The 274,726-nt window shown below is 44.9% G+C and overlaps 1 protein-coding gene across 5 annotated transcripts; it reads right to left on the reverse strand.

Annotated features, from left to right (window-relative positions):
* Positions 1-10,444: 10,444 nt before the first annotated feature.
* On the reverse strand, positions 10,445-228,044 carry FGD4 (FYVE, RhoGEF and PH domain containing 4). Of its 5 annotated transcripts, none has more exons than XM_073650086.1 (17): positions 227,730-228,044; positions 108,424-108,588; positions 102,147-102,315; positions 98,106-98,880; positions 95,604-95,690; positions 87,981-88,126; positions 72,287-72,443; positions 72,025-72,163; positions 71,692-71,750; positions 71,008-71,154; positions 70,632-70,804; positions 70,517-70,547; positions 70,052-70,147; positions 68,093-68,218; positions 64,065-64,208; positions 62,928-63,068; positions 10,445-11,306 (listed from the first exon to the last, which is right to left on the reverse strand). In XM_073650086.1, exons 1-17 carry the CDS (start codon positions 227,836-227,838, stop codon positions 11,064-11,066), a joined length of 2,907 nt encoding a protein of 968 aa, XP_073506187.1. In that variant the 5' UTR covers positions 227,839-228,044; the 3' UTR covers positions 10,445-11,063. The 5 variants fall into 5 exon arrangements, with proteins under 5 accessions (XP_073506187.1, XP_073506189.1, XP_073506191.1 ...); XM_073650088.1 differs by lacking the exon at positions 227,730-228,044 and adding an exon at positions 200,406-200,516; XM_073650090.1 differs by lacking the exon at positions 227,730-228,044 and adding an exon at positions 154,656-154,791.
* Positions 228,045-274,726: the final 46,682 nt, after the last annotated feature.

The following is a 274,726-nucleotide window of genomic DNA, read 5'->3' on the forward strand; positions in this document are numbered from 1 at the left end:
GACTTTTCTGGCAGCCGCGAAAGAAAATGTTTCTTTATTTTTTCAAAGGGGGAGATTCATATTTTTAAGTTTTTATAAATATAATATATTTTAACTTTTTAATGTATTTTTAAAAAAAAATAAAAAATCCTAAAACCTGAGGTCATCTGATCACTTGTTCTAAATACTGTAATATCACTGTATTACAGTATATAGGTGAAATGACTGTTTCCTATGGAGATCGCAGGATAACTGATAGGGGTGGGGATTGGGGCTTCAGCGGGGGTGGGGATTGGGGCTTCAGCCTGGGGGTGAGGATTGGGGCTTCAGGTGGGGGCGGGGATTGAGGCTTCAGCCGAGGGTGGGGATTGGGGCTTCAGCGGGGGTGGGGACTGAGGCTTCAGCCTGGGGGTGAGGATTGGGGTTTCATCCGAGGGTGAGGATTGGGCCTTCAGCCTGTGGGTGAGGATTGGGCCTTCCAGCCGGGGGTGAGGATTGGGGTTTCAGCCGAGGGCGGAGATTGGGCTTTCAGCCGGGGGCGGGGAGGGGTTTCAGCTGGGGGCAGGGATTGGGGTTTCAGCCGGGGGCGGGGATTGGGGCTTCAGCATGGGTTGAGGATTGGGGGTTGAAGATTGGGGCTTCAGTTGGGGGTTGAGGATTGGGGCTTTTGCAGGCCCCTAGCTGTCATGGCCACATGTAGCAGTGTGCAATGAAAGAAGAAAAATCTGGATGGACAACTTAAAACAATAAAAAAAATAGTTTTTAATATAAATAAACCCAACCCAGTAGTTGTATGGAGAAAGACTGACGTCCCTATGTGATCCGTATTGCATCAGTATTTCATCCGTATTGCACACATTTCCACCCTTCAGAATGATGTAAGAGTGAAGCAATTTCACCTGTAGACCCGACTAGTGGTAACGAGTCCGTGCCGCCCTGCAATGTAATCATTGGGCAAAGGCAGAATTGTGCAGGTTTTTTTTTTAATAGCTTAAAGCGCATCTGTCATATCAGTTGACTCGTCCCAATAAGCTGTCGTGTGTGTACATGGGGAATAACAACACAAGCATCCTGCATTTACCACCAGTTTTCTTTTCAGATGGATCCATCTTTAATTTTTCAGTTGTCTCTAAGTTAGTGGGCACAGAATATATCTGCTATGATGCCTCCCATACACAGCACACACAGACATGAGGGATTCCTGGCTCTATGTAATACATGTTCAAAAGCAGTAGCAGCATGGGTGACATTATACAGCGGTACTGAGCAGTGTAGTTGTGAATCCAGCTCTGGGGTGAGATAAAACACTTACTAGAAAGTAACAACCACAACCTTTCTTTTTTTGTCTTTCAAATTCTGCTCCTCCTCCCTTTCCTACTGATAGGCAGTCTATTTTAACAGACAGATCGGCCCCTTTACGGGTTTTTTTTTATGACATGTCTGCGCTTTGTGTGCGTTACATAACAGTTTCAGGCTCCAAAACTCGAGCTGTCGGCGTCATCACAGAAACACGTGGATTCAGCAGCTGCACAATTAAGGTTCTCTCTTATGTACTTCAAGACTGTACGTTACTGCAGGCACACCCGAAAGGATGAGCCAAAAATAGGAAGAAAAACATCCATCGCATTACTCACTCAGGGCGCATCAAGTCCCACAAGAATGAATAGCACTGATCTGATGGCGGTAATGTTGCAGACAGGTGCGATATATGAGGCAGAGAGTGAACAGACAGTTTTTGAAGTTGAGGTGTTGCAAAAATGAGTAAATGTAAGGATCAAAGCGACCAAGGACCAAACTGTGATGTGTAAATGACAGAGTCAGAAAATCTCCAAAATAGCGGGTCTTCCTAGCGGTTTCCGGTATTCACCAGGTCTTGTGGGATGCTTAGGTATACGGCAGGTCTTGTGTGGTGTTCCCGTTATACTGTGGGTCTTGTGGGATGCTCACGGTATACAGCGAGTTTTGATTGATGTTCATGGTATACTGCGAGTCTTGTGGGGTGTTCCTACACTGCTCAAAAAAATAAAGGGAACACTTAAACAACAGAGTATAACTCCAAGTAAATCAAACTTCTGTGAAATCAAACTGCCACTTAGGAAGCAACACTGATTGACAATCAATTTCACATGCTGTTGTGCAAATGGAATAGAGAATAGATGGAAATTATTGGCAATTATTAAGACACCCTCAATAAAGGAGTGGTTCTGCAGGTGGAGACCACAGACCACATCTCAGTACCAATGCATTCTGGCTGATGTTTTGGTCACTTTTGAATGTTGGTTGTGCTTTTACACTCGTGGTAGCATGAGACGGACTCTACAACCCGCACCGCAGAAGTTGCTCAGGTAGTGCAGCTCATCCAGGATGGCACATCAATGCGAGCTGAGGCAAGAAGGTTTGCCGTGTCTGTTAGCGTAAGTGTCCAGAGGCTGGAGGCGCTACCAGGAGACAGGCCAGTACACCAGGAGACGTGGAGGGGCCGTAGGAGGGCAACAACCCAGCAGCAGGACAGCTACCTCCGCCTTTGTGCAAGGGGGAACAATAGGAGCACTGCCAGAGGCCTGTAAAATGACCTCCAGCAGGCCACAAATGTGCATGTGTCTGCACAAACGGTTAGAAACCGATTCCATGAGGGTGGTATGAGGGCCCGACGTCCACAGATGGGGGTTGTGCTCACAGCCCAACACCGTGCAGGACACTTGGCATTTGCCACAGAACACCAGGATTGGCAAAGTCGCCACTGGCGCCCTGTGCTCTTCACAGATGAAAGCAGGTTCACACTGAGCACATGTGACAAACGTGACAGAGTCTGGAGACGCCGTGGAGAGCGATCTGCTGCCTGCAACATCCTTCAGCATGACCGGTTTGGCAGTGGGTCAGTAATGGTGTGGGGTGGCATTTCTTTGGAGGGCCGCACAGCCCTCCATGTGCTCGCCAGAGGTAGCCTGACTGCCATTAGGTACCGAGATGAGATCCTCAGACCCCTTGTGAGACCATATGCTGGTGCGGTCGGCCCTGGGTTCCTCCTAATGCAGGACAATGCCAGACCTCATGTGGCTGGAGTGTGTCAGCAGTTCCTGCAAGATGAAGGCATTGAAGCTATGGACTGGCCCGCCCGTTCCCCAGACCTGAATCCGATTGAGCACATCTGGGACAACATGTCTCGCTCCATCCACCAACGTCACGTTGCACCACAGACTGTCCAGGAGTTGGCGGATGCTTTAGTCCAGGTCTGGGAGGAGATCCCACAGGAGACCATCCGCAACCTCATCAGGAGCATGCCCAGGCGTTGTAGGGAGGTCATACAGGCACGTGGAGGCCACACACAATACTGAGCCTCATTTTGACTTGTTTTAAGGACATTATATCAAAGTTGGATCAGCCTGTAGTGTGTTTTTCCACTCTAATTTTGGGGATGACTCCAAATCCAGGCCTCCATTGGTTAATACATTTGATTTCCATTGATGATTTTTGTGTGATTTTGTTGTCAGCACATTCAACTTTGTACAGAACAAAGTATTCAATGAGAAGATTTCATTCATTCAGATCTAGGATGTGTTATTTGAGTGTTCCCTTTATGTTTTTGAGCAGTGTAGTATGCAATGGGCCTTGGGTGCTTCTGGTGTATGGCAGAACATGGGTGTTCCCGCTGTACGGCAGGTCTTGTGGAGTGTTACCGGTATACAGCAGGTTTTGTGAGATGTTCCTGGTATACGGCGGGTCTTGTGTGGTGTTCTCGGTATATGCCAGGTCTTGTGGGGTGTTCCTTGTATACGGCGGGTCTTGTGTGGTGTTCTCATTATACTGTGGGTCTTGTGGGATGGTCACGGTATACTGCGAGTCTTGTAGGATGTTCACAGTATGCAGTGGGCCTTGGGTGCTTCTGGTATATGGCAGAAGATGTGGGATGTTCCCGGTGTACGGCGGGTCTTGTGGGGCGTTCCCCGTGTACGGCGGGTCTTGTGGGGCGTTCCCCGTGTACGGCGGGTCTTGTGGGGCGTTCCCCGTGTACGGCGGGTCTTGTGGGGCGTTTTTGGTATACGCCAGGTCTTGTGGGGCGTTTTTGGTATACGCCAGGTCTTGTGGGGCGTTTTTGGTATACGCCAGGTCTTGTGGGGCGTTTTTGGTATACGCCAGGTCTTGTGGGGCGTTTTTGGTATACGCCAGGTCTTGTGGGATGTTCCCGGTCTACAGCAGGTCAGGTCCTGTGGGGTGTTCCGGGTATACAGAAGGTCCTGTGGGGTGTGCCGGTAATACAGGAGGCCCTGTGGGGTGTGCCGGGTATACAGGAGGCCCTGTGGGGTGTGCCGGGTATACAGGAGGCCCTGTGGGGTGTGCCGGGTATACAGGAGGCCCTGTGGGGTGTGCCGGGTATACAGGAGGTCCTGTGGGGTGTGCCGGTAATACAGGAGGCCCTGTGGGGTGTGCCGGGTATACAGGAGGCCCTGTGGGGTGTGCCGGGTATACAGGAGGCCCTGTGGGGTGTGCCGGGTATACAGGAGGCGCTGTGGGGTGTTCCCGGTATACAGGAGGTCCTGTGTGGTGTTCCCGGTATACAGGAGGGTCTTGCAGTTTGTTCCTGGCATTCAATGGGTCTGTTAGTGTGTTCCCAGTGTACAGCGGGTCTTGTAGAATGTTCCCGGTATGCAGTGGTTAGTACCTACCAAAAGTGGTCCAGGGAGGGCGAACCAGTAGACTGGTGACAGGGTTATGGGCACTTAAGGCTTACTGATAGGTTTGGGGAGTTAAAGTGAGCCTGGACGGTCTTTTCCCGATATAATAGAAAGATGTCAGGACACACAGAGCATCACGTCTATGATAGAAAGGAGTCAGGACACCACGTAGAGCATTGCAGTTATAATAGAAAAATGTCATGATACACATAGCATCACAGCTATGATAGAAAGGAGTCAGGACACCACGCAGAGCATTGCAGTTATAATAGAAAAATGTCATGATACACATAGCATCACAGCTATGATAGATAGGAGTCAGGACACCACGCAGAGCATCACAGCTATGATAGATAGGAGTCAGGACACCACGCAGAGCATCACAGCTATGATAGATAGGAGTCAGGACACCACGCAGAGCATCACAGCTATGATAGATAGGAGTCAGGACACCACGCAGAGCATCACAGCTATGATAGATAGGAGTCAGGACACCACGCAGAGCATCACAGCTATGATAGATAGGAGTCAGGACACCACGCAGAGCATCACAGCTATGATAGATTGGAGTCAGGACATCATGCAGAGCATCACAGCTATGATAGAAAGGTATATACTGGATACAGCACCCATTCTAAGCTCTGTTCACCACCAAAATGCCAACAATGGGCACATGAGCATCAGAACTGAACCATGGAGCGATGGGGACAGCTGGGTAGAAATGGCACCAGGTTGCCCTATGAGGAGAAGACCAGTTGGCAGGGGCAGTGCAATGTTCTGCTGGAAACCTTGTGTCTTTACATCATGTGGATGTGACACCTTCATGGCAATCGGGGTCACTCTCAGGAGGATAATGATCGCTCAGGAATAACCTGATGAACATGACAATGTAGATATCTTGGCCCCCCCTTATTTCCCCAGATCTCAATCTGATCGATCATCTGTCGGATATGCCGGAAAAATAAGTCCAATCCATGGAGCACGCTTAGCAAAAAAAAAACTATAGAAAAACTATCTTAACCCTGACTCCTGATTGTGTTATTCCATCCAGGATACAAGAATACTCCAGTCAGAAAATTACCTATTGTCTCCTATAAGAGGAGGTAGTGAGCATGCTCAGTGATGTGCAGGGAGAGGGAGGAGGGAGCTGAAGCTGTTCTCACACTTATCGTCCGTGTTACCTGCCGCCAGCCTTATAGTAGAGGCATTAACTCGATTGACCCTGAGAAATAAAAAAGATAAAATAAACATTGTCATAGAGAAAAATTAAAATCCATAAGGCATCTCTGCAGAGGGGATATATCAACCTCACATTAAACATATGGGATTAATCATAGCTGGGGAAGAGAGAAACTAATTATACCCGGAGAAAGGGGAGAGAGCTGACACTTTTAACCTCCACTGAAGCAGGGGCCTCCTGCAGTGAACAGGTAATGAACATAGAAGATTTCTTCTGTGATTTGTTTACACAGAGGCGGAGAAGTACGTTTCCCAGGCATAAGCTTTCTCTGATACATTTCGTAGCCACTGGTCTATGTTGAATATCGGGGTTTGCATCTGTCTGATATTTATGCGAGATATAGTTTCAGCGTCATAGCAAAGGGAAAATCATAACGCATTCACTCACTTCACTGTAGGGCCATTCTGACCTCTCCAACCTAATAACATTCAGATTGATGATGCTATCCATGCCATGTTTCATTTCTATAGACCGGTAAAATTGCGATAAGAAACAGGACAATAATATCTACCAGCTGGGACCTCCGGGGGCGAAGATATCCTGTAAGTTGGGGATCTCATAAAATTCTAGTACATCCCACAACCAGCCCCCACATGAGCTGACCAAGGAGAGATATGAGGATATAACCTTGATGTAATAAAAACCAGAGTTAGGAGTAAAAATAAATACCCGGCACATGGAAGTGACCAGCTATAGGGATTTTATTTCTCATCATAGTCAAAGAGTCTTTACCAATACAACATTCATGAGATCTGAGGATTTTGTTTGTTTTTTTTTTTTTTTACAGAATAGAAATTTGCAGCTATTTTACAGTAATTAAAGTGCTTCTCTTTTTCTTGTACATCAGCTCCCCCGCTCTTATGTGCTCAAATATACATATATTACAGGAAATATTTACAGCTTCCCAAACCTTCATTGTCTACAAGGGGTCATTCATAAAACATCCTCTCATTCATTAATATCATCATTATTAGAAGCTTATTTTTGCAATGCAGAGATCCAGATGCCCTACACTGACCTAGTAGGGAAATTACAAAATCTTGTGTGCCTACAGCCACCACTAGAGGGAGCTTGTGAGCTGACTGTATACAGATTATACATAGAACTCAATGATAACACTGTATGCAGTGAGCTCCGACTAGTGGTGGCTACAGGAATCCACAGTGTTATATTTTTAACTCTATGTAGGGGATTTGGAGCTCCAATTGCTAGACAGATTTTAAGACTTCACTCAGCTCAGAATTTTGGACCTAGAAGTTGTTTCATGAAGTGGACTCTCACTTTAGAGGTAACGATTACACCCTTTGTGCTTCGCTATTGCTTTACGGATTAGAGACTGGCCATTGGCACTCTAAACACATTTTCCTATGTTTGGACACCCTGATATTCTTTGATTTTAAGTGTTACGATTGCTATGATGCGTCTTAAAGGGATTCTACATTTAAAGTTATTGTTATGTAAATCCGATTAATAGTGCATTAGGAAAAAAGATATAATTTTTGGGGTACTGTCAGGGCTATTTGCCATCTTAATGCCATTCAACTGGAGTAAAGTTGTTTTTTTCGCAAGTTGTGGCCTGCGGTAAGGTACAGATGATCGGTGGAGGACCGGGTCCTAAGACAAAGGCAGAAAAGCTCAGAGTGTATGGACCCACAGGCTACGTGTCCTCTGCTTGAGCGATCAGTGGGGGTCCCAGAACCCACCGACTTGGTTTTCAGCTGCAGATTAGCACCGTGCTGTTCATCATCTCAGTCTGCTTTACTAATCAGATTTTTCTCAAAATACATATTACTAACTAAGGCACCGTAATCGGCAAACCCTGTAAAATCAAAGGGAACCAATGAGGTCTGAGCGGATACTACACTGTGGCAAGTAAGGTCATCATGTGTGAGTTTTACATTGGCACTTAGTACGGATTGTGCTGCCAATCAAAGCCTTTTAGAATAATCGATGAAAGTGATGCATCCATTTATAACTATAGAGACACATTGGTCTGCATCGGAGCTGTATACTGGACCCGTAAAAATGTGTTATCATCACTACAAGACACGCAGGGCCACCTGGCTCAACAGAGAATTCAAGGTGTGAGTAATAGTCATTTCTTTATTTTATGAATTCCTTACTCTACAAAAACCCTGAAAATGATGTGACTTTGCAAATATTCTTGATTTAAAAGGATTGCTCACTTAAAATAAATATTCACCTGATGTAAATGCCGCCATTCTCCTGAATCCGACGCTGTTTTTCTTTTGTTTCTACTCCTCTCTGTTCTTGAGATATGGCCCCTTCTTCTCTTGTATATAAACTTTTTTTTTGTCCAACCAAAAGTGGGCGTGGTCATCAACTTTTGTGGGCGTCTTCTTGACTACCACGCCTACTTTCCTAACAAGATGATTTATATACAAAGAAGATGGAGCTATATCTCAGGAACGGAGTGGCGTAGGAACAAAAGAAAAACATTGCCGAATTCAGGAGAACGGCAGCATTCACACCAGGTAAATATTTATGTTAAGTGAAAGGTCCTTTTAATTCAAGACTATTTGCAAAGTCACATTTTCAGGGTTTTTACAAAGAGTAGGGAATTTATAAAATAAAGAAATGGCTATTACTAACCCCTTGAATCTTCTATCGCTCAGAGTCTCTGCTTGTCTTGTAGTGATGATGTCTCACCCAAATCATTCATTTGACCGCTGCAGCCAATCACTGGCTTCAGTGATTACATTTGCATGTAACTACAAAGGACACATGAGCGATTGTGGCTCCAGCGATCACATGAATGATGGATGTGATGTCATCAATGCAGAATTGACATGGAACATCGGAGCAGCTGCGCTGGATCACTGGAGGATCTCCATTTTATAACATTCCCTTTCTTCATATCAACTTTTGAAACGTCCGGGTTGTAACTGATTGAGAGGTCCAATGCCCAAAATTATCAGTTTAATCCAGTGCTAATCTCCATTTTTATGCCTCGCCAGGGCATCCAGTGGAACGCAATGTGGGCACCTTTATGGGCCACAATGCAAAATCTGTAAAAGGGCCCCACCGAACATATGTGATTTATAATACTTCTCTTGTAGGATAGGGGCTTTAGGGTCCAATCACTAAGAGGGGTCCCTATTCATGATTCTGGGCTATGCCACTCAGACAGATGGGACTGGTTGGAAACTCCTCTTCGAGGGGGTAGGAGCAATTTCCGACCCCCTCAAAGAGTAGGATCCTGGTAATAATCCTGGTACATACTAGAGAGGTGGCCCTCTCTAGTATGTACGATCCTGGTAATAATTGGTAACTGGTGCAGAGGAAAAAAAATTACTTGAAAAGGTTTAAAAAAAAAAAAAAATTAAAGAAGCGATGCTGACCCTGAGCGATCCCCCATGGGCATTGGGGAATTTATTATTTAATGCCATTTCCTGGCTATTGCGATGGGACCCAAAAAAAAAAAAAAAGTATAAGGGACCTGGTAAGAGGCAGAACACTTTTTTTAAACAACTCCGAACACTTAAAAGAAAAAAAATTCTCACTTGGACAACCCCTTTTACTGATTAGGAACTGGCCACTATAATAGAGCGTCACCAGCTATTTTGTAAGCGCAGCATAGGACCAACGACATCACTAAGGCACTTCAAACAACAAAAAGATTGCCCCCTCCACACTCCAGGGTGTGCACATAAAAAAAAAAAAAAAAAAAAAAAAAAGGCTTAAAGGGGAACTCCACCTAAATTTCTAATTCGTTGATTGGGTCTGTGAGCTGGGACTTTAACAGATTACTTAAAGGGGAACTCAAAGATCTGAATAGTACAGAGTAGAGACTTAACAAGCACCCCCCATTCTGTGCTCATGCATTTCTTAATATATCTTTATAGCGGTGGCAGCAGTTTTTCTGCTTCAAATCCCCTACTAATTACATATTTCATTGTGTTTGCCTGCAGTCACCACTAGAGGGAGTTTTACTGTATATTGGTTAATCATTGAGCTCCATGATATGATAGTATGCATTGAGCACCCTCTAGTGGTGGCTGAATAAAGCCAAAATGTTACCATTCAAAGGGATTTGGAACTCTGTATTAGATCTAGAGAGTGTTTAACACTATAGAGATATGTTAGAAAATTAATTAGGAGCTGGAGATTGGACTTAAAGGGACTTGACAGGACGACTTTACTACTGAACCTAGTGGTATGGCTGCGTAGGTCGTAATGTGACAATAAAAACGATACCTGTCTTGTAGTAATCCGATGTACCAGTGCTGAGAAATCAAGCTTTGAAGTTACTTGTAAATTGATAAGGAAGTGCCTGGGGGGAGGCGTGTCCACGTAGTCTGAGTTTGTGGACACGCCTTCATTACACTTCCAGACTTTAAAGCTTGATTTCTCGGCACTGGCACATCGGATTACTACAAGACAGGTGTCATTTTTATTGGAGTATCAAGACCTATACGACCGTACCACTAGTTTCAGTAGTAAAACTGTCACTTTAAATAGTGGCTAAAGGAGAACATTCAGTTTAAGGTGACAGATTCATCTTAACCTCAGGAGGACAACAGTCGCCATGTTGTATTACAAAGGGCAATATTTAATTAATAAATAAAAATCGGAGTGCAAATAAAAAGTCCAGAAACCAGCGACTTCTCCATTTACGATAATTTTATGCAGGACTTTCGGGGACTGTAGACCTCACTTCCGAGTCTCCCATGTGCTTTCTCTATCGAACCATTGTGCCTTTTTTAATCTTCGCGTCCCGAGCTTGACGAATAAACTCTTCGAATAACATTACGATTTCATCTTCTAGCAGATTGTGCAATTATTAATGAAGTAACTGAGATCCTAGAGCGTTATCTCGAAGTTCACATCAAAGCCCTCAGAGGGTCCTCCTCCTTATGGATCACCAATTGTGTGTCCCTAAATGGATTAAACTATGTCACCATGTAGTGATACCTCCTTTTGGTAAAAGCTTGACCGAAACCACCGGTCAAGACTACATTTCCACCAAATATCTATGCTGCCATGTTTCACATCTATGGATTCTTATGATTGGCACTGAACGAAAAGTATGACCCCAGAAGCTAAATCTGATTGATCGCAGGTCAGGAGTCAGATCTGTAAACCAAGACTGACTTATCCTACGTTCTTAGCCTCGTGGTCATATTTCATTGGGGGCTTTCCAAAAATGACTATGAAGAAGGTTCCGAGTGTCCATCTGCAGCACCATTTTCTTCCCGATCATCCGGCGTCTCTCCCACCACTGCCAGGCTGATAATTTTAAGCCACCTCTGCTTGAGTTCTTCACTGTCCGCCGAGAAGCCGTGGACAGATTTAGACTGAGATAGCCTAAAGCTGTAGGGCATGTCTACTCCACGGGGTGACTCGTCAACCACGTAGCCCAAAAGTGGAATGGTGGCTTGAGCTTTGACGTCCTGAAAAAAACAACACAACAATTAAGAGGGACGTTCACCCTATTTCCCAAATTTTCTTTCTTCAACCAACAATTCTAATCTTGGCCGGGCAGTTCGGAAACACAAATTAAAAAAAAAAGGCAGGGGGGCTGGTCTGAGGTAGAGATCCAGGGCCTTAAATATCAGGATTTCAGTGATTTATAGTGTAACCGTCATTGTAATTTTTATTTCATAGATCAATAGAACATATGAAAATAAGCAAATTTGTAATATATCTTATCAGAGAAATCTGCTTCCTCCTCCTACAGGTCTGTTCTTTCATTTTCAATTCAGGGTTAAAATCTGTATTCAGTGAAGATTACAGAGTTAGGAGATGACAGTTAGTCATTTTAAAATTCTATGAAGGGGAGGAGCTAGAGGCCGATAGACATTCTAGGGAGGAGCTGTCTGTGTCTGCCTCTAACTCCTCCCTAGAATGTCTGTGTCAGTCTCTAGCTCCTCCCTAGAATGTCTGTGTCAGTCTCTAGCTCCTCGCTAGAATGTCATTGTCTGCCTCTAGCTCCTCCCTAGAATGTCTGTATCTGCCTCTAGCTCCTCCCTAGAATGTCCATGTCTGCCTCCAGCTCCTCCCTAGAATGTCTGTGTCGGCCCCCAGCTCCTCCCTAGAATGTCTGTGTCTGCCTCTAGCTCCTCCCTAGAATGTCTGTGTCTGCCTCTAGCTTCACCATAGCATGTATGTGTCTGCTTCCAGCTCCTCCCTAGAATGTCTGTGTCAGTCTCTAGCTCCTCCCTAGAATGTCTGTCTGCCTCTAGCTCCTCCCTAGAATGTGTGTCTGCCTCCAGCTCCTCCCTAGAATGTCTGTCCTCCTCTAGCTCCTCCCTAGAATGTCTGTGTCTGCCTCCAGCTCCTCCCTAGAATGTCTGTGTCTGCCTCTAGCTCCTCCTTAGAATGTCTGTGTCCTCCAGCTCCTCCCTAGAATGTCTGTGTCTGCCTCTAGCTCCTCCCTAGAATGTCCGTGTCAGCCTCCAGCTCCTCCCTAGAACGTCTGTCTCTGCCTCCAGCTCCTCCCTAGAATGTCTGTGTCCGCCTCTAGCTCCTCCTTAGAATATCTGTCTCTGCCTCTAGCTCCTCCCTAGAATGTGTCTCTGCCTCCAGCTCCTCCCTAGAATGTCCGTGTCAGCCTCCAGCTCCTCCCTAGAACGTCTGTCTCTGCCTCTAGCTCCTCCCTAGAATGTCTGGGTTGCCTCTAGCTCCTCCCTAGAATATCTGTGTCTGCCTCTAGCTCCTCCCTAATTGTCTGTGTCTGCCTCTAGCTCCTCCCTAGAATGTCATTGTCTGCCCCTAGCTCCTCCCTAGAATGTCTGTGTCTGCCTCTAGCTCCTCCCTAGAATGTCTGTGTCCGCCTCTAGCTCCTCCTTAGAATGTCTGTGTCTGCTTCCAGCTCCTCCCTAGAATGTCTGTGTCTGCCTCTAGCTCCTCCCTAGAATGTCTGTGTCCGCCTCCAGCTCCTCCCTAGAATGTCTGTGTCTGCCTCTAGCTCCTCCCTAGAATGTCTGTGTCCGCCTCTAGCTCCTCCTTAGAATGTCTGTGTCCTCCTCCAGCTCCTCCCTTTTATAGAATTTTAAAATGACCAGCTGCCATCTCCTCTCTCAGTAATGGGGGCATCGGTTTTCTTTAAACAAAGATTTTAATCCTGAATTGAAACTGAAAGCTGAGTCCAGGAGAAGAAAGATGCAGATTTCTCTGATAAGATATATTATAAAGTTGCTTATTTTCATGTATACTATTGATTTATGAAATAAAAATTAAGATGACGGAAACCCTTTAATCCCTTTACAACAAGGTCAGCAATAGTACGTAGCTGTGCCCTGGGCCCTATGGACCAGCTACGTACTATTACGATTGTGCCCGCTCAATCGGTGCGGGGTGATCGCCGCCGGGTGTCAGCTGACTGTCACAGCAGATACCCGGTGCTATGTGCAGGGAGCAGTCCCGCACCGATCCAAGCACATTAACCCCCGAAATGCTGCGATCAAAGCATTCCGGTGGCAAGGGGAGGTAAGAGCCGATAATTACCTCCTCTCCGGCGTCCCGCATTGTCTGAGCCGGGTCCTGGATGTTGTCATGGTGACCCGATGTCGTCATGATGACATCCTGGTCACCAGATAGCAGGAAGTTAGGTAGATCGCACTCAGTGCACGGTCTAACTAACTTGTGTGCAGGGGCTGCAGCCTGCATAGCATAGGGATGCTGCTGCAGCATTTCTATGCTATGCAAGCGATCAGGATTAAAAAAGTGAAAGTCCCATAGTGGGACAATGTGTAAAAGTAAAAAAAAAAAAAAAAAAAAAAAGACCCAGAAAGTGAAAAAAAAAATTGTAAAAATATTTAAAAAAATAATAATAAAAAAAAAAATTATATATATATATATATATATATACATATATATACACACACATATACATATACATACACACTGTACCCATAAATAAATTATGAAAATAAAAACAAACAAAACAATAAAAGTACACATATTTGGTATGGCCACGTCCGGAACGACCTGAACTATAAAACTATCCCAATAGTTAACCCCTTTAGTGAACACGGTAAAAAAAAAACGAAGCAAAAAATGATGATTAATCATCATACTGCCAAACACAAAATGGAGTAAAACGCGATCAAAAATACGAATGTAAATAAAAATGGTATCTCTGAAAACGTCATGTTGTTCCGCAAAAAACAAGCCGCCATACAGCTCCATTAGCCGAAAAATAAAAAAGTTAGAGCTCTCAGAATAAAGCGATGCAAAAAAATTATTTATTCAATAATATAGTTTTTATTGTGTAAAAGCGTCAAAACATTAAAAAAAAAAAAAAGATATAAATGTGGTACCGTTCTGACCCAAAGAATAACACTGCCTTATCAATTTTACCACAAGCAGAACGGCATAAAAAAATAAAAAAACAATTCCGGAATAGAAAGTGATCAAAAAACGTCACGTGCCCAGAAATGGTACCAATAAAAACATCAACTTGTTCCGCAAAAAACAAGCCGTCACATGACACTGTTGGGCGAAATATGGAAAAATTATAGCTCTCAAAATATGGCGATGCAAAAACTAGCCTTTCCAAAAAGAAGGTTTTTTAGTGTGTGACAGCTGTCAACAGGGGTGGACTGGCCCACCGGAGGATCGGGAAAACCCCCGGTGGGCCCCGGGTCCCCTTGGCCACGCCCACAAGCCCCGCCCGCTACCCCCCTGGGCCCTGTACAGAGGGCCCCCCGGCTCGCTAATCATATCGGCAGCACTGCCAATATGATTAGTGATGGGTCCTCTGCAGCAGCAAAGCAGGGAGAGCGATCTCCCTGCTCTGCCTGCTGCCGTAGTGCCCCTCAGCCTCCTCTGCGCAGCGCGACACTGCCGGCGCCTGCGCAGGAAGTCAGTCTCAGGGGATGACGTCATCGCCCTGGGACTGCTTCCTGTGCGCGCTGTGGAGGACGGACCCGGCGCTGCCCCAGGCAGCGGCAGCAGAATCCATGGGCTCCTGTCAGGTATGTATTATTGGAGGCAGCAGAATGTATGTGCTCCTGTCAGGTATATATTATTGGAGGCAGCAGAATGTATGTGCTCCTGTCAGGTATATATTATTGGAGGCAGCAGAATGTATGTGCTCCTGTCAGGTATATATTATTGGAGGCAGCAGAATGTATGTGCTCCTGTCAGGTATATATTATTGGAGTCAGCAGAATGTATGTGCTCCTGTCAGGTATATATTATTGGAGTCAGCAGAATCTATGGGCTCCTACCAGGTATATAGAATTGGAGGCAGCAGAATCTATGGGCTCCTGTCACGTATATATTATTGGAGGCAGGAGAATGTATGTGCTCCTGTCAGGTATATATTATTGGAGGCAGCAGAATGTATGTGCTCCTGTTAGGTATATATTATTGGAGTCAGCAGAATCTATGGGCTCCTACCAGGTATATAGAATTGGAGTCAGCAGAATCTATGGGCTCCTGTCAGGTATATATTATTGGAGGCAGGAGAATGTATGGGCTCCTGTCAGGTATATATTATTGGAGGCAGGAGAATGTATGGGCTCCTGTCAGGTATATATTATTGCAGGCAGGAGAATGTATGGGCTCCTGTCAGGTATATATTATTGGAGGCAGCAGAATCTATGGGCTCCTGTCAGGTATATATTATTGGAGACAGCAGAATGTATAGGCTCCTGTCAGGTATATATTATTGGAGGTAGGAGAATGTATGGGCTCCTGTCAGGTATATATTATTGGAGACAGCAGAATCTATGGGCTCCTGTCTGGTATATATTATTGGAGGCAGCAGAATGTATAGGCTCCTGTCAGGTATATATTATTGGAGGCAGCAGAATGTATGGGCTCCTGTCAGGTATATATTATTGGAGGCAGCAGAATCTATGGGCTCCTGTCAGGTATATATTATTGGAGGCAGGAGAATGTATGGGCTCCTGTCGGGTATATATTATTGGAGGCAGGAGAATCTATGGGCTCCTGTCAGGTATATATTATTGGAGGCAGGAGAATGTATGGGCTCCTGTCGGGTATATATTATTGGAGGCAGGAGAATCTATGGGCTCCTGTCAGGTATATATTATTGGAGGCAGGAGAATGTATGGGCTCCTGTCAGGTATATATTATTGGAGGCAGGAGAATGTATGGGCTCCTGTCAGGTATATATTATTGGAGGTAGGAGAATGTATGGGCTCCTGTCAGGTATATATTATTGGAGGTAGGAGAATGTATGGGCTCCTGTCAGGTATATATTATTGGAGGCAGCAGAATGTATGGGCTCCTGTCAGGTATATATTATTGGAGGCAGCAGAATGTATGGGCTCCTGTCAGGTATATATTATTGGAGGCAGGAGAATGTATGGGCTCCTGTCAGGTATATATTATTGGAGGCAGCAGAATGTATGGGCTCCTGTCAGGTATATATTATTGGAGGCAGCAGAATGTATGTGCTCCTGTCAGGTATATATTATTGGAGGCAGCAGAATGTATGTGCTCCTGTTAGGTATATATTATTGGAGTCAGCAGAATCTATGGGCTCCTACCAGGTATATAGAATTGGAGTCAGCAGAATCTATGGGCTCCTGTCAGGTATATATTATTGGAGGCAGGATAATGTATGGGCTCCTGTCAGGTATATATTATTGGAGGCAGGAGAATGTATGGGCTCCTGTCAGGTATATATTATTGCAGGCAGGAGAATGTATGGGCTCCTGTCAGGTATATATTATTGGAGGCAGCAGAATCTATGGGCTCCTGTCAGGTATATATTATTGGAGACAGCAGAATGTATAGGCTCCTGTCAGGTATATATTATTGGAGGTAGGAGAATGTATGGGCTCCTGTCAGGTATATATTATTGGAGACAGCAGAATCTATGGGCTCCTGTCTGGTATATATTATTGGAGGCAGCAGAATGTATAGGCTCCTGTCAGGTATATATTATTGGAGGCAGCAGAATCTATGGGCTCCTGTCAGGTATATATTATTGGAGGCAGGAGAATGTATGGGCTCCTGTCGGGTATATATTATTGGAGGCAGGAGAATCTATGGGCTCCTGTCAGGTATATATTATTGGAGGCAGGAGAATGTATGGGCTCCTGTCGGGTATATATTATTGGAGGCAGGAGAATCTATGGGCTCCTGTCGGGTATATATTATTGGAGGCAGGAGAATCTATGGGCTCCTGTCAGGTATATATTATTGGAGGCAGGAGAATGTATGGGCTCCTGTCAGGTATATATTATTGGAGGTAGGAGAATGTATGGGCTCCTGTCAGGTATATATTATTGGAGGCAGCAGAATGTATGGGCTCCTGTCAGGTATATATTATTGGAGGCAGCAGAATGTATGGGCTCCTGTCAGGTATATATTATTGGAGGCAGGAGAATGTATGGGCTCCTGTCAGGTATATATTATTGGAGGCAGCAGAATGTATGGGCTCCTGTCAGGTATATATTATTGGAGGCAGTAGAATGTATGGGCTCCTGTCAGGTATTGTCACACTGTCTCTGTATACTGGAGGTAGGGGGCCTAAGCTGACCCTAAGCTGGGGCCCTGACTAATCCCTCAACCTGGAGGTACTGTTAAAGGTACAGAGGTCCAGGCCGCCAGCGTAACCCCTACCTCCTGAGGATCCCTGCACCTAAGTAATCTAGTCCTGAGAAGGACCCCGATCACAACAAAAGAGGACAAGTAATAATATGCCCACACACAGTACTTAGACGAACGAGACAGTACAAGGGAAAAACCAAAACCACCTTGCATACAAAGACTACACAACTACAACAGAGGGAACACGAACGGGAAAGGAGATAAATGATAAAGCGAGGAAGGGAAAATACACTCCAAATACACTTATCTCAGAAACTCCAAATACCACGATCCGCTCTGTAAGTCTGTATGAAATGCTTTCACCGACACTTCCCAAACAGACCAGCAGGCATTTGAAGGAGACTCACTACAGCAGCATTGATTGCAGCTGGGCGAGACTGGACCTCGTCTAGCACAGAGAGAAAGAGAATTAACTCCCTCACTGCCGAAAACACAAAGCACCAAAAAGTCAGCTGCGAGAAGTCAGGCTGTGTAATCGTGACGATCTTCGTGGCGACACACCCGTGACAGTACCCCCCCTTCTACGAGGGGCCTCCGGACCCTCAGGGCCAGGTTTATCCGGGTGAGTCGTGTGGAAGGCCCGAACTAATCGGTCTGCGTTAATATCCGACGCAGGAACCCACATCCTCTCCTCAGGACCATACCCTTTCCAATGAACCAGGTACTGAAGGGACCGACGATTAAAACGTGAATCGATGACCCTTGATACCTGGAACTCCAAGTTACCATTGACCACCACTGGAGGGGGAGGCAAAGGTGACGGTACCACCGGCGCCACATACCTCTTAAGCAACGATCTGTGGAACACGTTGTGAATTTTAAACGTAGGGGGGAGGTCAAGACGGAATGCCACCGGATTAATAATAGAACTGATTCTGTACGGCCCGATGAACCTGGGACCCAGTTTCCAGGAGGGAACCTTAAGTTTAATATTCCTGGTAGACAACCATACCCGATCGTTCACACTTAGGTCCGGACCAGACACTCTCCTCCTATCAGCCATACGTTTGTATCGGTTCCCCATAGTATTCAGATTCTTCAGCACCCCTCTCCATACTGAAGCGAGTGATGAGGAAAATCGTTCCTCCTCAGGAACCCCCGAAGAGCCCCCCCTACTGAAAGTACAAAACTGGGGGTGAAAACCATATGCCCCAAAAAACGGGGACTTACCAGTGGACTCGCTCCGCCTATTATTGAGAGCAAACTCTGCCAGAGGTAAGAAAGAAGCCCAGTCCTCCTGGTTCTCTGACAAAAAACACCGGAGATATGTCTCCAAGCTCTGGTTCATACGTTCCGTCTGACCGTTGGTCTGAGGGTGAAAAGCCGATGAGAATGACAAATGCATCCCCCGCCGTGCACAAAACGCCTTCCAGAACTTGGACACAAACTGAGACCCCCGATCAGACACCACATCGGAGGGTACCCCGTGAAGCCTCACAATCTCCCCAATGAACACCTGCGCAAGAGTTTTAGCATTAGGGAGAGCCGGAAGAGCGATAAAATGTGCCATCTTGCTGAACCTGTCCACTACAACGAGTATGACCGTTTTACCCGAAGATGGAGGGAGGTCCGTAATAAAGTCCATAGACAGATGAGTCCAAGGACGCTCCGGGATCTTCAAAGGTAAGAGGGCCCCAGACGGACGGGTATGTGAGGTCTTAGAGCGCGCACAAACCCCACAAAAGTTACCACCTCCTTATGTAAGTTAGGCCACCAAAACCGACGCGAGAGAAGATCCACAGTTGCTTTACTCCCCGGGTGTCCTGCCAAAACTGAGTTATGGTGTGCCTCGATCACCTTTTGTCGCAACTGATCTGGAACAAACAGTCTCCCCGGAGGTCCAACAGGGGCGTCCCCCTGAGCCTCCAATACCTCCTCCTCCAGCTCAGAGCATACTGCCGAAACCACCACCCCCTCCTGAAGGATAGGAATCGGGTCGTCCGTATTCCCGGCCCCAGGGAAACTACGAGATAAGGCATCCGCCTTTACATTTTTTGACCCAGGACGATATGTAACGACAAAATTAAACCTGGTAAAAAACAATGACCACCTAGCTTGTCTGGGATTCAGACGTTTCGTGGACTCCAGATATAGCAGGTTCTTGTGATCGGTGATGACGGTGACCGGATGGACTGCCCCCTCCAAAAAATGGCGCCACTCCTCAAAAGCTAACTTAATGGCTAAGAGTTCCCTATTGCCGACATCGTAATTCCTCTCAGCGGACGACACTTTTTTAGAGAAAAAGGCGCACGGATGCCACTTACCAGGGGACGAACCTTGTGACAATACTGCTCCCACCCCTACCTCGGAAGCGTCTACCTCTACAATGAATGGCTGTGACGCATCAGGTTGAATGAGTATGGGTGCCGAGGCAAAACATTTTATCAAGCAGGAGAATGCTTGACAAGCCTTGTCAGACCACCTAGAAAAATCCGTCCCCTTTTTAGTCATGTCTGTGAGAGGCTTAACCATGGACGAGAAATTACGAATGAACTTCCGGTAATAATTAGCAAACCCCAGGAAACGTTGTAGTGCCTTAAGATTCTCTGGCCGATCCCACTCAAGAACTGCCCGCACTTTCCCAGGGTCCATGCGAAAACCGGACGCTGAAACCAGGAAGCCTAAAAACTGGAGTTCCTGTACGGCGAACACACACTTTTCCCATTTGGCATACAGTTTATTATCCCGCAAGATCTGTAACACCTGCCTAACGTGCTCCTGATGAGACACCAGATCCGGCGAGTAAATTAAGATATCATCCAGATATATGACAACAAACTGTCCCACCAGGCGGCGAAAAATGTCATTAACAAAGTGTTGGAACACCGCCGGGGCATTAGTCAGACCGAATGGCATGACAAGGTTCTCATAATGCCCCTCCGGAGTGTTAAACGCCGTCTTCCACTCATCCCCCTCCTTCATCCTAATCAGATTGTACGCCCCCCTGAGATCCAACTTAGAGAACCATTTGGCGCCCACGATCTGATTAAAGAGATCGGGAATAAGTGGGAGCGGATACGGATCTCGGACCGTAATCCGATTAAGTTCACGGAAATCCAGGCAAGGGCGTAGGCCTCCATCTTTCTTCTTAACAAAGAAGAACCCCGCAGCCACCGGTGAAGATGAAGGTCTAATATGCCCCTTAGCCAGACTTTCTGAAATATAATCCTTCATGGCCTGCCTCTCAGGACCAGAAAGGTTATACAACCTAGCTTTAGGTAACTTGGCCTCAGGGAGCAGTTTTACAGAACAGTCATACTCGCGATGAGGAGGTAGTTCCTGACACCCTTTCTCCGAGAATACATCCTCAAAGTCCGCCAGAAATGGAGGTAAGACCCAAGGAGTAACCGCACCGATGACCGTGTTCATGCAGTTTTTATTACAGAATTTACTCCATTGGCTTATCTCTCTGGTTTGCCAATTAATAACCGGGTTATGCTTAGCTAACCAAGGAAGGCCCAACACTATAGGAGTGGGAAGACCCTCCAACACGTAGCAAGACAACAGTTCTTTATGTAACGCCCCCACTTGAAGTTTTACGTCATGCACAGCTTGCAAAAAACTTCCCTGACCGAGAGGCCTGGCATCGATCGAGAATATGGGGATGGGTTTAGCCAACTCACTCAATCGCATACCTTGAACCCGGGCAAACCGAGCATCAACCAGATTAGCCCCGGCCCCACTATCCAGAAGAACAGATATCCTCTCAGTTCTCGTACCCACCACCACCTCCGCCGGTACGAGAAACTGAGACGAACCTAGGGACGAAATACCTACTCCCAGATTGCCGTCCACCACACAACCTGGGATCAACAGTTTTCCGACGACTCTTCACTCTGCAAGGGACGGGATGGACACCCCCCAATAAAATGTCCCTTTCTCCCGCAGAAGAAACACCTTCCTGTCTTATGGCGCACCACCGGTCCCCTCCCCCGAAATGATGTCCCTCCTAATTGCATAGGCTCCTCTGGACTGACCAGGGGAACCACCATATGAGGGGACCTTGTAGGAGGTGGAGTCATCACAGGGGGTCGAGTTATCCCGCACCTCTCCCGAAGCCGTCTGTCAACGCGAATAGCCAGGGCCATAGCGGCTTCCAGTGACGCGGGAGAGTCATACTGTGCCAACACATCCTGTAATTTGTCGGATAAACCTTGACAAAACTGGCTCCTAAGAGCCGGGTCATTCCACTGGGTGTCCGTGGCCCACCTACGGAACTCCGAACAGAATTCCTCCGCCGGACGATCTCCCTGCTGGATCCTACGTAACTTAGACTCAGCAAGGGAGATCCGATCTGGGTCATCATATACGAGTCCCAGAGCAGCGAAAAACCTATCCACTGACTGGAGAGCCGGGGAGCCCGGGGGAAGAGAGAACGCCCAAGATTGTGGGTCCCCTTGTAGGAGCGAGATGACAATTCCCACCCTTTGTTCTTCACTCCCCGATGACCGAGGCCGCAGCCGAAAGTACAATTTGCATGCCTCCCGGAAAACAAAAAACTTGTCCCGCCCCCCAGTGAACCTGTCAGGGAGAGCTACTTTAGGTTCTGGTCCGGCTTGCTCCAGAGGATGCAAAACCTTGGACCTAACGTCCGCCAGCTCCATGGACAAACTCTGCAACTGCCGAGCTAGACCGGCTACTGGATCCATGGTAGCTGGAGAAAAACTAAGTGGGTCGGTGAAAATGTCACACTGTCTCTGTATACTGGAGGTAGGGGGCCTAAGCTGACCCTAAGCTGGGGCCCTGACTAATCCCTCAACCTGGAGGTACTGTTAAAGGTACAGAGGTCCAGGCCGCCAGCGTAACCCCTACCTCCTGAGAATCCCTGCACCTAAGTAATCTAGTCCTGAGAAGGACCCCGATCACAACAAAAGAGGACAAGTAATAATATGCCCACACACAGTACTTAGACGAACGAGACAGTACAAGGGAAAAACCAAAACCACCTTGCATACAAAGACTACACAACTACAACAGAGGGAACACGAACGGGAGAGGAGATAAATGATAAAGCGAGGAAGGGAAAATACACTCCAAATACACTTATCTCAGAAACTCCAAATACCACGATCCGCTCTGTAAGTCTGTATGAAATGCTTTCACCGACACTTCCCAAACAGACCAGCAGGCATTTGAAGGAGACTCACTACAGCAGCATTGATTGCAGCTGGGCGAGACTGGACCTCGTCTAGCACAGAGAGAAAGAGAATTAACTCCCTCACTGCCGAAAACACAAAGCACCAAAAAGTCAGCTGCGAGAAGTCAGGCTGTGTAATCGTGACGATCTTCGTGGCGACACACCCGTGACAGGTATATATTATTGGAGGTAGGAGAATCTATGGGCTCCTGTCAGGTATATATTATTGGAGGCAGGAGAATGTATGGGCTCCTACCAGGTATATATTATTGGAGGCAGGAGAATGTATGGGCTCCTGTCAGGTATATATTATTGGAGGCAGCAGAATGTATGAGCTCCTGTCAGGTATATATTATTGGAGGTAGGAGAATGTATGGGCTCCTGTCAGGTATATATTATTGGAGGCAGCAGAATGTATGGGCTCCTGTCAGGTATATATTATTGGAGGCAGCAGAATGTATGGGCTCCTGTCAGGTATATATTATTGGAGGCAGGAGAATGTATGGGCTCCTGTCAGGTATATATTATTGGAGGCAGCAGAATGTATGGGCTCCTGTCAGGTATATATTATTGGAGGCAGTAGAATGTATGGGCTCCTGTCAGGTATATATTATTGGAGGTAGGAGAATCTATGGGCTCCTGTCAGGTATATATTATTGGAGGCAGGAGAATGTATGGGCTCCTACCAGGTATATATTATTGGAGGCAGGAGAATGTATGGGCTCCTGTCAGGTATATATTATTGGAGGCAGGAGAATGTATGGGCTCCTGTCAGGTATATATTATTGGAGGCAGCAGAATGTATGGGCTCCTGTCAGGTATATATTATTGGAGGCAGCAGAATGTATGGGCTCCTGTCAGGTATATATTATTGGAGGCAGGAGAATGTATGGGCTCCTACCAGGTATATATTATTGGAGGCAGGAGAATGTATGAGCTCCTGTCAGGTATATTTTATTGGAGGCAGGAGAATGTATGGGCTCCTATTAGGTATATATTATTGGAGGCAGCAGAATGTATGTGCTCCTGTCAGGTATATATTATTGGAGGCAGCAGAATGTATGGGCTCCTGTCAGGTATATATTATTGGAGGCAGCAGAATGTATGGGCTCCTGTCAGGTATATATTATTGGAGGCAGGAGAATGTATGAGCTCCTGTCAGGTATATTTTATTGGAGGCAGGAGAATGTATGGGCCCCTGTCAGGTATATATTATTGGAAGCAGCAGAATGTATGGGCTCCTGTCAGGTATATATTATTGGAGGCAGCAGAATGTATGAGCTCCTGTCAGGTATATATTATTGGAGGCAGGAGAATGTATGGGCTCCTGTCAGGTATATATTATTGGAGACAGGAGAATGTATGGGCTCCTGTCAGATATATATTATTGGAGGCAGAAGAATGTATGGGCTTCTGTCCGGTATATATTATTGGAGGCAGGAGAATGTATGAGCTCCTGTCAGGTATATATTATTGGAGGCAGCAGAATGTATGGGCTCCTGTCAGGTATATATTATTGGAGGCAGGAGAATGTATGAGCTCCTGTCAGGTATATATTATTGGAGGCAGGAGAATGTATGGGCTCCTACCAGGTATATATTATTGGAGGCAGGAGAATATATGGGCTCCTGTCAGGTATATATTATTGGAGCCAGCAGAATGTATGAGCTCCTGTCAGGTATATATTATTGGAGGCAGGAGAATCTATGGGCTCCTGTCAGGTATATAGTATTGGAGGCAGGAGAATGTATAGGCTCCTGTCAGGTATATATTATTGGAGGTAGCAGAATGTATGGGCTCCTATCAGATATATATTATTGGAGGCAGGAGAATGTATGGGCTCCTGTCAGATATATATTATTGGAGGCCGCAGAATCTATGGGCTCCTGTCAGGTATATATTATTGGAGGCAGGAGAATGTATGGGCTCCTACCAGGTATATATTATTGGAGGCAGGAGAATGTATGGGCTCCTGTCAGGTATATATTATTGGAGGCAGGAGAATGTATGGGCTCCTGTCAGGTATATATTATTGGAGGCAGGAGAATGTATGGGCTCCTGTCAGGTATATATTATTGGAGGCAGGAGAATGTATGGGCTCCTGTCAGGTATATATTATTGGAGGCAGCAGAATCTATGGGCTCCTGTCAGGTATATATTATTGGAGACAGCAGAATGTATAGGCTCCTGTCAGGTATATATTATTGGAGGCAGGAGAATGTATGGGCTCCTGTCAGGTATATATTATTGGAGGCAGCAGAATCTATGGGCTCCTGTCTGGTATATATTATTGGAGGCAGCAGAATGTATAGGCTCCTGTCAGGTATATATTATTGGAGGCAGCAGAATGTATGGGCTCCTGTCAGGTATATATTATTGGAGGCAGCAGAATCTATGGGCTCCTGTCAGGTATATATTATTGGAGGCAGGAGAATGTATGGGCTCCTGTCGGGTATATATTATTGGAGGCAGGAGAATCTATATGCTCCTGTCAGGTATATATTATTGGAGGCAGGAGAATCTATGGGCTCTTGTCAGGTATATATTATTGGAGGCAGGAGAATGTATGGGCTCCTGTCAGGTATATATTATTGGAGGCAGGAGAATGTATGGGCTCCTGTCGGGTATATATTATTGGAGGCAGGAGAATCTATGGGCTCCTGTCAGGTATATATTATTGGAGGCAGGAGAATGTATGGGCTCCTGTCGGGTATATATTATTGGAGGCAGCAGAATGTATGGGCTCCTGTCAGGTATATATTATTGGAGGCAGGAGAATGTATGGGCTCCTGTCAGGTATATATTATTGGAGGCAGGAGAATGTATGGGCTCCTGTCAGGTATATATTATTGGAGGCAGGAGAATGTATGGGCTCCTGTCAGGTATATATTATTGGAGGCAGCAGAATGTATGGGCTCCTGTCAGGTATATATTATTGGAGGCAGGAGAATGTATGGGCTCCTGTCAGGTATATATTATTGGAGGTAGGAGAATCTATGGGCTCCTGTCAGGTATATATTATTGGAGGCAGGAGAATGTATGGGCTCCTACCAGGTATATATTATTGGAGGCAGGAGAATGTATGAGCTCCTGTCAGGTATATATTATTGGAGGCAGCAGAATGTATGGGCTCCTGTCAGGTATATATTATTGGAGGCAGCAGAATGTATGGGCTCCTGTCAGGTATATATTATTGGAGGCAGGAGAATGTATGGGCTCCTACCAGGTATATATTATTGGAGGCAGGAGAATGTATGAGCTCCTGTCAGGTATATTTTATTGGAGGCAGGAGAATGTATGGGCTCCTATTAGGTATATATTATTGGAGGCTGGAGAATGTATGGGCTCCTGTCAGGTATATATTATTGGAGGCAGCAGAATGTATGGGCTCCTGTCAGGTATATATTATTGGAGGCAGCAGAATGTATGGGCTCCTGTCAGGTAAATATTATTGGAGGCAGCGGAATCTATGGGCTCCTGTCAGGTATATATTATTGGAGGCAGGAGAATGTATGGGCTCCTATTAGGTATATATTATTGGAGGCAGGAGAATGTATGGGCTCCTGTCAGGTATATATTATTGGAGGCAGCAGAATGTATGGGCTCCTGTCAGGTATATATTATTGGAGGCAGCAGAATGTATGGGCTCCTGTCAGGTATATATTATTGGAGGCAGCAGAATGTATGGGCTCCTGTCAGGTATATATTATTGGAGGCAGGAGAATGTATGAGCTCCTGTCCGGTATATTTTATTGGAGGCAGGAGAATGTATTTGCTCCTGTCAGGTATATATTATTGGAGTCAGCAGAATCTATGGGCTCCTACCAGGTATATAGAATTGGAGGCAGCAGAATCTATGGGCTCCTGTCACGTATATATTATTGGAGGCAGGAGAATGTATGTGCTCCTGTCAGGTATATAATATTGGAGGCAGCAGAATGTATGTGCTCCTGTCAGGTATATATTATTGGAGTCAGGAGAATCTATGGGCTGCTACCAGGTATATAGAATTGGAGTCAGCAGAATCTATGGGCTCCTGTCAGGTATATATTATTGGAGGCAGGAGAATGTATGGGCTCCTGTCAGGTATATATTATTGGAGGCAGGAGAATGTATGAGCTCCTGTCAGGTATATATTATTGGAGGCAGGAGAATGTATGGGCTCCTGACAGGTATATATTATTGGAGGTAGCAGAATCTATGGGCTCCTGTCAGGTATATATTATTGGAGACAGCAGAATGTATAGGCTCCTGTCAGGTATATATTATTGAAGGCAGGAGAATGTATGGGCTCCTGTCAGGTATATATTATTGGAGGCAGCAGAATCTATGGGCTCCTGTCTGGTATATATTATTGGAGGCAGCAGAATGTATAGGCTCCTGTCAGGTATATATTATTTGAGGCAGCAGAATGTATGGGCTCCTGTCAGGTATATATTATTGGAGGCAGCAGAATCTATGGGCTCCTGTCAGGTATATATTATTGGAGGCAGGAGAATGTATGGGCTCCTGTCGGGTATATATTATTGGAGGCAGGAGAATCTATGGGCTCCTGTCAGGTATATATTATTGGAGGCAGGAGAATGTATGGGCTCCTGTCGGGTATATATTATTGGAGGCAGGAGAATCTATGGGCTCCTGTCAGGTATATATTATTGGAGGCAGGAGAATCTATGGGCTCTTGTCAGTTATATATTATTGGAGGCAGGAGAATGTATGGGCTCCTGTCAGGTATATATTATTGGAGGCAGGAGAATGTATGGGCTCCTGTCAGGTATATATTATTGGAGGCAGGAGAATGTATGGGCTCCTGTCAGGTATATATTATTGGAGGCAGCAGAATGTATGGGCTCCTGTCAGGTATATATTATTGGAGGCAGGAGAATGTATGGGCTCCTGTCAGGTATATATTATTGGAGGCAGGAGAATGTATGGGCTCCTACCAGGTATATATTATTGGAGGCAGGAGAATGTATGGGCTCCTGTCAGGTATATATTATTGGAGGCAGCAGAATGTATGGGCTCCTGTCAGGTATATATTATTGGAGGCAGCAGAATGTATGGGCTCCTGTCAGGTATATATTATTGGAGGCAGGAGAATGTATGGGCTCCTACCAGGTATATATTATTGGAGGCAGGAGAATGTATGAGCTCCTGTCAGGTATATTTTATTGGAGGCAGGAGAATGTATGGGCTCCTATTAGGTATATATTATTGGAGGCTGGAGAATGTATGTGCTCCTGTCAGGTATATATTATTGGAGGCAGCAGAATGTATGTGCTCCTGTCAGGTATATATTATTGGAGGCAGCAGAATGTATGGGCTCCTGTCAGGTATATATTATTGGAGGCAGCAGAATGTATGGGCTCCTGTCAGGTATATATTATTGGAGGCAGGAGAATGTATGAGCTCCTGTCAGGTATATTTTATTGGAGGCAGGAGAATGTATGGGCCCCTGTCAGGTATATATTATTGGAGGCAGGAGAATGTATGGGCTCCTGTCAGGTATATATTATTGGAAGCAGCAGAATGTATGGGCTCCTGTCAGGTATATATTATTGGAGGCAGCAGAATGTATGAGCTCCTGTCAGGTATATATTATTGGAGGCAGGAGAATGTATGGGCTCCTGTCAGGTATATATTATTGGAGACAGGAGAATGTATGGGCTCCTGTCAGATATATATTATTGGAGGCAGGAGAATGTATGGGCTTCTGTCAGGTATATATTATTGGAGGCAGGAGAATGTATGAGCTCCTGTCAGGTATATATTATTGGAGGCAGCAGAATGTATGGGCTCCTGTCAGGTATATATTATTGGAGGCAGGAGAATGTATGAGCTCCTGTCAGGTATATATTATTGGAGGCAGGAGAATGTATGGGCTCCTACCAGGTATATATTATTGGAGGCAGGAGAATATATGGGCTCCTGTCAGGTATATATTATTGGAGCCAGCAGAATGTATGAGCTCCTGTCAGGTATATATTATTGGAGGCAGGAGAATCTATGGGCTCCTGTCAGGTATATAGTATTGGAGGCAGGAGAATGTATAGGCTCCTGTCAGGTATATATTATTGGAGGTAGCAGAATGTATGGGCTCCTATCAGATATATATTATTGGAGGCAGGAGAATGTATGGGCTCCTGTCAGATATATATTATTGGAGGCCGCAGAATCTATGGGCTCCTGTCAGGTATATATTATTGGAGGCAGGAGAATGTATGGGCTCCTACCAGGTATATATTATTGGAGGCAGGAGAATGTATGGGCTCCTGTCAGGTATATATTATTGGAGGCAGAAGAATCTATGGGCTCCTGTCAGGTATATATTATTGGAGGCAGGAGAATGTATGGGCTCCTGTCGGGTATATATTATTGGAGGCAGGAGAATCTATGGGCTCCTGTCAGGTATATATTATTGGAGGCAGGAGAATGTATGGGCTCCTGTCGGGTATATATTATTGGAGGCAGGAGAATCTATAGGCTCCTGTCAGGTATATATTATTGGAGGCAGGAGAATCTATGGGCTCTTGTCAGGTATATATTATTGGAGGCAGGAGAATGTATGGGCTCCTGTCAGGTATATATTATTGGAGGCAGGAGAATGTATGGGCTCCTGTCAGGTATATATTATTGGAGGCAGGAGAATGTATGGGCTCCTGTCAGGTATATATTATTGGAGGCAGCAGAATGTATGGGCTCCTGTCAGGTATATATTATTGGAGGCAGGAGAATGTATGGGCTCCTGTCAGGTATATATTATAGGAGGCAGGAGAATGTATGGGCTCCTGTCAGGTATATATTATTGGAGGTAGGAGAATGTATGGGCTCCTGTCAGGTATATATTATTGGAGGTAGCAGAATGTATGGGCTCCTGTCAGGTATATATTATTGGAGGCAGGAGAATGTATGGGCTCCTGTCAGGTATATATTATTGGAGGCAGGAGAATGTATGGGCTCCTGTCAGGTATATATTATTGGAGGCAGCAGAATATATGGGCTCCTGTCAGGTATATATTATTGGAGGCAGTAGAATGTATGGGCTCCTGTCAGGTATATATTATTGGAGGTAGGAGAATCTATGGGCTCCTGTCAGGTATATATTATTGGAGGCAGGAGAATGTATGGGCTCCTACCAGGTATATATTATTGGAGGCAGGAGAATGTATGGGCTCCTGTCAGGTATATATTATTGGAGGCAGCAGAATGTATGGGCTCCTGTCAGGTATATATTATTGGAGGCAGCAGAATGTATGGGCTCCTGTCAGGTATATATTATTGGAGGCAGGAGAATGTATGGGCTCCTACCAGGTATATATTATTGGAGGCAGGAGAATGTATGAGCTCCTGTCAGGTATATTTTATTGGAGGCAGGAGAATGTATGGGCTCCTATTAGGTATATATTATTGGAGGCAGGAGAATGTATGAGCTCCTGTCAGGTATATTTTATTGGAGGCAGGAGAATGTATGGGCTCCTATTAGGTATATATTATTGGAGGCTGGAGAATGTATGTGCTCCTGTCAGGTATATATTATTGGAGGCAGCAGAATGTATGTGCTCCTGTCAGGTATATAATATTGGAGGCAGCAGAATGTATGGGCTCCTGTCAGGTATATATTATTGGAGGCAGCAGAATGTATGGGCTCCTGTCAGGTATATATTATTGGAGGCAGGAGAATGTATGGGCTCCTGTCAGGTATATATTATTGGAGGCAGGAGAATGTATGAGCTCCTGTCAGGTATATTTTATTGGAGGCAGGAGAATGTATGGGCCCCTGTCAGGTATATATTATTGGAGGCAGGAGAATGTATGGGCTCCTGTCAGGTATATATTATTGGAAGCAGCAGAATGTATGGGCTCCTGTCAGGTATATATTATTGGAGGCAGCAGAATGTATGAGCTCCTGTCAGGTATATATTATTGGAGGCAGGAGAATGTATGGGCTCCTGTCAGGTATATCATATTGGAGGCAGGAGAATGTATGGGCTCCTGTCAGGTATATATTATTGGAGACAGGAGATTGTATGGGCTCCTGTCAGATATATATTATTGGAGGCAGGAGAATGTATGGGCTTCTGTCAGGTATATATTATTGGAGGCAGGAGAATGTATGAGCTCCTGTCAGGTATATATTATTGGAGGCAGCAGAATGTATGGGCTCCTGTCAGGTATATATTATTGGAGGCAGGAGAATGTATGAGCTCCTGTCAGGTATATATTATTGGAGGCAGGAGAATGTATGGGCTCCTACCAGGTATATATTATTGGAGGCAGGAGAATATATGGGCTCCTGTCAGGTATATATTATTGGAGCCAGCAGAATGTATGAGCTCCTGTCAGGTATATATTATTGGAGGCAGGAGAATCTATGGGCTCCTGTCAGGTATATAGTATTGGAGGCAGGAGAATGTATAGGCTCCTGTCAGGTATATATTATTGGAGGTAGCAGAATGTATGGGCTCCTATCAGATATATATTATTGGAGGCAGGAGAATGTATGGGCTCCTGTCAGATATATATTATTGGAGGCCGCAGAATCTATGGGCTCCTGTCAGGTATATATTATTGGAGGCAGGAGAATGTATGGGCTCCTACCAGGTATATATTATTGGAGGCAGGAGAATGTATGGGCTCCTGTCAGGTATATATTATTGGAGGCAGGAGAATGTATGGGCTCCTGTCAGGTATATATTATTGGAGGCAGGAGAATGTATGGGCTCCTGTCAGGTATATATTATTGGAGGCAGGAGAATGTATGGGCTCCTGTCAGGTATATATTATTGGAGGCAGCAGAATCTATGGGCTCCTGTCAGGTATATATTATTGGAGACAGCAGAATGTATAGGCTCCTGTCAGGTATATATTATTGGAGGCAGGAGAATGTATGGGCTCCTGTCAGGTATATATTATTGGAGGCAGCAGAATCTATGGGCTCCTGTCAGGTATATATTATTGGAGGCAGCAGAATGTATGGGCTCCTGTCAGGTATATATTATTGGAGGCAGCAGAATCTATGGGCTCCTGTCAGGTATATATTATTGGAGGCAGGAGAATGTATGGGCTCCTGTCGGGTATATATTATTGGTGGCAGGAGAATTTATGGGCTCCTGTCAGGTATATATTATTGGAGGCAGGAGAATGTATGGGCTCCTGTCGGGTATATATTCTTGGAGGCAGGAGAATCTATAGGCTCCTGTCAGGTATATATTATTGGAGGCAGGAGAATCTATGGGCTCTTGTCAGGTATATATTATTGGAGGCAGGAGAATGTATGGGCTCCTGTCAGGTATATATTATTGGAGGCAGGAGAATGTATGGGCTCCTGTCAGGTATATATTATTGGAGGCAGGAGAATGTATGGGCTCCTGTCAGGTATATATTATTGGAGGCAGCAGAATGTATGGGCTCCTGTCAGGTATATATTATTGGAGGCAGGAGAATGTATGGGCTCCTGTCAGGTATATATTATTGGAGGCAGGAGAATGTATGGGCTCCTGTCAGGTATATATTATTGGAGGTAGGAGAATGTATGGGCTTCTGTCAGGTATATATTATTGGAGGCAGCAGAATGTATGGGCTCCTGTCAGGTATATATTATTGGAGGCAGCAGAATGTATGGGCTCCTGTCAGGTATATATTTTTGGAGGCAGGAGAATGTATAGGCTCCTGTCAGGTATATATTATTGGAGGCAGCAGAATGTATGGGCTCCTGTCAGGTATATATTATTGGAGGCAGTAGAATGTATGGGCTCCTGTCAGGTATATATTATTGGAGGTAGGAGAATCTATGGGCTCCTGTCAGGTATATATTATTGGAGGCAGGAGAATGTATGGGCTCCTACCAGGTATATATTATTGGAGGCAGGAGAATGTATGGGCTCCTGTCAGGTATATATTATTGGAGGCAGCAGAATGTATGGGCTCCTGTCAGGTATATATTATTGGAGGCAGCAGAATGTATGGGCTCCTGTCAGGTATATATTATTGGAGGCAGGAGAATGTATGAGCTCCTGTCAGGTATATTTTATTGGAGGCAGGAGAATGTATGGGCCCCTGTCAGGTATATATTATTGGAGGCAGTAGAATGTATGGGCTCCTGTCAGGTATATATTATTGGAAGCAGCAGAATGTATGGGCTCCTGTCAGGTATATATTATTGGAGGCAGCAGAATGTATGAGCTCCTGTCAGGTATATATTATTGGAGGCAGGAGAATGTATGGGCTCCTGTCAGGTATATAATATTGGAGGCAGGAGAATGTATGGGCTCCTGTCAGGTATATATTATTGGAGACAGGAGAATATATGGGCTCCTGTCAGATATATATTATTGGAGGCAGGAGAATGTATGGGCTTCTGTCAGGTATATATTATTGGAGGCAGGAGAATGTATGAGCTCCTGTCAGGTATATATTATTGGAGGCAGCAGAATGTATGGGCTCCTGTCAGGTATATATTATTGGAGGCAGGAGAATGTATGAGCTCCTGTCAGGTATATATTATTGGAGGCAGGAGAATGTATGGGCTCCTGTCAGGTATATAATATTGGAGGCAGGAGAATGTATGGGCTCCTACCAGGTATATATTATTGGAGGCAGGAGAATATATGGGCTCCTGTCAGGTATATATTATTGGAGCCAGCAGAATGTATGAGCTCCTGTCAGGTATATATTATTGGAGGCAGGAGAATCTATGGGCTCCTGTCAGGTATATAGTATTGGAGGCAGGAGAATGTATAGGCTCCTGTCAGGTATATATTATTGGAGGTAGCAGAATGTATGGGCTCCTATCAGATATATATTATTGGAGGCAGGAGAATGTATGGGCTCCTGTCAGATATATATTATTGGAGGCCGCAGAATCTATGGGCTCCTGTCAGGTATATATTATTGGAGGCAGGAGAATGTATGGGCTCCTACCAGATATATATTATTGGAGGCAGGAGAATGTATGGGCTCCTGTCAGGTATATATTATTGGAGGCAGGAGAATGTATGGGGTCCTGTCAGGTATATATTATTGGAGGCAGGAGAATGTATGGGCTCCTGTCAGGTATATATTATTGGAGGCAGGAGAATGTATGGGCTCCTGTCAGGTATATATTATTGGAGGCAGCAGAATGTATGGGCTCCTACCAGGTATATATTATTGGAGGCAGGAGAATGTATGGGCTCCTGTCAGGTATATATTATTGGAGGCAGCAGAATGCATGGGCTCCTGTCAGGTATATATTATTGGAGGCAGGAGAATCTATGGGCTCCTGTCAGGTATATATTATTGGAGGCAGCAGACTGTATGGGCTCCTGTCAGGTATATATTATTGGAGGCAGCGGAATCTATGGGCTCCTGTCAGGTATATATTATTGGAGGCAGGAGAATGTATGGGCTCCTGTCAGGTATATATTATTGGAGGAAGCAGAATGTATGGGCTCCTGTCAAGTATATATTATTGGAGGGAGCGGAATCTATGGGCTCCTGTCCGGTATATATTATTGGAGGCAGCAGAATGTATGGGCTCCTGTCAGGTATATATTATTGGAGGCAGCAGAATGTATGGGCTCCTGTCAGGTATATATTATTGGTGGCAGCAGAATGTATGGGCTCCTGTCAGGTATATATTATTGGATGCAGCAGAATGTATGGGCTCCTGTCAGGTATATATTATTGGAGGCAGCAGAATGTATGGGCTCCGGTCAGGTATATATTATTGGAGGCAGCAGAATGTATGGGCTCCTGTCAGGTATATATTATTGGAGGCAGCAGAATGTATGGGCTCCTGTCAGGTATATATTATTGGAGGCAGGAGAATGTATGGGCTCCTGTCAGGTATATATTATTGGAGGCAGCAGAATGTATGGGCTCCTGTCAGGTATATATTATTAGAGGCAGCGGAATCTATGGGCTCCTGTCAGGTATATATTATTGGAGGCAGCAGAATGTATGGGCTCCTGTCAGGCATATATTATTGGAGGCAGCAGAATGTATGGGCTCCTGTCAGGTATATATTATTGGAGGCAGGAGAATGTATGGGCTCCTGTCAGGTATATATTATTGGAAGCAGCAGAATGTATGGGCTCCTGTCAGGTATATATTATTGGAGGCAGGAGAATCTATGGGCTCCTGTCAGGTATATATTATTGGAGGCAGCAGAATGTATGGGCTCCTGTCAGGTATATATTATTGGAGGCAGCAGAATGTATGGGCTCCTGTCAGGTATATATTATTGGAGGCAGCAGAATGTATTGGCTCCTGTCAGGTATATATTATTGGAGGCCGGAGAATGTATGGGCTCCTGTCAGGTATATATTATTGGAGGCAGCAGAATCTATGGGCTCCTGTCAGGTATATATTATTGGAGGCAGGAGAATGTATGGTCTCCTGTCAGGTATATATTATTGGAGGCAGCAGAATGTATGGGCTCCTGTCAGGTATATATTATTGGAGGCAGGAGAATGTATGGGCTCCTGTCAGGTATATATTATTGGAGGCAGCAGAATCTATAGGCTCCTGTCAGGTATATATTATTGGAGGCAGGAGAATCTATGGGCTCCTGTCAGGTATATATTATTGGAGGCAGCAGAATGTATGGGCTCCTGTCAGGTATATATTATTGGAGGCAGGAGAATCTATGGGCTCCTGTCAGGTATATATTATTGGAGGCAGGAGAATGTATGGGCTCCTGTCAGGTATATATTATTGGAGGCAGGAGAATGTATGGGCTCCTGTCAGGTATATATTATTGGAGGCAGCAGAATGTATGGGCTCCTGTCAGGTATATATTATTGGAGGCAGCAGAATGTATGGGCTCCTGTCAGGTATATATTATTGGAGGCAGCAGAATGTATGGGCTCCTGTCAGGTATATATTATTGGAGGCAGGAGAATGTATGGGCTCCTGTCAGGTATATATTATTGGAGGCAGCAGAATCTATGGGCTCCTGTCAGGTATAGATTATTGGAGGCAGCAGAATCTATGGGCTCCTGTCAGGTATATATTATTGGAGGCAGGAGAATGTATGGGCTCCTGTCAGGTATATATTATTGGAGGCAGCAGAATGTATGGGCTCCTGTCAGGTATATATTATTGGAGGCAGCGGAATCTATGGGCTCCTGTCAGGTATATATTATTGGAGGCAGCAGAATGTATGGGCTCCTGTCAGGTATATATTATTGGAGGCAGCAGAATGTATGGGCTCCTGTCAGGTATATATTATTGGAGGCAGCAGAATGTATGGGCTCCTGTCAGGTATATATTATTGGAGGCAGGAGAATGTATGGGCTCCTGTCAGGTATATATTATTGGAGGCAGCAGAATCTATAGGCTCCTGTTAGGTATATATTATTGGAGGCAGGAGAATCTATGGGCTCCTGTCAGGTATATATTACTGGAGGCAGCAGAATGTATGGGCTCCTGTCAGGTATATATTATTGGAGGCAGCAGAATGTATGGGCTCCTGTCAGGTATATATTTTTGGAGGCAGCAGAATGTATGGGCTCCTGTCAGGTATATATTATTGGAGGCAGGAGAATGTATGGGCTCCTGTCAGGTATATATTATTGGATGCAGCAGAATCTATGGGCTCCTGTCAGGTATATATTATTGGAGGCAGCGGAATCTATAGGCTCCTGTCAGGTATATATTATTGGAGGCAGGAGAATCTATGGGCTCCTGTCAGGTATATATTATTGGAGGCAGCAGAATGTATGGGCTCCTGTCAGGTATATATTATTGGAGGCAGCAGAATGTATGGGCTCCTGTCAGGTATATATTATCGGAGGCAGCAGAATGTATGGGCTCCTGTCAGGTATATATTATTGGAGGCAGCAGAATCTATAGGCTCCTGTCAGGTATATATTATTGGAGGCAGGAGAATCTATGGGCTCCTGTCAGGTATATATTATTGGATGCAGCAGAATGTATGGGCTCCTGTCAGGTATATATTATTGGAGGCAGCAGAATCTATAGGCTCCTGTCAGGTATATATTATTGGAGGCAGGAGAATCTATGGGCTCCTGTCAGGTATATATTATTGGAGGCAGCAGAATGTATGGGCTCCTGTCAGGTATATATTATTGGAGGCAGCAGAATGTATGGGCTCCTGTCAGGTATATATTATTGGAGGTAGCAGAATGTATGGGCTTCTGTCAGGTATATATTATTGGAGGCAGGAGAATCTATGGGCTCCTGTCAGGTATATATTATTGGAGGCAGGAGAATGTATGGGCTCCTGTCAGGTATATATTATTGGAGGCAGGAGAATGTATGTGCTTCTGTCAGGTATATATTATTGGAGGCAGCAGAATGTATGGGCTCCTGTCAGGTATATATTATTGGAGGCAGGAGAATGTATGGGCTCCTACCAGGTATATATTATTGGAGGCAGCAGAATGTATGGGCTCCTGTCAGGTATATATTATTGGAGGCAGGAGAATGTATGGGCTCCTGTCAGGTATATAATATTGGAGGCAGCAGAATGTATGTACTCCTGTCTGGTATATATTATTGGAGGCAGCAGAATCTATGGGCTCCTGTCAGGTATATATTATTGGAGGCAGGAGAATGTATGGGCTCCTGTCAGGTATATATTATTGGAGGCAGCAGAATGTAAGCGCTCCTGTCAGGTATATATTATTGGAGGCAGGAGAATGTATGGGCTCCTGTCAGGTATATATTATTGGAGGCAGCAGAATCTATGGGCTCCTGTCAGGTATATATTATTGGAGGCAGGAGAATGTATGGGCTCCTACCAGGTATATATTATTGGAGGCAGCAGAATGTATGGGCTCCTGTCTGGTATATATTATTGGAGGCAGGAGAATGTATGGGCTCCTGTCAGGTATATATTATTGGAGGCAGGAGAATGTATGGGCTCCTGTCAGGTATATATTATTGGAGGCAGGAGAATGTATGGGCTCCTGTCAGGTATATATTATTGGAGGCAGCAGAATGTATGGGCTCCTGTCAGGTATATATTATTGGAGGCAGCAGAATGTATGGGCTCCTGTCAGGTATATATTATTAGAGGCAGCGGAATCTATGGGCTCCTGTCAGGTATATATTATTGGAGGCAGCAGAATGTATGGGCTCCTGTCAGGTATATATTATTGGAGGCAGCAGAATGTATGGGCTCCTGTCAGGTATATATTATTGGAGGCAGCAGAATGTATGGGCTCCTGTCAGGCATATATTATTGGAGGCAGCAGAATCTATGGGCTCCTGTCAGGTATATATTATTGGAGGCAGGAGAATGTATGGGCTCCTGTCAGGTATATATTATTGGAGGCAGGAAAATGTATGGTCTCCTGTCAGGTATATATTATTGGAGGCAGGAGAATCTATGGGCTCCTGTCAGGTATATATTATTGGAGGCAGCAGAATGTATGGGCTCCTGTCAGGTATATATTATTGGAGGCAGCAGAATGTATGGGCTCCTGTCAGGCATATATTATTGGAGGCAGCAGAATCTATGGGCTCCTGTCAGGTATATATTATTGGAGGCAGGAGAATGTATGGGCTCCTGTCAGGTATATATTATTGGAGGCAGGAAAATGTATGGTCTCCTGTCAGGTATATATTATTGGAGGCAGGAGAATCTATGGGCTCCTGTCAGGTATATATTATTGGAGGCAGGAGAATGTATGGGCTCCTGTCAGGTATATATTATTGGAGGCAGGAGAATGTATGGTCTCCTGTCAGGTATATATTATTGGAGGCAGCAGAATCTATGGGCTCCTGTCAGGTATATATTATTGGAGGCAGGAGAATGTATGGTCTCCTGTCAGGTATATATTATTGGAGGCAGCAGAATCTATAGGCTCCGGTCAGGTATATATTATTGGAGGCAGGAGAATGTATGGGCTCCTGTCAGGTATATATTATTGGAGGCAGCAGAATCTATAGGCTCCTGTCAGGTATATATTATTGGAGGCAGGAGAATCTATGGGCTCCTGTCAGGTATATATTATTGGAGGCAGGAGAATCTATGGGCTCCTGTTAGGTATATATTATTGGAGGCAGCAGAATGTATGGGCTCCTGTCAGGTATATATTATTGGAGGCAGCAGAATGTATGGGCTCCTGTCAGGTATATATTATTGGAGGCAGGAGAATCTATGGGCTCCTGTCAGATATATATTATTGGAGGCAGCAGAATGTATGGGCTCCTGTCAGGTATATATTATTGGAGGCAGGAGAATGTATGGGCTCCTGTCAGGTATATATTATTGGAGGCAGGAGAATGTATGGGCTCCTGTCAGGTATATATTATTGGAGGCAGCAGAATCTATACGCTCCTGTCAGGTATATATTATCGGAGGCAGGAGAATGTATGGGCTCCTGTCAGGTATATATTATTGGAGGCAGCAGAATGTATGGGCTCCTGTCAGGTATATATTATTGGAGGCAGCAGAATGTATGGGCTCCTGTCAGGTATATATTATTGGAGGCAGCAGAATGTATGGGCTCCTGTCAGGTATATATTATTGGAGGCAGCAGAATGTATGGGCTCCTGTCATGTATATATTATTGGAGGCAGGAGAATGTATGGGCTCCTGTCAGGTATATATTATTGGAGGCAGCAGAATGTATGGGCTCCTGTCAGGTATATATTATTGGAGGCAGGAGAATGTATAGGCTCCTGTCAGGTATATATTATTGGAGGCAGCAGAATGTATGGGCTCCTGTCAGGTATATATTATTGGAGGCAGCAGAATGTATGGACTCCTGTCAGGTATATATTATTGGAGGCAGGAGAATGTATGGGCTCCTACCAGGTATATATTATTGGAGGCAGAAGAATCTATGGGCTCCTGTCAGGTATATATTATTGGAGGCAGCAGAATGTATGGGCTCTTGTCAGGTATATATTATTGGAGGCAGGAGAATGTATGGGCTCCTGTCAGGTATATATTATTGGAGGCAGGAGAATGTATGGGCTCCTGTCAGGTATATATTATTGGAGGCAGCAGAATCTATGGGCTCCTGTCAGGTATATATTATTGGAGGCAGTAGAATCTATGGGCTCCTGTCAGGTATATATTATTGGAGGCAGCAGAATCTATAAGCTCCTGTCAGGTATATAGTATTGGAGGCAGGAGAATGTATGGGCTCCTGTCAGGTATATTTTATTGGAGGCAGCAGAATGTATGGGCTCCTGTCATGTATATATTATTGGAGGCAGCAGAATGTATGGGCTCCTGTCAGGTATATATTATTGGGGGCAGCAGAATGTATGGGCTCCTGTCAGGTAGATATTATTGGAGGCAGCAGAATCTATGGGCTCCTGTCATGTATATATTATTGGAGGCAGCAGAATCTATGGGCTCTTGTCAGGTATATATTATTGGAGGCAGCAGAATCTATGGGCTCCTGTCATGTATATATTATTGGAGGTAGCAGAATGTATGGGCTCCTGTCAGGTATATATTATTGGAGGCAGCAGAATGTATGGGCTCCTGTCAGGTATATATTATTGGAGACAGGAGAATGTATGGGCTCCTGTCAGGTATATATTATTGGAGGCAGCAGAATGTATGGGCTCCTGTCAGGTATATATTATTGGAGGCAGCAGAATGTATGGGCTCCTGTCAGGTATATATTATTGGAGGCAGGAGAATGTATAGAATGTATGGGCTCCTGTCAGGTATATATTATTGGAGGCAGAAGAATCTATGGCCTCCTGTCAGGTATATATTATTGGAGGCAGGAGAATGTATGGGCTCCTGTCAGGTATATATTATTGGAGGCAGCAGAATGTATGGGCTCCTGTCAGGTATATATTATTGGAGGCAGGAGAATGTATGGGCTCCTGTCAGGTATATATTATTGGAGGCAGGAGAATCTATGGGCTCCTGTCATGTATATATTATTGGAGGCAGCAGAATGTATGGGCTCCTGTCAGGTATATATTATTGGAGGCAGCAGAATCTATGGGCTCCTGTCATGTATATATTATTGGAGGCAGCAGAATCTATGGGCTCCTGTCAGGTATATATTATTGGAGGCAGCAGAATCTATGGGCTCCTGTCAGGTATATATTATTGGAGGCAGCAGAATCTATGGGCTCCTGTCATGTATATATTATTGGAGGCAGCAGAATCTATGGGCTCCTGTCAGGTATATATTATTGGAGGCAGCAGATTCTATGGGCTCCTGTCAGGTATATATTATTGGAGGCAGCAGAATGTATAGGCTCCTGTCAGGTATATATTATTGGAGGCAGCAGATTCTATGGGCTCCTGTCAGGTATATATTATTGGAGGCAGCAGAATGTATAGGCTCCTGTCAGGTATATATTATTGGAGGCAGGAGAATATATGGGCTCCTGTCAGGTATATATTATTGGAGGCAGCAGAATCCATGGGCTCCTGTCAGGTATATATTATTGGAGGTAGGAGAATGTATGGGCTCCAGTCAGGTATATATTATTGGAGACAGGAGAATGTATGGGCTCCTGTCAGGTATATATTATTGGAGGCAGGAAAATGTATGGGCTCCTGTCAGATATATATTATTGGAGGCAGCAGAATGTATGGGCTCCTGTCAGGTATATATTATTGGAGGCAGCAGAATGTATGGGCTCCTGTCAGGTATATATTATTGGAGGCAGCAGAATGTATGGGGTCCTGTCAGGTATATATTATTGGAGGCAGGAGAATGTATGGGCTCCTGTCAGGTATATATTATTGGAGGCAGCAGAATGTATGGGCTCCTGTCAGGTATATATTATTGGAGGCAGCAGAATCTATGGGCTCCTGTCAGGTATATATTATTGGAGGCAGGAGAATGTATGGGCTCCTGTCAGGTATATATTATTGGAGGCAGCAGAATCTATGGGCTCCAGTCAGGTATATATTATTGGAGGCAGGAGAATGTATGGGCTCATGTCAGGTATATATTATTGGAGGCAGGAGAATGTATGGGCTCCTGTCAGGTATATATTATTGGAGGCAGGAGAATCTATGGGCTCCTGTCAGGTATATATTATTGGAAGCAGCAGAATCTATGGGCTCCTGTCAGGTATATATTATTGGAGGCAGGAGAATGTATGGGCTCCTGTCAGGTATATATTATTGGAGGCAGCAGAATCTATGGGCTCCTGTCAGGTATATATTATTGGAGGCAGGAGAATGTATGGGCTCATGTCAGGTATATATTATTGGAGGCAGGAGAATGTATGGGCTACTGTCAGGTATATATTATTGGAAGCAGCAGAATCTATGGGCTCCTGTCAGGTATATATTATTGGAGGCAGGAGAATGTATGGGCTCCTGTCAGGTATATATTATTGGAGGCAGCAGAATCTATGGGCTCCTGTCAGGTATATATTATTGGAGGCAGGAGAATGTATGGGCTCATGTCAGGTATATATTATTGGAGGCAGGAGAATGTATGGGCTACTGTCAGGTATATATTATTGGAAGCAGCAGAATGTATGGGCTCCTGTCAGGTATATATTATTGGAGGCAGGAGAATCTATGGGCTCCTGTCAGGTATATATTATTGGAGGCAGCAGAATCTATGGGCTCCTGTCAGGTATATATTATTGGAGGCAGGACAATGTATGGGCTCCTGTCAGGTATATATTATTGGAGGCAGCAGAATCTATGGGCTCCTGTCAGGTATATATTATTAGAGGCAGCAGAATGTATGGGCTCCTGTCAGGTATATATTATTGGAAGCAGCAGAATGTATGGGCTCCTGTCAGGTATATATTATTGGAGGCAGCAGAATCCATGGGCTCCTGTCAGGTATATATTATTGGAGGCAGCAGAATCTATGGGCTCCTGTCAGGTATATAATATTGGAGCCAGCAGAATGTATGGGCTCCTGTCAGGTATATATTATTGGAGGCAGCGGAATCCATGGGCTCCTGTCAGGTATATAGTATTGGAGGCAGCAGAATGTATGGGCTCCTGTCAGGTATATATTATTGGAGGCAGCAGAATCCATGGGCTCCTGTCAGGTATATATTATTGGAGGCAACAGAATCTATGGGCTCCTGTCAGGTATATATTATTGGAGCCAGCAGAATGTATGGGCTCCTGTCAGGTATATATTATTGGAGGCAGCGGAATCCATGGGCTCCTGTCAGGTATATATTATTGGAGGCAGGAGAATGTATGGGCTCCTGTCAGGTATATATTATTGGAGGCAGCAGAATGTATGGGCTCCTGTCAGGTATATATTATTGGAGGCAGCAGAATCTATGGGCTCCTGTCAGGTATATATTATTGGAGGCAGCAGAATCTATGGGCTCCTGTCAGGTATATATTATTGGAAGCAGCAGAATGTATGGGCTCCTGTCAGGTATATATTATTGGAGGCAGCAGAATGTATGGGCTCCTGTCAGGTACATATTATTGGAAGCAGCAGAATCCATGGGCTCCTGTCAGGTATATATTATTGGAGGCAGCAGAATCTATGGGCTCCTGTCAGGTATATATTATTGGAGGCAGCAGAATGTATGGGCTCCTGTCAGGTATATATTATTGGAGGCAGCAGAATCTATGGGCTCCTGTCAGGTATATATTATTGGAAGCAGCAGAATGTATGGGCTCCTGTCAGGTATATATTATTGGAAGCAGCAGAATCCATAGGCTCCTGTCAGTATACATTATTGGAGGCAGGAGAATGTATGGGCTCCTGTCAGGTATATATTATTGGAGGCAGCAGAATCTATGGGCACCTGTCAGGTATATATTATTGGAGGCAGGAGAATGTATGGGCTCCAGTCAGGTATATATTATTGGAGGCAGCAGAATCTATGGGCTCCTGTCAGGTATATATTATTGGAGGCAGCAGAATCTATGGGCTCCTGTCAGGTATATATTATTGGAGGCAGCAGAATCAATGGGCTCCTGTCAGGTATATAGTATTGGAGGCAGGAGAATGTATGGGCTCCTGACAGGTACATATTATTGGAGGCAGGAGAATTTATGGGCTCCTGTCAGGTATATATTATTGGAGGCAGCATAATCTATGGGCTCCTGTCAGGTATATATTATTGGAGGCAGCAGAATCTATGGGCTCCTGTCAGGTATATATTATTAGAGTCAGCAGAATCTATGGGCTCCTACCAGGTATATAGTATTGGAGGCAGGAGAATGTATGGGCTCCTGTCAGGTATATATTATTGGAGCAGCAGAATCTATGGGCTCCTGTCAGGTATATTTTATTGGAGGCAGCAGAATGTATGGGCTCCTGTCAGGTATATATTATTGGAGGCAGCAGAATGTATGGGCTCCTGTCAGGTATATATTATTGGAGGCAGCAGAATGTATGGGCTCCTGTCAGGTATATATTATTGGAGGCAGGAGAATCTATGGGCTCCTGTCAGGTATATATTATTGGAGGCAGGAGAATGTATGGGCTCCTGTCAGGTATATATTATTGGAGGCAGGAGAATGTATGGGCTCCTGTCAGGTATATATTATTGGAGGCAGCAGAATGTATGGGCTCCTGTCATGTATATATTATTGGAGGCAGGAGAATCTATGGGCTCCTGTCAGGTATATATTATTGGAGGCAGGAGAATCTATGGGCTCCTGTCAGGTATATATTATTGGAGGCAGCAGAATCTATGGGCTCCTGTCAGGTATATATTATTGGAGGCAGGAGAATGTATGGGCTCCTGTCAGGTATATATTATTGGAGGCAGGAGAATCTATGGGCTCCTGTCAGGTATATATTATTGGAGGCAGCAGAATGTATGGGCTCCTGTCAGGTATATATTATTGGAGGCAGCAGAATCTATGGGCTCCTGTCAGGTATATATTATTGGAGGCAGCAGAATCTATGGGCTCCTGTTAGGTATATATTATTGGAGGCAGGAGAATCTATGGGCTCCTGTTAGGTATATATTATTGGAGGCAGGAGAATCTATGGGCTCCTGTCAGGTATATATTATTGGAGGCAGCAGAATCTATGGGCTCCTGTCAGGTATATATTATTGGAGGCAGCAGAATCTATGGGCTCCTGTTAGGTATATATTATTGGAGGCAGGAGAATGTATGGGCTCCTGTCAGGTATATATTATTGGAGGCAGGAGAATGTATGGGCTCCTGTCAGGTATATATTATTGGAGGCAGGAGAATGTATGGGCTCCTGTCAGGTATATATTATTGGAGGCAGGAGAATCTATGGGCTCCTGTCAGGTATATATTATTGGAGGCAGCAGAATCTATGGGCTCCTGTCAGGTATATATTATTGGAGGCAGGAGAATGTATGGGATCCTGTCAGGTATATATTATTGGAGGCAGGAGAATCTATGGGCTCCTGTCAGGTATATATTATTGGAGGCAGCAGAATGTATGGGCTCCTGTCAGGTATATATTATTGGAGGCAGCAGAATGTATGGGCTCCTGTCAGGTATATATTATTGGAGGCAGCAGAATGTATGGGCTCCTGTCAGGTATATATTATTGGAGGCAGCAGAATGTATGGGTGGCTCCTGTCAGGTATATATTATTGGAGGCAGCAGAATGTATGGGCTTCTGTCAGGTATATATTATTGGAGGCAGCAGAATCCATGGGCTCCTGTCAGATATATATTATTGGAGGCAGCAGAATGTATGGGCTCCTGTCAGGTATATATTATTGGAGGCAGGATAATGTATGGGCTCCTGTCAGGTATATATTATTGGAGGCAGCAGAATCTATGGGCTCCTGTCAAGTATATATTATTGGAAGCAGCAGAATGTATGGGCTCCTGTAAGGTATATATTATTGGAGGCAGCAGAATGTATGGGCTCCTGTCAGGTATATATTATTGGAAGCAGCAGAATCCATGGGCTCCTGTCGGGTATATATTATTGGAGGCAGCAGAATGTATGGGCTCCTGTCAGGTATATATTATTGGAGGCAGCAGAATCTATGGGCTCCTGTCAGGTATATATTATTGGAGGCAGCAGAATGTATGGGCTCCTGTCAGGTATATATTATTGGAGGCAGCAGAATGTATGGGCTCCTGTCAGGTATATATTATTGGAGGCAGCAGAATCTATGGGCTCCTGTCAGGTATATATTATTGGAAGCAGCAGAATGTATGGGCTCCTGTCAGGTATATATTATTGGAAGCAGCAGAATCCATAGGCTCCTGTCAGGTATATATTATTGGAGGCAGCAGAATCTATGGGTTCCTGTCAGGTATATATTATTGGAGGCAGCAGAATGTATGGGCTCCTTTCAGGTATATATTATTGGAGGCAGCAGAATCTATGGGCTCCTGTCAGGTATATATTATTGGAGGCAGGAGAATGTATGGGCTCCTGTCAGGTATATATTATTGGAGGCAGCAGAATCTATGGGCTCCTGTCAGGTATATATTATTGGAGGCAGCAGAATCTATGGGCTCCTCTCAGGTATATATTATTAGAGTCAGCAGAATCTATTGGCTCCTGTCAGGTATATATTATTGGAGGCAGGAGAATCTATGGGCTCCTGTCAGGTATATATTATTGGAGGCAGGAGAATGTATGGGCTCCTGTCAGGTATATATTATTGGAGGCAGCAGAATGTATGAGCTCCTGTCAGGTATATATTATTGGAGGCAGCAGAATGTATGGGCTCCTGTCAGGTATATATTATTGGAGGCAGGAGAATCTATGGGCTCCTGTCAGGTATATATTATTGGAGGCAGGAGAATCTATGGGCTCCTGTCAGGTATATATTATTGGAGGCAGGAGAATGTGTGGGCTCCTGTCAGGTATATATTATTGGAGGCAGGAGAATCTATGGGCTCCTGTCAGGTATATATTATTGGAGGCAGGAGAATGTATGGGCTCCTGTCAGGTATATATTATTGGAGGCAGGAGAATGTGTGGGCTCCTGTCAGGTATATATTATTGGAGGCAGCAGAATGTATGGGCTCCTGTCAGGTATATATTATTGGAGGCAGGAGAATCTATGGGCTCCTGTCAGGTATATATTATTGGAGGCAGGAGAATCTATGGGCTCCTGTCAGGTATATATTATTGGAGGCAGCAGAATGTATGGGCTCCTGTCATGTATATATTATTGGAGGCAGCAGAATGTATGGGCTCCTGTCAGGTATATATTATTGGAGGCAGCAGAATCTATGGGCTCCTGTCAGGTATATATTATTGGAGGCAGGAGAATGCATGGGCTCCTGTCAGGTATATATTATTGGAGGCAGCAGAATCTATGGGCTCCTGTCAGGTATATATTATTGGAGGCAGCAGAATCTATGGGCTCCTGTCAGGTATATATTATTGGAAGCAGCAGAATGTATGGGCTCCTGTCAGGTATATATTATTGGAAGCAGCAGAATGTATGGGCTCCTGTCAGGTATATATTATTGGAGGCAGCAGAATGTATGGGCTCCTGTCAGGTATATATTATTGGAAGCAGCAGAATCTATGGGCTCCTGTCAGGTATATATTATTGGAGGCAGCAGAATGTATGGGCTCCTGTCAGGTATATATTATTGGAGGCAGCAGAATGTATGGGCTCCTGTCAGGTATATATTATTGGAGGCAGCAGAATGTATGGGCTCCTGTCAGGTATATATTATTGGAGGCAGGAGAATCTATGGGCTCCTGTCAGGTATATATTATTGGAAGCAGCAGAATCCATGGGCTCCTGTCAGGTATATATTATTGGAGGCAGCAGAATGTATGGGCTCCTGTCAGGTATATATTATTGGAGGCAGCAGAATGTATGGGCTCCTGTCAGGTATATATTATTGGAGGCAGCAGAATGTATGGGCTCCTGTCAGGTATATATTATTGGAGGCAGCAGAATTTATGGGCTCCTGTCAGGTATATATTATTGGAAGCAGCAGAATGTATGGGCTCCTGTAAGGTATATATTATTGGAAGCAGCAGAATCCATAGGCTCCTGTCAGGTATATATTATTGGAGGCAGCAGAATCTATGGGCTCCTGTCAGGTATATATTATTGGAGGCAGGAGAATGTATGGGCTCCTGTCAGGTATATATTATTGGAGGCAGCAGAATCTATGGGCTCCTGTCAGGTATATATTATTGGAGGCAGCAGAATGTATGGGCTCCTGTCAGGTATATATTATTGGAGGCAGCAGAATCTATGGGCTCCTGTCAGGTATATATTATTGGAGGCAGGAGAATGTATGGGCTCCTGTCAGGTATATATTATTGGAGGCAGCAGAATCTATGGGCTCCTGTCAGGTATATATTATTGGAGGCAGCAGAATCTATGGGCTCCTGTCAGGTATATATTATTGGAGGCAGCAGAATCTATGGGTTCCTGTCAGGTATATAGTATTGGAGGCAGGAGAATGTATGGGCTCCTGTCAGGTATATATTATTAGAGTCAGCAGAATCTATTGGCTCCTGTCAGGTATATATTATTGGAGGCAGGAGAATCTATGGGCTCCTGTCAGGTATATATTATTGGAGGCAGGAGAATGTATGGGCTCCTGTCAGGTATATATTATTGGAGGCAGCAGAATGTATGGGCTCCTGTCAGGTATATATTATTGGAGGCAGCAGAATGTATGGGCTCCTGTCAGGTATATATTATTGGAGGCAGGAGAATCTATGGGCTCCTGTCAGGTATATATTATTGGAGGCAGGAGAATCTATGGGCTCCTGTCAGGTATATATTATTGGAGGCAGGAGAATGTGTGGGCTCCTGTCAGGTATATATTATTGGAGGCAGGAGAATCTATGGGCTCCTGTCAGGTATATATTATTGGAGGCAGGAGAATCTATGGGCTCCTGTCAGGTATATATTATTGGAGGCAGGAGAATGTGTGGGCTCCTGTCAGGTATATATTATTGGAGGCAGCAGAATGTATGGGCTCCTGTCAGGTATATATTATTGGAGGCAGGAGAATCTATGGGCTCCTGTCAGGTATATATTATTGGAGGCAGGAGAATCTATGGGCTCCTGTCAGGTATATATTATTGGAGGCAGCAGAATGTATGGGCTCCTGTCAGGTATATATTATTGGAGGCAGCAGAATGTATGGGCTCCTGTCAGGTATATATTATTGGAGGCAGGAGAATCTATGGGCTCCTGTCAGGTATATATTATTGGAGGCAGCAGAATCTATGGGCTCCTGTCAGGTATATATTATTGGAGGCAGGAGAATGTATGGGCTCCTGTCAGGTATATATTATTGGAGGCAGCAGAATGTATGGGCTCCTGTCAGGTATATATTATTGGAGGCAGCAGAATGTATGGGCTCCTGTCAGGTATATATTATTGGAAGCAGCAGAATGTATGGGCTCCTGTCAGGTATATATTATTGGAGGCAGCAGAATGTATGGGCTCCTGTCAGGTATATATTATTGGAGGCAGCAGAATGTATGGGCTCCTGTCAGGTATATATTATTGGAGGCAGCAGAATGTATGGGCTCCTGTCAGGTATATATTATTGGAAGCAGCAGAATATATGGGCTCCTGTCAGGTATATATTATTGGAGGCAGCAGAATGTATGGGCTCCTGTCAGGTATATATTATTGGAAGCAGCAGAATCTATGGGCTCCTGTCAGGTATATATTATTGGAGGCAGCAGAATGTATGGGCTCCTGTCAGGTATATATTATTGGAGGCAGCAGAATGTATGGGCTCCTGTCAGGTATATATTATTGGAGGCAGGAGAATCTATGGGCTCCTGTCAGGTATATATTATTGGAAGCAGCAGAATCCATGGGCTCCTGTCAGGTATATATTATTGGAGGCAGCAGAATGTATGGGCTCCTGTCAGGTATATATTATTGGAGGCAGCAGAATCTATGGGCTCCTGTCAGGTATATATTATTGGAAGCAGCAGAATGTATGGGCTCCTGTCAGGTATATATTATTGGAAGCAGCAGAATCCATAGGCTCCTGTCAGGTATATATTATTGGAGGCAGCAGAATGTATGGGCTCCTGTCAGGTATATATTATTGGAGGCAGCAGAATGTATGGGCTCCTGTCAGGTATATATTATTGGAGGCAGGAGAATGTATGGGCTCCTGTCAGGTATATATTATTGGAGGCAGCAGAATGTATGGGCTCCTGTCAGGTATATATTATTGGAGGCAGTAGAATGTATGGGCTCCTGTCAGGTATATATTATTGGAGGTAGGAGAATCTATGGGCTCCTGTCAGGTATATATTATTGGAGGCAGGAGAATGTATGGGCTCCTACCAGGTATATATTATTGGAGGCAGGAGAATGTATGGGCTCCTGTCAGGTATATATTATTGGAGGCAGCAGAATGTATGGGCTCCTGTCAGGTATATATTATTGGAGGCAGCAGAATGTATGGGCTCTTGTCAGGTATATATTATTGGAGGCAGGAGAATGTATGGGCTCCTACCAGGTATATATTATTGGAGGCAGGAGAATGTATGAGCTCCAGTCAGGTATATTTTATTGGAGGCAGGAGAATGTATGGGCTCCTATTAGGTATATATTATTGGAGGCTGGAGAATGTATGTGCTCCTGTCAGGTATATATTATTGGAGGCAGCAGAATGTATGTGCTCCTGTCAGGTATATATTATTGGAGGCAGCAGAATGTATGGGCTCCTGTCAGGTATATATTATTGGAGGCAGCAGAATGTATGGGCTCCTGTCAGGTATATATTATTGGAGGCAGCAGAATGTATGGGCTCCTGTCAGGTATATATTATTGGAGGCAGGAGAATGTATGAGCTCCTGTCAGGTATATATTATTGGAGGCAGGAGAATGTATGGGCTCCTGTCAGGTATATAATATTGGAGGCAGCAGAATGTATGGGCTCCTGTCAGGTATATATTATTGGAGGCAGCAGAATGTATGGGCTCCTGTCAGGTATATATTATTGGAGGCAGCAGAATGTATGGGCTCCTGTCAGGTATATATTATTGGAGGCAGCAGAATGTATGGGCTCCTGTCAGGTATATATTATTGGAGGCAGGAGAATGTATGAGCTTCTGTCAGGTATATATTATTGGAGGCAGCAGAATGTATGGGCTTCTGTCAGGTATATATTATTGGAGGCAGCAGAATGTATGGGCTCCTGTCAGGTATATATTATTGGAGGCAGCAGAATGTATGGGCTCCTGTCAGGTATATATCATTGGAGGCAGCAGAATCTATGGGCTCCTGTCAGGTATATATTATTGGAGGCAGGAGAATGTATGAGCTCCTGTCAGGTATATATTATTGGAGGCAGGAGAATGTATGGGCTCCTGTCAGGTATATAATATTGGAGGCAGGAGAATGTATGGGCTCCTGTCAGGTATATATTATTGGAGACAGGAGAATGTATGGGCTCCTGTCAGATATATATTATTGGAGGCAGGAGAATGTATGGGCTTCTGTCAGGCATATATTATTGGAGGCAGGAGAATGTATGAGCTCCTGTCAGGTATATATTATTGGAGGCAGCAGAATGTATGGGCTCCTGTCAGGTATATATTATTGGAGGCAGGAGAATGTATGAGCTCCTGTCAGGTATATATTATTGGAGGCAGGAGAATGTATGGGCTCCTACCAGGTATATATTATTGGAGGCAGGAGAATATATGGGCTCCTGTCAGGTATATATTATTTGAGCCAGCAGAATGTATGAGCTCCTGTCAGGTATATATTATTGGAGGCAGGAGAATCTATGGGCTCCTGTCAGGTATATAGTATTGGAGGCAGGAGAATGTATAGGCTCCTGTCAGGTATATATTATTGGAGGTAGCAGAATGTATGGGCTCCTATCAGATATATATTATTGGAGGCAGGAGAATGTATGGGCTCCTGTCAGATATATATTATTGGAGGCCGCAGAATCTATGGGCTCCTGTCAGGTATATATTATTGGAGGCAGGAGAATGTATGGGCTCCTACCAGGTATATATTATTGGAGGCAGGAGAATGTATGGGCTCCTGTCAGGTATATATTATTGGAGGCAGGAGAATGTATGGGGTCCTGTCAGGTATATATTATTGGAGGCAGGAGAATGTATGGGCTCCTGTCAGGTATATATTATTGGAGGCAGGAGAATGTATGGGCTCCTGTCAGGTATATATTATTGGAGGCAGCAGAATGTATGGGCTCCTACCAGGTATATATTATTGGAGGCAGGAGAATGTATGGGCTCCTGTCAGGTATATATTATTGGAGGCAGCAGAATGCATGGGCTCCTGTCAGGTATATATTATTGGAGGCAGGAGAATCTATGGGCTCCTGTCAGGTATATATTATTGGAGGCAGCAGAATGTATGGGCTCCTGTCAGGTAAATATTATTGGAGGCAGCGGAATCTATGGGCTCCTGTCAGGTATATATTATTGGAGGCAGGAGAATGTATGGGCTCCTGTCAGGTATATATTATTGGAGGAAGCAGAATGTATGGGCTCCTGTCAAGTATATATTATTGGAGGGAGCGGAATCTATGGGCTACTGTCCGGTATATATTATTGGAGGCAGCAGAATGTATGGGCTCCTGTCAGGTATATATTATTGGAGGCAGCAGAATGTATGGGCTCCTGTCAGGTATATATTATTGGTGGCAGCAGAATGTATGGGCTCCTGTCAGGTATATATTATTGGATGCAGCAGAATGTATGGGCTCCTGTCAGGTATATATTATTGGAGGCAGCAGAATGTATGGGCTCCTTTCAGGTATATATTATTGGAGGCAGCAGAATGTATGGGCTCCTGTCAGGTATATATTATTGGAGGCAGCAGAATGTATGGGCTCCTGTCAGGTATATATTATTGGAGGCAGGAGAATGTATGGGCTCCTGTCAGGTATATATTATTGGAGGCAGCGGAATCTATGGGCTCCTGTCAGGTATATATTATTGGAGGCAGCAGAATGTATGGGCTCCTGTCAGGCATATATTATTGGAGGCAGCAGAATGTATGGGCTCCTGTCAGGTATATATTATTGGAGGCAGGAGAATGTATGGGCTCCTGTCAGGTATATATTATTGGAAGCAGCAGAATGTATGGGCTCCTGTCAGGTATATATTATTGGAGGCAGGAGAATGTATGGGCTCCTGTCAGGTATATATTATTGGAGGCAGCAGAATGTATGGGTTCCTGTCAGGTATATATTATTGGAGGCAGCAGAATGTATTGGCTCCTGTCAGGTATATATTATTGGAGGCGGGAGAATGTATGGGCTCCTGTCAGGTATATATTATTGGAGGCAGCAGAATCTATGGGCTCCTGTCAGGTATATATTATTGGAGGCAGGAGAATGTATGGTCTCCTGTCAGGTATATATTATTGGAGGCAGCAGAATCTATGGGCTCCTGTCAGGTATATATTATTGGAGGCAGGAGAATGTATGGGCTCCTGTCAGGTATATATTATTGGAGGCAGCAGAATCTATAGGCTCCTGTCAGGTATATATTATTGGAGGCAGGAGAATCTATGGGCTCCTGTCAGGTATACATTATTGGAGGCAGCAGAATGTATGGGCTCCTGTCAGGTATATATTATTGGAGGCAGGAGAATCTATGGGCTCCTGTCAGGTATATATTATTGGAGGCAGGAGAATGTATGGGCTCCTGTCAGGTATATATTATTGGAGGCAGGAGAATGTATGGGCTCCTGTCAGGTATATATTATTGGAGGCAGCAGAATGTATGGGCTCCTGTCAGGTATATATTATTGGAGGCAGCAGAATCTATGGGCTCCTGTCAGGTATATATTATTGGAGGCAGGAGAATGTATGGGCTCCTGTCAGGTATATATTATTGGAGGCAGCAGAATCTATGGGCTCCTGTCAGGTATATATTATTGGAGGCAGCAGAATCTATGGGCTCCTGTCAGGTATATATTATTGGAGGCAGGAGAATGTATGGGCTCCTGTCAGGTATATATTATTGGAGGCAGCAGAATGTATGGGTGTCACGGGTGTGTTGCCACGAAGATCGTCACGAGTACACAGCCTGACTTCTCGCAGCTGACTTGTTGGTGCTTTGTGTCTCTCGGCAGTGAGGGAGTTAATTCTCTCTCTGGGCTAGATGAGGTCCAGCCTCGCCCAGCTGCAATCAATACTTCTGTAGTGAGACTCCTTCATATACCTGCTGGTCTGTTTGGGAGGTGTCGGTGAAAGCATTTCATTCAGACTGACAGAGCGGATCGTGGTGTTTGGAGTTGCTGAGATAAGTGTATTTGGAAGTGTTTTTCCCTTTCCTCGCTTTATCATTTATCTCCTTTCCCGTTGGTTTTCCCTCTGTTGTAGTTGAGTAGTTGTTTGTATGCAAGGTGGTTTTGGTTTTTCCCTTGTACTGTCTCGTTCGTCTAAGTATTGTGTTTGGGCATATTATGTCTTGTTCCCTTTGGTTGTGATCGGGGTCCTTCTCAGGACTAGATTACTGTGGTGCAGGGATCTTCAGGAGGTAGGGGTTACGCTGGCGGCCTGGACCTCTGTACCTTTAACAGTACCTCCAGGTTGAGGGATTAGTCAGGGCCCCAGCTTAGGGTCAGCTTAGGCCCCCTACCTCCAGTATACGGAGACAGCGTGACAATGGGCTCCTGTCAGGTATATATTATTGGAGGCAGCGGAATCTATGGGCTCCTGTCAGGTATATATTATTGGAGGCAGCGGAATCTATGGGCTCCTGTCAGGTATATATTATTGGAGGCAGCAGAATGTATGGGCTCCTGTCAGGTATATACTATTGGAGGCAGCAGAATGTATGGGCTCCTGTCAGGTATATATTATTGGAGGCAGCAGAATGTATGGGCTCCTGTCAGGTATATATTATTGGAGGCAGCAGAATGTATGGGCTCCTGTCAGGTATATATTATTGGAGGCAGGAGAATGTATGGGCTCCTGTCAGGTATATATTATTGGAGGCAGCAGAATGTATGGGCTCCTGTCAGGTATATATTATTGGAGGCAGCAGAATCTATGGGCTCCTGTCAGGTATATATTATTGGAGGCAGGAGAATGTATGGGCTCCTGTCAGGTATATATTATTGGAGGCAGCAGAATGTATGGGCTCCTGTCAGGTATATATTATTGGAGGCAGCGGAATCTATGGGCTCCTGTCAGGTATATATTATTGGAGGCAGCAGAATGTATGGGCTCCTGTCAGGTATATATTATTGGAGGCAGCAGAATGTATGGGCTCCTGTCAGGTATATATTATTGGAGGCAGCAGAATGTATGGGCTCCTGTCAGGTATATATTATTGGAGGCAGCAAAATATATGGGTACTGTCAGGTATATATTATTGGAGGCAGGAGAATGTATGGGCTCCTGTCAGGTATATATTATTGGAGGCAGCAGAATGTATGGGCTCCTGTCAGGTATATATTATTGGAGGCAGCAGAATGTATGGGCTCCTGTCAGGTATATATTATTGGAGGCAGCAGAATGTATGGGCTCCTGTCAGGTATATATTTTTGGAGGCAGCAGAATGTATGGGCTCCTGTCAGGTATATATTATTGGAGGCAGGAGAATGTATGGGCTCCTGTCAGGTATATATTATTGGAGGCAGGAGAATCTATGGGCTCCTGTCAGGTATATATTATTGGAGGCAGCAGAATGTATGGGCTCCTGTCAGGTATATATTATTGGAGGCAGCAGAATCTATAGGCTCCTGTCAGGTATATATTATTGGAGGCAGGAGAATCTATGGGCTCCTGTCAGGTATATATTATTGGATGCAGCAGAATGTATGGGCTCCTGTCAGGTATATATTATTGGAGGCAGCAGAATCTATAGGCTCCTGTCAGGTATATATTATTGGAGGCAGGAGAATCTATGGGCTCCTGTAAGGTATATATTATTGGAGGCAGCAGAATGTATGGGCTCCTGTCAGGTATATATTATTGGAGGCAGCAGAATGTATGGGCTCCTGTCAGGTATATATTATTGGAGGTAGCAGAATGTATGGGCTTCTGTCAGGTATATATTATTGGAGGCAGGAGAATCGATGAGCTCCTGTCAGGTATATATTATTGGAGGCAGGAGAATGTATGGGCTCCTGTCAGGTATATATTATTGGAGGCAGGAGAATGTATGGGCTTCTGTCAGGTATATATTATTGGAGGCAGGCGAATGTATGGGCTCCTGTCAGGTATATATTATTGGAGGCAGGCGAATGTATGGGCTCCTACCAGGTATATATTATTGGAGGCAGCAGAATCTATGGGCTCCTACCAGGTATATATTATTGGAGGCAGCAGAATGTATGGGCTCCTGTCAGGTATATATTATTGGAGGCAGCAGAATGTATGGGCTCCTGTCAGGTATATATTATTGGAGGCAGCAGAATGTATGGGCTCCTGTCAGGTATATATTATTGGAGGCAGCAGAATGTATGGGCTCCTGTCAGGTATATATTATTGGAGGCAGCAGAATGTAAGCGCTCCTGTCAGGTATATATTATTGGAGGCAGGAGAATGTATGGGCTCCTGTCAGGTATATATTATTGGAGGCAGGAGAATCTATGGGCTCCTGTCAGGTATATATTATTGGAGGCAGGAGAATGTATGGGCTCCTACCAGGTATATATTATTGGAGGCAGCAGAATGTATGGGCTCCTGTCTGGTATATATTATTGGAGGCAGGAGAATGTATGGGCTCCTGTCAGGTATATATTATTGGAGGCAGGAGAATGTATGGGCTCCTGTCAGGTATATATTATTGGAGGCAGGAGAATGTATGGGCTCCTGTCAGCTATATATTATTGGAGGCAGCAGAATGTATGGGCTCCTGTCAGGTATATATTATTGGAGGCAGCAGAATGTATGGGCTCCTGTCAGGTATATATTATTAGAGGCAGCGGAATCTATGGGCTCCTGTCAGGTATATATTATTGGAGGCAGCAGAATCTATGGGCTCCTGTCAGGTATATATTATTGGAGGCAGCAGAATGTATGGGCTCCTGTCAGGTATATATTATTGGAGGCAGCAGAATGTATGGGCTCCTGTCAGGCATATATTATTGGAGGCAGCAGAATCTATGGGCTCCTGTCAGGTATATATTATTGGAGGCAGGAGAATCTATGGGCTCCTGTCAGGTATATATTATTGGAGGCAGGAGAATGTATGGGCTCCTGTCAGGTATATATTATTGGAGGCAGGAGAATCTATGGGCTCCTGTCAGGTATATATTATTGGAGGCAGGAGAATCTATGGGCTCCTGTCAGGTATATATTATTGGAGGCAGGAGAATCTATGGGCTCCTGTCAGGTATATATTATTGGAGGCAGGAGAATCTATGGGCTCCTGTCAGGTATATATTATTGGAGGCAGGAGAATGTATGAGCTCCTGTCAGGTATATATTATTGGAGGCAGGAGAATGTATGGGCTCCTGTCAGGTATATATTATTGGAGGCAGGAGAATGTATGGGCTCCTGTCAGGTATATATTATTGGAGGCAGCAGAATCTATGGGCTCCTGTCAGGTATATATTATTGGAGGCAGCAGAATGTATGGGCTCCTGTCAGGTATATATTATTGGAGGCAGCAGAATGTATGGGCTCCTGTCAGGTATATATTATTGGAGGCAGCAGAATGTATGGGCTCCTGTCAGGTATATATTATTGGAGGCAGCAGAATGTATGGGCTCCTGTCAGGTATATATTATTGGAGGCAGGAGAATGTATGGGCTCCTGTCAGGTATATATTATTGGAGGCAGCAGAATCTATACGCTCCTGTCAGGTATATATTATCGGAGGCAGGAGAATGTATGGGCTCCTGTCAGGTATATATTATTGGTGGCAGCAGAATGTATGGGCTCCTGTCAGGTATATATTATTGGAGGCAGCAGAATGTATGGGCTCCTGTCAGGTATATATTATTGGAGGCAGCAGAATGTATGGGCTCCTGTCAGGTATATATTATTGGAGGCAGCAGAATGTATGGGCTCCTGTCAGGTATATATTATTGGAGGCAGGAGAATGTATGGGCTCCTGTCAGGTATATATTATTGGAGGCAGCAGAATGTATGGGCTCCTGTCAGGTATATATTATTGGAGGCAGCAGAATGTATGGACTCCTGTCAGGTATATATTATTGGAGGCAGGAGAATGTATGGGCTCCTACCAGGTATATATTATTGGAGGCAGAAGAATCTATGGGCTCCTGTCAGGTATATATTATTGGAGGCAGCAGAATGTATGGGCTCTTGTCAGGTATATATTATTGGAGGCAGGAGAATGTATGGGCTCCTGTCAGGTATATATTATTGGAGGCAGGAGAATGTATGGGCTCCTGTCAGGTATATATTATTGGAGGCAGCAGAATCTATGGGCTCCTGTCAGGTATATATTATTGGAGGCAGTAGAATCTATGGGCTCCTGTCAGGTATATATTATTGGAGGCAGCAGAATCTATGGGCTCCTGTCAGGTATATAGTATTGGAGGCAGGAGAATGTATGGACTCCTGTCAGGTATATTTTATTGGAGGCAGGAGAATGTATGGGCTCCTGTCAGGTATATATTATTGGAGGTAGGAGAATGTATGGGCTCCTGTCAGGTATATATTATTGGAGGCAGCAGAATGTATGGGCTCCTGTCAGGTATATATTATTGGAGGCAGGAGAATGTATGGGCTCCTGTCAGGTATATATTATTGGAGGCAGCAGAATGTATGGGCTCCTGTCATGTATATATTATTGGAGGCAGGAGAATGTATGGGCTCCTGTCAGGTATATATTATTGGAGGCAGCAGAATCTATGGGCTCCAGTCAGGTATATATTATTGGAGGCAGGAGAATGTATGGGCTCCTGTCAGGTATATATTATTGGAGGCAGCAGAATGTATGGGCTCCTGTCAAGTATATATTATTGGAAGCAGCAGAATGTATGGGCTCCTGTCAGGTATATATTATTGGAGGCAGCAGAATGTATGGGCTCCTGTCAGGTATATATTATTGGAAGCAGCAGAATCCATGGGCTCCTGTCGGGTATATATTATTGGAGGCAGCAGAATCCATGGGCTCCTGTCGGGTATATATTATTGGAGGCAGCAGAATGTATGGGCTCCTGTCAGGTATATATTATTGGAGGCAGCAGAATGTATGGGCTCCTGTCAGGTATATATTATTAGAGGCAGCAGAATGTATGGGCTCCTGTCAGGTATATATTATTGGAAGCAGCAGAATCCATAGGCTCCTGTCAGGTATATATTATTGGAGGCAGCAGAATCTATGGGCTCCTGTCAGGTATATATTATTGGAGGCAGGAGAATGTATGGGCTCCTGTCAGGTATATATTATTGGAGGCAGCAGAATCTATGGGCTCCTGTCAGGTATATATTATTGGAGGCAGCAGAATGTATGGGCTCCTGTCAGGTATATATTATTGGAAGCAGCAGAATCTATGGGCTCCTGTCAGGTATATATTATTGGAGGCAGCAGAATGTATGGGCTCCTGTCAGGTATATATTATTGGAGGCAGCAGAATCTATGGGCTCCTGTCAGGTATATATTATTGGAGGCAGGAGAATGTATGGGCTCCTGTCAGGTATATATTATTGGAAGCAGCAGAATGTATGGGCTCCTGTCAGGTATATATTATTGGAGGCAGCAGAATGTATGGGCTCCTGTCAGGTATATATTATTGGAAGCAGCAGAATCTATGGGCTCCTGTCAGGTATATATTATTGGAGGCAGCAGAATGTATGGGCTCCTGTCAGGTATATATTATTGGAGGCAGCAGAATGTATGGGCTCCTGTCAGGTATATATTATTGGAGGCAGGAGAATCTATGGGCTCCTGTCAGGTATATATTATTGGAAGCAGCAGAATCCATGGGCTCCTGTCAGGTATATATTATTGGAGGCAGCAGAATGTATGGGCTCCTGTCAGGTATATATTATTGGAGGCAGCAGAATCTATGGGCTCCTGTCAGGTATATATTATTGGAAGCAGCAGAATGTATGGGCTCCTGTCAGGTATATATTATTGGAAGCAGCAGAATCCATAGGCTCCTGTCAGGTATATATTATTGGAGGCAGCAGAATCTATGGGCTCCTGTCAGGTATATATTATTGGAGGCAGGAGAATGTATGGGCTCCTGTCAGGTATATATTATTGGAGGCAGGAGAATGTATGGGCTCCTGTCAGGTATATATTATTGGAGGCAGCAGAATGTATGGGCTCCTGTCAGGTATATATTATTTGAGGCAGCAGAATGTATAGGCTCCTGTCAGGTATATATTATTGGAGGCAGCAGAATGTATGGGCTCCTGTCAGGTATATATTATTGGAGGCAGCAGAATCTATGTGCTCCTGTCAGGTATATATTATTGGAGGCAGGAGAATGTATGGGCTCCTGTCAGGTATATATTATTGGAGGCAGCAGAATCTATGGGCTCCTGTCAGGTATATATTATTGGAGGCAGCAGAATCTATGGGCTCCTGTCCGGTATATATTATTGGAGGCAGGAGAATGTATGGGCTCCTGTCAGGTATATATTATTGGAGGCAGCAGAATGTATGGGCTCCTGTCAGGTATATATTATTGGAGGCAGCAGAATCCATGGGCTCCTGTCAGGTATATATTATTGGAGGCAGCAGAATCCATGGGCTCCTGTCAGGTATATATTATTGGAGGCAGCAGAATGTATGGGCTCCTGTCAGGTATATATTATTGGAGGCAGCAGAATGTATGGGCTCCTGTCAGGTATATATTATTGGAGGCAGCAGAATCCATGGGCTCCTGTCAGGTATATATTATTGGAGGCAGCAGTTGTGACTACTACAGAGCAGCAGAGATGCACGTCAGCTCAAGACGCAAAAATAAGCCATCACACAGCCCCAGATCCAAAAAAATGAGAACACTACGGTGCGCAGAACATGGCGTGAAAAGTGTGATTTTTTTTTTTCAAACTTGTGAATTTGTTTTCACCACTTCGATACCAGTAAAGGTATACATGTTTGGTATCTGCAAACTCGTACTGACCCGAGGCATCACACTGTCACGTCGGCTTTTCCATATAGTGAACATGGTGACTAAAAAACCCAATAAACAAATGTGTAATTGCACTTTTTTTTGCAATTTTACTGCACTTGGAATTTTTGTTGCCATTTCCCTGTACACTATAAGGTAAAATAAATGATTGCATCTGAAAGTACAATTCGTCCCGCAAAAAAACTGTCTTTCCTGCTGCTACAGACTTTTATATGACTACAATTTACATTCTGCTACTTATGCAAACATTTTTGCAGTTTACAAGACACTTTTACACTTGCTTGCTCCCAGGTTTCATGTGAAAGAGTGTTCTCAAAGCTGAAAATTGTAAAAAATCCTCTGAGGTCTTCGATTGGACGGGAGCTTTTAGAGTCACTCCTTCTGATGAACATTGAGTATGACATTTCAAGGAACTTAGACTATGATAACATTATTAATACGTATGCAATGTCATCTTCTGTTCTGAAAAAAAAAAACTTTTGTAATTTTGCTGCTGATTGACTGTTAGTGTGAGTTTATTTGTTGTTTTGGGCCTTTCACTAACAATTGAATGGTATTATATTATAGAGGAGAGGAAAACATGCAATACAAACTTCCAAAATGCTTACAGAATTCTTTAAGTTTTCCCAGTGGGCCAAGTTTGGTGCTGCTACAATGACGCTAGCGTTAGGGTCGGGCCAGCGTTAGGGTCGGGCCATGCCGGGTGGGGACTCGAGCATGTCACTTGAGCACCCACGACACTTGGTGCACACCTGAGTACCCGATGCAAACTCAAGTAGCGAGCACTTGCGCTCAAGACTAAAGACAACTTATTCAATATGATGACCTCATGTTATCAAATTCTGTGTCGTACCTCAAAATGTTCACTATACCCCTTGATAAAATCCTTGAGGGGTGTAGTTTTCAAAATGGTGTCAGTTGTGGGCAGTTTCCACTGTTTAGGTGCATCAGGGGCTCTCCAAACGTGACATGGCGTCCGCTAATTATTCAAGCAAATTTTACATTCAAAAATTCAAATGGCGCTCCTTCCCTTCCGAACCCTGCAGTGCGCCCAAACAGTGGTTTTCTCCCTCATATGGGGTATCGGGCGTGCTCAGGAGGAATTGCACAACAAATTTTGGGGTCCATTTTTTCCTGTTACCCCTGCGAAAATAAAAAAATTCGGGTCTAAAGTAACATTTTTGTGAAAAAAGTTAAAAGTTCATTTTTTTCTTCCACATTCCAAAAATTCCTGTGAAGCACCTGAAGGGTTAATAAACTTCTTGAATGTGGTTTTGAGCACCTTGAGGGGTGCAGTTTTTAGAATGGTGTCACTTTTGGGTATTTTCTGTCAGAAAGACCCCTCAAAGTCACTTCAAATGTGATGTGGTCCCTAAAAAAATGGTTTTGTAAATTTTGTTGGAAAAATGAGAAATCGCTGGTCAACTTTTAACCCTTAGAACTTTCTAATAAAATAAAAATTTGGTTCCAAAATTGTGCTGATGTAAAGTAGACATGTGGGAAATGTTATTTATTAACTCTTTTGTGTGACATATCTCTCTGATTTAAGGGCATGAAAATTAAAATTTTGAAAATTGCAAAATTGTCAAACTTTTCGCCAATTTTCTGTTTTTTTCACAAATAAACACAAGTGATATCGAAGAGATTTTACCACAATCATGAAGTACAATATGTCATGAAAAAACAATCTCAGAATCACCGGGATCTGTTGAAGCGTTCCAGAGTAATTACCTCATAAAGTGACAGTGGTCAGAATTGTAAAAATTGGCCTGGTCATTAAGGGGGTAAAGGGGTTAACCCCTCTATGACCGTGGACAGTGGGATTTCATAGCAAGTGAGCACTTTAGCTACACACAGGTGGGCTGAAGCCCTGCTGTGTGTAGCACAGGCAATCGAATGATTGCAGCTTAGTGAAAAGTTTAAAAAAAATGTTTTTAAAAATATTTAAAAAAATATAAAAAAGTTCAAATCACCCCCCCCTTTCGCCCCCTTCAAAATAAAACTATAAAAAAATCAAAACACATACACATATTTGGTATCGCCGCGTTCAGAATCGCCCGATCTATCGATATAAAAATAATCCGATCGGTAAACGGCGTAACAAAAAAAAAAAAATCAAAACGCCAGAATTACCTTTTTTTGGATGCCGCAACATTGTAATAAAATGCAATAATGGGCGTTGGAAAGTGGGTGTGATAGTGATGGCACATGCCAGAGGAGAGAGCAGCGACAAAGTGACTTATTTATGGAGGACCTGTCATGTTAGAGCATTACACAGACAGCCCATTGATTTAATTGAGCACCTTGTAATGCTTCAGTTCACCTGTAGGTGGCACTGCAGGAGAATTAAGCACTTTGTTGTGTTTCCCTGCAGATCACTGGAAGATCCACTGATTTTCTTGCTTCTGAAAGTATAATATACCGCCATATGGGAGCACTGATCATCATGCGGCACTTCATGCCATGCGCTCGTCTTACCTGCGGCGCTCCGTACATGTACAACACAAGAGCCTCCTGTTTCGGGATCACGCACCAGACCTTCTGCCAAGGCTTCGATTTTTCATTATACTGGAGGAAACTGCAGATCACGCTGTTTCCTGAGACTTCTGCCGACTCAATCTGACAAAAGTTAGAAAAATACCATGAAAACGGAGAAAAAAAAATACAACTGTGTCAACAAGAAAACACAATAATGATTACAATTTTATTTTTTGGTGGATCTGCTGCTTTTCTGCCTTCTAAATATGTCATTCTAAGAGCAGGATTTTGTAAAAAAATAGTCTGTTTAATCGTGCATGCGCTGTATGGGAGTTGCCCTGTTGGAGTCAAGGGGGCGGAGCCACTCAGTGGAAGAGTCAAGGTAGTCATGCCCTAAGCCCACCCTAATAGGTTTTAATTGCTGTCCCCCAATATAAGGTATTGTCATCTCAAGCCCTTTCAGAAATCCGCGCATGCACCGTTGTCATCTGGTTCCTGCGCATACGCTATATTAATAATTATCCTGTTGGAGTCAAGGAGGCGGAGCCACTCATCAGAAGAGTCAAGGTAGTCATGCCCTAAACCTACCCTATGTATTGATTGCTGTCCCCCAATATAGGGTACTGTCATCTCAAGCCCTTTCAGAAATCCGAGCATGCACCATTGTCATCTGGTTCTGGCACATGCTTTTTATGGAAGTTACCCTTTTAGGAGTCAAGGGGGTGGAGCCTCTCAAGAGAAGAGTCAAGGTAGTCATGCCCTAAACCTACCCTACTATGTTTTGATTACTGTCCCCCAATATAAGGTATTGTCATCTCAAGCCCATCTGTAATCCGCCCATGAGCCGTTGTCTTCTGGTTCCAGTGCATGCTCTTAATGGAAGTTACTCTGTTAGGAGTCAAGGGGGCGGAGCTGCTCATCAGAAGAGTCAAGTTAGTCATGTATAAAGTATCCATTATCATGGTACATGGATGACCTTTACAAAAAGCTCGAAGCAGCCTGTCTCCTCCATGTATTATATGACAGCTGGTCCCCTGAGGGGCCTTTCCAAAGTGTGACCCACCGGCTGATCCAAAAAGGGGTTGGCGGACTCTTTAAGGATGTGTGTACTGCCATTGCACAAACGCCGCTCCTCACCTCCAGTATGCCCCTCTTCTTCTCTTTTTCCTCACTGTCATTAGAACCTCGTAATATATGGTAGCAATCCTTACACACTTTGTTCATTTTGTCGCTGTCGTAATGAAGAGGAGCTTTGTAGTCGGAACATTTCCAACAAACCACCTGTGAGGAACAAATCAAAATCTACGTCAGGTATTGGGACTTCTGCACAGGTCCATCAGCCACCAACAACAGCCCAGCTCTGCTCTAGTAGCCATATTGTACTAGGATGTATTAGATTCAGTTCACTATGGCTGCCTCAAGACCACCAGGGACCATTAACTCTACAAATACAGTGGGCCATTAGGGATATTCTAAAAACATATTAGACCACCAGGAATTTTCTACAAACAAACTTAATTGTACAAATACACTAGACCACCAGGGATATTAATACTTCAAATACACTAGACCACCAGGGATATTAATACTTCAAATACACTAGACCACCAGGGATATTCTACAAATACACTAGACCACCAGGGATATTAATTCTACAAATACATTAGACCACCAGGGATACTAATTCTACAAATACTCTAGACCACCAGGGATATTAATACTTCAAATACACTAGACCACCAGGGATATTAATACTTCAAATACACTAGACCACCAGGGATATTCTACAAATACACTAGACCACCAGGGATATTAATTCTACAAATACATTAGACCACCAGGGATACTAATTCTACAAATACATTAGACCACCAGGGATATTAATTTTACAAATACACTAGACCACCAGGGATATTAATTCTACAAATACACTAGACCACCAGGGATATTAATTCTACAAATACTCTAGACCACCAGGAATATTAATACTTAAAATACACTAGACCACCAGGGATATTAATACTTCAAATACACTAGACCACCAGGGATATTAATACTTCAAATACACTAGACCACCAGGGATATTAATACTTCAAATACACTAGACCACCAGGGATATTAATTCTACAAATACATTAGACCACCAGGGATACTAATTCTACAAATACACTAGACCACCAGGGATATTAATTTTACAAATACACTAGACCACCAGGGATATTAATTCTACAAATACACTAGACCACCAGGGATATTAATACTTAAAATACACTAGACCACCAGGGATATTAATACTTCAAATACACTAGACCACCAGGGATATTAATACTACAAATACACTAGACCACCAGGGATATTAATTCTACAAATACACTAGACCACCAGGGATATTAATTCTACAAATACACTAGACCACCAGGGATATTAATTGTACAAATACTCTAGACCACCAGGGATATTAATACTACAAATACACTAGACCACCAGGGATATTAATTCTACAAATACACTAGACCACCAGGGATATTAATTCTACAAATACACTAGACCACCAGGAATATTAATTGTACAAATACTCTAGACCACCAGGGATATTAATACTACAAATACACTAGACCACCAGGGATACTAATTCTACAAATACACTAGACCACGGGATATTAATTTTACAAATACACTAGACCACCAGGGATATTAATTCTACAAATACACTAGACCACCAGGGATATTAATTCTAAAAATACACTAGACCACCAGGGATATTTATTGTACAAATACACTAGACCACCAGGGATATTAATTCTAAAAATACACTAGACCACCAGGGATATTAATTCTACAAATACACTAGACCACCAGGGATATTAATTCTAAAAATACACTATACCACCAGGGATATTAATTCTAAAAATACACTAGACCACCAGGGATATTTATTGTACAAATACAATAGCCCACCAGGGATATTAATTCTATAAATGCACTAGACCACCAGGGATACTAATTCCCATCTGCTATTCATTACACTATAGTTGCCTCAAGACCACCAGGTATATTAATGCTACAAACACATTAAACCACCAGGAATTTTCTACAACCATACTAGATTACCACTAAGAATATTCTAAAAATACAGTAGCCATCAAGAAGATTAATTCTACAAATACACTAGACCACCAGGGATATTAATTCTACAAATACACTAGACCACCAGGGATATTAATTCTACAAATACACTAGACCACCAGGGATATTAATTCTAAAAATACACTAGACCACCAGGGATATTAATTCTACAAATACACTAGACCACCAGGGATATTAATTCTACAAATACACTACACCACCAGGGATATTAATTCTACAAATACACTAGACCACCAGGGATATTAATTCTAAAAATACACTAGACCACCAGGGATATTTATTGTACAAATACACTAGACCACCAGGGATATTAATTCTAAAAATACACTAGACCACCAGGGATATTAATTCTACAAATACACTAGACCACCAGGGATATTAATTCTAAAAATACACTATACCACCAGGGATATTAATTCTAAAAATACACTAGACCACCAGGGATATTTATTGTACAAATACAATAGCCCACCAGGGATATTAATTCTATAAATGCACTAGACCACCAGGGATACTAATTCCCATCTGCTATTCATTACACTATAGTTGCCTCAAGACCACCAGGTATATTAATGCTACAAACACATTAAACCACCAGGAATTTTCTACAACCATACTAGATTACCACTAAGAATATTCTAAAAATACAGTAGCCATCAAGAAGATTAATTCTACAAATACACTAGACCACCAGGGATATTAATTCTACAAATACACTAGACCACCAGGGATATTAATTCTACAAATACACTAGACCACCAGGGATATTAATTCTAAAAATACACTAGACCACCAGGGATATTAATTCTACAAATACACTAGACCACCAGGGATATTAATTCTACAAATACACTACACCACCAGGGATATTAATTCTACAAATACACTAGACCACCAGGGATATTAATTCTACAAATACACTAGACCACCAGGGATATTAATTCTAAAAATACACTATACCACCAGGGATATTAATTCTAAAAATACACTATACCACCAGGGATATTTATTGTACAAATACACTAGACCACCAGGGATGCTAATTTTACAAATACAATAGCCCACCAGGGATATTAATTCTATAAATGCACTAGACCACCAGGGATACTAATTCCTATCTGCTATTCATTACACTATAGTTGCCTCAAGACCACCAGGTATATTAATGCTACAAACACATTAAACCACCAGGAATTTTCTACAACCATACTAGACCACCAGGGATATTAATTCTTCAATTAATAGGTCCATCTGCTACCAATAAAAACCCAGCTCTGGTCTAGTAACCATAATGTTCTATTCAGTATTATATTCAGTACACTATGGCTGCCTCAAGACCACCAGGTATAGTAATGCTAGAAACACAGACCACCAGGAATTTTCTAGCACCACACTATATCACAACTAGGAATATTAATTCTACAAATACATTTGACCACGGGAGATATTAATTCTATAAATACACTAGACCACCAGGGATATTATCCCCTTAAAATAAACACCTTCTTGTGACTGCAAGACGGCACAAGAACCTGAAGAAATGAGTGACTCATGGACACCAAATATTTAAGTGTCTTCATAACCCCAGACCACCAGTGACATTGATTAAACAAATAATCTAAACCACCAGGGAATTTGAAGCTTTTACCATCTTTCGCTACCAGGTATATTAACCCCTTTATATTCCTGGTGGATTTTACAAGTAAAGTTTCAAACACTAGACCACCAGGGATATTAACCCTCCCGCAAAATTCCTTAAAGACAAGACATTACAACCTGTCGTTTGAATGTTATACAGTACAGGAACCTGGATAGGTGATTGCAATAAAAATCTTTACTACCTTTGACTCTTTTACTACTCAAGACCACCAGGATCATTAATTCTTTAGACCACCAGGAATATTACCCCCTTAAAACTACTTCAATAACCATAAAGTTACCCAGCATTGTATCCAACCAAAGGCCAGCCGCGAGAGACGATATGGTGATACCAATATAAACCAGAAAAAATGACTCACACAACCACACGCCCGGCAGTGATGCCTCCTCCTGGTCAAAGCGTTGAACTGTTCTTTGCATTTCATGCACATGGTCACCTCATTGTCCCGGATCCACTTTGGGGCGCGGAGTCCCAGTTCAGCACTCTGAAATAAAGACCGAGGAATGAAAAGCTGAAAGTAAACTTTGTGAATTCAGCTCTGGAGTATAATACAGGACAGAGGCGTATCTAGGGGGGGGCAGCCGGGGCATGTGTCCCGGGCGCAGCCAGCAAGGGGGGGGGGGGGCAGTCGGTGCCCCTAATGCGGCGGTCCGATGCATCTCTGATCATGTGATCACGCTGCTGACTTCACTCGCCGGCGCCCAGAGAGAAGAGCATCGGTGGTGGTAAGTGCTCCAGAGTGGAGCTGAAGACACCAAAGATTACATAGAGGGTGGGGGGAGGGGTATTTACTCTGTGACTGGGGGTATTTACTGTTTATGTGGGGGGTATATATTGTGTGTGGGGGGGGGCATTTACTTTGTAAGGCTGGGAGAGATTTAGTGTAATGGGGGGGATTTGAGGACACAAGTTTGGGGGAGCAAGGAGACAAAAATGGGGAGTGAGGGTGATGGGATGGGTGCGGACACAGTATGGTGAGTGGGGGGGGATGTGTGAGGAAGCAGTATGGAAAGTGAGAGGGTAAATATATTAGGAGGGAGAAGGAAACGTGTGAAGAGACTATTGAGGGGAGTAGTGCGAGGAGACCGTATGGGGAGAAAAGTGTGAGTGGGCACAGAATAGAGACTGAGTAGTATGGGAGGACAGTGTAAGGGCACAGCCAGGAAGGGATAGTAAGCCAAGGAGGTAGGAGTGTGGTGAGGGGGCACAGTATGGAGATTGGGCCCTATAGGGGGGACACAATGTGAAAAGGGGGCCCAGTATGGAAAGGAGAGGGCAGTGTGGAGGACATGTACCATAAGAGGGACAGTGTGTGGGTGATAATTTGTTCAGGGAATATAGTGAGGGGCTATTATTTATTCAGGGTTCAGCGTAGGGCAAATATTTTTATTTAGGAGCATTATAATCATGCTGCTGTTTTTAAAAGCATCATGTGGATGTGCTGCAGAAGACTGGAGAAGATGGAAGTCTGCAGAGACGAGGTGTAGATGAGAAGAGTCATCATGTGTCTGGACAAGATGAAGAAAAGAAAGAACGACTCCAGAGACAACGTCATCTATCAGGTGCCTGGGTGTAAATGTTATTTGTGATACTGATTAATTCTCATATTTTTATTTATGTTAGGAGCGTTAAAGGGGTTGTTTAAGTGTGTGATGAGTCTGCAGTCATTCTATGTGACTGCAGACACCTGACTTCTCACAGTGCACACTGCACGCTGTCAGGACTCTCTGGTGCCAGCGATTTGTATACCTGCGGTCACATGCTGACTAGACATGCGTGAACTCACTCAATGACAATGAATTGAGCGAGGCCGGACATGTCTAGTCGGAATGTGGCCAGAAGTATACAAATCACATACTTGTATAAGGGAGAATCCTAAAAGTGTTCAGTGCATGCGCTGTGAGAATTCAGAAGCCTGAACACACATAGAGAGACTGCCAAACTGAACTCTTGCCCCGGGTGCCAGAAGGCCTAGATACACCTCATGGCACAGGCTGTAACTCAGGATCAGTAATGTAATGTAGTATAAGGGATACTCTGTAAGAAGAGGTTTCTGCTGTATGTAGTCATGGGCTGAGAGCGCTCCTGTGGGACCCTATATCCAGTGCAGTACAGGCAATGAGCGCAGGGTGAGGACAACGTGGAATCTGGGCTGATCCTGGGTCGTGATCTGAGCCTGGACTTGACCGTTAATGGAAGCGATGATAAAGGGGAACCTCGCGCGGCGTTACTTCATGCGATTCCGCATTATTACAGAACATTTCCCTCTTTCACAAGACTCCGATTGTCGGTAAGAAGTAACATAGTCAGAACTTACAGGAACTTCCAGTGAAGCTTCTTCCATTTTTTTTGCATTCGCAATTATAAAAGTTTCATTCCGCTGCTGAAATTCTGCAATCGCCTCGTTCAGAGCCTGGAAGGAAACAATGAATCACAGATATTATGCCTTCCGCTATCCTTATGTGTCTGTTTTAGTAAATTCTTGCATTCCCCCTAGAAACAACAATTCTGGACTATCTTCCTCTGTTACTCCTCCTGGAAATGCATAAACTAACAAATGGGTGTTACTACTGACAGCTCTGATTATGCCGTGTCAGTATTTAGGGACGAGCCCCATTGATAATGACTTGTGATAATGACCAGTTTATACAATCATTTCCCGGAGGAACAAAGTTTTTGGGAAAAGATGCATCCGAACTGTTATTTCTTGGGGAATACAAGTGTCTGGAAGGAGGACGGATCCATATTTATCATGGGGTGCTAGCAGCCGCCCGCCACGTACCTTAATCCATTCTACTTTTATAGGTTCGGAACTGAAATAAAAAGGAAAAATTAAGGAAAAATAACAGCACCATCCGCTGCACATCAAAACCTCTCCGTCGAGGACCCCTCCTCACCTGGCCTGTAACTCCAGCGTCCGCTCTTTACCCGAAATCTGGAAGGTGTGCGGATAGTCCTCGTTCTGCGTCTCCACCACTTTCATACCGTCCAGTCCGATCCTGGTGCGCACCGAATACTTTGCCCCCACCAGACTGAACTTGGGTACACAGTACAGCAGCATGTTGTTGAACTGAGGGAAGAAGAGGTGAATACGACGGTCAGACGCGCGTCACGCTCCCCTGAAAAATGAGGCACTGCTGTAATATTCTGCGCTGCTGTGAATCTAGCCTGACGGGTTTCGGGATTCACATATGTACCCAATGGGGACGACAGAGTACAGGGGGGTCGAGGGGTGATATTAATCACATCTTATTTTTTTTAGGGAAGACGCACCAGGAAGAGATGTCGCTCTTGGGCAGACGTGTTGCGAGCCGCCAGTTTAAGAATCTGCCCTTCTTTGATGAACTCATTGGAGGGGTGGACAATGTCCTCCTCTTCTCCCAGCATTTCGTACACCATCAGTAGCTTCTTCAGACTTTCCTGTGGACCACCAGAAAGTATTATCAATAGTCATACCAAAAGGAAACGGTTGCCCTAAATGCGACCCTTGGATTCCCCCCTCCTTGTAAACTCTAGTAGAGTAAATATTTGGGAAGCCTATGCCCCTTACCACCCAAATGAGGGGTCCCTTATATACCACAGTGTATGGCAGGGAGCGATCACATGACTGCATTATGTACTCATAAACCAGGTGGATTATGTTAAATCTCAGCGTCAGTCTGCTGCCTCGTCAGCCTATGCAAAAATGTTGACTTAAAATAATTTTTACACTGGAGATCTGCAATGCACCCTGCGTCAGGACCCTCTCCAGGGGCCCCGGCACATACACAATAATGGCCCCCCCATGTAAGACAGGTCGAATTTTCCCTATAGAAAGGGTCGCTGGGAACCTTTTGGATAGAAACGGATAAAAATAGGGCACATTTCTGGAATCTCCAAGTCTCCTGTGTCAATGTGGGGATCATATAGGGATCCCCTCTCGAAGGATTTGCATCCCATAGATGATCGCTCGCTCACCATTTTCCTGATTGCTGTATTTGAATGACTTGCTGCCGTGGAAATAATTTCAAGCGACTCTGAAAAAAGAAAAAATGATCAATTATTACCATACTGAAATAATGATTCTATCCACGGAGGTGGTAAATAGACGTTTACGGTATTATATATCACATCTATACCATATTTACTCTACGTAACCCCTTAGATGCCACAGCGGCTATTGACTGTAGACTCTAAGGGGGTTAAACAGCCAGGATCAGAGTTATCTCCCATTCCGGCCATTGCGGAAGAACGTCAGCTGTAATATTGAGGCAGATTGCAGGAAATCCTATGCAGTAAGGGTCATCTTACTTTCCGCATCCTTTCGATCGAGCGAGTCTTGGGGCAGTTTGCGGAGGTAGTCCTTTAAGAGCATCTCGTATCGCGGTATCCGCTGTACCGGCTCCAGCATGTGGTGCTGCAGCGTCAGGCTGCCGCATTTTCCTTCCCTCTACGAGACAATAAAAATAAAAAGTGGAACTCCCCTCGAAATGTCTGTACCTGAGTGCTGCATAGCTCAATGTCACCACTAGAGGTCACTCTCTGTACATAGCATCCTATAATGCGCCCTCACCTGAATTTCTTCCACCACGTGTTTGAATTGCGCCGACCGATCCATCCACGTTTTCACCGTTTCCATGGCATTATCAAAATTTTTCACGTATTCCGCATACATCTTTAGGAACGGCGCCAATTTTTGCAGAATATCTCCAATTCTGGGGCTGACGGACCTGTCGAAGCGAGAATAAATGACGGTATATGAGATTTATCACGGCCGCCCCGACCTCCGCAGACTATCGTACTGCATCCAGCACGGACGCTCCGATAAACCAGACCTGACGCTTCCTGCAGACAATACGGACATTTATACACCAGTCAAGCGGCATTTTTTTTTTTTTAAATTTGCATTTCCAATTTATAAGGTTTCTTTTTATTTGTTCCCCCCTTTCACTGGGGCTTGTTTTATGGTGGGACGACCTGTGGTTTTTATTAGTGCCGTGCTGGGGTACGTAGTACTTGTTGAAGAAAAAAAATTAAATAAATAAACTATATATTTATTATCTCATTTCATTTTGTCAATAAAAGACAACAAAAGAAAATAAAAAGAAATTGTATTTATTTTATATATATATATATATTGCATACACACACAAACGTACATACATAGATATAGATACATAGAGAATAGATATCTATCTATATATACAGTGGGTGCGGAAAGTATTCAGACCCCTTTAAATTTTTGTCTCTTTGTTTCATTGCAGCCATTTGATTAATGAGAAAAAAATGAACTTTTTAGAATTTAAGTCCACTCTGTCCCCATCTTGACTGAAAAAAACAGAAATGTAGAAATTTTTACAAATTTATTAAAAAACAAAAACTGAAATATCACATGGCCATAAGTATTCAGACCCTTTGCTCAGTATTGAGTAGAAGCCCCCTTTTGAGCTAGTACAGCCATGAGTCTTCTTGGGAATGATGCAACAAGTTTTTCACCCCTGGATTTGGGGATCCTCTGCCATTCTTCCTTGCAGATCCTCTCCAGTTCCGTCAGGTTGGATGGTGAACGTTGGTGGACAGCCATTTTCAGGTCTCTCCAGAGATACTCAATTGGGTTTAGGTCAGGGCTCTGGCTGGGCCAGTCAAGAATGGTCACAGAGTTGTTCTGAAGCCACTCCTTTGTTATTTTAGCTGTGTGCTTGTCTTGTTGGAAGGTGAACCTTCAGCCAAGTCTGAGGTCCAGAGCACTCTGGAAGAGGTTTTCATCCAGGATATCTCTGTACTTGGCCGCATTCATGTTTCCTTCAATTGCAACCAGTCGTCCTGTCCCTGCAGCTGAAAAACAGCCCCACAGCATGATGCTGCCACCATGTTTCACTGTTGGGATTGTATTGGGCAGGTGATGTGCAGTGCCTGGTTTTCTCCACACATACCGCTTAGAATTATCACCAAAAAGTTCTCTCTTCGTCTCATCAGACCAGAGAATCTTATTTCTCATAGTCTGGGAGACATTCATGTGTTTTGAGCAAACTCTATGCGGGCTTTCATATGTCTTGCACTGAGGAGAGGCTTCCATCGGGCCACTCTGCCATAAAGGCCCGACTGGTGGAGGGCTGCAGTGATAGTTGACTTTGTGGAACTTTCTCCCATCTCCCTACTGCATCTCTGGAGCTCACCCACAGTGATCTTGGGATTCGTCTTTACCTCTCTCACCAAGGCTCTTCTGCCACGATTGCTCAGTTTGGCTGGACGGCCAGGTCTAGGAAGACTTCTGATGGTCCCAAACTTCTTCCATTTAAGGATTATGGAGGCCACTGTGCTCTTAGGAACCTTGAGTTATGCAGAAATTCTTTTGCAACCTTGGCCAGATCTGTGCTTTGCCACAATTCTGTCTCTGAGCTCCTTGGGCAGTTCCTTTTGAGCTCATGATTCTCATTTGGTCTGACATGCACTGTGAGCTGTGAGGTCTTATATAGACAGGTGTGTGCCTTTCCAAATCAAGTCCTATCAGTTTAATTAAACACAGCTGGACTCCAATGAAGGAGTAGAACCATCTCAAGGAGGATCACAAGGAAATGGACAGCATGTAACTTAAAGATGAGTGTCTGAGCAAAGGGTCTGAATACTTATGACCATGTGATATTTCAGTTTTTCTTTTTTAACAAAATTGCAAAAATTTCTACATTTCTGTTTTTTGTCAGTGAAGATGGGGTGCAGAGTGTACTTTAATGAGAAAAAAATGAACTTTATAGAATTTACCAAATGGCTGCAATGAAACAAAGGATGAAAAATGTAAAGGGGTCTGAATACCTTCCGTACCTACTGTAATTATTTTGTGTGTGTATATATTTCTCTCTTTTATTTTTATTAAAAAATAATGTGTGTGTCATATATATATATTCTTTTATTTTTTTCAAGAAATTGGGACTTATATGGTAAAAGGGGTGTTTAGGTTTTTTCCCCTCATTAGTATTTTTTTTGATTGTTTTCAGAATAAGGGATTGAAACATGCGGTGCCTGATCCATTAAAGTTCAGTGTATTATTACTTGGCCTGATAAAGCTGTTAGGCAACTCCTTTAGTGAGGCCTAACAGCTTCTTATACCTGGCAGACCTGATTCTTGGGTGCAGATAGGTTGATAAATGAAGCATCTAAGAGAATTCAACAGCCGGGATCAGAGTTATCTCAGATCCCAGGTCATTAATGCAGGATTACAGCTGTATAGAACAGCCAGCACCAGTACATTGTATTGTTATGATCATCATACAGCCCGACAATGGCGGCATCCCCCCCAAGATGTGATAGATGTAATGTGACTGCTTCATTCCCTAAAGAGAGATTGTGCCACGTCCGAGACCTCCGCAGCCGCGGCCGAGCCCTCCTACCCTGGGATTATTGTGACTGAGAGCAGGATCAGGACGGGGAGCCGAAATCTCACAACTTCCTCCTCTCAAAGACTAAAAACACATGACACCATCGGAGGAGTCCAAAACACAACACTCATTCTCTAAGCGCCTCCACCCACTGCAGACCTCTAATGTCACACTCCAGAAACACACAGTGAAGGCGAGACAAGCAGAATTAATTAGAATATATTGCAGAGCTGACATCTTCTCTTGTTTTATGCAAAGCGTACGAAATTTGCAACCAAATCTATGCACGTAATACAACAAATAAATCAAATTACATATACAACTAATCTATGCAAGAAGATGGATCACTACTTACATCCTGTATTATACTCCAGAGCTGCACTCACTATTCTGCTGGTGCAGTCACTGTGTACATACATTGCTGATCCTGAGTTACATCCTGTATTATACTCCGGAGCTGCACTCACTATTCTGCTGGTGCAATCACTGTGTACATACATTACATTACTGATCCTGAGTTATATCCTGTATTATATCCCAGAGCTGCACTCACTATTCTGCTGGTGCAGTCACTGTGTATATACATTACATTACTGATCCTGAGTTATATCCTGTATTATATCCCAGAGCTGCACTCACTATTCTGCTGGTGCAGTCACTGTGTACATACATTACATTACTGATCCTGAGTTACATCCTGTATTATACTCTAGAGCTGCACTCACTAGTCTGCTGGTGCAAACACTGTGTACATACATTACATTACTGATCTTGAGTTACATCCTGTATTATACCCCAGAGCTGCACTCACTATTCTGCTGGTGCAATCACTGTGTACATACATTACATTACTGATCCTGAGTTACATCCTGTATTATACTCCAGAGCTGCACTCACTATTCTGCTGGTGCAGTCACTGTGTACATACATTACATTACTGATCCTGTACTGATCCTGAGTTACATCCTGTATTATACTCCAGAGCTGCACTCACTATTCTGCTGGTGCAGTCACTGTGTACATACATTACATTACTGATCCTGAGTTACATCCTGTATTATACTCCAGAGCTGCACTCACTAGTCTGCTGGTGCAATCACTGTGTACATACATTACATTACTGATCCTGAGTTACATCCTGTATTATACTCCAGAGCTGCACTCACTATTCTGCTGGTGCAGTCACTGTGTACATACATTACATTACTGATCCTGAGTTACATCCTGTATTATACTCCAGAGCTGCACTCACTATTCTGCTGGTGCAGTCACTGTGTACATACATTACATTACTGATCCTGAGTTACATCCTGTATTATACTCCAGAGCTGCACTCACTATTCTGCTGGTGCAGTCACTGTGTACATACATTACATAACTGATCCTGAGTTACATCCTGTATTATACTCCAGAGCTGCACTCACTATTCTGCTGGTGCAGTCACTGTGTACATACATTACATTACTGATCCTGAGTTACATCCTGTATTATACTCCAGAGCTGCACTCACTATTCTGCTGGTGCAGTCACTGTGTACATACATTACATTACTGATCCTGAGTTACATCCTGTATTATACTCCAGAGCTGCACTCACTATTCTGCTGGTGCAGTCACTGTGTACATACATTACATTACTGATCCTGAGTTACATCCTGTATTATACTCCAGAGCTGCACTCACTATTCTGCTGGTGCAGTCACTGTGTACTAGTGTTGAGCCACCCCCGTAGTGTTCGAGTTCGGTTCGGTTCGTCGAACACCCGTGTGTTCGCCGAACTGTTCGTCGAACACCTTCGAACACCGTTAAAACCAATGGCAGGCAAACAAAAACACATAGAAACACATAGAAAACACCTTCAAAGGTGTCCAAAACCTGACAAACTGCTCAGAAGACACAACTAACACATGGAAAAGTGACAAGTACATATAGTCATGCGAAAAGAAAAGAGGTGGAGGAGTAAAAGGAGGGGGAGACACAGATATAGGCATGTCATGCCCTTCTAAAATCCAAAAAGTGAGAAGCCGACACGTTCAGTCCGCTCCTGCCCGTGCCACCTCCGTGTCGCCGGGTTTGTGCCAGAGCCGCGGTGAACCCTGACGGCCAGCCCCCCTCTCCCAATACTGGTGCCTGTCCGCTGGTGGGTCGAGCGAGCCCCCCTGTGGTGGAGGCAGCTCTAAGCTTTTTAATTTAAATTGTCTCTCTAATTTGAATGAATACACTTTAAATCCATTTACAAGGATCTATTGGAGGGCAAGTCTCATGCCAGCAGCCGCGGTAATTCCAGATCAAGTAGCGTCCACTAAAGCTGCTGCAGTTAAAAAGCTTTTATAAGGATCGAGCTCGGCTGTCCACCGCAAGGCATCCTACTGCCAGTCCCAGCCCCTATGCCTTGGGGTGCCTCCTGATGCTCTTCACTAAGTATCCCATGGTCCCGAAGCATTTCCTTTGAAAAAATTAAGTGTCTAAACTACAGGTGGTGCAGCTTGCTTAACAGCCGGGATAATCCGCTCACTAGCAGACACTGCTACTAGGCACAAAGTATTTCCTGGGCTAGATGCAGTTAAAAATTTGTAATTAGATACTCTCGTTGGATGCTGAGAAAGCATTCCATAGAGTCTCCTGGCACGCCATATATGATTCTCTTAAAAAGCTTGGGGTAGGGGTCTAGGGGACCCTTTTATAGCCAAAATCACGGCCCTGTATCGCAATACGTCACCTAGGCTGAAGATAAATGGAACTGTAGCACCCTGAGGGCTCGGTTGCTACAGACGTATTGCACCTCACCCAGAGGTGTGATATCTCACTCTCAGGTAAGGATGGAGTGTGGATCAGGACCCGACACCTGCATGCATTACACCACATTGCCGTGGGGCAGGGCGACCAATATGCCCCTGAGATGGGCACGACAGTCCCTGTCCCTGGCTGGAGTGGGGGGAGGGAACACTGAGGAAGGGGAACCCTGTAGTGCAGGAGCAGGGAGGAAGCAGTTCCTGTGTGCATTGAGAAGGGAGTATAAAAGGTGGGCACCATCTTAGTTCAGTGCAGAGAAGTCTGAGCAGAAGTGGCAGGGAGCAGGGGCTCTGCATGAGCTCTGCTCCGGAGGCGGGCCTAGTAACAGAGGCCCAGGCCTGGAAGAGGGAGAAGGAAGGAAGAGGAGCGGAGAAGGCTCCAGGAACGAGGAATGAAGGGATCCCAGGGGTGCGGACGGGCGAGTCGCCACCGCACGCCCGAATCCACCTGCGTGGAGGAGTCAGGCCAAAGGGGGAGACCGGTCCCCGAACTAGTGGAGGCAGGAAACGACCCTCAGCTAGAAACCGGAGGCTCTGACATTTTATGTGGCGCAGCCCCTCGCTACACCCGCTAGGAAGGCACCACATAGGGTCAGGGAAACTGGCGCCAAGTTTACCAAGAGGAGGCCCGAGGCAGCCGGACAGAAGTGTTGGTAAGAAAGGCCAGACAAAGGACACACAAAGGGGGTCCTGTGAAGCGCTCCAAAGTTATCTGGGAGTTGTCTGAGCCCCTCACCTGGTGAGCACAGTACGACGTGGGCAGCCGTTACCTGCAGACGTGGTCTGGATAATAAGAACTGTGAGTAAAGGCCCTGAACTGCATCACTGACTCCGTGTCGTTACTGCTGCTGCCCTGCACCATCACCCCCATCCTCCGCATACACTGCCCTGAGGCTATACTCCTCCCGTGGGGAGTTATGCTACGCTCTGCTGCACCCACAACACCAGCCTCAGCGGTCTGCCCTGTAGCGGCGGTTCACTCTGACCGCAATCCACGGGTGGCGTAGTCGGACATTTAAACATCAAAACCACATAAATAGTTCCGCCACTGGTTTGACCGCCCTGAGCCACGGAACCGGATCGCCGCCACGGAGACTACAACCACCAGCATCCACCAAAAAGGGTCCGGCTCCGGGTGTCCCAAGGCCCAGGGGGTGCATCAGAACATTTTCATCACCTTTCACAATCACCAATGGGACAAGGCAGGGATGTCCTCTGTCCCCTCTCTTATACATCCTAGTGACGGAGCACCTGCTCTCATCAATTCGCCATAACCCCAATATTAGGTGGATTGAGGTGGGAGGCACCGAGTACAAGTGCTCTCTATTTGCTGATGATGTCCTAGTATATATCACTCAATCACATATATCCATCCATGCTGTTATGGCTGAAATAGATCACTTTGTTACATGGTCAAATTTTAAAATCAATGCAGCGAAGTCTGAGGCCCTCGATGTCTCCCTCCCCAAATCCATATAGGATTCCATCCAGTCCAACTTTCCCTTTGCCTGGCCCTCACAGGGTATCAAATACTTAGGAATTCCTATTCATAGAGACCTCTCCCATCTATGTTATCTTAATTTTGGGCCCTTTATTGAACAATTCCATACAGACCACGGTTGGCAAGTTAGAACTGTAAGATTCACTACGTGAACCACTGGTGTTTTGTGGAAAAGCACATGTACACTGCGTTCCAAATTATTATACAAAAAGTGTTTAGGAGTGATAAGGGAAGAATTTGTTTGTTTGTCAGTTAAACTCATTGATGGTGATGTGTGTCAGGGCTCTTTATATCACTGTAAGCAATTGCAGACACCTGTGCTAATTAGTTTGGCAGGTGTGTCCAATGAAAGGCAAGACTACTTAAGAAGGCTCTCTCACATTATTAAGCAGCCTACATTTTCTGCCAAAATGGGAAAGAAAAAGGATGTGTCGGCTGCTGAGAAGCAACAAATTGTGGAGTGTTTAGGTCAAGGCATGACTACAATCAACATTGTGCGATGATCAGGATGAAGTGTCTTGGCAATCAAGAAGTATGTAGCTGATTCACAGTACACACGTGTGCGTGCTGATAAGGGCAAATTGAGGACTCTTTCCTACAGGCAATTACGTCAGGTTGAAAGAGCAGCGGCAAAAAAGCCTTGTCATAGCAGCAGACAAGTTTTTGAAGCTGCTTGTGCCTCCAACGTCCCCCGAACAACAAGATGCAGGGTCCTTCAGAGGTTTGCAGCTGTGCATGCGCCATCCTGTCGACCTCCTCTATCCACTTCACACAAGCAGAAACGGCTCCAGTGGGCCAAACATTACATGAAGACTGATTTCAAAACTGTTTTGTTCACGGATGAGTGCCGTGCAGCGCTCGATGGTCCAGATGGATGGAGTGGAGGATGGCTGGTTGATGGACACCCCACGCAAACACGGCTACAGCGCCAACAAGGAGGAGGTGGAGTAATGTTTTGGGCTGGAATCATGGGGAGAGAGATTGTCGGCCCCTTTAGGATCCCTGAAGGCGCTAAAGATGAACTCCATAATGTATGTGGATTTTCTCAAACAGCACTTCCTGCCATGGTTCAAGAAGAAGAACCGTGTATTTCACAGCAAGATCATTTTTCTGCATGATAATGCACCATCTCATGCTGCACATAAAACATCTGCATCTCTGGCTGATATGGGCATAAAAGGGGACAAACTTATGGTGTGACCCCCATGCTCCCCTGACCTCTACCCCATTCAGAACCTTTGGAGCATCATTAAAAGGAGTGTCTATGATGGCGGGAGGCAGTTCACATCTAAGCAACAGCTCTGGGAGGGTATTCTGTCCTCATGCAAAACAATTGAAGCAGAAACCATCCAAAACCTGACAAATTCAATGGACGAGAGAGTTCAGAAGCTCCTTTCGAACAAGGGGTCCTATGTGAAAATGTAACATCACTTAGAATAAAGTTTTGAGTTGAAAACTGTTTGATTTCAGTTTCTAACAACCTGCTAATGCTTATAATTTCAAAAATGACCATTTTTTTGGTCTTTATTAAAATGAAAAGGTTGATCGAAAAGTTTGGGGGATCTAAGAGTGTGGCAACCCAGTAGTCATGATTACTTCGAATTTTGACAATATGAGGGTCATGCTGCAGGTAGTGCAGCAAGAAGGCACTTATGTGCCTTGCGCATCTCGGAGCCCCAAAATTATTTTCCGGGCTAGATGCAGCTAAAAATTATTTTTAATTTTAAATCTGGTGAAGCTTTAGTATAGATGGCCTAATAGGATCAGTGCTGCACACTGCTACAAAGCCCAAATTATTTTCCAGTCAAGATACAGATAAACATGATTAGTAATTTGAAAGCTTAAAACGGTTGGTAGGGTGATTTTAACCAATCATCAAGCTTTTACTCTCCCCAGGATGACACAGGGGTAGAAAAGTCGTTTCGGATCCATGATTTGTTCATCTTTATGAACGTGAGTCTGTCTACATTATCAGTGGAGAGCCGCGTGCGCTTATCTGTCAGCACACCACCAGCAGCGCTGAACACACGTTCAGACAGAACGCTGGCTGCGGGGCATGACAAGATCTCCAAGGCGTAAGTGGCTAGCTCCGGCCATTTATCCAGATTGGAAGCCCAAAAAGAGCAAGGGTCCAGTGACACAGTCGTGGCTTCAATGTTCACTTGGAGATACTCGTGTACCATCGTCTCTAGGCGTTGACTATGTGTCAGACTTCTTGTCTCCTGTGGCCTTGCAAAGGATGGGCTAAAAAAGTGGTGAAATGATTCCGCAAAATTGATGTTACCAGCAGATACTGTGGTTCTGTTACGGTTTGAGTGCTGAACACTTGACGGTCCCACGGTTGGCAAGTTGGAACTGTGAGATTCACTACGTGCACCACTGGTATTTTGTGGAAAAGCACATGTAAGATTCTGCAACAGTCTCTGCTGATACTCCTGCATGCGTGCATCCCTTTCTATGGCAGGAATAATTTCTGCAAATTTACTTTTGTACCGGGGATCTAACAGTGTGGCAACCCAGTAGTCAGGATTATTTCTAATTCTCACAATTCGAGGGTCATGTTGCAGGTAGTGCAGCAAGAAGGCACTCATGTGTGTTGCGCATCCAGGAGCACCAAGTCCCTGTTGTGTTGGTGGCGAGGTAACAATCATGCTTCCTTCCTCTGTCCTCTCCCCCCAACCTCGCACAACAGAAATGTGATCAAGGTCTCCCTCATCTGATGAGTCTTCCATCAGTTCGTCCTCCACTTCTTCCTGGGCTCCTGCACCTTCCTCACTAGTTTGGCTGCTACCATGCGCCCTGGTAAAACCATCTCCCCCACCCTCACATGCCTGCCGCCTTGGTGCTGCCGACCGTCTGGACCTTGCAGATGTTAGCCCTTCCGCATACAACTCCTCCTCCTCTACTTCCTCCACCTCCTCTTGTGCCACCACCTGACTCCGAATTCTGTTTAACATGTGCTCCAGCATGTAAATCACCGGAATAGTCATGCTGATAATGGCATCGTCAGCACTAAACATCTTCGTCGCCATTTCAAAACTGTGCAGAAGGGTGCATAGGTCCCTGATCTGAGACCACTCCTCCAGCGTGATTTGCCCCACCTCTGGATCTCGTTGGCCCAGGCTATACGTCAGAACGTATTGCACCAGGGCTTGTCGGTGCTGCCACAGTCGCTGCAACATGTGCAGAGTTGAATTCCACCGGGTAGGCACATCGCATTTTAGCCGGTGAAGTGGCAGGCCCAACGACTTCTGTAGAGATGTAAGTCGCTGAGCTGCGGGATGCGAACGGCGGAAGTGAGCACACAGCGACCGTGCCCTCTGCAGAAGGCCATCTAGTCTGGGATAGTGGGCTAAAAATTGCTGGACAACCAGGTTCAACACGTGAGCCATACAAGGCACGTGTGTGACATTGCCCCGGCGAAGGGCCGCACCCAGGTTTGCAGCATTGTCGCACACGGCCTTCCCTGGTTTCAGGTCCAGTGGAGACAACCATTCATGAAATTGGTTCTCCAGAGCTGACCACAACTCCTCAGCTGTGTGACTCACATTTCCCAGACATTTCAATGTAAAAACCGCCTGATGACGTTGAGCCCTACTGCCAGCATAGTAAGGAGGTGTGCAGGATCCCTTCTGCGCAGTTAGAAAGCTTGTGGCATGACCAGACAGGCTTTGGGTGCAGGTGGAAGACCGAGAGGAGGTTGAGGAGGCAGAAGCAGTGGAGGAACTTTGACATAAAAAGGATTGACGCACAACTCGTGGGGACGGCAAGACTTGGACAGCAGCCCCTTGTCCTGCTGTCACCATAGTTACCCAGTGCCCAGTCAGCGACATGTAACGCCCCTGTCCATGCCTACTCGTCCAAGTGTCTGTGGTGAAATGCACCCTGTCACACACAGAGTTTCTCAAAGAAGCGGTGATGTTGTGTGCGACATGCTGGTGGAGCGCAGGCACACCTTTCTTTGAGAAGTAGTGCCGACTGGGCATCTGGTACTGGGGCACTGCGACGGACATAAGGTCTCGAAAATCCTCTGTGTCCACCAGGCGGAAAGGCAGCATTTCTGTAGCCAAGAGCTTGCAGATGGTGAAATTCAACCTCTTAGCTTTCTCATGGCTAGGAGGAAATGGTCTTTTACTTGTCCACATCTGAGGGACCGAGGGCTGGCTATTGTGCTTAGACGGGGTTGATAAGGGTGTCCCCGGCAAACTGCCGGTCTGTGAGGAAGATGCAGGCAGACATGTTAGGTTGCCTTGATCCAAAGGTGGTGCTATCGATGTCGGACAGCGCTCAAGACCAGCTGGTGTTACCACCTCCAAAGAAAATGATGACCTGCCAATCACGCTGGCTGTTGCGGGTAAAGAGGTGGCAGGTCTGCGCCCCAAAACAGGTGTGACTGCTGTCCCCCCAGTCACAGAGGATGAAGAGGCCGCGGATGCACAAGATATGGCAGACGGTGATTGGCCCGGCCGGCTAGGCCGCATTGTAGCACACTGAGCTTCCCACTGCAACTTATGCTTCATGTCCATGTGCCGGTTCATGCATGAAGTACTCAAACTATGTATTTTTTGGCCTCTACTTAGCTTTTGCTGACAAATGTTACAGATAACACGAGTTGGGTCATCTTTATCGATCTGAAAAAATGCCCAGGCTATGCAAGGCTTAGCACCCATGCGACCTGAAGAGCCACCACGACTTGTGGTGAGAGGCAGAGTTGTGTTTGAGGATGCAGTTGTTGACGTGCTTCCAGTACTACGTCTCTGTCCAGGAAGGCGCAACCTGACCTCGTCGTCACTAGCATCTTCCTCCACCTCCTCTGCTGACCTCATCTCTTGGCTGACTGTGGGTTGACAGTAAGTGGGATCTCCGACCTCATCATCATCACCCTGTGCGTTATCACACCCGTCGTCCTCAGAGCCAACCTGTTCCTGCCCTGACAAAAAACTAAAGTTGTCGCTCCATTCAGGTATTTGAGTCTTATCATCGTCTTCCTCATTGTCTCCACCAACAGGAGTTACAGTTTGGGAATGAGGGTCTACATTATGGTCAGAACCTTCTGCGTCTGGTCCTGGATCCGACTCATAAAGATTCTGGGCATCAGTGCAGATCATTTCCTCGTCTGGATTCACAGAAGCGCTGGAGTCGACCTCTGATTCCCAGGCTATAGTATGAGTAAACAGCTCTGCAGACTCAACCATCTGTTCTACCTCATACTCAGACGGGCAGCTGGAGATTTGGGAGCTGTGAGGAAGCAAGTGCGATTGGGGTGACACCTTTGAGGACTGGAGTATTTGTGATGTTGAAGTTGATGTGGAGGAGAGCCCACTTAAAGGAGCACTTGATATCCGTTGAAGCACCTGCTGTTTTTGTGCCTCATCTGGAATTTGTAGCGATTGGCGTGGCCGTAAGAAAGGGATCTTATCACATTGTCCGCTAAAAGAAGTAGACATTTTAGTTTGGCTGGAAGATGGTCTTTCTTCTGCACCTACCCCACGGACACAACCTTTTTTCCCCTTCCCAACAAGCCTATTCCCCTTTCCACCAGCAGCAGGCCTTTTTCCACTCATTTTGGTGGTTAACTAATTCACAACTCTGGAGTTGTTTGCACAAAAAAACAATGGATGGTAACCGAGCAGAGCTGAGTGGCCAAACTGTGGTATTAGGCCAAAACTATTGGCTGGGTTAGATGCAGAAAAAAATTATTTTGAATTTGCAACCTGATGGAGGTCAGTATAGATGGACTAATAGAACAAGTCCCACACACAGCTAGAAGCCCAAATATTTTTTCAGAGGTACTGTAGATGCAGAAAAAAATTATTTTTAATTTGCAACCTGATGGAGGTCAGTATAGATGGACTAATAGAATGATGCTATGCCCAAAAGATTTTACTTCACTAGGTGAAGTAAAAAAATTGGTATTCTATACACAGGTGTTACAGTGCTGGCCAAAAGTATTGGCACCCCTGCAATTCTGTCAGATAATACTCAGTTTCTTCCTGAAAATGATTGCAATCACAAATTCTTTGGTATTATTCTCTTCATTTAATTTGCTTGCAAGGAAAAAACACAAAAGAGAATGAAGCAAAAATCAAATCATTGATCATTTCACACAAAACTCCAAAAAAGGGCCGGACAAAAGTATTGGCACCCTCAGCCTAATACTTGGTTGCACAACCTTTAGCCAAAATAACTGCGAACAACCGCTTCAGGTAACCATCAATGAGTTTCTTACAATGCTCTGCTGGAATTGTAGACCATTCTTCTTTGGCAAACTGCTCTAGGTCCCAGATATTTGAAGGCTGCCTTCTCCAAACTGCCATTTTGAGATCTCTCCACAGGTGTTCTATGGGATTCAGGTCTGGACTCATTGCTGGCCACCTTAGAAGTCTCCAGTGCTTTCTCTCAAACCATTTTATAGTGCTTTTGGAAGTGTGTTTTGGGTCATTGTCCTGCTAGAAGACCCATGACCTCTGAGGGAGACCCAGCTTTCTCACACTGGGCCCTACATTATGCTGCAAAATTTGTTGGTAGTCTTCAGACTTCATAATGCCATGCACACGGTCAAGCAGTCCAGTGCCAGAGGCAGCAAAGCAACCCCAAAACATCAGGGAACCTCCGCCATGTTTGACTGTAGGGACCGTGTTCTTTTCTTTGAATGCCTCTTTTTTTTTCCTGTACACTCTATGTTGATGCTTTTTCCCAAAAAGCTCTACTTTTGTCTCATCTGACCAGAGAACATTCTTCCAAAACATTTTAGGCTTTCTCAGGTAAGTTTTGGCAAACTCCAGCCTGGCTTTTTTATGTCTCGGGGTAAGAATTGGGGTCTTCCTGGGTATCCTACCATACAGTCCCTTTTCATTCAGACGCCGACGGATAGTACGGGTTGACACTGTTGTACCCTCGGACTGCAGGGCAGCTTGAACTTGTTTGGATGTTAGTCGAGGTTCTTTATCCACCATCCGCACAATCTTGCGTTGAAATCTCTCGTCAATTTTTCTTTTCCGTCCACATCTAGGGAGGTTAGCCACAGTGCCATAGGCTTTACACTTCTTGATGACACTGCGCACGGAAGGCACAGGAACATTCAGGTCTTTGGAGATGGAATTGTAGCCTTGAGATTGCTCATGCTTCCTCGCAATTTGGTTTCTCAAGTTCTCAGACAGTTCTTTGGTCTTCTTTCTTTTCTCCATGCTCAATGTGGTACACACAAGGACACAGGACAGAGGTTGAGTCAACTTTAATCCATGTTAACTGGCTGCAAGTGTGATTTAGTTATTGCCAACACCTGTTAGGTGCCACAGGTAAGTTACAGGTGCTGTTAATTACACGAATTAGAGAAGCATCACATGATTTTTCAAAGGGTGCCAATACTTTTGTCCACCCCCTTTTTTAGGTTTGGTGGGGAATTATATCCAATTTGGCTTTAGGACAATTCTTTTTGTGTTTTTTTCATTGAAGACAAATTAAATGAGGAGAATAATACCAAAGAATTTGTGATTGCAATCAATTTCAGGAAGAAACTGAGTATTATCTGACAGAATTGCAGGGGTGCCAATACTTTTGGCCAGCACTGTATATCTTGCAACACAGATAGGCTACTCCACTGACTAACACACTCTGCAATAGGCCAAAAAGGATTAGCTTTGCTAGATTCAGCCAAATGCTGTGAAAAAACTTGCACAGCACTGGCACAGACCTGCCTGGCAAAAACTGATAGGAACTGATGTAACCTAGTCCTGAAAAGGACTCCAATTACAATTAGTCTTTACTCCCACAACCTATCTATTTAAGAGCACAGACCTGCCTGATAAAAGTCGTAGGAAATGCTGTAACCTAGTCCTTAAAAGGACTGCAATCACAACTATTCCCTACTCCCAAGCTATCTGTAGATTTGTGCGAAAATTGGCTTGAAATTAACAAGGTATAGCGCACACAGCAACAGCGGTGCCGTCTAACACGCAGCTGCAGCAGTGAGAAAATGGTGGCGACGGGGAAAATGGCTTGGTCTTATAGGGCAAGGACATGTGACATACACTGCCAATCACACATGCCCTTGCTTGTGTGAAAAAAAGCACTTCGCTCCGTGTGTGCGCTGCTGATAGGCTGACAGATTGCACCTCCCCACTGCAAATGCGGGAAAGAGAAAAAAAAATGGAGATCTTCATTGTTCCTGCAGAGATCCATCCCCTGCCCCTCCCCCCACCCCGCTGTACACTCAAACTGCGTATTAACATTAATTTTCATCATTACTGAGAAAAAATCCAGTTATGATTTTGGTGCACGAACAGTTATCGAACATAACCTCGAACAGCCGAATTTTTCTCAAATTGTTCGTGTTCGCCGACCGGCTCGAACACCGCCCAAAACAGCTCGAATTTGAGATTGGCGAACAGTTCGAGTAGAACAACGCTCATCTCTACTGTGTACATACATTACATTACTGATCCTGAGTTACATCCTGTATTATACTCCAGAGCTGCACTCACTATTCTGCTGGTGCAGTCACTGTGTACATACATTACATTACTGATCCTGAGTTACATCCTGTATTATACTCCAGAGCTGCACTCACTATTCTGCTGTGTACATACTGTACAATACTCACCATTCCTTCATTCTGTCTTCAAGATCCGGAAGCAGGAACGAGGAGTGGAAACTGTAGATTGATAAAATGTTGGAGAATATTTTGTTAGGAACGTCCAGTGGGAAAGACCCTTTCTTCGCTTCATTCTCTAACGCTTTGTTAAAGGTCTGTAAAAAAAATATATCAAGAAATAAAATATTTTTCATATCTGCCATAAGATTAAAATAACCCAGATTAATCAAAAAAATACAGTATGAAATTCCGTGGGTGTAATCTCATTATTACTTTCCCGCAAATGATTGTTCTTGAGGTTATCAGAACGATAAGATTTGGAAAAGCAACTACTGCTGCAACCTTCAAAGACTGCAGCAGTAGTTACAAAAACCACGCCCCCTCATTCAGAACTCTACAGCTATTGGTTAGACTGCAGGGCACCAACATCATGAATAGATATACTGTGTTCTTGTACATAGGGAGCAGTATTATACCAGTTATATCCTTGTACATAGAAGCAGTATTATAGTAGTTATATTCTTGTACATAGGGGCAGTATTATAGTAGTTATATTCTTGTACATAGGGGCAGTATTATAGCAGTTATATCCTTGTACATAGGAGCAGTATTATAGCAGTTATATTCTTGTACATAGGGAGCAGTATTATAGTAGTTATATCCTTGTACATAGAAGCAGTATTATAGTAGTTATATCCTTGTACATAGGGAGCAGTATTATAGTAGTTATATTCTTGTACATAGGGGGCAGTATTATAGCAGTTATATCCTTGTACATAGGAGCAGTATTATAGTAGTTATATTCTTGTGCATAGGGAGCAGTATTATAGTAGTTATATTCTTGTACATAGGGGCAGTATTATAGTAGTTATATTCTTGTACATAGGGGCAGTATTATAGCAGTTATATCCTTGTACATAGGAGCAGTATTATAGTAGTTATATTCTTGTACATAGGAGCAGTATTATAGTAGTTATATTCTTGTACATAGGGGGCAGTATTATAGCAGTTATATCCTTGTACATAGGAGCAGTATTATAGTAGTTATATTCTTGTACATAGGGGCAGTATTACAGCAGTTATATCCTTGTACATAGGAGCAGTATTATAGCAGTTATATTCTTGTACATAGGGAGCAGTATTATAGTAGTTATATCCTTGTACATAGAAGCAGTGTTATAGTAGTTATATTCTTGTACATAGGGAGCAGTATTATAGTAGTTATATTCTTGTACATAGGGGGCAGTATTATAGCAGTTATATCCTTGTACATAGGAGCAGTATTATAGTAGTTATATTCTTGTACATAGGGGCAGTATTATAGTAGTTATATTCTTGTACATAGGGGCAGTATTATAGCAGTTATATCCTTGTACATAGGAGCAGTATTATAGTAGTTATATTCTTGTACATAGGAGCAGTATTATAGTAGTTATATTCTTGTACATAGGGGGCAGTATTATAGCAGTTATATCCTTGTACATAGGAGCAGTATTATAGTAGTTATATTCTTGTACATAGGGGCAGTATTACAGCAGTTATATCCTTGTACATAGGAGCAGTATTATAGCAGTTATATTCTTGTACATAGGGAGCAGTATTATAGTAGTTATATCCTTGTACATAGAAGCAGTATTATAGTAGTTATATTCTTGTACATAGGGAGCAGTATTATAGTAGTTATATTCTTGTACATAGGGGCAGTATTATAGCAGTTATATCCTTGTACATAGGAGCAGTATTATAGCAGTTATATCCCTGTACATAGGGGGCAGTATTATAGCAGTTATATCCTTGTACACAGGAGCAGTATTATAGTAGTTATATTCTTGTACATAGGGAGCAGTATTATAGTAGTTATATTCTTGTACATAGGGGCAGTATTATACCAGTTATATTCTTGTACATAGGAGCAGTATTATAGTAGTTATATTCTTGTACATAGGGAGCAGTATTATAGTAGTTATATTCTTGTACATAGGGGCAGTATTATACCAGTTATATTCTTGTACATAGGGGGCAGTATTATAGCAGTTATATCCTTGTACACAGGAGCAGTATTATAGTAGTTATATTCTTGTACATAGGGAGCAGTATTATAGTAGTTATATTCTTGTACATAGGGGCAGTATTATAGCAGTTATATCCTTGTACATAGGAGCAGTATTATAGTAGTTATATTCTTGTACATAGGGAGCAGTATTATAGTAGTTATATTCTTGTACATAGGGGCAGTATTATACCAGTTATATTCTTGTACATAGGGGGCAGTATTATAGCAGTTATATCCTTGTACATAGGAGCAGTATTATAGTAGTTATATTCTTGTACATAGGGAGCAGTATTATAGTAGTTATATTCTTGTACATAGGGGCAGTATTATACCAGTTATATTCTTGTACATAGGGGGCAGTATTATAGCAGTTATATCCTTGTACATAGGAGCAGTATTATAGTAGTTATATTCTTGTACATAGGGGCAGTATTATAGCAGTTATATCCTTGTACATAGGAGCAGTATTATAGCAGTTATATCCTTGTACATAGGGGGCAGTATTATAGCAGTTATATCCTTGTACATAGGAGCAGTATTATAGTAGTTATATTCTTGTACATAGGGAGCAGTATTATAGTAGTTATATTCTTGTACATAGGGGCAGTATTATACCAGTTATATTCTTGTACATAGGGGGCAGTATTATAGCAGTTATATCCTTGTACATAGGGGGCAGTATTATAGCAGTTATATCCTTGTACATAGGAGCAGTATTATAGTAGTTATATTCTTGTACATAGGGGCAGTATTATAGCAGTTATATCCTTGTACATAGGAGCAGTATTATAGCAGTTATATTCTTGTACATAGGGAGCAGTATTATATCAGTTATATCCTTGTACATAAAAGCAGTATTATAGTAGTTATATTCTTCTACATAGGGAGCAGTATTATAGTAGTTATATTCTTGTACATAGGGGCAGTATTATAGCAGTTATATCCTTGTACATAGGAGCAGTATTATAGCAGTTATATCCTTGTACATAGGGGCAGTATTATAGTAGTTATATTCTTGTACATAGGGAGCAGTATTATAGTAGTTATATTCTTGTACATAGGGAGCAGTATTATAGTAGTTATATTCTTGTACATAGAGGGCAGTATTATAGTAGTTATATTCTTGTACATAGGGAGCAGTATTTTAGTAGTTATATTCTTGTACATAGGGAGCAGTATTATAGTAGTTATATTCTTGTACATAGGGAGCAGTATTATAGTAGTTATATTCTTGTACATAGGAGCAGTATTATAATAGTTATATTCCTGTACATAGGAGCAGTATTATAATAGTTATATTCTTGTACATAGGGGCAGTATTATAGTAGTTATATTCTTGTACATAGGGGGCAGTATTATAGTAGTTATATTCTTGTACAGAGGGGCAGTATTATAGTAGATATATTCTTGTACATAGGGAGCTGTATTATAGTAGTTATATTCTTGTACATAGGGAGCAGTATTATAGTAGATATATTCTTGTACATAGGGGCAGTATTATAGTAGTTATATTCTTGTACATAGGGGGCAGTATTATAGTAGTTATATTCTTGTACAGAGGGGCAGTATTATAGTAGATATATTCTTGTACATAGGGGGCAGTATTATAGTAGTTATATTCTTGTGTATAGGGGGGCAGTATTATAGTAGTTATATTCTTGTACATAGGGAGCAGTATTATATTAGATATATTCTTGTACATAGGGGCAGTATTATAGTAGTTATATTCTTGTACATAGGGGGCAGTATTATAGTAGTTATATTCTTGTACAGAGGGGCAGTATTATAGTAGATATATTCTTGTACATAGGGGCAGTATTATAGTAGTTATATTCTTGTGTATAGGGGGGCAGTATTATAGTAGTTATATTCTTGTACATAGGGAGCTGTATTATAGTAGTTATATTCTTGTACAGAGGGGCAGTATTATAGTAGATATATTCTTGTACATAGGGGCAGTATTATAGTAGTTATATTCTTGTACATAGGGGGCAGTATTATAGTAGTTATATTCTTGTACATAGGGGCAGTATTATAGTAGTTATATTCTTGTACATAGGGAGCAGTGTTATAGTAGTTATATTCTTGTGTATAGGGGGCAGTATTATAGTAGTTATATTCTTGTACATAGGGAGCTGTATTATAGTAGTTATATTCTTGTACATAGGGAGCAGTATTATAGTAGATATATTCTTGTACATAGGGGCAGTATTATAGTAGTTCTATTCTTGTACATAGGGGCAGTATTATAGTAGTTATATTCTTGTACAGAGGGGCAGTATTATAGTAGATATATTCTTGTACATAGGGGCGGTATTATAGTAGATATATTCTTGTACATAGAGCAGTATTATAGTAGTTATATTCTTGTACATAGGGGCAGTATTATAGTAGATATATTCTTGTACATAGGAGCAGTATTATAGTAGATATATTCTTGTACAGAGGGGCAGTATTATAGTAGATATATTCTTGTACATAGGAGCAGTATTATAGTAGTTATATTCTTGTACATAGGGGGCAGTATTATAGTAGATATATTCTTGTACATAGGAGCAGTATTATAGTAGTTATATTCTTGTACATAGGAGCAGTATTATAGTAGTTATATTCTTGTACATAGGAGCAGTATTATAGTAGTTATATTCTTGTACATAGGAGCAGTATTATAGTAGTTATATTCTTGCACATAGGAGCAGTATTATAGTAGTTCTATTCTTGTATATAGGAGCAGTACTATAGTAGTTATATTCTTGTACATAGGAGCAGTATTATAGTAGTTATATTCTTGTACATAGGGGGCAGTATTGTAGTAGTTATATTCTTGTACATAGGAGCAGTATTATAGTAGTTATATTCTTGTACATAGGGACAGTATTCTAGGAGTTATATTCTTGTACATAAGGGGTAGTATTCTAGCAGTTATATTCTTGTACATAGGAGCAGTATTATAGTAGTTATATTCTTGCACATAGGGGCAGTATTATAGTAGTTATATTCTTGTACATATGGGGCAGTATTATAGTCGTTATATTCTTGCACATAGGGGCAGTATTATAGTAGTTATATTCTTGCACATAGGGGCAGTATTATAGTAGTTATATTCTTGCACATAGGGGCAGTATTATAGTAGTTATATTCTTGTACATAGGGAGCTGTATTATAGTAGTTATATTCTTGTACATAGGGAGCAGTATTATAGTAGTTATATTCTTGTACATAGGAGGCAGTATTATAGTAGTTATATTCTTGTACATAGGAGCAGTATTATAGTAGTTATATACTTGTACAGAGTGGCAGTATTATAGTAGATATATTCTTGTACATAGGGGCAGTATTATAGTAGTTATATTCTTGTACATAGGGAGCAGTGTTATAGTAGTTATATTCTTGTGTATAGGGGGGCAGTATTATAGTAGTTATATTCTTGTACATAGAGAGCTGTATTATAGTAGTTATATTCTTGTACATAGGGGGCAGTATTACAGTAGTTATATTCTTGTACAGAGGGGCAGTATTATAGTAGATATATTCTTGTACATAGGGAGCTGTATTATAGTAGTTATATTCTTGTACATAGGGAGCAGTATTATAGTAGATATATTCTTGTACATAGGGGCAGTATTATAGTAGTTATATTCTTGTACATAGGGGGCAGTATTATAGTAGTTATATTCTTGTACAGAGGGGCAGTATTATAGTAGATATATTCTTGTACATAGGGGCAGTATTATAGTAGTTATATTCTTGTGTATAGGGGGGCAGTATTATAGTAGTTATATTCTTGTACATAGGGAGCTGTATTATAGTAGTTATATTCTTGTACAGAGGGGCAGTATTATAGTAGATATATTCTTGTACATAGGGGCAGTATTATAGTAGTTATATTCTTGTACATAGGGGGCAGTATTATAGTAGTTATATTCTTGTACATAGGGGCAGTATTATAGTAGTTATATTCTTGTACATAGGGAGCAGTGTTATAGTAGTTATATTCTTGTGTATAGGGGGCAGTATTATAGTAGTTATATTCTTGTACATAGGGAGCTGTATTATAGTAGTTATATTCTTGTACATAGGGAGCAGTATTATAGTAGATATATTCTTGTACATAGGGGCAGTATTATAGTAGTTCTATTCTTGTACATAGGGGCAGTATTATAGTAGTTATATTCTTGTACAGAGGGGCAGTATTATAGTAGATATATTCTTGTACATAGGGGCGGTATTATAGTAGATATATTCTTGTACATAGAGCAGTATTATAGTAGTTATATTCTTGTACATAGGGGCAGTATTATAGTAGATATATTCTTGTACATAGGAGCAGTATTATAGTAGATATATTCTTGTACAGAGGGGCAGTATTATAGTAGATATATTCTTGTACATAGGAGCAGTATTATAGTAGTTATATTCTTGTACATAGGGGGCAGTATTATAGTAGATATATTCTTGTACATAGGAGCAGTATTATAGTAGTTATATTCTTGTACATAGGAGCAGTATTATAGTAGTTATATTCTTGTACATAGGAGCAGTATTATAGTAGTTATATTCTTGTACATAGGAGCAGTATTATAGTAGTAATATTCTTGTACATAGGAGCAGTATTATAGTAGTTATATTCTTGTATATAGGAGCAGTATTATAGTAGTTATATTCTTGCACATAGGAGCAGTATTATAGTAGTTCTATTCTTGTATATAGGAGCAGTACTATAGTAGTTATATTCTTGTACATAGGAGCAGTATTATAGTAGTTATATTCTTGTACATAGGGGGCAGTATTGTAGTAGTTATATTCTTGTACATAGGAGCAGTATTATAGTAGTTATATTCTTGTACATAGGGACAGTATTCTAGGAGTTATATTCTTGTACATAAGGCGTAGTGTTCTAGCAGTTATATTCTTGTACATAGGAGCAGTATTATAGTAGTTATATTCTTGCACATAGGGGCAGTATTATAGTAGTTATATTCTTGTACATAGGGGCAGTATTATAGCAGTTATATTCTTGTACATAGGGGCAGTATTATAGTTGTTATGTATAGGGAGCAGTATTATAGTAGTTATATTCTTGTACATAGAGGCAGTATTATAGTAGTTATATTCTTGTACATAGGGGGCAGTATTATAGTAGTTTTATTCTTGTACATAGGAGCAGTATTATAGTAGTTATATTCTTGTACATAGGGGGCAGTATTATAGTAGTTATATTCTTGTACATAGGGGCAGTATTATAGTAGTTATATTCTTGTACATAGGGGCAGTATTATAGTAGTTTTATTCTTGTACATAGGAGCAGTATTATAGTAGTTATATTCTTGTACATAGGGGCAGTATTATAGTTGTTATATATAGGGAGCAGTATTATAGTAGTTATATTCTTGTACATAGGAGCAGTATTATAGTAGTTATATTCTTGTACATAGGGGCAGTATTATAGTTGTTATATATAGGGAGCAGTATTATAGTAGTTATATTCTTGTACATAGGAGCAGTATTATAGTAGTTATATTCTTGTATATAGGGGCAGTATTATAGTAGATATATTCCTGTACGCAGTTCATCATTACCTGCAGTAGCTCCAGCCTGCTGACGTACGCTCGTTCCGTCTGTAGAAGTTCATTGGCGATATTGTGAAGTTTCTGCTCGTTTGTCTCCTAAGGAAATAGATCACGAGATTTTACACAGCGGCCGGACACAAGGGCAATACTTCCAAACAGATTCTCAGAGAGGAGGTGATCTGACATGTACTTGGCTTTCCTAATGATAATTCACAAGCCACAGGAATTCGGATTGTGATTGTTAAATACTCTGCTCCCATGCAGGAGGGGATGACAACCACTAGTGGGCGCCATTACAGATGCAATCAAAATTGTCAGCCAGCTTCCTATTTAGCGTATCTGCCCCGTCTTTCTGTAGTAACATGGAGTATAGGAAGATTTTGCTGTATAACAAGTGAGAGTTTTTAGCACTTGTTTGGAGGTCAAAACTTGGCTTTTAATCTCAGAAATGTATAAAATCCCAAATTTTGACCTTCAAACAACTGCTAAATAAATTCTATTCATAAACATAATTTCATGTGTTGCATAAATAATGCCGCCAAACAGTGCCAAATAATACAACCGTTACAGTGTTGGCTTTGAATCCCAGAAATGTATAAAATCCCAACACTGTAACAGTTGTGTTATTTGGCACTGTTTGGCGGCATCATTTACGCATGAACAAAAAATTTTTAGCACTTGTTTGAAGGTCAAAAATTGGGATTTTATACATTTCTGGGATTCAAGGCTAACACTGTAACGGCTGTATTATTTGGCACTGTTTGGCGGCATTATTTATGTATCAGATGAAATTGTGTACATGAATAAAAATGTTTGATCACTAGTTTGAATATCAAAACTTGGGATTTTATACATTTCAGGGATTCAAAGCCAGCACTAACAGTTGTATTATCTGGCACTGTTTGGCGGCATTATTTATCTATGCAGTCTATGAAATAGTGTTCATGAACAGAATTTTTTGTCAAAAACTGGGATTTTATACATTTTGGGGATTAAAAGCCAACACTGTAATAGTTGTATTATCTGGCACTGTTAGGCGGCATTATTTATGCAGTACATGAAATTGTGTTAATTTCTCTCCTTTAAAAAAAAATTTATTTAATGGGATTTGAAGAGGGGAAAATTCAAGTTCTAGCGCCCCAGTGTGACTTTAATTCTATATATGTAAGTCACCACCTCTGACCCCAGACATTATATTGATTATTATGGTCTAAGTGCCCCCCCTCACCCCACCACCACTACAACTCTCATCATTGTATGGGGATGTTACACTATTCGGATAATCCTGCATTGAGTAGTTCTACTTGACAAGCTCAGCTCTGCTACATCTCACTTGTCTTCTATTACGGCACCTGCCGCACTTATACAAGACGTTCGCTAATAAGAGAGGACATGATTTTCTTTTTTTTTCCCCCTCTCTCCAGTGTTACGGGGGTTTTTTTGACAGCAGAGACAGAGGATCACAGATAATTAATCTCTACGGTACGCAGCGCACCGCCAATTACCGCAGTCAGCCACTCAGCATGTCCTATATTCTGCAGGCTGTATTTTCTGCAGTGGGTGTGGGGGGGGGGGATTTCTAGCCTTCTGCCCGGGAATCACATAAAATATAATTGGACACCCCCAAAATTAAAACCAATGTGATATCACACACCTACCATAGTACTGGAGGTTTGTTCATCCAGTCTAGATGTAACATAAATCTCTCGTCTAGACTGATACAATATAACAGTCAACAGAAAATTCATTAGCAACATATGTTCTCTAATTACAGATAATTAAAGGGTTAATCCAGTCTTCATAGATGAATATTGTATTGGATAGAGCTTGTAAAAACAAGCACTTTTGCAATTTACTGTTTATTAAAATTTACAGCCGTTCTTGAGTTATTAACACTTTTCTTTTTGTTTACAGCTCGTTGCCTTGGACACCGACCACCACTGCTGTCTATTTTATAAGCACTGCACTGAAGCTGACCGGGGATTTTGGATTTAACAGCACGCTCCAGCTTCAAAACAGCGCTTACAAGCTCAGCACGAAAGAGATTATACGCAACGCGCATGTTTTTCTGACTAGCAGCGGTGGTCGGTCTCCTAGGCAACGGGACATAAACAAAATAAAAATGTTAATATCTCAAGAACGGCTGAAAATTTTAACATGCTGTAAATTGAAAAATTGCTTGTTTTTACAAGTACTATCCGACAACACCCATTTGTGAAGACGGGAATAACCCCTTTAAATGACCTCTTCATAGGAAAGGTCATCAATATCAGTTCGGTGGGGGTCAAACAACAGCTGATTGGGGGGGTGCAGTGTTTTGGATCCTATCAATATGATGTTGATGACCTATAGATACTGGTGCTCTCGGGAAAAAAAAAAAATGTTATTTACAGCATTCTGTGGATCCTGGTGGTCTAGGGCAGACAACTATCTAGGGGGACGGTTACATTTTACATTCTTAGTGGTCTCAGTGACTCCCGAATCAACGACAACCCAGGTTGCGGTACGTACCTTGACGTCTTCGGACTGACTTGACTTGGACATGATACTGGTGTTGTCTTCGAGATCGTTCTCCTCAGACGAGAGTCTACTGGGGGGCTCCGTTTCTTGGTAGCCTGCATTGATTATTCCCTTATGACTCGGTTGTCCATTTTTACCCCTGGAGGTTTGGGGTCCTTCTCCATTCAAAAGGTTCTGTTCTGTCTCTTCATGTGAAGGAGATGAGGCTTGGTCGGTGGAAGGTCCATGAGAAGAAGTCGGTGTATCTTTAGGATAAGTCTGTGTGTCCATAGGTGGAGAACACTGGGAATTTGGAGGTGTTGGTCCTCTTGGACCACGAATGGGCAATCTTTGAGGTGATGGATCTCTTAGACCATGAGTGGGTGATCTTTGAGGTGATGAATCTCTTGGACCATGAGTGGGTGATCTTTGAGGTGATGGACCTCTTGGGCTATGAATTGGTGATCTTTTAGGTGATGGACCTCTTGGAGCACGAATGGGCGATCTTGGAGTTGGAAGTTCTTGTGCTTTTGAAGAAAGGAACTGAGTCTCTATCTTATTCCCATGAGAGGGTGGTTCATCTGTTTCGTTGTATTCTTCCTGGTCGGGGTCTATTACGCCATTGTGTTTTGGTTTTGGTTCTTCCATATCGACCTCTACACTTACTGACTGTTTTAGGAGAAGGGGATGCTCGGTAAATGGCCTCGGTTGGAGAATGACTTTAGTTACAGTCCGGTGGGTCAGTCCATTATTCTGTTCTGGGTTTTCTTTTCTGGTCTCACCTGGGCTGGAAAACACAAACATATCCCATACTGGTTACTCATTACTGGCTCCATTGTCTTAAAGGGAAGGTGTAGTCAGAAAAATGACCTATTGTATCAATCATGTTTATTTGCTACGAGTATTTTTTTTCAGATCTGTATATACAGTAGATAACACAGGATCCACCATAGGTGATGTCACAGCTCACCTCCTCCTCCTCCTGTACAATGACTGATAACACCTCTATATACAGTAGATAACACAGGATCCACCATTCACAATAGGTGCTGTCACAGCTCACCTCCTCCTCCTCCTGTACAATGATAACATCTCTATACAATAGATAACACAGGATCCACCATTTACAATAGGTGATGTCACAGCTTACCTCCTCCTCTTGTACAATGACTGATCTATATACAGTAGATAACACAGGATCCACCATTCACAATAGGTGATATCACAGCTCACCTCCTCCTCCTGTACAATGACTGATAACACCTCTATATACAGTATATAACACAGGATCCACCATTCACAATAGGGGATGTCACAGCTCACCTCCTCTCCCTCCTGTACAATGACTGATAACACCTCTATATACAATATATAACACAGGATCCACTATTCACAATAGGGATGTCACAGCTCACCTCCTCCTCCTCCTGTACAATGATTGATAACACCTCTATATACAGTAGATAACACAGGATCCACCATTCACAATAGGTGCTGTCACAGCTCACCTCCTCCTCCTCCTCCTGTACAATGATAACATCTCTATACAATAGATAACACAGGATCCACCATTTACAATAGGTGCTGTCACAGCTCACCTCCTCCTCCTCCTGTACAATGATAACACCTCTATACAATAGATAACACAAGATCCACCATTTACAATAGGTGATGTCACAGCTTACCTCCTCCTCTTGTACAATGACTGATCTATATACAGTAGATAACACAGGATCCACCATTCACAATAGGTGATATCACAGCTCACCTCCTCCTCCTGTACAATGACTGATAACACCTCTATATACAGTATATAACACAGGATCCACCATTCACAATAGGGGATGTCACAGCTCACCTCCTCTCCCTCCTGTACAATGACTGATAACACCTCTATATACAATATATAACACAGGATCCACTATTCACAATAGGGATGTCACAGCTCACCTCCTCCTCCTGTACAATGATTGATAACATCTCTATATACAGTAGATAACACATGATACAACATTCACAATAGGTGATATCACAGCTCACCTCCTCCTCCCTTCACAATGACCTTTGCACACACTCATTAGATGCTTCGGAAAGGGGAGGAGTCTGATTATTGCTGCTAATGTACATGTGCAGCTTAAAAAAAACAAGGGCCATTGTGAAACTTGCAAGATTTCTAATTTTTATTCTTAATATAGATCATGCTATGGAAAAAAGATGTTTTTGTCTTTTTACAACTTAAGAACCTGATTTAAACAACTGGTCATTTTCTGATGACACCGTCCCTTTAAGGAGGCCATACGCCGTAAAACTATGTGGAATAAACTTCCAGACTCTCTTAACTCTTCTCTGATAGATGATGGCCACAGAGAAAGAATGGAAATGATCCTTTATTCTTTGGGAACATAAGCTGCTGCCAGGGCTGTCTGGCAGCGACTAACTCCACTTTTCCACTGAAAACCCATGCGTGCTCAGCTTAAGAGAGCATGCATCTGTTTTCAATGGCATCGACCTATCTCCTTTAAGAACAAATAATCGGGATGTGTATGATGGGTGAAGAGGTTGGGAGTAGTAGCTGTTGAGCAAAAATGTATATGATCAGACCACCTTTGACTCAATTTTCTTTCTGTCCTTAAAGGGTCATATTTTTTCTGGAAATAACACCACCCCTGTCTATAGGCGGACTCTGGTAATGCAGTTCAGCTCCATTTATTGAAATGGATATGAGCTGCAGTACCAGCTTCAGCCTTTAGTCAGGGGTGGCGCTGTTGTTGGAAAGAAAATCATGTTTTTCTAAACTCAGACAACCCCTTTCCGTGTGGATAGCTTGGTACCTGATACTCTAAAGCTCAAGACCCCCTTATATATATACTCAAGACCCCCCCGTAAAACACTATGACGGATTATTTATATCTAGTCGCATGGTTACAGAATACACGCTGCTATGTCCTTTGGCACGGAGCCGCACGTCCATGTGCGCTCTACAATGATTCATCACACCCTGACACACAGGAATAAGATTTCTGCAAAGGAAACGGTCTGTATCCAGGTGCTAAGACACCACTAAAAGGGAAAGGCCTCAAAAGGAAGACATGGGCTCTTCCTCAACCCCACCTAGAGGTCAGCACATGTAGAGAGGAAGGGACTCGCGGAGAACAAGGATATGCACAGAGTAGCCGGCCAAGGATAATGAACATCATAACCCATAACCATAACTTATAATTGTTACATAAGTAGGAGGGCACGGGTTAAAGGGATTGTAGAGACCATCTTCTTGGGATAAAGACATTAAAGAGATAGAATTGCTGATCTTGAAAAGGAGCTTTGTGATCCAGAACGATGGGTTATTACACAGTTATTAGGGTTCAAAGATTAATATCTGGATCGATTATTCCGTTAAAGCTGGTGGCGCTGTTGCATTGGTGTCCATGAAAGGATTTGTGGTCAAAAGGGGTATTGCAGGTGATCAACTCCTCCCCTTCAAAAATTTAATTAATACAAATCGTAATTTAATGGGAATGTGAATCAGAAAATGAAAATATGGTTTTTATGTTCTATGTATTTTTCCTAAATTTTTGACAATTTTTTTTGTTTATCCAATTAACAAATTAGTAACTTTTTTAGATATTTCCTGTCCTTTCAGAAAGCGTTTTCAACAGTCTCATTATCATCAGAGGCCGGATTATAATGACAGGTTACAGCTCTTTACCCCGTTGATAACACAGGATCCACCAATCACAAATGTCACAGCTCCTCCTTCCTTCACAATGATCTTTGCACACGCTCATTATATGCGTCAATACAAAAGATAGGGGAGGAGTCTGTTCATTGCCGCTAATGTACATGTGTTTCCTGAAACAATAAGATGTTAGAGTCTAAAAAAGCCCCAGTGGCCGGTGTGAGTATTGCAAGATTTCAATTTTTATTTATTTTTTTTAAAAAGCAAGAAAAAAAAAAAAAACAGTGATGCAGACAAAAAAAAAAAAAACACATTCATAATTTTTTTTTATCAAATAAAAAATAAACAAACCAGATTTAACTTCCGAACATACTGACCTGCTGCCTTCAAATCGGCTGATGAGATCAGAGATCTTGCTGGACTTCTCCCCTAGTGGAGGTGTACCCTCATCCATCCTAGGCCGGCCCCGAGGAAAGGTCCTCCAGTTAGGGTTATGGCTCTTGTTTGGTGATGGGGAGGGTGACAAATCCGTAGGCTTTGGAGGTACTGTCACAAATAAAGATAAAAATCAGTATGAGCCACCCAGGGAGGTAAAAATGTGAAAAGTAAAATTCTTGCTGCTGGCACCTACCACTAGGAGGAGCTCAATGCATACATATACAATTTCAATTTAATATGTATGAAGAGAGCTCCCCCTAGTGGAAGCTGCTGGCAGCCAGAGAACAATTTCCGAAAATATGTAAACATATAGGTCTTCATATCATCTGTATATACACAAAATGATAGTTTTTTTTACATTCTTGCCAAAAAAAAAAAATCAACATTATTTAAAAAGTTGCAATCAACTGCAATCAGTCTTTTACAAAGCTCTGGAGGAATTTTGACCACTTATCTTTTTCAAAATTGTTGTAATTCAGCCACATTGGAGGGTTTCCGAGCATGAACCGCCTTTTTAAAGGTCATGACAAAGCATCTCAACCGGATTAAGGTCAGGACTTTGACTAGGCCACTCCAAAGTCTTAATTTTGTTTTTCTTAAGCCATTCAGACGTGGACTTGCTGGTGTGTTTTGGATCATTGTCCTGCTCCATAACCCAAGTGCGCTTCAGCTTGATGTCACAAACAGATGCCCGGACATTCTCCTTTAGGATTTTTAGGTAGACCGCAAAAGTCATGGTTCCATTTACCACAGCAAGTCTACCATGTCCTGAAGTAGCAAAAACAGCCCCAGACCATCACACTACCACCACCATATTTTACTGTTGGTATGAGGTTCCTTTTCTAAAATGCTGTGTTACTTCTATGCCAGATATAATGGGACATACACCTTCCAAAAAGTTAAACTTTTGTCTCATGACTGCAGAGAATATTGTCCCAAAAGTCTTGGCGAGCATCAAGATATTTTCCAGCAAAACTGAGACGAGCCTTATGTCCTTTTAGCTCAGCAGTGGTTTTCGTCTTGGAACTCTGCCATGCATGCCACTTTGCCCAGTCTTTCTTATGGTGGAGACATGAACACTAACCTTAACTGAGGCAAGTGAGGCCTGCAGTTCTTCAGATGTCATTGTGGGGTCTTTTGTGACCTCTTGGATGAGTCATCGCGGTGCTCTTGGGGTAATTTTGGTTGGCCGGCCACTCCTGGGAAGGTTCACCACTGTTCCATGTTTTCTCCATTTGTGGATAATGGCTCTCACTGTGGTTCGCTGGAATCATAAAGCTTTAGAAATGGCTTTATAACCTTTTCCAGACTGATAGATCTCCGTTACTTTGTTTCTCATTTGTTACTGAACTTCTTTGGATGGCAGCATGATGTCTAGATTTTGAGGAACTTTTGGTCTACTTCACTTTGTCAGGCAGGTCCTATTTAGATGATTTTTTGAAAGAGAACAGGTGTGGCAGTAATCAGGCCTGTGTGTGGCTAGGGAAATTGCACTCAGCTTCCCAAACACGTGATAAACAACAGTTAATTTATGTTTTGGGGGTGGGCAATCACTTTTTCACACAGGGCCCTGTAGGTTTGGATTTCTTTTTCCCTTAATAATAAAATACCTTCATTTAAAAACTGCATTTTGTGGTTACTTGTGTTATCTCTGTCTAATATTTACATTTGTTTTGTGATCTGAAACATTTAAGTGACAAACATGCAAAAGAATAAGAAATCAGGAAGGGGGCAAACACTTTTTCACGGGACTGTATAGTGAGGAGGTCTCCATATATTTTATTATGAGAATGAACCCTGTAAAACTCCAGATGGTGTCTTGTTACGATCAGGGATTGGTTTCCTTTCTTCATAAGCGCCTGACGACAAATTTATTAAATGCCTCGATCAAAATCTTTTCCTTTCTCTGGACCTTAACATAAGAGGCAATAAAAGGAGCCCGCTGCACCAGCAGACCTCAGTAAAAGGCCAGCGAGAGGAAATGGCACCCCTCCCAGGACTATGAATAATGATTTAAAAATATTTCTCTATGGTGACGTAGTAAAAATATAAAAGGTGTCAAGATAACGGTATGTGATCTGTAACCATGATAAAGACACTCAAATACAAGTGTCGTCCAGTCATTACATAATTATACACACATATTACTAGATGTACAGGTACTGGATAGACCAATCAGTGCAACCAGATTTTATTGAACTTTACACATAACTAATGCCACCATTTAGTACATATAAATAATACTGCAATGCTATAAAACATAGCTAATGCCACCAGACAGTACACATATAATGATTATGCATTATAAACAAAATACCACCATGTAGCACACATAATGCTACTATGCTATATACATGACATACAAAACAGTTCGCATGACTGATGCTTCCATACCATAATCATAACTAATGCTACCGAACAGTACACAATAATAATGCTTCCATAGTATGATCATAACTAATGCCACCAAACAGTACACATAAATAATGCTTCCATAGTATGATCATAACTAATGCCACCAAACAGTACACATAAATAATGCTTCCATACTATGATCATAACTAATGCAACCAAACAGTACACATAAATAATGCTTCCATACTATGATCATAACTAATGCAACCAAACAGTACACATAAACAATGCTTCCATACTATGATCATAACTAATGCCACCAAACAGTACACATAAATAATGCTTCAATGCTATAAACCTAATATTACACAATAGTACACATAACTAATGGTTCCGTATTATAAACATAATACTACCAAATGGTATACATAAATAATGGTACAAAGCTATTTACATGACACGCTACCAAACAGAACACAATAATAATTCTTCCATAGTATGATCATAACTAATGCCACCAAACCGTACGCATAATGGTTCTATACTATAAACATAATACTACCACAAAGTACATATAAATAATGCTACAATGCTATTTACATGACATTCCACCAAACAGTTCACAATAATAAATGCTTCCATAGTATGAACATAACTAATGCCTCAAAATAGTACACATAAATAATGCTTCAACGCTATAAACCTAACATTACACAATAGTACACATAAATAATGGTTCCGTATTACAAACATACTACCAAATAGTATGCATAAATAATGCTACAAAGCTATTTATATGACACGCTACCAAACAGAACACAATAATAATTCTTCCATAGTATGATCATAACTAATGCCACCAAACCGTACGCATAATGGTTCTATACTATAAACATAATACTACTACATAGTACACAAATTATGCTACGATGCTATTTTACATGATATGCCACCAAACACTACACAATTATTATGGTTTTACACCATAATCATAACTAATGCTACACATAAATAATGCTTCCATACCATAATCATAACTAATGCTACACATAAATAATGCTTCCATACCATAATCATAACTAATGCAAACAGTACACATAAATAATGTTTCTATACTATAATCATAACAAATGCCACCAAACAGTACATAATAATAATACTTCCATAGTATGAACATAACTAATGCCAAACAGTACACATAAATAATGCTTCCATGCTATAAACCCAATAGTACACATAAATAATGGTTCCGTATTATAAACGTACTACCACATGGTATACATAATGCTACAATGCTATTTACATGACATGCCACCAAACAGTACACTATAATAATGCTTCCACAGTATGATCATAACTAATGCCACCAATCAGTGCACATAAATAAAGCTTCCATACTATACATATAACAAATGGTTAGTTTCATGCTTGTACCATTTCCACTCTGACTCCTTACAGTCTCACAGATAAGGAAGCTGGTGCAGACAGACACAAGATCACATTCCTAAGTAATCACATCGCTGGCAGCCCCAGGTCTGTCTACAGAGATTAGTGTCCATATGGATGTATAAAGCTCCAGGACGGTATAAAGTTCAGCTGGCGGTATACATTAGACTAATGTCGGCTGAATCTGCCGATATGGACAGGTTCAGCTGACGGTCTAATGTGCATGAGGGCGACATAACTAACGGCTTTATACAGTACACAACTAATTCCACCATAAACAATTCTGCCACACAATACACAACTAATGCCACTATACAGTGTAAATAAAAAATGCCGTACTACTACACACATAACTAATGCCACAATACTGTGCACACAAATACTGCAATGATATATCCAACTAATGCCATGATATAGTATACATAAACAATGCCGTCATACTATAGACATAACTGATACCACTATATAATACACATAAACAACACTGTCATACTATGCCCATAACTAATACCACCATACGGTGCTAATAAATAATGAAGTCACTTAACTAATGCACTAAACAGTACACATAATGTATATGCAACAAATGCCACCAGATACTACACATAAATAATGCAGCCATGCTACATACATAACTAGTACCGCCATATAGTATACATAAATACCTCTGCTATTCTTTAAAACTAAACGGCTACTTTACAGTATACAGTTTGTACATGAGTGTATAGACACCTGTGTATACCCATAACTAATGCCTCCAAGCATAGTAAAAACTATATTGTAGCAGTGGAAGCCTTTACGGTATTATTTATAGTCAAATGTTTAAACCTCTGTATGAAATTGGAATGATCGCAATTCTTACCCTCCACCTAGAAAGATAAGCTGATCGCTACCCACCCAAACACCAGGAAACGGACACTGCAGATGCACATGGCTGACGGGGGACAGAGGATGCGTCCCTGTGTCCATATTTATTGCTGGATGTGACTATTACTTTTCGAGATTTCAATCTGTCCATGTACAGATGACAGCGCAAAGGTCAAACCTGTCCCTTCCTCCACCCTGCTGAGTCAGAGCCGTCCTGCTAAGGTGGAGCACACGGGTGCTAGTGTGTATGAGTGCCAAACATCAGAAAGGCTGCGTGCGCAGTGTAAGGTCACAAGATAATTGCGATGAATGACAAAGTTCTCTGGTCTGCATATCCTGTATATACACAAGATAAGGGATCGCAGAAATATTCCCTCCTCCTTGACTCCAAAATCAACTGTGATCCAGTCCAAACTGCATTTAAAGGGGATCTGTTACAATAATTGTTTTTACCTGGTGTAAACGCCGCTGTTCTCCTGAATCCGGCGAGGTCTTTCTTTTGTTCCTGCGCCTCTCCGTTCACGAGATACGGCCCCTTCTTCCCTGTATGTAGATTTACTAATTTTAGACAAGGGGGCGTCTTCTTAAGGACCACACCTAATTGGCTAAAATGCCTAAATATACTTACAGGAAAGAGGAGGCTGTATCTCAGGAATGGAGAGGCGCAGGAACAAACGAAAAACATCGCCGGATTCAGGAGAACAGTGACATTTACACCAGCTAAAAGCAATTATTTGTGAGAGGTCCCCTTTAAATTCAGACTGGTTCAGAGCGGATTTTGGAGTCAGTCACAAATAATTGTTGTTACCTGGTGTAAATGCCGCTGTTCTCCCGAATCTGGCGATGTCTTTCTTTAGTTCCTGCGCCTCTCCGTTCCCAAGATACGGCACCTTCTTCCCTGTATATAGATTTACTCATTTTAGACAAGTGGGTGTCTTCTTAAGGACCACACCTAATTGGCTAAAATGCCTGAATATACATACAGGAAAGAGCAGGCCATATCTCAGGAACAGAGAGGCGCAGGAACAAACGAAAAACATCGCCGGATTCAGGAGAACAGCGGCATTTACGCCAGATGCGAAATTTACATATTTATGATAAATAAAAAACTTACTTTTATAATACCTTTATCATTTATCTCAAGAAGTGTAATTTTTAAGAGAGAAGAGCCCATTCCTCGTTGGTTCAGTCCCAATTTTTACAACTCCTCTTTCTTTTACGATCTGTTAAAAGTATTATTACTGGGTGTTCAAACTTCCGGAGCCCTCAGGTGTCTACAGCATCGTAATCCCAACATAGGACATTCTCCATAAAATGTACAATAGGGTCAAGAGTAGCAGAATTCTTTATTCTTAGTTTAGGGAATGGTGGTGGTACCAGAGGTCAAAGTCACAATTAAAGGAGTATAAAAGAAAAAAGAAAATTGCTAGGGCACAAACCCAACCACTACAGTTCCAATAATTGGTGAGGGCTCAAGTGTTCCAGGGTCTCTAGGAGCCCCTTAAAAAAAAAAACACAGAAGAGGGCTGTAGAGCCACCATTACTTACATGTCGGCTTAGGACTTCTGCCTATGTTTCTGGAGAAATCCAGGCCTTTTACACCCACAGTGTAATCATTTTGCTTATGACTTCCGTCCTGCTCAACAAGTTGGTCTGTGCTGGTGGAGATCGGCTTCCAGCTGGGTAGGATGCGGGGACAGTGCACGCTGTTGCCTGCAAAACAATCAATTTAATGGATGAACTCACAACTGAAGAAGAGCCGATCATTAAGAATCTCATAGCAAAGTGGAAATTGTCTCTTCAGAGAGGAAGAGGACTTGAACTCTAGCGCCACCTATTGGAAGTAGCAATCCTAAAAGCTAATTTTGACCCTACAATGAGCTTTGCCACATGACTGAAGATAAAAGTCAAATCAGAATCTCAATTTACAGACACATGTTTCAGGCTGTTGCCACTCATCAGTGCTAAGTACGAGATCTGATTTGGCTGTATGAGAGGCCTCTGACTGGACTCTAAGGGGTAACCTTTCTCCTTGTGGAGAGTGACATGCCTGACATGCCTGGGTAAGGACACTTATGGACCATGCAATGCTCCTCTGGGAAATTAAATATTCAAATTGCCTCTTCAGAGAGGAAGAGGGCTTGAACTCTAGTGCCATCGTGTTAAGTAGCAATTCTAAAAGTCAATATTGACACTTGCCATGTGACTTAAGATCAAAGCCAAATCAGAATCTCAATTTGCAGACACGTGTTTCGGGGTGTTGCCACTCATCAGTGCGAAGAAAGATGTGATTTGGTGTCCAAGGAGTAACGTTTCTCCATGTGGAGAGTGACATACCAGGGTAAGGAGACTTATAGGCCGTGCAAAATGGTAAACTCTGATATTAGTTTCGAAGCTGATGAGATAGAACAAGGCAGGAGTAAACGGTGTAAAGGACTGATCACATACTAGTACATGTCTGTTTAGAGAACAGGAACAGTCAGCTTTATAAAAGATGTAAAAAAAATAATAATCTCATCATAGCAAATACACAGCAAGATGGCAATCTCGTAAATTACTATTTGTAGTCCATGCTGATGAGCTCCAACAGGAGTGAAACATTGATTATAGGGGAGATCACAACATAGTTCAATTCCATTAAGAAAACAAGATATGGTGAGCTGATCAATAATGTAACAAATAAAATTGCCTAGTCAACTTTTATAGTATTTTTTATTGTCCATGCTGATGAGATCTAACAAGGCTGAAACAGACTTTGTATCGGATAAATCGCGTCATAGTACAAGTCTGTTTAGAAAACAAGATAAGAAGATCTGATGAAAAAATGGAAATAAAAAAAAAAAATCTTATAGCAAAACGGAGAACTTCTAAAGTACTTTTTATAGTCAATGCTGATGAGATTCAACAAGGCTGAAACAGTCTATACGATAAATCAAATAATAGTATAAGTCTGTTTAGAAAAAAAAGAGAAGATCTGATCAAAAGTGTAAGAAAAAAATCAAATAGCAAATGCATAGCAAAATGTCAAACAACTACGGTACTTTCAAAGTTCTTGCTGATGAGAGGCAACAAGGGTGAAATAGACGAGTAGATAGGAGACATCATGGTGCACATGTGAATAGAAAACAAGAGAAGATCTCATCAAAAATATAAAAGAAAATCTGATAGTAAAATGGTAAAATCCTGTAGTACTTGTGAAGTCCATGCTGATGAGATTCAACAAGGGTGAAACAGTCTTTCTATCGGGATGATTAAATCATAGTACAAGACTATTTTGTAATGCTGGAAATTAACTACTATGTTACCAATGATGTACAGAGCAAAAAGGGAGCCACATATAGTTAAAAAAAACTGCCCCTATTAGGATGGCAGGAATTGCCACCCAAGACCAAATGGACTGGTGTTTAGTTGAACATGGCAGCTCCTCATGGGTGGGGCATCCTGCACAACTTCTTGCCACCCAAGAGCAACCTGGGGCTGGGAAGCCCAAGTCCAAAAGCCCATAGCATGTCCCTAATGTGTGTATGGTCTTGATGGCTACTATTCCAACTCACCTAGAGGTAAAAACTATAGTAATAGGATGGTGTCACTGCATAACTAGGCAGATCTGCCATTCATGACTCCAGGAAAGATGGGTGACAGCCGTACTTCAGGCCATATTGATTGTCGCCCAGTGCTAACATCAGATCTATAATTCACTGGAGAAACGTGCTTTATTATTTATGTCGCCGTTCTCCATGTGCATCATGCAATTAGCAGAGACAGTCTGTCCAAGCCTGACTCATCTCAGATAATGAGCGCTAATGTTCAGCCACACAGATTTTTCTTTATTTTTGTTTTTTTTTTGGCTTTTATTATTCTGCTTTTTTTTGCAAAATAGACTTTAAATTTGTCCAAAACGAGACGTCTGAGCGAAATTACCAAGACGTCAATGGGGACCGCAAAAATGGGAAAACATTCATTATGGGGAATTGGCAAAAAATTACAAATCGCCTTCTATCCTCAGTGTGAAAAATTGAGACAAGCAAAGGGTGCAAACGAGTCTCGGACCTTGGGGTTTCAGTGGACCCAAATTCCATAAGAAGACCTGGCAGGAGAAGTTCTGGTTCAGATTTTGCTCTAAGGTTCAGAAATTTTAAGTCCTGCATTTGTTGGACATCGATGTCTGTATATTCCATATTTAGAAGATATGTTACATATGGAAGCCACGTCACACCAAGGGACCCCACGAACCTTATTGACTAGCGCACCACATATCAGGACCTTCCGGGTGGACAGCACCAAAAGCCTAAGGTCCCAATACCCCAAATATTACGATAGGCATAGGCACGTCTTTATTTTTAACCCCAAAATTGGCAACTATGGAATAAGTGGAAATTCCCCATATTTTTCTTAAAGGGAATCTCTCACCAGATTTTTCCGAGACCAGCAGGATATAGGGGCCGAGACCCCCGATTCCGGTGATGTATCACTTGCTGTTCTGCATGCTGTCATTTTGATACAAATCACCGTTTTCTCTAGCAGTGTATAACCCCGCCCACATCACTGATTGGCTGCTCAGTGCTGATGGGCGGGGTTACACAGAACAAATTGACTAGGAGGCACGAGACACCTAGTCCTGTAGTGATAATCTCCTGCTGATAAAACACTGATTTTATTGAAACAGCCTATTAAGTGATACATCACTAGATTCAGGGTTTCAGCCGCTACTTCATACTGCTCTCAGATTACATAGGAAAATCTGCTGACAGATTCCCTTTAAAAGGTTGGACACTGGAAAAAAAAATAAATCTGGCAAAATAACAGTGCCGTAGAGTAGGAATCATTTGCATTCCGAAGGCAAGAATGTTGGAATAGGATATTTGTGGTCCATACATAGTGTCTCATGAATTAATAATCGGGCTTAAATCACATGCTAATGTCATAGACATGAAGGAAACGCCAACTTAGAAGGGAAAACCTCATTTCCACATGAGCAGACCCTTAGGCCAGCAATTTCCTATTTTATTTTTTCTACCCCCAGGAGATTGGAAAGATGCATTTTACAGTATATGGATAATGGCGGTCTCTTTGGGATTGTTAGACACGATCTATTCCCTCTCTCTGAATCAGCCTCCTGAATTATACATGAGCTTAGATGGTAGAAAAATCCACAGAGTTAAATAATGTAATTCCGCCTACCTGAAGTCACCACTAGAGGGAGCTCAGGAGCTTACTGCATACAGTATTATTATTGAGTTCTATGTATTACCAGTATGCAGTGAGAGAGGTTGAGCTCCCTCTAGTGGTGGCTGTAGGCACTTAATTTTGTAATTTTACTTAGTCAATGCAGAGGATTTATATTTTATACTTGGCAGAGTTAGATTAGAAAATTGTTCAGCACTGAATTATGGTTTAAACATGGACATTTCCTTTAAATTAAGCGGATATTAATGAGTCTCTTATTTATATCTGTTTCTGGATAAACATTTTTTTTTTTTCCTGGGACTGTTGCAATTATTTACAGATGTCATCCTTGTAAATTTGGGGCTGTCCTGGGCAGAAAATGGATGGGGTTTATAAAAAGTGGGCATTCTAATTTAGTCCTTCCACAATTGTTGGTAAGTTTGAACATGATTGCTATAATTTAATTTAAAGGGACGGGGATAAGTCACTACATAAGCAGAAATATTTACTATTCAGGTGACTGATAAAAGTTGGGTGACAACACCTCCCCCTTGTATAATATTAATGGTGGCCATAGTGGTTCTCACAAAATTGTACCAGATATTTATAGTTTACCCATGTCTTAACATGGTTGTTAAAAACTTTACTAAAAAAAGAGGAAGATGACTCAAAGGTCTATATTTACTACAGGTATTAATGTATCTTAAAGGGGACTTGTCACCAGGTCAAAAGTGGCCAGTTATTGCTCTTATTTTATTCCCTCTTTTCCCCTGAGTAACCAGTTTTTTATTTTTTGGAAATCCACCATACTGTTCCAAAGATATGAGCCTTTTAATTTGGTGGCAAGTTTATGATCTTTACAAAGGGGGCGTGGCTCACAAGGTAATTATGTAGCGCAGCCTAAAGACACACCCCTTACAATTCGGTTAGCACCGCCCTTTTTGCAAACGCCATAAAAAGTAGAGCTAGATAAAAAGGCTCATATCTCTGGAACCGTATGGCGGATTTGCAAAAAACAAAAAGCAAAATAGTCAGGAGAAGTGTGAAAATAAATTAAGAGCAAAAACTGGCCACTTTTGAACTGGTGACTGGTCCCCTTGAAAGACATACTAGTTATTATAACAGGCCGTACGGCTAAGATAAAGATATTTATAGCTTAAAATGTAAAAAAAATTCTAATATTTTGGACAAATTGTAAATAAAAAAATGTTTAAAAATCAGAATGAACAAGCCGACAATGACACAGCACCCCTAGTGGATGGGGATATAAAAACATTTCTATGAATTAGAAGGATCACAGTATAGGAAGGGATAGCATATACCAAAGGATATGGAGTCACTTTCTAATCAGTTGGGGTCCAAATGCCGAGACCCCGTCAGGGAGTGCAGAGAGGACACCTATATTCCTGAGATAGGTGGGCATCCTAGAAGCCAGAAACCCCCCACCAATAAATATGGCATATCTGGTGACATGAGAATTCCTCTCTTTGTGGCCAGGCGTTGTTGCCATGTTCTCGCTCGTTGGCTACTTTAATTCTAAAAGTATATTTTCTAGAAATGGAAATGATTATCTGAAAGAGGAACAAGATGCGTGAAAGGAGCGCTTCCCTCTTAAAGCGGTCCATGAATGACGATGACCGGGGTGACTACGTTCAAAGTGTAGCGTCTTAGCTCTTACTGACACAAAGCCCCAAATCCTCCGCTTTTTCTTGATATATTTCCCAAATTACATGATAAAATTCTGTTCATCTTCAGCCACCACCAGGGGGAGCAGAGGAGCCAACTGTATACAGATCTGTTATAAATCTAGCTCCCCCTAGTGGTGCTTGTAGTGAAACTGCATTGAACCATACAGAGATGATTGTAAAGGGGAACCAACCTTTAGTTGGGCATATTATAAGGGATTTTTTTTATTTTCTTAAAGGGAAAACGCTGAACACAACTGGATGTACACCCATAATAATAGGATCAGTAATAATAGATGTCACAAACAGTAAACAGAGATTTTTACTTTGCAGCCGGCCGCACCCAGATCTAGCTTGGACCAGAACCAGAAACAATCACTGTGGGAGCATCTGATTAAACTGGGAAGGTAAAATGCTGCCAAACCTGCAGCTTCCTCCTTCTACCGATTAAAGGGAGCGTTCCACTTTATGTAAATTAACCGGAAAAAGTTTTAAAACTTCTTTTAAATACTTTCCCAGTGTCCACCTGGTTGTCAATGCAGTCATAGATTTCCAGGAGGAACGTCTGAGGAACAACACAAATGACGCAATACAGACAAATATGAGAAGAAACATCCACCTTCCTTTTCTTTTTATGGGTAAATAAAATTTTGTTTGCATTTTTTTCAAACTTTGTAACATTTTGGCTGCAATATATAAATGAAAACGTAAAGACTCATAGTTAAAAAAAAAAAATAAATTTAAGACATAAACCACCTGATTTGGCTGAAAACGACTTTTTTCCGCTGCTCTCTGGTCACAGGTCACTATATATCCATGTAATAAACTTAACTCCTTATGAGTCATTCTTTAGTGGTGCTCGGTAATGAGGACATAAGCTCAGCTGCTAAGGACATATCCTATAACAAACCTGCTCACTGTTTCCAGTTATAAGCAGCAGAATAGTGAGTGCAGCTCTGGAGTATAATACAGGATGTAACTCAGGATCAGTAATGTAATGTATGTACACAGTGACTGCATCAGCAGAATAGTGAGTGCAGCTCTGGAGTATAATACAGGATGTAACTCAGGATCAGTAATGTAATGTATGTACACAGTGACTGCAGCAGCAGAATAGTGAGTGAAGCTCTGGAGTATAATACAGGATGTAACTCAGGATCAGTAATCTATGTACACAGTGACTGCACCAGCAGAATAGTGAGTGAAGCTCTGGAGTATAATACAGGATGTAACTCAGGATCAGTAATGTAATGTATGTACACAGTGACTGCAGCAGCAGAATAGTGAGTGCAGCTCTGGAGTATAATACAGGATGTAACTCCGGATCAGTAATGTAATGTATGTACACAGTGACTGCACCAGCAGAATAGTGAGTGCAGCTCTGGAGTATAATACAGGATGTAACTCAGGATCAGTAATGTAATGTATGTACACAGTGACTGCACCAGCAGAATAGTGAGTGCAGCTCTGGAGTATAATACAGGATGTAACTCAGGATCAGTAATGTAATGTATGTACACAGTGACTGCACCAGCAGAATAGTGAGTGCAGCTCTGGAGTATAATACAGGATGTAACTCAGGATCAGTAATGTAATGTATGTACACAGTGACTGCACCAGCAGAATAGTGAGTGTGACGCGCCCCCTGGGCCTGTGCTGTGGTGCAGCGTTGCGCACGCAGGGAATACCCGGAGCCGGATCTGTTGGGGGTAGTAGTCCTCGTGGCGGTGACCCGGTCCGTGCCCAGGGTGTCAAACTAAATGGCAGTCTTTAGCAGTAGATGTTAGAGTGTTCGACTACGCCACCCGTTGAATGCGGCTATGAAGCCGCCACTGCTGAGGCCGGTGGTACGGATGTGCAGCGTGGATGGTATAACCCCCAACGGGAGGGGTATGGCCTCAGGGCAGCCGACGTGAATGATGGGGTTAGCAGAGTTGCACGCAGGCACCAGGAACCACTCAGAGACGGTGCGGTGTAGTTCAGGGTCTTTACTGGTGGCAAAGGTAGACCCTCCCGGAGTACTGGCTAGCGATCGGGGCCTGGTCAGTCTGTGAGCAGATAGGATCTCCCCTGGCCAGGCGGAGTTGTAGGCCTCCCCAACTAATTGTACTCTTCTGGCTACCTTGCTAGAGGCGGGTAAAAGTAGCCCACGTCCCTGAGTGTACCGTGTGGTGCTCACCCGTATGGCCGGTGACTCGGGGCCTTCTGGTAGCTTCCGCTCCACGACGGCGGTGCTGGTCCCTTGCGTGTGACCGTGCCTTCGGGTTTCTGGGCCAGAGGACCTGAAATCCCCTGCCGGTCGGTTTCTGCTGCTGGGTAAGGATTAGTCCCCACAGCCTCGGACTCCGGGTCCGGTGAGAACTCTTCAATCAGGGCGAGCTCTACAGCTTCCAGCCCCTGACTCCTTTTAGCACTGCTCCCACTGAGCTCCTGATCTTTCTTTCCTATAGCTGCTCCTCTCCAGACCAGACTGTGTCTCTGTCTGGGACTCCTCTTCTTCTCCTTAACCCTGCCTCAGCCCTAGTTTTATATAGGGGAAGTTCTTCCCCTCCCAGGACTGGGCAGGAGGTGTGGCATGCATAGGATTCCTGACCAGGAGACCTCCCACCTGCTCTCAGACATAATATTGCTATTACTGTGGAAACCAGACCCCTGGGGTGCCACATTCCCCCCTAGTGAAATTTAGTACTCCGGGACTAAACATATTTTTTTTTTGTAAACAAAACAAGTTATAAACAGAAACATCATAAAAAACAAAAACACATTATGATGGTCACGGCGTGTCCACAACCGGGTGCAGTTTTTGAAGAAAACAAGGGTGTCCATTTCACCAAGGAACAGGGAGCCGTAACCAGGTAGGGGTCTGTCCTACCCCGAGTCTTTAACAGTCTTAGTCCTTTCCTGGGTTACGCTCCAAACATATATACAAAGGATTCCGGATAATCCATAACTGACACCTATAAAATAACTGGAAATACATAATTATTTACAAGCAACAATAAACAGGTAAATACAAATAAAACAGTCTAAACACTTTAGATCCTCCAACGTACGGGCAACTGGCCTCTAGTGGCTCTAGTGGACCTACGGAGCTTACTGACTGGTCCTGAGCTACAAGATGTAGGAGCTGTCAAAGGTAAACTGGGCAGCTGTCTACGGGCTCTTTGGCTCACTAGGGGTACGGCAGGCTCACTATAAGCAGAGGGTTGATTCTCCTGGTCTGCTTGTGTGGGGTCTTCTGCCTCCTGGACCGGCTGCTCTTCCAGCTCTACCTGTTTCTCCGTAGGCACTTGGGATGCTGGTTGGAGGAAGGTGAGGACGGGTACCACAACAGCGCCATTCACTTGTGTCCAAGACCGAGGGAAGTCTCCGAGTACAGTACGGACCATCTCTTCCCTTTCCTCTGCGGGTCGAGGGTCTTCTTGTTCTTCTTCAGGGTTTCGTAGCTGTTCGGGACACTTCTTCAGGTGATCTCGGGAGACAATGGCTGTGGTTTCTCCTCCGTCCTTACTGATTGTGCAGACCTTTGGGTTCTCATGGCTTGAGGGCAGTACGGTGTACGGGTCTTTCTCCCACTGGTCGTCCAACTTGTGGAGCCGTCTCTTCCTCTTCAAGACCTGCTCTCCAGGTACTAGGGGAACAGCGGGAGCATACTGGTTGTAAGTCTTCTCCTGTCTTTCTCTAGCTTGACAGAGACTTCGCTCCACGCTCTCCTGTACTTTCCGGTACTGCTGCTGCCTCTCCGTGTCCCAGTCTGCTTCTGGTGAAGTGTCCTCGGGTGTCAGGACTCCCATATCCAGGTCAACAGGCAGCTTACCAGGTCTTGCTCTCATTAGGTAAGCCGGGGTACAGTTGGTAGAACCTACAGGGATGTGGTTGTATAGGTCCACCAGATCAGGCAGTTTCTCAGGCCACAGACCGCGTTCTTCCAGGGGCAATGTTTTCAGAAGATCTATCACCACCTGGTTCATTTTCTCGCAGAGTCCATTGGTTTGCGTATGATAGGGTGTTGTTCTTATCTTCCGGCAGCCATACAGAGTGCAGAACTCCTGGAAGACTTCCGCTTCAAAGGCAGGTCCTTGGTCCGTCAGCACCTGCTCTGGGTATCCGTGTGGACGGCAGAAGTGCTGCTGGAAGGCTCTAGCTGCTGTTTGAGCCGTTAAGTCCTTGAACGGGACCACCACCAGGAACCGGGAGTAATGATCTACGATTGTGAGGGCGTAGACATACCCAGATCTGCTTGGAGCCAGTTTCACATGGTCCAGGGCTACCAGTTCCAGTGGCTGTCGGGTGATGATGGGCTGCAAGGGAGTCTTCTGGCTGGCACGGTCCTTCCTTCTTAGGTGGCACGGTCCACAGTCTCTGCACCACCTCTCGATGGTTCCTCTCATGCCTACCCAGTGGAACCGCCCGCGCAGCAGGAACTCCAGCTTCTTCCATCCGAAGTGCCCAGCTCCGTCGTGGTATGCCTCCAGTACCATAGCCGCGTCTCTTCTTGGCACCACTACTTGCCAGACCAGTTCATGCATCCGGGAGTTAACCATTCTGCGGCACAACTTCCCCTTGTAAAGGAACAGTCGACTCTTCTCAGCCCACAGTTGCTTGGTCTCTTCCGGAGCGTCTGGGTCAAGGCGGGCATCTGGCTGAGTCAGCATCTCCTTCACCAGTCGGACGGCGGGGTCACTGTCTTGCGTTTCCGCCCAGTTGTAATGAGGTAAGGGGTTGAACGTAGCGGATTGCTTACCCCTTACACGGTGGGAATACTGGATAGTCCCATGACGGTGGAACGCGGGGAGTTCAACTTCTTCCAGTTCCTCTGGATCTTCCCCTACGTCCGGTAGGTTTGGCATTCTGGACAAGGCATCCGCGTTGGTATTGGAGCGTCCTGCCCGGTATTTGATCGTGAACTCATAGTTGGACAGGCGGGCCATCCATCTCTGCTCCAGGGCACCGAGTCTTGCAGTGTCCAGGTGTGTCAACGGGTTGTTATCCGTGTACACGGTGAACCGGGAAGAGGCGAGGTAGTGCTTAAAGCGTTCGGTGACTGCCCACACCACTGCCAGGAACTCTAGCTTGAATGAGCTGTAATTCTCAGGGTTTCTTTCGGTGAGTCGCAGTTTTCGGCTGGCGTAAGCAATTACCCGTTCTTTCCCCTGCTGGATCTGGGACAGTACGGCTCCTAGCCCGATGTTACTTGCGTCGGTGTAGAGGATAAAGGGCTGGCAGTAATCAGGGTACACCAGGATTTCATCCCCCGTGAGGGCCATCTTCAGCTGGCGGAAGGACTCTTCTTCCAGCTTCTCCCATCTGAAGGGTGGCTTCTGGTTCTTGGCCTTCCTGGACTGGCCTATCAGGAGGTCCTGCATAGGAGCTGCCTTCTTGGTGAAACCGGGAATGAATCTTCGGTAGTAGCCTACCAACCCGAGGAACTGCCGCACTTCCTTTACGCTGGAGGGGCTTGGCCATTCCTTAATTGCGGTGATCTTATCAGGGTCGGGAGCCACTCCGTCAGCACTCACCACGTGTCCCAGGTACTGCACCTTTGGTTTCAGGAGGTGACACTTGGAGGGTTTCACCTTTAGGCCGTAGTTTGCCAGGGCTTCGAACACTTCTGCCAGGTGTTTCAGGTGGTCCTCGTAGGTCTTGGAGTAGACGATGACATCGTCCAGGTACAACAGGACCGTCTCGAAGTTTCGGTGTCCCAGACAGCATTCCATCAACCGTTGGAAGGTTCCTGGTGCGTTGCAGAGTCCGAACGGCATGCAGGTAAACTCGCTAAGTCCCATCGGGGTGGTGAATGCGGTCTTCTCCCGGTCCGCCTCTGCTACAGGAACCTGCCAGTACCCGCTAGTGAGATCCAAAGTAGAGAAGAAGTTAGCAGATTTTAAAGCGGCCAAAGACTCCTCTATCCTTGGTAAGGGGTACGCATCTTTGTGTGTGATACGGTTGATTTTCCGGTAATCTACACACATTCTCATGGTGTTGTCTTTTTTTTTAACCAAGACCAGTGGAGCTGCCCAGGGGCTACAGCTATCCCTGATTACCCCAGCCTCCTTCATGTCTCTAAGCATTCCCTTGGCGTGTTGGTAGTGTGCAGGGGGTACGGGTCGGTATCTCTCCTTTATGGGAGGATGGTCTCCCGTGGGGATATGATGTTCTACCCCCTTTACTCGCCCGAAGTCTAACGGGTGTTTACTAAACACTCTCTCGTACTCTTGAACCACCCGATAGACTCCCTGTTTCTGGTGTGAGGGAGTGGAGTCAGTACCCAAATGTAGTTGCTGACACCAGTCCTCTATTGTTTTCTTAGAGCCGTTACCTTCCTCTGGATGAGATGGAGGCAAGGGTTCCACGGACTGTACAGAATTTTGATTGATGGTATACAATTTGGCTAGCGTAGCATACCGGGGCAGGTACACTTCCCTTTTCCAGATGTTTATTATGCGAACGGGCACCCTCCCATGGCGTACATCAACCACCCCCCGTGCTGTCAAAATGGTGGGCCTACTGTCTGAGTAGACTGGCTCTACCATGGCCTGGTAATCTCTACCTCTTAGACCAATAGCTGCCCGGCACCAAATCATCATTTCACTTTTTGGGGGCATGGCAATAGGGAAAGGGTCACACATTCTCACGCTTCCAATCTCACCACCGGAGAGTTCCACCTGTTGCCGCCGCATCAGTGCCCGGATATCTTTTTGGAGCACTCGCTGTTGGCCGGAGCTGGCGTTCTTGGCAACCTGCTGTAAAATGAAAATCACCTCTGCAAGACAATTTTCAATCACATTAGTTCCTAGAGTTATCTTTGGGTGACTCTCGCGCTTGTCAATGTCTACAATGATCAGTCCCTGTGCTGCCAGTTCGACTCTACCGACTTTAATGGTCATCTCTTTGAATCCGATCTGTGGCACGGGTTGACCATTGCTGGCGATGATACTCAAGTCGTCGTCAGGGTAGCGGGTTATATCCGAGTCATTCCAGTACTGCTTAAAGAGCACGTACGGGATGGTGGTGACCTGTGACCCGGTGTCAAGTAGGGCACTCATAGGAATGCCATCCAGTACTACAGGCAAGACTGGACGTCCTCCCACGTATTTGTCACGCCAGTTCGATGGGCCTGGTGATCTTATTCCTAGGGGTTGGCCCTCTACCCCAGGTTGTGCCAGTTTAAAGGACAGTACCTTGCCATATGTCCGGGTTGATTGCAGCGGCGGCAGATGGGTTGTCCGTCCTCGTTGTATCGGTCGCTGGGTCTTCCTCTGGCCGGTGGGGTCCTCCTTGGTCGACGCCACGGGATGTCCTCCGGTCCGGATGCCAGCTGGATCTTCCCTGGAGCAGCAACCTGTAAAGACTGCACAGTTCGGGTTAGCGCAGCTACGCTTTTAGCTAGCTCTTGGACCTGATGATGCAGGTCTGGAGCCGGGTCATTGTTCAAAGCCTGCGCATCAGCTCCCACAGGCCCTGCCGACAAGGGCGCCGCCTCCTGGTGGTAAGCGGTAGTAGGGCGCCTGTGGGCCACAACGCCACCCGGTGCCGGTTCTCGGAGCACCCGGATGGCTCTGTCCTTGAACTGTGCAAAGTCCAGATGAGGATCCTGTAAGGCCATTGCCCGCAACTGGGTTCGGTGGGCATTGCAATATAGTCCCTCTATAAATTGTTCGGTCAACAGCCTGTCCTCGTTTCCCACGCTGTCAGGGTCGGCCTGCTTAATGGCTCTCAGGGCCTCTTGTAGGTTTAGTGCATAGTCCCTTATATTCTCATGTGCTCGCTGTTTGCACCCGTAGAATCTAAGCTTAATCTCAGCTGAGGTGCGGGTATCAAAGGTGTCCTTCAGCCGGGTTAATATCCCTGCTACAGTCCTCCTCCCAGGTGGCCAGGACTTTACCTCCCTTTGGGCTGCCCCAGTTAGTTGGGCCACCAGGATGCTCACTTTTTGCTCTTCTGTGAGGGGGTACACCTGGAAGAGGCTATCCAGCTTTTCTCTAAAGTCATTCAGGGTATGTGACTCCCCTGAGTACTGGGGTAGCCAGGCTGCCCCCGGGATATAGGGCATCGTGAAAGGCATGACCGCTGCAGCGGTGGCGCTGGCGGTGGCTGTAGCAGTGAAGCTCTCCTCCGTATCCGACATCCTCCTCCCCCCTAGTGGACCGTGGCCTACCTTGCGATGATCCTCTTCCGTAGGCCGCGGCTCCGCAGTGGACCGTCAGGGTCGAGGACCTTCCGTCGCGCTCCTCTGACGTCGGCGTCTGCTGGGCTCCTTCCAGGACCTTACGCAACGTCCGGACGTGAGGCGGAGCTCCAGTTTTCGCGCGCTTTCGGAGTCCACGCCCCTCTTCTTCCCGCGCGGCGTCATCAAGATGGCGTCCAACGGCGGGAAAACTCCACGGATGGCGGGAAGAAGGTAGAAGATGGCGTCGGATGGCGGGAATCTTCACCACAGGTAAGTTTAAAAGTCTCTTTTTCAGGCACGCAGTACCCGGTGGTTGCGGGCACGTAATCCTGCCGACTACGCCAAAAGTTGATGCGCCCCCTGGGCCTGTGCTGTGGTGCAGCGTTGCGCACGCGGGGAATACCCTGAGCCGGATCTGTTGGGGGTAGTAGTCCTCGTGGCGGTGACCCGGTCCGTGCCCAGGGTGTCAAACTAAATGGCAGTCTTTAGCAGTAGATGTTAGAGTGTTCGACTACGCCACCCGTTGAATGCGGCTATGAAGCTGCCGCTGCAGGGCAGACCGCTGAGGCCGGTGGTACGGATGTGCAGCGTGGATGATATAACCCCCAACGGGAGGGGTATGGCCTCAGGGCAGCCGACGTGAATGATGGGGTTAGCAGAGTTGCACGCAGGCACCAGGAACCACTCAGAGACGGTGCGGTGTAGTTCAGGGTCTTTACTGGTGGCAAAGGTAGACCCTCCCGGAGTACTGGCTAGCGATCGGGGCCTGGTCAGTCTGTGAGCAGATAGGATCTCCCCTGGCCAGGCGGAGTTGTAGGCCTCCCCAACTAATTGTACTCTTCTGGCTACCTTGCTAGATGTGGGTAAAAGTAGCCCACGTCCCTGAGTGTACCGTGTGGTGCTCACCCGTATGGCCGGTGACTCGGGGCCTTCTGGTAGCTTCCGCTCCACGACGGCGGTGCTGGTCCCTTGCGTGTGACCGTGCCTTCGGGTTTCTGGGCCAGAGGACCTGAAATCCCCTGCCGGTCGGTTTCTGCTGCTGGGTAAGGATTAGTCCCCACAGCCTCGGACTCCGGGTCCGGTGAGAACTCTTCAATCAGGGCGAGCTCTACAGCTTCCAGCCCCTGACTCCTTTTAGCACTGCTCCCACTGAGCTCCTGATCTTTCTTTCCTATAGCTGCTCCTCTCCAGACCAGACTGTGTCTCTGTCTGGGACTCCTCTTCTTCTCCCTAACCCTGCCTCAGCCCTAGTTTTATATAGGGGAAGTTATTCCCCTCCCAGGACTGGGCAGGAGGTGTGGCATGCATAGGATTCCTGACCAGGAGACCTCCCACCTGCTCTCAGACGTAATATTGCTATTACTGTGGAAACCAGACCCCTGGGGTGCCACAAGTGCAGCTCTGGAGTATAATACAGGATGTAACTCAGGATCAGTAATGTAATGTATGTACACAGTGACTGCACCAGCAGAATAGTGAGTGAAGCTCTGGAGTATAATACAGGATGTAACTCAGGATCAGTAATGTAATGAATGTACACAGTGACTGCACCAGCAGAATAGTGAGTGCAGCTCTGGAGTATAATACAGGATGTAACTCAGGATCTGTACAGGATCAGTAATGTAATGTATGTACACAGTGACTGCACCAGCAGAATAGTGAGTGCAGCTCTGGAGTATAATACAGGACATAACTCAGGATCAGTAATGTAATGTATGTACACAGTGACTGCACCAGCAGAATAGTGAGTGCAGCTCTGGGGTATAATACAGGATGTAACTCAGGATCAGTAATGTAATGTATGTACACAGTGAATGCACCAACAGAATAGTGAGTGCAGCTCTGGAGTATAATACAGGATGTAACTCAGGCTCAGTACAGGATCAGTAATGTAATGTACACAGTGACTGCACCAGCACAATAGCGAGTGCAGCTCTGGAGAATAATACAGGATGTAACTCAGGATCAGTAATGTAACTCAGGATCAGTAATGTATGTACACAGTGACTGCACCAACAGAATAGTGAGTGCAGCTCTGGAGTATAATACAAGACATAACTCAGGATCAGTAATGTAATGTATGTACACAGTGACTGCACCAGCAGAATAGTGAGTGCAGCTCTGGAGTATAATACAGGATGTAACTCAGGATCAGTAATGTATGTACAGAGTGACTGCACCAGCAGAATAGTGAGTGCAGCTCTGGAGTATAATACAGGATGTAACCCAGGATCAGTACAGGATCAGTAATGTAATGTATGTACACAGTGACTGCATCAGCAGAATAGTGAGTGCAGCTCTGGAGTATAATACAGGATGTAACTCAGGATCAGTAATGTAATGTATGTACACAGTGACTGCACCAGCAGAATAGTGAGTGCAGCTCTGGAGTATAATACAGGATGTAAATCAGGATCAGTAATGTAATGCATGTACACAGTGACTGCACCAGCAGAATAATGAGTGCAGCTCTGGAGTATAATACAGGATGGAAATCAGGATCAGTAATGTAATGTATGTACACAATGACTGCACCAACAGAATAGTGAGTGCAGCTCTGGAGAATAATACAGGATGTAACTCAGGCTCAGTACAGGATCAGTAATGTAATGTACACAGTGACTGCACCAGCACAATAGTGAGTGCAGCTCTGGAGAATAATACAGGATGTAACTCAGGATCAGTAATGTAACTCAGGATCAGTAATGTAATGTATGTACACAGTGACTGCACCAACAGAATAGTGAGTGCAGCTCTGGAGTATAATACAGGATGTAACTCAGGATCAGTAATGTATGTACACAGTGACTGCACCAGCAGAATAGTGAGTGCAGCTCTGGAGTATAATACAGGATGTAACTCAGGATCTGTACAGGATCAGTAATGTAACGTATGTACACAGTGACTGCATCAGCAGAATAGTAAGTGCAGCTCTGGAGTATAATACAGGATGTAACTCAGGATCAGTAATGTAATGTATGTACACAGTGACTGCATCAGCAGAATAGTGAGTGCAGCTCTGGAGTATAATACAGGATGTAACTCAGGATCAGTAATGTAATGTATGTACACAGTGACTGCACCAGCAGAATAGTGAGTGCAGCTCTGGAGTATAATACAAGACATAACTCAGGATCAGTAATGTAATGTATGTACACAGTGACTGCACCAGCAGAATAGTGAGTGAAGCTCTGGAGTATAATACAGGATGTAACTCAGGATCAGTAATGTAATGTATGTACACAGTGACTGCACCAGCAGAATAGTGAGTGCAGCTCTGGAGTATAATACAGGATGTAACTCAGGATCTGTACAGGATCAGTAATGTATGTACACAGTGACTGCACCAGCAGAATAGTGAGTGCAGCTCTGGAGTATAATACAGGATGTAACTCAGGATCAGTAATGTATGTACACAGTGACTGCACCAGCAGAATAGTGAGTGCAGCTCTGGAGTATAATACAGGATGTAACCCAGGATCAGCACAGGATCAGTAATGTAATGTATGTATACAGTGACTGCATCAGCAGAATAGTGAGTGCAGCTCTGGATTATAATACAGGATGTAACTCAGGATCAGTAATGTAATGTATATACACAGTGACTGCACCAGCAGAATAGTGAGTGCAGCTCTGGAGTATAATACAGGATGTAACTCAGGATCAGTAATGTAATGTATGTACACAGTGACTGCACCAGCAGAATAGTGAGTGCAGCTCTGGAGTATAATACAGGATGTAAATCAGGATCAGTAATGTAATGCATGTACACAGTGACTGCATCAGCAGAATAATGAGTGCAGCTCTGGAGTATAATACAGGATGGAAATCAGGATCAGTAATGTAATGTATGTACACAATGACTGCACCAACAGAATAGTGAGTGCAGCTCTGGAGAATAATACAGGATGTAACTCAGGCTCAGTACAGGATCAGTAATGTAATGTACACAGTGACTGCACCAGCACAATAGTGAGTGCAGCTCTGGAGAATAATGCAGGATGTAACTCAGGATCAGTAATGTAACTCAGGATCAGCAATGTAATGTATGTACACAGTGACTGCACCAACAGAATAGTGAGTGCAGCTCTGGAGTATAATACAGGATGTAACTCAGGATCAGTAATGTATGTACACAGTGACTGCACCAGCAGAATAGTGAGTGCAGCTCTGGAGTATAATACAGGATGTAACCCAGGATCAGTACAGGATCAGTAATGTAAAGTATGTACACAGTGACTGCATCAGCAGAATAGTGAGTGCAGCTCTGGAGTATAATACAGGATGTAACTCAGGATCAGTAATGTAATGTATGTACACAGTGATTGCACCAGCAGAATAGTGAGTGCAGCTCTGGAGTATAATACAGGATGTAACTCAGGATCAGTAATGTAATGTATGTACACAGTGACTGCACCAGCAGAATAGTGAGTGCAGCTCTGGAGTATAATACAGGATGTAACTCAGGATCAGTAATGTAATGTATGTACACAGTGACTGCACCAGCAGAATAGGGAGTGCAGCTCTGGAGTATAATACAGGATGTAACTCAGGATCAGTAATGTAATGTATGTACACAGTGACTGCACCAGCAGAATAGTGAGTGCAGCTCTGGAGTATAATACAGGATGTAACTCAGGATCAGTAATGTAATGTATGTACACAGTGACTGCATCAGCAGAATAGTGAGTGCAGCTCTGGAGTATAATACAGGATGTAACTCCGGTTCAGTAATGTAATGTATGTACACAGTGACTGCACCAGCAGAATAGTGAGTGCAGCTCTGGAGTATAATACAGGATGTAACTCAGGATCAGTAATGTAATGTATGTACACAGTGACTGCACCAGCAGAATAGTGAGTGCAGCTCTGGAGTATAATACAGGATGTAACTCAGGATCAGTAATGTAATGTATGTACACAGTGACTGCACCAGCAGAATAGTGAGTGCAGCTCTGGAATATAATACAGGATGTAACTCAGGACAAGTAATGTAATGTAAGTACACAGTGACTGCACCAGCAGAATAGTGAGTGCAGCTCTGGAGTATAATACAGGATGTAACTCAGGATCAGTAATGTAATGTATGTACACAGTGACTGCACCAGCAGAATAGTGAGTGAAGCTCTGGAGTATAATACAGGATGTAACTCAGGATCAGTAATGTAATGCATGTACACAGTGACTGCACCAGCAGAATAGTGAGTGCAGCTCTGGAGTATAATACAGGATGTAACTCAGGATCTGTACAGGATCAGTAATGTAATGTATGTACACAGTGACTGCACCAGCAGAATAGTGAGTGCAGCTCTGGAGTATAATAATGGATGTAACTCAGGATCAGTAATGTATGTACACAGTGACTGCACCAGCAGAATAGTGAGTGCAGCTCTGGAGTATAATACAGGATGTAACTCAGGCTCAGTACAGGATCAGTAATGTAATGTACACAGTGACTGCACCAGCACAATAGTGAGTGCAGCTCTGGAGAATAATACAGGATGTAACTCAGGATCAGTAATGTAACTGAGGATCAGTAATGTAATGTATGTACACAGTGACTGCACAAACAGAATAGTGAGTGCAGCTCTGGAATATAATACAGGATGTAACTCAGGATCAGTAATGTATGTACACAGTGACTGCATCAGCAGAATAGTGAGTGCAGCTCTGGAGTATAATACAGGATGTAACCCAGGATCAGTACAGGATCAGTAATGTAATGTATGTACACAGTGACTGCATCAGCAGAATAGTGAGTGCAGCTCTGGAGTATAATACAGGATGTAACTCAGGATCAGTAATGTAATGTATGTACACAGTGACTGCACCAGCAGAATAGTGAGTGCAGCTCTGGAGTATAATACAGGATGTAACTCAGGATCAGTAATGTAATGCATGTACACAGTGACTGCACCAGCAGAATAGTGAGTGAAGCTCTGGAGTATAATACAGGATGTAACTCAGGATCTGTACAGGATCAGTTATGTAATGTATGTACACAGTGACTGCACCAGCAGAATAGTGAGTACAGCTCTGGAGTATAATACAGGATGTAACTCAGGATCAGCAATGTAATGTATGTACACAGTGACTGCACCAGCAGAATAGTGAGTGCAGCTCTGGAGTATAATACAGGATGTAACTCAGGATCTGTACAGGATCAGTAATGTAATGTATGTATACAGTGACTGCATCAGCAGAATAGTAAGTGCAGCTCTGGAGTATAATACAGGATGTAACTCAGGATCAGTAATGTAATGTATGTACACAGTGACTGCATCAGCAGAATAGTGAGTGCAGCTCTGGAGTATAATACAGGATGTAACTCAGGATCAGTAATGTAATGTATGTACACAGTGACTGCACCAGCAGAATAGTGAGCGCAGCTCTGGAGTATAATACAGGATGTAACTCAGGATCAGTAATGTAATGTATGTACACAGTGACTGCACCAGCAGAATAGTGAGTGCAGCTCTGGAGTATAATACAGGATGTAACTCAGGATCTGTACAGGATCAGTAATGTAATGTATGTACACAGTGACTGCACCAGCAGAATAGTGAGTGCAGCTCTGGAGTATAATACAGGATGTAACTCAGGATCAGTACAGGATCAGTAATGTAACGTATGTATACAGTGACTGCATCAGCAGAATAGTAAGTGCAGCTCTGGAGTATAATACAGGATGTAACTCAGGATCAGTAATGTAATGTATGTACACAGTGACTGCACCAGCAGAATGGTGAGTGCAGCTCTGGAGTATAATACAGGATGTAACTCAGGATCAGTAATGCAATGTATGTACACAGTGACTGCACCAGCACAATAGTGAGTGCAGCTCTGGAGAATAATACAGGATGTAACTCAGGATCAGTAATGTAATGTATGTACACAGTGACTGCACCAACAGAATAGTGAGTGCAGCTCTGGAGTATAATACAGGATGTAACTCAGGATCAGTAATGTATGTACACGGTGACTGCACCAGCAGAATAGTGAGTGCAGCTCTGGAGTATAATACAGGATGTAACCCAGCATCAGCACAGGATCAGTAATGTAATGTATGTACACAGTGACTGCATCAGCAGAATAGTGAGTGCAGCTCTGGATTATAATACAGGATGTAACTCAGGATCAGTAATGTAATGTATATACACAGTGACTGCACCAGCAGAATAGTGAGTGCAGCTCTGGAGTATAATACAGGATGTAACTCAGGATCAGTAATGTAATGTATGTACACAGTGACTGCACCAGCAGAATAGTGAGTGCAGCTCTGGAGTATAATACAGGATGTAAATCAGGATCAGTAATGTAATGCATGTACACAGTGACTGCATCAGCAGAATAATGAGTGCAGCTCTGGAGTATAATACAGGATGGAAATCAGGATCAGTAATGTAATGTATGTACACAATGACTGCACCAACAGAATAGTGAGTGCAGCTCTGGAGAATAATACAGGATGTAACTCAGGCTCAGTACAGGATCAGTAATGTAATGTACACAGTGACTGCACCAGCACAATAGTGAGTGCAGCTCTGGAGAATAATGCAGGATGTAACTCAGGATCATTAATGTAACTCAGGATCAGCAATGTAATGTATGTACACAGTGACTGCACCAACAGAATAGTGAGTGCAGCTCTGGAGTATAATACAGGATGTAACTCAGGATCAGTAATGTAATGTATGTACACAGTGACTGCACCAGCAGAATAGTGAGTGAAGCTCTGGAGTATAATACAGGATGTAACTCAGGATCAGTAATGTAATGTATGTACACAGTGACTGCACCAGCAGAATAGTGAGTGAAGCTCTGGAGTATAATACAGGATGTAACTCAGGATCAGTAATGTAATGCATGTACACAGTGACTGCACCAGCAGAATAGTGAGTGCAGCTCTGGAGTATAATACAGGATGTAACTCAGGATCTGTACAGGATCAGTAATGTAATGTATGTACACAGTGACTGCACCAGCAGAATAGTGAGTGCAGCTCTGGAGTATAATAATGGATGTAACTCAGGATCAGTAATGTATGTACACAGTGACTGCACCAGCAGAATAGTGAGTGCAGCTCTGGAGTATAATACAGGACATAACTCAGGATCAGTAATGTAATGTATGTACACAGTGACTGCACCAACAGAATAGTGAGTGCAGCTCTGGAGTATAATACAGGATGTAACTCAGGCTCAGTACAGGATCAGTAATGTAATGTACACAGTGACTGCACCAGCACAATAGTGAGTGCAGCTCTGGAGAATAATACAGGATGTAACTCAGGATCAGTAATGTAACTCAGGATCAGTAATGTAATGTATGTACACAGTGACTGCACAAACAGAATAGTGAGTGCAGCTCTGGAATATAATACAGGATGTAACTCAGGATCAGTAATGTATGTACACAGTGACTGCATCAGCAGAATAGTGAGTGCAGCTCTGGAGTATAATACAGGATGTAACCCAGGATCAGTACAGGATCAGTAATGTAATGTATGTACACAGTGACTGCATCAGCAGAATAGTGAGTGCAGCTCTGGAGTATAATACAGGATGTAACTCAGGATCAGTAATGTAATGTATGTCCACAGTGACTGCACCAGCAGAATAGTGAGTGCAGCTCTGGAGTATAATACAGGATGTAACTCAGGATCAGTAATGTAATGCATGTACACAGTGACTGCACCAGCAGAATAGTGAGTGAAGCTCTGGAGTATAATACAGGATGTAACTCAGGATCAGTAATGTAATGTATGTACACAGTGACTGCACCAGCAGAATAGTGAGTGCAGCTCTGGAGTATAATACAGGATGTAAATCAGGATCAGTAATGTAATGCATGTACACAGTGACTGCATCAGCAGAATAATGAGTGCAGCTCTGGAGTATAATACAGGATGGAAATCAGGATCAGTAATGTAATGTATGTACACAATGACTGCACCAACAGAATAGTGAGTGCAGCTCTGGAGAATAATACAGGATGTAACTCAGGCTCAGTACAGGATCAGTAATGTAATGTACACAGTGACTGCACCAGCACAATAGTGAGTGCAGCTCTGGAGAATAATGCAGGATGTAACTCAGGATCATTAATGTAACTCAGGATCAGCAATGTAATGTATGTACACAGTGACTGCACCAACAGAATAGTGAGTGAAGCTCTGGAGTATAATACAGGATGTAACTCAGGATCAGTAATGTAATGTATGTACACAGTGACTGCACCAGCAGAATAGTGAGTGAAGCTCTGGAGTATAATACAGGATGTAACTCAGGATCAGTAATGTAATGTATGTACACAGTGACTGCACCAGCAGAATAGTGAGTGAAGCTCTGGAGTATAATACAGGATGTAACTCAGGATCAGTAATGTAATGTATGTACACAGTGACTGCACCAGCAGAATAGTGAGTGAAGCTCTGGAGTATAATACAGGATGTAACTCAGGATCAGTAATGTAATGTATGTACACAGTGACTGCACCAGCAGAATAGTGAGTGCAGCTCTGGAGTATAATACAGGATGTAACTCAGGATCTGTACAGGATCAGTAATGTAATGTATGTACACAGTGACTGCACCAGCAGAATAGTGAGTGCAGCTCTGGAGTATAATAATGGATGTAACTCAGGATCAGTAATGTATGTACACAGTGACTGCACCAGCAGAATAGTGAGTGCAGCTCTGGAGTATAATACAGGACATAACTCAGGATCAGTAATGTAATGTATGTACACAGTGACTGCACCAACAGAATAGTGAGTGCAGCTCTGGAGTATAATACAGGATGTAACTCAGGCTCAGTACAGGATCAGTAATGTAATGTACACAGTGACTGCACCAGCACAATAGTGAGTGCAGCTCTGGAGAATAATACAGGATGTAACTCAGGATCAGTAATGTAACTCAGGATCAGTAATGTAATGTATGTACACAGTGACTGCACAAACAGAATAGTGAGTGCAGCTCTGGAATATAATACAGGATGTAACTCAGGATCAGTAATGTATGTACACAGTGACTGCATCAGCAGAATAGTGAGTGCAGCTCTGGAGTATAATACAGGATGTAACCCAGGATCAGTACAGGATCAGTAATGCAATGTATGTACACAGTGACTGCATCAGCAGAATAGTGAGTGCAGCTCTGGAGTATAATACAGGATGTAACTCAGGATCAGTAATGTAATGTATGTCCACAGTGACTGCACCAGCAGAATAGTGAGTGCAGCTCTGGAGTATAATACAGGATGTAACTCAGGATCAGTAATGTAATGCATGTACACAGTGACTGCACCAGCAGAATAGTGAGTGAAGCTCTGGAGTATAATACAGGATGTAACTCAGGATCTGTACAGGATCAGTTATGTAATGTATGTACACAGTGACTGCACCAGCAGAATAGTGAGTGCAGCTCTGGAGTATAATACAGGATGTAACTCAGGATCAGCAATGTAATGTATGTACACAGTGACTGCACCAGCAGAATAGTGAGTGCAGCTCTGGAGTATAATACAGGATGTAACTCAGGATCTGTACAGGATCAGTAATGTAACGTATGTACACAGTGACTGCATCAGCAGAATAGTAAGTGCAGCTCTGGAGTATAATACAGGATGTAACTCAGGATCAGTAATGTAATGTATGTACACAGTGACTGCATCAGCAGAATAGTGAGTGCAGCTCTGGAGTATAATACCGGATGTAACTCAGGATCAGTAATGTAATGTATGTACACAGTGACTGCACCAGCAGAATAGTGAGTGCAGCTCTGGAGTATAATACAAGACATAACTTAGGATCAGTAATGTAATGTATGTCCACAGTGACTGCACCAGCAGAATAGTGAGTGAAGCTCTGGAGTATAATACAGGATGTAACTCAGGATCAGTAATGTAATGTATGTACACAGTGACTGCACCAGCAGAATAGTGAGTGCAGCTCTGGAGTATAATACAGGATGTAACTCAGGATCTGTACAGGATCAGTAATGTAATGTATGTACACAGTGACTGCACCAGCAGAATAGTGAGTGCAGCTCTGGAGTATAATACAGGATGTAACTCAGGATCTGTACAGGATCAGTAATGTAACGTATGTATACAGTGACTGCATCAGCAGAATAGTAAGTGCAGCTCTGGAGTATAATACAGGATGTAACTCAGGATCAGTAATGTAATGTATGTACACAGTGACTGCATCAGCAGAATAGTGAGTGCAGCTCTGGAGTATAATACAGGATGTAACTCAGGATCAGTAATGTAATGTATGTACACAGTGACTGCACCAGCAGAATAGTGAGCGCAGCTCTGGAGTATAATACAGGATGTAACTCAGGATCAGTAATGTAATGTATGTACACAGTGACTGCACCAGCAGAATAGTGAGTGCAGCTCTGGAGTATAATACAGGATGTAACTCAGGATCAGTACAGGATCAGTAATGTATGTACACAGTGACTGCACCAGCAGAATAGTGAGTGCAGCTCTGGAGTATAATACAGGATGTAACTCAGGATCAGTAATGCAATGTATGTACACAGTGACTGCATCAGCAGAATAGTGAGTGCAGCTCTGGAGTATAATACAGGATGTAACTCAGGATCAGTAATGTAATGTATGTACACAGTGACTGCACCAGCACAATAGTGAGTGCAGCTCTGGAGAATAATACAGGATGTAACTCAGGATCAGTAATGTAATGTATGTACACAGTGACTGCACCAACAGAATAGTGAGTGCAGCTCTGGAGTATAATACAGGATGTAACTCAGGATCAGTAATGTATGTACACGGTGACTGCACCAGCAGAATAGTGAGTGCAGCTCTGGAGTATAATACAGGATGTAACCCAGCATCAGCACAGGATCAGTAATGTAATGTATGTACACAGTGACTGCATCAGCAGAATAGTGAGTGCAGCTCTGGATTATAATACAGGATGTAACTCAGGATCAGTAATGTAATGTATATACACAGTGACTGCACCAGCAGAATAGTGAGTGCAGCTCTGGAGTATAATACAGGATGTAACTCAGGATCAGTAATGTAATGTATGTACACAGTGACTGCACCAGCAGAATAGTGAGTGCAGCTCTGGAGTATAATACAGGATGTAAATCAGGATCAGTAATGTAATGCATGTACACAGTGACTGCATCAGCAGAATAATGAGTGCAGCTCTGGAGTATAATACAGGATGGAAATCAGGATCAGTAATGTAATGTATGTACACAATGACTGCACCAACAGAATAGTGAGTGCAGCTCTGGAGAATAATACAGGATGTAACTCAGGCTCAGTACAGGATCAGTAATGTAATGTACACAGTGACTGCACCAGCACAATAGTGAGTGCAGCTCTGGAGAATAATGCAGGATGTAACTCAGGATCAGTAATGTAACTCAGGATCAGCAATGTAATGTATGTACACAGTGACTGCACCAACAGAATAGTGAGTGCAGCTCTGGAGTATAATACAGGATGTAACTCAGGATCAGTAATGTAATGTATGTACACAGTGACTGCACCAGCAGAATAGTGAGTGAAGCTCTGGAGTATAATACAGGATGTAACTCAGGATCAGTAATGTAATGTATGTACACAGTGACTGCACCAGCAGAATAGTGAGTGAAGCTCTGGAGTATAATACAGGATGTAACTCAGGATCAGTAATGTAATGCATGTACACAGTGACTGCACCAGCAGAATAGTGAGTGCAGCTCTGGAGTATAATACAGGATGTAACTCAGGATCTGTACAGGATCAGTAATGTAATGTATGTACACAGTGACTGCACCAGCAGAATAGTGAGTGCAGCTCTGGAGTATAATAATGGATGTAACTCAGGATCAGTAATGTATGTACACAGTGACTGCACCAGCAGAATAGTGAGTGCAGCTCTGGAGTATAATACAGGACATAACTCAGGATCAGTAATGTAATGTATGTACACAGTGACTGCACCAGCAGAATAGTGAGTGCAGCTCTTGAGAATAATACAGGATGTAACTCAGGATCAGTAATGTAACTCAGGATCAGTAATGTAATGTATGTACACAGTGACTGCACAAACAGAATAGTGAGTGCAGCTCTGGAATATAATACAGGATGTAACTCAGGATCAGTAATGTATGTACACAGTGACTGCATCAGCAGAATCGTGAGTGCAGCTCTGGAGTATAATACAGGATGTAACCCAGGATCAGTACAGGATCAGTAATGTAATGTATGTACACAGTGACTGCATCAGCAGAATAGTGAGTGCAGCTCTGGAGTATAATACAGGATGTAACTCAGGATCAGTAATGTAATGTATGTCCACAGTGACTGCACCAGCAGAATAGTGAGTGCAGCTCTGGAGTATAATACAGGATGTAACTCAGGATCAGTAATGTAATGCATGTACACAGTGACTGCACCAGCAGAATAGTGAGTGAAGCTCTGGAGTATAATACAGGATGTAACTCAGGATCTGTACAGGATCAGTTATGTAATGTATGTACACAGTGACTGCACCAGCAGAATAGTGAGTGCAGCTCTGGAGTATAATACAGGATGTAACTCAGGATCAGCAATGTAATGTATGTACACAGTGACTGCACCAGCAGAATAGTGAGTGCAGCTCTGGAGTATAATACAGGATGTAACTCAGGATCTGTACAGGATCAGTAATGTAACGTATGTACACAGTGACTGCATCAGCAGAATAGTAAGTGCAGCTCTGGAGTATAATACAGGATGTAACTCAGGATCAGTAATGTAATGTATGTACACAGTGACTGCATCAGCAGAATAGTGAGTGCAGCTCTGGAGTATAATACCGGATGTAACTCAGGATCAGTAATGTAATGTATGTACACAGTGACTGCACCAGCAGAATAGTGAGTGCAGCTCTGGAGTATAATACAAGACATAACTTAGGATCAGTAATGTAATGTATGTCCACAGTGACTGCACCAGCAGAATAGTGAGTGAAGCTCTGGAGTATAATACAGGATGTAACTCAGGATCAGTAATGTAATGTATGTACACAGTGACTGCACCAGCAGAATAGTGAGTGCAGCTCTGGAGTATAATACAGGATGTAACTCAGGATCTGTACAGGATCAGTAATGTAATGTATGTACACAGTGACTGCACCAGCAGAATAGTGAGTGCAGCTCTGGAGTATAATACAGGATGTAACTCAGGATCAGTACAGGATCAGTAATGTATGTACACAGTGACTGCACCAGCAGAATAGTGAGTGCAGCTCTGGAGTATAATACAGGATGTAACTCAGGATCAGTAATGCAATGTATGTACACAGTGACTGCATCAGCAGAATAGTGAGTGCAGCTCTGGAGTATAATACAGGATGTAACTCAGGATCAGTAATGTAATGTATGTACACAGTGACTGCACCAGCACAATAGTGAGTGCAGCTCTGGAGAATAATACAGGATGTAACTCAGGATCAGTAATGTAATGTATGTACACAGTGACTGCACCAACAGAATAGTGAGTGCAGCTCTGGAGTATAATACAGGATGTAACTCAGGATCAGTAATGTATGTACACAGTGACTGCACCAGCACAATAGTGAGTGCAGCTCTGGAGTATAATACAGGATGTAACTCAGGATCAGTAATGTATGTACACAGTGACTGCACCAGCAGAATAGTGAGTGCAGCTCTGGAGTATAATACAGGATGTAACCCAGGATCAGCACAGGATCAGTAATGTATTGTATGTACACAGTGACTGCATCAGCAGAATAGTGAGTGCAGCTCTGGATTATAATACAGGATGTAACTCAGGATCAGTAATGTAATGTATATACACAGTGACTGCACCAGCAGAATAGTGAGTGCAGCTCTGGAGTATAATACAGGATGTAACTCAGGATCAGTAATGTAATGTATGTACACAGTGACTGCACCAGCAGAATAGTGAGTGCAGCTCTGGAGTATAATACAGGATGTAAATCAGGATCAGTAATGTAATGCATGTACACAGTGACTGCATCAGCAGAATAATGAGTGCAGCTCTGGAGTATAATACAGGATGGAAATCAGGATCAGTAATGTAATGTATGTACACAATGACTGCACCAACAGAATAGTGAGTGCAGCTCTGGAGAATAATACAGGATGTAACTCAGGCTCAGTACAGGATCAGTAATGTAATGTACACAGTGACTGCACCAGCACAATAGTGAGTGCAGCTCTGGAGAATAATGCAGGATGTAACTCAGGATCAGTAATGTAACTCAGGATCAGCAATGTAATGTATGTACACAGTGACTGCACCAACAGAATAGTGAGTGCAGCTCTGGAGTATAATACAGGATGTAACTCAGGATCAGTAATGTATGTACACAGTGACTGCACCAGCAGAATAGTGAGTGCAGCTCTGGAGTATAATACAGGATGTAACCCAGGATCAGTACAGGATCAGTAATGTAAAGTATGTACACAGTGACTGCATCAGCAGAATAGTGAGTGCAGCTCTGGAGTATAATACAGGATGTAACTCAGGATCAGTAATGTAATGTATGTACACAGTGATTGCACCAGCAGAATAGTGAGTGCAGCTCTGGAGTATAATACAGGATGTAACTCAGGATCAGTAATGTAATGTATGTACACAGTGACTGCACCAGCAGAATAGTGAGTGCAGCTCTGGAGTATAATACAGGATGTAACTCAGGATCAGTAATGTAATGTATGTACACAGTGACTGCACCAGCAGAATAGGGAGTGCAGCTCTGGAGTATAATACAGGATGTAACTCAGGATCAGTAATGTAATGTATGTACACAGTGACTGCACCAGCAGAATAGTGAGTGCAGCTCTGGAGTATAATACAGGATGTAACTCAGGATCAGTAATGTAATGTATGTACACAGTGACTGCATCAGCAGAATAGTGAGTGCAGCTCTGGAGTATAATACAGGATGTAACTCCGGTTCAGTAATGTAATGTATGTACACAGTGACTACACCAGCAGAATAGTGAGTGCAGCTCTGGAGTATAATACAGGATGTAACTCAGGATCAGTAATGTAATGTATGTACACAGTGACTGCACCAGCAGAATAGTGAGTGCAGCTCTGGAGTATAATACAGGATGTAACTCAGGATCAGTAATGTAATGTATGTACACAGTGACTGCACCAGCAGAATAGTGAGTGCAGCTCTGGAATATAATACAGGATGTAACTCAGGATCAGTAATGTAATGTATGTACACAGTGACTGCACCAGCAGAATAGTGAGTGCAGCTCTGGAGTATAATACAGGATGTAACTCAGGATCAGTAATGTAATGTATGTACACAGTGACTGCACCAGCAGAATAGTGAGTGAAGCTCTGGAGTATAATACAGGATGTAACTCAGGATCAGTAATGTAATGCATGTACACAGTGACTGCACCAGCAGAATAGTGAGTGCAGCTCTGGAGTATAATACAGGATGTAACTCAGGATCTGTACAGGATCAGTAATGTAATGTATGTACACAGTGACTGCACCAGCAGAATAGTGAGTGCAGCTCTGGAGTATAATAATGGATGTAACTCAGGATCAGTAATGTATGTACACAGTGACTGCACCAGCAGAATAGTGAGTGCAGCTCTGGAGTATAATACAGGACATAACTCAGGATCAGTAATGTAATGTATGTACACAGTGACTGCACCAACAGAATAGTGAGTGCAGCTCTGGAGTATAATACAGGATGTAACTCAGGCTCAGTACAGGATCAGTAATGTAATGTACACAGTGACTGCACCAGCACAATAGTGAGTGCAGCTCTGGAGAATAATACAGGATGTAACTCAGGATCAGTAATGTAACTCAGGATCAGTAATGTAATGTATGTACACAGTGACTGCACAAACAGAATAGTGAGTGCAGCTCTGGAATATAATACAGGATGTAACTCAGGATCAGTAATGTATGTACACAGTGACTGCATCAGCAGAATAGTGAGTGCAGCTCTGGAGTATAATACAGGATGTAACCCAGGATCAGTACAGGATCAGTAATGTAATGTATGTACACAGTGACTGCATCAGCAGAATAGTGAGTGCAGCTCTGGAGTATAATACAGGATGTAACTCAGGATCAGTAATGTAATGTATGTACACAGTGACTGCACCAGCAGAATAGCGAGTGCAGCTCTGGAGTATAATACAGGATGTAACTCAGGATCAGTAATGTAATGCATGTACACAGTGACTGCACCAGCAGAATAGTGAGTGCAGCTCTGGAGTATAATACAGGATGTAACTCAGGATCTGTACAGGATCAGTAATGTAATGTATGTACACAGTGACTGCACCAGCAGAATAGTGAGTGCAGCTCTGGAGTATAATACTGGATGTAACTCAGGATCAGTACAGGATCAGTAATGTATGTACACAGTGACTGCACCAGCAGAATAGTGAGTGCAGCTCTGGAGTATAATACAAGACATAACTCAGGATCAGTAATGTAATGTATGTACACAGTGACTGCACCAGCAGAATAGTGAGTGAAGCTCTGGAGTATAATACAAGATGTAACTCAGGATCAGTAATGTAATGTATGTACACAGTGACTGCACCAGCAGAATAGTGAGTGCAGCTCTGGAGTATAATACAGGATGTAACTCAGGATCAGTACAGGATCAGTAATGTATGTACACAGTGACTGCACCAGCAGAATAGTGAGTGCAGCTCTGGAGTATAATACAGGATGTAACTCAGGATCAGTAATGTAATGTATGTACACAGTGACTGCATCAGCAGAATAGTGAGTGCAGCTCTGGAGTATAATACAGGATGTAACTCAGGATCAGTTATGTCATGTATGTACACAGTGACTGCACCAGCAGAATAGTGAGTGCAGCTCTGGAGTATAATACAGGATGTAAATCAGGATCAGTAATGTAATGCATGTACACAGTGACTGCACCAGCAGAATAGTGAGTGCAGCTCTGGAGTATAATACAGGATGTAACTCAGGATCAGTAATGTAATGTATGTACACAGTGACTGCACCAGCACAATAGTGAGTGCAGCTCTGGAGAATAATACAGGATGTAACTCAGGATCAGTAATGTATGTACACAGTGACTGCACCAGCAGAATAGTGAGTGCAGCTCTGGAGTATAATACAGGATGTAACTCAGGATCAGTAATGTATGTACACAGTGACTGCACCAGCAGAATAGTGAGTGCAGCTCTGGAGTATAATACAGGATGTAACCCAGGATCAGCACAGGATCAGTAATGTAATGTATGTACACAGTGACTGCATCAGCAGAATAGTGAGTGCAGCTCTGGAGTATAATACAGGATGTAACTCAGGATCAGTAATGTAATGTATGTACACAGTGACTGCATCAGCAGAATAGTGAGTGCAGCTCTGGAGTATAATACAGGATGTAACTCAGGATCAGTAATGTAATGTATGTACACAGTGACTGCACCAGCAGAATAGTGAGTGCAGCTCTGGAGTATAATACAGGATGTAAATCAAGATCAGTAATGTAATGCATGTACACAGTGACTGCACCAGCAGAATAATGAGTGCAGCTCTGGAGTATAATACAGGATGGAAATCAGGATCAGTAATGTAATGTATGTACACAATGACTGCACCAACAGAATAGTGAGTGCAGCTCTGGAGAATAATACAGGATGTAACTCAGGCTCAGTACAGGATCAGTAATGTAATGTACACAGTCACTGCACCAGCACAATAGTGAGTGCAGCTCTGGAGAATAATACAGGATGTAACTCAGGATCAGTAATGTAACTCAGGATCAGTAATGTAATGTATGTACACAGTGACTGCACCAACAGAATAGTGAGTGCAGCTCTGGAGTATAATACAGGATGTAACTCAGGATCAGTAATGTATGTACACAGTGACTGCACCAGCAGAATAGCGAGTGCAGCTCTGGAGTATAATGCAGGATGTAACCCAGGATCAGTACAGGATCAGTAATGTAATGTATGTATACAGTGACTGCATCAGCAGAATAGTGAGTGCAGCTCTGGAGTATAATACAGGATGTAACTCAGGATCAGTAATGTAATGTATGTACACAGTGATTGCACCAGCAGAATAGTGAGTGCAGCTCTGGAGTATAATACAGGATGTAACTCAGGATCAGTAATGTAATGTATGTACACAGTGACTGCACCAGCAGAATAGTGAGTGCAGCTCTGGAGTATAATACAGGATGTAACTCAGGATCAGTAATGTAATGTATGTACACAGTGACTGCACCAACAGAATAGTGAGTGCAGCTCTGGAGTATAATACAGGATGTAACTCAGGATCAGTAATGTAATGTATGTACACAGTGACTGCACCAACAGAATAGTGAGTGCAGCTCTGGAGTATAATGCAGGATGTAACCCAGGATCAGTACAGGATCAGTAATGTAATGTATGTACACAGTGACTGCATCAGCAGAATAGTGAGTGCAGCTCTGGAGTATAATACAGGATGTAACTCAGGATCAGTAATGTATGTACACAGTGACTGCACCAGCAGAATAGTGAGTGCAGCTCTGGAGTATAATGCAGGATGTAACCCAGGATCAGTACAGGATCAGTAATGTAATGTATGTACACAGTGACTGCATCAGCAGAATAGTGAGTGCAGCTCTGGAGTATAATACAGGATGTAACTCAGGATCAGTAATGTAATGTATGTACACAGTGATTGCACCAGCAGAATAGTGAGTGCAGCTCTGGAGTATAATACAGGATGTAACTCAGGATCAGTAATGTAATGTATGTACACAGTGACTGCACCAGCAGAATAGTGAGTGCAGCTCTGGAGTATAATACAGGATGTAACTCAGGATCAGTAATGTAATGTATGTACACAGTGACTGCACCAGCAGAATAGGGAGTGCAGCTCTGGAGTATAATACAGGATGTAACTCAGGATCAGTAATGTAATGTATGTACACAGTCATTGCACCAGCAGAATAGTGAGTGCAGCTCTGGAGTATAATACAGGATGTAACTCAGGATCAGTAATGTAATGTATGTACACAGTGACTGCACCAGCAGAATAGTGAGTGCAGCTCTGGAGTATAATACAGGACGTAACTTGTTACAAAATGTAATGTAGATACAGACTTTGAAGTAGCTTACATCTATAAAAAGAAAACCTATAGAGAGAAAAATTGTAATTCTCACAAACATGAGAAGAGGTAGCATCAAATTCTATCAAGAACCGATCACCTCACTTCCATACCACAGTTCCGTCTCTTCAGTTTTCCTTTACGTTCCCTTTTCTTAATTCTTCCTCTTTTCACTTCTTAAGAAAGGTCACTGAATATATTTGATGGCAGCAGCACCCCCCCCCCAAAAAAAATTATATATATATTAAAAAAAAAGGTAAAAATGTGAAAATTTTATATTTTCTTTTAAAAATATTTCAAGTTGCCAAATTAGTTGCCCCATGTACAGTGTGGTTCCTGGGTACATTGGGCTCATTAGCGGAAATTACCCCCATGGGCCACTATACAGTGTATTGCTTATGGTGGTCCCGCTCTCCATTGACCAGTTTGACCCAGATGCCAAAACCCATGACCCATGGTGATCTGGGTAAACAAGTCTCACTATTGGGGGGATAGACAGGGGGCACACACACTTAGGGTATAGCCAGATGGCGAAACTTACCAAATGCGCCCAAATCTCGGCCCACTTATATGGCCAAATGGCGCACAATTATGTCTCATATAAGCTTTGTCCACATCTGGCCGTACCCTTAAAGCTGGCCCTGGGCTAACAAGCTGTATAGAATTTTTAAGGACTTGTTAAAAGAGGTCAATAAAAAAATATACAATTTAATTTCATAAATAAAGAAAAAAAAATTAAAAATGTACAAAATCTTAAAAAATGTATAAAGTCAAAAATTGTAGAAAAATACAAAACAGAAAAAAAAAGAAAAAAATCACGAACCTACAAAACCCCAAAACTGTGCATAATGCACAAGAATCATACACAATTTTTAATTCTGTCATTTTCAATTTGTGCAATTTTTGTGAATTTTGTGCGTTTTTTAGAATATGTGAATTGTGCAATTTTGGGGGTTTTGGAAGTTTAATAATTTTTCTTTTGTAAATTTTGTCATTTTCAAACATGATGAAGAGCTTAAAATTTACCAAAACTTTAAATCCTAAAAGTTCACAAGGCTAAAAAAAAATTCACAAATCATAAAATCTACAAAAGAACAGTAAATGATTTATTCCAGGTTAAAACACATTCATTTGGGGGCAGAGTTATCTAAAAAGTATAGCAAAAAGACAGAAGCACAAACTACATTTTGCCACCCAAAAAAAAAAAAAAGCTGAAATGACATCATCCATTTCACATATAAACAAATAATTTCCAGTCATTTACTCAACTATATTTATCCAGGACTAAATATGGCACAAAAGTCCCGTACCCCTTCTTATTCTGAGCGTGGGAATGCGGTATCACATAACTGTAGGCAACAATTTTTGATTTATTTATTTAGTACAAGGAAAAAACTTCACTCCTCAAGAGCAAGATGTATTCAATGACAATCATGTTCTGTATTCTCCCCAAATTCCCCTACATATCCTGTGCATGGGAACCACTGTGTCCGTCTGCCCCATGCTCTGTAACAATACACTGAATGAAACAGCTATCTCTGCCCCTCTCACAGCGCACACTCACAGCACATTCTTACTAAGCCAAACAGCTACAGCCGAGTGCTTAGGACAGTGGGACAGGAAAACTTCCATCTTGGCTCAATGCATTTCTCCCTCATTGCCTCTTAACAAGCCACAAAACGTGGCTCAGTGGGGTGGTGCTTTTCCAAATTGCCCCAAAACAAGCCACTTTGTGGTAGAAATCTACTTCTAAATGGAAAACACATAAAATACAGTTGAGCAGAAAACTAAGAGTTAAAATATTCTGGAGTACTTAGGCTGGGGTTTCATGGCTACAACACCAGTCGGACGGCCAAAGATCGCAATGGGCCGCTACTACATAGTACAGGTGAATTAGGGGTCCCATCGGAGCCCATTATGGTACCTCAACCACGACAAACAAATCACTAAAAACTGACTTTTTGAGACTTGCTTGTTGTAGTACTGTAGGGGGGCACAATATGCTGCGATGTTGCAGGGGCTCATAGTGACTTGACACACTGAAAGTCACAGTGTAATCGATTAATGCCATGTTAATGAGAAAAAAATACCTAGTAAGGCCCCATTTACACGAGGAAATGCATAGAAATCCAGGGGTCTCATAGTTATGTACCAGAATGAGCCCCCGCCTGCCAATGAACAACCCATAGGGTTCCCATTATCACATCTTGGGTTCCTAATGGGGGAAATAGATATATCTTCCCCATCTTACCATTTAAATGCTATGGTCACTGTTCACCACAACATCCAAGGCGCTAAACTACTTCGATCAGAACTATCACAGGTGTCATGAACCCACCTCATACAAAATACTCCAGACAGCCCTTTCGGCATCACGGCCTTCTCCAGCTCATGGTCTACATGGAAGCCAAGTGACCCCCGCCAATTGCAGTATACCACTCGGCATATGGAAGACAGAGGGCCACCTCTATGAATCCAGTCAAACCTGAGCTATCGTGTAATACTCCATTACCGCCAGCAGTGGCCACTGTAGGACTAACGTGAGGACAGACGTGGCTTCTGAAGGCAGATCCCCGGCAATCAGTTGATCAATGGGCGATTCTTATGTTAAAGGGGGTTTTCTCTTTTACTTATTTTGAGCTCTTGTGTTGTGACCATTGTCAGGTGGCGTCATGTCTGTGCAGATGTCTGGAAGAAAAATGGTGAATATGCGCCAGAAACTCCACCTCTATCTATTATGTGCTAAGTGTAACTGCTGGAAGCAAATCTGGCACATAAGCATGGCTATATGTATGAAAATGACCACTTATGTTAAAAAAGGAGGCAGGATTCTGACTGGTTGCTATGGCAATAGGTTTTTTCTTTTATATATTTGCCTTCTTTTCTAGGTTGGGCCTAAGCGATCACTGCCAGCACTAACTCTGCTCACAGAAATCAATGGCCGAACAGGAAGCGGCATGCGAGTAGGCACGGGGCGGGAAGCGGCATGCGAGTAGGCACGGGGCGGGAAGCGGCATGCGAGTAGGCACAGGGCGGGAAGCGGCATGCGAGTAGGCACAGGGCGGGAAGCGGCATGCGAGTAGGCACAGGGCGGGAAGCGGCATGCGAGTAGGCACAGGGCGGGAAGCGGCATGCGAGTAGGCACAGGGCGGGAAGCGGCATGCGAGTAGGCACGGGGCAGGAAGTGACATGCAAGTAGGCACGGGGCAGGAAGTGACATACGAGTAAGCACAGGACAGGAAGTGACATGCGAGTAGGCACGGGACAGGAAGTGACATACGAGTAAGCACAGGACAGGAAGTGACATGCGAGTAGGCACGGGACAGGAAGTGACATACGAGTAGGCACAAACGTGAATAAGGAAAAATGTGGATATCCTGCACTGCTGATGGATGGTAAGGCAAATCCAGGTACACTCAGGATAGGTATACGTTTTTTATTGTTGACGCGTTTCGAAGTAACCTACTTCTTCCTCAGGACAAGAAACCAATATATTTTATCTTATTTAAAAAAAAATATTAACCAGATAAAACTATTGTGCTTGTTTTTGCTTCTTAGCATTTTATTAATACGAATAGGCATGGGACAGGAAGTGACATACAAGTAGGCACGGGACAGGAAGTGACATACGAGTAGGCATGGGACAGGAAGTGACATACGAGTAGGCACGGGACAGGACGTGACATACGAGTAGGCACGGGACAGGAAGTGACATACGAGTAGGCACGGGACAGAAAGTGTCATACGAGTAGACACTTGACCCCTCACATCTCACTGCCAGCCCCATGTTATATGCGAATGTCCTCAGAATTACAAAAGAAAATTGGCAATTATTGGCACCCTGTCCATCACATGCACAGCTCGTCACTGGGGGCACCCTGTCCACCACATGGTACAATATTACTTGTACATGATATGAACAGCCAGGAAAGGGGAGAGTCAGCTCACCATATCTAGTTGCACCTTGTTTAGGACAGGACACATCCTATGGAGCCACCCCAGTCCAGGTCGATATGGGAATGCAGGAAAAAAAAAAAAGATTCTCCAGCGATGAAAAATTAGGTACGTATACCACGACTCAGGCTTAAAGCCGAAACACGTTGGTTTATCTGATGATCTGTGGTTTGTCGAAAATACTGGATTTTAAAGTTTGTAAATAAATGTGAAGTTTTAGACGTAGCTCATTTCTCATGGCTGGAGAATCTTGTTTTTGTTGTCCACCACACGGTACAGCCCATCGCTATGGGGGCACCCTGCCCACCACAAGGTACAGCCCATTGCTATGGGGGCACCCTGCCCACCACACGGTACAGCCCATCGCTATGGGGGCACCCTGCCCACCACACGGTACAGCCCATCGCTATGGGGGCACCCTGCCCACCACACGGTACAGCCCATCGCTATGGGGGCACCCTGCCCACCACACGGTACAGCCCATCGCTATGGGGGCTCCCTGTCCACCACACGGTACAGCCCATCGCTATGGGGGCTCCCTGTCCACCACACGGTACAGCCCATCGCTATGGGGGCACCCTGCCCACCACACGGTACAGCCCATCGCTATGGGGGCACCCTGCCCACCACACGGTACAGCCCATCGCTATGGGGGCACCCTGCCCACCACACGGTACAGCCCATCGCTATGGGGGCACCCTGCCCACCACACGGTACAGCCCATCGCTATGGGGGCTCCCTGTCCACCACACGGTACAGCCCATCGCTATCGGGGCACCCTGCCCACCACACGGTACAGCCCATCGCTATCGGGGCACCCTGCCCACCACACGGTACATTCCATCGCTATGGGGTCACCCTGCCCACCACACGGTACAGCCCATTGCTATGGGGTCACCCTGCCCACCACACGGTACAGCCCATCGCTATGGGGGCACCCTGTCCATTATTATAATTTCACATTTTCCGTAAAAACTTTCAATTTAGAAAACAAAACGCCAAATATTCCCATTTTCATCTCATTATTCCGTAAACACATTTTGGCTTCAAAGTTGGTATTTTTAGTTCCTAAAAACAAATTTTCCAGTCCAGCTGTGCAGGAAGCTCCGAGCTCCCAGAGTGAAGAGACAGAAACCAGTCAGGGAGCGCGGATTACTGACAGGACTCACATCATCTCATACATTAACTCCTGCCCTCGTAATGTGTACACAGCCACCCTGCAGATCAGAACGCTCCTGAATTTATACCTCGACTGAGGTCCTTTTACTCGTAAAGGGGATCTGTTATCAGAAAATGACCAATTGTTTAAGTTAGGTTTTTGTGCTACAAGTTTTTTTTTAAAAAAAAATTTAGCGATTTTTCTTAAAATATAAAATTAGTAACCTTGCAATTTTCACACTGGCCACTGGGGCTTTTTTAGACTTATACATCCAGGAAGAGTTTTCAGCAGTCTCATTATCTTCAGAGGCAGGATCACAATGTTTCATAATACCCCTGTACACAGCTGATAACACAGGATCCACCATTCACAATAGGTGATATCACAGCTCACCTCCTCCTCCTCCTGTACAATGACTAATAACACCTCTATATACAGTAGATAACACAGGATCCGATATATTATATATATATATATATATATATATATATATATATATATATATATATATATCCTTTTTTCCTTTATATGTGTAAGTGCAGTTTGTGGATGAAGTGTGCAGATCTTGCAGACATCTTCCCTGTCAGCCATTGATTCTGATCCGGAGGATCCATGAATATTTCAGTGTCTGGCGGCTGCATCCTGCAGGCACTAGCGGGAGCTTGCACAGGCTGGGTGACCTTTCCTCCCTGTAGGCGAGCAGTAATGGAGTAAACATCTTAAAGGGACGCGTCTCTATGCGGTCTGCAGACATAAAAGACGGCGGTAAAAGAGCTGTTTATATTGTTCGCTCCATGTCACCGCTAAAACAGCTCGACAGTGTTTGAACCCTGGCAAACAGCACCTCGTATCTCAGCTGTCCGACAATACACTGCGCACAGGGACTCTGACAGGTTTGTAGCTCCGCTCCATTCAAATAAGTAAAGATGAGCTGTAATACCAAACACGGCCTGTGTGCAAATGTGGCGCTATTTTCCATTTTGAATCTTTTTCTGGCAGCCCATAGACATGTCATACCTCACCTATTACCATTGTGGGGGGGGGGGGTTACACTACATTCACACGGTGTCAAAACACAACACAATCACATAATATGACATTCACAGAAAATATTTCTGCCAGATGCCGATATGACGAGCAGTTCATCATTTATACAGGAAGAGGAGGATGCGAGAGGGTGGACAGCGCACACGATGACGGGAAAGAAAGAAGGAAAGAGAGAAAGAAAGGAAAGAAAGAAGGAAAGGGAGAGAAAGAAAGGAAGGAAAGAAGGAAAGAAAAGAAAAAAGGAAAGAAAAGAAAGAAGGAAGGAAAGAAAGAAAGAAGGAAGGAAAGAAAGAAAGAAGGAAGGAAAGAAAGGGAGAGAAAGAAAGGAGAGAAATAGAAAAGATGGAAAAAAGCAATAAAAAGAAAGGACGAAGGAATAGAAGGAAAGAAAGAAAGAAGAAAAGACTAAAGCAATAATAAAAAGAAAGAAAGAAAAAAATTGGATATAGGAGAAAGGAAGGAAGGAAAAAAGAAAAGAGGAAAGGAAAGAAGAAAGGATGGAAGGAAGATAGAAAGATAGATATGAGCGCTAGATATAGGAGACATAAATAGTAGATATACAGAGAGAGATAATAGATCAGAGATATATAGATTTATAGAAAAATATTTATGAAATAGAGAAAGAAAGCAAGAAAAGGAAATGAAAGATTTGAGTGACAAGATAAATAGATAATAGATAGAAAATAAATAATAGATACTAGATATATAATATATAATAGATAGAAAATAGATAGATGATAGATAGATGATAGATAGATAATAGATAGATGATAGATAGATAATAGATAAATAATAGATAATAGATAGATAAAGAGATAGATGATAGATAATAGATAGATAATAGATAGATAATAGATAGATAATAGATGATAGATAATACATAGATAATAGATAGATAATAGATGATAGATATATAATAGATAATAGATAGATAAAGAGATAGATAATAGATGATAGATAATAGATAGATAATAGATAGATGATAGATAATAGATAGATAATAGATAGATGATAGATAATAGATAGATAATAGATAGATAATAGATAGATAGATAATAGATGATAGATAGATAGATAATAGATGATAGATAGATAGATAGGATGGGGGATGACTAGCTGATCGTGGTGGGGTCTGATGGCTGTGACCAGAGTTGGACTGGCCCACCAGAGAAGCGAAGAATCCTCCGGTGGGCCCTGGCTTATCCTTCAGGAAAGTTCATAGTGCAAACCTTGCAGCTGCTATGGGGCTCTTGAGTGGGAGCTAAAAGGTGAGCCCTCAGGATCAAATCCTCTGGTGGGCCCAATGTTCTTCCGTCTGACACTGGCTGTGACCCCCCCAACGATCTTGAGAACGGGCCTGCTAGACCCTTGCTCCATTTATTTGTTATGGGGCTTCCGGTGAGAGCGGGCGCAGTGCGTGGATATTTCCGTCAGTCCCACTGACAGTGAATGGAGGACGAGCACGCGCACCTCTGCTTCATCCACGTCAAGGATCTGCCTTCCTCATCTTGGAATCGGTGAGGTTTCCAGCGGTCGGACCCCTAGTGATCAGCAACTTATCCTCCCTTGCATGGAAAGGGGATAACTTATAAATACTTTCTCCATGACCTATAGAAAATATAAATGCCGACACCTCGGTACAAAGTTATATAATAGATGATTTAAGAAGGGAGTTCAGCGGTGACCCAGTAAATGATTGGGGGCTGCAATACCAGACACAGCCAATGAACAAAGGGGGCGCCATTTCTGCACTCAGACCCTTTTTTCTACTCCAGGGCAACCCATTTAAAGAGAAATCTGATTAGTAAGCAATTATGGACAATAGACGCCCGAAACAATCCTGTACTGATATTACTACTCACAGCTGAGAGTTTGTTACATTTGTATCCAATCTGGACTCCACACTGATACAATGGGTCATTGCTCATATCAGGACAGAAGAGAGAATTCAGCTCACAGATGATTATCTAGACTGGATGCAATTGTAACAAAGCCTCAGCTGTGAGAAGTACCAGGTCCATACAGTATTTTTGCCTCTGGAAGTGAACTGTAATGGCCCTAACTCACTTACAGCTAGCAGAGGCATTGAAAATAGTTAATGCTGTAGGTAAAACGACACCTCAGCTCTGCTACATCCGATAATCTCACACCGACAATTTCCACTCTGCTACATCTGTACTTGACTCACCTGTCGTCGTCTTCCCTTGGGTCGGATACATTTGTGAGCCGCGTCTCTCCGAAGTTTGGAGAAGTCAGACAGAAATAGGGAAATGAGTAAATGGCGAGATCCGGAGGGGACGCTGCAGGTCGTTTTTTTTGGGGGGGTTTAAACGAAATGTTGGATTTCTGCTGCGTCCTAACCCGAGCCTCCCATTCTGCTGTAATCCACAACACACAATGCACGCTCCTCCCTGCTGGGGAGAAACTCCACTTCCTCCTCAATAAACTCTCACTGCACAAGGGCACTTCATGCCCCATGATTATCACAAGCAGCAGAGACATCATAAAGAGACTGCAGAGAAGTGCGCAAAGGAGAAGAGCGTGTGTGCCACATACTCGGACCACTGATCAGCTCCAACATTAAAACCACTGCCATGGATAACACCGGAGAGATCACGCCGGTCCCACCAGTTTGTCAAGGATAACAACAGGGGCAATCAGGCAGATCCCACCGCTCTCACCAGTTTGTAAAGGATAACAGCAGGGGCAATCAGGCAGATCCCACCGCTCTCACCAGTTTGTCAAGGATAACAACAGGGGCAATCAGGCAGATCCCACCGCTCTCACCAGTTTGTCAAGGATAACAACAGGGGCAATCAGGCAGATCCCACCACTCTCACCAGTTTGTCAAGGATAACAGCAGCGGCAATCGGGCAGATCCCACAGCTCTCACCAGTTTGTCAAGGATAACAGCAGGGGCAATCAGGCAGATCCCACCGCTCTCACCAGTTTGTCAAGGATAACAGCAGGGGCAATCGGGCAGATCCCACCGCTCTCACAAGTTTGTCAAGGATAACAACAGGGGCAATCATGCTGATCCCATCGCTCTCACCAGTTTGTCAAGGATAACAGCAGGGGCAATCATTCAGATCCCACCGCTCTCACCAGTTTGTAAAGGATAACAGCAGGGGCAATCAGGCAGATCCCACCGCTCTCACCAGTTTGTCAAGGATAACAACAGGGGCAATCAGGCAGATCCCACCGCTCTCACCAGTTTGTCAAGGATAACAACAGGGGCAATCAGGCAGATCCCACCACTCTCACCAGTTTGTCAAGGATAACAGCAGCGGCAATCGGGCAGATCCCACAGCTCTCACCAGTTTGTCAAGGATAACAGCAGGGGCAATCAGGCAGATCCCACCGCTCTCACCAGTTTGTCAAGGATAACAACAGGGGCAATCGGACAGATCCCACCACTCTCACCAGTTTGTCAAGGATAACAGCAGGGGCAATCAGGCAGATCCCACCGCTCTCACCAGTTTGTCAAGGATAACAGCAGGGGCAATCGGGCAGATCCCACCGCTCTCACAAGTTTGTCAAGGATAACAACAGGGGCAATCATGCTGATCCCATCGCTCTCACCAGTTTGTCAAGGATAACAGCAGGGGCAATCATTCAGATCCCACCGCTCTCACCAGTTTGTCAAGGATAACAGCAGCGGCAATAGGGCAGATCCCACCGCTCTCACCAGTTTGTCAAGGATAACAGCAGGGGCAATCGGGCAGATTCCATCGCTCTCACCAGTTTGTCAAGGATAACAGCAGGGGAAATCGGGCAGATCCCATCGCTCTCACCAGTTTGTCAAGGATAACAGCAGGGGCAATCTGTCAGATCCCACCGCTCTCACCGGTTTGTAAAGGATAACAGCAGGGGCAATCGGGCAGATCTCACCACTGCCATCAATTCATCAAGGAGAACAGCAGGGTGAATCGCGCAGATCCCACCAGTTTGTCAAGGGACACACCTCCACTCCCACCAATTGTTAGGTCAATTATTTGACGAGCGATGGACGACGCATTCCAACACATGGAATATCTACACACACCCCGGTACGGACACGGCCAAGGCCAACTCGACAAAAACAAAAAAAGCCACCACCTATCGTTTATACAGGCCGATTGGACACCTATTTCAGGTAGCGCATGGCTTCAGGGGTGCGGTTTGCAGAGCCAGAGGAACAGAACTATTACATTTTAATCTGGAAAGGTAGGCAGTGTTTATAAAAAATAAAAAAAAGATGATACAAAATAATACGGTATATACAATTTCATAAAGTAAAAAAGGAATAACAAAAGAAAAGTACTAAACCTGATGTTGCAAGAATGGCTCTTATCTTTATGGAGGGAAGCAATCCGATTAGGAAAATGAAACATTCTCACAAAGAACTGTCTTCCAGAAATGAACAACGACAAAAACCCCAAACTAATTTTTATTAGAACAAGGTTACGCCCACATACCTCCCCTTGGTGAGCTCATATTGGGGCTGGTTGTAGGATGCTCTAGGTCTTTTAGAAGTTTAGGAGATCCCCAACTTTCAGGATATCTTCGCCCCTGGAAGTTCCAAGTGGTAGATATTGTTGCCATGTTTCTTATCACGATTTTACCTTTCTATAGAGATGAAACATGGCCTGGATAGCATCATCCTTTGTACCAATATTAAATTTGAGGTGTTCTTCCAGCCTTATGGTGATGTGAATGAATGCATTATGTTCGTCCCTTCGCTACTACCCCAAAAATATGTCTCCCATAAATATCGGATAGATACAAACCACAATATTGGTGGCTGGTTCTCAGAGCAGATCTCTACTGTAATTACCTATTCCACGACAGGAGGTCCTTACTTCAATGGAGATTGAAGTGTCAGCTCTTTCTTACTTCTCCAGTTAAAATTAATCCCATATGTGCGATGTGAGGGTGATATGTCCCCTCTCTGAAGAGGGGTTCATGAATTTTAATTTTCCTCTATTTCAGTCACCGACTATCCGCTGAACTCGGGATAGATTAGGCAGCCAGTAACAGTTCTTGAAAGGGCTCGTAGGAAGCTCCCGGCATGGGGCGGCACTCGTAGGAAGCTCCCGGCATGGGGCGGAACTCGTAGGACGCTCCCGGCATGGGGCGGCACTCGTAGGACGCTCCCGGCATGGGGCGGCACTCGTAGGACGCTCCCGGCATGGGGCGGCACTCGTAGGACATCCCCGGCATGTGGCAGCTCCCGTGGGGTGCTTCCAGAATGCAGCGGTTTTCGGGTATTTTTGGCACATGCCGGATCTTGTGGGGTATACTTGGTATATGGTGGGTCTTGTGGAGGGTCCCTGGTATAAAGTGATTAGTACCTACCAAACGTGGTCCAAGGAAGGAAAATTGTTAAGTAGTATGACGGCGATTGACTTCTAAGGTTCATTAATGCACATGCAGAATAAAGGCTAGCCAGTCTATATACAGTATATAGGGTATGTTTTGATGTAGTAGGGCTGTGCGTGTGTGTATGTAATGTAGCAGAGTTGTGCGTGTATGACAGACATATAGTGTGTGAATGGGAAAGTACTGTTGGGACATGGGACATCATACTTTAGGGGGGTGGACACTGGGGGGGCAGAAAAATAGTACCATACTATGTGGGAACACTAATAAGCTTTACAAGTAGCAATATTTCGGTGTGTGCGCATATAAAGAATTGGGCAAGGTTAGGGTACTGTTTTTTCATATCATCTGTGGGATGTGCTGGAAAACTAGTTGGATCCATGTAGGGCGCACCGAACCACGCTCAGGATCCGCAGCCCGAAACCACAGGACTCTTCCAGATCTTATGGAGTCCAGGCCTCCAGGGGTCAGAGAGGAGGAGCTGCACAACACGATCCGGTGGTTTTAATCTTATAGCATTTATACACATACGTCCACCTGACCGCTGCTAGACAGAAAACCTTTGTGTCAGCTCTTTCCAGGAAGCGACCTTGGAATGTCACCTGACGTGAGGCCGGCGCGGAGGAATGCAGTCGCGCAACACCTGATCCGCTCATAGACCTCATCCATGAAACGCTCCCGAAAAAGCTAAAGTCTAAAAAGAACGCACTAGAATAGGTGCAACATAAAAAGAAAAAAAAAAACACAGGTACCAGGAAGAAAAAGAAAAGAAAGTAGTGTGGATACGTTTCATCTTTGGGATCCTAGTATGATCGTGAACTCTGAGGCTCCCTCTAGTGGTGGCCGTGGGCAGACACAATGTGATCATTTTTGGTTTATGGGGAACAGATATGCTTTTTTTTTTTAAATTGTTCTCTGCCATATCTTTTTAAATAACTATATTACAAGCCAATTTATGCTTTCATTAGTCACAGCAAGTACAGCCCCTGAATGGGATAGGGATCGGAATAGGCATACATCAGGAGGCTCAGGATGAGCAGTGCCATAATATAGTCGACTAGGACTTTTTATTCAGTAGAGAAGTTGCACTCACCTATTCGCTTAGTCTGGGCATTGTAATGGTGTCCGCCAGCTTAGTTTTGCAGGAGCGCCGCACGGTGTACGGCAGCAAACTGGAAATGGGCACCGGAAAGTTTGGTTGATGTAAGCTTTCATTATTGACATTGCTGCAGAGGCAAAGGTCAGGAGGAACCAACGAAAATCCCCAGCTGGCAGCTCTCTGGGACTGGCAACCAGGTAACATTAACCTTCTACTGCCTGGAGCCAAACTTAAAAAGAAGCCTAACACAATTTGCCAGCGATCACAAGGGCGACGTGCCCATCCCGACATAATACGTTAAGTTGCAGAAAACTCTATGACGGCCTGTCCACTTTACTGACAGGTCCACTTCAGTTATAAAAAAAAAAAAAAGATAATCTCCAAAAAAAATTTTCTTTGAATTTTTGATGTGCTGTTCCTCTGTTATGCCTCTTGGAAATGTATGAATAAATTGACACTGCCATTTCCATTGAGCGACTGTAGACACAGCAAAACCTCATTGGGCAGTTGAACAGAACAGCAAAAAAAAAACAGCCTTAAATCGGGCAATTAAATAAAATTCTTAAATTGGAAAATTAAAAAAAAAAAAATTATATATATATATTATTCCTATCCATATATTTTCTGAAAATAGACACCTGCCACATTGTTAAACCACCACCCAGCACTTTTAAAATCCTTAGTTCTTTTATGCAAAGAAATTAATAAATATTAAAAAATAATGTAATTTTTTGTCACAAAAATTCAACCAGAGTCTGATAGACACCTCCTAGAAAAATTGGTTCATGATGTGCACAGTTCATTCAGGTCACTTATTTCTGTGTACACATATTCTCACATATTCAGCAGAATTGACAAGCTCAAAAAAAATGTCAGCCATCTAGATGCCTTAAATATCGGCGTCATGGAGCCATTGTGGCCTAATCAGACAGAGGGGAGGATTAGATATATTTGCTCTACTTCTCATCCTTTCGGAAAGAAAAAAATAAATAAATGAGCCTTTAATTGTGACAATCAACTAACAAAAACCCTCTGTGACAGGTAAAGAGGGTGAGAACATGAAGGAAAGCTCCTGATTCTACCATGGAACCACTGGAGGCTGTAAGGAGGGCGAGAACATGAAGAAAAGCTCCTGATTCTACCATGGAACCACTGGAGGCTGTAAGGAGGGCGAGAACATGAAGAAAAGCTCCTGATTCTACCCTGGAACCACTGGAAGCTGTAAAGAGGTAACAATAAACCTTGAAAGCCAAGTTTCATGGCTTTAGGCAATACTTAGAATTAAAAGGGTTATTCCTAAAACCACAAATTGTGAGGATTCATAAGATAGGGGGGCAACTTTCTCATCATTAGGGGGGGGGGGGTCTGATCTCTGGGACCCCAAGCAATCCAAAGGTTTGGGCTCCACAGCTCCATGCTTGACTTCTGCTCCATTCATTGTCTACGGACTGCTGAAAAAAATCGAGTAGTGTCTTGACCTTGAATTGTGAATAGAGGCCAAGCATGCGCACCGCCACACCATTCAAAACGGGGCTGCAGAGCCCTGATCTCAGGATCGCAGTACTCAGACCCTCACTGATAAGCAAGTTATTCCTAATCCTGTGGATAGGGGGGGCAACTTGTTATTTTGGTAATAACCCTTTAATATTTTACAATGTTTGTCAGGACATATTACATACTTTCTTGGTAGTAAAAAGGTTAAACTAAGAGCCGTTGTCACGATCCTACTAATTTTCCCTGCAGTGACCACTAGAGGGGAAATGTGGTATTACACATATACATTCAAATCAACAGACTGAGTTCTCCAGAATGAGAGCCACTGTTGGTTCATTTGGCCAACAGCTACTTCTCCTTCCCCCTCAGTTAAGCAGCTATCCCGGATCTGGACTTTGCTTCTGTCATCCCGGTCGCTAAACTCTGCTGTGCTCAATGTCAGGCTTTGCAGATGGCCCGGGGTGATCCTATGCAATGATGCACCTGGACCTATATAAGGCTCACCAAGATACACAACTATGTCTTAGCATTAGGACTTTAGTGTTCCTGAGTCCTGTCTGCATGCGACTTCCAGTACCTCTGCTTCCTGTTTCCGGTCTCCAGGACGTCAGTCTGCCTTCAGCTTCCAGTATCTCCACTACCCGTCTGCGGTCTCCAGGACGTCTCCTGTCTGCCTGCTTCTTCCAGTACCTCTGCTACATGTCTGCGTTCCTCCAGGACGTCTCCTGTCTGTATGCGACTTCCAGTACCTCTGCTACCTGTTTGCAGTCTCCAGGACGACATCTGTCTGCCTGCAGCTTCAAGTAACTCTGCTACCGATCTGCAGTCTCCAGGATATTTCCTGTCTGCCTGCTGCTTCCAGTACCTCTGCTACCTGTCTGCAGTCTCCAGGACGTCTCCTGTCTGCCTGTGGCTTCCAGTACCTCTGCTAACTGTCTGCGTTCTTCCAGGACTTTTTCAGTACCTGTGCTACCTGTCTGCGTTCCTCCAGGATGTTTCCAGTACCTCTTCTACCCATCCGTAATCTCCAGGACGTCTCCTGTCTGCCTGTGCTTCCAGTACCTCTGCTACCTGTCTGCGGTCTCCAGGACGTCTCCTGTCTACCTGCGGCTTCAAGTATCTCTGCTACCCGTCTACAGTCTCCACAATGTTTCCTGTCCGCCTGCTGCTTCCAGTACCTCTGCTACCAGTCTGCATTCCTCCAGGACTTCTCCAGTACCTCTGCTACCTGTCTGCATTCCTCCAGGACTTCTCCAGTACCTCTGCTACTTGTCTGCGTTCCTCTAGGACTTCTCTAGTATCTCTGCTACCTGTCTACAGTTTCCAGGATGTTTCCTGTCTGCCTGCTGCTTCCAGTACCTCTGCTACCTGTCTGCGTTCCTCCAGGACTTCTCCAGCACCTCTGCTACTTGTCTGCGTTCCTCTAGGACTTCTCTAGTATCTCTGCTACCTGTCTACATTTTCCAGGATGTTTCCTGTCTGCCTGCTGCTTCCAGTACCTCTGCTACCTGTCTGCGTTCCTCCAGGACTTCTCAAGTACCTCTGCTACCAATCTGCATTCCTCCTGGACTTTTCCAGTACCTCTGCTACCCATCCGTAAATCTCCAGGACGTCTCCTGTCCGCCTGTGGCTTCCAGTATCTCAGCTCCCTGTTCCCAGTCTCCTGCCTGCCTGTGGTCTCCAGTACTTCTGCTACCTGTCTTCCGCATGCCTCACCTGCCTGCTGCACTGATACCGGTGTCCAGTGTGCCCACCCAGACCTTGGGCCTGGAGGATCCACCTCACCAGGTGAGCCCAACTCCCTCCTTCAAGTATGCATGTGATTTTTTTTTCAGTGAGGAGAGTAAAGTGAGCTGCTGTCTGACATCTCAGCCAGCTGCTTATCTCCACAGAGAACAAAAATGCTGATTTTTATGGATGTGTCCGTTTTCTTTACTGTTAGCACAATGTATATAAAACTTGCAATTCCCTGAATGCCTCTGTATAGTGCCCTCCCTTATCTTATCTTCTAGCTGTAACTATCCTGTAAAGTAAACCAACCCGGCTGGCAGATCTGCCGATCCTGGAATCTGCATTTCAACTGATCCTATAACAACACACTAGTCACACTCATATCAAAGGTCGGAGGAGAATCATTAGAACTAGAGTTACCTGGGAAGTCTTTGATGGCATTAATCGATGGCTCCCCCATTACTGTAGAACTTGGATTTTATATATGCCTAGAATTACCAATATCATCAATGCATAATATTCCAAAAGTCCTTTAATCTGAAATTTGGGATCCATTGATGCCAGATTAAAAGACTTTTGTTGACATAATTCTAACATTATATTATACAGAATTATTAGGCAAATGCGTATTTTGATCACATGATACTTTTTATACATGTTGTCCTACTCCAAACTGCATAGTCTTGAGAGCCAACTACCAATTAAGTAAATCTGGTGATGTGCATCTCTGTAATGAGGAGGGGTGTTGACTAATGACATCAACACCCTATATAAGGTGTGCTTAATCGGCCACCAGTTTTGCCATATTTCAGAGCTGCAACGTTACTGGAGTATCAAAAAGCACAAGGTGTGTGATACTCAGGGACATGGCCAAGGTAAGGAAGGCTGAAAAACGACCACCTCTGAACAAGAAACATAAGATAAAATGTCAAGAATGGGCCAAGAAATATCTTAAGACTGATTTTTCAAAGGTTTTATGGACTGATGAAATGAGGGTGACTCTTGATGGGCCAGAGGCTGGATCAGTAAAGGGCAGAGAGCTCCACTCCGACTCAGACGCCAGCAAGGTGGAGGTGGGGTACTGGTATGGGCTGGTGTCATCAAAGATGAACTTGTGGGACCTTTTCGGGTTGAGGATGGAGTGAAGCTCAACTCCCAGACCTACTGCCAGTTTCTGGAAGACAACTTCTTCAAGCAGTGGTACAGGAAGAAGTCGGTATCGTTCAAGAAAAACATGATTTTCATGCAGGACAATGCTCCATCACATGCATCCAACTACTCCACAGCGTGGCTGGCCAGTAAAGGTCTAAAAGAAGAAAAAATAATGACATGGCCCCCTTGTTCACCTGATCTGAACCCCATAGAGAACCTGTGGTCCATCATAAAATGTGAGATCTACAGGGAGGGAAAACAGTACACCTCTCGGAACAGTGTCTGGGAGGCTGTGGTGGCTGCTGCACGCAATGTTGATCGAAAACAGATCAAGCAATTGACAGAATCTATGGATGGAAGGCTGTTGAGTGTCATCATAAAGAAAGGTGGCTATATTCATCACTCATTTTTTTGGTTTTTGTTTTTGCACATCAGAAATGTTTATTTCTAAATTTTGTGCACTGATATTGGTTTACCTGGTGAAAATAAACAAGTGAGATGGGATTATATTTGGTTTTTATTAAGTTGCCTAATAATTCAGCACAGTAATAGTTACCTGCACAAACAGATATCCTCCTAAGATAGCCAAATCTAAAAAAAAAAACACTCCAACTTCCAAAAATATTAAGCTTGGATATTTATGAGTCTTTTGGGTTGATTGAGAACATAGTTGTTCATCAATAATAAAAATAATCCTCTAAAATACAACTTGCCTAATAATTCTGCACACAGTGTATAGTCGATAGTAACTGTAATCGCTAATAATGGTCCTATGTGATATCGCGGCCTCTACGGGGTCCAATGATGTAAAAGGAAACATGTTGCTGTATTTGTTTCCTGGTTTTAAAGAATATGGACAGCTTTGCAGACATTTTTTTTACTTAAATGCATGCATATTGGGGTACGAATAATTTTTGTAATTGGTTTTCATTAAATATTTTGCACGGTTCGGCTTTTACAGTTTTTGTTTGCTGACTGCAGAATGAGTTAACTTAGAATCCAACAGTGAGCTCCTTCTGACTGCAAGTTTATCTTTCTCTGAGCTCTTCACAGCTGATTTATGACCACATCAAAGTTCAGCTCAACTTATCCGACAATGGTCGATACGATGGATATCAAAAATATGATTTATCATAAAGCTTCTGGCACGGTTAGGTTTATGCCACTTCATCGGCAGCACAGACCTGGATGCTGCGCTCTCCCTGTTGTCAGATGTAATGGCGCGGTAGATGGCTTATTGTACGTACAATCTGAGCGATTATAATAACCTCCCTTCTCTTTTATAATCTCCTTCCTCACATTCTACTTGGTATAATTGGCAGATAATGCCCATGATAGTTCACCGGGTAAAGTCAGGTGAAAGGAAAGTGAATAATTGTCCTGTCACCGACTGATACATTTCACTTCTCTTTTCTGAACTCTAAATTTTCAGTTCTATTCCCAGAATATGGACAAATCCATCTCACATCCACCGGCCCCATATCCACCCACCGGCCTCAGTGGCCGTCCAGCCACCCACAGGCCTCAGTGGCCGTCCAGCCACCCACCCACCGGTCTCAATGTCCATCCATCCAACGGTCTCAATGTCCTCAATGGCCGTCCAGTCATCCACCGGCCTCAGTGGCCGTCCAGCCATCCACCCACCGGCCTCAGTGGCCGTCCAGCCACCCACCCACCGGCCTCAGTGGCCGTCCAGCCACCCACCCACCGGCCTCAGTGGCCGTCCAGCCACCCACAGGCCTCAGTGGCCGTCCAGCCACCCACCCACCGGTCTCAATGTCCATCCATCCAACGGTCTCAATGTCCTCAATGGCCGTCCAGTCATCCACCGGCCTCAGTGGCCATCCAGCCACCCACCCATCGGCCTCAGTGGCCGTCCAGCCACCCACCCACCGGCCTCAGTGGCCGTCCAGCCACCCACCCACCGGCCTCAGTGGCTGTCCAGCCACCAACCCACCGGTCTCAATGTCCATCCATCCAACGGTCTCAATGTCCTCAATGGCCGTCCAGTCATCCACCGGCCTCAGTGGCCGTCAGCCATCCACCCACCGGCCTCAGTGGCCGTCCAGCCACCCACAGGCCTCAGTGGCCGTCCAGCCACCCACCCACCGGTCTCAATGTCCATCCATCCAATGGTCTCAATGTCCTCAATGGCAGTCCAGTCATCCACCGGCCTCAGTGGCCGTTCAGCCATCCACCCACCGGCCTCAGTGGCCGTCCAGCCATCCATCCAACGGTCTCAATGTCCATCCATCTGTATCTATAGAACCTGCTTTATTTTCCTTGGTAAACAGTCATCCACTTGTACTAAAAATAATAATTAGTGACCAATTCCAGGACATACAATTTACATTTTCTATTTTTAATGTTCCACATTTCTGCTCTTAATTCATTATTTAGTATTAAACTATCCCTCATTACTCTGCAGATCTTCTCTGCTTCATCAGTGGATTTTTGGCATTACTTTGTAAAAGATTTTTGATGACAACGCACCTCCTTCAAAACAAATAAAAATCTTAGAACTTATTCTCAATGTGTGGGGTCTTCATTTACAAAATAGGATCATGCTTGTCATAGTTCAGCATCACTGAAGAGCAAATCCCATCAAATACCAAAATTCTCTAATTTCTACATTGGGAGTGATAATATATTAGTTATATTCTTGTACATAGGGGGCAGTATTATCTAGTCTATATATATTATTGTCTTATCCCGTCTGTCTGTCTGTCTGTCTGTCTGTCTGTCCAGGAAATCCCGCGTCGCTGATTGGTCCGGCAGCGGCCAATCAGCGCCGCCGGATTTCGGAAAAAAGATGGCGGCCGTTAGCGGCTCATCTGCGGGACGGAGCTCAGCGGCGATGCAGCCCGGAGATGAGCGCCGCGAGGCGCTCATCTCCCGGCCGGTACCAGCAGAAGGACCTCGACCGCCGGACCCATCTGCGGGACGGAGATGCAGCCGGGAGATGAGCGGCGCGAGGCGCTCATCTCCCGGCCGGTAGCAGCGGAAGGACCGCCGGCGTCGCTGACCTCCATGCGGAAGGGAGGACCGGGGAGCGGCGCTGCAGGTCGGGATACTTCTGCTGCGAGCGCCCGCTATGTCCCGGGTTCTCGCAGCGGAAGTACCCGCACAGGCAGCGCCGCTCCCCGGTCCTCACCAAGACGATTCGATGATTGGTCGCGGTCTTCGGACCCGACCAATCACTGATCTTAGCGCAAAAGTTAAACACCGTTGTGCTGATTGGTCGCGGACGCTGCCCGCGACCAATCACCGATTTGGGCGCCACATTTAAATATTGGCCGCGACCAATCAGCACAGCGGTGTTTAAATGTGGAGCCAAGATCGGTGATTGGTCGCGGGCAGCGTCCGCGACCAATCAGCACAGTAGTGTTTAACTTTGGCGACAAGATCAGTGATTGGTCGCGGGCCAAGACCGCGACCAATCACCGATTTGTGCGGCACATTTAAATAGCGGCCGCGACCAATTGGATGTCAGCGCCGCTCCCCGGTCCCCCCTTCACACCCTAGCTGCATGGATGTCAGCGGCGCTGCCTGTGCGGATACTTCCGCTGCGAGAACCAGGGACAGGAGCGGGCGCTCGCAGCAGAAGTATCCCAACCCGCAGCGCCGCTCCCCGGTCCTCCCTTCACACCCTAGCCGCTGATGTCCCCACAGTATCCGCATGGTGTTACAAAGGTCCGGATATTTGTGTTAAAAATCGCTGATTGGTCGCAGGCGCTGCCCGCGACCAATCACCGATTTTAGCGCCAAATTTAAATATTGGCCGCGACCAATCACCGATCTTGGCTCCACATTTAAACACCGCTGTACTGATTGCTATTTAAATGTGGCGCCAAAATCGGTGATTGGTCGCACCCTGCATCGGCGACCAATCAGCCGATTTTGGCGCCACATTTAAATAGCAATCAGTACAGCGGTGTTTAAATGTGGAGCCAAGATCGGTGATTGGTCGCGGCCGATATTTAAATCTGGCGCCAAAATCGGTAATTGGTCGCGGGCAGCGGCAGCGACCAATCAGCGATTTAACACAAATGTCCGTACCTTTGTAACACCATGCGGATACTGTGGGGACATCAGCGGCTAGGGTGTGAAGGGAGGACCGGGGAGCGGCGCTGCGGGTCGGGATACTTCTGCTGCGAGCAGTCGCTCATCTCCCGGCTTCTCGCAGCGGAAGTACCCGCACAGGCAGCGGCGCTCCCCGGTCCTCACCAATACGATTCCGCTCCCCGCTCCTCACCAATACGATTCGCTCATTGGTCGCGGTCTCCGCCCGCGACCAATCAGTGATCTTGGCGCAAAAGTTAAACACCGCTGTGCTGATTGCGCCCGGTCGGCCGCATACATATTCTAGAATACCCAATGCGTTAGAATCGGGCCACCATCTAGTAGTAGTTATAGTCTTGTACATAGGAGCTGTATTATAGTAGTTATATTCTTGTACATAGTAGCAGTATAATAGTAGCTATATTCTTGCACATAGGGGCAGTATTATAGTAGTTATATTCTTGTACATAGGAGCAGTATTGTAGTAGTTATATTCTTGTACATAGGAGCAGTATTATAGTAGTTATATTCTTGTACATAGGAGCAGTATTATAGTAGTTATATTCTTGCACATAGGGGCAGTATTATAGTAGTTATATTTTTGTACATGGGGGGCAGTATTATAGCAGTTATATTCTTGTACATAGGGGGCAGTATTATAGCAGTTATATTCTTGTACATAGGGGGCAGGATTATAGTAGTTATATTCTAGTACATAGGAGCAGTATTATAGTAGTAATATTCTTGTACATAGGAGCAGTATTATAGTAGTAATATTCTTGTACATAGGGAGCAGTATTATAGTAGTTATATTCTTGTACATAGGAGCAGTATTGTAGTAGTTATATTCTTGTACATAGGAGCAGTATTATAGTAGTTATATTCTTGTACATAGGAGCAGTATTATAGTAGTTATATTCTTGTACATAGGAGCAGTATTATAGTAGTTATATTCTTGTACATAGGAGCAGTATTATAGTAGTTATATTCTTGTACATAGGAGCAGTATTATAGTAGCTATATTCTTGTACATAGGAGCAGTATTATAGTAGTTATATTCTTGTACATAGGGGCAGTATTATAGTAGTTATATTCTTGTACATAGGAGCAGTATTATAGTACAGTCATGGCCAAAAGTATTGAGAATGAGACAAATAGTAATTTTTCCAAAGTTTACTGCTTCACTTTTTGTAATGGCAATTTGCATATACTCCTGAATGTCAAAGAGTGATCAGCTTAACAGCAATTACTGTACTTGCAAAGTCAATATTTGCCCAGAAAATGAACTTTAACCCCCAAAACACATTTCAATATCATTGCAGTCCTGCCTTAAAAGGAGCAGCTAACATCGTTTTAGTGATTGATCCATTAACACAGGTGTGGGTGTTGATGAGGACAGGGCTGGCGACCAATCAGTCATGATTAAGTAAGAATGACATCACTGGACACTTTAAAAGGAGGCTGGCTCTTGGTATCATTGTTTGTCTTCAGTTAACCATGGTTATCTCTAAAGAAGCACGTGCAGCCATCATTGCACTGCACAAAAATGGCCTAACAGGGAAGAGTATCGCAGCTACAAAGATTGCACCTCAGTCAACAATCTATCGCATCATCAAGAACTTCAAGGAGAGAGCTTCCATTGTTGTCAAAAAGGCTCCAGGGCGCCCAAGAAAGACCAGCAAGCACCAGGACCGTATCTTAAAACTGTTTCAGCTGCGGGATCGGACTATCAGCAGTGCCGAGCTTGCTCAGGAATGGCAGCAGGCTGGTGTGAGTGCTTCTGCACGCACTGTGAGGCGGAGACTCTTTGAGCAAGGGCTGGTTTCAAGGAGGGCAGCAAAGAAGCCACTTCTCTCCAGAAAAAACATCAGGGACCGACTGATATTCTGCAAAAGGTACAGGGAGTGGACTGCTGAGGACTGGGGCAAAGTCATTTTCTCTGATGAATCCCCTTTTCGATTGTTTGGGACATCTGGAAAACAGCTTATTCGGAGAAGAAGAGGTGAGCGCTACCACCAGTCTTGTCTCATGCCAACTGTAAGGCTATGTGCCCACGATGCAGAAATGAAGCAGAAAATTTCTGCAGCATTTCTGCATCTCCCTGGTAGAAAAAACGCATGCAGATTGTACATGCGTTTTTCCTGCAGAATACATGCGGATCCACATGCAGATTGACAAGCGCTTTCCACGCGATTAGCATCACTTGGAAAGTGCTTGACAACTAGGTCACACTGTATAAATCCATGCAAACAGCATGGATTTATACAGTGTGAACCGTAAAAATTAAAACAAATAAAGCTATACTCATCCCCGATGCCCCGGCGTGGCTGCAGCGCTCGTTCCTGTCTGGTTCCCGGCTGCCGGCATATCGCGAGACAGAGCGGTGAAGGGCCTGCGGTCACATGACTGTGACGTCACCGCAGGTCCTCAAGCGATCCCGGCATTCAGAGAGAAGCCGTCGGACAGGTGAATATAAACTTTATTTGATATTTTATTCTTTTTTTTACAGGTAGAATGGTACCCAGGTCTGGATGAGAGTCTTCTCTCCTCCAGAACTGGGTACCATCCGCACATAGAGACGTATAGAAGCCGCTTGTAAAAATGTACAGTCGCGGTTTCTATGCGTCTCAATGCAAGTCAATGGCGGGAGTTCTGCTGCGCTTCCGCAAAATGAAATGACATGCTGCGGATTTTTGTACGCAGCATAAACGCTGCGGAAAAATCCGCAGCATGTGCATAGAACATGCGGAATCCCCTTGGGGACCATGGGGTGCGGATTACCTAGCGTTTCACAAGCGTTTCCGCTGCGGAAATTCCGCAGCATAAACGCTTGAAAAACGCTACGTGGGCACACAGCCTAAAGCATCCTGAAACCATTCATGTGTGGGGTTGCTTCTCAGCCAAGGGAATCGGATCACTCACAGTCTTGCCTAAAAACACAGCCATGAATAAAGAATGGTACCAGAATGTCCTCCAAGAGCAACTTCTCCCAACCATCCAAGAGCAGTTTGGCGCCCAACAATGCCTTTTCCAGCATGATGGAGCACCTTGCCATAAAGCAAAGGTGATAACTAAATGGCTCATGGAACAAAACATAGAGATTTTAGGTCCATGGCCTGGAAACTCCCCTGATCTTAATCCCATTGAGAACTTGTGGTCAATCATCAAGAGACGGGTGGACAAACAAAAACCAACAAATTCTGGCAAAATGCAAGCATTGATTATGCAAGAATGGACTGCTATCACTCAGGATTTGGTCCAAAAGTTGATTGAGAGCAGCCAGGGAGAATTACAGAGGTCTTGAAGAAGATGGGGCAACACTGCAAATATTGACTTGCTGCATTAACTCATTCTAATTGTCAATATAACCTATTGGTACTCATAATATGATTGCAATTATATTTCTGTATGTGACATAAACATCAGACAAACACTAATAAAAACCAGAGGCCAGCAGATCATGTGAAAATATAATTTTGGTGTCATTCTCAAAACTTTTGGCCATGACTGTAGTTATATTCTTGTACATAGGGGTGCAGTATAATAGTAGTTATATTCTTGTATATAGGGGCAGTATTATAGTAGTTATATTCTTGTACATAGGAGCAGAATTATAGTAGTTATATTCTTGTACATAGGGGGCAGTATTATAGTAGTCATATTCTTGTACATAGGAGGCAGTATTATAGTAGTTATATTCTTGTACATAGGAGCAGTATTATAGTACTTCTATTCTTGTACATAGGGAGCTGTATTATAGTAGTTATATTCTTGTACATAGGGGCAGTATTATAGTAGTTATATTCTTGTACATAGGAGCAGTATTATAGTAGTTATATTCTTGTACATAGGAGCAGTATTATAGTAGTTATATTCTTGTACATAGGAGTAGAGTATTATACTAGTTATATTCTTGTACATAGGAACAGTATTATACTAGTTATATTCTTGTACATAGGGGGCTGTATTATAGTAGTTATATTCTTGTATATAGGAGCAGTATTATAGTAGTTATATTCTTGTACATAGGAGCAGTATTATAGTAGTTATATTCTTGTACATAGGATCAGTATTATAGTAGTTATATTCTTGTACATAGGGGCAGTATTATAGTAGTTATATTCTTGTATATTGGGGCAGTATTATAGTAGTTATATTCTTGTACATAGGAGGCAGTATTATAGTAGTTATATTCTTGTACATAGGGAGCAGTATTATAGTAGTTATATTCTTGTATATTGGGGCAGTATTATAGTAGTTATATTCTTGTACATAGGAGGCAGTATTATAGTAGTTATATTCTTGTACATAGGGAGCAGTATTATAGTAGTTATATTCTTGTACAAAGGGAGCAGTATTATAGTAGTTATATTCTTGTACATAGGGGCAGTATTATAGTAGTTATTCTTGCACAAAGAGGCAGTATTATAGTAGTTATATTTTTGTACATAGGGGGCAGAATTATAGCAGTTATATTCTTGTACATAGAGGCAGTATTATAGTAGTTATATTCTTGTACATAGGGGCAGTATTATAGTAGTTATATTCCTGTACATAGGGGGCAGTATTATAGTAGTTATATTCCTGTACATGGGGGGCAGTATTATAGTAGTTATATTCTTGTACATAGGGAGCAGTATTATAGTAGTTATATTCTTGTATATAGGAGCAGTATTATAAGTCATATTCTTGTACATAGGGGGCAGTATTATAGTAGTTATATTCTTGTACATAGGGGCAGTATTATAGTAGTTATATTCTTGTACATAGGGGGCAGTATTATAGTAGTTATATTCTTGTATATAGGAGCTGTATTATAGTAGTTATATTCTTGTACATAGGGGGCAGTATTATAGTAGTTATATTCTTGTACATAGGGGCAGTATTATAGTAGTTATATTCTTGTACATAGGGGCAGTATTATAGTAGTTATATTCTTGTACATAGAGGGCAGTATTATAGTAGTTATATTCTTGTACATAGGGGCAGTATTATAGTAGTTATATTCTTGTACATAGATGGCAGTATTATAATAGTTATATTCTCGTACATAGGGGGCAGTATTATAGTAGTTATATTCTTGTACATAGGAGCAGTATTATAATAGTCATATTCTTGTACATAGGGGGCAGTATTATAGTAGTTATATTCTTGTATATAGGAGCTGTATTATAGTAGTTATATTCTTGTACATAGGGGGCAGTATTATAGTAGTTATATTCTTGTACATAGGGGCAGTATTATAATAGTTATATTCTTGTACATAGAGGGCAGTATTATAGTAGTTGTAGCATACCTGGCGGCGTTCTTGCATGGTGTTCCATCTCTCATCATGCAAGATCGCAAACTTCATCTCCCGCCCAGCTTCCTGGTCTGGCTTCTTTCCTTGTGCTCTGCTCTGCTCCACTTTGGCTGCATAGGGCGACGCCCGCTGAACTTCCTGTTTCTTGTACCTGCTGCGGACACGCCCCTGTTGCACCTTCAGCCTATTGCTGTCCATCTTTGGGTATTTATACCACCTTCTTCCTCAAGATGGCGCCTGAGCATTGTTTCTTGTCAGTTGGCTTTTGTCTCTGACATGCCAGGTCCTATCCTGTATTCCAGTTCTGTGTCTGAACTGTGGTCTGTTCTTGTGAACACGCTTCTTGCCTGTTCTTTCGCCTTCTAGGGGCCGTATTCCTAGATCTGCCTGTCTGTGCCTTGCGGTATCTGTTCCCGTCTGAACAGAGTCCTGTTTGTGTCTCTGCCTTGCGGTATCTGTTCCCGTCTGAACAGAGTCCTGTTTGTGTTCCTGCCTTTCGGTATCTGTTCCCGTCTGAACAGAGTCCTGTTTGTGTCTCTGCCTTGCGGTATCTGTTCCCGTCTGAACAGAGTCCTGTTTGTGTTCCTGCCTTTCGGTATCTGTTCCCGTCTGAACAGAGTCCTGTTTGTGTCTCTGCCTTGCGGTATCTGTTCCCGTCTGAACAGAGTCCTGTTTGTGTTCCTGCCTTACGATATCTGTTCCCGTCTGAACAGAGTCCTGTTTGTGTTCCTGCCTTGCTGTCTCTGTTCCCGTTCCTCTGTTCCCTGTTGTCTGTGCCTCGTTTCTACTTTAACCTTGTCTCCCTTTTCCCTCTATGTCTGTTTTCTGCAGAGTCTGAACCTGCTCCTAAATTCCTTCTCGTCGTCTCTGTACCTCTGTTGTGAATTTAGTGTACGCTCGCTACTTCTTTGTAAGTACTGTGCGTGCTTCTGGTTCTGCCTTTCCTTCTCCGTCTGTTCTTTGTGAACAGAGTCCTATCCCCTTGCCTTGTTTACCGCTCTGCGGTGTCCGCTCTGCTCCTGCTTAGCTTGCCGCTCTTGCGGTTTCTGCTCTGCTCCTGCCTTGTTTACCGCTCTGCGGTGTCCGCTCTGCTCCTGCTTAGCTTGCCGCTCTTGCGGTTTCTGCTCTGCTCCTGCCTTGTTTACTGCTCTGCGGTGTCCGCTCTGCTCCTGCTTAGCTTGCCGCTCTTGCGGTTTCTGCTCTGCTCCTGCTTAGCTTGCCGCTCTTGCGGTTTCTGCTCTGCTCCTGCCTTGTTTACCGCTCTGCGGTGTCCACTCTGCTCCTGCTTAGCTTACCGCTCTTGCGGTTTCTGCTCTGCTCCTGCCTTGTTTACCGCTCTGCGGTGTCTGCTCTGCTCCTGCCTTGTTTACCGCTCTGCGGTGTCCGCTCTGCTCCTGCCTTGCTTGCCGCTCCTGCGGTTTCTGCTCTGCTCTTATCTTGCTTACTGCTTCTGCGGTTTCCGCCCTGTCCTGCTTCTGCCCGCTGCTCCGGCAGTCCTGTCCTGCCCTGCTTGTGCTCGCTGCTCCTGCAGCCCCGTCCTGCTCTGTTCTTGCCCATCGCTTCGGGCGTTCCCTCTCTGCTGTGGTTGTCTACCGCATCTGCGGTTCTGTGACCCAGTCTGTACTGGGTCTTAACCTCTCTGTGCTCCAGCCCGTCCTTTCGGCCAGTACCTCCCTGCCTGCATACTCGCCTGTATCCACCCATCTGCATACCTGCCGTGTTTGCTTACATCCACCAGTCTGTGCCAGCCTAACCTGCCTGTTCCAGTAATCCCAGTGTGGGTCAACCCCCGTGTCCGGAGTTTGACCTGGAGTAGCACCTGGTCCCTCTGCCCGGTTTCTCCCTGGTGCACTGGCGTCGTATGCCGTCGTGCCACCTTGGTCGGATCGGCCAGATACTTAGTCACGCCCCTCCAGGCACTCTCCGGTCCATGGTCCAGTGGAACCACAACACCCGCACACGCCAGTCAGTCCGGGCGTGTGCATAACAGCATGCTCAGGCCATGGTTCCCGTTGAGCCCCATGGCCTTCGCTCTCTGAGAAGTTTTTCCAGCGAATACATGCATTAAAATAAATAAATAATTTTTTTTTTTCCTTTAGCTGAGTTCCAGGCGAATTACGCACCCGTCCAGATAGATCTATCTGCTCTCGTTCCTGCGGATCCGCTACGTTATTATGGGGATCCAAGACAAAGTCGTGCATTTGTGGGGCAATGCATGCTACACTTCAAGTTCTACCCTCTATGTTTTCCCACCGATCGGGTTAAGGTGGCATTCATTATGTCTTACCTGGCGGGTGATGCCTTGGAATGGATCAACCCCCTATATGAAACACAGGATCCGATCCTCCTGGACCTAATGGCCTTCCTGGTGGCCTTTCTAATGGTCTTCGATGATCCTAACCCGGAGGCTCCTGCTGAAGCTTCACTTCCTAATATCCCGGAGCAGCCACAATGGGTAATGTGTGTGGGTAGCGCAATAGTCCTCCAGCCCAATGAGACTACTGCCCACCCAGAATCCTCACAGGGTGACTACGCTTTCCGGAATACTTCTCCCAACCTCAAGAGGCAGTCCAGACGTGCTAGACGTAGAGGCAAGCCGTCACGCCAGGGTCTGTCCTCCCTGAGACCTCCTGACCCCAACCTTGAAGTCCCTACTGAAGCTTCATCTCCCTGTATCCCGGAGAAGCCCCAACGGGTAATGTGCTTGGGTAGTGCACCAGTTCTCCTGCCCGAAGAGACTTCTGCCCATCCAGACTCCACACAGGAGAACTTCCTGCACCCGGCATCAGATGCTTCACCCACTTTAACCGGTGTGCATGTCCAAGGATGCTCCAAAGCTGTGGTTACCTCAGAGTCTGTGCACCTCTACTACCTGGCGGAGGACCCCCTGTTGCCTCCTGAATCCTCCGGGATACCACTCGATGACAAATGGAGAGAGACTTCTCTACACCCGGTACTCGATACTTTGTCCGCTTCGTCCTGTGAGCCTGACAATGGGTACCCCAAAGTGGTAGTTACCCCCGAGTCTCTACACCCCTCCGACCAGGCGGAGGACCTCCAGTTGTCTCCTGAACCCTTCGGGGTGCTACCTGGTAGCGAAAGGACAGAGACTCTCCTATACTCTGTACCTGATACCTCGCTCGCTTCGTCCACTGAGTCCAACCTAGTGTACTCCGAAGCAGTGGTTACTCCCGAGTCTCTACACCCCTCTGACCAGGCGGAGGACCTCCAGTTGTCTCCAGAACCCTTCGGGGTGCCACCTGGTGGTGAATTGACAGAGACTTTCCTATATCCTGGATCTGATACCTCGCTTGCTTCGTCCAGTGAGTCCGACCTAGTGTACTCTGAAGCAGAGGTTACCCGTGAGTCTCTACACCCCTCTGACCAGGCGGAGGACCTCCAGTCGTCTCCTGAACCCTCCGGGGTGCTACCTGATAGCGAATGGACAGAGACTCTCCTTTACTCGGTACCTGATACCTCGCCCGCTTCTTCCAGTGAGTCTGTCCTTGTGTACTCCGAAGCAGAGGTTACCCTCGAGTCTCGGTACCCCTCCAACCTGGCGGAGGACCCCCAGTTGTTTCCTGAATCCTCCGGGGTACCACCACATAACAGAGAGGCAGTGTCTTCTCTACACCTTGTACTTGATACTTTGCCCATTTCATCCTGTGAGCTTGACAAGATGTACCCCGAAGCAGAGGCTACCCCCGAGTCTCTGCACCCCTCCAACGCGGCAGAGGGACTCCAGTTGTCTCCTGAACTTTTTGGGGTGCTGCCTAAAAATAAATGTAGAGAGACTTTTTTGTGTGCTGTTTCTGGTACTTCACCCGTTTCATCTGTTGCTGAAGATGGCTGGATGGGAAGTCGCATCCTAGCCATCCAGATTATGAGACCAGTTTTGTCTCCTCCTGTGGACAATAGAAGTAATCTCCTTGAAGAGAGGGATTGGCCCCCAAATTCCCTGCGGAAGATCCTTGCTGGCCTGAAGAAGAGGGGGCGTAAGGGGGGGGGTACTGTAGCATACCTGGCGGCGTTCTTGCATGGTGTTCCATCTCTCATCATGCAAGATCGCAAACTTCATCTCCCGCCCAGCTTCCTGGTCTGGCTTCTTTCCTTGCGCTCTGCTCTGCTCCACTTTGGCTGCATAGGGCGACGCCCGCTGAACTTCCTGTTTCATGTACCTGCTGCGGACACGCCCCTGTTGCACCTTCAGCCTATTGCTGTCCATCTTTGGGTATTTATACCACCTTCTTCCTCAAGATGGCGCCTGAGCATTGTTTCTTGTCAGTTGGCTTTTGTCTCTGACATGCCAGGTCCTATCCTGTTTTCCAGTTCTGTGTCTGAACTGTGGTCTGTTCTTGTGAACACGCTTCTTGCCTGTTCTTTCGCCTTCTAGGGGCCGTATTCCTAGATCTGCCTGTCTGTGCCTTGCGGTATCTGTTCCCGTCTGAACAGAGTCCTGTTTGTGTCTCTGCCTTGCGGTATCTGTTCCCGTCTGAACAGAGTCCTGTTTGTGTCTCTGCCTTGCGGTATCTGTTCCCGTCTGAACAGAGTCCTGTTTGTGTCTCTGCCTTGCGGTATCTGTTCCCGTCTGAACAGAGTCCTGTTTGTGTCTCTGCCTTGCGGTATCTGTTCCCGTCTGAACAGAGTCCTGTTTGTGTTCCTGCCTTTCGGTATCTGTTCCCGTCTGAACAGAGTCCTGTTTGTGTCTCTGCCTTGCGGTATCTGTTCCCGTCTGAACAGAGTCCTGTTTGTGTTCCTGCCTTACGATATCTGTTCCCGTCTGAACAGAGTCCTGTTTGTGTTCCTGCCTTGCTGTCTCTGTTCCCGTTCCTCTGTTCCCTGTTGTCTGTGCCTCGTTTCTACTTTAACCTTGTCTCCCTTTTCCCTCTATGTCTGTTTTCTGCGTCTTTCTGCAGAGTCTGAACCTGCTCCTAAATTCCTTCTCGTCGTCTCTGTACCTCTGTTGTGAATTTAGTGTACGCTCGCTACTTCTTTGTAAGTACTGTGCGTGCTTCTGGTTCTGCCTTTCCTTCTCCGTCTGTTCTTTGTGAACAGAGTCCTATCCCCTTGCCTTGTTTACCGCTCTGCGGTGTCCGCTCTGCTCCTGCTTAGCTTGCCGCTCTTGCGGTTTCTGCTCTGCTCCTGCCTTGTTTACCGCCCTGCGGTGTCCGCTCTGCTCCTGCTTAGCTTGCCGCTCTTGCGGTTTCTGCTCTGCTCCTGCCTTGTTTACTGCTCTGCGGTGTCCGCTCTGCTCCTGCTTAGCTTGCCGCTCTTGCGGTTTCTGCTCTGCTCCTGCCTTGTTTACCGCTCTGCGGTGTCCGCTCTGCTCCTGCTTAGCTTGCCGCTCTTGCGGTTTCTGCTCTGCTCCTGCCTTGTTTACCGCTCTGCGGTGTCCACTCTGCTCCTGCTTAGCTTACCGCTCTTGCGGTTTCTGCTCTGCTCCTGCCTTGTTTACCGCTCTGCGGTGTCCGCTCTGCTCCTGCCTTGCTTGCCGCTCCTGCGGTTTCTGCTCTGCTCTTATCTTGCTTACTGCTTCTGCGGTTTCCGCCCTGTCCTGCTTCTGCCCGCTGCTCCGGCAGTCCTGTCCTGCCCTGCTTGTGCTCGCTGCTCCTGCAGCCCCGTCCTGCTCTGTTCTTGCCCATCGCTTCGGGCGTTCCCTCTCTGCTGTGGTTGTCTACCGCATCTGCGGTTCTGTGACCCAGTCTGTACTGGGTCTTAACCTCTCTGTGCTCTAGCCCGTCCTTTCGGCCAGTACCTCCCTGCCTGCATACTCGCCTGTATCCACCCATCTGCATACCTGCCGTGTTTGCTTACATCCACCAGTCTGTGCCAGCCTAACCTGCCTGTTCCAGTAATCCCAGTGTGGGTCAACCCCCGTGTCCGAAGTTTGACCTGGAGTAGCACCTGGTCCCTCTGCCCGGTTTCTCCCTGGTGCACTGGCGTCGTATGCCGTCGTGCCACCTTGGTCGGATCGGCCAGATACTTAGTCACGCCCCTCCAGGCACTCTCCGGTCCATGGTCCAGTGGAACCACAACACCCGCACACGCCAGTCAGTCCGGGCGTGTGCATAACAGTAGTTATATTCTTGTACATAGGAGCAGAATTATAGTAGTTATATTCTTGTACATAGATGGCAGTATTATAGTAGTTATATTCTTGTACATAGGGGCAGTATTATAGTCGTTATATTCTTGTACATAGGGGGCAGTATTATAGCAGTTATATTCTTGTACATAGGGGGCAGTATTATAGTAGTTATATTGTTGTACATAGGAGCAGTATTATAGTAGTTATATTCTCGTACATAGGGGGCAGTATTATAGTAGTTATATTCTTGTACATAGGAGTAGTATTATAGTAGTTATATTCTTATACATAAGAGCAGTATTATAATAGTTATATTCTTGTACATAGAGGGCAGTATTATAGTAGTTATATTCTTGTACATAGAGGGCAGTATTATAGTAGTTATATTCTTGTACATAGAGGGCAGTATTATAGTAGTTATATTCTTGTACATAGGGGGCAGAATTATAGCAGTTATATTCTTGTACATAGAGGGCAGTATTATAGTAGTTATATTCTTGTACATAGGCGCAGTATTATGGTAGTTATATTCCTGTACATACGGGGCAGTATTATAGTAGTTATATTCCTGTACATGGGGGGGCAGTATTATAGTAGTTATATTCTTGTACATAAGAGTAATATTATAGTAGTTATATTCTTGTACATAGGAGCAGTATTATAGTAGTTATATTCTTGTACATAGGGGGCAGAATTATAGCAGTTATATTCTTGTACATAGAGGCAGTATTATAGTAGTTATATTCTTGTGCATAGGGGCAGTATTATAGTAGCTATATTCCTGTACATAGACGGCAGTATTATAGTAGTTATATTCCTGTACATGGGGGGCAGTATTATAGTACTTATATTCTTGTACATAGGGGCAGTATTATAGTACTTATATTCTTGTACATAGGGGCAGTATTATAGTAGTTATATTCTTGTACATAGGAGCAGTATTATAGTAGTTATATTCTCGTACATAGGGGGCAGTATTATAGTAGTTATATTCTTGTACATAGGAGTAGTATTATAGTAGTTATATTCTTATACATAGGAGCAGTATTATAATAGTCATATTCCTGTACATAGGGGGCAGTATTATAGTAGTTATATTCTTGTATATAGGAGCTGTATTATAGTAGTTATATTCTTGTACATAGGGGGCAGTATTATAGTAGTTATATTCTTGTACATAGGAGCAGTATTATAGTAGTTATATTCCTGTACATAGGAGCAGTGTAACATACCTGGCGGCGTCCTTGCATAGTGGTCCATCTCCCACTGTGCAAGAGCGCGCACTTGATCTCCAGTCCAGGGTGTCTCTCTGGCTTCCCTCCATGCTGTCTGTTTGCTTCTGTGTCTGCTGCTTATGGGCGGCGCCCGATCACTTCCTGCTTTTTGTACCTGCTGCAGGCACACCCTTTGTGCGTCCTCAGCCTATTGCTGTCTGTCACCTGGTATTTAAACCAGCTGCCCCATTAACCCATGCCTGAGCATCTTGCCCTGTCAGTTGGCTTTTGTCTCTGACATGCCAGGTCCTGTCTATGTTACCTGTCTTGCAGTATCTGTTCCCATGTTTGTACTGTGTCCTATCTGTGTACCTTAACCTGCAGTCTGTACTCGTTCCTTGCCTGTTCGTTCCGCCTTCCTGGAGGCTGTATTTCCAGGCCAGTCTGAACACGCTCCTTGCCTGTTCGTCCCGCCTCTCTGGGGGCCGTATTCCCAGACCCGCTCCTGTATCCCGCTGCAGTGTCGGTCTCCTCCGTACACTCAGTTCCAGTCTGAACTCTCTCCTATCTTTTACCTGTTTTTTCTCTATGTCCATTCCGTTCCTTTTTCTGCAGAGTCTGAACTCGTACCTACTCCTGCTCGTTGTCACTGTACTTCCGTTTGTGAGTTTGTGGTCCACTCGCTATTCTCTGTAAGTACCCTGTGGGTATCTGGTTCTGCCTTTCCCTTCTAGTCTGTTCCGTGTGAACAGAGCCCTGTTCCTTCCGCGTCTGCGGTTTTCGCTTTGCTCTGCTCTGTCCACCGCGTCTGCGGTTTTCGCCTTGCTCAGCTCTGTCCGCCGCGTCTGCGGTTTTCGCCTTGCTCAGCTCTGTCCGCCGCGTCTGCGGTTTTCGCCTTGCTCAGCTCTGTCCGCCGCGTCTGCGGTTTTCGCCTTGCTCAGCTCTGTCCGCCGCGTCTGCGGTTTTCGCCTTGCTCAGCTCTGTCCGCCGCGTCTGCGGTTTTCGCCTTGCTCAGCTCTGTCCGCCGCGTCTGCGGTTTTCGCCTTGCTCAGCTCTGTCCGCCGCGTCTGCGGTTTTCGCCTTGCTCAGCTCTGTCCGCCGCGTCTGCGGTTTTCGCTTTGCTCAGCTCTGTCCGCCGCGTCTGCGGTTTTCGCTTTGCTCAGCTCTGTCCACCGCGTCTGCGGTTTTCGCTTTGCTCAGCTCTGTCCACCGCGTCTGCGGTTTCGAATTTGTCTCCCAGTCTGTACTGGACCCTACCCAGCTTGTGCTCTAGTCTGCCTGTTCCTGTATTCCCCGGTGTGGGTCAACAGCCGTGTCCGGAGTCTGACCTGGAGTAGACCCTGGTTCCTCTGCTCGGTTCCTCCCTGGTGCACTGGCGTCGTATGCCGTCGTGCGACCTTGGTCGGATCGGGCAGATACTTAGTTACGCCCCTCCAGGCACTCTCCGGTTCATGGCACAGTGGAATCACTACATAAACACGCACACGCCAGTCAGTCCGGGCGTGTGCATTACAGCATGCTCAGGCCATGGTTCCCGTTGAGCCCCACGGCCTTCGCTCTCTGAGAAGTTTTCCAGCGAATACATTCATTAAAATAAATAAATAAAAAAATTTTTTTTCCCTTTAGCTGAGTTCCAGGCGAATTACGCACCCGTCCAGATGGATCTATCTGCTCTCGTTCCTGCGGATCCGCTACGTTATTATGGGGATCCAAGACAAAGTCGTGCATTTGTGGAGCAATGCATGCTACACTTCAAGTTCTACCCTCTATGTTTTCCCACCGATCGGGTTAAGGTGGCATTCATTATGTCTTACCTGGCAGGTGATGCCTTGGAATGGATCAACCCCCTATATGAAACACAGGATCCGATCCTCCTGGACCTAATGGCCTTCCTGGTGGCCTTTCTAATGGTCTTTGATGATCCTAACCCGGAGGCTCCTGCTGAAGCTTCACTTCCCAATATCCCGGAGCAGCCCCAATGGGTAATGTGTGTGGGTAGCGCAATAGTCCTCCAGCCCAATGAGACTACTGCCCACCCAGAATCCTCACAGGGTGACTACGCTTTCCGGAATACTTCTCCCAACCTCAAGAGGCAGTCCAGACGTGCTAGGCGTAGAGGCAAGCCGTCACGCCAGGGTCTGTCCTCCCTGAGACCTCCTGACCCCAACTTTGAAGTCCCTACTGAAGCTTCATCTCCCTGTATCCCGGAGAAGCCCCAACGGGTAATGTGCGTGGGTAGTGCACCAGTTCTCCTGCCCGAAGAGACTTCTGCCCATCCAGACTCCACACAGGAGAACTTCCTGCACCCGGCATCAGATGCTTCACCCACTTTAACCGGTGTGCATGTCCAAGGATGCTCCAAAGCTGTGGTTATCTCAGAGTCTGTGCACCTCTACTACCTGGCGGAGGACCCCCTGTTGCCTCCTGAATCCTCCGGGATACCACTCGATGACAAATGGAGAGAGACTTCTCTACACCCATTACTCGATACTTTGTCCGCTTCGTCCTGTGAGCCTGACAATGGGTACCCCAAAGTGTTAGTTACCTCCGAGTCTCTACACCCTTCCGACCAGGCGGAGGACCTCCAGTTGTCTCCAGAACCCTTCGGGGTGCTACCTGGTAGCGAAAGGACAGAGACTCTCCTATACTCTGTACCTGATACCTCGCTCGCTTCGTCCAGTGAGTCCAACCTAGTGTACTCCGAAGCAGAGGTTACTCCCGAGTCTCTACACCCCTCCGACCAGGCGGAGGACCTCCAGTTGTCTCCAGAACCCTTCGGGGTGCCACCTGGTGGTGAATGGATAGAGACTTTCCTATATCCTGGATCTGATACCTCGCTTGCTTCGTCCAGTGAGTCCGACCTAGTGTACTCTGAAGCAGAGGTTACCCATGAGTCTCTACACCCCTCTGACCAGGCGGAGGACCTCCAGTTGTCTCCAGAACCCTTCGGGGTGCCACCTGGTGGTGAATGGACAGAGACTTTCCAATACTCGGTACCCGATACCTCACCTGCTTCGTCCAGTGAGTCCGACCTAGTGTACTCTGAAGCAGATGTTTTCCCTGAGCCTCTGCACTCTTCTGACCCGGCAGAGGACCTCCAGTTGTTTCCTGACTCCTCCGGGGTACCACCAGATAACAAAGAGACAGTGACTTTTTTTCACCCTGTACCTGATAACCTGTCTATTTCTTCCTGTGAATTTGACAAGATGTACCTCGAAGCAGAGGTTATCCCCGAGTCTCTACACCCCTCCGACCAGGCGGAGGACCTCCAGTTGTCTCCTGAACCCTTCGGGGTGCTACCTGATAACGAATGGACAGGTACTCTTCTATATTCGGTACCTGATACCTCGCCCGCTTCATCCAGCGAGTCCGACCTAGTGTACTCCGAAGCAGAGGTTACCCCCGAGTCTCTGCACTATTCCGACCCGGCGGAGGACTCCCAGTTGTTTTCTGAATCCTCCTGGGTACCACCAGATAACAAGGTAACAGGGACTTTTCTACACCTTGTACCTGATACCTCGCCCATTTCATCCTGTGAGTTTGACAAGATGTACCCCGAAGCAGAGGTTACCCCAGAGTCTCTGCACTCCTTCAACCCGGCGGAGGACTTCCAGTTGTCTCCTGAACCCTCTGGGGTGCTACCTGATAATAAGTGGAGAGAGACTTCCCTGTGTGCTGTTCCTGGTACTCCACCTGTTTCGTCTGTTGCTGAGGATGGCTGGATAGGAGGTAGCATCCTAGCTACCCAGATGAGACCAGTTTCTCCAGTGGACAGTGGAAGTGATCTACTTGAAGTAAAGGATTGGCCCTCGAATTCCCTGCGGAACATTCTGTCAGGCCTGAAGAAGAGGGGGCGTAAGGGGGGGGGGTACTGTAACATACCTGGCGGCGTCCTTGCATAGTGGTCCATCTCCCACTGTGCAAGAGCGCGCACTTGATCTCCAGTCCAGGGTGTCTCTCTGGCTTCCCTCCATGCTGTCTGTTTGCTTCTGTGTCTGCTGCTTATGGGCGGCGCCCGATCACTTCCTGCTTTTTGTACCTGCTGCAGGCACACCCTTTGTGCGTCCTCAGCCTATTGCTGTCTGTCACCTGGTATTTAAACCAGCTGCCCCATTAACCCATGCCTGAGCATCTTGCCCTGTCAGTTGGCTTTTGTCTCTGACATGCCAGGTCCTGTCTATGTTACCTGTCTTGCAGTATCTGTTCCCATGTTTGTACTGTGTCCTATCTGTGTACCTTAACCTGCAGTCTGTACTCGTTCCTTGCCTGTTCGTTCCGCCTTCCTGGAGGCTGTATTTCCAGGCCAGTCTGAACACGCTCCTTGCCTGTTCGTCCCGCCTCTCTGGGGGCCGTATTCCCAGACCCGCTCCTGTATCCCGCTGCAGTGTCGGTCTCCTCCGTACACTCAGTTCCAGTCTGAACTCTCTCCTATCTTTTACCTGTTTTTTCTCTATGTCCATTCCTTTCCTTTTTCTGCAGAGTCTGAACTCGTACCTACTCCTGCTCGTTGTCACTGTACTTCCGTTTGTGAGTTTGTGGTCCACTCGCTACTTCTCTGTAAGTACCCTGTGGGTATCTGGTTCTGCCTTTCCCTTCTAGTCTGTTCCGTGTGAACAGAGCCCTGTTCCTTCCGCGTCTGCGGTTTTCGCTTTGCTCTGCTCTGTCCACCGCGTCTGCGGTTTTCGCCTTGCTCAGCTCTGTCCGCCGCGTCTGCGGTTTTCGCCTTGCTCAGCTCTGTCCGCCGCGTCTGCGGTTTTCGCCTTGCTCAGCTCTGTCCGCCGCGTCTGCGGTTTTCGCCTTGCTCAGCTCTGTCCGCCGCGTCTGCGGTTTTCGCCTTGCTCAGCTCTGTCCGCCGCGTCTGCGGTTTTCGCCTTGCTCAGCTCTGTCCGCCGCGTCTGCGGTTTTCGCCTTGCTCAGCTCTGTCCGCCGCGTCTGCGGTTTTCGCCTTGCTCAGCTCTGTCCACCGCGTCTGCGGTTTTCGCTTTGCTCAGCTCTGTCCACCGCGTCTGCGGTTTTCGCCTTGCTCAGCTCTGTCCACCGCGTCTGCGGTTTTCGCTTTGCTCAGCTCTGTCCACCGCGTCTGCGGTTTTCGCTTTGCTCAGCTCTGTCCACCGCGTCTGCGGTTTTCGCTTTGCTCAGCTCTGTCCACCGCGTCTGCGGTTTTCGCTTTGCTCAGCTCTGTCCACCGCGTCTGCGATTTTCGCTTTGCTCAACTCTGTCCACCGCGTCTGCGGTTTTCGCTTTGCTCAACTCTGTCCACCGCGTCTGCGGTTTTCGCTTTGCTGAGCTCTGTCCACCGCGTCTGCGGTTTTCGCTTTGCTCAGCTCTGTCCACCGCGTCTGCGGTTTTCGCTTTGCTCAGCTCTGTCCACCGCGTCTGCGGTTTTCGCTTTGCTCAGCTCTGTCCACCGCGTCTGCGGTTTTCGCTTTGCTCAGCTCTGTCCACCGCGTCTGCGGTTTTCGCTTTGCTCAGCTCTGTCCACCGCGTCTGCGGTTTTCGCTTTGCTCAGCTCTGTCCACCGCGTCTGCGGTTTTCGCTTTGCTCAGCTCTGTCCACCGCGTCTGCGGTTTTCGCTTTGCTCAGCTCTGTCCACCGCGTCTGCGGTTTTCGCTTTGCTCAGCTCTGTCCACCGCGTCTGCGGTTTTCGCTTTGCTCAGCTCTGTCCACCGCGTCTGCGGTTTCGAATTTGTCTCCCAGTCTGTACTGGACCCTACCCAGCTTGTGCTCTAGTCTGCCTGTTCCTGTATTCCCCGGTGTGGGTCAACAGCCGTGTCCGGAGTCTGACCTGGAGTAGACCCTGGTTCCTCTGCTCGGTTCCTCCCTGGTGCACTGGCGTCGTATGCCGTCGTGCGACCTTGGTCGGATCGGGCAGATACTTAGTTACGCCCCTCCAGGCACTCTCCGGTTCATGGCACAGTGGAATCACTACATAAACACGCACACGCCAGTCAGTCCGGGCGTGTGCATTACAAGCAGTATTATAGTAGTTATATTCTTGTACATAGGGGGCAGTATTATAGTAGTTATATTTTTGTACATAGGGGGCAGTATTATAGTAGTTATATTCTTGTAAATAGGAGCAGTATTATAGTAGTTATATTCTTGTACATAGGAGCAGTATTATAGTAGTTATATTCTCGTACATAGGAGCAGTATTATAGTAGTTATATTCTTGTACATAGGGGGCAGTATTATAGTAGTTATATTCTTGTACATAGGAGCAGTATTATAATAGTCATATTCTTGTACATAGGGGGCAGTATTATAGTAGTTATATTCTTGTACATAGGGGCAGTATTATAGTAGTTATATTCTTGTACATAGGGGGCAGTATTATAGTAGTTATATTCTTGTATATAGGAGCTGTATTATAGTAGTTATATTCTTGTACATAGGGGGCAGTATTATAGTAGCTATATTCTTGTACATAGGGGGCAGTATTATAGTAGTTATATTCTTGTACATAGGGGCAGTATTATAGTAGTTATATTCCTGTACATAGGGGGCAGTATTATAGTAGTTATATTCTTGTATATAGGAGCTGTATTATAGTAGTTATATTCTTGTACATAGGGGGCAGTATTATATTAGTTATATTCTTGTACATAGGAGCAGTATTATAGTAGTTATATTCCTGTACATAGAGAGCAGTATTATAGTAGTTATATTCTTGTACATAGGGGGCAGTATTATAGTAGTTATATTCTTGTATATAGGAGCTGTATTATAGTAGTTATATTCTTGTACATAGGGGGCAGTATTATAGTAGCTATATTCTTGTACATAGGGGGCAGTATTATAGTAGTTATATTCTTGTACATAGGGGCAGTATTATAGTAGTTATATTCCTGTACATAGGGGGCAGTATTATAGTAGTTATATTCTTGTATATAGGAGCTGTATTATAGTAGTTATATTCTTGTACATAGGGGGCAGTATTATATTAGTTATATTCTTGTACATAGGAGCAGTATTATAGTAGTTATATTCCTGTACATAGAGGGCAGTATTATAGTAGTTATATTCCTGTACATAGAGGGCAGTATTATAGTAGTTATATTCTTGTACATAGGGGCAGTATTATAGTAGTTATATTCTTGTACATAGGAGCAGTATTATAGTAGTTATATTCTTGTACATAGGAGCAGTATTATAGTAGTTATATTCTTGTATATAGGGGCAGTATTATAGTAGTTATATTCTTGTACATAGGGGCAGTATTATAGTAGTTATATTCTTGTACATAGGAGCAGTATTATAGTAGTTATATTCTTGTACATAGGGGGCAGTATTATAGTAGTTATATTCTTGTACATAGGGGGCAGTATTATAGTAGTTATATTCTTGTATATAGGGGCAGTATTATAGTAGTTATATTCTTGTACATAGGGGGCAGTATTATAGTAGTTATATTCTTGTACATAGGAGCAGTATTATAGTAGTTATATTCTTGTACATAGGAGCAGTATTATAGTAGTTATATTCCTGTACATAGAGGGCAGTATTATAGTAGTTATATTCTTGTACATAGGGGCAGTATTATAGTAGTTATATTCTTGTACATAGGAGCAGTATTATAGTAGTTATATTCTTGTACATAGGGGGCAGTATTATAGTAGTTATATTCTTGTACATAGCAGCAGTATTATAGTAGTTATATTCTTGTACATAGGGGGCAGTATTATAGTAGTTATATTCTTGTACATAGGAGGCAGTATTATAGTAGTTATATTCTTGTACATAGGAGCAGTAATATAGTAGTTATATTCTTGTACATAGGGGGCTGTATTATAGTAGTTATATTCTTGTACATAGGGGGCAGAATTATAGCAGTTATATTCTTGTACATAGGGGCAGTATTATAGTAGTTATATTCTTGTACATAGGGACAGTATTATAGTAGTTATATTCTTGTACATAGGGGCAGTATTATAGTCGTTATATTCTTGTACATAGGGGGCAGTATTATAGTCGTTATATTCTTGTACATAGGGGGCAGTATTATAGTAGTTATAATCTTGTACATAGGGGGCAGAATTATAGTAGTTATATTCTTGTACATAGGGGGCAGAATTATAGCAGTTATATTCTTGTACATAGGGGCAGTATTATAGTAGTTATATTCTTGTACATAGGGGCAGTATTATAGTAGTTATATTCTTGTACATAGGGGCAGTATTATAGTCGTTATATTCTTGGACATAGGGGCAGTATTATAGTAGTTATAATCTTGTACATAGGGGGCAGAATTATAGTAGTTATATTCTTGTACATAGGAGTAGTATTATAGTAGTTATATTCTTATACATAGGAGCAGTATTATAATAGTAGTTATATTTTTGTACATAGGGGGCAGTATTATAGTAGTTATATTCTTGTACATAGGGGGCAGTATTATAGTAGTTATATTCTTGTACATAGGAGCAGTATTATAGTAGTTATATTCTTGTACATAGGAGCAGTATTATAGTAGTTATATTCTTGTACATAGAGGGCAGTATTATAGTAGTTATATTCTTGTACATAGGGGGCAGTATTATAGTAGTTATATTCTTGTACATAGGAGGCAGTATTATAGTAGTTATATTCTTGTACATAGGAGCAGTAATATAGTAGTTATATTCTTGTACATAGGGGGCTGTATTATAGTAGTTATATTCTTGTACATAGGGGGCAGAATTATAGCAGTTATATTCTTGTACATAGGGGCAGTATTATAGTAGTTATATTCTTGTACAAAGGGGCAGTATTATAGTAGTTATATTCTTGTACATAGAGGGCAGTATTATAGTAGTTATATTCTTGTACATAGGGGGCAGTATTATAGTAGTTATATTCTTGTACATAGAGGGCAGTATTATAGTAGTTATATTCTTGTACATAGGGGGCAGTATTATAGTAGTTATATTCTTGTACATAGGAGGCAGTATTATAGTAGTTATATTCTTGTACATAGGAGCAGTAATATAGTAGTTATATTCTTGTACATAGGGGGCTGTATTATAGTAGTTATATTCTTGTACATAGGGGGCAGAATTATAGCAGTTATATTCTTGTACATAGGGGCAGTATTATAGTAGTTATATTCTTGTACATAGGGACAGTATTATAGTAGTTATATTCTTGTACATAGGGGCAGTATTATAGTCGTTATATTCTTGTACATAGGGGGCAGTATTATAGTCGTTATATTCTTGTACATAGGGGGCAGTATTATAGTAGTTATAATCTTGTACATAGGGGGCAGAATTATAGTAGTTATATTCTTGTACATAGGAGTAGTATTATAGTAGTTATATTCTTATACATAGGAGCAGTATTATAATAGTAGTTATATTTTTGTACATAGGGGGCAGTATTATAGTAGTTATATTCTTGTACATAGGGGCAGTATTATAGTAGTTATATTCTTGTACATAGGAGCAGTATTATAGTAGTTATATTCTTGTACATAGGGAGCAGTATTATAGTAGTAGTTATATTCTAATACAATTCAGAAAAACTCTACAGGCAAATGTAAACTTCAAGAAATAAAGCCAACTGTATAGCATGGGATAGCAGTAATTTCTGTATATTGATGATGCACACGCAGTTCCAAACCAGTTTTCTACTTGTATGATGGATGTTATATCAGGGTGAATGCAGGAATTAAAGATTGTTAAATATATTCAGCATCCACCAGACCAAAAATTACATCTCAGGTTTATGAACAATGGAAACAAAGTGCTGTCATGTTATAAAGGTCAACAGTACAGATACTACAATAATACATCACAAAAAAACCCGCCAAACTATAACAAATCAGTCACACCGAGTCTCCGTGAATGAGATTCTTATTGCCTAGGGAAAAGTAAATCAGAATTTGGGTTACACATTAAACACCTTTGGCCTCACATAAAGGGCTATTGTTGTCCGCAGTATGGGGTCTCAGTATGAACATTTTTTCTTTTATATGCATAATGCAGTTCATTTTTGGGGCCTTCAGTAAGTCTGCTATAGACGTTTCATAGATATGACCTGTCTGGAGCCATTAGTCACCCCTCAGTGCACCACAAAGATTCTTCTGCCCCGATTATAGTTTACAATATACTATTTCCTTCATTATCATCTACTCCTGAGCTCCATCTGACCTTCATATAGGCTCTGTATAGTCCCATTACCTAGAAATTATTGTGCAGTATTTATATAATTTATACAAGAAGATCTCAGAACCCAATGTCAGAGAAATGTCTTTCTCAAGAAGATACAGACATTTACTCTAACATTAAAACAAATTTCACTCACTCAGTTCTATATTTGAGTTTATAGTGGCAGTATTATAGTAGTTATATTCTTGTACATAGGAGCAGTATTATAGTAGTTATATTCTTGTACATAGGAGCAGTATTATAGTAGTTATATTCTAGTACATAGGGGCAGTATTATAGTAGTTATATTCTTGTACATAGGGGCAGTATTATAGTAGTTATATTCTTGTACATAGGGGCAGTATTATAGTAGTTATATTCTTGTATATAGGGCAGTATTATAGTAGTTATATTCTTGTATATAGGGGCAGTATTATAGTAGTTATATTCTTGTACATAGGAGCAGTATTATAGTAGTTATATTCTTGTACATAGGGGTAGTATTATAGTAGTTATATTCTTGTACATAGGGGTAGTATTATAGTAGTTATATTCTTGTACATAGGGGCAGTATTATAGTAGTTATATTCTTGTATATAGGGCAGTATTATAGTAGTTATATTCTTGTACATAGGAGCAGTATTATAGTAGTTATATTCTTGTATATAGGGCAGTATTATAGTAGTTATATTCTTGTACATAGGAGCAGTATTATAGTAGTTATATTCTTGTACATAGGAGCAGTATTATAGTAGTTATATTCTTGTACATAGAGGGCAGTATTTTAGTAGTTATATTCTTGTACATAGGGGGCAGTATTATAATATGCAATGACTAAGGTCAGACAACCGAAACGCGTTTGCTTACGATTTTAATCTATTTCTGGATGTGAAACTGGAACTTCTCCTTTTATATATATGTTTGCTGAATAAAAGACAAAGGGTTTTAAATGAAGAACTGATGCTGGATTACCATTTTTTGTCTCAGTATTATAGTAGTTATATTGTTGTACACAAGGGGCAGTATTATAGCAGTTCTCTTAAAAAAAAAAAAAAAAAAAAAAAAAAAAAAGAATGAGGTCAGGAAGAAAAGTGCCAATTTCGGAGCACATGACTGCTATGATATTAATATGATGAATGACTTGCTTCATAAAGGTATTTGCTTTATGTCATGTCAGCATCAACAGATATGAGGAAGAAGCAATAGGAACAACGCACAAGAACTAACCAATTACAGGGCATTTTTTTGCCATATATTTTAGGTCTTTTGTGTATATTATGGAGCATTAGGTTGGTGAACAACTAATTCCATTTCGGTCCTTAAAGTCCCATAATTACCATTATTCTTACTTCTGCGGAATCTGCTGATAAAGTCCTTGGGGGAAACGGGAAATATTGTTTTTTGGCGATACACTTTTGCCGAGCCGAGTTTCCGATATTAAAAATGGCAGTAGGGTAACGTAAAAGGTCTTGGGCCCCAACGCCCCTACCTCTGACCATGGATATACTAACGTACCTAATAGGATCCTAGGAAAGTGACGGGCTCAGCCCAAAAATGACTATTCACACTTATGGATCCAAAAAGATCCAAAAACGACCAGAAAAAAAGGATTAAATTTTCAGAACGTCTTTGTCCCATGCCTATACCGGAGAATGTACTTTATCCCTTCCAATCAATTATTTAGCAGATTTTTCCAAGGACAGGAGATTACACAGAATATCAAAACCGATCCCCGAACACTTCAGCTGCGAGGAACATTCTGAAACAATTAACCAGCGACCATCAAAACTACAGAATTAAAGCGCTTTATTGTGGTGACTCAGAACGCAGGGTGGTTCCCATACGAGTCCCATGATATGGAGAACAGGCCAGAAGGCTTTGTAATTCCTAAATGTAATCCCCTCTGAGCCCAGCGACTACCCAGAAATCATTTTAGGGGTTTATTTATTAAAAAACAAAACTTAAAATTAACCCACCACTGGCTCCTATATAACTGTCTACATTAACATTGATGAGTATACGACAATATCTGCTTTTTTTTTTTACGTTTTGAGGCCTTGGACTAACTTTGATGTCAGGCATCCAAGCATACAAACAAAAAAAAAACAACAACTATCCAGTAATATATAATACATTGATTGGCTATCCTTAAAGTGGATTTGTCACCAAGTCCAAAGTGGCCATTTTCGACATGTCCCTTATTGCCACTGCTCTCCTGAGTATTCCGCTTTTTGTTTTTCCTAAATCCGCCATACGGTTCCAGAGATATGGGCCTTTTTATGTACTGTTAGTTTTTAATGGTCTTTACAAGGGGGTGTGGCTCACAGGATTGTCTGGGGGTGTGTCTTTAGGCTGCTCTGCATCTTTCGATTTGAGCCACGCCCACTTAGAAAAGGCCACATAAAGGAGCATGAAATAAAAAGTGCCCATATCTCAGGAACCGTATGGTGGATTTAGAAAAAAACAAAAAGTAGATTACTCAGGGGAACAGTGGGAGTAAAATAAGAACAAAAACTGGGCAATTTTAACTTGGTGACAGTTCCCCTTTAAGCTCTTTTTTTCTTTTCCCTTGTGTATTTTACGCATATTTGACAACTTGCCCTCTATTTTAGGCCACATCACACCCCTATTCGCCCCTGAATGTGTGATTATTGGACATAGGGGCTCCATCTGATGACAGAGCATCAAGCATTTGGTGTTGAGCACAAGAATCCTTCCAGAATCTCTATTCTTCTGAGGTTTCATTGGCAACCAGGAGATTTGCCAACTCTACCAAGAGATCTCCCCTTTTTCCAGGAGCCTTCCGGAAGAGTTGGAAAGTATGATTTTGTGTAGTCTATTAAACTTTGTTTTGCCCCCCGACAAACCCTGTAGTGACCACTTTTGGGATTACATAAACCTTATCCCTTTTGACCCAGGAGTCCTGGGAAATCCAGGACAGGTGGCAGTGTGGCACCCTGGTACCACAGGTACCATAGGACCCAAAAGGGTGCATGGATGGACTTCTCCACAAGAGGCCCTCATTACATAACAGACACCTCCACCCTTTCACCTCATACCACCAGAGGGAGCCTGTATATCAATGTCCAAGTAATATACAGATTTGTTGGGTCCTCCAGAGAGACAGTCTCTGTAACGACATGGAATTGCAGTTGACCCCAGGCCCTGGAGCCTAGGGGAAGAGCCCTACTGGATATTTTGCCAGGGCGCCCCACAAGCTTCACATTACTCCATTGTATCTCCCCCACAGAGCTCACAGTCTAAGTAACCAAACTTCACTGACACAACAGAATCACATCCTGAAAAAAAAGTGTCACAAGACGCTCGTTATGCAATAAACACAAAAATAGCCACCGCAACTCTAAGCTGAAAATGTCAAGTCCTTACACACATACTACAAAATAGAATTACGAAAGGACTTTTCCTCCTGTTTTTGGCAAAGCTGTGTGACTACCAACAGGCCTTCCAGCCTCCGCATCGCCTGCTTTCCTACAATCCTAAATGCCAAAATAACTTTGGTATGTAAGCCTATGTACCAAATTTGCTGCAAAACTAGATTTTCCTTTCCAATTTTTTTTGCAAAGCTGGGTCCCATGGCTGCTTAAAAGATCATTTGTCTGCCCAAAAATTATCATTTTGATTTGCAGCTATGGTAATTTTTGGGCATCAATGTAAACAGCAGATATGTTATTTTTGGGGTGTAAAATGTTCTTTGAATTGCAGACATGGCAATACCCTCTCAATTGCAGTTATCCTACTTTGGGTCATTTTTTTTTAGGGGGGGGGTAAATGCCCTTTGAACTGGTAGCAGCTGCCCTTTGAACAGCAGACACGGTAATTTGGGGGGTAAAGGCACTTTGAATTGCAGACATGGTCATTTTTTCTTTTTTGGGGAGGTGAGTTGTGAGGGGCAAATACCCTTTGAATGGCCGATATGGCCATTTTGGGGGAAAATACTCTTAATTTCATACATTATAATTTTTCTTTATTAACTGCCTTCTTTTGGGATGAATACCTTTTGCAGAATGGTAATATGGTAATTTTTTGGAGGGGCAAATGCCCTTTTGAACTGCAGACAAGTTAATTTTATGGGGTAAATGCCCATTAGATTGCAGTAAAAAGCCATATTAAAGAAAGGCAGGACACGGCGACCAAAACCAGACCCTCTCTATCCGTCACGCCCCTTAGACAGTACATCAGGAGGCATATATATATATATTAGGTATTAACCCATTTTTGCGGGGGAGGGGGATGACCTTTTGGACTGCAGACAAGTTAATTTTGGAGGGGTAAATGCCCATTTAATTGCAGTAAAAAGCTACATTAAAAAAAGGCAGGACACGGCGACCAAAACCAGGTTCTCTCTCTCTATCCGTCACGCCCCTTAGTAGGGGGTATATATATATATATTGGGCATTAACCCATTCAACAAGGGCCCATACATCTCACTCCATTAAAAATCCATAAGGAGGAAACAAGGGACCTAATTGTTATCCTCACAGATCCACAGCCCGGAGAAATATGCCAAGCATGCGTCCTTTATCCAAAAAAAGCTAAATCTCTAGTAACCTCCTACTCTACAGAATTAGGGACAAACAAGACCACGGCCTGTGGGCAAGAAGGGGGGTCCGGAGATGTTCCTCGCTTTACGGGGAGGAGATCCAATCCATAGCTGCTGCTTTGAAAGTTCTGAATGGGGGGCTGCAAAAATGCACCATGATCCTGGATGGAGCGGATTGCTGCAATGGCAACCTCCTCCCCCTACACCACCCAGCATCCTTCCAGAGCATCACCGATGGTGGCAGGTAGAGCAAGCAGCAAGTCATAGACAACAAAGGGATTTGGTATTTTCTGCATTATCTTTCTACTTGGAACCAAGACCCTATCACGGGCGATGGGAAAAGCGGAAATTTTTGAAACGATCAGATCTTTTCTTACCTGATGCAAAAATGACGAGACCATGGAACCCCAAACGATTAGTGCCAATTCTGGGATTTCCCCCCACTGCAGGTCTCCGGACCCACACTGTATTGCTTCCCAGCTTTTCTCCAGCAAGCTCCACATTCCAGTGGGGAGGGAACAGATGGCGATATCCGTGGTAACCGGCCTCCGCTTACTCCATTGGATGAATGCAGCTCCTGCCTATTGGGCAACTAGTTTTTTTTTTTTTCTTTTTCATCCATTGTCCCTGGGCTTTGCAAATTTCTTAATGAAGGGACAAGCTGCCCCTGGCAATAGCAAAGCCTGGCTGACAGGTGCGGAAATTTTTTTTTTCCGTTTTTTTCTTTTTTTTTTTTCCTTTATCCCAGTGCTCTAGTTTGCTGCATAAAAGACGGGAAGGCGACCTAGACTGTGAATAAAGAACCGGCGCCGGGACTTTGTCAGCGAGAGGTTTTTTTTTTTCTCCTTCTTCCTTTTTTTTTTTTTTTTTTTTTAACACTGCAAAGGGAGGAACAAGACGTAGCGTGTGCCAAAACGAAAAACTATTGTCTCCCCATTCACAGATTAATCACAAGGACCACACATGGATATCATAGGATGGCTCTGGATGAGCATTTCCTTCTGGGCTTATTATAGCACAGCCCCGGCTGGAATTACCAAGACTGGATTCAATTACATGTGCGAGCAATCTGTATAAATGAAATAAACTTCCCATTCAGCATGGATGATCAACTACAGCTGAAAAGTATTTACCTCGGAGAGGTGGAGTCCTTAATTCAGGGTCCTTATCTACTACTAGATGGTGGCCCGATTCTAACGCATCGGGTATTCTAGAATAGGTATGCGGCCGACCGGGCGCAATCAGCAGAGCAGTGTTTAAATTTGGCGCCAAAATCGCTGATTGGTCGAGGCCGGCAACCGCGACCAATCAGCAAAGCAGTGTTAAAATTTGGCGCCTATATCGCAGATTGGTCACGGGCGGCGGTCGCGACTAATCAGCAGAGCGGGGTTTAAATTTGGCGGCAATAATGCTGATTGTTTGCGGCCGGCCACCGATCAGCGAAGCAGTGTTTAAATTTGGCGCCTATATCGCAGATTGGTCACGGCCGGCGGTCACGACTAATCAGCAGAGCGGGGTTTAAATTTTGCGCCAATACTGCTGATTGTTCGCGGCCGGCGACCGCAACCAATCAGCACAGCGGTGTTTAACTTTAGCGCCAAGATCACCGATTGGTCCGGTGCAGAGACCGCGACCAATCAGCGAATCGTATTGGTGAGGACCGGGGAGCGCCGCTGCCTGTACCGCTACTTCCGCTGCGAGAAGCCGGGACATGAGCGACTGCTCGCAGCAGAAGTATCCCGACCCGCAGCGCCGCTCCCCGGTCCTCCCTTGACATCCTAGCCGCTGATCTCCCGACAGTAGCCGCATGGTGTTACTAAGGTCCTGACATTCGTGTTCAATATCGCTGATTGGTCGCGGGCGCTGCCCGCGACCAATCACCGATTTCCGCGCCACATTTAAATAGCGACCGCGACCAATCAGCACAGCGGTGTTTAAATGTGTCTGCAAGATCGGTGATTGGTCGCGTCCGCTATTTAAATGTGGCGCCCACAGCGGTGTTTAACTTTGGGTCCAAGATCAGTGATTGGTCGAGGCGAGAGATCGCAACCAATCATCGAATCGTGTTGCGGAGGACCGGGGAGCGCCGCTGCCTGTGCGGCTACTTCCGCTGCGAGAACCCGGGACATGAGTGGGCGCTCGCAGCAGAAGTATCCCGCCTAGCAGCTCCGCTCCCCGGTCCTCCCTTGACACCCTAGCCGCATGGATGTCAGCGCCGCTGCCTGTACGGCTACTTCCGCTGCGAGAACACGGGACATGAGCGGGCGCTCGCAGCAGAAGTATCCCGCCCCGCAGCGCCGCTCCCCGGTCCTCCCTTCACACCCTAGCCGCATGGAGGTCAGCGTCGCCGGCGGTCGGGAGATGAGCGCCTCGCGCCGGTCATCTCCCGGCTGCATCGCCGCTGAGCTCCGTCCCGCAGATGAGCCGCTAACTGCCGCCATCTTTTTTCAGAAATCCCGCGGCGCTGATTGGCCGCTGCCGGACCAATGAGCGACGCGAGATTTCCTGGACAGACAGACGGGATAAGACGATTATATATATATAGATTGAAAAATAATTTTGCACATTACATAGACAGAATATAAATTTTAATGGGTAATATGTAATACCTCAGTTCTCCTGCGGGGGAGCTGCAGGGGAATTGAACACTTTCTGCCTGGCTTCCCCACCGATCACAACTGACCAGCAATTGTCTGGGCACCCTGTGATTATCGCAATCGCTGATGGCAGCAAGTGTTCTGTTCCCCTGCAGCTCCCCCGCAGGAGAAATGAGGCATTACACGGTACCCATTAAAATCTGCACTGAACGTCTGAGCATCAGGGCACCCTCTGATTAATCCATTTAGTGTGGATTGCGGACTATGGCTGAAAACTACTTAACTTGGAGAGGGAGTCCTTAATTCAGGATCCTCACCTCATATAATAAGTAATGTTGTGCATTACACGGACAGTATATTGATTTTAATAAGTTCTGTGTAATACCTCAGTTCTCCTGGAGGGGAGCTGCAGGGGAATGGAATACTTGTTGCCAGGTTTTCCCACCGATCACAACTGACCAGCGATTGTCTGAGCATCAGGGCACCTTGTGATTATCCCAAATGCTGATCAGCTGTGATCAGTGGGGAAACCTGGCATCAAGTGTCCAATTCCCCTGCAGCTCCCCCGCAGGAGAATTGAGGTATTACACAGTACCAAGTAAAATCCACACTGAATGTCTGAGCATCAGGGCACCCTCTGATTATCCCATTCAGTCTGAATTGTTGATTATGGCTGAAAAATATTTACCTTGGAGAGGGGGTCCTTAATTGAGGATCCTCACCTCTTATAAAAATTATTGTTTTGCATTACATGGACAGTATGTTGATTTTAATGGGTACTGTGTAATACCTCATTTCTACTGTGGGGGAGCTGCAGGGGAATTGAACATTTTCTGCCTGATTTCCCCACCAATAACAACTGACCAGCGATTGGGATAATCACAGGGTGCCCTGACAATCACTGATGGCAGCAAGTGTTTAATTGCTCTGCAGCTCCTCCACAGGAGAAATGAGGCATTACACAGTACCCATTAAAATCTGCACTGAATGTCTGAGCATCAGGACACCCTCTGATTATCCCATTTAGTGTGGATTGCGGACTATGGCTGAAAAATACTTACCTTGGAGAGGGAGTCCTTAATTCAGGATTCTCGCCTCCTATAATAAGTATTGTTTTGCATTACATGGACAGCATATTGATTTTAATGGGTTCTGTGTAATACCTCAGTTCTCCTGTGGAGGAGCTGCAGGGGAATTGAACACTTGCTGCCAGGTTTTCCCACCAGTATCACAACTAACCAGCGATTGCCTGAGTATCAGATCACCCTGTGATTATTCCAAATGCTGATCACCTGTAATCAGTGGGGAAACCTGGCAGCAAGTGTCCAATTTCCCTGCAGCTCCCCCGCAGGAGAATTGAGGTATTACACAATACCTATTAAAATCAATATACTGTCCATGTAAAGCACAACAATACGATTTATAAGAGGGGAGGACCCCCTCTCCAAGGTAAGTATTTCTGAGCCATAGCCAACAATCCACTGTGAATGATATAATCAGAGGGTGCCCTGATGCACATTCAGTGTGGACTAATAATGGCTGAAAAGTACTTACCCTGGAGAGGGGATCCTTTAATCATTATGCTCACCTCTTATAAAAAGCATTTTCATGCATTATCTCAGCATTTTTATTTTATTGTGTAATACCTTATGTCTCCTGCGGGGGAGCTGTAGAGGATTTGAACACATCTTCCCTGATCTTCCAAGCAATCATTGATTATGTTATCGACGGTGGACCCTTTTTACAAAAATGTATTATCGATAGCCCATAAATGCCCCAGAGGGGAATGCTCAGCTCCCTTTATAGTTCCACAGAAACCACTTCTCTCTAGACTACCAATCTACAAAAGTACAACTCCCAGCGTACACTATGAAAACTTTTCTGAACACAGTGCCCACAACCCGCCTTAGGGCTGACTGCAGAGTAGCAAATTTTGGTATGGCTTTCTAGAAAAAAAAAAAAAAAAAACAGCGCCACTGGTGTCTTCAGGTCATTTGTGGTATTGCAACTTGGCTGATTCATTTCAATAGTGCCAAGTTTCAATACCAGAAACAGACATGGACAGATGTGGCACTGTTTCTGCAAGAGGGCAGCCATTTTTTCTAGTCCTGTGCCATCCCTTCAAGGCTGATGCCAAAATCACTATGTGCCGCTGTGTAATGCAGGTGACCCCTAGGGTACTGCAACAAGCAAGTCGCCAAAAAATTCAACTGGGTCTGACTTTTTGCGACTTGCATGTCGTTGTCGCAGTTCCCTAGGGGCCGCAATGCACCTCCATTCAATTGTATTAGGTTTCAATGAACCAGTGTCAAGTAGCCATCTTTGGCCTGTGTTTCGGCCTAAGTCCATTTTTTAAAGCTGTCCTAGTTGCCCATAGCAACCAATGACAGCGCAGCTTTTATTTTACCAGAGCAGTTTTAAACATGAAAGCTGTGCTGTGATTGGTTGCTACGGGTAATAAAGGCTGTTTTGGTAAAAATGGTGTCCATTACCAAATCAGATTTAAGAGGGTAAAGTGCAAGTAAGGACAGGACTCTATAGCTGGAGAAATTCCGGTTCGGAAAGGGAGGACTATCCTCGCCTCATGGATGGCGCCCCCTCCTCGGCCATGCACCTCAGGCTCTCATTGGTTATTACGAGCGGAGTTTCATCTCCCTGCCGTAGCGTAATAACATAGCAATATGCCGCGTTATTAACAGTCGTGTAAATCTAATTACGGATGAATTAAGCGGATGGAAATGTGACCGTCTCTCCTGTAATGTGACAGTATGATGGATTTACAGGCCGGGTCTATACAATTATCCTATAAACCCCATAACAAAATCCCCCGTACTCAACGAATCAATATGATGTGTAAAAAAATACAGCCGCATATGGGGTCTCGGGGTCAGAATCCCACCAAGGACAACATCTGTGAGCAGCGTCGGACTGGCCTGATGGGACACCGGAAAACTCTCCGGTGGGCCCCCGTGCTGGATATAGAGGGGCCCACCGGTAACTGTGGTTGTTAGAACGACCATAGGTCCTTCAGAGGCTGCGTGCTTCAGCGCACTGCGCATAGTATTAATGTTAAAATGGCCGCCAGCCTATCAAAGGCTGTGTGCGTCAGAGTGCGGCCTCTGATAGCAGTGACGTTCAATGGCTGTCTGTCTATGTGCAGGGCGCACAGGAAGCGAGAGACGGCGGAAAAGAGCGAGCGCGAGAGAGACGGCGGAAAAGAGCGAGCGCGAGAGAGACGGCGGAAAAGAGCGAGCGCGAGAGAGACGGCGGAAAAGAGCGAGCGCGAGACAGGCGGCGGAAAAGAGCGAGCGCGAGACAGGCGGCGGAAAAGAGCGAGCGCGAGACAGGCGGCGGAAAAGAGCGAGCGCGAGACAGGCGGCGGAAAAGAGCGAGCGCGAGACAGGCGGCGGAAAAGAGCGAGCGAGAGACACGACGGCGGAAAAGAGCGCGCGAGAGACACGACGGCGGAAAAGAGCGCGCGAGAGACACGACGGCGGAAAAGAGCGCGCGAGAGACACGACGGCGGAAAAGAGCGCGCGAGAGACACGACGGCGGAAAAGAGCGCGCGAGAGACACGACGGCGGAAAAGAGCGCGCGAGAGACACGACGGCGGAAAAGAGCGCGCGAGAGACACGACGGCGGAAAAGAGCGCGCGAGAGACACGACGGCGGAAAAGAGCGCGCGAGAGACACGACGGCGGAAAAGAGCGCGCGAGAGACACGACGGCGGAAAAGAGCGCGCGAGAGACACGACGGCGGAAAAGAGCGCGCGAGAGACACGACGGCGGAAAAGAGCGCGCGAGAGACACGACGGCGGAAAAGAGCGCGCGAGAGACACGACGGCGGAAAAGAGCGCGCGAGAGACACGACGGCGGAAAAGAGCGCGCGAGAGACACGACGGCGGAAAAGAGCGCGCGAGAGACACGACGGCGGAAAAGAGCGCGCGAGAGACACGACGGCGGAAAAGAGCGCGCGAGAGACACGACGGCGGAAAAGAGCGCGCGAGAGACACGACGGCGGAAAAGAGCGCGCGAGAGACACGACGGCGGAAAAGAGCGCGCGAGAGACACGACGGCGGAAAAGAGCGAGCGAGAGACACGACGGCGGAAAAGAGCGAGCGAGAGACACGACGGCGGAAAAGAGCGAGCGAGAGACACGACGGCGGAAAAGAGCGAGCGCGAGACAGGCGGCGGAAAAGAGCGAGCGAGAAACAGGCGGCGGAAAAGAGCGAGCGCGAGACAGGCGGCGGAAAAGAGCGAGCGCGAGACAGGCGGCGGAAAAGAGCGAGCGCGAGACAGGCGGCGGAAAAGAGCGAGCGCGAGACAGGCGGCGGAAAAGAGCGAGCGCGAGACAGGCGGCGGAAAAGAGCGAGCGCGAGACAGGCGGCGGAAAAGAGCGAGCGCGAGACAGGCGGCGGAAAAGAGCGAGCGCGAGACAGGCGGCGGAAAAGAGCGAGCGAGAGACACGGCGGCGGAAAAGAGCGAGCGAGAGACACGACGGCGGAAAAGAGCGAGCGAGAGACACGACGGCGGAAAAGAGCGCGCGAGAGACACGACGGCGGAAAAGAGCGCGCGAGAGACACGACGGCGGAAAAGAGCGCGCGAGAGACACGACGGCGGAAAAGAGCGCGCGAGAGACACGACGGCGGAAAAGAGCGCGCGAGAGACACGACGGCGGAAAAGAGCGAGCGAGAGACACGACGGCGGAAAAGAGCGAGCGAGAGACACGACGGCGGAAAAGAGCGAGCGAGAGACACGACGGCGGAAAAGAGCGAGCGAGAGACACGACGGCGGAAAAGAGCGAGCGAGAGACACGACGGCGGAAAAGAGCGAGCGAGAGACACGACGGCGGAAAAGAGCGAGCGAGAGACACGACGGCGGAAAAGAGCGAGCGAGAGACACGACGGCGGAAAAGAGCGAGCGAGAGACACGACGGCGGAAAAGAGCGAGCGAGAGACACGACGGCGGAAAAGAGCGAGCGAGAGACACGACGGCGGAAAAGAGCGAGCGAGAGACACGACGGCGGAAAAGAGCGAGCGAGAGACACGACGGCGGAAAAGAGCGAGCGAGAGACACGACGGCGGAAAAGAGCGAGCGAGAGACACGACGGCGGAAAAGAGCGAGAGAGACACGACGGCGGAAAAGAGCGAGAGAGACACGACGGCGGAAAAGAGCGAGAGAGACACGACGGCGGAAAAGAGCGAGAGAGAGAGATAACGGAAAAGCGAGATGGACAAGAGAGGAAAAAAATGGAAGAGAGAGAGGGAGATGGAAAATACAGAGAGGACGGCAGCATTCTGGGTGACAGTCGCTCCTAATTCATTAATGGTGCACACCGTCTAATGAATGACGATCAGGTGACTGTTCTCCATCTAGCTCTATATGAAGATTGGCGGGCACTATGGCAGTCTTAGTGAATCTCCCCCATCTCCTCTGCATATGCAATTAAAAGCTATTATTCCCTGTTACCAGCCATTACAGGCTGGGAAGAGGTGGACTGATTTTCTTCAATAGAATAATGTTTTAGGGGTATATTAAATAGCATACAAAGGCGGAGGGGGGTGCGGTTACAGATTTTATATTGGGACCCGGGAACTTAAAGATACACATAGTGAACACACAAGATCGACTCCCCTCACCCTCCCTCCATAAACGGTGTAATGGCCTCCTTGCCTGAGAGTCCAGCACCAAATATGGCTTTCTGTTCCCAGCGATTGTAATCTGGGATCTCGTTCTTATGTTCCAGCTTTTACAATCTCTATAAATCTAAGCCTCTGATGGTTTATACAAGGGAACGTTCCGCAGATGAGTTGGAGAAACAACAGAGACCTTTCCAAGTTGAGATATGAAGCAGATCTCACGATAAAGCCTATTACAGGTTCGCTACAATGAGACAAATAATGCATACCGCCATATAGTAACAACATAATACTGGCGCAACTATTACACCACAAAAGCAAAAAAGAAAATCCTCAAAATATTCAGTTCTTACAAAAGAACACGACTGCCAGCAATAATAGATAGAGGAGAGGGGGGGCGCCATTGAGTAATAATTCCATGTTGCAGGGCCTGAGGAGAATGGGCAATGTTGTAAGTATTGGAAAGGCACCTAACACCCATGGCTACTTTTAAGGGTGACAAGCTAGTCTCTCGGTCCTCTTTTGAAGGCACAAATCTGAAAACACTACAACCACCCAGTATATTATATAAGTATTAATCACTGTATGGCGGTATTATTTAGGAATTGAATTGTAATATTATGCGAGATCCGTGTAACAGTATTTTATGGACTCCTTAAGGAAATATTATTGAGACACTTTTATATGGGAACTATGTGGTGGTATTATGTGGGCTGTATAAAGCGATATGACCATAGCAACATATGGCGGTATGGAAGTAGAAGCATTACGTAGGCTAAAATCATTGGAAAAAAATGTAAAAAAGGGGAATCCTACCTTTGTGGCTGCCCATAGACTAATTTTTACTATAAAACCAGCTATATGGAAGGAGTCTGGTGCCTACCTAAGTTATAGCGATATATACAGCTTGTCTATGGTTCTGCACCTCTAACTATTTAAAGGGGTAGAGGGAAAAACGAGGGTAGTTTCCGACACAACCAACTGGATAAAAACTAAGTTTATTGAATCAAGTTAAAAGTCCATAAAAGTTAAAAACCTCACCAGCAGGTACGGCACCCGCTGGTTTCTAATGAAAGCACCGGATCCACCTATACTACCAGCGTGAACAGCGCCAACCTTCTCCCCTACCGCCTTACTTAAAGGGGTACTCCATCTACAAAAATACAAGGCCTCTCTGTAGGATAATAGATGCCCTGTGACCACCATTTTGCACCATAGTAGGGGTTGGATGATAAAGGGTATAAAAAAGATAAAGAAGATGGAATCAAAAAGGTGCCACCTCTCATGGACACTATATATGTCTATAGTCGGAATATCCTTTTAAGAATACGTACACTCTACTTAATGTACGTCCAACTAGCAAAAAATATTATCTTATGTCTAAAATCTGTTTTCAGAAACCAAAACCACAAAAAAAACCTCCATAAACCCCCTAAAAAACAGCAAAACTATCGATAACCTAAAAAAAGCAAAAGATAGCATAATAATAGTACAACTGTCTAATCATAAGACACAAAGTAGGCTGCAAACTCATTACGGCCAAACCACATAGGAAGAAAAGTGAAGAGGAACTGGTGGGTGTGCGTTACCTGCCTATATAGGGTTGCATGCCGATGTAGGGGGTACAAGGGTAACCGTTGCACCTGAGACCCATATATCCCCCTATGCCGCATAAAAGACACCTGTATTATCAAGTGACACATGGTAGATGGAGGGGGCCGAGGTTTAGGGCCCAGGAAGTGTGTATTATTAAAAGCAGAGAAAATGGTTCATACTCACACCCCCCCATGAGCGTCTCCTCTCCTCCGATTGTCTCTACATTTCTGCAAGGAAGTCTGCCAAAAATCCTCTCTCAGAACCATACGTCTCGATCGAGCCGCGTCGCTGCCAGCGTTAACATTAAGGCAGCTTTATAGGAAATGCTGTATATTTTGTAAAGCTGTGAACAATTTGCAACCACAGGAAACTTGCGAGAGCATTTCAAAACAAGGAGGAAACGGTTCCTCACAATTGTTATTTTGGATTGTTCGAAGCCCTGTCGCTTACCTTCCCGGCTTCCTTGCCATGTACGCACCGTGCATTCGTCATACAGAAGAAGACAAATATATCTGTAAAGAGTTACGTAGAATACGAGGAGGGGGTGTATTTACTATTTTTGCTTCCTTTTTTTGGTCGAAGACTAAATTAGATCTAGGAAGAAGACTGAAGAACCAAGCTTATCAGAAAGTGGGAGGAAACCAATGTGGACATTGATAGAACCTACAAGTCCATGCAGATAGGTCATTGGTGTGGTGAGAAGCCATGGCCCATTGGTACAAATGGGTCAAATAGGCTTTCAGGACAGTATTGAGTCAAAGAAGGGTCCTTGAGGCTAGGAGTTTGAGAAATTGTATTGACCTAGTGGCTCTTGGCTCCAGTACGTGGGAGATGGGTAGATAAAAGGTGGATTGGTAGAGAAAGGATGATCAATGGTGGGTTTAATAAGTACAAGGGTGACACTCGATTGAAAAATATCCATCAACTCCATGATTATGATGATCAATGACTGGAGATCAGCAATTTGATTTGCGTTGTCCTGATTTGGCACCCAAACAGGTCCTCTGTGGCAGCCAATCTTCCCTTCTATGACTGGCATCCTCGGCACCTCTGGTGCTACCTTGGCCCCGCGACTGTCAAGATATTTTGTGAGGCTTAGTCACTAGGTCGTTACACTATGCCGTTGTAGGACCTTGTAAGAGGTCTTCCATGCTTTTGTGACTACCTAAAATAAAAAGATGGACACTGACGGAACAGAAGTTTAGTGGCGCACAAAAGTGAATAGCTCCATTGGTGATTCCATCCAAAGGTTGGACCTTTCGTGGAGCACTTTTGGCAAACGTTTGTGGCTCCTTTGAGACTTCCATCTAAAATAATCAAAAATGGGAATTTTTCAGTGTTTTAGATGGAAGGCTGAAAAGGAGCCACAAACGTTTGCCAAAAGTGCCCAACAAAGGTCCAACCTTAACCTCATATCATTCTCGCCCTCAAAACGAAATGCAAATCCTTGAGTCCTTTGTGGTAAACTTGGACATTTTTGCTCAATTTTGGATTGATCCTCTACTTTGAATTTTGACTACAGTGACTCTGGTGATCTTGTATGATCTTGGTGATCTGGTGATGCGCCATTACAACCAATCCTAGACCATGTCCATAATGTTCACCATGATAAAATGTACATTGGCCAAGGCTTCCATCTAGAGAGCATCATTTTCCACCTAGGAGGAACAAAGAGGACACGTAACCAGTCTCTGATCTGCCCGATCTTGACCCTAATGAAAAGAGAAGTCTGCTCAATCGAGGTTTGAACAATCAAGTTCACCCAAAAAAGTAAATTACTTTTAATTTAATAATTCACATGAAAATTTAGCTTTGACGTTCAATTTATATTAGACTCATTAAAAAATATATATATATATATATATATATATATATAGTCTAGTAGAAATCTTTATAGTCTCCAGAGGAACAGAGCAGATCTGAACTCGGTGTCTTACTCTTCAATTTATCTAAATGACAGGAAATTTCTCAAAGCTGGAAAATGTCAACTTCTTTCATGTCGGAAAGGTTCCCTGGTCTTTGTGAATAGGATTTTTTTTTTTGTTTTGAGGAAAGACTGGTCTACAGCACATGCCAGTAGTAATGGAGATTAATCAGTAATCCTAATGTATTTATCTTTAACCCATTAGCCAGTTAATGCACCAACAAGAGCCTTTTATTATGCTGGGCTGGGAGAAGTGGTGAAAAGAAAAGAGAGTAAACAATGGTGATGTGATAATGGGGTCATTCGCCTTCTGGGTCCCGAAATAGGAATTTTATGTAAAGATCGGACTATACATTTACTGGGGGCTTTGTCCGAGATTGGAAGAAGAAAAAAAAACAGTCTCGATTTTCCATGAACAGCGTTCTTCTACTTCATTAGCTTTGGCAGCAGCTTGTCTTCCCTAGGATCAAAGTGATCAGACATGCTGAAACCCCTCAGCCTAATCCTTCTTACTCTCCTTTTCTTATTCAATATATATGCTTGCTTGTCTGAGGCTTCAGATTGGGGGTGTTAGGAGGAAGAGCTGCCGGGAGGAAGAGCTGCCAGCTGAACACGCAATCTAGACAACTAAGGAAAGTTTTCTAAAAGTGATAATGACGCGCCCCCTGGGCCATGTTCAAGGGATACCCGGAGCCGGATCTGGATAGGGGTAGTAGTCCTTGTGGCGGTGACCCGGTCCGTGCCCAGGGTGTCAGACTAAGTGGCGGTATATTAGCAGTAGATGTAGGACGACTACGCCACCCGTTGAATGCAGCTATGGAGCTGCCGCTGCAGGGCAGACCGCTGAGGCCGGTGGAAGGATGGTGCAGCGTGGATGGTATAACCCCCAACGGGAGGGGTATGGCCTCAGGGCAGCCGACGTGGATGATGGGGGTAGTAGGAACCACTCAGAGACGATGCGGTGTAATTCAGGGTCTTTACTGGTGACAAAGATAGACCCTCCCGGAGTACTGGCTAGCGGTCGGGGCCTGGTCAGTCCTTGAGCAGATGGGATCCCCCTTGGCCAGGCGGAGTTGTAGGCCTCCCCAACTAATTGTACTCTTCTGGCTTCCTTGCTAGAGGCGGGTAAAGGTAGCCCACGTCCCTGAGTGTACCGTGTGGTGCTCACCCGTATGGCCGGTGACTCGGGGCCTTCTAGTGGCTTCCGCTCCACGACGGCGGTGCTGGTCCCACGCGTGTGACCGTGCCTTCGGGTTTCTTGGCCAGAGGACCTGAAATCCCCTGCCGGTCGGTTTCTGCTGCTGGGTCAAGGTTAATCCCCACAGCCTCGGACTCCGGGTCCGGTGGTAACTCTTCAATCAGGGCGAGCTCTTCAGCTGCCAGCCCCTGATTCCTTTTAGCACTGCTCCCACTGAGCTCCTGATCTTTCTTTCCTAAGCTGCTCCTCTCCAGACCAGACTATGTCTCTGTCTGGGACTCCTCTTCTTCCCTTCTCCTAACCCTGCCTCAGCCCCAGTTTTATATAGGGGAAGTTCTTCCCCTCCCAGGACTGGGCAGGAGGTGTGGCATGCATAGGATTCCTGACCAAGAGACCTCCCACCTGCTCTCAGACATAACATTGCTATTACTGTGGAGACCAGACCCCTGGGGTGCCACATTCCCCCCTAGTGAAAGTTAGTACTCCGGGACTAAACATACTTTTGTAAACATAACAAGGTGCAAACAATAACATTCTGATAGAGACAACACATAAGGTGGTCACGGCGTGTCCGCAACCGGGTGTAACTTTTGAGGAAAACAAGGGTGTCCATTTCACCAACACAGGGAGACGTAACCAGGTAGGGGTCTGTCCTGCCCCGAGTCCTTAACAGTCTTTCAGTCCGTCCTGGGTTACGCTCCAACTATATGCACAAAGGATTCCCGGTAAATCCACCAAAGACTCCTATAAATAACTAGAAACACATAATTATACACAAGCAACAATAAACAGGTAAACATTAATAAAATAGTTTGAACATTTAGATCCTCCACCGTATGGGCAGCTGGCCTTTAGTGACCCTAGTGGACCTACGGGGCTGGTTGATTGGTCCTGAGCTACAGGGTATAGGAGCTGTCAAGGGTAAACTGGGCAGCCGTCTACGGACTCTTTGGCTCACTAGGGGTATGGCAGGCTCACTATAAGCAGAGGGTTGATTTTCCTGGTCTGCTTGTGTGGGGCCTTCTGCCTCCTGGACCGGCTGTTCTTCCAGTTCTACCTGTGTCTCCGTAGGCACTTGGGATGCTGGTTGGAGGAACGTGAGGACGGGTACCACAACAGCACCATTGACTTGAGTCCAAGACCGGAGGGAAGTCTCCGAGCACAGTACTAACCATATCTTCCCTTTCCTCTACGGGTCGAGGGTCCTCTTGTTCCTCTTCAGGGTTCCGTAGCTGTTCGGGACACTTCTTTAGGTGATCCCGGGATACAATGGCTGTGGTTTCCCCTCCGTCTTTACTGATTGTACAGACCTTTGGGTTGTCGTGGCTTGAGGGCAGTACGGTGTACGGGTCCTTCTCCCATTGGTCGTCCAACTTGTGGAGCCGTCTTTTCCTCTTCAAGACCTGCTCTCCGGGCACCAGGGGAACAGCGGGAGCATACTGGTTGTAGGTTTTCTCTTGTCTTTCCCTAGCTTGACAGAGACTACGCTCCACGCTCTCCTGTACTTTTCGGTATTGCTGCTGCCTCTCTGTGTCCCAGTTGGCTTCTGGTGAAGTGTCCTCGGGTGTCAGGACTCCCATCTCCAGATCAACAGGAAGCTTACCAGGTCTTGCCCTCATTAGGTAAGCCGGGGTACAGTTGGTGGAACCTACAGGGATGTGGTTGTATAGGTCCACCAGGTCGGGCAGCTTCTCAGGCCACAGACTGCGTTCCTCCAGGGGCAATGTTTTCAGGAGATCTATCACCACCTGGTTCATTTTCTCACAAAGTCCATTAGTTTGCGGGTGATAGGGTGTTGTTCTTATCTTCCGGCATCCATACAGGGTGCAGAACTCCTGGAAGACCTCCGCTTCAAAGGCAGGCCCCTGGTCCGTCAGCACCTGCTCCGGGTATCCATGCGGACGGCAGAAGTGCTGCTGGAAGGCTCTAGCTGCTGTGTGAGCCGTTAAGTCCTTGACGGGGACGACAACCAGGAACCGGGAGTAGTGATCCACGATGGTTAACGCGTAGACGTAGCCACTTCTGCTTGGGGTCAGTTTTACATGATCCAAGGCTACCAGTTCCAACGGCTGTCTGGTGATGATGGACCGCAGGGGAGTCTTCTGGCTGGCACGGTCCCTCCTTCTTAAGTTGCATGGGCCACAGTCTCTGCACCACCTCTCGATGGTTCCTCTCATGCCTACCCAATGGAACCGCCCGCGCAGCAGGAACTCCAGCTTCTTCCATCCGAAATGCCCAGCTCCGTCGTGGTATGCCTCCATCACCATAGCTGCGTCTCTTCTTGGCACCACTACTTGCCAGATTAGTTCATGCGTCCGGGAGTTAACCATTCTGCGGCACAACTTTCCCTTGTAAAGGAACAGTCGACTCTTCTCAGCCCACAGTTGCTTGGCTTCCTCCGGAGCGTCTGGGTCAAGGCGTGCATCTGGCCGAGTCAGCATCTCCTTTACCAGACGGACGGCAGGGTCACTGTCTTGCGTCTCCACCCAGTTGTAGTGAGGTAAGGGGTTCAACGTAGCGGTTTGCTTACTTCTTACACGGTGGGAATACTGGATAGTCCCATGACGGTGGAACGCGGGGAGCTCAACTTCTTCCAATCCCTCTGAATCTTCCCCTACGTCCGGTAGGTTTGGCATCCTGGACAGGGCGTCCGCGTTGGTATTGGAGCGTCCTGCCCGGTATTTGAGTGTAAACTCATAGTTGGACAAGCGGGCCATCCACCTCTGCTCTAGGGCACCGAGTCTTGCAGTGTCCAGGTGTGTCAACGGGTTGTTATCCGTGTACACGGTGAACCGGGAAGAAGCGAGGTAGTGCTTAAAGCGTTCGGTGACTGCCCACACCACTGCCAGGAACTCTAGCTTAAATGAGCTGTAATTCTCAGGGTTTCTTTCGGTGGGTCGCAGTTTTCGGCTGGCGTAAGCAATTACCCGTTCTTTCCCCTGCTGGATCTGGGATAGTACGGCTCCTAGCCCGATGTTACTGGCGTCGGTGTAGAGGATAAAGGGTTGGCTATAATCAGGGTACGCCAGGATTTCATCCCCCGTGAGGGCCATCTTCAGCTGGCGGAAGGACTCTTCTTCCAGCTTCTCCCATCTGAAGGGCGGCTTCTGGTTCTTGGCCTTCCTGGACTGGCCTATCAGGAGGTCCTGCATAGGAGCTGCCTTTTTGGTGAAACCGGGTATGAACCTTCGGTAGTAGCCTACCAACCCGAGGAACTGCCTCACTTCCTTTACGCTGGAGGGGCTTGGCCATTCCTTAATTGCGGTGATCTTATCAGGGTCGGGAGCCACTCCGTCAGCACTCACCACGTGTCCCAGGTACTGCACCTTTGGTTTCAGGAGGTGACACTTGGAGGGTTTCACCTTTAGGCCGTAGTTTGCCAGGGCTTCGAACACTTCTGCCAGGTGTTTCAGGTGGTCCTCGTAGGTCTTGGAGTAGACGATGACATCGTCCAGGTATAACAGGACCGTCTCAAAGTTCCGGTGTCCCAGACAGCACTCCATCAATCGCTGGAAGGTTCCTGGTGCGTTGCAGAGTCCAAACGGCATGCAGGTAAACTCGCTAAGTCCCATCGGGGTGGTGAATGCGGTCTTCTCCCGATCCGCCTCTGCTACAGGAACCTGCCAGTACCCGCTAGTGAGATCCAAGGTGGAGAAGAAGTTAGCAGATTTTAAAGCAGCCAAAGACTCCTCTATTCTTGGTAAGGGGTACGCATCCTTGTGTGTGATACGGTTAATTTTCCGGTAATCTACACACATTCTCATGGTGTTGTCTTTCTTTTTGACCAAGACTAGTGGAGCTGCCCAGGGGCTACAGCTATCCCTGATTACCCCAGCCTCCTTCATGTCTCTAAGCATCCCCTTGGCGTGTTGGTAGTGTGCAGGGGGTACGGGCCGATACCTCTCTTTTATGGGAGGATGGTCTCCCGTGGGGATGTGATGTTCTACCCCCTTGACTCGCCCGAAGTCTAACGGGTGTTTACTAAACACTCTCTCGTACTCTTGAACCACCCGGTAGACTCCCTGTTTCTGGTGGGAGGGAGTGGAGTCAGTACCCAAATGTAGTTGCTGACACCAATCCTCCATTATTTTCTCAGAGCCGTTACCTTCCTCCGGATGAGATGGAGGCAAGGGTTCCACAGACTGTATAGAATTTTGGTTGATAGTATATAATTTGGCTAGCGTAGCATACCGGGGCAGGTATACTTCCCTTTTCCCAATATTTATTATGCGAACGGGTACCCTCCCATGGCGTACATCAACTACCCCCCGGGCTGTCAAAATGGTGGGCCTACTGTCTGAGTAGACTGGCTCTACCATGGCCTGGTAATCTCTACCTCTCAGACCAATAGCTGCCCGGCACCAAATCATCATTTCACTTTTCGGGGGTATGGCAATAGGGAAAGGGTCACACATTCTTACGCTACCAATCTCACCGCCGGAGAGTTCCACTTGTTGCCGTCGCATCAGTGCCTGGATCTCTTTCTGGAGCACTCGCTGCTGGCCGGAGCTGGCGTTCTTGGCAACCTGCTGTAAAATGAAAATCACCTCTGCAAGACAATTTTCAATCACATTAGTTCCTAGAGTTATCTTTGGGTGACTCTCGCGCTTGTCAATGTCCACAATGATCAGTCCCTGTGCTGCCAGTTCGACTCTACCGATTTTAATGGTCATCTCTTTAAATCCGATCTGCGGCACGGGTTGACCATTGCTGGCAATGATACTCAAGTCGTCGTCAGGGTAGCGGGTTATATCCGAGTCATTCCAGTACTGCTTGAAGAGCACGTACGGGATGGTGGTGACCTGTGACCCGGTGTCCAGTAGGGCACTCATAGGAATGCCATCCAGTACCACAGGCAAGACTGGACGTCCTCCCACATATTTGTCGCGCCAGCTCGATGGGCCTGGTGATCTTTTTCCTGGGGGTTGGCCCTCTACCCCAGGTTGTGCCAGTTTAAAGGACAGTACCTTGCCATATGTCCGGGTTGATTGCAGCGGCGGCAGATGGGTTGTCCGTCCTCGTTGTATCGGTCGCTGGGTCTTCCTCTGGCCGGTGGGGTCCTCCTTGGTCGACGCCACGGGATGTCCTCCGGTCCGGATGCCAGCTGGATCTTCCCTGGAGTGGAAACCTGTAAAGACTGCACAGTTCGGGTTAGCGCAGCAACGCTTTTAGCTAGCTCTTGGACCTGATGGTGCAGGTCTGGAGCCGGGTCATTGTTCAAAGCCTGCGCATCAGCCCCCACAGGCCCTGCCGACAAGGGCGCCGCCTCCTGGTGGTAAGTGATAGCTGGGTGCCTGTGGGTCACAACGCCACCCGGTGCCGGTTCTCGGAGCACCCGGATGGCTCTGTCCTTGAACTGTGCAAAGTCCAGATGAGGATCCTGTAAGGCTAGGGCCCGCAACTGGGTTCGGTGGACATTGCAATATAGTCCCTCTATAAATTGTTCGGTCAACAGCCTGTCCTCGTTTCCCACGCTGTCGGGGTCGGTCTGCTTAATGGCTCTCAGGGCCTCTTGTAGGTTTAGTGCATATTCCCTTATACTCTCATGTGCTCGCTGCTTGCACCCATAGAATTTAAGCTTAATCTCGGCTGAGGTGCGGGTATCAAAGGTGTCCCTCAGCCGGGTTAATATCCCCGCGACAGTCCTCCTCCCAGGTGGCCAGGACTTTACCTCCCTTTGGGCTGCCCCGGTTAGTTGAGCCACCAGGATGCTCACTTTTTGCTCTTCTGTGAGGGGGTACACCTGGAAGAGGCTATCCAGCTTTTCTCTAAAGTCATTCAGGGTATGTGACTCCCCTGAGTATTGGGGTAGCCAGGCTGCTCCCGGGATATAGGGCATGGTAAAAGGCATGACTGCAGCAGCGCTGGCGCTGGCGGGGGTTGAGGCAGTGAAGCTCTCCTCCGTATCCGACATCTTCCTCCCCCCTAGTGGACCGTGGCCTACCTTGCGATGATCCTCTTCCGTAGGCCGCGGCTCCGCAGTGGATCGTCAAGGTTGAGGACCTTCCGTCGCGCTCCTGTGACGTCAGCGTCTGCTGGGCTCCTTCCAGGACCTTACGCGACGTCTGGACGTGAGGCGGGGCTTCAGTTCTCGCGCGCTTTTTGAGTCCACGCCCCTCTTCTTCCCGCGTGGCGTCTTCAAGATGGCGTCCAACGGCGGGAAAACTCCACGGAAGGCGGGAAGAAGGCTGAAAATGGCGCCGGATGGCGGGAATCTTCACCGATGGCGGGAAGAAGGCTGAAGATGGCGCCGGATGGCGGGAATCTTCGCCACAGGTAAGTTTAAAAGTCTCTTTTTTTCAGGCACGCAGTACCCGGCGGTTGCGGGCACGTAATCCTGCCGACTACGCCAAAAGCTGACGCGCCCCCTGGGCCATGTTCAAGGGATACCCGGAGCCGGATCTGGATAGGGGTAGTAGTCCTTGTGGCGGTGACCCGGTCCGTGCCCAGGGTGTCAGACTAAGTGGCGGTATATTAGCAGTAGATGTAGGACGACTACGCCACCCGTTGAATGCAGCTATGGAGCTGCCGCTGCAGGGCAGACCGCTGAGGCCGGTGGAAGGATGGTGCAGCGTGGATGGTATAACCCCCAACGGGAGGGGTATGGCCTCAGGGCAGCCGACGTGGATGATGGGGGTAGTAGGAACCACTCCGAGACGATGCGGTGTAATTCAGGGTCTTTACTGGTGACAAAGATAGACCCTCCCGGAGTACTGGCTAGCGGTCGGGGCCTGGTCAGTCCTTGAGCAGATGGGATCCCCCTTGGCCAGGCGGAGTTGTAGGCCTCCCCAACTAATTGTACTCTTCTGGTTTCCTTGCTAGAGGCGGGTAAAGGTAGCCCACGTCCCTGAGTGTACCGTGTGGTGCTCACCCGTATGGCCGGTGACTCGGGGCCTTCTAGTGGCTTCCGCTCCACGACGGCGGTGCTGGTCCCACGCGTGTGACCGTGCCTTCGGGTTTCTTGGCCAGAGGACCTGAAATCCCCTGCCGGTCGGTTTCTGCTGCTGGGTCAAGGTTAATCCCCACAGCCTCGGACTCCGGGTCCGGTGGTAACTCTTCAATCAGGGCGAGCTCTTCAGCTGCCAGCCCCTGATTCCTTTTAGCACTGCTCCCACTGAGCTCCTGATCTTTCTTTCCTAAGCTGCTCCTCTCCAAACCAGACTATGTCTCTGTCTGGGACTCCTCTTCTTCCCTTCTCCTAACCCTGCCTCAGCCCCAGTTTTATATAGGGGAAGTTCTTCCCCTCCCAGGACTGGGCAGGAGGTGTGGCATGCATAGGATTCCTGACCAAGAGACCTCCCACCTGCTCTCAGACATAACATTGCTATTACTGTGGAGACCAGACCCCTGGGGTGCCACAATAACAGGTAGTGACGGCTATTATAGCTCTTACTGACGTCACCCCCCCCCCCAACACCTAGAAGTTTCCATTTGCTTGGTTATAAGTTTATACTTAGTTTACTCCCAGAACTGTGGCTAGGTTTCCCTTCACCTTGGGAAAAGTTCCGCCTTCACCCTTTATCTAAATACCCCAGCCTAGATATAAAATAATTTGTTGGCAGTCACCCTCTCACGCAGTGGTGTAATTAGAGTCCAATGGGTCCCAGTGCAAAATTTGGACCCGCTTCCCCTCTAAATGTAATAATGTCTTCCATCCTGGGCCCCTTCCTGGCATAATATCCTCCATCCTGGGCCCCTTCTAGTATTAATGCCCCCATCCTGATATAATACCTCCATCCTGGTCCTCATCCTGGTATAATGTCTCCCTTCCTGGCATAATATCATCTATCCTGTGCCCCTTTCCTGGCATAATATCCTCCATCCTGGGCCCCTTTCCTGGCATAATGTCCTCCATCCTGGGCCCCTTCCTGGTATAATGTCCTCCATCCTGGGCCCCTTCCTGGCATAATGTCCTCCATCCTGGGACCCTTCCTGGCATAATGTCCTCCATCCTGGGACCCTTCCTGGCATAATATCCTCCATCCTGGGCCCCTTGCTGGCATAATATCCTCCATCCTGGGCCCCTTGCTGGCATAATATCCTCCATCCTGGGCCCCTTGCTGGCATAATATCCTCCATCCTGGGCCCCTTGCTGGCATAATATCCTCCATCCTGGGCCCCCTGCTGGCATAATATCCTCCATCCTGGGCCCCTTGCTGGCATAATATCCTCCATCCTGGGCCCCTTGCTGGCATAATATCCTCCATCCTGGGCCCCCTGCTGGCATAATATCCTCCATCCTGGGCCCCTTGCAGTAATAATGTCCTTCATCCTGGGCCCCTTCTAGTAATAATGTCCTTCATTCTGGGCCCCTTCCTGGTATAATGTCCTCCATCCTGTACCATTTCCAGTAATAATATCCCCCATCCTTGGCCTCTTGCAATAACAATGTCTATCATCCTATGTGATCGTTACGCACTGGTTTCGCACCACCTAGCTACACCCCTGCATGCCACCATTCAACAAGATTCCTCTCCGCCTCCTGTTATCACAATGCAATGACTTGTCTTCCGGCATAGGGATGAGGATGTCACTGTAGATGGGTTCCTTGCCGCAATCTGATTGGAGGCATGGTAACAAGTTTTTACTTATACATTTCCAGCAGGAATAACAGAGGAACGCCACAATGCGAAATGGGCATGAGAGGAGAACTAAAAAAAAATTTTTTAAACCAATCTTGGGTCAGTACCCAACGTGTGTGACCTTCTCATGCTCTTCACCATAGACACAAAAGTGACCGACCTTTCACTTTCTGCAGCGAGCGGAGTACGCCCATGCATGTCAATGCCCCACACGAGTGCCGAGCTGCCAGAGCACAACTTATCTCGGCATCATTGACGGAAAATGGACTTTCTCACCGGAGTTTCACAACCCTGAGCGGTTTCCTTTTTCATCAAAAAACTTCCATCAACCCAAGAAGAAAAAAAAAGGATCTGAGCAACTCTGAAATATTCCAGTACCGTATAGTGTACGCAGGTCTTAGTGGTAACTAAACTTTGCTTCCCTTTAACCTCTTAGATGCTGCATTACGTGCTGGGCAGGCGTCATTATGTAACATTAGTGACGTGCCTACTACTTTCACTAATATCAGACACCTTCTGTACCGAAGAAACAGCGCCACTCTTATCCAGGGACTGTGATCGGTATTGCAGCTCAGTCCTAGTCACTTTAATGCAAATCAGCTGTAATACCAGACACAGCCAGCTGATACGTGTGGCACTGTTTCTACAACCTTTTTCATTGTTTCCTTCCTTTATTCCAAGAGCCATAAGGGGTGGGGAATTCCAAGTGCATCGAAATTAAAAAAAACCTCATTACCGCCATTACTTTTTCAGCTTTGTTTTTATGGCATTCCAAACTTACATAGTGCTGATAAAAAAAAAAAAAAAAAATTCTCAGAAATTAGTGATAAAAACAACATTTTTCAGATTCGTAAGTATTTTGTTTTTTCCGCCAATGGAGATTTATTTGTTTATTTTTAAACTGGGAAGAAGGGAAGGGATTTCAATTTTTAGCCCCACTAGGGGACTTGAACCTGCGATCGCCATTTGATCAATTGTTATGAATTTTGCAATACCAAGTTAGTATAGTACATAGTTAAAATGATGGCCTCCTCCAAATCCTATGCTGGTCTCCACAGGAGGACCAAGATCAATCGTGTATTGCAAATAGCGGCAGGCCACTATGGATCCTGTGAGTCTGGGGGGGGACCAGTGCCAGCAACTGGCCCCCTCCCCCCCAACATCGCACTTTCAACTGTATCGGCTATATGTGGGTCATTATACTGTTTGGAAGGCTAGTGGGGGGCCATTTATTCTGTATTTGACCAATTATACAGTGTGGAGGTTTGCGTGAGATCCATCATGTTGTGTGGGGGCCAACAGGCGGCGACGAGGGGCGCGTTGGGGCCAACAGGTGGCGACGAGGGGCGCGTTGGAGCCAACAGGCGGCGACGAGGGGCGCGTTGGGGCCAACAGGCGGCGACGAGGGGCGCGTTGGGGCCAACAGGCGGCGACGAGGGGCGCGTTGGGGCCAACAGGCGGCGACGAGGGGCGCGTTGGGGCCAACAGGCGGCGACGAGGGGCGCGTTGGGGCCAACAGGCGGCGACGAGGGGCGCGTTGGGGCCAACAGGCGGCGACGAGGGGCGCGTTGGGGCCAACAGATGGCATGGAGGGTTATGTTAGGGCCACTATAATGTATGTAGGGCCCCATGATTTCTATGTACACCACTGACCAAGATGGCAGCAACTATGGCCTTTAGGAGGCCCATGGCTGTTAAAGCAACTGATCGGCACTCGGTTGGGAAGGGCTGATGAGAGTGTGCTCAAAGTCTAATATTCTCATCCTTTTTCCAAACATCTTTTCTTTCCAGTGGCTAACAATAGCAGGACTTTATTCCATACCATTTTCGTAGCCAGGGAAGGACCGGTCTTCCCATAATGCATTTCTCTAGAGTGACCTACATGGCCATTTTGTGAAAACCCCAACCTGTCCTATTTATCTGTCAAAGGAAATTAGCACAAGGGATAAGAAAAAGAAGAGACGTTCTGTGCCTCCATAATAGAAGGAAGGCTTCAATTCACACGTAGACCCGAGAGAGTCCTCTCAAGTGATTTTAGAAGCATTTCTCCGAAGACCCTTAAAATCTCTTTCTGATGGGCCGATATCAGTGGCAGAGGGGGCGCACCGGCTTTATCCAACTCCGGGATGGAAAATCAATATTTATGAATTAGCGTCAAGAGAGATGAGAAAGGCACAATTAAAATTGATTGGTTGGTAAATCAACTGGACGGCATTCGGGGGAAGGGAAAGCAGGGACCGTTCACTTGGAACAGGGAACGTTTAAAGAGGACCTGTCACTTACCATAAATATATAATTTTAGTACCTGCTGTAAATGCCGCTGTTCTCCTGAATCCGGAGATGTTTCTCTTTTGTTCCTGCGCCTCTCCGTTCCCGAGATATGACCCTTTCTTCCCTGAAAATATATCTAGTCTTTTTTAGCCAAGTGGGCGTGGTGCTAAAAAAAAAAAAAAAAAAAAGAGAGACCCACAAAAGAAAAAGAGTTGAAGATCACGCCCAGTTGGCTAGAAAGACTAGATCAGGAAGAGGAGGCCATATCTCCGGAACAGAAAGGCGCAGGAACAAAAGAAAAACATCGTCGGATTCAGGAGAACAGCGGCATTTATGTCAAAATGTCATATTTAAGGCACGTGTGGCAGGTCCTCTCTTAAAGGGGCTGTCCATTGAAAACAAATTATCACACATTCACAGGATAGGTGATACTTTGATAAATCGAGTGGGGTTCTGACCACCGAGACCCACATCAAATCGGCAGAACGTTAGAATGGATCGGCAATGCGCAGTCTCAAAAATGGGGGTCCTAAACCAAAAATAATAGCTAGCACAATTGCCTAAAGAGGTAGACACTTAAAGTCAGCCGCACACATTAGATTAACGTCAGCTGAAGCAGCCACGTTTGACGGGACCAACTTAAGTGTATGGGAGAGTCTCAGCTCTCTCTTGAAGGCAGATGTCAGAGAAGGACTGAGCATGTTCGATATCAATATGCCCGATCCTTTGTTCTCATGGAAGATAAACCACTTGTGAGCTACTTATTCCACTCTCTCCTTAGACAACATATACACACTTATCCAAGTTTTCGCCTACAACCCATTCAATGTGGCCCTTAGCCACAAAAGCTCAAATAGAAGGTCCTAGGGAGAATGATCCATCACTGCCCCCCACTGGCTGGGGGTGGTATTGCTAGTCTAGTAACACTTCCTCCTCTCAATCAATAAAGAAGCCCTATATTCTGGTCGGAAGGGGCACATCATCAGTCAGATATGATGGCAACTCATTGTCTCCCCCAGTGGCTGGGGATGGTATTGCAATACCAGAAACGTCGTTTTTCTCTTAGTTGATGAGGAGTCTTTTGGTCTTGATAGGAAGGGTTGCACTCACAGGGCTAGACCTGAGTTTTAGGGAATCATGGCTTAGAGAGGCGAGGAGGGCCAAGTACCGGAATTACAACAATGTCGCAATTGTCTGACCGTAGGGCAATTTCTATAAAATACCGCTTCAAAAGAAATTTACAGTCCTACAGTAATAAAAAAAGATTTGTCAAAGGTCGCCTATCAGATTTTCCAAAGACGTACGTTAGGACCTCTCCTCCCTCCACCACATTCTAATGTTTATGGGACCTTATGGTCCTTTTTCTGGCAGTCCGGTTACTTGTGATTTATAACCATCCTGCCCCTTGCTCACCATGCACTCACATTCTGCCGAGCTTCAGCTTTTACACAGAAGCCAATTTGAAGCATAAAAAAAAAGCAGAGCTTCAGTGTAAAGCATGGGGGAGGAACAGTCCATGATGAGACAGGGGCAGAACTAGCGCAGAATTCTATTTTCAGAATTCCACTATGACCAAGTTAAGAATATAAACAGCAGATAAGGTTCATACGAGAGAAATATGGGTGTATTTTTTTTTTTTACTTGTGCGGACTAACAGCAGAATTTGATGTCACGATTTATTTAATATAATGTTGATTTAAGACATTCAATATGATGCCTTACTGTATATTCATTTATTAGTCTTTTAATTTGCCAAGAATAAATCTCTTTTTGATGAAGTGCAGAGAGAAGACTAATAAATGTGCAACTTATTAAAACCAACATGCAGCCCGTCAGCGCCATACTTCAATATCGCCATTGTTACAGCGCCATCTGCTGGGGAAATTCTATTTAACATCCTATATGTGTAATCATCACGAATTTGGGGGGCTGTCCCAGGAATATCTGTCCTGTCGTCAACCATTTATGTGGCCACAGATACATTTGAACACAATCAGTCTGGGCAGAGACTGAAGAACCTTTGGGTCAAATGCCCAGCAGCAGAGACCAGCTGAGCAGGGAAGCAGGGCAAAAGGGCACATGGGATACCTATGTTTGGGCACCATAATGTGTGTGTGTGTAGGGAACATCATAATGTGTGTGGGTACCATCATACTACTATGATGTTGGAGGGATGTACTATAAGGGCATCATACTGTGTGGGAAAATGTACTGTGGGGAAAAAAAAATACTGTCTGGCATCATACTGTGCGTGAGGGACTGTAGCGTGGGGGCATCATACTGTGCATGAGGGAATGTAGCGTGGGGGCATCATACTGTGCGTGAGGGAATGTAGCGTGGGGGCATCATACTGTGCGTGAGGGAATGTAGCGTGGGGGCATCATACTGTGCGTGAGGGAATGTAGCGTGGGGGCATCATACTGTGCGTGAGGGAATGTAGCGTGGGGGCATCATACTGTGCGTGAGGGATTGTAGCGTGGGGGCATCATACTGTGCGTGAGGGAATGTAGCGTGGGGGCATCATACTGTGCGTGAGGGAATGTAGCGTGGGGGCATCATACTGTGCGTGAGGGAATGTAGCGTGGGGGCATCATACTGTGCGTGAGGGAATGTAGCGTGGGGGCATCATACTGTGCGTGAGGGAATGTAGCGTGGGGGCATCATACTGTGCGTGAGGGAATGTAGCGTGGGGGCATCATACTGTGCGTGAGGGAATGTAGCGTGGGGGCATCATACTGTGCGTGAGGGAATGTAGCGTGGGGGCATCATACTGTGCGTGAGGGAATGTAGCGTGGGGGCATCATACTGTGCGTGAGGGAATGTAGCGTGGGGGCATTATACTGTGCGTGAGGGACTGTAGCGTGGGGGCATCATACTGTGCGTGAGGGACTGTAGCGTGGGGGCATCATACTGTGCGTGAGGGACTGTAGCGTGGGGGCATCATACTGTGCGTGAGGGTCTGTAGCGTGGGGGCATCATACTGTGCGTGAGGGACTGTAGCGTGGGGGCATCATACTGTGCGTGAGGGACTGTAGCATGGGGGCATCATACTGTGCGTGAGGGACTGTAGCGTAGGGGCATCATACTGTGCGTAAGGGACTGTAGCGTAGGGGCATCATACTGTGCGTGAGGGAATGTAGCGTGGGGGCATCATACTGTGCGTGAGGGAATGTAGCGTGGGGGCATCATACTGTGCGTGAGGGAATGTAGCGTGGGGGCATCATACTGTGCGTGAGGGAATGTAGCGTGGGGGCATCATACTATGCGTGAGGGAATGTAGCGTGGGGGCATCATATTGTGCGTGAGGGAATGTAGCGTGGGGGCATCATACTGTGCGTGAGGGAATGTAGCGTGGGGGCATCATACTGTGCGTGAGGGTCTGTAGCGTGGGGGCATCATACTGTGCGTGAGGGAATGTAGCGTGGGGGCATCATACTGTGCGTGAGGGACTGTAGCATAGGGGCATCATACTGTGCGTGAGGGACTGTAGCTTGGGGGCATCATACTGTGCGTGAGGGAATGTAGCGTGGGGGCATCATACTGTGCGTGAGGGAATGTAGCGTGGGGGCATCATACTGTGCGTGAGGGATTGTAGCGTGGGGGCATCATACTGTGCGTGAGGGATTGTAGCGTGGGGGCATCATACTATGCGTGAGGGAATGTAGCGTGGGGGCATCATACTGTGCGTGAGGGAATGTAGCATGAGGGCATCATACTGTGCGTGAGGGAATGTAGCATGAGGGCATCATACTGTGCGTGAGGGAATGTAGCATGGGAGCATCATGCTGTATATGAGGAGAATTTACTGTGGAGGGGGATCATAATGTGTATGTGGAGAATGTACTTTGGGGGGCATCATACCGTGTGGTGGGAATATACTGTGGGGGGATCATAATATATATATATATATATATATATATATATATATATATATATATATGTGTGTGTGTGCGCGTGCGTGCGTGCGTGTGTGTGTGTGTGTGTGTATGTGTGTGTGTGTGTAGAATGTACTGTGAGGGAATAATATTATATGGTGGGAATGTACTGTGGGGATATACTGTGTGTGGGGGAATGTTACATGGGAGCATAATACGGTGTGTGCGGGGGGGGGGGATGTATTGTGGGTGTTTCATACGGTGTGTGGGAAATGTACTGTGGGGGCATCATACTGTTTGGTGGGAATGATAATGTGTGTGTGGAGAATGTATTGTAAGGGAATCATACTGCATGGTGGGAATGTACTGTGGGGCATCATACTGTGTATGGGGGGGATATACAGTGGGGGGCATCATACTGTGTGTGTGGGGCCATCATACTGTATGGTTGGAACGTACTGTGGGGCCATCATACTGTGTGTGGGGGTCTGTGTGGGTCATAAAAGTAGTATCATACTGTGTGGGAACACCAAAGGGCTAGATTAAGAGAATATTTCCTTGTGAGTGAATGTAAATGACTGGGTAAGGTTAGGTTACTGTCAATGCCGCAGCAGTATGCGCACAGCAATGAGCTCCTCTTATCTTTCAACTTGGGAGGCATGATCTATCTTACATCCATCTTTTTCTTAATTTCTTTATTATCTATTCACCCATCTACTGTATGACTTAATGTCCTTTTACACAGGTTTTCTGCCCTAAACAAGTGGTAAGTGACGATACACCAAGAGCATCGGCGCCCATTTAGCTCTGTTCACATTGAGCTTGTGTTTCACCCTACCAATCCCTTTTCTATTAATAAAATAGAATTTAATTCTTCGGAAAGGACATTTTGGAGGGTAAATTACAAATTCATGGGGAGTTTTTCTTTTTGTTGGAATTCGTCTTTGTAAGAATTCCTCGGAGATCGAACTTTGAGACCAGATTAATAAATGACTCTCTTATCTAATGTGCAAGTGCTCTCCCACATTAGGAAATCTTGAACAAAAGGACCAAGTACACAGCGGCAGCAAAGTCATGGGAACAAACCAGGAGCCTGGAGATAAGCCTTTACATAAAGAAACATACCAAGAAATTTAAAGGCGAATCTTCACCTTTTATCATTTTGTCATTTTTTTAAGTCCTAAATTCTGTGAGGATTCTGAAACTAGAAAAAAAATGGGGAGAGGTTGACTCAATCTTTGCATTGTGTGTCTGTGTGTGCCACACTAAGCATGGAGAACAGAAAGAGGAGAAGAGAACTGTCTGAGGGCTTGAGAACCAAAATTGTTAAACAATATCAACAATCTCAAGGTTACAAGTCCATCTCCAGAGATCATGATGTTCTTTTGTCCAAAGTTTACAATCCGTGGCACTGTAGCTAATGTCCATGGACGTGGACGGCAGAGAAAAATTGATGAAAGGTTGCAACGCAAGATATTCCAGATGGTGGATAAACAGCGGCAATTAAGTTCCACAGAAATTCAAGCTGTCCCGCAGGCTCAGGGGGCATCAGAGTCAGCGCGAACTATCCATCAATATTTGAATTAAATGAAACGTTATGGCAGGAGACCCAGGAGGCCCTCACTGCTGACACAGAGGCGTAAAAAAGCTAGACTGCAGTTTGCCAAAATGTACGCAAGTCAAAATCCTTGTGGTAAAGCATCTTGTGGACAGATGACACCAAGATAGAGCTTTTTGGTAAAGCACATCATTCTACTGTTTACCGAATACAGAATGAGGCCTACAAAGAAAAGAACACAGTACCTACAGTCAAATATGGTGGAAGTTCACAGATGTTATGGGGTTGTTTTCCTTCCTCTGGCACTGGGTGCCTTGACTATGAACTCTGAAGATTACCAATGGATTTTGGGTCACAATATACAGTTTCGACCATGACTAAGTGCGGAGGTCAAATCCTTCGGACCGCAATAATAATTAGATTATTTATTAAATAAATTGGACCCGCCAATTGCAATGATCATATGTACATTGATGAGCCAGAAAAGTGCATTTCCCCTTTATATAGATGAACAGGACACAATACCTGAAAGACAAACAGGATGAGAGCGCTCCACACCTGACACCTGGAGCAGGTCACTCCCAAGGACATGGCTTTATTCCTAGTTCCCAATGCATTGTCCTTCACCAAGACGACCACAGTCAGAGCGACCATAACAGGGAACACCACATCATAAAACAAAAAAAGTACAAGATACGGATATCCTGAGCTCTGCAAACTTTCCAATGCAACGTGACTTGAGATAGACAGGTCAATACCTGCAAATCCTGGGAACACCCAAGATGGATCAGGGAACGAAGATAGTAATCTGCCAAGAGAACGGGAGGAGATTTAGAATCCATGACCTTCCATGAGGCGAGGATGCAAATACTTAATAACAAGTTACCAAGATGATCCTATATAACAAATTATAACTTTTACCACTATAAACTAGTATTTAGAGACGTTTCTATTACTTTGTTGGTTATATGGTCATCGCCTCAACTTTTTTTATCCACTTAAAGTGTTTTTTCTCCATCTACACAGATGGATATTTTTCAATAGCGCTTGTAAAACTAAGCACTTTTGCAATTTATTGCATTTAAAAATTTGAAGCCGTTCTTGAGATATTAACACTTTTCTTTTGTTGACAACACATTGCCTAGGAGACCGACCACCTCTGCTGTTTAGCTTCTAAGCACTAAGGTGATGCTGGCTTGGATTAGAAGGTAACAGCAAGCTCCAGCGATCTTAGCCAGCTGCAAAACTCTTTACAAGCTCAGCTGAAAATAGCTTGTAAAGCACTGTGCGTGTTCTGCTGTCTAGCAGTGGTGGTCGGTCTCCAAGGCAACGAGAAGCAAAAATGTTAATATCTCAAGAACGGCTGAGAATTTTTAAAGACAATAAATTGCAAAATTGTTTGTTTTTGCAAGCTCTATCCAAAAATACCCATATATGAAGATGGGAATAACCCCTTTAAGGGGTATTGAAGACTACTCCATTCAGAGTCTTTGGCACTGCTGAAGATAACAGTAATACGCAGCATGGTACATGAGCGTTGAACAGTGTCATGCTCCATTCAACTTCTGGGATCTGTAGCAGTAAAGTGTTTCCAGTGTCTGAGCTTCCTCTAAAAAATTTTTTTTTAAAAAGTTTATTATAAAAAAAATTAATAGAAAAAACAACCCTCACCCTGAACAAATTACCAAAAAACGTTAAGTAGAAGATGAACACAAATTTTTGAATAAGACTACAAAAAAAGTTTTAGAATTTCTAAAATTTTTTAAGTATTTTTCAAATGTAAAAAAAAAAATTAAAGAAAAATACTAAAAAAAAAAAAAAAATTCATTGGTCTTTAAAAATATTGACACCCGATAAATAAAAAAAAAAATCTGGAAAACAGCTAAATGGCATTAGGACCTGAAAGCTCAGAATGCCCTGGACTTGAAGTGATCAATTGCGATCTAATATTTTTCGTTTTTTTTTTTAACTCTTTGGAGGCCAGATATAAATGTTTATGCTTTTATATGAAAAGGACTTCACAAATTATAATTCACACACAGCTGAATGAAGTAATTTCCCGGATGGCTCATTATTCCTGTTAGACCGGTTGGTACAAAAGCTTTTATTATTAAAAAGGTAGAATATCTGGGCACATGACCAACCTAATGAAAAGCGTCAGGCAGATTTATACGCTAGATTTCATTTTCAATTCCCTGAAAAACATTCTTGTTGGAAACGGCTCAGCAGTTGTTGGTTTTTTTTTTCTGATTTTTTACCTTTATTACTAGTCACCTGCAGTTCCAAAACCAACCATGAAGCTCAGAGGAGTCAATAAAACCATCTACATGACTTCATTATTGTGTTGAATAGCTGCCAAATAATTGGACTTGCTTAAAGAGCAACTCTTTTTTTAATTTTATTATCCTCCGGGCATTGCAAAGTTATGAAATTGTATAATATACATCAATAGCTTATTTATTTTCATTCCTTCTCTCCTAAAGTGCTACTTTAATTCTCAGTTTATTCTCCTTTAGAAGCTGCTTTTAACTGCTGCTCAGTAAAGATCTGTCCATTATATTCAAACAGTCTGTGAATGGGACCTTCCCTGTCCGAGCCTCTATGGCTCCTCACCTCTTACTCCGACAGGGAAAGTCCCGTTCACAGACTGTTTAAAGATAGTGGACAGATCTTTGCTGAGCAGCAGTTAAAAGCAGCTTCTAAAAGGAACGTTAATTGGGAAATTGAACAGCAGTGCAACTTGGCGCTTGGGAGGGAAAGAAGGAAAACAAGACAATGAAATATATTACAAAAATGTTGAATTACAAAATTATTTTCGGAAACAAAAAAAAGAAGAGTATAGATTTCTATATACAGCTTCTATGCACATCTATTTGCAGGACCCTGTTCCAGGGATCATGTCGATGGTCTGTTGCTAGCGGGCCAGAGTTCTAAGAACCTCCTTCTACTTGCTGGCATCCTTAACACCTATTTTAATTTGAATGGGCAGTGTGTAATACTTCATATCCCCTGTGGAGGCACTGTAGGAAAAGAGAACACTTACCGCCAGGTTTCCTGACAGTTGAGCACTGGAGGTCCCAGCAAGAGGATAACTTTGGGGTTTACTTGTTCTTTAGCGACCCTTCTAATGAGTAGAAATTGGCCAAAATGGACATGTCTGGCATCTTTGTTCTGCAACCCCGAGAATGGGGCGGAGGGGAAAATGATCGGACTCCTCTCCATTCAGGATGGGACTGCAGAACTCAGTCCTCGAGATTCCAGAGCCTTGATCTCGAGATCCTTCGGGGTCCCAGCAGTTGGATCAGCAAGTTAGCCCCCCTCCTTTGAATAAACGATAACTCATTTTATCAGGAATAACCATTTAAATTAACATGGTGTAATACCCAATTTGTCCTGTGGGGGCACTGCAGGAAAACTGAACACTTAACACCAAAGATTGTTCGCTAGGGATTGCAGCTAGAGGACAGATTGTGATCAGCTTATTTTACATGGATCCTTTCAAATAAGTAGACAGCCCAAAGGGGAGTGAGTACCCCTTTAAATTTAGGGAGTCATTACTTTTGCACATTGGCTGAATACAGTAATCACGTGCCCAATCCAGTTCTCGAATAAGCGCCCGAGTGTGATAAATGTGAAATGATAGGAGACCTCTGTTGGGTAGGGGTGTGTATACTTTTGCAAATTAGGTCAACAGGTTGTGTAACTCTTGTTCTCCATAAAAAAAACAACAACCTGTGAATGCATCTGAGCAATCACCCCCCATGTCCTGGGGCCAGGAATTTAGAAGAAAGGCGACAGCATTGATCGGAGTCCTCTCATTAAGAATGGCGTCCTTTTCCTGGACAAAGGAAATTCTGCTAGTAATCAAAGGGACTACAATCCCCAGCATTGATTGTTACGTAAAAGTAGTCAAAAAGAAAAACATGAAGTGATAACACGTGTCCGGGAGACAAGACAGAACATAGAACATTCCTAAGACAAGCCCGACTATATTACAAGAGCAGCTGCCTCCTTGTTTTGGTCTTGCTAAATATCGGGGTGCCAACATTTTTGCAAATAAATCAATTTAATAGTAGATGGTAACACCCTGTCTGCTCTCCTGAAATGTCTGTTGTCTGAGTAAATGCTTTAAATTCCAATTAATCTCTTCTTAGAATTTGTCATTCCTCTGTTAGCCCTCCTGGAAATGGATAAATTGACAACAGGGTGTTACCATTTCTCTTTTCTAGACATATATCGTCACTGATACAGTAAAAACACCGGCTAGGGGCATGTCCAATCGATACGAGGAATGGTTTTCCCCAGTTGTCAATTTATTTATATATTGCCAGGAGGAATAACTGAGGAATGGAACAATAAGGAGGTCTAAGGAAAGAGGTTTTATCAGCATTTTAGGTGTAGACCAAATATGGGCCAAAATAGACATGTTAGGAGAGACTATAGACTTTCTTTTAACCCCTCACATCGGTATGTGCTTTCTTGGATATTCACAGCCTTCGAAGTAGCCATCGATTGACTTCTATACTTAGGAATATGCCAAATTCGGAATATATGATCCCTGCCCCAGAAACATCCCCAAAATGCCCACTTTAAAGGCACGGATTTTGCTACTCTATGCCCCATGGTGGTCCAGTTTGCTGGATTGTCAGTAAGTATGAAGATGTCCGGACAGGGTGAGGGGATGAAAACAGATGCCCAGGTCACAAGATACTGGGAGGGTGGTCGTATTACCATGGAAGATCCAAACCAAAAACAGAAGATGGTGTAATGGTGGTCTGCCAAGATGTTACAAGGTGAAAGTCCAAAGGAGAAGTCTGCAGTGGTGGTCAGGATGAGGAGGAGGATAAAAGCCAACATAGGAAAAAAAAACACAAATTCCCAGGTCACAGGATACCAGGAGGGTGGTCGTATTGCCATGGAAGGTCCAAACCTAAAACAGAAGATGGTGTACTGGTGGTCTGCTGGTCTGGTAAGAGGATACAAGGTGGAAGCCCAAAGGAGAAGTCTTCAGTGGGTGTTAGGACAAGGAGGAGGATAAAAACCAACACTGGAAAAAACACAGATGCCCAGGTCACAGTATACTGGGAGGGTGGTTGTATTACCAGGGAAGATCCAAAGCTACAACAGAAGATGGTGTAATGGTGGTCTGCCAAGAGGATACAAGGTGGAAGCCCAAAAGAGAAGTCTGCAGTGGTGGTCAGGACAAGGAAGAGAATAAAAACAAGCACAAGAAAAAAAGAAAAAAACAACACAGAATGGCCAGCAGAATAAACTAAGGTCAAAAGAATCAGGGCCGGATGTGCAGAGGTTGCGACACTTGGTCCCATGGAGGTTATAAGGGGATAGATGCCATTTTGGGGATGGGGCTGTTCTGGATGCGAACAGTCTTTCATAAATTTCCTTTTTGCATGCTCTGCTTAATAACCCCAGCATGACCCGAAGCCTACGAATGTGTAGACAATGCTCATGTTTATGTAACCAGACGAACAGAGAAGCTAAATAGGCCATAAAGGGAAGAGATGTAATCCGCAGTGACAGTCACAACAGGATGCGAGGAGCAGCCGCCGCCGATGCCACAGGTGATCACACTCTCCTGTCACACATGACAAGCGGCTGACACTGCCGAGTCACCTACACTGAACTTCAGTGAAAAAAAAAAGTCAAAAAGTACAAAGAGCCATATAGGATAAAAAGCGCCACCCTTGAGTACAGGCTGCGTGTGGTATTGCAGGTCAGCTCTTTTCACTTTAATAGCACCCCAATGTCTACGCTTCCAGAGCACCTGTGAGGTAATGCGGTAGAGGAGCCCGGAATGACGGACAGAGGACGTGAACACTGCCCTGGTCCAGCTGCTGTGGACGACCGAATTGGACGTCGGACCAGAGTTTAGAATCTTTTTGCTCATCTCTACCTGATCTTTTTTTTAACTAATTTGACCAGGTTTACTTGTCTGCCGCCTGCCCTGACCACCACCTGCGTCGATTTGTACTTTGTCCGGCTACTGTTCCTGCCTCTTGCCTTGGCATCGTGTCCTCTATCCATCCACGTGCCAGCCCTTGATAGCAAATACTACTTCAGGGTTAGAGTCCTCCTTTAACCCCCAGGCCAAATCTATTAGTGACAAAGCAGGCCATTACTTGTTGGTCTCATATCACTAAAAAGGGGTATTCCCATCTCCAAGATCTTATCCCAAAATGTAGTAGGTGTAATAATAATATCAGCAAATCCCTCCAATTAGAAATGTAGTATAGTTCTTCTGATTAGCTATGTCACTTACCCCATGTGCAGGGCATTGCAGTAGCTTAGGCATCCATGGTTATCACCACTCATATAGTGACAGTTTTAGCTAGCTGTTAGTGGTGGTAACCATGGATACCTAAGCTACTGCGATGCCCTGCACATGGGGTAAGTGACATAGCTAATCAGAAGAACTATACTACATTTCTAATTGGAGGGATTTGCTAATATTGTTATTATTACACCTACTATATATTGGGACAGGATCTTGGAGATGGGAATACCCCTTTAGGTATTCCTGCAGTAAAGCTTTTTACGTGGAGACATGCCTGGGTTCTCCTTAAAGCAACACTTTTATCATATACGTTATATTACAGATGTATACAGGATATAGCAGTCGACAACATTATGTACCAGGGCCGGACCGGTGACTCTATGATGACAAGTGTTGACACAGTGAGTCAGACGCGTGTGTGATCACAGGGCACAGCCACACATACCCTGAACACAAAGTCCTGGGGTCGTCCTCTTCCATCGCCCTATCAGGTCACTTCTGCCTCTTGGAAAGCTGGGTGACAGTTTGGTTACCCTTACAGATTATATATGGGGGTTCACCCAACTTTCCCAGAATCCTGAATGCAGCGGTGGCACAAGGTGGACTATCCTGCCCAGATTTCTGACTGTGGCGCCTGCCATACATGTACTGCGGATACCCTCCTGGGATCTGAGTGCACTTCATACACCATCAGTGTCGGCTGTACTCTACAGCTGGCACCTGGGTCTAACAGCTGTGATCGGAGCAAAATAACCGCTTAGATGCCGCAGTCAATAGTGACAGCTGCACTTAAGAGGTTGGAAACGAGGGAAGGAGTCCTTTCCGACCCCCACCCACACCATGATTTCGTGGCAGTAAGGGGGGCTTACTGAAGGCCCCCAGTGTCTGCCATGTTTGTATACACAGGAGAAAGGTATTTGCGCAATACATTGCAATTTTACAGCTGTACAAGAGATGGTTCAAGTCCTCTTGGGAAACAAAAAAATAACATATAAAAGTTCATGTCAAATATAATAATTAAAAACTTTATATTTCCGCATGTAAAGCTATGAAAAAAAATAACATCTGAATTTTTATGCCATACAGTTAACGCTGAAAAAAATAAATTGTATATATTCTAATAATAATAATTATATAACTCTAACTTTTTTTTTTTCCTCCAGTTCTGATGATTTATTTTTTTCCATAGTTTCACATGTAAAAATATGAAGTTATTTTTAAGTATTTAGATTTTATATAACCTTTTATATGAACTTGTATAAAAAAAATAAAAATAAATAATAAATAATATATATATATATATATATATAAATAAAAAAGTTTATATGAAATCTAGTAATAAGAAAAAAAAAACTATTTTCGCATATGAAACTATAAAAACAAATAAAAGATCTGAATTTTTATGTCATATAGTGAACGCAGAAACCGGGGGGAAAAAAAAAAAAGTCTGAAAATTTTATATATATTATATATATATATATATATATATATATATATATATATATATATATATAAATTAATAACTACATTTTTATGCGATACAGTCAACGCCGAGATAGAAAAAAGGCAAAGGACTTTAGTTGCCCAAGGGCCAGCAATGCTCAGAGCCGGCGCTGCCCGAATGACCAGTCCGACTAGAAAGACAATAGCACAGCAGAAAAGCCCCCATCACCCTATAATTAGGCACATTTTTCATTCAGGGTTCTCGGAAAGTTGAGTGTTGCCGAACAGGAGCCAACTTTTCCGGACACAGATAAAATGATTTTTTTCCAATAACCCCATATAACGAGCCGTCGCCCGCACTCACCATCCACATCCCCATTCTCTGCCGGATTATACACCCTTAAAGGTCCGCTGGGCAAACAGGGGTTGGATTTCCTCCTAAAAGCCACTCTCCTAAAATCATCTGAGCTCATGGTTGCACTGATGAAATATTTGCCAAATCCAGATTATAATCCCTGAGTCCTCTGCTCCTCAGAAGCCCCCAGAATCAGCATTTAGAGGGGTCTTCCTGTGCAGATCCACCATATACATTCCCTGTGATCAGAGTCAGCTCCTGGGGTCTGCAGCTGCTGCACACTGAGCCAGAGCCTGCAGCACAGCACAGAGGAATGCATGGCCACGCCCCTCTGCTTAGCCCCGCCCTCACCTGGGGGAGAATAGCTCACCTGAGTGTCACAGCTCCTGGTTACCTGCGCTGTATAACACTCCGGTTACTATGACTGAGCCTTTCCTAATATAGAACAATGTGCACACAAGGCTTCCTGTAAACACAGGAACGAAAACTCTGCGGGCACGAGGCAAACATGTAGGGCTCTGTTCACTCTGACATGAAAAAGGAGGAGAGTAGGTCCTACAAGAAACCACGGGCAATTACTAGATTTGCTCAGGACGAGACGAAATGGCGAATTGGTGCCCATTGGGACGTACTATTAATTTCCTATGTCGCCTGGGCCGTATTCATCAGCATGGTGCACCCGAAGCTATGCAAGTATTATGTAACAGTGCAGAGTACGGAGCGTCTAATCCGTGCAATCAGCCATGTCTGCTAAATTATAGGGCAAGACGGATATTTCTCATGGCGTCTTATCATAATTAACTATATGAGATCATACTAATTATATAATGTCATCTCGCTGCACGGTGACATGTTTATATAATGTGAAGGGAATTCATGTCAGATAGCCAATGCAAATAACACTATTATCCAATATTACCACTGTATGTACAAGAATATAACTGCTATAATACTGCCCCCTATTTACAAGAATATAACTACTATAATACTGCTCCTATGGACAAGAGTGTAACTACTATAATACTGCCCCCTATGTACAAGAATATAACAACTATAATACTGCCCCCTATGTACAAGAATATAACTACTATAATACTGCCCCTATATACAAGAATATAACTACTATAATACTGCTACTATGTACAAGAATATAACTGCTATAATACTACTCCTATGTACAACAATATAACAACTATAATACTGCCCCTATAAACAAGAATATAACTACTATAATACTGCCCCTATGTACAAGAATATAACTACTATAATACTGCTCTTATGTACAAGAATATAACTACTATAATACTGCACCTATATACAAGAATATAACTGCTATAATACTGCCCCCTATTTACAAGAATATAACTACTATAATACTGCCCCCTATGTACAAGAATATAACTACTGTAATACTGCTCCTGTGTACAAGAATATAACTACTATAATACTGCTCCTATGTACAAGAATATAACTACTATAATACTGCTACTATGTACAAGAATATAACTGCTATAATACTGCCCCCTATTTACAAGAAGATAACTTCTATAATACTGCCCCCATGTACAAGAATATAGCTACTATAATACTGCCCCTATGTACAAGAATATAACTACTATAATACTGCTCCTATGTACAAGAGTATAACTACTATAATACTGCCCCTATGTACAAGAATATAATAACTATAATACTGCCCCTATATACAAGAATATAACTACTATAATACTGCCTCTATATACAACAATATAACTACTATAATACTGCCACCTATGTACAAGAATATAACTACTATAAAACTGCTCCTATGTACAAGAGTGTAACTACTATAATACTGCCCCCTATGTACAAGAATATAACTAATATAATACTGCTCCTATGTACAAGAATATAACTACTATAATACTGCCCCTATATACAAGAATATAACTGCTATAATACAGCCCCCTATTTACAAGAATATAACTACTATAATACTGCCCCTATGTACAAGAATATAACAACTATAATACTGCCCCTATATACAAGAATATAACTACTATAATACTGCCCCTATATACAAGAATATAACTGCTATAATACTGCCCCCTATGTACAAGAATATAACTACTCTAAAACTGCTCCTATGTACAAGAGTGTAACTACTATAATACTGCCCCCTATGTACAAGAATATAACTACTATAATACTGCTCCTATGTACAAGAATATAACTACTATAATACTGCCCCTATATACAAGAATATAACTGCTATAATACAACCCCCTATTTACAAGAATATAACTACTATAATACTGCCCCCTATGTACAAGAATATAACTACTGTAAAACTGCTCCTGTGTACAAGAATATAACTACTATAATACTGCTCCTATGTACAAGAATATAAGTACTATAATACTACTCCTATGTACAAGAATATAACTACTATAATACTGCTCCTATGTACAAGAATATAACTACTATAATACTGCTCCTATGTACAAGAATATAACTACTATAATACTGCTCCTATGTACAAGAATATAACTAATATAATAATGCCCCCTATTTACAAGAATATAACTACTATAATACTGCCCCCTATGTACAAGAATATAGCTACTATAATACTGCTCCTATGTACAAGAGTGTAACTACTATAATACTGCCCCTATGTACAAGAATATAATAACTATAATACTGCCCCTATATACAAGAATATAACTACTATAATACTGCCCCTATATACAACAATATAACTACTATAATATTGCCCCCTATGTACAAGACTATAACTACTATAAAACTGCTCCTATGTACAAGAGTGTAACTACTATAATACTGCCCCCTATGTACAAGAATATAACTACTATAATACTGCTCCTATGTACAAGAATATAACTACTATAATACTGCTCCTATGTACAAGAATATAACTGCTATAATACTGCCCCCTATTTACAGGAATATAACTACTATAATACTGCCCCCTATGTACAAGAATATAACAAGTATAATACTGTCCCTATATACAAGAATATAACTACTATAATACTGTTCCTATGTACAAGAGTGTAACTACTATAATACTGCCCCTATGTACAAGAATATAACAAGTATAATACTGTCCCTATATACAAGAATATAACTACTATAATACTGCCCCTATATACAAGAATATAACTACTATAATACTGCCCCCTATGTACAAAAAATATATAACTACTATAAAACTGCTCCTATGTACAAGAGTGTAACTACTATAATACTGCCCCCTATGTACAAGAATATAACTACTGTAGCACCGGCGTCCCTGCCCTCTGCTAGGCAGGGACGCTGTTCCCCTCACCTCTCTGCTCCGTGCCCGGCGTCCTCCTCCCGCTCTGCTGGCAGCGCGCGCTCCTTCCCGGCCACTGTGCTTAGGGCGTGCGCGCGCGCCCTCCCTCCCTCTTAAAGGGGCCGCGCGCGCCGTCCTAAGGAGTCCCCGGCCAATGGCCGGAGGACTTCACCATATATAAGGCACCTCCTCCAAAATGGAGGTGCCCGAGCAATGTTGTTGCACTGTTCACTACTCTGCTTCAGCCCTCAGGTCCCGTTGCCAGTTACCTGCCAGATACCTGCCAGATTCCTGCCAGCTTGCTGTCTTATTCCTGCCTGATATTCTGCTACCTGTCTGCTAGCCTGAGGTCCGACGGTCTGCCTTCCAACTCCTGTCAGTCTGTCTATGGACCAGCTTGCCCGCTCACCTGGGAGCGCACATCTGCTACCTGCCTGCTAGCCTACCTGGAGGCTCCGCCGTCACGTGCTGTGACCACCTGCCTGTCCAGTGACTCCTGCCCGCTCACCTGGGAGCGCTCATCTGCTGCCTGTCTGCTAGCCTACCTGGAGGCTCTGCTGTCACGTGCTGTGACCACCCGCCTGTCCAGAGACTTCTGCCCGCTCACCTGGGAGCGCTCATCTGACGCCTGTCTGTTGGTCTTCCTGGAGGCTCCGCCGTCACATGCTGTGACCACCCGTTTATCCAGAGACTCTCGCCTGCTCACCTGGGAGCTCACGTCTACCATCAGCCGCCACAGGTCGCACCAACCCTTTACCCAGAGACTGCCCCGGTCACTTGCCGTGACCATCTGCCCGTTCATCCAGAGACTGCCCCGGTCACTTGCCGTGACCATCTGCCCGTTCATCCAGAGACTGCCCCAGTCACTTGCCATGATCTCCTGCCCGTTCTTCCAGAGACTGTCCCGGTCACCTGCTGTGACTGCCTGCCTGGTCGCCACCCGCTCCCTTACAAGGACCGCCCCCTTGTATAGTAGCTCAGAGGTTCCGCCTCCCAGACCCGTTACAGTTTGCTCGGGCCATGGAACCCGGTGGCACCCAAGCTCCCTCGCTCTCGGACCTGTGTCATGAACTGTCCCGTCAGAGGTCCCAACAGGAGTCCATCCTGGGTCACCTGCGGAATGTCAATTCTCGCCTGGACACTCTGACTGCTCCGCCAGCAACCTCCGCCAGTGCCATGACTCGCAATCCGGCAGCTCCGCTGCCCACTAATACCATGGTATCCTACCCCGGACCCCGGCTTTCTGCACCTCCTCGCTTCGGAGGCGACTCCGCCCAGGCTCGGGGCTTCATAAATCAGTGCACCCTGCACTTTGAACTATTGTCCCACCAGTTTAACTCCGACCGGGCCAAAATTGCCTTCATCATGTCCCATCTCACCGGGGAGGCCCTGGCCTGGCTAAATCCTCTATGGGAGAGAGGAGACCCCCTGGTGTCCGACTTGCCTGCCTTTCTCACTGCTTTCCGGAAAGTCTTCGACGAACCCGGACGGAAGACCTCATCCGCATCATCTCTGCTACGCCTCTGTCAGGGAAGTCTCACCGTGGGCCAATATGCCATACGGTTCCGTACCCTTGCCTCGGAGCTGGCCTGGGATAACGACGCTCTGGTATCCGTCTTCTGGGAGGGTCTGTCCGGCCGTATTAAAGATGAACTTGCCGGTCGGGACATTCCTACCACTCTCGATGACCTAATAACTCTTGCCACCCGGATTGACCTACGGTTCCAGGAGCGTGCCAAAGAGGTCACCCGTGAGAGGAGGTTTCCACGTCTAGCTCCTACTTTTCAGAAACCCGTCACTCCCTCCGTCTCTCCCCAGGTACACTCTCCTGTGCCTATGCAGGTCGACCAGACCAAGATGGTCAAAACCCGTCAGGACTTACGCCGTGCCGAAGGGAGCTGCTTCTACTGTGGCAGTAAGGAGCACCGGATCCGTGCCTGCCCGGAGAGGTCGGGAAACGCCTGTGTCTAGGTTCGCTCAGAGAGGTCGACCTAGACAAGAATAAATCCTCTCCATCTCTGCTGCTGTCAGTCTCAATCGTCTGCGGGGAGAACCGTTATTTCGAACTAGCCCAACTTGACTCTGGAGCAGCCGGGAATCTTATTTCACAGTCCCTGGTAGAGAAATACCGCATACCCACCAAACCTCTGGCTGTACCCTTGTCTGTTGCTGCCGTGGATGGGGGTCTCTTACCACGCCCCATCCAACTCATTACCGAATCCATTACTCTGCAGGTGGGAATGCTGCATTCTGAGAGTATCTCCTTTCATGTTCTGCCTGGACTCTCTCACGCCCTTTTGCTAGGTCTACCTTGGCTCCAGAGACATGCACCCGTGCTTGACTGGCAGACCGGAGAGGTCCTTCGCTGGGGACAGGACTGCCATAAGACCTGTCTGGTTCCCGTCCATCCCGTCCGTCCTTCTCCTACCCCAGCTAATCTACCTGGACTTCCGATTCCTTATTGGTCTTATGCTGATGTCTTTAATAAAAAGGAGGCAGAGACACTACCCCCTCATAGACCATACGACTGCCCTATCGACCTGTTACCCGGTACTACTCCTCCCCGTGGGCGTATTTATCCATTATCCGCTGCTGAGACCCGGTCGATGTCCGAATATATTGTGGAGAATCTGGCCAGGGGATTCATCCGGAAATCTACCTCCCCGGCGGGAGCAGGCTTCTTTTTCGTCAAAAAGAAGGACGGCTCTCTCCGTCCCTGTATAGACTATAGAGGCCTTAACCAGATCACGGTGAAGAATAAGTACCCCCTTCCGCTCATTCCGGAGTTATTTGATCGTCTTAGGGGGGCTAGAATCTTCACCAAACTGGACCTCCGTGGGGCGTACAACCTGGTTCTTATCCGTCAGGGGGATGAATGGAAGACGGCATTCAACACCCGGGACGGCCACTATGAATATCTGGTAATGCCCTTTGGTCTCTGTAACGCTCCTGCCGTCTTTCAAGAGTTGGTCAATGACATCTTCCGGGACCTTCTCTACTCCTGCGTAGTGGTGTACCTGGACGACATCTTGGTCTTCTCTCCGGATCTCCAGACTCACCGGAGGGACGTTCGTCAGGTCCTGCTCAGGCTCAGGCAGAATCACCTCTTCGCTAAATACGAGAAGTGCCTCTTTGAGCAGACCTCGCTTCCGTTTTTGGGCTACATTATTTCTCAGACCGGCCTACGAATGGATCCAGAGAAACTGTCTGCCATCGAGAAATGGCCTCGACCGGAGGGGTTGAAGGCCATTCAGCGGTTCCTGGGCTTCGCCAACTACTACCGCCTCTTCATACCACACTTCTCTTCCCGGACTGCCCCAATTTCCGCGCTCACCCGTAAGGGTACTAATCCCAAAGAGTGGCCGCCCCAAAGCAGAGGAGGCCTTTCTTTCCTTAAAACAGGCCTTCTCTTCCGCCCCGATGTTGCATCGCCCGGACGGCAACAAGCAGTTCTTCCTGGAAGTTGACGCCTCCTCCTCTGGAGCCGGAGCGGTACTTACTCAAAAATCATCTTCCGGGAGGATGGTAACTTGCGGCTTCTTCTCTAAACTCTTCTCCTCCTCAGAGCGCAATTATTCCATAGGAGACCGAGAGTTATTGGCCATCAAACTGGCATTGGAGGAGTGGCGTTACCTGCTCGAGGGGGCTCTTCACCCGGTAATAATTTACACTGACCACAAGAACTTGGCTTACCTCCAGCATGCCCAGAGACTTAACCCGCGCCAAGCCCGGTGGTCCTTGTTTTTTGCTCGCTTTGATTTTGTTCTTCATTTTCGCCCGGCTGACAAAAACGTCAAGGCGGACGCCTTGTCTCGATCCTTTCTGGTGTCTGATCTCGAGGAAGATCCGAAGCACATCATCGATCCCGCCAGAGTAATGCAGGTGGCTCCCGTGAGTCTAAATCGTCTCCCTCCCGGAAAGACGTTCGTATCAGTACCTGATCGGGAGAAGATCCTTCACTGGGGTCACTCGTCTAAACTGGCTGGCCATGCTGGTCAGAAAAAGACCCTCCAGCTTATTACCCGGCACTACTGGTGGCCTACCCTGCACAAGGACGTAATAAACTTTGTTTCTGCCTGTGTGTCCTGCGCCCGCAACAAGGTTACGAGACATCTGCCAGCCGGTCGCCTCCTTCCGCTTTCTGTACCTGCTGCCCCCTGGCAGCATAAAGCAATGGACTTTATAACTGACCTCCCAGTCTCTGCCGGTTGTACGGTCATTTGGGTGGTCGCTGACCGCTTCTCCAAGATGGCTCATTTCGTTCCCCTGCCAGGCCTCCCGTCTGCACCCGAGCTAGCTAAAGACTTTATTCGTCACATCTTTCGTCTTCATGGCCTGCCCCTCCACATCGTGTCGGATCGTGGGGTACAGTTCACCTCACGCTTCTGGAGAGCCACTTGTAAACTGCTAGACGTCACCCTGGACTTCTCTTCCGCTTACCACCCACAGTCCAATGGTCAAGTGGAGCGGATCAATCAGAACCTGACCAGTTACCTCCGGCACTTCGTTAATGCCCATCATTCAGACTGGGTGGATCTCCTACCATGGGCCGAGTTCTCTTATAACAATCACGAGAGCGAATCCTCCTCCAAATCCCCGTTTTTTGTAGTCTTCGGTCAGCATCCTCGGATTCCTTTTCCTGTCTCCACCTCTGTGGACAACCCGGCTGCGGAATCTCTCGTTAGGAAATTTTCCTCCATTTGGGAGAGTACCCGATCCGCACTCCTTCAGTCGTCCGAGCGGATGAAAAGACACGCTGACAAAAAACGCCTGGATCCTCCACAATTTCGTCCTGGAGATAAAGTCTGGCTCTCATCTAAATATGTCCGACTCAAGATACCTTCTTACAAGTTAGGGCCTCGGTTCATCGGTCCTCTGGAAGTCATCAGTCAGATCAACCCGGTGGCCTATAAATTGAAACTCCCGGCCAACTTGCGGATCCCTAACTCCTTCCATGTATCTCTCCTCAAACCTGTGGTACTTAACTCTTTTTCCAAGTCTACAGGCACGCCTCCTGCTCCGGTTTCCGCTGAAAACGAATTTGAGGTAGAGAACATTCTGGCTACCAAAAGGGTAAGAGGGAAGACCTTTTTTCTAGTAGATTGGAAGGGGTTTGGTCCTGAAGAGAGAACGTGGGAGCCCCGGGAGAACATCCATGCCCCTCTCATCCTTGCTAAATTTCTGTCTGGCCTAAAAAAGGGGGGGCCTAAAGGGGGGGGTACTGTAGCGTCGGCGTCCCTGCCCTCTGCTAGGCAGGGACGCTGTTCCCCTCACCTCTCTGCTCCGAGCCCGGCGTCCTCCTCCCGCTCTGCTGGCAGCGCGCGCTCCTTCCCGGCCACTGTGCTTAGGGCGCGCGCGCGCGCGCTCCCTCCCTCTTAAAGGGGCCGCGCGCGCCGTCCTAAGGAGTCCCCGGCCAATGGCCGGAGGACTTCAACATATATAAGGCACCTCCTCCAAAATGGAGGTGCCCGAGCAATGTTGTTGCACTGTTCACTACTCTGCTTCAGCCCTCAGGTCCCGTTGCCAGTTACCTGCCAGATACCTGCCAGATTCCTGCCAGCTTGCTGTCTTATTCCTGCCTGATATTCTGCTACCTGCCTGCTAGCCTGAGGTCCGACGGTCTGCCTTACTACTCCTGTCAGTCTGTCTAAGGACCAGCTTGCCCGCTCACCTGGGAGCGCACATCAACTACCTGCCTGCTAGCCTGAGGTCCGACGGTCTGCCTTCCAACTCTTGTCAGTCTGTCTATGGACCAGCTTGCCCGCTCACCTGGGAGCGCACATCTGCTACCTGCCTGCTAGCCTACCTGGAGGCTCTGCCGTCACGTGCTGTGACCACCTGCCTGTCCAGTGACTCCTGCCCGCTCACCTGGGAGCGCTCATCTGCTGCCTGTCTGCTAGCCTACCTAGAGGCTCTGCCGTCACGTGCTGTGACCACCCGCCTGTCCAGAGACTTCTGCCCGCTCACCTGGGAGCGCTCATCTGCCGCCTGTCTGTTTGTCTTCCTGGAGGCTCCGCCGTCACATGCTGTGACCACCCGTTTATCCAGAGACTCTCGCCTGCTCACCTGGGAGCTCACGTCTACCATCAGCCGCCACAGGTCATACCAACCCTTTACCCAGAGACTGCCCCGGTCACTTGCCGTGACCATCTGCCCGTTCATCCAGAGACTGCCCCGGTCACATGCCGTGACCTCCTGCCCGTTCTTCCAGAGACTGTCCCGGTCACCTGCTGTGCCCGTCTACCCTGGTCGCCACCCGCTCCCTTACAAGGACCGCCCCCTTGTATAGTAGCTCAGAGGTTCCGCCTCCCAGACCCGTTACAGTTTGCTCGGGCCATGGAACCCGGTGGCACCCAAGCTCCCTCGCTCTCGGACCTCTGTCATGAACTGTCCCGTCAGAGGTCCCAACAGGAGTCCATCCTGGGTCACCTGCGGAATGTCAATTCTCGCCTGGACACTCTGACTGCTCCACCAGCAACCACCGCCAGTGCCATGACTCGCAACCCGGCAGCTCCGCTGCCCACCAATACCATGGTATCCTACCCCGGACCCCGGCTTTCTGCACCTCCTCGCTTCGGAGGCGACTCCGCTCAGGCTCGGGGCTTCATAAATCAGTGCACCCTGCACTTTGAACTCCTGTCCCACCAGTTTAACTCCGACCGGGCCAAAATTGCCTTCATCATGTCCCATCTCACCTGGGAGGCCCTGGCCTGGCTTAATCCTCTGTAGGGGGAACGAAGACCCCCTGGTGTCCGACTTGCCTGCCTTTCTCACGGCTTTCCGGAAAGTCTTCGACGAACCTGGACGGAAGACCTCATCCGCATCATCTCTGCTATGCCTCCGTCAGGGAAGTCTCACCGTGGGCCAATATGCCATACGGTTCCGTACCCTTGCCTCGGAGCTGGCCTGGGATAACGACGCTCTGGTATCTGTCTTCTGGGAGGGTCTGTCCGGCCGTATTAAAGATGAACTTGCCGGTCGAGATATTCCTACCACTCTCGATGACCTAATAACTCTTGCCACCCGGATTGACCTACGGTTCCAGGAGCGTGCCAAAGAAGTCACCCGTGAGAGGAGGTTTCCACGTCTAGCTCCTACTTTTCAGAAATCCGTCACTCCCTCCGTTTCTCCCCAGGTACACTCTCCTGAGCCTATGCAGGTCGACCAGACCAAGATGGTCAAAACCCGTCAGGACTTACGCCGTGCCGAAGGGAGCTGCTTCTACTGTGGCAGTAAGGAGCACCGGATCCGTACCTGCCCGGAGAGGTCGGGAAACGCCTGTGTCTAGGTTCGCTCAGAGAGGTCAACCTAGACAAGAATAAATCCTCTCCATCTCTGCTACTGTCAGTCTCTATTATCTGCGGGGAGAATCGTTATTTCGAACTAGCCCAACTTGACTCTGGAGCGGCCGGGAATCTTATCTCACAGTCCCTGGTAGAAAAATACCGCATTCCCACCAAACCTCTGGCTGTACCATTATCTGTCGCTGCTGTGGATGGGGGCCTCTTACCACGTCCCATCCAACTCATCACCGAATCCATAACTCTGCAGGTGGGAATGCTGCATTCTGAGAGCATCTCTTTTCATGTTCTGCCTGGACTCTCTCACGCCCTCTTACTAGGTCTACCTTGGCTCCAGAGACATGCACCCGTGCTTGACTGGCAGACCGGAGAAGTCCTTCGCTGGGGACAGGACTGTCATAAGACTTGTTTGGTTCCTGTTCATCCCGTCCGTCCTTCTCCTACCCCAACTAATCTACCTGGACTTCCGATTCCCTATTGGTCATTTGCTGATGTCTTTAATAAAAAGGAGGCAGAGACATTACCCCCTCATAGACCATACGACTGTCCTATCGACCTGTTACCCGGTACTACTCCTCCCCGTGGGCGTATTTACCCATTGTCCGCTGCTGAGACCCGGTCGATGTCCGAATATATTGAGGAGAATTTGGCCAGGGGATTCATCCGGAAATCTACCTCCCCGGCGGGAGCAGGCTTCTTCTTCGTAAAAAAGAAGGACGGCTCTCTCCGTCCCTGTATAGATTATAGAGGCCTTAACCAGATCACGGTGAAGAATAAGTACCCCCTTCCGCTCATTCCAGAATTATTTGATCGCCTGAGGGGGGCTAGAGTCTTCACCAAACTGGACCTCCGTGGGGCGTACAACCTGGTCCGTATCCGTCAAGGGGATGAATGGAAGACTGCATTCAACTCCCGGGACGGCCACTATGAATATCTGGTAATGCCCTTTGGTCTCTGTAACGCTCCTGCCGTCTTTCAAGAGTTGGTCAATGACATCTTCCGGGACCTTCTCTACTCCTGCGTTGTGGTGTACCTGGACGACATCTTGGTCTTCTCTCCGGATCTCCAGACTCACCGGAGGGACGTTCGTCAGGTCCTGCTCAGGCTCAGGCAGAACCACCTCTTCGCTAAATATGAGAAGTGCCTCTTTGAGCAGACCTCGCTTCTGTTTTTGGGCTACATTATTTCTCAGACCGGCCTACGAATGGATCCAGAGAAACTGTCTGCCATCGAGAAATGGCCCCGACCGGAGGGGTTGAAGGCCATTCAGCGGTTCCTGGGCTTCGCCAACTACTACCGCCTCTTCATACCACACTTCTCTTCCCGGACTGCCCCAATTTCCGCGCTCACCCGTAAGGGTACTAATCCCAAGGAGTGGCCGTCCGAAGCAGAGGAGGCCTTTCTTTCCTTAAAACAGGCCTTCTCTTCCGCCCCGGTGCTGCATCGTCCGGACGGCAACAAGCAGTTCTTTCTGGAGGTTGACGCCTCCTCCTCTGGAGCCGGAGCTGTACTTACTCAAAAATCTTCTTCCGGGAGGATGGTAACTTGCGGCTTCTTCTCCAAATTCTTCTCCTCTTCTGAGCGCAATTATTCCATAGGAGACCGAGAGTTATTGGCCATCAAGCTGGCATTGGAGGAGTGGCGTTACCTACTCGAGGGGGCTCTTCATCCGGTAATAATTTACACTGACCACAAGAACTTGGCTTATCTCCAGCATGCCCAGAGACTTAATCAGCGCCAAGCCCGGTGGTCCTTGTTTTTTGCTCGCTTTGATTTTGTTCTACATTTTCGCCCGGCTGACAAGAACATCAAAGCGGACGCCTTGTCCCGATCCTTTCTGGTATCTGATCTCGAGGAAGAACCTAAACATATCATCGATCCCGCCAGAGTAATGCAGGTGGCTCCCGTGAGTCTAAATCGTCTCCCTCCCGGTAAGACGTTTGTATCGGTACCTGATCGGGAGAAGATCCTACACTGGGGTCATTCGTCTAAACTAGCTGGCCACGCCGGTCAGAAAAAGACCCTCCAGCTTATTACCCGGCACTACTGGTGGCCTAACCTGCACAAGGATGTAATAGACTTTGTTTCTGCCTGTGTGTCCTGCGCCCGCAACAAAGTTCCGAGACACCTGCCAGCCGGTCGCCTTCTTCCTCTGCCAGTACCTGCTGCCCCCTGGCAGCATATAGCGATGGACTTCATAACTGATCTTCCCGTCTCTGCCGGTTGTACGGTCATTTGGGTGGTCGCTGACCGCTTTTCCAAGATGGCTCACTTCATTCCCCTGCCAGGCCTCCCGTCTGCACCCGAGCTGGCTAAAGACTTTATCCGCCACATCTTCCGTCTTCATGGCCTGCCCCGTCACATCGTGTCGGATCGTGGGGTACAGTTCACTTCTCGTTTCTGGAGAGCCACTTGTAAATTGCTAGACGTCACCCTGGACTTCTCCTCCGCTTACCACCCACAGTCTAATGGTCAAGTGGAGCGGATCAATCAGATCCTGACCAGTTACCTCCGGCACTTCGTTAATGCCCACCATTCTGACTGGGTGGATCTCCTGCCATGGGCCGAATTCTCATACAACAATCACGAGAGCGAATCTTCCTCCAAATCCCTGTTTTTTGTAGTCTTCGGTCAGCATCCTCGGATCCCGTTTCCCGTCTCCACCTCGGTGGACAATCCGGCTGCGGAATCTCTTGTTAACAAATTTTCCTCCATATGGGAGAGTACCCGGTCCGCACTCCTTCTGTCATCCGAGCGTATGAAAAGACATGCTGACAAAAAACGTCTGGATCCTCCTCAATTCCGTTCAGGGGATAAGGTCTGGCTCTCGTCCAAGTATGTCCGGCTCAAGATTCCTTCCTATAAGTTAGGGCCTCGGTTCATCGGTCCTCTGGAGGTCATCAGTCAGATCAACCCGGTGGCCTATAAATTGAAACTCCCGGCCAACTTGCGGATCCCTAACTCCTTCCATGTATCTCTCCTCAAACCTGTGGTACTTAACTCTTTTTCCAAGTCTACAGGCACGCCTCCTGCTCCGGTTTCCGCTGAAAACGAATTTGAGGTAGAGAACATTCTGGCTACCAAAAGGGTAAGAGGGAAGACCTTTTTTCTAGTAGATTGGAAGGGGTTTGGTCCTGAAGAGAGAACGTGGGAGCCCCGGGAGAACATCCATGCCCCTCTCATCCTTGCTAAATTTATGTCTGGCCTAAAAAAGGGGGGGCCTAAAGGGGGGGGTACTGTAGCGTCGGCGTCCCTGCCCTCTGCTAGGCAGGGACGCTGTTCCCCTCACCTCTCTGCTCCGAGCCCGGCGTCCTCCTCCCGCTCTGCTGGCAGCACGCCCTCCTTCCCGGCCACTGTGCTTAGGGCGCACGCGCGCGCGCTCCCTCCCTCTTAAAGGGGCCGCGCGCGCCGTCCTAAGGAGTCCCCGGCCAATGGCCGGAGGATTTCACCATATATAAGGCACCTCCTCCAAAATGGAGGTGCCCGAGCAATGTTGTTGCACTGTTCACTACTCTGCTTCAGCCCTCAGGTCCCGTTGCCAGTTACCTGCCAGATACCTGCCAGATTCCTGCCAGCTTGCTGTCTTATTCCTGCCTGATATTCTGCTACCTGCCTGCTAGCCTGAGGTCCGACGGTCTGCCTTACTACTCCTGTCAGTCTGTCTAAGGACCAGCCTGCCCGCTCACCTGGGAGCGCACATCAACTACCTGCCTGCTAGCCTGAGGTCCGACAGTCTGCCTTCCAACTCTTGTCAGTCTGTCTATGGACCAGCTTGCCCGCTCACCTGGGAGCGCACATCTGCTACCTGCCTGCTAGCCTACCTGGAGGCTCTGCCGTCACGTGCTGTGACCACCTGCCTGTCCAGTGACTCCTGCCCGCTCACCTGGGAGCGCTCATCTGCTGCCTGTCTGCTAGCCTACCTAGAGGCTCTGCCATCACGTGCTGTGACCACCTGCCTGTCCAGAGACTTCTGCCCGCTCACCTGGGAGTGCTCATCTGCCGCCTGTCTGTTGGTCTTCCTGGAGGCTCCGCCGTCACATGCTGTGACCACCCGTTTATCCAGAGACTCTCGCCTGCTCACCTGGGAGCTCACGTCTACCATCAGCCGCCACAGGTCATACCAACCCTTTACCCAGAGACTGCCCCGGTCACTTGCCGTGACCATCTGCCCGTTCACCCAGAGACTGCCCCGGTCACTTGCCGTGACCATCTGCCCGTTCATCCAGAGACTGCCCCGGTCACTTGCCGTGACCTCCTGCCCGTTCTTCTAGAGACTGTCCCGGTCACCTGCTGTGCCCGTCTACCCTGGTCGCCACCCGCTCCCTTTACAAGGACCGCCCCCTTGTATAGTAGCTCAGAGGTTCCGCCTCCCAGACCCGTTACATAATACTGCCCCCATGTACAAGAATATAACTACTATAATACTGCTCCTATGTACAAGAATATAAGTACTATAATACTATTCCTATGTACAAGAATATAACTACTATAATACTGCTCCTATGTACAAGAATATAACTACTATAATACTGCTCCTATGTACAAGAATATAACTACTATAATACTGCTCCTATGTACAAGAATATAACTGATATAATAATGCCCCCTATTTACAAGAATATAACTACTATAATACTGCCCCCTATGTACAAGAATATAGCTACTATAATACTGCTCCTATGTACAAGAGTGTAACTACTATAATACTGCCCCTATGTACAAGAATATAATAACTATAATACTGCCCCTATATTCAAGAATATAACTACTATAATACTGCCCCCTATGTACAAAAATATAACTACTATAAAACTGCTCCTATGTACAAGAGTGTAACTACTATAATACTGCCCCCTATGTACAAGAATATAACTACTATAATACTGCCCCTATATACAACAATATAACTACTATAATACTGCCCCCTATGTACAAGAATATAACTACTGTAAAACTGCTCCTATGTACAAGAGTGTAACTACTATAATACTGCCCCCTATGTACAAGAATATAACTACTATAATACTGCTCCTATGTACAAGAATATAACTACTATAATACTGCTCCTATGTACAAGAATATAACTGCTATAATACTGCCCCCTATTTACAGGAATATAACTACTATAATACTGCCCCCTATGTACAAGAATATAACTACTATAATACTGTTCCTATGTACAAGAGTGTAACTACTATAATACTGCCCCTATGTACAAGAATATAACAAGTATAATACTGTCCCTATATACAAGAATATAACTACTATAATACTGCCCCTATGTACAAGAATATAACTACTATAATACTGCCCCCTATATACAAAAAATATATAACTACTATAAAACTGCTCCTATGTACAAGAGTGTAACTACTATAATACTGCCCCCTATGTATAAGAATATAACTACTATAATACTGCTACTATGTACAAGAATATAACTACTATAATACTGCCCCTATATACAAGAATATAACTGCTATAATACTGCCCCCTATTTACAAGAATATAGCTACTATAATACTGCCCCCTATGTACCAGAATATAACTACTGTAATACTGCTCTTATGTACAAGAATATAACTACTATAATACTGCTCCTATGTACAAGAATATAACTGCTATAATACTGCCCCCTATTTACAGGAATATAACTACTATAATACTGCCCCCTATGTACAAGAATATAACTACTATAATACTGTTCCTATGTACAAGAGTGTAACTACTATAATACTGCCCCCTATATACAAAAAATATATAACCACTATAAAACTGCTCCTATGTACAAGAGTGTAACTACTATAATACTGCCCCCTATGTATAAGAATATAACTACTATAATACTGCTACTATGTACAAGAATATAACTACTATAATACTGCCCCTATATACAAGAATATAACTGCTATAATACTGCCCCCTATTTACAAGAATATAGCTACTATAATACTGCCCCCTATGTACCAGAATATATCTACTGTAATACTGCTCCTGTGTACAAGAATATAATTACTATAATACTGCCCCCTATGTACCAGAATATAACTACTGTAATACTGCTCCTATGTACAAGAATATAACTACTATAATACTGCTCCTATGTACCAGAATATAACTACTATAATACTGCTCCTATGTACAAGAATATAACTACTATAATACTGCCCCCTATGTACAAGAATATAACTACTATAATACTGCCCCCCATGTACAGGAATATAACTACTATAATACTGCCCCTATGTACAAGAATATAACTACTATAATACTGCTCCTATGTACAAGAATATAACTATTATAATACTGCCCCCTATTTAACCCTATAACGCATACCTGGTGCCTCGCGGGCCCGCCCTGTTAATTGTTTTCTATTTTCTGCAAGATTACTTTAGTTAGAATTTTGAAACTCTAGGTATTCCTCAGGTATATAGCTGTTTGTCATTTTTGTTTGAGTTATTCCATGTTATTTGCACACGGGCCTAAAAGGCCCCAGGTATGTGAAAATGCAGATTTTTATGGTCATGCGTTCTAGAGTTAAAAGAATATAACTGCTATAATACTGCCCCTATGTACAAGAATATAACTACTATAATACTGCTCCCTATGTACAAGAATATAACTACTATAATACTGCTCCTGTGTACAAGAATATAACTACTATAATACTGCCCCCTATGTACAAGAATATAACTACTATAATACTGTGCCCTATGTACAAGAATATAACTACTATAATTCTGCTCCCATGTATAAGAATGTAACTACTATAATACTGCCCCTATGTACAAGAATATAACTACTATAATACTGCCCCCTATTTACAAGAATATAACTACTATAATACTGCCCCTATGTACAAGAATATAACTACTATAATACTGCCCCCATGTACAAGAATATAACTACTATAATTCTGCTCCTATGGACAAGAATATAACTACTATAATACTGCCCCCTATGTTCAAGATTATAACTACTATAATACTGCTCCCATGTATAAGAATATAACTACTATAATACTGCCCCCTATGTACAAGAATATAATTACTATAATACTGCCCCCTATGTACAAGAATATAACTACTATAATACTGCTCCTATGTACAAGAATATAACTACTATAATACTGCTCCTATGTACAAGAATATAAGTACTATAATACTGCTCCATATATACAAGAATATAATTACTATAATACTGCCCCCTATATACAAGAATATAACTACTATAATACTGCCCCTATGTACAAGAATATAACTACTATAATACTGCCCCTATGTACAAGAATATAACTACTATAATACTGCTCCTATGTACAAGAGTATAACTACTATAATACTGCCCCCTATGTTCAAGATTATAACTACTATAATACTGCTCCCATGTATAAGAATATAACTACTATAATACTGCCCCCTATGTACAAGAATATAATTACTATAATACTGCCCCCTATGTACAAGAATATAACTACTATAATACTGCTCCTATGTACAAGAATATAACTACTATAATACTGCTCCTATGTACAAGAATATAAGTACTATAATACTGCTCCTATGTACAAGAATATAAGTACTATAATACTGCTCCTATGTACAAGAATATAAGTACTATAATACTGCTCCTATGTACAAGAATATAAGTACTATAATACTGCTCCTATGTACAAGAATATAACTACTATAATACTGCCCCTATGTACAAGAATATAACTACTATAATACTGCCCCTATGTACAAGAATATAACTACTATAATACTGCTCCTATGTACAAGAGTATAACTACTATAATACTACCCCCTATGTTCAAGATTATAACTACTATAATACTGCTCCCATGTATAAGAATATAACTACTATAATACTGCCCCCTATGTACAAGAATATAATTACTATAATACTGCCCCCTATGTACAAGAATATAACTACTATAATACTGCTCCTATGTACAAGAATATAACTACTATAATACTGCTCCTATGTACAAGAATATAAGTACTATAATACTGCTCCTATGTACAAGAATATAAGTACTATAATACTTGCTGTAATGCTGATAGGTGTGGACCTAATGCGCCACAGGCCTGGCTTACCTTAGAGGGGCTTGACTAAGCGACCACCTGGTTTTCGCTAGAGCCTCTGATCGTGAGGATAGGTGTCACAGGGATACCGCTACAGAGCAGGGTCAGTCGATTGCAACTTCTGGTGACACATAAATCTGCCGTCAGGGTTGGACTGGGGTGTGTGAGGCCCACAGGGGGAATTGACTCTAGGGGCCCACCTTACAGCTATATGCAAATATCTGTTATCCGCTTTCCCTGTGATAGTGGAGCATTGACAGCCGGCTCCTGCACATATACTGTGCACCACCATAACCGGGAGGTACAATTATGGTAGTTTGCATTAAAGGGCTTCTTTGGTTAAAACAAGTTATCACCCATCCATGGACTTCACAGATTAGGTAGGTGATAACTTATTGATCATTTTGGTCCAACCATTGGAAACCACACGGATCTGAAGAATGGGGAAGTTCTATACCTGACAAGACACTTTTATCCCTGACAGGACACTTTTATCCCCATTTTAAAATGCAGCGACAGGTTTGATGTCTGACCGCAGCTCCATTCATTCTCTTGGGGGCTTCCAGAAAAAAACAAGAATAGCGCTCGCAGCTACTGAGGGAATGAATGGATCAGAGGTCAAGTTGCACATGCTGCTTCATGCTAATGGGGATAAAAGTCACATTTGGCCTATCTGTGCAGGTCCCAGCAGTCAGACCCCACCAATCAATAACTTATCACTTATCCTGTGGAGAGGTAATTACTTGTTTTCACTGGAGAACCCCTGTAAGTGTATCTCTGCCGCTGTGTTCCAAGTATTTAATCTCTAATGGAGAGAGAACAAATGACCGCCATACACAACACAATCCACTATACCAAGAACAATAATACTACATACAAGGGGGAAATACCGCCACACCATGACCAGACCACATATTACCACCACATACAAGGAACAAATACCGCCACACCATGACCAGATTACATATTACCACCACATAGTGACCAAATACTACAATACTGATCATGAATACAAACCACAATACTAACAACACTGTTATTGCCACCAGTGACATTATACATACAAGCTCTATATATAGTATACAGTGTATAGTGTAAGTGTACAGGTAATACAGTGATCACCAGTGACATTATACACATTAGCCCTGTATATAGTGTCGGTGTACAGGTAATACAGGGATCACCAGTGACACTGTACACAGGAGCTCTGTGTATAGTATAGTGTCAGTGTACAGGTAATACAGTGATCACCAGTGACATTATACACATTAGCCCTGTATATAGTGTCGGTGTACAGGTAATACAGTGATCACCAGTGACATTACACACATTAGCCCTGTATATAGTGTATAGTGTACAGGTAATACAGGGATCACCAGTGACATTGTGCACAGGAGCTCTGTGTATAGTATAGTGTCAGTGTACAGGTAATACAGTGGTCACCAGTGACATTATGCACAGGAGCTCTGTATATAGTGTATAGTGTACAGGTAATACAGTGATCACCAGTGACATTATACACATTAGCCCTGTATATAGTGTCAGTGTACAGGTAATACAGTGATCACCAGTGACATTATACATAGGAGCTCTGTATATAGTGTCAGTGTACAGGTAATACAGTGATCACCAGTGACATTATGCACAGGAGCTCTGTATATAGTGTCAGTGTACAGGTAATACAGTGATCACCAGTGACATTATACACAGGAGCTCTGTATATAGTGTCAGTGTACAGGTAATACAGTGATCACCAGTGACATTATACACAGGAGCTCTGTATATAGTGTCAGTGTACAGGTAATACAGTGATCACCAGTGACATTATACACATTAGCCCTGTATATAGTGTCAGTGTACAGGTAATATAGTGATCACAAGTGACATTATACACATTAGCCCTGTATATAGTGTCGGTGTACAGGTAATACAGTGATCACCAGTGACATTGTACACAGGAGCTGTGTATAGTATAGTGTCAGTGTACAGGTAATACAGTGATCACCAGTGACATTGTATACAGGAGCTCTGTGTATAGTGTCAGTATACATGTAATACAGTGATCACCAGTAACATTATACACAGGAGCTCTGTATATAGTGTCAGTGTACAGGTAATACAGTGATCACCAGTGACATTATACACAGGAGCTCTGTATATAGTGTCAGTGTACATGTAATACAGTGATCACCATTGACATTATAGACAGTAGCTCTGTATATAGTGTACAGGTAATAGTGATCACCAGTGACATTATACACAGGAATGTTGTGTATAGTGTCAGTGTACAGGTAATACAAGGATCACCAGTGACATTATGCACAGGAGCTCTGTATATACTGTCAGTGTAGAGGTAATACTGTGGTCACCAGTGACATTATACACAGGAGCTCTGTGTATAGTGTCAGTGTACAGGTAATACAGGGATCACCAGTGACATTATACACAGGAGCTCTGTATATAGTGTCAGTGTACAGGTAATACAGTGGTCACCAGTGATATTATACACAGGAGCTCTGTATAAAGTGTATAGTATTAGTGTACATGTAATAAACTGACTCACCAGTGACATCTCTAGGTGGAGTCCTTCATCTTCGCTTTTATTCATCATCTGGCACAGACTGCCATCACTTCTTCTAACCAGGACTCGTCTCTGCAGAAAAGTTATCAATAGCTGATTACTTCTCGATCACATTTCTCACTTTTTCCCCGACCTTTACACTATGCCAGATGAAGAAACAAAGCGACATCATGTCGCCCCCGAACAATAACTGAACATCCCTTTTGCCCCCCCCAAATGGAAAGCAGTTTCCTAAAAAGTAAATTATATTACAGAAGTAATAATTTCCCCAATTGGACTCTAAATTAATTATGTTCCCCATTTGCCACCATAAACTAATAATGTATGTTCCTCAATCTGGCCCCCAAACAGTAATTAAGTGCCCCAGCCTGGCCCCCCACATCCCTTGTCCAGCCTGGCCCACCACGTCCCTTGTCCAGTCTAGCCCCCCATGTTCCTTGTCCAGCCTGGCCCCCCATATGTCCATCCTGGCCCCCATGTGCCATGCCTGCCCCCCCATATATCCATGGTGGCCCCCATGTGTCCAGCCTGCCTCTCCTTATATATCCATCTTGGACCCCATGTGTCCAGCCTGCCTCTCCTTATTTATCCATCCTGGACCCCATGTGTCCAGCCTGCCCCTACTCATACATCCATGCTGGCCCCCATGTGTCCAGCCTGCCCCCCCATATATCCATCCTTGCCTCCATATGTCCTGCCTGCCCCCCATATATCCATCCTAGACCCCATGTGTCCAGCCTGCCCCCCATATATCCATCCTGGCCCCCATGTGTCCAGCCTGCCCCCCATATATCCATGCTGGCCCCCCATGTGTCCAGCCTGCCCCCCCATATATCCATGCTGGCCCCCATGTGTCCAGCCTGCCCCCGATATATCCATCTTGGTCCCCCTGTGTCCAGCCTGCCCGCCCACATATCCATCCTAGCCACCATGTGTCCAGCCTGCCCCCCCATATATCCATCCTGGCCCCATGTGTCCAGTCTGCCCCCCATATATCCATCTTGGCCCCTATGTGTCCAGCCTGCCCCCCATATATCCATGCGGGCTTCCATGTGTCCAGCCTGCCCCCCATATATCAATCCTGGCCCCCAAGTGTCCAGCCTGCTCCCCCATATATCCATGCTGGCCCCCATGTGTCCATGGAGGCCCCTCCAGTATAACCATGCTGGCCCCCATGTGTCCATGGTGGCCCCCATGTGTCCATGCTGGTTCCCATGTGTCCAGCCTGCCCCCCCATGTGTCCATGCTGGCCCCCTTGTGTCCAGCCTGTCCCCCCCATTTATCTATGTTGGCCCCCATCCCATTCTGAATCCACACACAGAAAAAAAATAAGATTCTTCTTACCTTTCTGCGATCCCGGCGCAGTGCGGTGTCCTCTTCTTCTTAGATCCGCCACGCTAGTGTTAAAATGGCCGCCGACCTAGCAGAGGCTGGCGGCTGACTTGAGTGTGCACGTCGCAGCTGGTGCATGACAGTGACGGCATACACTGGTGAAGTCAGCTTCATCGAGACGTGCGATGCGGCGGGTCAGGTAAGGAACTCTGCGTGCGCACGTCCCTGCATATGCTCTGTCTGCGCTTTTAAAGGGCCCATGCACCTAAAAACTGCAAGCTTTTTTTTCTTTTTAAATTCTTCTCCCCCTCTCATCTGCAGCAAGGGCCCACCAGGGATTTCCCCGATACCCACCAGGCCAGTCCGACCCTGTCTGGGGTAATTAGAACGGCTTCACCGTCCTGTTAGCTGTACTGGCTTTCTTTGCTTTGGTACTGTAAGGGTTAAACTGCTTAGATGCACTCCTGGAGTTCTCTGTCTTGGGTTGTATCAGCTGTTCTGAGTTCATTATTCCCAATAGGTATAAGAACCCTCCTCCTTGCTTCTGACCTTGCCAGTGATAGTTACCACTATCTGGTTTGGAGTTGAAGGAGAGAGTTCAGTGTTTGGAGTAGGCGGTTGGAGAGTTTTTCATGAGATTGCTGAGTGGAGTTGGTTGCATGTCTATCCTTATCCTCTCCCATTTTATTTCTTCCTTCCCATTCCTCCCCTGTTTCCCACTCTGTTGTTTTGTGAGTGTATTTGTATGATTGTAGTTTTCTTTTATCCGTGTCTGTTTACCCCTGTCTGTATGGTTATTGTTTGCCTATAAACTTCGGCCCACACCTCCCTGGGTGGGGGAGGGAACAGATAAGGGTAAGATGGGAGCATAGCAAGGTACAAGACCCCGACATCTCCACCATCGGGGTAATCCGGGAACAGGAATAGCTTAGGGTGCCCCTAGTTTGAGGGATTGGATAGGTGCCCACATTACCTTGTCACTACATGACATTATAACTGGCCTTACCTTTTTGGATCTATTATGGATCCTATGCCTGCTCTGTCAGGGCAGCAACAACAACTCAGCCTGGAGGTGGCAGACTTGTGTGTAGTTGCTTTGCAGCACCTATTGACTCCAAGCTTAGGGCCCGTGGCTCCCTGGCAACCTCTGTTGGAGACTAAGATCACTTTGCCGGTTACGTTCTCTGGGGGCCGGGATACGTTTGTGGTTTTCAGGGAGGCCTGTAAACTTTATTTTAGGTTACGTCCTCACTCCTTGGGTACCGAGGAGCAACGGGTGGGGATCGTAATCTCTCTTCTCCAGGGTGACCCTCAAGCCTGGGCATTTTCTCTCACGTCTGATTCTCAGTCACTTCAAACAGTCGAGAATTTTTTTCTGGCTCTGGGTCCTATCTATGACGACCCCAACCATGTCTCTCTGGCTGAGTCTAAACTATGCTTCAGCAGGGAGACTGGCCAGCGGAGGAGTATTGCTCCAAGTTCGATAGGTGGTCTACGGATACTAGGTGGAATGACGCCGTCCTCTGTAGTCAGTTTTGTTAGAGGCTTTCTGAGAGGGTAAAGGATGCCTTTGCTCTGTATGAGACCCCGATTTCCGTGGAGGCGGCAATGTTTCTAGAAATCCGTGTAGACCGCCATCTCAGAGTGAGACAAAAGGTGATACCTCAATTTTCGGGGAGTCATGTGTCTAATGAACCTAGGCCTGAGTCTACTGAGGAACCCATGCAATTGGGGTGGTGGGGGGGCAACTCGTTGCATCGGTTCTCCAGCGGTTCGGCACAAAAGGGGAGTATATTTTTTTATGGGGGGGATGTGTAATTTTGTGGGTACCTGTTCAACCACAAATAAATGCAAACATCCACCGGAAAACTAAGAAGCTCAGATTGCTTGGCGTTTAGTAACCTGGGTGTACATATTTCCTCCATTGGTAGGTCGCAATTCTTTCTACCCACCGAAATCTTTTTGGGAGGAAGAAAGGTGTTTATTTCTGCCTTTTTGGACAGTGTGGCCTTATTTCTCATGAGTTGTCAAGACCCATTCCAAAAATTGCAATAGATTTTGCACCCTTGAGTCAGGGGCATTTCACTCAAGTTGTTCAGGATATACTGCATCTTCAGGCAGGGGCCATGCACACTGAATCCATCAAATGTTATGTGTTAGAGGGCCTCCCCTCTCCAATGGTTTTTGGCTTACCTTGGCTGAATTTACACAATCCTGTAGTGGACTGGCAGGCACGGGAAGTGGAGCAATTACTGCCAAAATAGCTGCATAAGCACTCATTTATCCATGGTAACTACCAGGTCTCTTCTGGAGTATTTGTCTGATTACGAGTCAAGAACTACGACCTCGTCGCCCCTATGATTGCTTAGTCAATTTGACTCCTGGGGCTAAGTTACCTAAGAGCAGGTTGTATAATATTTCAGCTCCTGAGAGGCAGGCCATGAAAGATTATATTACTGAGAGTCTTGCTAAGGGACATATCAGAACTTCCTCATCTCCGATGGCAGCCGGATTTTTCTTTGTTAATATAAAAGATGATTTGCTGCGCCCCTGCTTGGATTTCCAGAAACTAGATCACTGTTCAGGATCCATACCCTCTACCTCTGATTCCAGATCTCTTTAATCAGATCATCGGGGTTAAGTGGTTTTCCAAACTGGACCTTAGTGGGGCCTATAATCTCATCTGTATTAAGGAGGAGGATGAGTGGAATACTGCTTTTAATACACCAGAGGGACACAACGAAAACCTCATCATGCCATTTGAGTTGACCAATGCTCCCACCGTGTTTCAGCACTTTGTAAATTACATTTTCTGTCATCTGGCATGTAGATTTGTGGTAGTCTATCTGGATGACATATTGATTTATTCTCCGGATCTTGAGTCACATCAGGTACATGTCAGGCAGGTCCTACAAATGCTCAGGTAAAATAAACGTTATGTCAAGTCAAAAAAATGTATGTTTACTGTTCAGGAGATTCCTTTTCTGGGGTATCTATTATCTTCTACCGACTTTCGTATGGATTCCTGCAAAAGTCCGGGTGGTACTGGTTTGGGATCATCCTGAAAATGTAAAAGCTTTACAGCGGTTCCTGGGTTTTGTGAACTATTATCACAAGTTCATCAAGGATTTTTTGGTAGTGGCCAAACCGCTTGTGGATATGACCAGGAAAGGAAAAGACTTTTTCAAATGGTCTAATCAGGTCTGTGAAGCGTTTTCTACCTTGAAAAAATGTTTTGCTTCTTCTCCGATTCTTATACAGCCTGATGTTACTCAACCATTCATTGTGGAGGTAGACGCATCGGAGGTAGGGGTTTGTCTCCAAGCAAATGGTGGCTGTGTGTATATTTCTCCTGTCGACCACCGAAAAGAATTATGACATTGGTAATAGGGAGCTCTTGGCAATAAAGTTGGTCTTGGAAGAATGGCGTCATTTTTTGGAGGGGGCAGTTCATCCAATCATGGTCATCACTGATCACAAAAATCTTTTGTATCTGGAATCAGCTAAACGTCTGACACCTATATAGGGAAGGTGGTCATTGTTTATTACCAGATTCAACTTTTTTGGGACTTATAGGTCGGGGGATTAGAACATTAAGACGGATGCATTGTCTCGTTGTTTTCCGGGGGGAGGTAGTAATCGCAAGCCGGTTCCCGTATTACAGAAAGGAGTAGTTATTGCTACAATATGTTCTGATCTGGAGAAGGAGGTCGTAGAGACTCAGGGTGACGCCCCTGCTGCCTGTCCTTTAGGTAAATTGCTTGTCACTGTGAACCTCCGTCTTAGAATTTTGCGTGAACATCATTACTCGGTCTTGGCTGAACATCCTGGTAGTAAAGCCACCTCTGATCTTCTTACTCGTCATTTTTGGTGGTATAGGATGCTCCAAGATGTTCAGGGTTACATAGCTGCCTGTACTACTTGTGCGCTTTCTAAAATCCCACATACTCGTCCGTCCAGGGCTCTTCAACCTTTGGCAATCCCCTGTAGAACATGATCTACATGTGTTGGCAGATAATACAGTAATATTGGTGGTGGTGGATAGATTCAGCAAGATTGTTCATTTCATTGCGTTACCTGCATTACCGAATGCCAAGACCTTGGCACAAATTGTTATTAAGGAGATTGTGAAATTGCATGGGATTCCCTCTGATATTGTTTCTGACGTGAGGGGGTTCAATTTCTATCTAAATTTTGGAAACAATGTTGTGCTCCTTTAGGGATTCATCTTTCATTTTCATCCGCCTTTCATCCACAATCTAATGGGCAAACTGACAATAGGCTTGTACGCAGGTAGTCGCCAGGTAACACTTCAGGGCAATTTCCGGGACTGCAGCAGCTGACTGGCGGATCAGAGGCACGGGTACACAGTACAGAAGGGCAAAGACAAGACGTGGTCAGACAGTCCGAGTTTGGAGCAGGCAGCACAGGGTTAGTAGTGTGACAGAGTCACTGGTGTTTTTGCGAGGGGAGGTATGTGTCACTCAGGATAATCTCCTGTGTGAACTGAGACCTACTGAATTTCTGCCAGCATGTTATATGCTGGGGTTACCTCTTTTAAAGGGTGTGGTTTTATGGGAATGACATAGAGATGGGAGGGTAGTCATTCCCCATACCTCCACCTCAGGGTGTGGCTGAGCAAGCTTTAAATGTTCAGTCCTGTTTTTTTTTCTCTGTGTTGTGTTTGGAGAGGCAAGGTCTCCAGACTGGACAGCCATAGCTCAGAGAGGAGCTAAAGGCTGGACATAACTTGTGTGAGGGAACCGTACACACACACATATGGGCTGTGCTATCGTTTATCTTTTGTTTTGTTGTTTTGCCAGTAAGGCCGTGTTTATTCTTGCTGGAGTTGCAGGGCTTTATGCCATATAATAAAGCCTGCAGAGAAAACCCGGTTCCTGAGTCGACCTACCACAGTAGACATAGCCGAGGTCAGGAGCAGAGAAGTCAGACAGGACAGGTAAACTAGCCGGGTCAGAAACATTGAACGGAACAAGAATGGGTGCTAAACGCATAGGAACCAATATTCAGGCAGGGAGTGGTAGCTGCTTAATAAAGAGCCTGCTTGCACGGGATAGATCGGGAACCTAATCGCTGCAGCACACAGCAGGGTTAAATTCCTGCAGAGACTGACCATGTCCCCCTAATGCCAGATGCAGCAGTGCTACGTGAAGCAGACTCAGTGGGTTAGCCAGAGAAAACTGCATTTTGAGCAGAGCGGCGCTAAGGAGGCCTTGTGCATCACCACCGTGACACTGCCCCTATGTAACTACTATAATACTGCCCCTGTGTACAAGAATATAACTACTATAATACTGCTCCTATGTACAAGAATATAACTACTATAATACTGCCCCTATGTACAAGAATATAACTACTATAATACTGCTCCTATGTACAAGAATATAACTACTATAATACTGCCCCTATGTACAAGAATATAGCTACTATAATAATGCCCCCTATGTACAAGAATATAACTACTATAATACTGCCCCCTAGGTATAAGAATATAACTACTATAATACTGCCCCCTAGGTATAAGAATATAACTACTATAATACTGCCCCCTAGGTAAAAGAATATAACTACAATAACACTGCTACCTAAATTTAATGTAAAAATAGAGAATATCACTTCTACAGTGTCCATTTTAGGACATGATCAGATATCAAAATCAAACATCAGAATAATGTCAGTTTGAGGCTAAATACCCTGTCTGAGAACTGACTTTGATAAGTGATTCTGACAAGTGATTCTGACAAGTGATCCTGACAAGTGATTTTGACAAGTGATCCTGACAAGTGATTCTGACAAGTGATTCTGACAAGTGATCCTGACAAGTGATCCTGACAAGTGATCCTGACAAGTGATTTTGACAAGTGATCCTGACAAGTGATCCTGACAAGTGATTTTGACAAGTGATCCTGACAAGTGATCCTGACAAGTGATCCTGACAAGTGATTTTGACAAGTGATTTTGACAAGTGATCCTGACAAGTGATTCTGACAAGTGATTTTGACAAGTGATCCTGACAAGTGATCCTGACAAGTGATTTTGACAAGTGATTCTGACAAGTGATTTTGACAAGTGATCCTGACAAGTGATCCTGACAAGTGATCCTGACAAGTGATTCTGACAAGTGATCCTGACAAGTGATTCTGACAAGTGATTCTGACAAGTGATTCTGACAAGTGATCCTGACAAGTGATTTTGACAAGTGATCCTGACAGGATCACTTGTCAGAATCACTTATCAAAATCAGTTCTCAGACAGGGTATTTAGCCTCAAACTGACATCATTGTGATGTTTGATTTTGATATCTGATCATGTCCTAAAATGGACACTGTACACTTCTAATCTTTCACCTTCCATGTTTAGATTCACTGATCTTGAATGTAACCCACAACTATGCTAAAAATGAAAGATCTGATAATTAAAGCAAAAAATGTAGCACACGCTCAATGTAATGCGGTGAGAACGTGCAGTATAATGGCCATTACTGTCAGCAGAGAAATCACCTGTCTCGTAATATCATTATTATGGACAGCTAATTGTACATTCCAATTGTTCGTCTCGGCTTTTATAGGATATCAGATGACATACCTGAAATTTTTAATGTAATGGTAAACTAAGAAAAATACTTGGACAGCATATTAAATACCCTAAAAAGTAAATAGATTTGTCAAGATTAATGGATCCACTCAAGTATTTTATGGCCATAACAAATTAATTTCCAAAGTTACATTTCTTTATTGATCAGATTTCTTTTCTAGATATTCATCCCATCCTGCGATCTATAGCTTAGTAGAATCAATGGAGATGTTTCTCACAGGCTCCTCTGGGGGTGGGTCTTTAGGCTCCTCTGGGGTGTGTCTTTATGCTCCTCTGGGGTGTGTCTTTAGGCTCCTCTTCATTATTACCCTGTGAGCAACGCCCCCGTGGAAAGATCATGAAAATTAAAAAAGCCCATATCTCTGGAACCGTGTGGCGGATTTTAAAAAAAGCAAAAAATCAGAATACTCAGTGGAGGAACGTGAATAAAATAAGAGTAAGAACTGGACACTTTTTGACATGTTCTCTTTAAAGTGTGTTTGGGTTGGTTTCCCCAGCATATAATTATGTTCTTCCTGGCGTGGGTGGAGATAGGAGCAGAGGAATAATAATAAAGATCTAATAGAACGTCGTCCCATGAAGGAACAAGTCTCTACTCGTGTCTCTGCTCCACATTCCTGAAGACTACAGGTATTCCACATATCCTCGCCTAGGAGTGTCTCCTCTTCCATGTTTACCTTGTGTGTCCTTCCATATACTGTACATAGCTCCCAACTTTGAAAGACAGGAAAGAGGTTGACATACTTCTCCCTACCTACAGTAGGACACTTCCATGTTGCCTCTCACAAAGTATATGTCAGGGTTTATTTTTTCCTTCTAGAGTTTGACCACTAGTGGCTGCTACTATTCACATTAATAATTGTGCTGCAATCCCAATTCTTACCATTGTAGGCTCCTGTTGTCTTCTGCAATTGGCCTTTACTAAGATGGCAGATTCTGAACCTGTGGAGTCCATCTTGTTTCCTGTTTCATTCTTAAAGCCGCATGGATCTCTCACTCATTGCTTGAGTATTGTGTCTAGCTGTTTAGTCTAGTTCCAGTCTCCAGCTCCTAGACTGTCTTACCCAGACTGTTCTCACCTATTTACAGATTGTTTCCTAAGACTCCTTTGCTAACTCCAAGAAGTTCTACTAACGCTTGCAGTTCCTGCTTGTGCTTCTTTGGCCACTGGATTCCAGCAGTGCTACGCCAGTATCGTAACATTATGATGGCTCCACAGTGTCCCCCACTCAGAATGTGCTAAAAAAATGCAAACACTCACATAGTCTAGTTGCCGAGTAAGCGGAGCATCAATTTGTTTTGTGAGGCTCAGCAGGCACCTTCTAGCGATGTTATTGTTTCTCCAGCTCAGAGCCAATGATGGAGCAGAGGGCTCACACAAACTGGATGGTGGAGCAGGGAGCTGATGACTCCCTACACCACTATTATATTAAGCCTTATTTGCATCCACAGGATTCAGATACTGTTGAAACTGGGACATGCCATCACTTTAAGAACACACTAATCCTAGGAAGGACAATTTTACACACAGAAGCCCTTATATAGGACTGGGTTGATGGTTACAAATCCTATGCGAAGCACTAAAGCTTGGTGGTTGCAGTTGCACTATATGGCACTACTGCTTGAACGTTCCAGAACATAATTTAAACAGTCTTTAGGACATAACGGCTGTTGCTTTATCTCTCACAAGTCCTTGTGGCTTCACATGGTTCCTATGTTGCTGTTCAAGAGTTATTCATATGTCATACATTTATCGCCTATATTCCTGATAGAACGTGAATGTCTGATATCTCTGGGTCCTATTACTGGGACTCCCACTGGTGTTCATTCACTTACATGGGAGTTACAAGAAACAATTACTTGTTTTTTTTTTTAAACTTCTATAGAACGGACAGAGCAGCGTATGAGAGGGATCCTCTCCATTCACAGTGGCCTTTTTGTAAGGCAGGATTGAGGTTGAGGAACCCTTGTTTTTGAGATCTAAGTCCTACCTCTGGGAACCCCACCGGTCTTAAGCCTGGGAGTCCAATCACTCACCTGCTGAAGCAGTAGCTGGTAATAGAGAGGTTACAAAACACAACTGCTCCTATAGAAGTGAATGGAAAGAGCTAAGCGCATGAAGCAACCTGTTCAATCACAGAGGCCTCTTTCCAATTTTGGATGGAGGTGGAGAGACCCAGGTTCCTGAGATAGATGCTGGTCTATCCCATAACCATGCACATTTGGTTAAGACCCCATATACATCAGATTTTATACTAATCAATAGATTTGACTAGCACAACTGCTCCTCACATCAACTCCAACACGCGTTTCACATTAGCTTCCTCAGGGAGTGAGGTGAGGGGACAACCAAAGGAGTGCACATAGTTTAAAAACCAGCAGTATACAATTATTCATTGGAGACATCATCTTACCAGACGCTGCAGTCACATCTATTGGACAGTATAAAATCTGGATTGCTTTTAGTAATTACTTTGAATATTATATTAATACAATTTTGGGGTGTGTGCAATAAATATTGTAGTATCTACTACTTACCTATGCAACAGCAATTCTTCAGTGTGTAATATTGTGGGTATATATGTTTTTTAATATTGATTATACACATCATCCCTCATTACACAAATACACATCACCTGATCTGCTTCATCTGATAAGCATTCAAGTTTATGCAGCTTGGAGGTGGAAAATCTGCAGTAAAATGATGATATGGTCAAAATACTCACTTAAATGCCTGCTCCCTTTTACCAGTTATAGTTCTCCTATACAGAGGCTACGGAAAGTATTCAGACCCCTTTAAAGTTTTCATCCTTTGTTTCATTGCAGCCATTTGGTAAATTCTAAAAAGTTCATTTTTTTCTCATTAAAGTACACTCTGCACCCCATCTTGACTGAAAAAAACAGAAATGTAGAAATTTTGGCAAATTTATTAAAAAAGAAAAACTGAAATATCACATGGTCATAAGTATTCAGACCATTTGCTCAGACACTCATATTTAAGTCACATGCTGTCCATTTCCTTGTGATCCTCCTTGAGATGGTTCTACTCCTTCATTGGAGTCCAGCTGTGTTTAATTAAACTGATAGGACTTGATTTGGAAAGGCACACACCTGTCTGTATAAGACCTCACAGCTCACAGTGCATGTCAGACCAAATGAGAATCATGAGCTCAAAGGAACTGCCCAAGGAGCTCAGAGACAGAATTGTGGCAAGGCACAGATCTGGCCAAGGTTACAAAATAATTTCTGCATTACTCAAGGTGCATTACACAGTGGCCTCCATAATCCTTAAATGGAAGAAGTTTTGGACCACCAGAAGTCTTCCTAGACCTGGCCGTCCAGCCAAACTGAGCAATCGTGGGAGAAGAGCCTTGGTGAGAGAGGTAAAGAAGAACCCCAAGATCACTGTGGCTGAGCTCCAGAGATGCAGTAGGGAGATGGGAGAAAGTTCCACAGAGTCAACTATGTTACCCTCACGTCCGGACTGACTGGCGTGAGCATGGTTACTGGTCCCACTGGGCCACGAACCGAGGAGTGCCTGGAGGGGCGTGACTAGGGGCCTCGCCAGATCCGACCACGAACACACGGCGGCTTAATCAACTCCGTGGTCTGAGGAGAGACGTGAGAGGTGGCCCAGGTGCTACTCCAGGTCAGACCCTGGTCACAGCTGTTGACCCACACCGGGGATTGCAGGAACGGGCAGGCACGGCAGGTATGCAGACAGGTGGGTACTGGCAGGCAAGGCTGGTATGCAGACAGGTGGGTACTGGCAGGCACGGCTGGTATGCAGACAGGCAGATACTGGCAGGCACAGCTGGTATGCAGACAGGTGGGTACTGGCAGGCACGGCTGGTATGCAGACAGGCAGATACTGGCAGTTAGGAACGCAGGATGGATAGGGACTAGTACAGACTGGGATACAGGAACAGAGCCGCAGGTGCGGAGGACAAGCAGAGCAGAACCGCAGGTATGGAGGACAAGCGGAGCAGAGCAGAGCGAAAACCACAGCTGCGGAGGACAAGCAAAGCAGAGCAAAACTGCAGGTGCGGAGGACAAGCAGAGCAGAGCGAAACCGCAGGTGCGGAGGACAAGCAAAGCAGAGCGAAACCGCAGGTGCGGTGGACAAGCAGAGCAGAGCGAAACCGCAGGTGCGGTGGACAAGCAGAGCAGAGCAAAACCGCAGGTGCGGTGCACAAGCAGAGCAGAGCGAAACCGCAGGTGTGGTGGACAAGCAGAGCAGAGCGAAATCGCAGGTGCTGTGGACAAGCAGAGCAGAGCGAAACCGCAGGTGCAGTGGACAAGCAGAGCAGAGCAAAACCGCATGTGCGGTGGGCAAGCAGAGCAGAGCGAAACCGCAGGTGCTGTGGACAAGCAGAGCAGAGCGAAACCGCAGGTGCGGTGGATAAGCAGAGCAGAGCAAAACCGCAGGTGCAGAGGGCAAGCAGAGCAGAGCGAAACCGCAGGTGCGGAGGGCAAGCAGAGCAGAAGGTACAGGCAGACAGGACAGGGCACGGTTCACATGGAACAGACTGGGAAACACAGGAAGATAGCTAGAACACAGGAGGTAGATACAGAGGCAGGGAAACGGGACAAGCAGAACCAGATACACACAAGGTACTTGCAATGAAGTAACGAGTGGACACAAAACTCACAAACAGAAGTACAGAGACAACGAGTTGGAGTTAGGTGCAGGTTCAGACACTACAGGAAAAGGGAAGGTTAGGACATAGAGACAAACAGGTAACGGGCTAAGACACAGTTCAGACAGGAACTGAACCAGGAACAAGATACAGGAACGAGCCTGGGAACTCAGCCCCCAGGGTGGCGGAAACTGACTAGAAGTCACAGATACAGGTAACGGGCCTGGGTACTCAGCCCCCGGGGTGGCGGAAACAGACAAGATACAGGACAGGACCTGGCAACTCAGTTGCACAGAACACACTGAAAGAAAGTGTTGCTCAGGCACCTCCTACTGGGTGGAGGGGGTTTAAGTATCCAGTGACTCACAGCAATAGGCTGGGGACGCATTAGGAGTGCGCACACTGTAACTTTAAGAATCAGGCAGTAACCGCGCCGCCGCCCTAAGCAGTCAGACAAGAGACATGCACACAGCAAGTACTGGAGCAAAGTGTGCAGCCTGGACTGATAGGTAAGTTGGCGGTCTTGCATGGTGGGAGGTGGTAAGCCATGCCAGCACGCCGCCAGGGATGTTACTAACTATCACTGCAGCCCTCCACCAGTCGGCCCTTTATGGCAGAGTGGCCCGACGGAAGCCTCTCCTCAGTGCAAGACATATGAAAGCCGCATAGAGTTTGCTCAAAAACACATGAAGGACTCCCAGACTATGAGAAATAAGATTCTCTGGTCTGATGAGACGAAGATAGAACTTTTTGGTGATAATTCTAAGCGGTATGTGTGGACAAAACCAGGCACTGCTCATCACCAGCCCAATACAATCCCAACAGCGAAACAAGGTGGTGGCAGCATCATGCTATGGGGGTGTTTTTCAGCTGCAGGAAAAGGACGACTGGCTGCAATTGAAGAAAACATGAATGCGGCCAAGTACAGAGATATCCTGGATGAAAACCTCTTCCAGAGTGCTCTGGACCTCAGACTTGGCCGAAGGTTCACCTTCCAACAAGACAAGCACAGAGCTAAAATAACAAAGGAGTGGCTTCAGAACAACTATGTGACCATTCTTGACTGGCCCAGCCACAGCCCTGACCTAAACCCAATTGAGCATCTCTGGAGAGACCTGAAAATGGCTGTCCACCAACGTTCACAATCCTACCTGACGGAACTGGAGAGGACATGCAAGGAAGAATGGCAGATGATCCCCAAATCCAGCTGTGATAAACTTGTTGCATCATTCCCAAGAAGACTCATGGCTGTACTAGCTCAAAAGGGGGCTTCTACTCAATACTGACCAAAGGGTCTGAATACTTATGACCATGTGATATTTCAGTTTTTCTTTTTTAATAAATTTGCAAAAATTTCTACATTTCTGTTTTTTTCCAGTCAAGATGGGGTGCAGAGTGTACTTTAATGAGAAAAAAATGAACTTTTTAGAATTTACCAAATGGCTGCAATGAAACAAAGAGTGAAAAATTTAAAGGGGTCTGAGTACTTTCCGTACCCACTGTACCTGGTCCACTCGTGCTGTCAGCATTTTTCCTGCTTGTAGTTTCCTGATGATTTGACCTCAACCCATATTCTGACCATTCCACCTGCCCTAACATTACTGCTACTGTTCCAGGTCTCCTGGTTTTGACCTCAGCTCATATTTTGACTATCCCCACCTCCAGTTATGTTTTTGCTCTTCTTATGGACAGCTTTTTTCTGACGTGGTTTCCCCAAGTCGCTTTGCCAACCAGCTCCACCGGCCAGCCTACCACGTTTACCATCCTGTGACAAACTGCATCTCAAAACTTGTCCAAATTAATAATAAACTTTAAGATACAAGTTGTAATGCATTCATAGGAGGGTCACTCACTACCCCACTGGCCCTGGCGCTATCTGCCGATTCCCATCATACCTCCCTTTTATTACACTTTCGCTCAGTCTACTCAACTGCCTCATTTACAATGGAAAAGTCCTTCAAGCCTTACAATCCAGTAGTGTGACCCCAGTAGATAAGACCATCCAGGCATCGGGGTCATCGATGGGTCATTGAAGGACAGGTCTCAGGCGTGAAGGTCAACTTGACCATATGCGCCAACTGTCTATTCGCTCCTTCCGTCAGTGTTGTGGCACAGCGCTTTGGCATTATAGTAGTTATGCCTCCATCAGACTTTTCCTGGGGCTTCCTCCTTCTTTCTGACAGCCATGATATTAACCATTCTCCATGTCAGCCTTCATCACAGGGTAAACAACACAAGTTGATCAGCTGAGAAGTCCCTCAAGCAATTACATAGTCTCTTAAAATGGAACAAACAAATAAAACAAGTAGACTCCTTACTTCTCCTACACCCTATCTCAGGTGGATCAAAATGCAAAGGTTGGAAGATATTAGAGTAAGGTGTAAATATAGTGGTCAACAAGGTGAGCAAATCTCCAAAAATTAGATTTGGCCAGGTTAGTTTGAATTAGGCTGGTAGTTTCCATTCAGTCTGAATAAAGTCAGTTCAAATCGAAAATGCCTAATTACCATAAAGAAGGGGCTAAGACAAAAGATTTTATACCCACCTTTCTCAGCTGTTGCTATCCTGCCTCCACTTTTGCTGCCGGTCCTCAGCTCCTGTGTGCGTGAGGCTAACTTGAGGACAGTGATTAGCTTCACGTGGTCATGTGGGGGGCCATGATGATCATCTGCTTCCCCATGTGGACGTGTGAGGCCTCAAAGTGATCGGCTCCCCACGTGGTTGCGTGAGACCAATCACAGACCAGTGTGACCTCACATACCAGATTGGAGGAAGAATAGAAGACCGGTTTGGATGATCGGGAGCTATGATGGAGTCGTACAACTGGATCAGAGCTAATCATATCTCAACAAATTTGAATTATGGAAGGGATCTAAGGGGTAAGGTTTCTCCTTGTGGAGAGTGGCATGCCAGTATGAGGACACTTAGGCGCCTTGCATGCTCCTCTGGGAAATTGTCTCTTCAGAGAAGAGGACTTGAACTCTAGTGCCACCTATTGATAGTAGCAATCCTACAAGTCATTACCAACCATGTAAAGAGCCTTGAAATATGACTTAGGATAGAAGCCAAATCAGAATCTCAATTTGTAGACACGGTGTTTCAGGGTATTGCCCCTTGTCAGTACAAAGTATGAGATGTGATTTGGCAGGGTGAGCGGCTAAGACTAAGGGGTAAGGTTTCTCCTTGTGGAATTATGGGAAGGAAAGTTGTAGAGAAATCGATCTGAAAGTCATTCATTTTGCTAAAAGTTTTGCTTCTCACGGCGGGAGTTATCGATGAAAGCCAAGCTTTGAAATAGTTAATTATACAGAACTGCCATTCTCACAGTTTCTTCCATCATATACTCTGCCTCCTTCCTCCATGTGTCTCATACTTACCAATATCTATAATGCAAACCTTGAATCTTTTAAGCTCTGCCCCCGAGGAACGGCGAGTATCACTATGAAGCAATAAAACAACAGGTTAGACACAAGTATGTAACATCCCTGGCGGTGTGCTTGCATGGCTTACCACCTCCCACCATGCAAGACCGCAATCTTACCTATCAGGCCAGGCTGCACACTTTGCTCCAGTACCTGCTGTTAGTATGTCTCTTGTCTGCTGGCTTACGGTGGCGGTTCTGTTACTTCCTGATTCGTAAAGTGACAGTGTGCGCAGTCCTAATGTGTCCCCAGCCTATTGCTGTGAGTCACTGGATACTTAAACCCCCTCCACCCACTAGGAGGTGCCTGAGCAACACTTCCATTCAGTGTGTTCTGTGCAACTGAGTTGCCAGGTCCTGTCCTGTATCTTGTCTGTTCCGCCACCCTGGGGGCTGTATACCCAGGCCTGTTGCCTGTATCTGTGACTTCTAGTCTGTTTCCGCCACCCTGGGGGCTGAGTACCCAGGCTCGTTCCTGTATCTTGTTCCTGGTTCAGTTCCTGTCTGCACAGTGTCCTAGCCCGTTACCTGTTTGTCTCTATGTCCGAACCTTCCCTTTTCCTGCAGTGTCTGAACCTGCACCTAACTCCAACTCGTTGTCTCTGTACTTCTGTTTGTGAGTTTTGCGTCCACTCGCTACTTCCCTGCCTCCGTATCTACCTCCTGTGTTCTAACTATCTTCCTGTATTTTCCAGTCTGTTCCATGTGAACAGAGCCCTGTACTGTCTGCCTGCACCTTCTGCTCTGCTCTGCTTGTTCACCGCACCTGCGGTTCCCCTCTGCTCTGCTTGTTCACCGCACCTGCGATTCCGCTCTGCTCTGCTTGTTCACCGCACCTGCGGTTCCTCTTTGCCCTGCTTGTTCACCGCACCTGCGGTTCCGCTCTGCTCTGCTTGTTCACCGCACCTGTGGTTACGCTTTGCTCTGCTTGTTCACCGCACCTGCGGTTCCGCTCTGCTCTGCTTGTTCACCGCACCTGCAGTTGCGCTGTGCTCTGCTTGTTCACCGCACCTGCGGTTCCGCTCTGCTCTGCTTGTTCACCGCACCTGCGGTTCCGCTCTGCTCTGCTTGTTCACCGCACCTGCGGTTCCGCTCTGCTTGTTCACCGCACCTGCGGTTCCACTCTGCTTGTTCACCGCACCTGCGGTTCCACTCTGCTCTGCTTGTTCACCGCACCTGCGGTTCTGCTCTGCCCTGCTTGTTCACCACACCTGCGGTTCCGCTCTGCTTTGCTTGTTCACCGCACCTGCGGTTCCGCTCTGCTCTGCTGTCCACCCACCTGCAGCTCCTTTCCTGTGTCCCAGTCTGTACTGGTCCCTATCCTGCCTGCATTCCTGTCAGTACCCGCCTGTCTGCATGCCAGCCGTGGCTGCCAGTGCCCACCTGTCTGTATGCCAGTCTAACCTGCCTGTTCCTGCATTCCCCAGTGTGGGTCAACAGCTGTGACAGGGGTCTGACCTGGAGTAGCACCTGGTCCCTCTGCTCAGTTCCTCCTTGGTTCACGGAGTCGACTGAGCCGCCGTGTTACCTTGGTCGGACCGAGTTGATACTTAATTACGCCCCTCCAGGCACTCCTCGGTTCATGGTCCAGTGGGATCACTAACCACGCTCACGCCAGTCAGTCCGGGCGTGAGTGTAACAAAGTGATAGATGGAAGCCCAGACACACTCTTCCATGAGGGTGGCTGCTTTGATTTTTGCAAGCCAAATGTTATATCACTGATCCATAGTGTACAACAAGAGGAACATTTACTCTGTGTATACTTTCTAATGCATACTCTGGTTGCTGCACAACATCTTTTGTAAGTGGAAGGGAATTATCGCAAAGGGTTTTGGAAGTGACTGGAAGTTCTTGTGTAAAAACAAGCAATTCCTGAAGGAAAAGAACCAGCAAATAATGTGTAAATGACAGACATCCGTACATCAAAGCTGGCTGTACCCCTCCGATGGAATTGGGACCACAACTATAAAGGCATTTCCTGTTGGGTGCCAGAAAAAGTCATTCCCAGACATTGCAAATTATGAGTGCTACCATCTGCGGTTATGAGTTTAAGATCTAATCAATATAATGATTTATTATTTTTTTTTTTTTTAAAAGTTTTCAAAAACTTCAGCTAAGAATAAGCGTGAGAAATTCCTACCTACGTGAGGAGTATGACGGATTACAATACTGACATCTAGTGGACATGGTCTACATCTACAGACACCGCTGCAAACAGTCACACTGTGTGACAGATGCAATTTCTGAGTTTAGTCTTAAAATACAAGGTGCATTTGAACCCTGGAACGGGGTCTTCATCAGGTCTAAGTATCTAACAATGACCTTATTTCAAGATTGAAACACTTCAGAACAAGTGTCACTTGAAGTCGCCTTTTGCCTTTCTTGGATCTACGTATGTATAAGTTGCAGACTAACCGCTTAGATTTTTGGGCAGATGCCTAAAGGCTGAAGATCAGAGGACATCTTTCTTCTTGGACCCTAAGATAAAGTTTCTGGTGCTGCATTTCCTGACAATTATTATTGTCGCCGGAGATACAGAGTGTACCAAAATCATGGAAGATACACACAAATGAAAATATCCTGATAGTTGTGCTTTGTGATTTTTTTGTTATTTTAATTCTGAATATTAACCTCATCCCGCCAAAATGTTTTCACCTAACTGACCAGGCCAAAAAAATGTGCTAATAACTTTGAAATACTTTTTCCAATGCCAGTCATTCTGAAAAAAAATTTTTTGTGATACATTGTACTTTATGTTAGTGTTAAATTTAGGTTGATAAGAGAGTTTATTTATGAAATTATCGGAAATTTGACAACATTTTTGGAAAAAAAAATAATTTTCAAACTTTTCATTTTTATGCCCTTAAAATAATTAATATAAAAAAAAGATTTACCGTCTTTCCATTTTACTTTAGTTTAATTTCTGGAATGTCTTTTTTTTTTTGGTTATGATTAAAAATTTTGCAGCAATTTTTCATTTAAATTTACAAAATCTGTTTCTTTTAGTGACCACTTCACTTTTCAAGTGACTTTGAGTTGCCTATAAGTCACAAGACCCCCAAATAAGACCCATTTTAAAGAACTGCACCCTTTAAAGTATTCAAAACCACATTTAGCAAGTATGTTAAGCCTTCATGTGCTTCACTGGAATTAGCACAAAAAGGGAAGGAAAAAAATTAAAAATTACTTTTTTTGCTAAAATGTTGTTTTAGCAAAAAATGTTCCATTTTCACAAGGGTAAAAGAAGAAAATTTTGTTGTGTGATTTCTCCTTAGTACGTCGATATTCCATATTTAATTGAAAACTACGGTTTGGGCGCACAGCAGCGCTCGGAAGGGAAATAGCAACATTTGAATTTTGGAACACAAATTTGACTTTAATATGACGCAATGTAACATTTAAAGAGCCCCCAAGGTGCCAAAATAGCAGAAACCCACAAAAAGTGACCATATTTTGGAAACTACACCCCTCAAGGAATTCATCTATGGGTGTGGTGAGCATCTTGAACCCAAAAGTACTTTATAGAATTTTATAACAGTTTGCCATGAAACTGAAAAATATTTTTTTTTCACTAAAATATTGCTTGGCCCAATTTTTTTTTATTATCACAAGGGGGTAACAGGAAAAAATAGACCCCATAATTGGTAACACAATTTCTCCTCAGTATGCAAATCCCCAATATGTGGTCAGAAACTACTTTTGAGGCACAGTGCAAAGCTCAGAAGAGAAGGAGCTCCATATTGGAGAGCAGATTTTGCTGGAATGGTTTGTGGGCGCCATGTCACATTGGCAGAGCCCCTAAGGTGTCAGAACAGCAAAATCCCCCATAAGTGACCTCATTTTACAAACTACACCCCTAAATGAATTAGGAACCATACTGACACCACAGGTGTTTCACAGAATTTTATACCATTGGACGGCGAAGAAATAAAAGTAACATTTTTATCACTAAAACTATGTGTTATCCCCAGATTTGTTATTTTCAAAAGTGGTAAAAAATAAAAATTGACTCTCTAATTCGTTATGCAATTTCTCCCAAATATGGCAATACCCCATATGTGGCTGTACAGTGCTGTTTGGCTGCACGGCAGGATTTAGTAGGAAGGAGCGCTAATTGACTTTTGAAGGGTATATTTTCCTGGACTAGCTTGTGGGCTTCATTTGCAGAGCCCCAAAATGCCAGAACGGGAGAAACCTCCTTGAAGTGACGCCATATTGGAAATTATACCCCTCTGGGAATTCCTCTACGCACATCTCACTGACTGCCGTCAAGTCAACTTCTCTTCTTCCCATTTATTACTGTAAAATGAAAATAATAAAACAACCATATTCCTCACCTGTCCACCAATAATCCATTTATCACACAATGAGCCCATCTCTGCTTCATCTGGATTGCATGGCTGAACAGTGGCACGATGCTACCACTCAGCCGTGAATCCAGGAGACACTGAGCTGAGCTTGGGAAGCAGCTTCGGTGACAAGTGGCGGGGCGGGCCCGAGCACACCGCACTGGCAATGGGATGGAAAACGGTTGTCCTCCGTCTTATTGCATGCAGTGCGCGAAACGCGCGTCGAGGCTGTCCTCCACGACAGACACCTGCCCTCCTGTGGTCCCCTTTCTACATGTGACAATATCTTGGGGTGAGTCACCATTGTCCTGCATATGATATGCACTATGGCAGCTGACTAATGTTACAGGACTGTGGTATACGTGATCCCCATATACTTAGTGGCATATTGATTTGTCCATATACACCACCTTTTTCTGCCCTGGTCTTTCTTCTCTGCCCCTACTGTCTTTTCATTCTTTAATACTTATTACATTTTCCTCCATTCTAGGAGGACTAGATGGTGGCCCGATTCGAACGCATCGGGTATTCTAGAATAGGTATGCGGCCGACGAAGCGCAATTAGCAGAGCGGCGTTTAAATTTGGCGCCCAAATCGCTGATTGGTCGCGGTTGCCGAACGCGACCAATCAGCAAAGCGGTGTTTAAATTTGGCGGCAATATCGGTGATTGGTCGCGGGCGGCGGCCGCGACCAATCTGCGGACCGTGTTAGTGAGGACTGGAGAGCGTGTTTAAATTTGGCACCAAAATCGCTGATTAGTCGCGACCAATCAGCAGAGCGGTGTTTACATTTGGCGCCAATACTGCTAATTGGTCGCGGCTGCCGACCGCGACCAATAAGCAGAGCGGGGTTTAAATTTGGCGTCAAAATCGCTGAATGGTCGACGGCCGCGACCAATCAGCAGAGCGGTGTTTAAATTTGGCGCCAATACTGCTGATTGGTCGCGGCCGCCGACGGCGACCAATCAGCAGAGCGATGCAGAGCAGGGTTTAAATTTGGCCCCAAAGTCGCTGATTAGTCGCGTCTGACGGCCGCGACCAATCAGCGATTTTGGCGCAAAATTTAAACAACGCTCTGCATCGCTCTGCTGATTGGTCGTGGTCGCCGGCCTCGACCAATCAGCAGAGCGTTGTTTAAATTTGGCGCCAATCTCGCTGATTGGTCGCGGATGGCAGCCGCGACCAATCAGCAGAGCAGTGTTAGTGAGGAATGGAGAGCGTGTTTAAATTTGGCACCAAAATCGCTGATTAGTCGCGACCGCGACCAATCAGCAAAGAGGTGTTTAAATTTGGCGACAATGCTGCTGATTGGTAGCGGAAGGCGACCGCGACCAATCAGCAGAGCGATGTAGAGCGGGGTTTAAATTTGGCGCCAAAATCGCTGATTAGTCGCGGCTGACGGCCGCGACCAATCAGCAGAGCGTTGTTTAAATTTTGCGCCAATACTGCTGATTGATCTCGGCCAGCGACCGCGATCAATCAGCAGAGCGTTGTTTAAATTTGGCGCCAAGCTCGCTGATTGGTCGCGGCCGCTATTTAAATGTGGCGCCCAAATCGGTGATTGGTCGCAGGCAGCGGCCGCGACCAATCAGCAGAGCGGTGTTTAACTTTAGCGCCAAGATCACTGATTGGTCGCGTGCGGAGAGCGCGACCAATCAGCGAATCGTATTGGTGAGGAGCGGGGAGCAGAATCGTATTAGTGAGGACCGGGGAGCGCCGCTGCCTGTGCGGCTACTTCCGCTGCGAGAAGCTGGGACATGAGTGACTGCTCGCAGCAGAAGTATCCCGACCCACAGAGCCGCTCCCCGGTCCTCCCTTCACACCCTAGCCGCTGATGTCCTCACAGTATCTGCATGGTGTTACAAAGATCCGGACATTTGTTAAAAATCGCTGATTGGTCTCTGGCGCTGGCCGCGACCAATCACCAATTTGGGCGCCAAATTTAAATATCGGACACGACCAATCACCGATCTTGGCTCCAGATTTAAACACCGCTGTACTGATTGGTCGTCGACGCTGGGCGCGACCAATCACCGATTTTGGCGCCACATTTAAATAGCGTCCGCGACCAATCAGTACAGCGGTGTTTAAATGTGGAGCCAAGATTGGTGATTGGTCGCGGCCGATATTTAAATTTGGCGCCCAAATCGGTGATTGGTCGCGGCCAGCGCCAGCGACCAATCAGCGATTTTTAACACAAATGTCCGGACCTTTGTAACACCATGCGGATACTGTGGGGACATCAGCGGCTAGGGTGTGAAGGGAGGACCGGGGAGCGGCGCTGCGGGTCGGGATACTTCTGCTGCGAGCGCCCGCTCATGTCCCGGGTTCTCGCAGCAGAAGTATCCGCACAGGCAGCGCCGCTCCCCGGTCCTCCCTTCACACCCTACCCGCTGATGTCCCCACAATATCCGCATGGTGTTACAAAGGTCCGGACATTTGTGTTAAAAATCGCTGATTGGTCGCTGGCGCTGCCTGCGACCAATCACCAATTTGGGCGCCAAATTTAAATATCGGACGCGACCAATCACCGATCTTGGCTCCACATTTAAACACCGCTGTGCTGATTGGTCGCGGCCGACATTTAAATTTGGAGCCCAAATCGGTGATTGGTCGCGGGCAGTGCCAGCGACCAATCAGCGATTTTTAACACAAATGTCCGGACCTTTGTAACACCATGCGGATACTGTGGGGACATCAGCGGCTAGGGTGTGAAGGGAGGACCGGGGAGCGGCGCTGCGGGTCGGGATACTTCTGCTGCGAGCAGTTGCTCATCTCCCGGCTTCTCGCAGCGGAAGTAGCCGCACAGACAGCGGCGCTCCCCGGTCCTCCCTAATACGATTCCGCTCCCCGCTCCTCACCAATACGATTCACTGATTGGTCGCGTGCGGAGAGCGCGACCAATCAGTGATCTTGGCGCTAAAGTTAAATACCGCTCTGCTGATTGGTCGCCGCCGCTGCCTGCGACCAATCACCGATTTGGGCGCCAAATTTAAATATCGGCCGCGACCAATCAGTACAGCGGTGTTTAAATGTGGAGCCAAGATCGGTGATTGGTCGCGGCCGATATTTAAATTTGGCGCCCAAATCGGTGATTGGTCGCGGGCAGCGCCAGCGACCAATCAGCGATTTTTAACACAAATGTCCGGACCTTTGTAAAACACCATGCGGATACTGTGGGGACATCAGCGGCTAGGGTGTGAAGGGAGGACCGGGGAGCGGCGCTGCGGGTCGGGATACTTCTGCTGCGAGCGCCCGCTCATGTACCGGGTTCTCGCAGCGGAAGTACCCGCACAGGCAGCGCCGCTGACATCCACGCGGCTAGGGTGTGAAGGGAGGACCGGGGAGCGGCGCTGACATCCAATTGGTCGCGGCCGCTATTTAAATGTGCCGCACAAATCGGTGATTGGTCGCGGTCTTGGCCCGCGACCAATCACTGATCTTGCAGCTAAAGTTAAACACTACTGTGCTGATTGGTCGCGGACGTTGCCCGCGACCAATCACCGATTTGGGCGCCAAATTTAAATATCTACCGCGACCAATCACCGATCTTGGCTCCAGATTTAAACACCGCTGTGCTGATTGGTCGCGGCCGATATTTAAATGTGGCGCCCAAATCGGTGATTGGTCGCGGGCAGCGTCAGCGACCAATCAGCACAGCGGTGTTTAACTTTTGCGCTAAGATCAGTGATTGGTCGGGTCCGAAGACTGCGACCAATCATCAAATCGTCTTGGTGAGGACCGGGGAGCGGCGCTGCCTGTGTGCGTACTTCCGCTGCGAGAATCCGGGACATAGCGGGCGCTCGCAGCAGAAGTATCCCGACCCGCAGCGCCGCTCCCCGGTCCTCCCTTCCGCATGGAGGTCAGCGGCGCCGGCGGTCCATCCGCTGCTACCGGCCGGGAGATGAGCGCCTCGCGCCGCTCATCTCCCGGCTGCATCTCCGTCCCGCAGATGAGCCGCTAACGGCCGCCATCTTTTTTCAGAAATCCCGTGGCGCTGATTGGCCGCTGCTGGACCAATGAGCGACGCGGGATTTCCTGGACAGACAGACAGAAAGACAGACGGGATAAGACAATTATATATATAGATATGTGTGCAATACTTATATGTTTCTGGCTATTTATGTAACTCTCTGAATATATTTATATTACCCTTCTTTTGGGCTATAGATTAAGTGGGGTTTTTTGATCTGCATGTCTGCACTTTACATTATGTATTTTCTCATTAATAAATGGAGTTTTATATGAATTATTAATAAAGCTTTTTCATGCCAATACGCTCGTTTCTCCTCCTGTAAATTGTAACTTTGTAGCTACCCACCCTGAATCTATTTTCCTGATTCTTGTAAAATGGGGGTATTTCACTAGCTAATATAGGTTTTTGCAACTGCACTTGGGGACACTTTCAAAGTTTGCCCAATTTTTCGGACTGACTGACCTTCATTTATACAGTACAGACCAAAAGTTTGGACACACCTTCTCATTTAAAGATTTTTCTGTATTTTCATGACTTTGAAAATTGTACATTCACACTGAAGACATCAAAACTATGAATTAACACATGTGGAATTATATACTTAACAAAAAAGTGTGAAACAACTGAAAATATGTCTTATATTCTAGGTTCTTCAAAGTAGCCACCTTTTGCTTTGATAACTGCTTTGCACACTCTTGGCATTCACTTGATGAGCTTCAAGAGGTAGTCATCGGAAATGGTTTTCACTTCACAGGTGTGCCCTGTCAGGTTTAATAAGTGGGATTTCTTGCCTTATAAATGGGGTTGGGACCATCAGTTGTGTTGTGCAGAAGTCTGGTGGATACACAGCTGATAGTCCTACTGAATAGACTGTTAGAATTTGTATTATGGCAAGAAAAAAGCAGCTAAGTAAAGAAAAACGAGTGGCCATCATTACTTTAAGAAATGAAGGTCAGTCAGTCCGAAAAATTGGGCAAACCTTGAAAGTGTCCCCAAGTGCAGTTGCAAAAACCATCAAGCGCTACAAAGAAACTGGCTCACATGAGGACCACCCCAGGAAAGGAAGACCAAGAGTCACCTCTGCTTCTGAGGATAAGTTTATCCGAGTCACCAGCCTCAGAAATCGCAGGTTAACAGCAGCTCAGATTAGAGACCAGGTCAATGCCACACAGAGTTCTAGCAGCAGACACATCTCTACAACAACTGTTAAGAGGAGACTTTGTGCAGCAGGCCTTCATGGTAAAATAGCTGCTAGGAAACCACTGCTAAGGACAGGCAACAAGTAGAAGAGACTTGTTTGGGCTAAAGAACACAAGGAATGGACATTAGACCAGTGGAAATCTGTGCTTTGGTCTGATGAGTCCAAATTTGAGATCTTTGGTTCC

Source organism: Phyllobates terribilis, unplaced genomic scaffold (genome assembly GCF_046119375.1).
Source record: "Phyllobates terribilis strain yellow unplaced genomic scaffold, ASM4611937v1 Scaffold_10__3_contigs__length_209671492, whole genome shotgun sequence".
NCBI lineage: Eukaryota > Metazoa > Chordata > Amphibia > Anura > Dendrobatidae > Phyllobates > Phyllobates terribilis.

Excerpts from the sequence above, each read along its gene's own strand:
- FGD4 (XM_073650086.1), bottom strand. The coding sequence starts at position 227,838 with ATGAGCTCAGATGATTTTAGGAGAGTGGCTTTTAGGAGGAAATCCAAC. Across the intron at positions 95,691-98,105 it reads GTCAGTCCGAAGACGTCAAG|GAGACAAACGAGCAGAAACT; the intron begins GTACGTACCGCA and ends CTATTTCCTTAG. Across the intron at positions 68,219-70,051 it reads AAGCTTCACTGGAAGTTCCT|AGTGCTGAACTGGGACTCCG; the intron begins GTAAGTTCTGAC and ends TCTTTATTTCAG.